Source organism: Perissodus microlepis, chromosome 17, assembly GCF_051167445.1.
Source record: "Perissodus microlepis isolate ML-2025 ecotype Zambia chromosome 17, ASM5116744v1, whole genome shotgun sequence".
Lineage (NCBI taxonomy): Eukaryota > Metazoa > Chordata > Actinopteri > Cichliformes > Cichlidae > Perissodus > Perissodus microlepis.
This window is the reverse complement of record NC_140477.1, coordinates 8,161,115-8,449,472: the sequence shown is the minus strand read 5'-3', so window position 1 is coordinate 8,449,472 and position 288,358 is coordinate 8,161,115. Positions and strand designations below refer to the sequence as shown.

General features: G+C 40.0%; 9 protein-coding genes and 2 non-coding genes across 24 annotated transcripts in view; 4 read left to right on the top strand and 7 right to left on the bottom strand.

Annotated features, from left to right (window-relative positions):
* Nucleotides 1-32,584, bottom strand: part of grm8a (glutamate receptor, metabotropic 8a) — a 299,516-nt gene extending 266,932 nt beyond the window's left edge. The window contains exons 1-2 of one of the 3 annotated variants that reach the window (XM_084909268.1): nt 32,369-32,584; nt 24,827-25,671 (exon numbers count right to left, since the gene is read on the bottom strand). In XM_084909268.1, coding sequence (XP_084765394.1) covers nt 24,827-25,369 — 543 coding nt within the window. In that variant the 5' untranslated portion in view covers nt 25,370-25,671; nt 32,369-32,584. Of the gene's footprint in view, nt 1-24,826; nt 25,672-31,515; nt 32,335-32,368 lie in introns of those variants that run through there. The other 2 variants (XM_084909270.1, XM_084909269.1) reach the window with 2 other exon arrangements.
* A 2,267-nt stretch (nt 32,585-34,851) lies between these two features.
* znf800b (zinc finger protein 800b) lies at nt 34,852-65,117 on the bottom strand. 11 transcript variants are annotated; one of them, XM_084909865.1, is made up of 12 exons: nt 64,723-65,117; nt 53,598-53,709; nt 49,894-50,236; nt 45,349-45,444; nt 43,713-43,856; nt 41,014-41,194; nt 40,736-40,925; nt 40,488-40,650; nt 39,423-39,787; nt 38,155-39,324; nt 37,664-37,775; nt 34,852-37,167 (listed from the first exon to the last, which is right to left on the bottom strand). In XM_084909865.1, exons 2-11 carry the CDS (start codon nt 53,652-53,654, stop codon nt 37,674-37,676), a joined length of 2,811 nt encoding a protein of 936 aa, XP_084765991.1. In that variant the 5' UTR covers nt 53,655-53,709; nt 64,723-65,117; the 3' UTR covers nt 34,852-37,167; nt 37,664-37,673. The 11 variants fall into 11 exon arrangements, with proteins under 11 accessions (XP_084765991.1, XP_084765992.1, XP_084765993.1 ...); XM_084909866.1 differs by lacking the exon at nt 64,723-65,117 and adding an exon at nt 64,519-64,598; XM_084909867.1 differs by lacking the exon at nt 64,723-65,117 and adding an exon at nt 64,139-64,334.
* A 10,166-nt stretch (nt 65,118-75,283) lies between these two features.
* Nucleotides 75,284-106,731, bottom strand: atxn7l1 (ataxin 7-like 1). The gene is made up of 12 exons (XM_084909964.1): nt 106,579-106,731; nt 106,041-106,115; nt 96,226-96,330; nt 89,431-89,629; nt 88,895-89,322; nt 86,375-86,457; nt 84,401-84,663; nt 83,542-83,752; nt 81,701-81,826; nt 80,639-81,156; nt 80,086-80,338; nt 75,284-78,968 (listed from the first exon to the last, which is right to left on the bottom strand). The coding sequence occupies exons 1-12, from the start codon at nt 106,673-106,675 to the stop codon at nt 78,951-78,953; spliced, it is 2,376 nt and encodes a 791-aa protein (XP_084766090.1). The 5' UTR covers nt 106,676-106,731; the 3' UTR covers nt 75,284-78,950.
* Nucleotides 106,732-109,618: 2,887 nt separating this feature from the next.
* sypl1 (synaptophysin-like 1) lies at nt 109,619-121,453 on the bottom strand. 2 transcript variants are annotated; one of them, XM_084909666.1, is made up of 6 exons: nt 121,134-121,453; nt 120,428-120,615; nt 112,489-112,607; nt 112,190-112,394; nt 111,912-112,103; nt 109,619-111,601 (listed from the first exon to the last, which is right to left on the bottom strand). In XM_084909666.1, exons 2-6 carry the CDS (start codon nt 120,497-120,499, stop codon nt 111,470-111,472), a joined length of 720 nt encoding a protein of 239 aa, XP_084765792.1. In that variant the 5' UTR covers nt 120,500-120,615; nt 121,134-121,453; the 3' UTR covers nt 109,619-111,469. The 2 variants fall into 2 exon arrangements, with proteins under 2 accessions (XP_084765792.1, XP_084765791.1); XM_084909665.1 differs by having other exon boundaries at nt 120,428-121,453.
* Nucleotides 116,013-116,124, top strand: trnal-caa (transfer RNA leucine (anticodon CAA)). Its single transcript has 2 exons — nt 116,013-116,050; nt 116,079-116,124. It is a non-coding gene; the product is annotated as a tRNA-Leu (tRNA).
* trnal-caa (transfer RNA leucine (anticodon CAA)) lies at nt 116,834-116,944 on the top strand. Its single transcript has 2 exons — nt 116,834-116,871; nt 116,899-116,944. It is a non-coding gene; the product is annotated as a tRNA-Leu (tRNA).
* A 2,596-nt stretch (nt 121,454-124,049) lies between the features above and the next one.
* Nucleotides 124,050-144,989, bottom strand: nampt1 (nicotinamide phosphoribosyltransferase 1). The gene is made up of 11 exons (XM_084909664.1): nt 144,841-144,989; nt 138,501-138,657; nt 136,808-136,911; nt 135,514-135,642; nt 130,495-130,653; nt 130,059-130,195; nt 128,309-128,534; nt 128,076-128,195; nt 127,860-128,000; nt 127,563-127,697; nt 124,050-127,436 (listed from the first exon to the last, which is right to left on the bottom strand). The coding sequence occupies exons 1-11, from the start codon at nt 144,892-144,894 to the stop codon at nt 127,323-127,325; spliced, it is 1,476 nt and encodes a 491-aa protein (XP_084765790.1). The 5' UTR covers nt 144,895-144,989; the 3' UTR covers nt 124,050-127,322.
* Nucleotides 144,990-146,531: 1,542 nt separating this feature from the next.
* On the top strand, nt 146,532-199,094 carry gsap (gamma-secretase activating protein). The gene is made up of 32 exons (XM_084910347.1): nt 146,532-146,846; nt 147,507-147,577; nt 148,948-149,004; nt 149,115-149,184; nt 149,433-149,480; nt 152,098-152,186; nt 152,481-152,550; nt 152,692-152,741; nt 153,026-153,136; nt 153,226-153,282; nt 153,386-153,432; nt 153,535-153,620; nt 157,634-157,711; nt 157,822-157,908; nt 158,189-158,281; nt 158,508-158,676; nt 159,050-159,140; nt 161,569-161,638; nt 162,337-162,416; nt 163,698-163,778; nt 164,086-164,208; nt 164,445-164,500; nt 167,555-167,586; nt 170,789-170,850; nt 172,911-173,006; nt 178,144-178,214; nt 178,436-178,530; nt 179,088-179,207; nt 191,740-191,801; nt 195,349-195,453; nt 196,746-196,842; nt 197,018-199,094. The coding sequence occupies exons 1-32, from the start codon at nt 146,759-146,761 to the stop codon at nt 197,116-197,118; spliced, it is 2,613 nt and encodes an 870-aa protein (XP_084766473.1). The 5' UTR covers nt 146,532-146,758; the 3' UTR covers nt 197,119-199,094.
* LOC146369175 (uncharacterized) lies at nt 181,154-184,781 on the bottom strand. The gene is made up of 2 exons (XM_084909276.1): nt 184,375-184,781; nt 181,154-181,922 (listed from the first exon to the last, which is right to left on the bottom strand). The coding sequence occupies exons 1-2, from the start codon at nt 184,768-184,770 to the stop codon at nt 181,380-181,382; spliced, it is 939 nt and encodes a 312-aa protein (XP_084765402.1). The 5' UTR covers nt 184,771-184,781; the 3' UTR covers nt 181,154-181,379.
* Nucleotides 199,095-201,325: 2,231 nt separating the features above from the next.
* Nucleotides 201,326-256,341, bottom strand: ccdc146 (coiled-coil domain containing 146). The gene is made up of 23 exons (XM_084910192.1): nt 256,174-256,341; nt 255,039-255,232; nt 238,029-238,111; nt 236,160-236,375; nt 233,704-233,761; nt 232,442-232,524; nt 232,194-232,287; nt 232,024-232,097; nt 231,042-231,269; nt 230,707-230,796; nt 229,380-229,476; nt 228,270-228,362; nt 227,206-227,373; nt 226,555-226,643; nt 225,066-225,230; nt 224,829-224,904; nt 223,161-223,309; nt 222,836-223,064; nt 209,027-209,137; nt 208,798-208,935; nt 207,091-207,216; nt 204,929-205,051; nt 201,326-201,998 (listed from the first exon to the last, which is right to left on the bottom strand). Coding segments are annotated over exons 1-23 (2,883 nt in total). The 5' UTR covers nt 256,175-256,341; the 3' UTR covers nt 201,326-201,800.
* fgl2a (fibrinogen-like 2a) lies at nt 243,327-254,719 on the top strand. Its single transcript, XM_084910194.1, has 5 exons — nt 243,327-244,155; nt 244,827-245,031; nt 249,630-249,849; nt 252,439-252,609; nt 252,713-254,719. Exons 1-5 carry the CDS (start codon nt 243,580-243,582, stop codon nt 253,026-253,028), a joined length of 1,488 nt encoding a protein of 495 aa, XP_084766320.1. The 5' UTR covers nt 243,327-243,579; the 3' UTR covers nt 253,029-254,719.
* Nucleotides 256,342-288,358: the final 32,017 nt, after the last annotated feature.

Here is a 288,358-nt window from a genome sequence, read left to right as displayed (position 1 = left end):
GCGAGCCCCAGGCTCCAGGCCCCGACAAGCAGCCACCAGGAGTGAGCCGCTGCGTACCTGAACACCCATCCCCGGACACCAAGAACCACCAATGCACCGATGTCTGAGGCCGTCTGCCACTGGCAGGGGGAGTGGTGGGGGGAGATAGGCCTCCATACCTTGGAGGACCACTGTGTAACTGACCAGCACAGTATCTGACCTTCCCTCTTCCTGATGAGACAGGAGCCGGGTTAATGGCTTAAGCTTTGTTAAAACTGGAGACTTCTTCAAGTCAAGTCAAGTCAAGTCAACTTTATTTGTCAATTCTACCACATGTACAGGACATACAGAGAATAGAAATTTCGTTACTCTCAAACCCTAGGTGAAATAGCAAATGAACATTTAAATATAAGAGAGTGATTAAAAAATGCAAATAAAATAATTAAAAATAAAAATTTAAATAAATACAATACAATTTTACGTATAAAAGGAAAGCTATGCAATATACAATATACAATATTCAAGTAAGGATAAATGACATTGAGTGTAAACCAGGCAGAGTAGTGCAAATAAGCAAATAGTGCAAATGGAGATTTAGTAATATACGGTAAGAGATAGTATAACAACAAAGTCTTATGAGATAATGGCAGTCCAATGCTCCACAAAGTGACTGGTAACTGGTGCAGGCCAGTGAGTGAAGTCAGAGAGTGTGTGTGTGTGTGAGTGTGTGTGACAGAGTGACAGAGTTCAGCGAGACCGTGAGGGAGAAGAGGGGAGAGGGGGCAGAGTCGGAAGGGAGTTAAGCTTCCTGACAGCCTGATGGATGAAGCTGTCCTTCAGTCTGCTGGTCCTGGCCTGGAGACTCCGCAGTCTCCTCCCTGACGGCAGCAGCTTGAAGAAGCTTTGCATTGGGTGCGTGGGATCAGCCGCTATGCAAAGGGCTTTTTTAGTGAGACGGGTGCTGTAAATGTCCTGGAGGGAAGGGAGAGAGACACCAATGATCCTCTCTGCAGCCCTCACTATGCGTTGGAGGGTTCTATGACAGGACGCATTGCAGGCTCCAAACCACACAGCGATGCAGCTCGACAGGATGCTCTCGATGGTGCCTCTGTAGAAAGTGTACATGATGGGGGCTGGTGCTCCTGCTCTTCTTAGTTTGCGGAGAAAGAAGAGACGCTGCTGTGATTTCTTGGCCAGTGCTGTGGTGTTGTGCGTCCAGGAGAGATCCTCTGTGATATGCACACCCAAGAACTTGATGCTGCTCACTCTCTCCACAGACGCTCCGTCGATGGTCAGAGGAGCATGTTGGGTGTGCATTCTCCTGAAGTCCACGACAATCTCCTTCGTCTTCTCCACATTCAGAGAGAGATTGTTGTCAACACACCACGTGGCCAGGCGTCTCACCTCACTTCTGTAGTCGGTCTCATCCCTGTTGCTAATGAGACCCACCACCGTTGTGTCGTCCGCAAACTTGATGAAGAGGTTGGAGCTATATGATGGAGTGCAGTCATGGGTCAGCAGAGTGAAGAGGAGGGGGCTCAGCACACATCCCTGCGGGGCCCCCGTGTTTAAAATGATGGTGCTGGATGTATTACTGCCGACCCGTACTGCTTGAGGTCTTCCGGTGAGGAAATCCAACAGCCAGTTGCACAGTGAGATGTTGAGCCCCAGCTGGACCAGTTTTTGAGCGAGCTGTTGGGGGATTATAGTGTTAAATGCTGAACTGAAATCTATGAACAGCATTCGAACATATGAGTCTTTTTTGTCCAGGTGTGTGAGTGCTGAGTGGAGTGCAGTGGAGATGGCATCATCGGTTGAGCGGTTGGGCCGATACGCAAACTGGAAGGGATCCAGGGAGGGGGGCAGGACAGTCTTGATGTGTTGCATGACTAGTCGTTCGAAGCACTTCATCAGGATGGGAGTAAGTGCAACAGGACGGTAGTCATTAAAGCAGGAGGGAGATGACTTTTTTGGAACCGGAATGATTGTGGTGGCTTTAAAACATGTGGGGACGACAGCCTGGATGAGTGATATGTTAAAGATGTCTGTGAAGACATCAGTAAGTTCCACTGCACAGTCTCTCAGTACACGACCAGGAATGTTGTCAGGACCCGGAGCTTTACGTGCATTGATCCTGCTGAGGGATCTCCTCACGCTGTCCGGGGACAGAGTCATCACCTGGTCACCAGGAGGGGGTGGGGTCTTCTGTGCAGTGGTGCTGTTTTGGGCTTCAAAGCGAGCAAAGAAAGTATTCAGCTCGTTCAGCAGGGGGATAGTGCTATCACAGGTCTGTGGTGGGGGCTTGTAATCTGTGATGGTCTGAATGCCCCGCCACAGGCTCCGTGAGTCTCTGCTGTCTTTGAAGTGATGAGATATTTTCCTAGAGTACTGTCTCTTAGCCTCTCTGATGCCACGGGAAAGGTTGGCCCTAGCTGTACTCAGGCTCGCCTCGTCTCCATCTCTGAAGGCAACATTCCTAGCTTTCAGCAGCCTGTAGACCTCTCCTGTCATCCACGGTTTTTGATTTGCCCGGACAGTTATGGTTTTCGTGACTGTTACATCCTCAATACACTTGTTGATGTAGGCAGTAACAGTCTCCGCGTACTCCTGGAGGTCAGTGGTGTTGTTATAGGTGGCAGCCTGCTTAAACATGTTCCAATCAGTGGTGTTAAAGCAGTCCTGTAAAGCCTTCCTGTTAAAAAGGAGTTTTTCTTTCCCCATGTCGCCAAGTGCTTGCTCATAGGGTTGTCGTTTGATTTCTGGGGTTTTCTCTGTATTATTGTAGGATGTTTACCTTACAATATAAGGCACCTTCAGGCGACTGTGATTTGGTGCTTTTTACAGTTAATCTGAATTGATTTGAATTATGTGCACAGATTCACAGACTTCTACATACAGATACTTTAGATATAAGAACAAGAACTGCAGAGACTGCAAGTTGAATTCATGGAGCTGCTCGACTCTTTTTTGAAGAGCATGTCGTCAAATCCTAGAATAACCATAACCGAGAAGACTGAGTGTTTGCTTTTGGAAGCCGAAATGAGTGCATGGTGCTAATCAGTGGTTTAAAGTCTGAGCCACACCTGTCCTTCACTTTCTCTATGTATGCATGCTGCTACTCTTTTTACACCCCCTGTCTTTGTGTTTCAGTAATTGTTCCCCTTTTGTTCACTTCCACTTCCCACCAGGACACCATTACAACAGCCACATACACAAAAAAGGCAATAATTTGTGAAGGTGGGGGGTAAGGGGAAGAGGGGGAGAGCCAGCCAGATAAAAAAGGGTAAAAAAGAGTGAGCAAGGGATGTAAAAGAGAGAGCTACTGAAAGAAAGAGAAAGTGGTGATGAAATAGTGAGACAGAGAAGAAAGGGAACCCTGGAGAGAAAGATAGAGATGAAGGGATGCAGGGTTTGGAGGTGAAGTTAGATCCAGGGGTGGAGAGAGATAAAATGAGGGCTTGATGGAGGGAGGTGAGAGGTCGCACTCTCCTCTACTCTGTCAGAGCTGTGATTATTCCAAAATACACATCTCTGTCTTTCTTTCTCTGTGCCCACTCTCCCAGCATGTTTTTTGTCCTCAATGATCTCTCATCCCCTGTCGTCTTTTTATCCTCATCTTTCGTTCCGATTTATAGTCTCTCTCACTCTCTCTCACCACCCTATGTCCTTCCTCGCTCCTCTCCCTCACTCATCCTCTATGCATAATTCAAGCTGAGATTCCAGCATGACGGGCATGGCCATTAAAAATACATGGGGACGCAGCACCGAGCCCGTTTAGTGCTGCCTTTCCTCGGAGGAGGAGCACCATCGGCTGGGGCAGCGAGGCCAGAAAGGAGAGAGAGAGAGGAGGAGCTGGAGGAAAATGAAGCGTTTCCAGTGGAGGAACTTTCCCAAGGGACAAGGAACCTTTGGAGGGATTTAAAAGAAATTAAGTTCCGAGGGAAATTCCTTTAACCCCCAAAATGCTGTTTGCTCAGGGCGAAGTTCTTCCACGCAGTTGAAAAACTTTTTGTGATGGGTCTCACGCTCACAGTTACAAGAATGTAAACCTGGCACCTCATGCCTGATTAACTTTAATTATAAAACTTTTTTTTCTGATTGTCTCACAACGTGGCCTGGTGACCTGTACGTGGTGTATGCTTTCACTGTATGACGGCTAGAATATGCTCCAGCTCTCCTTTTTTCTCCACTTTTGTACTGGAAGAACTTTCTCATTATTTAAGGAACTTTTAGAGGAAATCACTCAATTTTGTCTGTCTGCACAGCAACATTAAAGCCCCAGTTCTTTGGGTTGTTAGCTGCTTGTTAAGGATGCGCACAAAAGCACAAAAAGGGCATTTGCATAACATAAATGCCCGCTGAATGATTTAAATGCCACCATAACCTAAATAGCGTAGTATACTCGACCGTCTTATTAAAAAAAAGGATGCAAACATTAGCTGTATAAAGTATAAAGTTTCCTTTAAAAAGAAAAAAAAACATGATTACAGCTCTCAGCTTTCTACCTTTAGCGTTTACCGCAAAATGAAGCAATGTAGGAAGAAAATGAAGAAGCTGGAACACAATTAAAAGAAAGTAAAGACCACCACAACCAAAGTGGATCTAATAGAAAAGTGTTTTTCTACCATTTTAAAACAGAAAAAAAAGTCATTAAAGGTATGTAGTCATTGGCGAGTTCCCCAGAGGATAATTATCCCAAGTTATTCCTTACAACAGTTTCATCCAAAAGTGTCTGTTATACAGCACAAATAAAAATTAAAAAAAAAACCACACCCACATCTCCACATAGCTCTGCAGGAGAAGCACCACGTTGCCTGGTTCTGTTTGACTGTGGCACAAACAAATCCCCTATTTTATCCTGCGTGCTGTGACGACTGCAGCTACTCTTCTGAAGGGGGGTGTGTGTCTGTGTATGCGCGTACTGTTGCTCAGTTCTGCCCATCAAACAGACACAGACCTGCAGCTGTGACACCGACAGAGAGCAGAGAAGTCAGAGAGCCGTCACACTACGCTTCCATTCTGTGAAACTTTGAAGCAGATGCGAGAGAAGGCAGAGTAAAACTGCACAAAAAAAAACCATATACAAACAAACAATACATGTTCTGATGCAATCACATCTGTTACATCCACTTGAATAGGGAAGTTTTCTAGTATATGCCACACCTTAATCACTTCCTTATTAGTACAATACAATAACTTCAATCAGTTCTTAAATTTATCCACAAAAGTAACCTCATAGGTTTCTCAAACAGCAACAACTGTCTAAACTTTGATGGATGTCGTGACTTTGTACAAAAGTTGAGTCCACTGTGTCAAAGGTCAGGCTCTCCACACTTCAAATAGCTCAAATCGTCCTTTTAATACTGCTGACAATATCCAAAAGCAAACTTCTCCCCCAAGTGGCAATCACTGTGGAAGTGCCAAAAACTGCAGCTCTGGACCACTGCACTCTGGCCACTCAGCCAACCCTCATGTTCAAGTTAAATGATGAATGTAAAATAAAACAAAAACATTGAGGCCAAAAAACAAAAGGATGATTTTACATACACTCTATGGGATTCTCACCTGCCTGTATCTGACTAGACAAAGAGAAACTTTACTATTTAAGGCTGTGGTAAGCCTGTTTTTCTGAGGAGAGGAGATGAGAGGAGAGGAGAGGAGAGGAGGCAATCACAGGCAACGGATGTGGATTAAATGTGGGAAAAAAAGAAAGGAACTTTTTTTGTCTTACTCGCTTGACCTCAAGCTTAGTGGGGTAATTGGCAGAAACTGGCAAGTAATGCACTCTTCACTCTCTGCTTATCTGTCACTCTCACACACAAAAAACATACACATGTGCTAATATTCCAAACCTTCAGAGAAACAATTTCACACAGAAACTCCAGTCCCACATGCAGCAACGTAAAAAAAAACTTTTTTTAAAAAAAAAATCTCCCATTCCTCATTTTATTAACTGTAAATCAGTACATCACATGTTTTTTTAATGGGCACATAGATGGTGTGTGATACAGACAAAGAAAGAGTGTCATATCGAGCATACGTCATCTCCTCAAAGGAGGACATCTATTTTAAACACTCACAAGCACACATCCTGTCAATGCCCCTTCAAAGATGTCGCTTCTTGCAGGAAGATCCTGTCTTTCTGCTAATGTTGTTTCCATGTCTTCTTGCCTTTTCGTTCATAAATAATACGCTGCTGCTGCTATTAACATGGTCAGGAAGGCTGCAGGAGATGGCAAGCCGACAACACCACAGATGCAGAGGAAGATAGATCGAGGCACACCAAGAGCAGGAGAGCTGGGATGTGGGAACACCAAACACTTAACCTCTTTTTTCCTCTCGGTCCTCCCACCTGTTCTCTGCGATCTAATGCAACATCACTGCAAGATGTAAAAAAAAAAAGAAAAAAAAAGTCTTTGCAACCTGCATTTTCCCTCGAGTCTTCCGCTTCTCTTTACTGAACTCTTTCCCTTTGACGATTACACTTTTACTGCCTTCCCTCTCCTTATCTACCACCTTTACTGCCCTGCTTTTTACTGCCCCCGTCATCCTCTTTCAAGAGATGGAAAAGAAGTACAGAGTGAAAATAAATGGAGGAACGGGGATAAGAGGAAACAACATAATGACACACACAAAAAAAAGAGTGAAACGATATTAAGAGGTGAATCTGAATAACAAAGAGGCGAAAAGATGGGGAAAAATGAAAGGAAAGAAGCACATCATTTTCTCTATACAACTTGTTTCATATCCGCAGCTTTTATCACCAAACATCATGAATCTTACTGGATGATGTTCAGTGCTCCTTATCAAACACACACATACTAGCCATTGATTTTTAGCTCTACACCAGCAGCATGTTATTAAAATGGGGCCCTTAAAGCATCCCATTCTCCCCCCTTTGAGTTTTCCTCGGTCTCATTTTCTCTACTTATCTGTCCTACTTTCAGTCACATTTATTAAAAAAAAAGAACTCTATGCTGGAATGTTTTCTAATCCCTGAACTATGTGGCGTTCTCTTGTTTTAAGTGCACAAAGTCTTCAACAGCACTGACACTTGAAATGCATCTTGAAAGATAAGGCAGACTTAATGAAGCACTTTTTTTTGCCCCTCTCTGTTTTTTTCTCCGTAAATATTAAAAATGTATTCGAATGCAGCGTTTTTTCATGTCGACTTCCTGTCGACGCCCTAGTAACAAGCTTGAGAAATAATATATGAGTCATGTCTCATTCAATTTTTTTTAACTTCTTTTATTATTGTTTTACGCTGAGATCTCAGCGGATTTCAATTTTGAGGTAACAAAACTGGCTTTACAGGGAAGAAGCAACGTGCCAATGTCTCTACCTATGTTGCTCCACAGCACACTGTTGAACTTATTGTCCCGGTGTTCATTCTGCCATCTGTGGCAGCGATGCGGACTGATATAATCCTTTAGAAACCACACAAATTGATTACTGTGACCAGAAAGCAACCGCTCAGATCATTTTTGACAGCAGAAACAGAAGAAGAAGCACCTTTTCCACAACAGCTGTTTATTATTCCAGTCAGAAAAAATGCTATAGCAACAACAGTATTTTTTTAAGAGCTGTCTAGCAGACACAACAGTGAGTTGATACACTTGAACTGGTGATATTATTCTTAACATAATGTGTTCTCCTATTAAAAACTTAAAAACTGTGTGTGTGTGTGTGTGTGTGTGTGTGTGTGTGTGTGTGTGTGTGTGTGCGTGTCTAGGATATTCTGACCAAACTGCAAACTGAAAGATGACCCAAATAGCTTTTTCAGATGTTGTACGCAGCATTTGCACTAAGCCAATACGGCACACTCTCCTTGCTGATAGAAGCATGATCACAAGTTTGTGTTTTAGTTTATTTTGGGAAGAGCAGAACTTAAGACCAGTCCTTTGAGAACTTAGTTTAAAAAAATGAAACAGCTTTGTTTTGTTTTTTAACCCAAAAGAGAGGAGCCAATTTACAATAATAATACAGAAAGGCAGGAGGTTCTCATATTTAATGTGTATATTTGGTTGATTAAACAGCTAAAATGCTTCAGTGATTATCAAAACTGCCTTTGATTATTTTCCTGTTGACTGACTAATCAACTAATTGCCTCGGCTATATAAGCACAGTTCAGTGTGAAATGCACACAGAGACCGTGAACATTCAGATTTAAAAGTTATCTTCACACATAAATGTATTTATGCATCTGTATGACAAAGTCTCTGAAGCACAGTCTCCTGCATTCTAATTAGACCGCAACTGATATATGCTCATGACTGATACCAATACCGATATTTGGTAACTTAAAAAGTCGATATATCAACCAATATCTTTTACTTCAGGACAGATTTCCCTAACACTTGTTTTGAGTAGTTATTTATGAGTCCTTACTAAGATAATATGGCAATGCAGTTTAAAGATTTATTGTCACAAGTTGTGGATTATTCGCTTACACTCTGTCCAATTCTGCTCAGATAAGCTGATTGTTGTGCTTGTGATCTTCCAAACATGCGTTGCTACCGGATAAGTTACAGAGTGCTCCCTGGTGGACAAACTAAGGAACATCAACACTCATAGCATGATTATATTGTATTTCTCTTTTTCTACATATATATTTTTTTGAATTCATCAGCCATTACAAATGTCAATACCAATATGTTAGGCAATAGCTACTATTGGCCGATATCGGAGGGACCAATATATCGATGAAGCTGATTTATCAGTCAAGCTATAATTCTAACAGTTTTGGGAAGGTTACTTTTAAAATGTATTCCACTACAGATTACAGAATACATGCCCCAAAATGTATTTTGTAACGTATTCCGTTATGATACTCAATGAGAGTAACATATTCTGAATACTTTGGATTACTTAATATATTATCAAGCTTTTTACAACTACATGAATGCACTATTGCTGTGTGATTTATTACTATTACTGAAGAATACTCGACATACCAATACCAACTAGATTTTTAAGTCTTAATATAGATGTGTAACAGTAGGGTTGACATTAGGTAAGGCTGCAGTTTTTTGCAGCGATCTCGTATAGAAAACTATTCCGCGTGCATATAAAATAGGTCTGCGTCTCTGAACCGTCGTAAAGGGACCTCTGGCTAATACATCGGGTTCGTGTCGGGCTCGTAACCAAAAACTAGCTTTACTTTGTTGACTGGGTCAACTTTGCTAGCGAGAGACAGAGAGAGACGTTGAAAGGCTGCAACGGAACTTATTGTTTCGGAGGAAAACACGAACACAGTGTACAGTCGAGTCTTAATAGCTTACTTACAACTGGGCTACACTGCCCATAAGGCTACAATCTTTAGGGCTATGCCTGTAAAACTCTGCCTATTTCCTTCATATCAAATAATTTTTTTAACAATAATTTTTAAAAATATTTCTTCACGTCATTATGGGGGCCGCAAGTAGAGGTGACATGGGCATTAGAGGCACAGGCATTAGAGCCTCTTAATGCATGTTTTGTTTAGGTTTCCACCGGCGTGCAGTTACCAAAAATAGAGAGGGCATAGCCTAACATATGAAACAGGAAAAGACCGCCGTGTAATCCCTTTATTTCAACAAAGTAACTGTATTCTGAATACCACCTTCTTAAACGGTAACTGTAACGGAATATAGTTACTCATATTTTGTATTTTAAATACGTAACGCCAGTACATGTATTCTGTTACTCCCCAACACTGAATTCTAATGCCTAATTTTCACACCATATCTTCTCATACTAACTACCAGGGCTTCTGTGCAGGCTGGTTCACAAATCACACACTATCATCAGGTGAGTAAAACAACAGAAGCCACAAAAGTGACAACGTTCTAAATTACTTTTGGCTTCAGTTTCTGGTAATATTGCTGCACCACAGCAAAGTCAGGATCCAAAACAAACAAAGCAGAGTACATAAAATAACCTCCACAATATCCGTAACTAACCGCACAGCAAGGAAAGAAGCCAGCTACCAAAGAGATAGATTACACCAGTCTAACTCTCCGTTAGATTAAGTGGCAATTAGGCCTGTGTGATATGTGGAAAATCCGTCATCTGTGACAACATTGTTAAATGTAGCAATGATGATATGACTGGCAATTAATAAATATTGATTTGTGCAAATAAGCTAAACAGATCCTATTTCTTTCTGCTTTAATAATTGCATTACTCACAAAGGCACCAAATGTTGAATAGCCAAAGCGCTCTGAATAAAGAGATGACATAAATCATTTTGAAAATGCTTCTACACTGTAAATGGAAACAATGTCCTTAAGTTAATTTAAATCTGTGACTTTACCTCAATTCTTACTGGCTTTTGAAACGTTCTGATATCAAGTTATTTATACTTTTACCCAAGAAGTATATTTGTCTCAGTTATGTAGTACAACTCCTGCAAGGACAAGTGCATTGATTCATGAAACTGTTATTGTTTGCCTTCCAGTCCTTAATTTAGTACTTCTGTAGCTCAACACTTCAGTTTTGTCGTGTTTAGGGTTTGATTACTATCTCATGTGCTTTTCAGTGTTTGAATGCTTAAGACAAGTGTAAAGGTTTAGGTTTAGGCCAAAAATTACAGAGACTCCTGCAGCGACAAATAATTCCCAGCAGGTGTTGTTGTCCAGTGTCTGTGTTTAATACGTTAATACAACCAGTGTTTCTGAACTGTATTGTGTATGGAGCTTGCAACAGAGAGTGACAGAGATTAGTAAATAATACAAAACATAATGTAAATACAAGTTCAAGCTTTTTCAAAACAATCTGAGCCATTATTATTCAAATATATTTGACATATACGTATATAGTTTTTAAGTAATGTATTCAACTTAAAGCTCTTCTATTTCGGCATATTGTTGGGTTCACATGACTTATCCCATTTAAGTGTTACACTTCTTAAGTGAACAACTTAGTTAACTTACCCTTCTTAAGGTGAAGTTTCTTATATATGCACACTTACAGGAGCTCCTCAGCCATGGAAACCCATGTCATGAAGCTCCCAGTGCACAGTCTTTGTGCTGATGTTAATGCCAGAGAGCATGTCGAAACTTTGGCATCAAAATGCCAAAGTTAGGAAATCTGCAGATACTGAGTCTTTTAGGTGTTCTTATAGAACACTTTCTACTTGAGCATTCAAAACCCTTTATCCTCCCATTCACACAAGTATTTCTACATCCAAGAGTCTTCTATCGTACATTCACACCTACATTCATATTCTGGGAGTAACTTGGGGTTCAGTACCTTGCCCAAGGATACATGTAGCCAGGAATTGAACCTTCTAATTAATAGATGACCTGCTCTTCAACCTGCTCCCATGAGCTACAGCCAACACTTTTTTTATGGCTCAACACTTTTGTCAACAATTTATGCCAGCTTATCAAATTTTATAATGTAGAGAACAACTCCAGAAACAAGTGAATGGATGAACCTAACTGAGAAACCAAGGGACACAGCCTGCTCATAGACTGTGTTGGGGAGTAACGGAATACATGTACCAGTGCTACATATTTAAAATACAAAATATGAGTAACTGTATTCCATTACAGTTACCGTTTCAAAAGGTGATAATTAGAATACAGTTACTTTGTTGAAAAAAATGGATTACACTGTGGTCTTTTCCTGTTTGATATGTTAGGCTATCCCTTCTCTAATCCCAATCTAATTTTGGTAATTCCACGCATTGCTGGAAACTCAAACAAAACACAAAATAAGAAGCTCTAATGTAAGCGTCCTGTTAACGTTGGTGGTGTCAGTTACACAATGGACCCGGAACCAGCACAACAGAGCCAGCAGTGCACGGGCAGGAATGCATTTCTTAATTGGAAATTCCAACACCACTTCATATGGGCAATATCTGACCATTCAATGCAAACACTGTTTGCCCGCAACCAAACTGCTCTCAGCATCAAAACACTCCCCCTCCAACCAAAAGAAACATCTGGAAGTAAGTTCTTTTTAAAAAAAACTAGCATTAGCCTACTGCAACTACCTTATTTTAGTTGCAGTTGCTACCTGGGTTATGGGCCACTTCCCTATCTTTTTATTCCCTATCGTACTATTACTGTGGGATTTATTACTATTACTGAAAGCTACTCGCTACCAAGCTAACATTGTTAGCTTGCGTTAGCTGAGGTTAGTTCATAGACTGCAGACTGTTATACTGGATGGATAGCATTGACAACCTGCTCGCTGCAAATAATCATGTGCAGTTCTGAAAGCAGTCTATAAACTGACCTCAGCTAACAATGTTAGCTCGGTAGCAAGTATTCTTCATTAGTAGTAATAAAGCACACAGCAATAGGACAGTCATGTAGTTGTAAAAAGCATGACAATTTATTAAGTAATCCAAAGCATTCAAGATACGTTACTTACATAGAGTAACTTAACAGAACATGTTACAAACAACATTTTGGGGCATGTATTCTGTAATCTGTAGTGAAATACATTTTAAAAGTAACCTTCCCAACGCTGCTCATAGACTACTGGCTTGTCAATCACAATGTATTCCTGTCCTTAACACTCTAACAAGCCATTAATCATAAAATAAGCATGACTTAATTCAAGAAGATGTAAAGCTACTGAAGCCACAAACTCATCTGGATAGTTTTTACTGACTTCACTTTTAAGACTCTCAGGCTATGTCCTTTTTTTAAATGGCATCTTTATGTTTTTAGACTTTCTTATCAAATACCCAGCACGTGCCCCATGGCTGTTGATGAAAAGATTATGGTCATTTTGGCTGTCAACAGACCTCTGCAAGCTATTCGAAAAAATCCTTCTAAAAAATTAGCTGGTATCATCAAAAACAGCGGAGAATAAGCATTACCAAATGCTACCCTCTCTGTTTTTAATGATATTTAAATGATGCCGCTAACTTTTCATTTACATGATGCATTTAGTTTCATAGCCCTGGAAACCTTGGCTGAGGAGCTCCTGTAGGTCTGGGGTGTACCCTGCCTCTCGGCCTGTGACAACTGGGGCAGGCTCCAGCCCCCTGCAACAGATGGATGGAATTATGATGCTGGTCTTCACCTGTCAGGCCTCTGGTATATTGGAGAGAAGTAAAAGCAATATGCTTTTGACCACCTGGCATACATTTACCAGCTGTCATAATTAAATCTTATCATTAAAAATAACATTCATTAGCAGCGACTGCTACCGGTGATACAGTCCTTGCTTGCCTTACCACCCACTCCTACCTTCACACTTCACTTACCGTGCACTGAAACAAACCTTGAAACTCCAGTAAGTTTTACTTACTTGCATCACATTTACATCATGAAACAGTGAATATCTCATTTTGGAATAAAATCGCTCGACTTCTAGAAACCACTTTTCACTCTGTGTGTGTTTGTGTCCTCCCTCAATCTCATTCTCTCTCCTTGTCGAGTTCATTTATTTCAAATGAGAGAATCCATTACTGCGGCATCATTCCACTGCAGATAACGCTGTCTTCCAGAGCAAGTGGTGAAATCAAGCATGCTGAAAACATTTCATCAGGGAACCAAAGTAACAACAGAAATTCATGTTGGAATGACAAGTGTTGTGAAACACAGGGTCCTTTCATACAGCTGGCACACTGGTTACACACTGATAAATAGCATGCAAGTGTGGATTCAATAATAGAACGCAGATAAATAACCAACAAAAATTAGCAAGAAAAGTACTTTATTTTCCTCAGTAATTGTCTGCACTTGTTCAGCTGTTTCAGATGTAGTCTCTACCTTCTTCTCGCAGTGGACATTTTGTTTTCTGAAACAGAGGTGTGACTAATTGCACTAATGTCTGTGTTCCATGAAAGTGTGCCAGGGTCCTGGTATTGTACACGCTGGCTCACTGGCATAGCTTCCTGGCTCAGGACACAATGGGTGTAGACTCAGTAGTTATCACTGGCAGCCCACAGAACCCCAGATCCCACCGCAACACATTGGTTTCCTTTAACTCTCCCAAAAACATGCAGAGCAACGGTTTTGCTGCAAGATGCAAAAGAGGAAATTGAGTTGATCCCTGGGCACTGCAGCGAAATTGCCTGACTGCTCCTTAATGGTGGGAACAGATCAAAGTGGAGGAAATAATTCCCAAAATTCAAAGACATTAATAATGTTTCCATCCCTTCAGGTGAGGTGCAAAATTCACCCATTAATAATGCTATTAGTTATACTCACATTTAGAAAAGTCAAAATGTCCGCAGTAAGTAAAGCCCTGTGAAATATAACATAACAAATGTGCCAAGTCTGTATTGTCCAGCTGTGATGTGTGAAACCTTTGACTGTCCGTAATGGCTTCACTTATCCCTTATCTGAGCTTTTATTCAGCCGCAAACCTGATGAAAGGAGCAGGGGAGATAGAATCTCATTCCACTATAATGCGCTCCATACACTGGTGCTCTCCATGCACAAACATACAGATAATACTGACAGACTCAATCTCTTTTACTCGCCCCACCTCTCTCAAACACACACACATACACACACAAATACATTCGATCAAGGCCTTACAGGAAAACCCTTTCTCTCGAGCAGGCACGCACATTCATGGTCAAGTGGACACAAATAAATCCACACATTAACACAAGCACAATCAGCGGGTTCATTACACATTTATAATGACCTCTGAGTTCCTTTCAGAGATCTTGATTAAACTTTAAATTACATTCCACATTTCGCCTCATAAACAAAAAAAAAAACTGTTTAGCTGTTTGATTGGGGTTTTTTTCTTTTTACAAGATTATGGCATATCCATCGTGCATAGGTTTTTTTAAAGGCTCAAATCCATTTAAACAATTTGTACTTAATGGAAAATGACACCGGACAGTAATAGTTTACAGTCTTTATAAATATAATTGTTATTATAGATGGATGTTAAACTTAATTGTTACACCTGGTAAAGCAGCAACACTGATCATTTATTAAAGATGAAGGAATTTAGACTTCGTAGCTTACCAAAGTCGTACTTTGACAGATTTTTGAGCACCGTGTACCACATAAAATCCTTTTTGAGGTCAGTAAGCACAACCAGAATTCATATATATGGCGCACCGGACTATAAGGCACACTGTCGATTTTTGAGAAAAACTACAGTAATAAGAAGAGAGTGAGAAATGAAAAAACCCTTCAAAATAATTGAAAAAGATGGATGGATGGATGGATGGATGTCACATGTCAAAGTTCATGAAAGAATGTGGCTTAGGGTTACAAAGTTGCATCTGAACAAACCACTTCTCCAATAATGTCCTTTGAACAGAAAAGGCCAAAGGGGGTTCCCTGATCATAATGTACGATGCAAGTGTACCTCATACCATCCATCAAGCACGATGGTTCGAGGGGTAATGATTTGGGTTTGTTTTGCAGCCACAGGACCTGGGTAACTTGCAGTCATTGAGTGAAACATGAACTCCTGTGTATACCAAAGAGTTCTAGAGTCAAATGCGAGGCCATCTGTCTGACAGCTACAGGTTGGCCCAAACTGGAACATGCAACAGGACAATGATCCCAATTACAGCAGAATCAAGGTGATGTAATGGTCCAGTCATAGTGCAGAGCTCAACCTGATTTTAGGACCTGTGCATAGATCAATGCCCATAAACCTTAATGAACAGATAAAAAACATTGTATTGTAAAACATGTGAGAGTCAAACAGAAAACCATTACTTCAAGTCATTGTTGCTAAAGGTGGTTCTACAAGCTTTTGAATTATCAGGTGTATGTAGGTGTTTACAGGACTGCATAGAAACCTGTGAAAACGTTATTTTTCAAATGACAGTATGACATTGATTGGGAGGATTGGAGGTGGTGTGCAAAGTAACTAAAGCTGGCCAAAGCAGCTAAAAATAACACACCCTGTATGAGAGAGCACATTGGATATGGAGATGGCCATCAGCTAAAGTGGACTGGCATCTGCTGGGATGGCTGAACTTGACTTTGTCGCTAGGCTGAGGTAGCTCTGTGCTCCATTAATATTCAGCTTCATACTTTACTAAGCACGTTCATATTTGGGGGTTTCCTGCTTGCTATTTTCAAACCCACATCACAAGACTGGCACTGTTCAGCTGCAAATAAATCCACTTTCGTCCATGTTCACACATAACATATGGCTCTTGTTAATGAATCTCCAGGCAACACTCTACAAATGAAAGTAATAAATAATTTCAGAAGGACAATTAAGTCTCCCTTCATTAACCATTTGCTCATTAAGTCTGCTTTCGTTAGTAAAGGTTGGATGATCGCGTCCTGCCCAGCTGCAGCAGTCGTGATATTTCCCTGTTGCAGATAATTCGGAGTGAGGCAATGTGCACAAGTCAACACAAAACAGAGACCCACTCATGTCCTAATGAGCCTTCCTGCTTGCTGTTCGGAGTGCTCTGTGGCTTCATTATCATCACCCTCTTAATGCATAATGCTTCCATGAAAGAAATCAACACCATATCATTACACTCTAGAGAATGTCACACTCTCCCCTGCTCACCGTCTTTCTGGCTTTTTGCCTTTTTTTATCTTTTATTTGTACCTTTATCCTTCTGTCTATTTTCCTTGTCCAATCTTCACTCTTTTCTTGTCTTAATTCCCCTTTCTTCTCTCGCTTCCTTGCAAAGTCTCCTTCACACGCGTTCCGCTCACTGGTGTCTTTCCTGTCATTATTTCATCAAAGAGTGTGCAGGATTAGAACAAGACTGTGTAACAAACCGACCTGACCTTGAGACTAATAGCAAATCCCTTCAGACTTGTGTCTGAATAAGCATCCGAATGAAATTACAGCATTTCCTGTTAATAGCATTTTAATGCAGCCGTTCTCATCGTTGTGGAGCCTGATGCCAAATTGATTTGTAAATTCAGAAGGCAATGATGTGTCTGAAAAGGAGATTGTTTTAAGTGAGCAAAACTCTCAGTCGTCATTGCATTTCAGCTTGAACAAACATATGTTCTCAGTAATTTGCATTCCAGCGCTTCTTTAACAGAAAGAATGTGATTTTGTTCACACCAAAACGGAAAATGGAGATTTCTCAAATGCTGTTAATATTGTGAAAAAGTTTAAGTGGAGCCACAGTCTTCTTTTGTTTTGTTATTGGCAAGCAGGGGCGGAGCGTGGGGGTGGCTTACTGGGCTTAAGCCCGGGTTGTTTTGTCAGAAGCCCGGGGTCTTTTGGAGTGTAATTTTTTCATAGTTAGATGCCTGGCTGACAACTGTATAAAACAAAAAGTACACACAATATTCGAAGCACATAGTGCACACTGTGGGAATTTACGACTGTGCGTGAATCCCCCCTGATATTGGTATGATCCGAGCTCAGGCACTAAGCGACTGAGCGAGGGGGCGGGGCAGCTGCTGCCTGCGAGTGCGCTGTTGGAGAAACGGAGCCAGCCGTACTAAGGAGAGCTTAAGTTTGACCAGGTACCAAAGCAAATCATTCGTACTGTACAAATAATGTAAATATGACGGCGCATCACGAAAGATTGATATCAAGCTGATCACTTGACCCATATTACGTTACTTGCTCTTCGAGTGAATCAACAACTGGCGAAATGAAAAGCCGAACAAATGCTATTTTTTTTTAGAGAGTCTTAGCTTACGTGTGTTTATTTCATATTTTCAGTTCTTACCCTCCCCGACTAAATCGGTTTCAGTAATGTACTGAAATATAAGAATGGACATTAGAGGGTTCTTTCAAAGAAAAAACTCAGGTAAATGTTATTTTATATATTATGCTTTGTATGTTGTTCAGTATATTTCTATGCAAAACAAGAGGGATTTCAGTACACAGCAGGATATTCACATTTGTAACCAGATATTTACATACACTTTAGGGAGAAAACAAAAACATTTTTACTGTACAACATCAATTTAGAGTAAACGTTTGTTTTAGATAAATATTGAAATATATTTTGAATTAGTTAAATGTCAGAATAAAGAGAGAGAGATCTGTCTATTTATTATCACTTTCATCAAATGTAGGAGTACATGTACACTAAGTTTATTGTTAATTAATAAGAAACCTCCAGATGATTCCATTCTGAGCTGAAGAAGCTTCTGATTGGTTAGTAGAGTCCATGTGAGTAAATTAGTGGCACAGCTGTGGATGCATATAAGGCAAAACACAGAGCCTGTTTCTGTGACATGGGAACATCAAGAGATGTCAACCAAAACACCAGGAAAAGAATTGTGGAGCTCCATAAGTGTGGCTCAAGTTTGAATACAATTTGGTGCCATTTGCAACTAAGAAATACAGATATTTGTTAACTTTAAGAGTAAAGAGAGAAACTATGTTTTTGTATTTATCAATCTAAAAAAATAAACATTTAGTCTGATTTGATGTTACAATTAAAAAAGTGTTTGTGTTTTGATCTGAAGAGTTTGTAAATATCTGTATATTTGATGATTGTCAGCACAAAGAGGGAGAGAGAGAGGAACAGAGAGGGAGAGAGAGGAACAGAGATGGAACAAGAGCAGGTGAGACACACATGTTAGTCAAATGGTTGTTTACCAAAAGTATCATCGTATCATAGGTACTCATGTATCTCGTACCTAGTGTTTCTTTTTAGGTTTGCTATTTTTCAAATTCTACATTTATTAAGTTATGCAGGCTTGTTTGCACAACAAGGCTAAATAATTATATAAACTTTTCTCAATCTAAATAGTGGACTTTTGTAGAATTAAAAAAATAAGTGTAGTGCAGGTCTATGATGATTTTTAGTGCTACTATCATCATCTGATTCTGGTTCTGTCTTGGTTGAATCCCAAGTAGTCCTGATTTTGAACTGTTGTAGTCCTGTTTTAATTCTGGATCAGTTCTGGGTCTGGTTGAATTGGGGTTTAGTCCTCGTGCCTTGATACAGCCCTGACCTTGTTCTGCCTTGCTGCTTAATTAAAAAACTAGTTTAAGGTGTCCTGCACATGTGATATATATTTTTCCCTATATGAAGTCATTCTTTTTTGAACAAAACTCAAAACAGAGCCAATTAATCTTTCAGTCATTTCTACCCCCCCCCAAAAAAACAAAAAACAAAAAAAAAAATCCCACATGCAGCCCCAGGTGTTTCAAATGTCTGGCTCCGCCTCTGTTGGCAAGTACTTGTGTTTTTAACATAACCGGGTGAAAACTAAATTACTAAATCTTTCATCTTCAATTCAAGTGCTTTCTACAGCCATATCATTCTCAAAGTCTACAATCAAGAGATATCTTCATAAATGGAAATGGGAAGTTTACAACTGGTTACACTTCAAGAACAAGACACTCAGATTTGACCTTGTCAGACTACATCTAAAAAAGCCTACACAGTTCTGGAAATCAATTCTTTGAGCAGATCAAACTGAGATTAATCTGTTGATATTTTTAAGTCTTGAGTTTGGTATTATATTCATCGGCATATTGGATTGGACCATAGTTGGATGAGAGACTGGAAAGCTAAAATATCAGCTCAACTCAAGCAAGGCGTGTCCATGTACTGTATCAGTGTATTATGCTACACTTAGCAAGATGCTTCCACAAGCTATAGGAGTGAATAGCAGATAGCAGAGAGATCCCTGCTAACAGTGCTAGCATGTGACTTCTGTTAGTACAGTTAACTACATAACCAGCCATTTACAATATATCATTTCTCAGATAAATTCCTTAAAATGCTCCAAAGGGCACAAAAACCACATACATGGTGGAGAGATCGTGTTAAGTGACTTAATTCCTTAGCCTAATAAGGCTAATAATTTAAACATGTGAGCTAAAACTGAACAATGAGAATATATTTTGGGCATTTGTAAGAATGGAGAAAGTAGCTATAGAAGCATTTTTTTTTTTTTCTGGTGGACTACATGAGGCCATTAGCACAGGGATTGGCTGCTTTTTAGCCTCAAGTCACTATCGAGGAATTCTTTTGTTTACCACACTTCCTCACATGTTTCCATTTGGTTTTATGCTACTAGCGTAGCTGCTACACATATCAATGTGAGACTGGGCTGTTATCGAGTGTCTGTTTGTGCATTCTGTTTGGAGACAGGCAGTGCCCACGTATAAGGAGGTTTTCATATATGCAGTTAATTCATTGTGCAACTGTCACAGCTTACTACTGGGATCCAGGATATACCTGTCACAGTGGAAAAATACAGCTCAAACAACAAACCCAGGAAAGCAATCAAGGTGGCGGTAATATGCGGGCAAATGAATATCGCACAGTGCAGCAGTTAATTCTCCAGACGTACAAGAAAGGGAAGCTGCAGCTGAGTTATGGAAGCAATAAGAAGGTTTCTCGGCAATGAGTCTTCCTCACACATACACTCACCCACCGGTGCAAAAGTAACTGGATGTATGTGCAGCAATGTCGCAGAGCGTGGGAAAAGGCTTCCTGCTCTGACCTTGGAAATGGAACACACAACTTCATTAAAACCACTAGAGAAACAGACAATAAGTTGTCTTCTCAGAGGAAATAAGAGTGTGTCTGTGTGTATTTGCAAGCTTCAAGCAGAGTCAAGGGGAACTGATGCTGATTGAATGAAGGGTAGAGATTTCAGTGTGTGTGTGTGAAAGAGAGAGACAGAGAGAGAGAGATGTGTGTGGATACTGGAAGTGTTTCCTAAATTCCCTAAGGCAAAGTCATTCTATTAGCTCTCACTAGGGAAAAGCCACCACTTATCAATTTATGAATTGACTTTCATTTTTGGCTTCTGACACACAGCGTGCGGGTGTCATTGAGCGAAATGTGCTTTTGACTTCAATGTATGATTTCCTGGCGACACAGCAGACAAAGCCACACACTGAGGTGGGAGGCACTGATGTAAAAGTGTCTTAAATACTACTTGCGACAATATCAAGCCACATTATCGAGACAAATTTGATGCCAATGTGTGCTGTCAGCGTTTTACAGTGATAGCTTTATATGGCGATTGTCCGCAAGCAAAGGTTAGCTTCAAGGAGGTCTGACAGCTGTCTAAAGGTCTCGGAGGTTCATGGATCCATAATGTTTTGTAATTACCCATCCGTGCACAAACGCGATCAATAAACCCGGATGAAGCAGGTAGTTGCTGGTGAGTGAATAACCGCAGAGAAAAATTAAGACAAAATATGAGAGAAAAGACAAAAAAATGTGGACTCCTCAAGGTTATTGATTAGCAGGAACAGCAATCAGGAAATGAGTGGGCAGCCCTGTAATACACAGGATGTTTCAGGCTCCAGGTTAAAATTACAATTTGTGAAAAAACCCAGCGCAGCACCTATCTAGTCTTCATCGTATAAATCAATAGTACCTCATTAATTCAATTCAACCATCGATCCAACAAACAACGCAAACTGAAAACGCTCCAAAGTTTTACAAAGAGCTCATTAGGCAGCATTACATCTGCTGTCCCACACATTCATTTTAAACCATGACTATCTGAAGGATAAATCTAGTTTTCTAAGGGGACAAATGGAAGCAAGGAAGTCAGAGAATCATGCTGATTTTAAATGAACCCGTGACTAATGCCTAGACAAACTGATGTGACAGAAACACAAGCTTGGGTAAAATTATTGCTGGTGTTTTGCATTTCCATCAAATCATTTGGAAACATCCATCACGTGCAGTTTACAGATGAACTTCATGGTTCAATTGTAGCTATGCCTTTCTTTTCCACATATCCAATTTCCCTGGCAATGTGGAATTATTGCCCACATTTCTGGAGCTCTTTTATTCGCTCTAATCTCGGAGTAAAGTAGATTATGAGTTGACTGATTCTCTGTCTCATATATTTTAGAGCCCTTCAGGGGTAAAACTACAGTATACAGGCAAGCAATTTGCATGATATAACAGAAAGCAGGGTTTGTGGAGAAGATGTGCTTTTTATTGCCTTCCAATCCCATTAATCATCTCTTAGACACATTCCATGACCCAGTTTGCAGGTTCGAAATCCTATAGGGTGCAAACTGCTGATCTAGATAATATGTGTGACTATAGCTCCAGAACACTGTGCTCAGTAAGTATGTTATACAGTACTAAAGTTTGATTTTCCTTTCATGTATTAAGTCAAAACAAAATTAACAAATGAACCTTGACAGTTGTTCCACATACACTAAATTGCCAAAAGTATTCACTCATCTGCCTAAACACTTTAGTGACAGCCCATTCTCAATTGGATTGACTGTGATGTTGGCCCACCCTTTCCAGCTATAACAGCTTCAACTCTCCTGGAGATGTGTTCCACAAGGTTTAGAAGTGTGTTGGGAAATTTGACCAGTCTTCCAGAAGCACATTTGTGAGGTCAGACACAGTGTCCGCTCTAATTCATCCCAGAGCTGTTCTATTGGGTTTGGTCAGGACTCTGTGCAGGCCAGTCACATTCTTCTATACCAAACTCATTGATCTATGCTATATTTCTATGGACCTTGCTTTGTGCGCTGTTGCATAGTCATGTTGGACCAGAAAGTGGTCTTCCTCAAAATGTTCCCACAAAATTGGGAGCATAAAATTGTCCAAAATGTATTGGCCTGCTGAAGCATTAAGAGTTGCTTTCACTGGAGCCCAACTCCTGAAAAACAGCCCAAACCATAATCTCACCTCCACTTAACTTCACACTTGGCACAATACAGTCAGACAAGTACCATTCTCCTGGCAACCGTCAAACCCAGACTCGGCCATCGACTTGCCAGACAAAGATGCACTCCAGAGGACATATCTCTACTGTTTTAGAGTCCAGCTTCATTGTGTTTTACACCACTGCAGCTGATGCCTTGCATTGCACTAGTGATCTAAGGCTTGGATGCAATTTTGTAGAAGCAGGCTGCATTCCTCTCTGCTTGCTTTTTGTACATCTGTTGCTGTGGAGGTCACTGGAACACCTGAATTCAATGATATGTATGGGTGAGTGAACATTTTTGGCAATATAGTGTAGTTCCTTTTAATAGTTTTGAGTTGATTGTATAATTTGCGTCCCAATATTCCGCTGCCTGGTCCATGGCTGGTTTCCCACCATGTGGATGAACCAAGTTTTATCTTATTATTTCTCATGTCAGTCCCTTTGCCTCTTAGCTCTCATCCCACAGTGCAGAACTGACATGAAGATAGTGCGAAGATCTTTTAAAAACAGACGAGCAGCACAAAAAGCTCCAATAACGTCATGCTGTTTGTCTAGATTTCTCTCAGCTGTGACTGTCAGTGAGTGGCTCCCTCTGCAGCTAAGCTTGGTTAAAAAATTAAATAAAATCTGTTTTCTTGAGGATTTAGATTTTTTTCACACAATCTGTTGTTTGAATCTCTTTTGTCTGCTGTGAGATTAGAAGACGTGCACGCACACACACACACATACACACACACACTCTCCCTCACTTCTGTATCTGCTTTCTAAGCCCCCTGTGTTGAGTGGGCGACTAGCTGTGACTGGCGCTGTCAGATTAGCCCATTTAAAAAAGACATATGTTTGCTTGTGAGCATGTGTGTGTCCTCCATACTATTTTCATACTGCGAGCCATGGTACATTATTCATGTTAAACCACGCAGAGAAAGATACAGTCGTGTGTCACACAATACCACCGCCACAAGCATGTGGTTGATACCATCGGACACGTACAGATAAATGCCTAAAAGACTCCCACGTGTTTGCAAATAATCACACTGGCACACTTTACCAAACACACTGGTTTGCACATTTGCCGGCGAGCACAGAAAACATACCGACATGCAACGCGCATAAAAACACACGCAAAAAGACACATGCGCGGCACTAAATCGTATTAGGTAAATGAGAATGAGACGGCACGGAGGCAGAAAGGCTCTGTTCGAGCGCTGTTGCTGTGACAGATCCTGGCATAAATCATGTTTAGTTGTTGCCGTTGTTGTTTAATATGCAAATCTCCCATTTGAAGCGCGAGCTGGTTGTTAACAAGTGCATTCAATAACACATGTGCGCTCTCACAGCCCTGTATGTTTTCACACGCCTGTAGAGTATGGATTTCTGAAAGTGGGCAGGTGAAAAATGCATGGCCACACCATATACACACACACGCACACACCTTGTGAAAGAGCGTGGGATAGATGTGGATGTGAAATGCCATGGGCGTCATTGCTGGACTCATATTTCATAATCATATGGTTATCCATCAGGCCTGTGCAGCTAATGATGACAACAGAAGCACACACACAAACGCACTCATAGAAATATACTCTGAGAGAGAGAGAGAGAGAGAGGTACAACTGTTCTCAACCAGAGACAAGAGAGCTGCTGCAAGGACACAAACATGAGCAGGCACACCGTTGCACAGCATACACATGAGCACTCATGAGGATGCTCAATTAGGCCCACGCGTGTGATGAAGAACACAGAGACACAAAGAGATGTCCTAGCGGGGAAACATACAGCACATGTGCTCACACACATACAAACACACATAAACACAAACTGTAAGTGAATGAAGGGTCTGTTGACAGATTTCAGCAGTAATTGATACCCGTGTTTGGCAGCCATTTTTATCTGGCTTAAACCACAAGCCAGGAATGATCTAAGCTGCACAGCAGAAGCATATGCACACACACACACACACACACACACACACACACACACACACACACACACACACACCCTTTTCTTACAAGCATCACTTGACACATCTTGACACATCTCTCTCACTCACACAAACACACATGCACACACACATCTGAACATGAGATAAAATCACACTTTAGGCTTTGAAAGGCAAAACCAAACACTCCAAAAATTCTCTCTCTCTCTTCTGCCTTGTTGAACTTGCAGCATTGAAAAGAGCTGTAGCCATCCCCCCCCCCCCCCGTAACTCGTATTCTCAAGCCAAATATGAACACAAAATGCAAAAAAGAGAGGATAGGAAGGGAGAAGGAAAAAGAAACAACAACAAAAATAAAGCGGCTCAGTCGTGTGTCAATTCTTACCTTAAACAGGCGCAGGATGTTGGCCACCATGATCGACACCGAGCTGGCTGCAGCTCCGATCACTCCTACGATTTTATCCGGCTTGGTGAAGATTGGAGGGTCTCCGTTGGCACAGCGGACATCGGATCCATCCCTCTCTATCAAGGCCTGTACAAACGTCAGGGACTGCTCCAGAGCGTATGTGTCCCTGGAGCAGGTATCCAAGATCCGGGCCCCCAGTGTGATGTTGGGTAACAGTTCGGGGTCCTTGTTGATCAGGTCGATGGCGAACATCATGGCCTCCAAGCGGTGGATGCCCTTTTCCTTTTTTAGCTCGCCACATGGCGTGCCACGGTCCCCTCTGGCGTGCACTGGAAATAATCCGCCGAGTATAATATCGCCATCTAGTCGGATGGAGTGGGCGTACTCTGGTGCCGCCTGAGGGTCTATGGGGATTCGCTGAGGGGAGGCGACGGGAATGAGCCAAGTGTAAGAAGTGGCCACGAGGAGGAAGATGAAGGAGGGAGACAAGGGGTAGGAAACTGGTCTCCACCGTGGTTCCATGATCAATGATGAAGTTAACAAAGCAGATCTCAGAGGAGGGATTCCAAAACTGAGAGTTCTGGAATGAATATAAATGTTGAGCCTTTCTACTGGTCGATGAAGGAGGGGTAAAGGACCCCAGAGATGGAGCTAACCGAGCCCCATGAGGAAATCATAATCCAAAAGACAGCACAGAAACAAAAAAGCTAAACAAACAAACAAAACAAAAAAAACAGCGGTAGTGCAAAAATGTGTCAGTGAATTTGAAGAAATCTATTTAGGGAGTAAAGCGTGTAATCCACAAGTCACATCTTCAGTAGAGCCTGTTGGAGAGAGACAGAAACAGGATGTCTGAGTGCCCAATGTGATGTGAACATCAAGCTTGCTGCAAGGATGTAAGGTCCACCTGACAAACATGTGTAAAACCACTCAAGGGCAAGGAAAAAATGCACTGAAATATATCAAAAAAACAAGCACAACAAACGCGCTGATGCTCATTCGCCAGCACGCTCACATGGGCATATTCTTTCCAGCGGAACTGTCAGAATTTGCACCACAGTTCTATAATTGAAATCCCAAAGTCTGTCAGTTCATAATCACCTCTACACACTCACACATACACACAGTCTCTTGTCTTGGCATATCGGTGAGTGGAACAGCTGCTAAAATGACAGCACAGAAACCTTTTGGCGAGCTCCTCGGGCTATCCGCACGAAGGCACGTGGATACCTGCTTGTGGAGGGAGAGGAAGAGAGCCGAGGGAAGCAGCAGGGGAGAGACAGAGGAGACACAGACGGTGAAAAAGATGAAGATAAGGGAGGAGAGACAGAAAGGGAAAGCATGTAAGACAGAGAGGGAGAAGCAGAGTCAGCGGTGAAAAAGACAGAGAGCGCTGCTGTGGAGCAAGTGTGCTGCATCATTCAAACACCTGCTGTTTCTGCTGCAGTTAAATGAACACATTACATCCAGCGCAAAACTCTCTGTCACACACACACACGTGCACAGAGCTTCAAATCACAACAGGTGGCATTAATGTTGAGTCCCTTTCTGGAGAAGATCCTGCAAGATGATACCAGATGACTACTTCAAACTCACTCCTGTAGGGAGAGCTGTAGCTCTATCTATGGTGAGCAATGCTGTATTTAGCAGTCATGTTGAAGAACATGACTTTAAAACTTGGTTTTGACAAACGTGTTGATTTCTACATGATAGGGGTGCTAATGTGCTTCCATTAGTTCATGCCTCAGGGGATTTAATCTGTAATTCGACCCTGATCTAGAATCATAGATTTTATTTTGCACTAACGCTGCATGAAGAGGTAATTTATGCAAATTTGTTAATGCCCCTAAGTAATCAAACCCTAAGTGGGTTAATTAATCTGCAACTTAACAGATTTAGTGAAAAAACATTTTTCCCATCCATTTTTTTAAGAAATCTATTGTTAAAAGCATCAGATATACAATTCACTAGCATTTAAGACCAACCGAGGGTGTTTGGTTGATATACACTCATCAGTCGCTTCATTAGGTACACCTGTTCAGCTGCTCATTAATGCGAACATCTAATCATAAAATCAAATGGAAGAAATCCTGTTTATCTAAGGAGGTAAACATGTTTGAGACAACTTGGCGAAGTTCAAACTAAGTATAAGAATGGCAACAAAAACAGGTGATTTAGGTGACTTTGAACATGGCGTGGCTGTTTGGCTTTTCCCACACAACCATCTCTAGGGTTTACAGAGAATGGTCAAAAAAACAGAAAAGACAGAAAAATAACTTGTTCAAGGGTGAGAGGAGCTTGGCCAGACTGCTCTGAGCTCATAACAAGGCAACAGTGGCTCAAATCACTTATTACTGAAAAAAGTAAGTTACTGAATTTTAATTTAAAAACATTGCCTGCCTTTGTCACCTGTTAAAATTCAGGTGCCAGCTGCTTACTGGGGTCAGCACATACTCTGGATTCTTTGCTGGCATTGCCTTAGCATACTGTCTGTGCAGATTCTTGCAAAAAGCCGAAGTTGTGTTAGCCATATAATGCTGCTGTTTCTGTCCTGTCTGTTTACATTTTGCACTGTTATCCTTTTGTAAAATAAAAGCAGTGTTCACTCTTCCACTCCTCAAAAGTTGCAGACCAATCCAACATTTTCTGCACAGAACATGAAATCGCTCACCGGAGCAGCTGGAAGAAAAAAACTGCTTTTTTTTAGTCCGCCCCACTAAAAGAACCGTTTTAGTGGACTGAAGAGGTATGTATGGACATAATTGTCAATGTAATATAATTAATGAACTTAGTACAGTAACATGTTACATTACTGTATTAATGAAAAATGTAGTGTGACAACAGTGGTATGCAGCAGAGCATCTCTGAACGCACAACACTTGGGCTGCAGCAGCAGAAGACCACACCGGGTGCCACTTCTGCCATCTAAGAACATGAAACTGAGGCTTCAGTTTGCATGAGCTCACTAAAACTTTCTTTGTCTGACTGTCTTGATTTCTCTTGCAACATTTGAATGGTAGCATCAGAGTTTGGCGTAAACAACATGAAAGCATTCATCCATCCTGCCTTGTGTCAGTGGATCACGCTGGTGGTGCTGGTGTGATGCAGGATATTTTCTTTGTATTGTTGAAATACCATATCATGGTCATCAAACCTCTGAGCAATGTTTCCAGCACCTCAATGAATCGACATCAGGAAAAATGAAGGCAGCTCTGAAAGCAAAAGGGAGGGGGGGGGGTCCATCTTTGTACTAGCAAGGTGTACATAATGAAGTGACCAGCGAGTGTAAATCTTATTACATCATTTGCACACATTTAGGCCATCACTCTAAAACGTCATTCTTTATTATAGTTGTCCTGCTTACCCAAATACACACAAGCGTTTCCTTTGAGGTGGCCTATTTCACACACACAAGCCCGTTAATTGGCCGCATAGTTCTTTTCATCCTTATCTTCTTCCCTTAGAGAATAGTGTCTCAGCACAAGTAAACTACTGAGTTGTATCCTAATGTTAAAGGAAGACTTCAGGAGGAACGGCTTACTCATTTTCTAACAAAGAATCAGGTGAGGTCATGTCTGGTCATTAAACAGAAGCCAGCAGACTATATCAAGACTGAGAACGAGTGGAAACACTAAGAAGTTGCCAAGATATTTTCCACCCACAGCTTACGCAAATGATTATGACTATGCAACAGGCTAGCCATTTCCCCCTGTTTCCAATCTTTATAGTAAATTGAACTAACTGGCTGCCGCTTTATATTTAGTGTATGCACGTGTGAGTCATACTGTGAAGGTAAATAAGTATAAACATTTCCTAGAGAAAATAACAGATGCATGAGAATTCATATTTTAAAACATGCTCAATCTTTCCTTTCCTTTTTCAAGCGTTAAAGCCTGGAATAAACAGCATATATGTGATAACCTAGACAATACTGGACCTGAAGGTACCACCTACACCAGCACTTGGTCCGCTTCAGTGAGTCATTACAGCCTTGCCTATATCATCCTGTAAGAGTTTTTCATATTAAATGACTATAGATTTGCAGTTTCTTCTTTTTGCAACGATAGTTTATAGCTGTGAAAGCTGCAACTATACTGTATAGAACGAATCTGCCTGTTTGCCAGTGTGTGGTCACTTTGACATCCCTGTTTTATTTGCATATCCTCAACCGTGCATCTGGAATGTGATTTTTTTTTTATGGGTTTTGTTTTTTACCTACCACAAGAGGAGATTGGCCCATTTTCAATCCTGACCATTTATTATGTAAAATAGCCCTTAAAAAAACACTAAATGCATTAGTTTAACTTAAACATTTGCACTACCCAATACTGAAATGTCCAGCACTCCTTAGGAGTTGGCTACAGTACTCATAATCTTGAACTGTGTATGTCTGCTGGCCCATTAATCAAATCCCAGAGCAGTTTTCAAAAAAGATTTCTCACCGTCTCCCCATAAAACAACAGCATAGCCTTCCTGTAATGAAAGCCAAGCATCATTTAAAGACTTCTGAACCATTCTGCAGACCTGTTTGATTTCCCCCACGGGAGGCCCTAACAAGTTCTGGACTCAGATCTCATCCCAGCGTGAGGTGCACTCTTGAAGAATCCATTTATAATTCGATTCTGTCCCAATTAATTCATCAGTTTCTCTTCACTCTAAATGGAATTAGGTCAAAGCCACTCATACGGCCAAGCCCCCGCTACGATTAAAAACCCTGCTTTATATAGGTTATCCAGTTCTGATTCATCTAACAGTGTTCTCCCTGCAACATTGTGTGTTCGACACTTTTCGCCTTGAATTCAAGCAGAGAATGGGTTAAAATTGAGGCCCGGGGCCCCCCAGTCATTAAGCCGCACTAGATTATAGCCAGCTCAACTCTACGTCTCAGTATATTCCAATGGGGTCCATTAAACTGCGGTACAGCTTTCTGTCAATCCTTTTGCCTGCTTTTTGCTTCTTCTTTTTTAAGTTCATCCTTGCAGCTCTTAGCACTTGGCAAGCATCTGATATTCCCGAACAGGGAGCAAACCGCATGAATATTTTTAAAACCAGAAAGGGGGCATTTATGATTTAAAAAAAACAGCTACACTGGTTCAAGATGTAACTACATGCAAACGTCTCAAGTGGGGCACTAAAAAAAACCACAGATCAGGGCAACGTGCGAATGTCTCGTGACTGAGCTGAAGCCCCGAGGTTATTAAAAGTTTTCGGTCTCATTTACACTCACGCCCTCTGAGGATTATCAAGTTTAAGAGGTGAAAAGACATCCTTTGTCTGCACGCTCATGAAGCAGCACTACACACCTGAGCTTATGCTGATCTTAACCAGTTTGGCTACTGCTATTTGGCTTTCCAATCGGAGCCTCTGTCACACTCTGTGAAGGCTCAAACATCTGCTTTTTTCTCTCTTCTCCCATGTGGCAGCCTAGAAGGAGGCAGGAGAAATCCCGAAGAAGGAGGCTCCCGCTGATGTGACGCTTATGTGCTCAACGATGAAGAGTGTTAAACCCCCCCACCCTCCGAAAGGCTGCAGCTGGCTCATCACTCTTTTTAATTCACACCCACGGCTGGCTGTCTATGAGCCTGTTGCCCACTTCTGGTTGTGTAGTCAAGTAGGGAGGTTTGGGGGGATTCTTCACTCACTTTTTTTCCAGATTCTTCCTTCTCCTCCTCCCTCCATTTCTCTCTCTCTCTCTTTATTCCCTGCCACGCTCTGCCTCTCTGCCACCGTCTTGTCTGCCTCGCTGCTGCATCGCATCACCTTCTACAGGCCGTCTCCATCTCTCTTGAGAGTCCACTGCTCTTTTCAGAAAGTGATAGCTTTTCTGCTGCCCTGTCCTCTCCCCCATCCTCCCCTCCTCTCTCCCCCCCTCCACCTTCCCCTTAAGTAGGTGTTCTTCGCCACCCCCTCCTTCATCTTCTCACATACATGCCTTGTTTTATTCCTCCCTTCTCTCGCTGTCACTTTATTTTATTTATTTTTTTCTATTTTAGCTGTTTCATAGGCCACCGCTGCACTAAAAAAAAAGTGGTGATTCCCTCAAAACACACACACACTCACACAAATCTTTGGATCCGACTTCCGTTCAACCTGTTATAACCCTAACCAAGGCTGTAGATGAATAAATGAAATGTGGCTGAACTTGATTGAATATTTTTTTCTCCTGGTCTCTTCTCCAAACACTCCAAACATAGTTCACGTTACCCCTGAATGCTACCTCCAGAGGGAAAAAGACTTTTCTTAGTCCTTTAAAGCCTTTTTGATTGTTTCCAGTCTCAGCACACATCAGTGGGGCACGCAGAAAAAAGCTTACGCATCCCTTTAAAGCACACACACATGCTTCTGATGTGATTAAGTCATGTGTCAGAAGATAACGCAGAGCTCACAGGTTCAAAAATAAGACTGTGCGAGATCAAAGTCTAGGGGTGTGTGTGCTCATTATGCAGCCCTTTGGGCTTCATTCGGTACAGCAGTGGTGGTATTCTGATTGCAGCCTAATTAAGACACTGCCATCCTCAGTAAAAGCAGAGAAACACCCGTGCAATGATATCTGGAGGAGCAAAATTCATGCTCATTATATCATGTCTCTATTTTTTCCCCTAACACACATCCACGCAATCCTGAGTAAAACACACCTTTGAACGGGTGCTGTTAGAGCATGTACTCACCCAGCCACCACCGTGGGGAAATCCACGAGAGAGAGAGAGAGAGAATAAAAAAATGCATAAAACAATAAAATCCCGCAAAAAGTAAGAAGCAGTGAAACTGAGACAATGAATAACACAGACTGGTCAAAACCATTCAGCAGAGGAATGTGTGTTAGAGAGAGAGAGAGAGAGGAAAAGGTGGGAAACACACACACCCTCGCTGAGAAATGCAAAAGAGATCAGCGCATTTAGTAACGTGGAGAAAAGAATCTGCGTGTTTAGATACCTGAGAAAATCAAATCATCCGCCAGTGTGCGAGCGGTGATGCTCCGGCTCCAGCCTCCCCCGCAGGCTCCGTGGGGTCCCTGTCCGTCTAAAGCAACTTCCTTGCGGAACTCAGCAGTTTCACCTCCACCCTCACACACACACACAATCAATATATATATATATATATATATATATATGTATATCCTGAAGTAAAAATCTGTTTGTTCCACAACAGCAAAAGGAATTTGAAGACAATTTAGACAATCCTCATGGCGATGACTGGAGAAAGGAGCAGATCTGTGCAGCTGCCACACAAGAACAAAAACAAGAAAAAAAAGAAAAAAGAAAAGAAAGTGTTCTGTCGTGACCAACGGAGCTGATTTAGGGGCTCAAAATCAACTATTAACTCCGCACTTGTTAATGGAGACAATAGAGGGAGGCTGCCTGTAATGAAGTCGATGCCCAGGAATGAATCTCAGACACAGAGAGGTGTGGAGAGAGGGAGAAAGAGAGAGAGGGAGAGGGTGATGAAGGGGGGGACAGAGTGCAGGAATTCATCATGCGCGGACTCTCGTCAGTAACGCTCAATAACGCTGTTAAAACCCACCTGATTGTTATCCGCTCCTTCTCTAAGCTCTCCGCACTTTGCGCATAAACCCTTCCCGTGAAGTCCGCTCGCGCTGCTCCGCGGACGCGCGCGCACACTAACACCACCAACACCCCCCCCTTCTCCAGGTTGTCGGTGCTGAAAAGGACAGCGCACGACACGAAGCTGCCACACGAAGCGCGAACCCCCCTGTCCCCCAGCTCTACGTGAAACATATGTACGTATTGGAGGCGTCAGGTCTGCTTCTGCCGCCTGCACCAAATCATCCTCTTAATTGCGCCACTGTCGTCCAGCAGAATCCACCCATTCAATCAAGTTTATTACCAATCAATCGGATCGATTGTTTCCACAGTGGAAGGCGTTGGTTATTAGAACACGTTAATAAGTCATCAGAATATGCTCAGGCGGTTGTGCCACACTCTTAATTGCTTCAACTAAAGTCCGTTTTTTGTTTTTGTTTTTTTACTGCGCCCATTGATTCCCCCTTCCACACACCCCTCCTCTTCCTCTTTGTACAATCATAGCGCCATGGTTCTTTGTGGTGAATGGAATTAAACAAATGAACCGCATCCCATCTGCTGTGTAATAACAATTTGATAAGCTGTGTGGAGTCAGAAACCAGGCAATTGAAACAGACCCGGGTGTTCCCTCATGTGACAGCGTGTAAGATGTGCGCAACACGTCCAATTTGTGGCTTTTCCGATTCGGAGGGAGGTGCATAGACGCGGAGCAATGGCACCATCTAGCGGTGGATGTCTTGTAATTGCAACAGGAAAGGGGCAGGTGAGCGTTATCAAATTCCTAAAAAAAATTAAAAGAAAGGAAAGAAAAAGATAAAAAGAAAAAAGTCATGGCAGGAGTTGAATAAAACAGTTTTGAAGTTTTGCTTTTTATAAATATGTACATGAGCTTTAATTCTATGGACTCAATTGGCCAATATAAGAAGTGTACTAAAATGAGCTTTCAAGTTAAAGTGTAACCTTCATGTCTACACTAGTAATGGGTACATTTTGTTCCATCTCCTTTCATTTTGTACCTCTGTACATAAGTTGGCTTGTTTGTTTGTTTTCAGGTCCCCTTAGCTCAGGAGTAGGTCCTGTGACAATGATGACTAAACTCTTCACATGCCAAATTCCTTTCAGTTCATTTTCAAAATCTTCTTCAAAAACGTTGCATTTGCTCTTTTTTCTAATGTTATTATGGTACAAACAGCTGTAGTAAGTACTTATCAAAAAGAGCTTTGATTTCTAGATAGGTCTACTGAAATTGGAGTAAGTGACAGATTTGTATCGGGCAATTTTAACGTAGTCGAGTATTTCCACCAGATACATGACTTATGCACTTACTTCTTTAATTAGACTTTGCTAGTACATGGTTGGACCTTATGTTTTTAGAACTGCTTTAATTATGCATGCCTGAGACTCAACAAGATGCTGGAGACAGTCCTCCAAGATTCTGGTCCATATTGATATGATATCATCACACGGTTGCTGTAAATTTGCTCTATTGGATTGAATTCTGGTGACTGTAGCATTAATTTGACTACAGTGAACTTATTGGTTTCATGTTTAAGAAACCAGTTTGAGCTTTGTGGCATGGTTATCCTGCTAGAATGGACCACCAGAAGATGGGTGGCTGGACTTTTAAGGGGTTAGCAACAATATCCAGGTATGACAGTATCTTCTATTGTCCAGTTTTGGATAACTGTAGCCCAGTTTCCTGTTCTTAGCTGACAGGAGTGGCTGCTGCTGTAGCTCATCAGCTCTTCAACCATTGACATCTGTGTTCAGAGATACTCTTCTGCATACCTTTGCTTCAACGACAGGAACCATCCTCCTCTTACCTGTAGACCCTAGAGATGGTTGTGTAGATCAGCAGAAAGAAGAGTCCATCTGGCACCAACAGCCACACAACAAAGTCTCTCAAATCGCTTTTCTTCCTCATTATGTTGCTCAGTTTGATGTTCAACAAGTTGTCTTGACAGGCAGACACTGCTAGTAGCAGCAGCATTGACTTTCTGCCATGTGATTGGTTAATTATATGTTTGTGTTAATGAGCAGCTTAATTCGGTGTACCTAATAAAATGGCCAGTGAGCATATGTAACCTGCAATGTTGTTTGCAGAGATTGAAATTATTACCCAGTGTAACGGTGTGGCTCACTGTCTATGGACCTACTGATATCAGGCTTTGACTGTACTTACGAATAGAGATGTGTTCATATCTTTGAATAATATTTCCTGCACTCAATAAAATGTCTCTTATTGTCACCACCACAACTCAGTGGCATTAAAAAATAAAAAGATGCATTTCAGCAAAGTTGGGTGGGGAAAATGGAAAGCTGGAAAAAAAGCCAAGTCTCCAAAGACATAATTCTTGAAAAACCAAATGAAATCTGCAAACGCTGTAAACAAACAAGACTGATTGAAGTAGGTGACTCACATTTCAAAGAGAGAAAAAAAGACAAAGCCACACAACAACCTACTGAGGTTTAAAGCAGTATATTTTTATTTAAGTGGTTGGTTTCAACATTCTTGTCACTGAAAGGCTTTTCTAACGCTTGTCGAATGCTCTAGAAGGTGAGCTTAATAACATTACAACTTATGATTAAAGAAATGTCAAAATTAAAAAATAATAATAATCTAAAAGTCTCTTGAGGTTTCATTCCTGCTCTCTTCTGGACACATTTCAACAACAAAATCTCCTCCTTCAAACAGTGTAAGATTTTAAAAAAAAGAAAAGAAAAAGAAAAGAACTAATGGTGGAACAATGCAAGCTTGCCTCAGCAATAAACAATTACAGAGTTGTAACTAGTCAGACGTGTTCAAAGCATATGGCCAACCAACACAAGTGAGTAACTATTTTGACTATTAGAACTATTATTTATACCATCCGTGCAGGATGGATCGATATATACACGCTGTCAAGACCTCGCTGCTCTAGCATTTTGGGTTATAAAAATAAAGTTTGGTCTTTCCTTTTTTTCAGGTTTTGTTCCATTTCATGGCTTTCTGTTTCAACAGTAAGACATATCTGCTTTTGGTCTTCCTTGATCCTTTCTTTCCAACTCTTATGTGCCAGTGTCTCAAAGACTACCATCAGGAGCTGTTAGCAAACAAGTAAACCCCAACCCTCCCATCCCTCTCAAGTTTGGGTACAGGAAATCATATTTTGAATGGAATTCATACAGTACTCGGTAAAAAAAAACAACAACAACAACAAAAAAACAATCTTACAGGTAAGAAGGGAAAGAAAAGTTCATGCCCCTGCATGTTTAAGTGGATGTAACACAACATTTAATGCCAATTGTTAAATAAGGGGAATTTAATAGTTTTGCTTTCTGGATTTGTGGCTTTCTTATTATTCAAACCTGCCATGCGTGCTGCTTTAGGCACTGAGGTTGAGACACATCTACCAGGACCTGTGATGGAAAGTACAGTAACTAAAGGAAGAATCAGCAAGATGACAGTGGTAAGAAAATAATGTCTTCCAGTTAACAGTTTAAGATCTAAGGCAGTATGGCTGTTGGTGACCTATCACATCCTGCAAACATTCAAGAACACATTACTCCACATAATGTGCTGTTCAGTTCCTTCTCGCTGTGATTTAGCATGCAGGGTGTCAGTTTGATAGTCCAAATGTTTCCCCTGCTGTACCACGTGTTGTTTCAGACTTTTATAAGTGGGAATTTGATTCATTTCTATAAAGTGAAAGATTCCTTCCAGAGTACAAAAAAGTTCTCTGGAAGGATAACCTGGTGGTACAGGGCACTGTCACGGTAAAGGAAACACCCTTTACAAACATGCAATCACACCAAGTAGATAAGGCAGAAAAAACAGTGATTACCACATGAAACTGATTGAAGTGATATTAGAAGAAGCACGCACACATTTTGTTTTTTAAATCTTTAAAGAAAACTTAAAAATCCACTCTGGTATTTCCTTTTCTTTGGCTGTACCCTGTAATTCATCTGAACTTGTTGGTCACTTTAGAGCTGACTAAATCCGACAAGTTTAAATTTCTGGGACAATGTACGTGACAAAATAGAGACTATTCAATTCTAAGGCGAGCATCAAACACTTTGGCTACAGTTTCTCTTCCTGGAAAGACAGCAGGGCACAAAAGTGGTCCAATCAACACAGGAATCAAGTAAGAGGGGGAAAAGCAGATGAACCAGCTGAATATAATAGGTCTGCATCACACCCAATTTAAGATATGGACATACATATAAGTCATAAATTAATGAAATGCTGCTGTAAGGATATAGGTTCATTTTGTGTAGGGTTAATTTAGCTTTATCTCTCAGTCTGTTTTTTGCAGAGACCACAATCCAGGTCTGATTTCCCTCCCTCTCTCTCACACACACACACACACACACACACACGCACACACACACTTCCATAGATTAACTTCATCCTTTTACTAAAGGCCGTTTACAGGAGCAAAGCAGTACAAACTAGTCATCTGCATATGGATCCATATTCACATCTTGTAGTAGGTAAATAGAGAATATATATACCAGTAGTGAGTCTCTGTGTAGATAGCAGCGCCACCATCCAGCATGCTGGCTGGCTTCATCATGAAATTATACATGAATGTGAGATTCCAACAATATATTTGGTTCTTAAGCAAATGTGGAACAAAACTGTTTGTACTTCACTCCTCCATCGGGCTCCGTTGTTCCTTTTTTGTTTGTTTCCTTCACATTTCCATCATCTTTTTCCTGTGCTTGCTCCATCTGCCTATTATTTTTCCAGTTTGTCATCGTTAGTGGCTCGCTCACCCTTTATTCCACGGGGGTCTGTGTGGAGACAGAGAGCGATGTAAAAGTGAGGGTAAAAAAATGATCAGAATGAGTTAAACGAAGAATCAAGGGAGAAGCAGGAGGTAAGAAAAAAGACTTCTAATGAGCAGAGTGATACACAGAGAATTAAGTGAGAGTGAGCATGCAGGAAACAGCTGGTAAATCATGCCAAGCAGTTAATTAAAGGAGGAGAAGGAGGAGGAGGCTGATTGGGATTTCTCATCTCTGCCCAGGGAGTGGTCTTCAAGACTAACAAATAAACACACATTTCCTGCCACAAAGGAAACTGGCCCATCTCAAACACAAGCCGACATTTACAGATTTGCTCAGGTACAAGTGCATCTTGCAGGAGCTTGTCTTTTTGCAGTTTTGGCACACACATCAGGAAACAGAGAGGGAGACAAAGAAACAAAAAGACAAACTGGCAGGGTGAGAACGAGGCAGCGATGAAGCAGCTGACTCGCTGCACTGGAGGGAAACTCTGTGTTCTTACACTGTGTTTTTCACCAGACCAGGGATTTGGAGCGGGTGCTGACTCCTTTCCTCCTGCTGGCTGCTGCTGTCGTTGCGTTACGATGGCTTCGCTTATGTGACTCCAGGTACAACTGAGGAAAATCATTCACAAATACATTCAAATGTTATGCAGATGTATGCTAGTGGTTTATTTTCATTTTATGAAGTCACTACTGACCAAATGTATTTTAATGTTGTGGTTGCAGGAAAAATAGCATACGGATGAATGCTTAATCTATGGATGACTTTGATTAATCAATTAATCATTTTGCTTATATACCAGAAAACTGCAGAGAGTCCAAGGTGACTCATTTAAATGCAAATTTGTGCTACTTCCTGTCTCGGTCAGAGCACTCTTTAAAACTGTTGACATTTTTAACCTCAGCAAGACTTTCTGTGGTATAAACAAAGGTTATTTGGTCTTTGTCAGTATCTGCCTATTCTCACAGGGAGAATTCGTGTCAGTCATACCTTCTTAGCAAAGGCCCGTCCACACTGGTCACAAGCGTGAAGGGAGAAATTCTTTGTCACTCTGACTTCAGTGGACGATGTCCCCGTGCTGCTCTCTGACTGGGCGTCATGTCGCCGCGTGTGTGGGGTTTGGTTGCTGGGTGAGGAAGAGGTGGTGGTAGTGGTGGCATTGGTGGAGGAGGAGGAGTTGTTGCGTTGGTGTGTGTGTTTTTCGCTGCGACGGGTCAGCGGGGGGCTGATGGGGTGGTGCTGATGGGTCTGCTGTCTCTCTTGCTTACGGGTGACGGGAGGGGACGGGGTGAAGACTGTCGACGACAGCTCCTGTTGTTTACGAGTGACGGGGGCTGGAGGTGGGGCAGAGGAAGAGGAGGCTGAAGAGGCTGTTGGGCCAGTTGTGGAGCACTCTTGCTTACGAGTGACGGGAGGTGAGGGGGAGGAAGACGACGAAGCGTGACGTCCGTTCACTTCCTCTTTGACGCTGCTGCCTGTCCTCTTGTTCGAATTGTTGAGGACTACTTCTGCTAGCCTCTTCACTGCCCTACTCTCCAGTTTGGGCATGATCTTGGCGAGGTACGTGGATGACTTCTTGTGAACTACGGTCACGTGACGCAAGACGTCGCGCTTGCGACGCGACTCGTAGCGACAGAGAGGGCAGCGGTAGAACTTAATGAAGATGTCGTTGCCGTCTGTGTGCAGCTCAATGTGTTTTGTTAAGTTCTGACGTGAGCTGAACTGTCGTTTGCACAGCTTGCAGAAGAGCTGCTTAAAGTCAAAGCCCACTGACAGTTTCGTCATTTTGGTGGCCATGCTGCCACTACACGCGTTTCCCCCACGGGAGGATGATGATGATGATAATGATGTCACTTTTGGGCTTGACGGGGCCTCTTCCTCCTTCACCTTCGTGGCATTGTGTGCCACAGAAACTCCTTTAGCTGTGCCAGTGCTGTCACTAGGAGAAGGTGCTGGACTGCTGTCAATGTCCTCGTCGTCTTCTTCGTCCGAGGGCTCCACTGCTTCCTCCTTAACCCTGACATTGTTGCTGACAGACAAGTTAGTGCTGCTGCTGTTGGAAGTGGCTGCTGCAGCGGTGGACGTTGCTGTACTAGAAGACTTGCTGCTTTTCATGCTGTATATCTTGTGGACTATACGCATGTGCCTCTTCAACATGAGCTGAAACACACAATTGAAATTCAAAAATGAATTCACGTTTGTTTTCTGAAGGAGCAAATTACATGACGACAAAATACCAACTTATTAACAAACCCTACCTGTGAGCTGTAATTCCTCTTGCAGAGTGTGCAGCGGCATGATGCCGAGTTTGCCTGTGTCGAGGCCGGGAGCTGAGTCTGAGGTTTGGCTTGGTTTTGGTTTGAAGATGATGTTTTAGAGTTCACAGGGGTGGACTTGGAGCTGTGGCCACGTGTTGGCGAGGCATTGCTGCTCTTTCTGGGAGGCGTGACTTCCAGTGAGAAGGGCTGGCCGGGGCGTGAGGCGATGCTGGGTGTGATGGTGTCCCTTCGCAGACCACGATGCACCTCATCAAAGTGGCGTCGCACATTAGCTTTGGTAGCGAAGGTTTTGAGGCACACTGGACATGACTTTCCAGTAGGTGTGCTGAGTGTCCTCGGCCGACCTGTGGTGTCATGAAAAGGGTTATTATTTCGAACGATAATTCCTGTGGAAAAGTAAAAATTTCATTTAACATTAAAAAAAACATCATTTTTTATAGCATGGTAGGTAAACACAAAGAACAATGAATAATAGCAAATGGCAACAATTTGATACTTCACGTGGAATGTTTAGAACAATGTTACCAAAAATGACATCTAAAAAAATTCAAGCCCAGGCACTCCAGGTAGGTTTAAATGAGTAATAAATGCCTTTTACTTCATCAGGCTAAAGACATGAACATTTTTTGAAGGTTTACATTCACCTAACACTCAAAAGATCCCCATTTTGAGAGACTTGGAGGTGAAACAAATGCCTTCGGGGCTGTTTCAGGAAGGGCATACCATCTGATGTGGTGACCCTTTGTGAATAACAGAGGAACCAAAAGAAGCTTTTCAGTGTAATTTCTTTGTAAAAACAAGTCAATAACTTTTACAAATATTGTACGGGTATGCAAAATACTGTTACACAATAGAGGGAGCAAGTTATCAATATTACAGTAATGCAAAGATCCATTTATTTTTCTTTTTTCTTAAAGAACAAGGAGGATTGTGGGAAAGGACACAATTTTAAGTAAGTTTTGTTAGATATTATAATTTGTCAGGACATGAAAAGCACAACAGAAACTACTAGTCAATTTACCAGCACAAATACAGATTGCATACCTTTCACCATGGACAGCAAGCTCGTAGGAACTGTGCGTGTCTCTGTAAACTTTCTGAGTTCCTCGAGTTTTGTCTGGTGCATTTTGCGGCAGTGGCGTCTGATGCTGCGGCGCGAGTTGAAGTCTTGACCGCAAAGACAACAGGAGATTGTCACATCTTCAACCTGAATGAGAGTGAGAGAAATAAGACTGAGTTACTCAGCATCACAAACAAGACAACACTTTGTCTTTGTTCTCTGCAACACCTACCCCACTGTTGGACCCCTCATCCTCAGGCGGTGGCTGCTCCTCTTTAGCCTCCTCTTCAGGCTCCCATCTCCTCTGTCCCTGGTTGTGTCCTGGGCTGTTGTGGCTTTCTGGTCCACCTGTCTGGTTTGCTTGGTTATTCTCCACACTTTCCATTGATTCGCCCTCCCAATTTACTGGACTCTCTCTGGCACTGCAAGAAATACAAATATATATGAAATGAAGAAAAGACATGATCTTAGAAGTTGTGGTACATCTTACTCCACCAGCGCAGTGCTGACCTGGGTGTGTGTGATGGAAATCGAGCAAGCTCCTCCTCTGTGGTGAGGTACTGAAACACAGCCTTTGTGGTGGTCTGAATGGGCTCCAGTCGGACTACGCAATCTGGCCGATCGGCTCGTGGATAGATAGCATCCAGTAAATCCTTCATGGCAACACTCTGCCTGTCATCACCTGATGAACCTATGAAAGAAAAATCCCAAGAAACAATCAATCAGCTGTTTGTCACATAATACACAAAAGAAAAACAAATGTATGCAAATAAACACAAATATACACAAGTATATGAGTGTGACACAGATGTTCAGTCTCAGTGAAATCTTTAGAAGCTGAACTAAAGTCTGTATGACTTGAAGGCTATTCTGGAACAGCTGCCTTATAAAGAGCAAGCTAGAAATTTGTCATGAAAACATTTGCCTTGCTAAAAATAAAATGCTAATACCGGCTGTGTTCACATGAGGTTACTACAGAGCCATGTTATACTGACAACACCATTTAGAAAGGATATTTGAATATATATCGGAAAAAAAGATCATGAAGACAAGGTAACCCAAAATGAAAAGATTTTAATTAGTGGAAAATGATCCTCATTCAGCTGTAATGCCATCACCTGAAAGACTGCAATTTGGCCTAATGGGCTGCTACATTATACTATTAAAAAGAGAAACAGAAGCAGTCATTGTATTCATTTAAAATCTCTGACCTGTGGCAAATTGCACAAAGGCATCAGATAAAAGTGCCCAAATCTAAACGGACAAAATAATCTCACAGGGGCCGACCAGCTTTTCTCTTTAATTTTCTTTTGCGCTACTGAAAAGAGGAGAGAGTGAAACAACATTTAATATGGTTGGAGTGTAGAGTGGTTGTGGTGATTCAGGTTATGTAGTGAATGGATGAGGGTGCAGGGCTACAAAACACCGTCTCTGTGCAACTTTAGATTAGCACATATCCTTATCCACAAAGAGTATTTTATTTCAAGTAAATGCAAATGTTTACTCCTGACAGGATTAGGGTTTCCTCAACAATAATAAAGCCCTTATTTTATTCTTATAAATCACTGTGTGGTATGGGAACTGCAACAAAACTGATTTAAGGTCCCTCAGGTGGATTATAAGGACAGCAGAGAAGATCACTGTGGCCCTACCACTTACAGAACTATGCAATGAACACTCTGCTCTACAGAGTCCTCCCATCAATTGTTCACTGCTCTGCTGTCCGGCATATCTGAGCATCCAAACCAACACTCCCAGACACTGAAATAGCTTCCTCTCCCAGGCAGTAAGCCTCCTCAAAGCTTGGGGCACCAAGAGAGTGAACACAGGCTGCGCTCACTCAGTCATATTTTACACTCTAGTATGTCTACACTGTATGGACATGCTTTAGACCACAGGTGACAAACTCCAGGCCTCGAGGGTTGCTGTCCTGCTTGTTTTCCAACTAGCCTGCCCTTGTAGCTTCTTATTGGCAAAGCACATGTAAACCAGGTAATCAGCAGCAGGTAATGCAGGGATATCTCAAAAACAAGCAGGATGCTGGCCCTCGAGGACTGGAGTTTGACACCTCTGCCATAGACTAACATACTTCACTAGCTCTACATTGAGACATACACAGCCACCTTAGATGGCACAAGGAAATTTACACTCTTTGGCATAACCACATATGTTATCCTCTGGTATATTTATACACACTTTATAGCTACCAGTGCTGTTACTGTAAAGTCTGCCTCTGTGGTTGTTATCCCTACTGGCAATGTAATCATGATGTCAGTGTCTGCACTGTAGGGTTGTCTTGCACTGTTATGTAGTCCATCATGGGTCATACCTGTATTGAACAAGTATGAATGAGTCATTTTCTAATATAATACACAACAAACCTTAGTTGATAGACTCCCGATTAGGAAAAACAAAAACAAAAACAAAGCTGTACTTACTGCCGCACAGATCAAAAAGCAGATGAAGATAAGATACAATTAAAAGACTTTTTTTACAAGGTAAATAATATAACTGACTGTTCATACCAAGACAGCACTGTTTCTTAAAAGAAAGCAGAGAAAGCTAACGGAAAAATTGCTTGAAGACTTTCTTAGTGTACCTCTTTTCTTGGAGCCTCTTTCCTCTTGTAAAGCAAAGAGACGTGGACTCATACTATGGCTAATGAGGAGTAGATAAAACAAATGGTGCGAGTTCAAAGTCACTCTGCTTAGTAGTACGAGAGGAGAAACTGCATGATGGATAGATGTGCAATGGGATGTGGGTTTGTGTGTACAAAGACAGAGACAATAATGAGTATGAGACAGATGGCATGAAAGAGAGTAAAGGAACCTTGGGAGTGAGATAAAGTCAAATTTGAAGAAGCAGAAGGCGACGTTAAAGAAATCAGAGGCTTTTTTTCCCTTGCCAAGGGCATTTGTGTGTGGGTAACCTCAGGGATTTATGGGGCCCAAGCTGAAGTGAAGTTTGATCCCTGCTTTATCCGGGGACTTACAGTTTGTCTGGGGGTGTTAACAAGTTAATTTGAATGCCCCCAGTCTTCACAAAAGGTCTGTCCCCAGTTCTTGCTGTACCTATTGATTTTATTATTGAGTTTTCAGGCATCTTCTCTGCTCTTTTGGGGGCTTTCTCAGCAGAATTTGGATCATGAAGATGTATTCCAGACATGTTGATGAATGTGTGTCTGCATGCTTAGGCACGTTGTCACTGACCATCAGATTCAGGCAGGCGTGATAGGCAATAGTACTCCTTATGTGTGATGAGGTTGGGCAGGCCTCTGAACAGACTGCGGCACAGTTTACACTCAAAGATGGTGTCCACCTCCCTTAGCAGCATGTGTTTTAGCTGGCTGGTGCCTGCAACAAAAATATAAGGAGTCAAAAGCACAGATACAGTATTTTCAAAAACAGTCCTAAGCGTAGGTTGGCTGCAGCATCATTATGCTGAAGGACATTTTATTAGATAAAATTTGAATTCATTTATATTTTCACTTTTTTTAAGACTCTGTATTATATCTTGATATAAGAAACCGCATAGAAAATTAGGATTAATCACAGAGGAATGATAAGTTCCTGTATGGATGAAAACCCTGTAGGGTAACTGTGATAGATATCATAATCCCTGGAATTAGTACTTTGTTCTTTTAAAGGATTTCTGATAATGATAATGAAGTCTTTGTATTAAGGACTACACTCCTTTCATTACTTTTACTTTTTCAAAAACTGTCATTCAGCATTCATTTCAATTATGCATCTGTTCAGTGCTTTATTGGGTATGTGACGCATTGCTGCACCTTCCTGGACATTTTATTTACATGTGTCCATACATATATGCACATAGACACATTTATGTTATGCAAAAATCAGAGTAAACACCGTTAGGAGGACTCACACAGATGTCAGGACCACACACACACACACACACCTGCCACTTCATTTTATCCTTTGCCCTCTGCTACTGGCTCAGAACTATATGCGTAGTGGCATGGATTACAACAGCAAGGCATAACCACAGTGAGCTTACAATTTAGAGGTACAGAGCAGAAGATCAGACTAAACACAACTGGCTAAGTTCAAGCAGAATAATCATTATTTCAACAGAAACATAATCTACAGTATTTTAAATATTAATGACTATTGTATTGTACTGTTGATTTGTTTTAAGAGACTTAGTTGGAAGGAAAAGCTTTCGATTTAATAAAATCTGTGTCTCAACCTTCACCTATGGGCATGAGCTCTGGAAAGCTTTTCAAGCATTCCCAGCTGGGAAGAGAACCGGGGGTAGACCCAGAAATCACTGGAGAGGTTTTATAGTTATATAGCCTCGGGAAGACCCAGGAGGAACTGTAAACCACTGCTGGGCAAAGGAAGACCAGCTAATAGGTGCTCACTGTCATCAGATAAGGAGACTTTACATTGCAATACATCACCTACATATGTGCCTTTCAGGCAGACTTCAAGCAGACTGACCACAGTGTCTACAGCTGTTCATGTCCTTGTCCGCAAGAGAGCATAATCATGGCTTCAGGAATCAAGAAGTGCAAGATGGATGGAAGAGAGGGATCCTTTTTTCTTAACTCCTTATCCAGTTCAGGGTTGCATCTTTTCAATGTAGCAATTTGCTGATATTTTTCAGACTAAACAATTAATCTATTAAATAAACAAATTAGAAAGCAATAAAATTTGTGGTATAAAAGGATGGCAATCTTGCTGATGTGTTACTGGGATTAAATCACAATTCCTTATGGCACTCCACTGTGAAAACTGTCAACACATATTCAACTGAAAGAAGGGAGCAATGACAGTTCATAAATAAGAATGAAATTAAGGACAATAAGAAAACACAAACCAGAACGGAAGCATTCAATTATCTGCTGAATCCCAGACTTGGAGGTCTGCAGAGGCTGCTGGAGCAGAGGAGGATCACCCGGCTCCACACAGAGACCTAAAAAGAGAGAGAGAGATCATTTTATTAAAGTGAGCGTGTAATTACAACAGAGTATGAAAGCCACTGAGAAATAAAGCAACACCTAGAAATTCTGGGGAGCTGGTGGGAACAAAGTATATTGCCAACGCCAGTGCTTAAAGGGCAAATACAATCAGAGTCAGACAATGAAGTCTGTTCAGGATAGAGATTCATTTTGAAATCATTACCTTCTAATACACACACACACACACACCCGCGCGCGCACACACACACACAATGAGAAAGCATGCCTTCTATCTTTGCCTTCAAGGCTCAGCATTATAACGGAAAGGAAACATAGGACATGGGTGTAAATGAAAAAACACCCTTTACAAATGAAATCTCTCTGCAGGGATTGCTCAAGTGGGAGTGATGAAAAACGTGCAGTGGGAGGGCAGAGGCGTGCTGCTGGCAAATTTTTGTGCCGACTCCAACAGAGGTCGGCGACAGCAAAGGATTGGATACTCCGACTTGGGTCTAGCACAGTGCCACATTATCTGCCAAAAGAGGAACGTGGCGAAATTTACTGATGTGCACTGGATAATATTTTTTGCTTATGCATGACCTGCAATTACTGGAGGATGTAGACTGAGAAAGCAGCAATCCTGATCATGGCAGGGATTTAATGTTTTGTTTGACTTATGTGCCAGCTTTTTCACTAGCTTCCCTTTAATGCATGTAATCATTCATTCAATTGTCATATAATACAGGGAGACAATTGTCTTTTACTCCTCTCAATGTAACAGTACTAGCCAACAAGTTTTAAAAATGTAAATCAGATATTAAATTTTCTACCTGCATGAAAGATCAAATTTGTCGCCACAGTGTTATTTATTGGCCTTAGTGATAATAGTTGTTTGTTATTGATTGAACGAAACACTTTTTAAACCTTTTTTTACAGCTTTTTAAACCATTTTCAGACCATAAGTTTGTTGTTTTTTTGCTTTTGTTTTTTTAAAAATACAATTACTGTTTTAGTCTTCAATTCAAAACCTGTGGTCATCATCAGAAACAAGCTACCAAGCAACAACCACCACGTCACTGTCATTTTTTGTAAAAAATAAATAAATAAAATGCATCATTAGGATCTGATCACAACATCCTGTGCCACAACACAATGAACACAATCAGCACACATTCATGGAAAGAAAGAAGTTTGAACGTATTGGTCTCAGAGTCAAACAAATTTAGTTTTCTGTTGTATAAAACATTAAATATAACATAGCAGGAGCAGAGCTTTGGTTCTTGCATTATTGATAGAAGCTGACTGTGGCTGAAAGACCTGCAGTGGTTTACTGAAATGACTTATGGGTAGGTAAAGTGCTCTCATCCGACCTCCTCTATAATAAAAGGTAGAATGAGGGCATCATTTTTATTTTGTATGTAATTATTTTTTTGGATTCCATGAACAATTTTTTTTACATCAATACAATCTGAGATGGGCATACAAACAACCACAGGGGTGTTACCTTCACATACACCACCACACACCCTGTTATCACCTCAAAAAATAAGATGCCATTGAGAACATTATTTCTACTGCGACAAAAGAGCTGTTTGTAAAAGCAAGGCTACCACAAGGCTCCAAATAAAACATTATCATTGCTTCCAGTTGTGACAAATATCCACTGTTTGTCTCCCTCTGAAGCATGCACGTATATTACAGCCCACAAACTACCATTTGTGTATCTTGGAGATTGTAGCGGTACCCTTTGACTGGCATTCTGTTAAGTCGTGGAAAGCTCTGCTATTTCCAAGATGATGTTAATTAATGTCATGTTGGAATTCAGAAGCTGAGACATTTCATGTTTAAAAATTTTGCACTGGTACAATATATTTTAATGCCAACTAGGGCAATCAGATTTTTAAGTCATGATTACTGTGATTAAAATGCATCAAGGCAACAACATTACTGTGATATGTATAGAAATCTTAAAAAAATGTGATAAAGGGTTTTGTCTTTTGTCTTTTTTTATCAAGTTAAATTAAAAATATAGTCTGTCAGTATGACTTTAACAAAGGCAAACAAAAAGAACAATTACATAATTATTTCACATGTCCTTTAGTGCAGCGGTCCCCAACCTTTTTTGCGCCACGGACCGGTTTATGCCCGACAATATTTTCACGGACCGGCCTCTAAGGTGTCGCGGATAAATACAACAAAATAAAACTAGTAGGCTATCGGTACCGAAAAAAGAAGATTTATTCATAACACACGTGAAAAGACCCAGGAAAACCGAGTTAACGATAAAAACGATAACAAAATAATGCTCAGAACCGATAAAAACCCTGAAAACCATACATTTCACACCTGAGCCACAACTCTCGCGGTCCGGTACCAAACGCCCGGGGGTTGGGGACCGCTGCTTTAGTGGTATCAATATTTTATTTTTAAACAGCATGTTTATAAACAATACAAAGTTATCACATTACTTTCATCTAGTTATCAATTGTCTACTTTTAAGAAGTTTCTACAATACTGGGAGGCAGGTCTACTCAAAATGTCACACACACCTTGAGTAGACCTGTTTTGTGTGAAAGTGGTGTAATTGTGGTTGGTTTACTCTGATCTGAATTATTTCATAAGTTTGTAAGCTTGTAGCCTCTTGCCAAGATGTGGGTTTTGTTTCACACAGAGAAAAAGCCCAAGCAAACTCCAAGTGAACCAAGTGAGAACATTGAGTCTGCTTATTGGCTAGATGTTACTGGGGCAGGAGCAATAAAACAAAATGAAAAAGCTACTGTGTTCTTGATAACACGGAGAATTTCTCTAAACAGTATATCTGGGTGATATTTCACAGTTCGTCGGACTGAGGTTAGATCACATTTTAACTGTAAACAAACTGCTCTGGAGTTTTTCGTGAACTGGACCCAGACCACTCATCCATAGGTCTCAGTGCGGTTGTTCTGCTCTGACAAACCAAACAGTAGAGGTGTGAAAACACCCCGAGAGACACATAAAAGTGAAAGAGACTAGCTTACAGAGTAATACACTCACAGAGAAGGTGGCAGGAAGGGACAGAGACAGAAAGGTAAATGACAACTGTGTGAGAGGCTTTGATAGAGATGAAGATTATGTATTAATGTGTGACAGAACGTGTTTTCCTCTTTACCATCCCCCAACACCTCCCCTGCGTATGCTGCTATAATCCCAGGGGTGAAGGTTAGTGACCACTCTGACCTCCACATCCCCCTCTGCAAGACAGTCAGATCAACCAGAGCTTCTCTGTGCAGTGTTTCTTTATTGCTACCAGAACTATATGACATTAACACAGTATCAGTGTACACATATGTGAGATGCATAAAGACACCTCTTCTATTCCGAAAACATGAGACAAGAAGGAATGCTATTGTGAATGAAAGGCAGAGAAGGTTCATCTAACAAACCAAAAGAATAGAATAAAGCAAATATTTCAGAATTCAGACAGAACATCTGTCATTATAAAAAGTAGATTTCATAGCCTTGTAGTACAAATTACAACTCTATCCAAAAGCTTAGCTTGGTTTTGGGGTCATGAAACACATTAGCTAAAAGTAATCACACCACATAAGCAGGACAGATGTGACAACTGCACAATCTGGCCATGAAAATCTTTCCAAGTTCTCATCCTAAGTGGAGAATTAGGACTATTTTTTCCAAGTTAATCAATAAAGGGTTACGTCTTATTCTTAAACTAGGACTGTGTTCATTTCTCTATACATTTCTATTGGATTTAATCCCATTCGCACCAGCAGAATGGAGGAGTAATGCAAAAAAAAAAAAAAACTAGTGTAATAAATCAGTTCCCAAATAAAACTTTCATAAACGTCTGACAGCTCCAGCTAACCAGTGGTGCTCAAAGCCAAAGGCAGTTCCCATTTTCTGTGTATAAACAAACCATTCACTTTGACTTTGGAGTCCAGCCTTACTCCAGCGCCCTGACAGGAGGCTGACAGACAGTTTTAGCCTGTAGGTGGATGAATCAAAGCAGCGAGTAGTGCAGAGTGAAGACTAAAATTCCCACCATGAGGTTGTATGCCAGCCAGCCATGCTGCAGTTTACAGCCATGTCTGTCTAGACTACTAATATACTTGGTGAAGAACGTGAAGGAAAGCAAAAAGACTAATGCAACAGACCAAATGACAAATGTGATAACAATAGCCTCGTCTGTTCTTCTTTTATAGTGTTAAAAACTGCAAAACATACTGATGTTGATTTAGCTGACCTTTAACCCTTTGAATTTTGTCCTTTTGAACATTTGTCTTATTCTTGAATTATGTAGCTCTGACCAGCAACATCTATCAATTCATCCATGAGACCAAGCAAACGGTTGTGCTACATTTTCCCATACCCTTTCCTCAAACAATGAGCTCATGAGAATGGGATAAACGGACGACTCAAAACCTTAAGTGCAACAGCTTGAGTCTGCACACAACAGTCATACTCACCTGTGTTCTGACCATGTTTGCAGGCACTCGTCTGCAGAAACTGCTCCTCAGTCTGGCAGCTCTGGTCCCTGGTCTCAGTGGTAGTGTTCCTATGAGGCTCAGGCAGTAGAGGGGGAATGGGCTTCCACAGAGGCTTACCCTGGTGCTGTCCAGCAGAGTTGCGCCTTTCCTGAACATCCACTGGAGTTTCCTTCTGGTCCCATTTCACCGGCAGCGCCTCAGCTGAAGCAGAGGTCTGAAGATGGAGCTGATCAGAGCACTGATCTCCATGTCTGGGTTGCACCTGTTGATGTTGGGTGTCCGAATGGAGTTGGCCTCCCTCCATCTCTGGCTGAACACCACTCTGACAAGAAAGCCAGACATGACACATAAGACACACAAATAAAACGGACTGCATTTATAATTAAAGCCACTGTAATCTCCATGCTCCTGTGGGTACTGTGGACAGCAGCAAGAATTGCTGCCTGCCACTGTGATATATACAACCACTGGAGGGAGACAAATCCAAAAAATCTTTAACTGCTTTAGATAGTAGCTGTCAAAGGGAAAGTGACTAACACTGTAGGTAAAAAGGGCAAGCCACTGCAGTGGTGGATACTAGCATATGTGGGACTGCTTATGAGACAAAAGCTTTAAATAACTTCTTTATAGTTAATAGGTTCGTCTCAGGAACGCACCCGTGATAAAAGGTTCTGTTTGCAAAGGGAAGCCAATTAGAAGAAAGTTGGCTTGTTTTAGACAGTGGATGAATATAAAGGGCTGCACCAAGGTCTAGTACATAGTAAATAAAGATTATTTTAAACAGTGCATCCTACAAAGCTACTCTAGCAGAGTCCACCCATATGGAAAAGATATATATAAATCTTATAAGGTTTGTATCTGTCTTGTGTGAAACTTGTATGAAAAGCATACAAGAGTGAAAACAGATATAAGATCCCTTGAAAATTATATAAATGAAACTTGTATGTTTTGGATACTTACTAAAACAATATATGAAAGTAATGAGAAAGTGGCCACTTTCATGAGTAAATCATATAAGCCTTATATGATTCACTATATGAAGTAGGCCACATCTTATGCAAGTCTTTTATAAGTTTTTACTATTTCTTTTCCATATGGGCAAGAATTTAAAAAATAGTTTGAAATTATAAATGTTACCTAATGAAGACTGAAAATTCATGCATAAAACACATGCACACAAAATTTGAAACTTATTCATAGACAAGTAAATTAGAAGACAGCCCCTTAAAAATGCAATTAGTAGCTGTCTTTGTCCTGAATTAATGCCAATTGTTGGGCAGAATGAAGGACCACAACAGCTGGCCGTGTATACGTCTCTGCGCACATGTCTCCTGAGCACCCAGAAATGTTGTAGAGGAACATTAACCTTGTCTCACACAGCTACCCCCCAGCAGATAAGTGACTCCCCATCAACTCCTCAATGTGTGCACACACAGCATGTTTGTCTGTGTGTGTATTTATGTCTCTTAACCAGACCTCCTTTCTATCCAAGTCCCCAATCTTAGCTCCTCTGCCACCCACCAATTTATCCTCATTCCCTCTCTGTCTGTGTCTGCCTCGCTAACTCCTCGTGTCCCCGCTGTCCTTGAAGAGGGATAAATGACTCCACATTAACTACGTTACAGCACATCACCACAGGACAAGTGGGCCAGTTGGACACTAAGGCACAAAGACATACAAACAGACACATTGCCATATCGTGGCATAAACAAATAGCTGCAAAACAGCCCAAAAAATATCCCATTTGTGCAATACACACATAACCTAATGAACCCAGTGGACCCAGACAGATTTATTTCAACCAATGGTTCAAGTGCAAAGATGAAGGGAAAGAAAGAAACACAGTAAGTTTTTACTTTAAGAAAAAGAAGGACAAAATCACCATCGTGAGCTGAAAAAAACCCATCAGGGAGTGGCACCATTCACTTAGAATTTCAATTCATCTGCCAGTCAATCAGTCAACTATTCATGATTCATTTTCAATGGAAAGTGGTGAGCACAAAGCACAAGAAAGAAGACTGATTAGAGTAGGTGGGCGGGCTATGAAATTCCACTCCTTAAAAAAATGTCATGTGGAATAAAGAATAAAACGAACAGGTGAAAGCGGTATCAAAAAAAAAAAATCACAGATAAATCAGTCTGATGATTATTTAACAAGACTGATTTTCATATGGATATTGACAGCAATATGTCATTAATCATACGATGAATGGTATTTAACCATGAGGTCTATAACTTCAACAAAAAAAAGATGTAGGGCTCTAATGAAGATTTGTAGATTTGCATTTGTATATGGGCATTTACAGTTTTTGGTTACTGCTTGGGCTCTGCGCATCAGCAAACCGAATCAAAACAGAATAATGAAAAATACATATTAATAGGGTTTACAGTGGTACTAAAAGAATTGTTCGAGATATAACCCCTTTAATAAGGTGATTAAATTGCAAAATTTCAAAAACACTACTAAAGATTTTGTGTCCTGCTTCGCAGTGAGGCTTCTTGTTATTAAGAAAATGAACACGTGAAGAGTGAAAAAGTAAAGAAGATGTTAGTTGAGCTTCAAAAAACGTGCAAAATACACAGAATCCTCACAAAGTAAAGTGTTAATTCGCCAAAAGACACAAAATTTTGGCAAGAATTCTTGGAACAGAACTCTACAACAATGCATCTATATCAAAATTATGAAAAAACAAACATGCAGAAATAAGACAAAAGGAACAGCTTATGACCCTCAGTATAGCACCTCATTTGTCAAACATGGTGATGTCATGCTTTGCTGTCAGTAGAGCTGGTACACAAGAATTTATTGATAATTAAACGACTGACAGATGAAAAAGAAACACTGCTAAACATATTCAGGCAAACGTGCTGAAACACAACAGACAACCTATCATCGTTCAGCGGGACAATAATCCTTAACAAGTGGCCAGAGCACCCAAAAAGCTTTTCAGGGTGAAGAAAGTCCTTGCGTGGAGTCGTTGTTACATAATCTCAGCCTGGCTGAGCTGCATTTCACTTGCTGAAAGGGCAGACCTACTAGATTCACTGGTGTAGATACAAAGAATGTTGAGATTGACCGCCAGGCTAGAACATATAACATGATTTCGTTTATGTCTGATTTATTTTTAAACCCCTAAATGTTGGCATTATGTGTAAAGGGCTACAGCTCCTAAACTATCCTCCCCAGTGATGAAAAACAACTCAAATTAAAGCTAAGACTCTGCACTTTGTCGTATTGACTGTTTTTTTTTCTCCAAATTGCCCGGCCATCTAAATATCCTTGTCTAGACTGCAAATAAGCTTCTATTGTAACACAATCACTGACATATTTTCTCTTTTTTTACAATAAAAATATTGATTGTATTACCTGGTGTATCTGTACAATTCCTATTTCCCATATGCAAAGGCTGTGGCATAGGGAGTGCACACTGTAATGACTGCAGGCACAATACACATGCTACAAAAAACACAAACAACACAGGGGCTAGGACAAACAAAAGAGGGTACTTAAAGGGAAATATATAAGGACAGAATTTAAGTTTTCCCTAATTCACATCCAGTGAAATTCGTAACATGTTGCAGGAGTTATTTCAATAATAGGTTAGGTTTCATTTGGGTCTAACATAAATGAAGTGTGACTTTACAATCAGACAGGCATTGTTAGATTTTCTTTTGTCCAGTACCTGTCTGCGGGGACAGTTAGAGCTCTTCCTCCCAGCTGACTTCTGGGCCTTCACCATGCTGCCAAGACTGGCCTGCTGCCCCACACGTTCACTACCAGCATACACCTGTAACCTGCAACAACACTCCACATGAGCCAAGAACTGGACTGAAAGAATTACCTTCTGCTGGAAGAGCCACTAAAGCATGAAAAGCTGTCTAAAGAATTAAACAAATTATAGTTTCTCATATCTTAACTGTGCACTGTTTTCTTGTTTACAGATGTACACTTGCAATACATTTGTAAAGGATTGTTTGTGTGCAGATTACACAAAGCTTTACCATGATACATTATCAACATCAGTGGAGCAGACTAGTGACAGAATTGTAAGTCACACAATCTAAACTTTAAATAAAATGCTACCAATGTTACCCATTTAATATCATCTTCCACATGCGTTAGTCTTCAGAAAATGTGGGAGTTTTACAGAAAGTTGAAGAGAACAGTCTTCAATGTTACCATGAACCAATACACTACATGATTTGCACCATCTCTATGTGTGCATTTGTAACGGAGTACTCTGGCTCATGAATATTGCTTCTCCTAATTGATTTGCGGCATATATTTCTTCTAAGAACACTTTATAGTTGCAACCATTCTGCAGCAGTGTAAAGATTGATTCAATCTGCATTAAAATAAGTTGTCACAGGTAATTCTATTGAAGTAAGAATTGGTGCAATCGGCAAACCCAAAGAGAGAGAGAAAATGTGCATAAAATACTTTTTTTTTTACCCATTTTTGCAACACTGTGGTGTCCAAATCAAGAATCTGTAAGAAAACTGGTAGAAAAAAAAAGTTTCACTTCTTAAACACAGCCACATAAGTTACAATATAACATGTAGAAAACACACCCATAACAAGGTCTAATATAGATACTGGGTGTGTGGAATCTGAAACTGCTTTTAAGTGGGCTTTGTTTTGTTACAAGTTTCCTTTTGATACAGGAACTGTATTGGTGGAAGTGCAGAGCCGGTGGTTTTGAATGAGTTACCCACTTGAGTCCTTTATGAGTCAGACTGAGAACTGCAGTGCCAAATTGTTGTGGATGCTGTAAAGATACTTTTCATTGGTTGCTCTGTATCATACCAAATCTACCATAGCTTTGTATTACAGATTTAGGTGTGAAACAGTATGAGTTGCTGCCCCCTAGTGGTCATTTAGACACCATATTACTGGACGTATTTTTTTAACATAAGATCATCCAGCTTCAGAGGCACATGCTGAACAACCTCACTTTTCCAAAATTTGCCATCTTTCGCCATAAGATCTAACAACAAGAAGCCTACATTAGCTGTCACTGCAATCTGCAGAGTGACTTTTGTTGTTTTTTGCCAGAGGACAAGTTTTAAATGTATGAAGAGTCCAACGTTGAACTAATAAGGTGCTGCAAGTGACAGTGGCTTGAAGCAGTTTGGCTATGACATACTATGAGCATCCCAAATTTGTGGTAATTTGGATTTAAGAGACAGCAAGGAAACACAAAACAAATTAGATGAATATCAAGAAGGGAAAGCACAGATAACAAACTGAAATTAGATCACATCAACTCTATGCCTGAAGCAAACATGTAGTAGCGGAGATTTTGAGACTTTATACTAAGCTTATTAAGTATTGAAACTAATATTCTGAAATTAATCACTATGACCTTCAACTACAGGGAAAGGGACATTAGGCAAACAGCAACAGCTGTGTCAGTAGATGCAGCGGGGGCCCCGAATGCTTCAAGACAAAGCCAATGTCAAAGCACGCTGTCCCGTGTACAGGCATGTCCCCCACTCAGAAACACTTTAACTGCTACTGAAACTCCAGCAGAGGGAGACAAAGCATGTAATGGAAATGGGGTTTTTTAGTTTAAAAGTTTTATAGTGTTTTCTACAAGACCAAGGGCTTGAAGACAGGTGATATACATACAGTGTGGGACACAGGATGTCACAACGCAACACACCTCTTAATGCAAAAGATGTTTAGTATACCTCAAGTGGGGGCAAAATTATGCCTGGCCTGATGGTTAAGAACAGCAAGCGAGATGCTGTTCTTAACCATCAATGCAACTCTGTTAAATAAATCATTCATATATATATATATATATATATATATATATATATATATATATATATATATATATATATATATATATATATATATATATATATATATATATGTGTGTGTGTGTGTAGAGAGAGAGAGAGAAAGACTTTATATATAGATTGTTCCTGAATTTACATTTCTAGTGTGCCAGGCATCGTTAAGAACCACAGCACGCCTTTTCATCTCTGGATCCCGACTTTTAGCACTAATGATGAACCAGTCAAGCACTACGCAATAATGCCACAGCAGAGGATACTTGCAATAATGGAGCAGCTACTTAACAGATGAGCTTAACTAGAGTGGAGCCATGGCTGGAGACGTAGAAAATGTCAGTCTGTGGGAATGCATTTGTTTTCATCTTGTCTATCTAAAAAAAAAAGGTAAGGACAGCATGGATGCTACAGGTCAACAGCGCTCCTAAACCTTTGCTGAACACAGTTTTCTTTTTTAAGATTCAACTGTAACAAAGTCAGAATTTCTAACAGAACTATTCAATTAAATTGATGTATTTTCGACTAAAATTAAGAGCAGGCATATTAATACATCATGCACCTACCCAGTTAAGCTCTATTTTTATCAGGAGGGAGATTAACACCAGCCATTAACTACAATGGGAAATGAGGACTTTGACCGGAAAGTCTGTCTACCCTGCCGACTACTGGTGAGTAAGGAAACAAGCTCATTTAAAATTTCTGTTTCTTTATTTAAAAAAATAGTACAGTTAACCTTAGTTAATACAACATATAAAGGCAGTGCTAAATTTGAAGCCACTGTGGACTTATCCCCCTCCTATCCTTCACTGCTCAGCAAAAAAAGATCCTTGGTCTTCCTGAGTGTAATTTGTACACCATGTTTGTGAAAAGTCTAAAAACATCTAATACTGGTGAAGAACCCTACATTGGTCTTAGTATGCATTCAAGAAAAACTGGCTATCTATTATGTGTTAATCCATTGGCTCAGTGGCCCCTGATGACCTGCTTAAGGTGTTTCTCAGTGTTTCACTTAAGGCATGCTGGGATGCATTCAAGCACTCTACTATCCTGAATACGAATATATTATTACAGAAAACAAACACAGATTACAAGTTTCTGTCACTCTGACCACAAAGAACTATGCATGAAAAAGTACATTTGAAATTATCTAAGCATCTGAGTTTCATACTAAATCTAGAACTATCAGAAATGTTTGTTACCATTTTCCAATCACATCTACAAGACAAGTACTATACAGCAAATTGACACAAATTCATATTTGAATATACCATAGTATCAAAACAGACACACATCTCGACCCAAGACTAGCAGCACCTAATAACTGATAACTCCAGCTAATAACGCCATTCTTCCCAGTCTGCTGGAGCTGACCCTACCACCCAGCGTGGACACTGCCTTAGGCTCCAGTCATTGAGTCCTAGAGATCAGTTGGTGACCTGCTGGATGTCAGTTACTCACTGACCAGTCTCTAGGCCTGTGTGACTGATACCTTAAAGAGGCATCATGTACTGCAAAGGCTGAAAACAAACACCTTTAACAACACACATGTCAACAACACACAGGGGACTCTCACATTTGTATGGCAACAGACAGAGGTGGTTATGAAGGACTGATTCGTGTTATGACTCTGGTAATGACACCAATGTGGCTCAGACTGGAAATGGCGATATTAGCATGGTTAGCACATTGGCCTAAAAATCATGTTATTTTCCTCACATTTATCAAAATGTCAGATATTTTAAGTAGTTCTACAATTCTACTTTTGGGGCCATCAATCATCTTTCACTCCATTCTAATGTATACTAATGTTTACCTTTTAAATATATTGGCAGCAGTGATTATTGTTATCCTCACCTTTCATGTTTAAAAAAACATTATCTGTTGCAAAAACTATGCATTGTACATCTAGTACAGTGATGCTCTGTGAAATTGTCTCTCAGAAAGAAAACGATGCTCCACAAATGCTGTAAGACCAATTTCAAAAGATCAATAAAGAAGAAACAGGTTTGAAAAAGGCATTTCCTTCCATCCTCCTCAGAACAGTCCTTGATAAACAACTGCTGAACAATAGCTGATAATGCAGAAAAAGATGAATGATATGAGCTTGTGTTTGCAATGAAAGGCTGGGCTGGGACTAAATTGCCTGAGGCACTTGGAAATACAGTCTCAAAGCTGACAATCTTAAGAATTAATCACATGTTTCTTATATTCTAAAAATAAGTGCTCAACTCTTCTCCTCTCCTATATACTAATATAACTCTGAACGAATCACCCACTACCTGGCTAGTATGACTCACTGCCTGAGTACCATTACCATTTCCAGCTGTAAAATTTCAATTCAAATACTCCAGTATACCCATTCCCAGCAAAACAAGCAGGCATCCATTGCTCAGTAGTTCACAAATTACACCTGAGTGTGAGTTTCAGCTCTAGCGGCAATCCATAGTGAATTCTGTTAATACTATGATGAATCCAATTTGTAAACTGAGTTTCCCATCTGGGAACATCTCTTATTTTAGGAGAAAAATCGTAGTTTTCCTTTTGAGAGAAAATAGGTAAGGTAAATTCACAACAGAAGAAAATAACTTTTTCTATGCTGCAGTGAAACCTCAGCTTTTTATGGTATAGCAAATAAAGAAATATTAGCCTACATAATATTTAAACATCTAAGTGTGCATTATTATAAGATGTACTGCTTATGTAGCGCCACAGCCATTAGATAGATGGCAGCAATCATGATCTACTAGTCATTTCCTGTGGCTGCTGGAGAAGACTTCCTCCTAATGGACGAACTCTATACACTGACATGATGCTAGCTGCTGGCAGGTATACCAATACTGACTACAGCACAGTATGGAGGCAGTGATATTGCGCGCTGCTTGAATGTAAACACTTTCCACACAGTGAATCACAGAATGGACAGTTTATATGCGGTGTTGGTGACCCTTTCCCTTTATTGCTTGTTTTCTCGAAAATGTGCAATATGTATATAGGAAGAGGACATCCACTTGGAGGAGGTCCACTTGGCCGCCTCATGTTTTCCAAAAGTATCACTATCCAAAATCTCCAAATTTTTCTCCACATCTATACTTTGAAAGTCTGACTGAAGGACAGGGAAAGACACCTCTTCCTTTAAACAGCGCTCTGAGTAGTGAAACCAACTGGTTTAACTACCAGTACCTTTGCACAGGTGCAAGTTAAGCATGTCACATGCACCAATGTTCCCAGGATGCTGGCTTTTGAAATGTGCGCTACTAACAGGTTTCAAGGTGAGCTGGGCCCCAGAAAAAGCAGGATGTTGATCAAGAATATGGCAATCCAGTATTTGGATCTTTTGTATTGATCTTTTTCGTAGGTCCCATGTTGTCACTGATATCTATCTATCAACCTACCTACCTATCTGTTCAATTCAGTTCTCTGATTTTCTGTGTTCACTTCACCACACAATCAACCAGAGTGGGAGCTAATGTACCACAGAAGATGTTAACAGCAAAAAAAAAAAAAAAGAATAGTTCGGAGGTGTTTCACACCTACTACACCAGCAGCTTTTCTTGAATATTTCCAGAAGTTTTACACTTTACCACAAACTCTCCTCAAATAAGTTGGCATGACTGAAAAGCTCAAAGCTCTCCGTCTCAGTCAGAGACATTACACAGGGTAGAAGCTGGAAGGACGTTGGTTTGGTGTAACTCTTGCTGGAAAGCTTCTACTGGACTTGAGTAACATAAGGTGTCCTCATTAACTCGATTCATATTATTGCACTTCAGCTGTCTCCTGTCAGCTCCACACATACACACACACACACACACACACACACACACACACACACACAATGTGTGAGAGGAAGGTGAAGAAAAACTAACGCAATGCAAAAATAATAATAAAAATTAAAATTAAACAGCAGGTTGCAGTTGTCTAATAACTCTTAACAGAAGCTAAAATTAGCCTAGTAGAAATGTAATGTTTTGTGAGAAATGTTTTGTTTTGTTTTTATACATGACCGTTTCAACTTGCAACTGTGGATACAGCAACATACTGTGTTCACTGAGAACGGTTACTGGAAGCGTTCCTGAGCCCACACAGTGAGTTTCACTACTGAATCGTATCTGCTTTTAATGCACTGCTGCTGGCGCAACCAAATTTTATTATTTTTTTTTATTTGTCCCTTGCATACACTGATTTCTCCAAACTGTTTGAATTAATTAACGATAACATGTACAACAGATGATGGAAATCCCAAAGTATCTTAGATTGAGACGTCTTACTCTGAAACTGCTCAAAAACGAATCTGTTCAACCTCCACAACTTTTCCAAATTTTATCCCCCTGTCCTGTTACTTAACATTTTGCATGACACCAAAAGCGTTCCTGTTCAAACTGGATGGCTAGATGTGGCCTTTCTATGTGAAGCTTGTATGTTCTCCCTGTGCCTGATTGGAGTTTCTCCCAATGTCAAAAGAAATATTTGTTATGACTGCAAAAGACTTGAAAGCTGTCCAGTTTGTGTTTCACCCTCTATATCACCTCCATGGCCCTGTGGTGGACAAGCATTTAAGATTGAGGCATCTGTGTATATTGACATTTTACACAGTGTCCCAACATTTTTGGAGACATATCTGTACAACTGCAAAATAGTCCCTCTAACTGTAACACTAAAACAAGCTTAGATAAATTCGGTGGAGTTTCTCACTTCAAGAAAGGTACTGGTGACAGAAAATAAACATTCACATTCAAATATGATTAACTGATCTCACTGTGTGTGTAACATCCTGTGTGGTAGCATTAACAGGTTGCTGCCCAGGAACATATGGGATCTCATATACATGCACACAACAGTTGGTCTTGAGATATTATACTGAAACTCACAAACATTAATCACTGTGGAAAGAAATCATTCTCTACAACGTTTTGGTTGCAAATGGGAAAATACCTGAGCGATACCACCACAACCACACCAGCTGAGTTATTACACAGACTCATTCTCCCCAGCAGCAACTTCATTCCCACCCAGAATTCATTGCACAGCAAAGTTTACTGAAACTTAATATCTTGACTTGCTTTCATGTCATCATTTTCATCAACCCAACTGAGCCAGAACACCCTTTAAAGGCACACTCGGTGGCAGTACACACAACAGCTGAATTTGGCCAAACCAGATATGACATGAATTCTCCACAGGACACCGTGTAGCCTTAATTCAAAGCAAGCACACAGCAGATTAGAGCAACATAAAGAGATGCAGCAGCAGCAGCAAAGCATGGAAAGGGAGCACAGACACAGATTTAAATAAATAAAACCACAAGAGATGCATAATGGGCATTTTCAGGCCAGGTGTGGATGCACAGTGCATAGTCTACTTCATATCAAGGCTTTAAAAATCACACATAAATGTATAATTAAGTACAAGCCCCAAAGAGGGTGATGTCAACAATGAATGGCAAAGAAAGAAAGCAACAATCTATGAAATCCAAAACACACAGAGATCACCTGAGATCCCACCCTACTCTGTAATGAGGCAACACTGTTGTGACAACAGCCTTGAACAACTGTTCTAGTCAGATATTTCTATCACAATAGGTAAAAAGTCTTTTTTTTTGTTGTTGACAGATTGATATCTACTGAAAACTGTGCTTGCCTTTACCATGAACACTGCAAAATACGTTTCCCTAGTGTATTTAATTGGTTTGTAGACTCGAAATACTCCACCACAGTTTCCTGGCTTACTAGTTGACTTACTACCTAGCTTGCTGGCCGTTTTGCTGAAATTGATTATCTTGTTTCCTGGCTGAATGGATATTTTGCTGTGTTTCTACTGTGGTGTGTGACTGGCAGGTAAAAAGGCTTGTTGACTGACTGAACTTGCACACTGGTTTGACAAGCTGACTCAGAGACTGAACACAACACTACATCATTAACCTGACTGAATCATACAGTGACGTCATTTAACTGTTGCAGTCAGCATCCACCCTGGTGAAAACCAAGATACCTGTGGTGCCTCAGCAAGGAAGAAAGCCAGGCAGTCTTGGCTGCTGTTCTTATCTCAAGCTGCTAAAAAAAATTAAACACCTAGAATAAATGGAGGCCCAGCTGAGGTAGTTAAAAGATTTGCAAAAAAAAAAATGGCAAATATAAAAGTAATATGAAACAATATATAATACAGGGAATAACAAATATATAGTGGTTGCTCATGAAGAACAATTCTGTCAACTTCAGACTAGCCCTCCTTTTTATTTTAGTCCTCTGTCGCCCACTTTGTTATCTAAACTCATGGCCTTGTTACCCATTCATGTCACTCCCGAAGGTTAGACTGACCATCTCTATTCTGTCAAAGTTACTCATGCACTGTGTCACAGCTTGAACAGAGGGCAATAGAGAAAACAGAGGCAATAGGGGGCAGTGCAGCCAGGTTCTGACAGCATGCAGTGCAAAATAAGTTTTCAGTTAATCAAATACTGAAATAACAGCCACCTGCAAGTTCAAAGTTGGGAGCTTTAAACTGTCAAAGAAGAAAAGATTCCTATATCACTCCATTACCTCAGGGTGGCATCTGTGCTTTAGGGAACATGTTTCACAGCACAGGGAGCAATCTCTACTGATCTGTAACCTTTTGTTTTTTTAAATAAAAGTACAGGAAGTGGAAACTGCACAGTAAAAAAACTATGTAAAAAAAAACTCAATGTAAACACATAGGTGGGGGTTAGTCAGGTAAAGAATTCAGGTAACATGAGATAATATTATTAATTAATTTCACGAATCAAAATCCTGTATGTTGACATCGCTGCAAAATTCGTGTAAAGCTCCCGCATTTCCGTTACATTCAAAAACTGCTTAGAAAAGAGTGATTTAACTGACTTTACTGCACAACAGTATCTTATAAAGGATTCTGTAGCTGACATTATCACCGTTTCACGACTTTATGCCTTAGTTCTCTAGTTCGGTCTGGCCGATCAAACCATGCGCAGTGCCCCAAAGCGCAACGGCAACAAATAAAACGTTCCTGGGTAAAAACGCCATGCTCATCTCCAAACCAGAAACGCGTGGCGCGCCGTGGATGTTACTAAAAAACGAGCGAGTGCTTATCCAGTGTCCGAATCATAATCCAACCCCATTCTCTGCGCTGTTCATAAATGCTTCACGGCCATATCATCGCGATCCAGTGGAAAAGACGTGTATCCACATGAGCGAGTTCACAATAGCCACATGCACCGAGCACCATGAGGAAAGGACCGGACGGATATACTCCTCTCCGGCTGGCCTTTCGAGCCCTGTAGTAGGTTTAACCAGTGTGTGTACGCATCCACTTACGCATCCCAGGGAGAGCGATGGAAACATAACCATCTCGAATAAACGGCGCGATCTTCCGTGTTTATACGAAATCCAAGTCGGTGCACTACTGGAGAGTGAAAGCGCACGGCGATTGTTGCCGCCCGAGTCCGTGTCTATTGGTTCTCGTTCAGCTGGGGCAGCGTCAGCACACACACACAGTCTCCATTTGCAACTCCATCGCCCCCCATGGGCGTGCGAGGCCGCGGGCTGTGACGCAAATGGCACTGGGTGATTTGCAAATGACATATCTTCCTAATTCGGTGTCGTCGCCACAGGGACTGGTCCAATTCACCAGATATTACCACAGAAATATCCATCCGACGGCGGGGGACGAGTAAATAAAGGCGGATGAGCAGTTCGCTCTACGGGGATGCGGTTGCATAACTCAGGAAACTTAATAAAAAATGTGCACGGAGCGAGCGATGTGCAGTCTCCGTGGCTGATTTTTTGTGGTTGTTTCGATTTAATCCCAGTGGCCTGTGCTAGCACTCACCACACGATCCGTCATCGACTTTTGGCCACAGGAGGAACCAAGCAGAGCGTATACACAGGGAACCCAGTGGCCTCGCTATGGTGGATGTGTGGTGGCCAGAGCTAGGACGCATGCACGTAGCTGACGGCGAAAGACAGGACAGCCGGAGTGTGACTTAGGACCACATTCACAGGCCATAAAGGGCCCGCATGAATGCTATTGTGCTCTTTTATCCAAGAGTCCAACTATTTACAAAAGGTTGGCCAACACACACAAAAAATATCGCGGCGAAAAGGTGGCGGCGGTTACAGCAGCTGCCACCGTTCTCTGCGCAAAGCAACAGCACAATCATTGCGCAGCGCCGGACTTCCCCGGTTTTGTGCAAACTGTGCGATTCGCTCAAAAGACTTTTATTTTTTACCTCATTCAGGCTATCTTCGTCTGGCAAACCGCGAACCAGAGCGCAGAGCAGTCGTCGTTCTCATGGCACGATTTGCATCGCCCCCCATTATCCCCGAAAATCTCCTTTTACACGGTTATATTGTCAGCCTAAAAAACGCCACTGTTTTGAGCAACAAAGGAGCAGCTTAACGAGATCAAAGAAAAGGCCAAGTATAAAATGCACCTTTCACGCCGTTAAAGAGAGGCCCCTCGTAACTATTGCAGCATGGCAGGGGAGTGCGGCGTAAAAACGAGCTAACCCGAATAAAATACACACAAAGACAAGGTGCAGCTCTCGCACGAATCCGTCCATCGCCACCGTGACCGCAACACTAAAACGTCCCCGATCATGTGGATTATCCTGGAGTGGCCGGGGGTGATATCACGGCGAATGTGAAACGCTGCGTTTTGCGGCTCCGTGGCACCTTTTCCAAGAAGCAGCTTGGCGCACAGGACCGGTGACCCTTCCATCTTTGCGCGTCCTTCTACCGAGCGAATTGGTGAACAACCCCGTATTTTGACCGATCTCTGTTGAATAAAACACATCGCGGTAGGGGATTTTACCATTGAGGAAGTAAACGCTGCGTGTAAAAGGCTGCTACAAGTCTCTGAAACTATTCCTCTCCCCGCCGCGGCCAGGCAGAAACAAGAGGGCGATGACGCCATTTTCTGCAAAAACAACCATGCTCGGGAAGCCAAAGCGAAGGAGGTTTAACCCGCTCCGTAGCCCTCAAGTCCCGCTGAAACGTATTTAAACCAAGTCCTTACCTTGTTTTTCTCGGATGGGTGGCGGAATAGCGTGTTTCGAGAGATAAAACTGCTCGACCGTTGCTACTTCGAGTCCGGAGATTGTTTATTTCGCCTCCCAGCGTCCCTGGTTCACTCTGAACAAGTTCCTCTGCGAGCCGCTGTCTTTGTGCACCCAGAGGAGCCTCTCAGCGTTAAACCAGTCTCTGCGCAAAGGTGCACCCTCTACGTCCAATTTTAGCTAAAAATATCGGCACTTTAGAGGGACAGTACGGAAAAGGGAGATGATTTGGTCTTTTTTAATTACAAAAAGTTGACAAATTGACCAGCTTTTTATCCAGTGTCTCGGTTATAGCGTTGATTTATCCCCCAAAACGCGCAACCTTTTCGAGGACACAGACCTCTCCAGAAGAGTCCACGACGCAAACTCCGAAGTACACCAGGGTGTTTGTACCCACCCAGAAGTTAAATTGGCAGATAAAATAATTTACACTGCCAATTTAATAAAATACCAACTAATTAACCAAAATAACCAAAATTACTGACAAACGTGAACGAGTTATTCGCATTTGTGGTGATACGGTTTAATTTACTAAATGAATATTTTAATCACAATTTTATCCAGAATATGATTTAGAATATGATTTAGAAGTGCATAAAACACAGTTGTGCGCTTAAAGTTTTCCTCCAAAGGAAAATCGACGAGTTTATTTTTCTTCTTTAAATGAATTCAAGTAAATTTAAAAATTTGTGTACCGTAACTATATGACAAGTTATATGTGATACATGAGAACAAGTAAAAGGTTCTCCTTTTAAAAATGTGTTTCCAAGGACAATTCTCACTGATCTCCTTAAATATACCAGATGACAAATTGGTTTCTTACAACTTCATGTTGTTTTCTACTTTATTTTTAAATTTCCAAATGGCATTGGTTTATAAATACTGACTTCAAACTACATTAAAAAAAAGCACGAGTAGCTTTTTCGGCTGTTGACTAAGTTTATTAGTAATAACACTAACGTGATCATACATTTCTCATCAATAACGTCGCTTATGTTTTCAGTTGTTTGGATAGTTGGTGTTGAATAAACACATTTTTTTAACTAAAACATATCTAATGGCATGTCACTGGCTAGCTAGTCTGCTAAACACTAGCTTTCCCAACTTATGCCAAATAAGCACTTAGCCTTACCTGTCCTACCTTCATTACAACTTCCTTCACTTGTTTGTAACAAATAATGAAAACAACCAACTGTTTTGTGATATTTTAGATGCATTTAAATACAAGACTGGGACTATTTTCAATGGTATGAATGCCATTTAACCCGCCTAGCATCCTTAAGCTAGTTAGCTTAACTGCAAAAGGCCAGCAACAGCTTCTAAGGTAATACAGCTAGGTTAGCTTTTTTTGTTTTAAGTTCGCACATATATATGTTAAACTACAATGATTTTTTACAAAACAGAGAAATAAAGTTTGTAACTGCACACCAACCTTGTTTCCAGACAAGTTCAGTTGAAAACAAACCTGTTGGTGCAGGCATGGGGTCTTGCTAATAAACCCCCCTTACATTTGAGTCATGTCACATAAAGGAAGCATTTTTACTACATTTTATCACTTCAGGTTATCTGAATGAATTAAACAGACAGGCTATTTTGCTACCGAGCTCATACACCCACTAATAACAAGTGCGAATTAAAATAGAAAAAGGGTAGAAAAACGTAAAGTAGTTAAGCTAATTGCTGCCAGCTGGCTAAAACAATAACTGTATGCATAATATGTCTGAATATGATAGTGGCACATATCTATCTAGCTACACACACACACACACATATATGTGTGTGTGTATATATATATATATATATATATATATATATATATATATATATATGTGTGTGTGTGTGTATATATATATATATATATATAGCTCAAAAATTATAGTATATGCAAGCGTCATGTGATGCATTACTCATGTTGAACATGGGCTATGCACCTGCTGCTTGAATAATTAGATAAGGGCAAATTTTAAAATGTTCCCCTTGCCTAATAGAACTAGTTATTGTGTAGTAGTAATTGCAGCCATTTTTACAGTGCACATGAAATGGGCATATATGTATATGTTTTGTTGATTAGCTGTACTAACTAAAGAAAACATAGAATTTTGACTGTGACAGTGGATAAAAGTAATGTAAGTAAGAGAGGGTATGATCAGTGCAGGTCAGTGTATTTAGCTAAAGAAATGTAGAATATAAAAGCTCTATGTGATACATAAGTAATGTGGAAGATGGGAAGTCATGCTCTGCTGCTCAAATAATTAGTAAAATGTTACCCAACTAGTAGCAGTATTCTAATAATACTGGTTATTTTGTGGTAGTAATAGGAGTTCTTTTTATAGTGCAGGTTTAACCAGTTTATAGAGAAAAAATGATTGTTTGCAATAAATAGAAAGTTTTTTCTGGCCTTTCCAAATCTTATACTACTCTTTATACCTTGCTTATTATGATATCTTAGTTACATTCTTATAGTATGATGTGATGCAGTGTTATCATAGTGTGCCATCAGCTGCTGTTGAGGCTGTTACAGTCTGTCAGGATCTGGTAAAACCAGCCTTCCTTGTAACTAAAGCTAAATGCATTGAAATGCACCATTTAAATACAAATACAGGGATTTCCGTTAAAATGGAGCTTTACCCCCTCACAGTTGGAACTTGAGTCAGCATGTTGTGTTGCTATTGGTATGCTTAAGAAAGGTGTCTCACTTAAACAAAGTAAATGTGCTAATTTTCCCTGAACAGGGCAGAACTTTGATTTGGGCGCACTGTGAACAAACTGTTATGTTACACCTGTTATAAAGGGTTCTGTTATTTAACTGGCAAAAATCATAAGCATCACATATGTGAAATCTTATCTTGAATCGACCTGACAAACTCTTAGACCACATCAAATAAAGAAAAACACTCAACACATTGAATGCAAAGTGGGAATAAAGTATGGTTTTAAGGAGAGGGGGGCGGAATTAAAGAAGTTCCATAAGAGTTATAATCCCCGCCAGCTCTTTCCTTTAAGCTTGTGAGAGCCCACAACAAAAGGTGCCCACCACTATCGCCTATACACAATTAACTAAAGCACCAGCATTATTCCATTATCATAAGAATGCTGTTTGCAAAGGCGGGAGGGGGGACTCCTCGGCATTCATGGCCGTGGTCGAATAGAGCTGAGAGCTTTTATCTTCTCAATTACATGCAGGCTGCATTCATCAAACCACCTAGTGACATGTTTGGACACTTTTTGTGCACAACAAATAATTCGTTTATGTTGGTAATTTAAATGGCTTGTTTATAATTATAGCAGTGGGCCTTTTTTTGGGGGGGGGGGGGGACTGGTGAGATTAGGGTGGGACTCGTTTCCAGAGGGACTCCAAGACAAACAGATGACACTGGTAAGATCTTTTTGTTTTTCTCTAACGGGGCATTAAATGTGAGCAAATATTGTAACTGCTAATAGTCTCCAAACATTCCTCATAATCAGATTTATGTTCATCTCTTGCAAAAGGAATGAAAATCAAGCGTTTTGTGACGCGTACATTGCTTTCCTAATGTGACCGTTCTGCCTCCTAAGAAGTGTCAGGATCTCACGCGCCTTCAAGTCGTGCACATGCTGCTGCAATTATGAATTCAGAAGACCACCTGTGCAGTAATTGCTCATACCAGCAGTAGCATCTGAGTTTAAGGAGACTAAATGAGGGCAGATTTCTTCTTTTGAGACTAACATCATTTGTTTTGAATAACATTTCTGCCTGAGTGCTTTTGATCTGTTATGTGGCTGATGATGAGATTCAGGGTCGTGTGTGAGCTAAATGACCACAAGGTGTCAATGTTGCCGGGAATGTATTTCGCCGTGTGTCATTTTGGTTCATTAATGGAGAAAGCACTGAGGAAAGCAGCAGGTATAAATGCCTACTGGATGTCATGCTCACATAAATCTAACTAGATGATGAAGTGATTTGTCCAGAGAGAATAGACGGAAGGAGAGCCATCTGTACTTGCCAATGCCTCAGTAATGTATAATTCTGGCTTAACACAGCAGGTTTCATCCTTATGGCGCTCTATCACAATTTAATCCCTAGTGCATTGCATTTTGTCTATTTTCATTTCTTGATTCTTGTTTAAATCTTTCCTTTTAAAATAAGATTGATGTTAGGAAATGTGTTGAATGGACAGGCAAGAATGGGGAGTGTTAAAAAAAAATAATGCAGCAGCTCATTTCTGTGGGGACACTTTGATAATGACCAACCTAAGATGCGTGGGATACGTATCAGGACATCAACCGACCATAACATTGCAGTGCTATGAGATTTCTTTCACTTTCATGTGTAATTTAAGTTTTCCCACCTCTCCCTGCCAAGTCAGTTTTTTTCCTTTTATTTACCTTTTTTCAAAGCAACAACAGAAAAAATTACCATGAGAAAGACCAAATGAAGTTTGCAGCATTCCTGTTTGACTCAATATACAATAATGTGCAAAAGTCTTGAGCCACCCCTCAGTTCTTTATAGTTTGTTGAGAAAACATGACATATGTGCAGCTTCTTCTTTCTTTTTTTTTTGCAATGTGCAAAAATACTTAGAAATACAGTATATAAGAAAAAACAGAGATTGCAAAATTCTAAAGAACTCAAAAGTCAGCATTTCATACAGCCATCTCTATTCTTCAACACACTGTTAGAAAAGCTTTCCTGTAATTTCTTCAAGTAGTCTTCAGGAATAGTACTCGAGGCTTCTTGAAGGACAAAGCTTCTCTTTAAATGTTGGCTTCCTTTCAGTATGTTCTCTGTTTACACGATCCCACACTGCATCAAAACTGTTGAGGTACGCGCCCCGGGGAGGCCAACTCATGACTGATAGTGCTTTATTTTGTGTTTTTCTATGCAGGTATGCTTTTACTGCATTGGCAGGATCATGTCATGCTGAAAAATAAAGCTGTTGCCAATCAGGTGCTTTCCAGATAGTATTGCACGATGGATAAAAGTCTGATGGTACTTTTCTTCATTCATGATTCTATCAGTTTTAGCAAGATCTCCAACAACAATGGCCGAAATGCAGCCCCAAACCATGACAGAGCCTCCATCGTGTTTTAAAGATGGCTGTAAACACCCACTGTTGTACTCCTCACTTCTTGCATACTTATTAAAGACAACTGGAACCACAGATTTTAAATTTGGATGCATTACTCCATAAGCCAAAATTTCTTGCATAATTTGACATACCTCAGCCCTTTTCTTTGTTTGACTTCCTTCAGAATAGCTCCTTGTTGGCCACGGTTCCATTGAGAAAATTTCTGACGAGGCATCAGTAACTGAAGGGCCAAATGCATCTCTCACTTCCTTTGTCAGGGTTGCTGGATTCCTTCCTGTTTTCTAAGGACACTTATCCTCTACACAGTTTCCTCACATTTTTTAAGTAAGCACTGCACACCACACCGAGATATGCCAAGTTTTGGGCTAATGGCTCTTTGATTATCACCTTGTTGTTGCTGCACAAGACAAACAAAAAAACAAAAAAACAAACAAAAATGGGTTTTGTTATCAATGCCAAATTGCTAGTAACATAATGCCCTAAAATACAATTTAAAGCCGGTCCTTTTCTAAATTATATATTATGTGTAGACACATCACTGGTTGATCGTTTGAGTCAGGTATGTTTTTATGCTTAAAAGATTCATAATACATTGTTAATTTGCTTAATAAAATGAAACATTCCTCTAAAAGTGATCAGGTACAACAACTTGACTGAAAATGTTTGAAAAAGCAGCCAATGTCCAAAAGAAAACTCTGAAAGACTATGAAAGAGACCACAGTCTGGCTCCTTAAATGCAAAATATAAAGAAATTAAGGGAAGCTTTTGCACAGTACTGTACTCAACTACAACTTAGAACAGCAGAAAAAATATCTAACTTGAGCAGATAAAGACTGGTGTGATCATGAGAGATGTTTGCTAAGTGTATGATATAGATTTGGAAAGTAAAATCAGCAAGATTCCCAGCAAAATGTAAAAGAATTATCCCAATCAAAGCTGTGTTGACCTCAGATGTTTCAACAGTAAACACCCGAGCCTCATCAAGCTAATATTTGTTGCAGATAAAACAGTCACATACAACAACTCCATTCAAGGTAAGTGGACTACATTTCTGATTAGCTTTGCCATGTCTGTGGTACACAGTGTTTATAAAAATCGTATTTTTAGAATGTAATATAGGTTTTAAAGTGCTACTATAGAACTTCTCAAAGAAAGAAAAAGATGGTCACCGATTTATGAAATAAAAACTGAATTTATGAGCTAATAAAACGCTCGTCTGTGTAAAGGTCATTTCTCAAGCACCAGCCTTGTTTGATATGTGATCAATTGTGTTAACCTAAACTTAGTTCACCCCCTTGGACACACCATTCTTTTTTGTACAGCGCGCTGTCTCATTAAGGTATCGTGGTCATCTAGCCATGGGATCAATTGTTGACATACTCTTCTTCACTTCGCTATGGTAGGCTATTTTAACATCTTCCCATAAGTTTACATAAAAGCTACATAAATTCTTACAATTAAATCGGGGAACTTCAAAACCCCCGCTTTTCTGTGGGGATTTGTTCGTTTGTTCAGTTTCCAATCATCAAACTTTGTGGTTATACGGTCACATCTGACTCAGTCTTGGGGGGGAAAAATATCAGCTGTTCTTTACAAGCATCTGCAAGGACTCAAGAAGGGTCATTACTCGCATCAAAGAAGTTGATATAAATTAAATTACTAAGCATTTATAGTTTAATGTGCAATAACTGATCACAGTGCTTCCAGATATATTTCACGTGAATAACATTTAATGTGTAAAAGATAAAGAAATAACCTCTGTTTTAATGTTTTCCACCCTTTCTTTGATCTAAAAAACTAGTAAAACTGTAGAAATATTAACTGGACACCACATTATCACTGACATAATAAGTGAATCTCTAAATTCACCCCACTCGCCAAAGCTTGTAAATGAGGAACATGTGATATTTGCTGCTAGAATGTGAATAAGGCAGTCAGTGTAAGTATCGTAACATTTTTGGACTCCTGTCCATAAAGAACAGAGGACAGAGACTGCTCAGAGGAGGGGCAAATGGCTAATTACTGCCTGTAATGTCCTTTCTCTGGCTGAGTAAGGATACTGAATGACAGTCTGGAGCAGAGATGGAGTCTCGGTTGCCTGTTCTGACTGTAAACAATAATAACAGAATCAGTGCTATGGAGAGAAGGGCACTGAAATGACACAGCAGAACAATCTGACTTAGTGTTCCGTCGTGGGCTTCTATCTGATCTGAACAAAACATCAGCTGATCATGGTTTTTGAGATCAAAGGTCAGTCACTGAGAGGCCCTGTGGGATTTAACATGAGACTCCAAGATGTTGATAAATGCTCAAATAAAGAATTTGCTTTGCCCTCGCAACAAGCATAGCGTGATCTTTTGTTATGCTTTAGTTGTGCTGTCCACAAAATTAGTCTGTGGATTCCATTCGCTTGCCAGCAGAGGTGACTGCTCTGTAGCGTTTTGTGTCATCAATCCTTAGGGTTAGGCCTTGACCTGGAAAGTAAACCCCGGTGGTCTGGAGAAGAAGCTTCTGAGTCACAGTCGACATTGTGTTTTGATCAGAAGAGCCCTTTTCTGTTAGTCCAAGAGGATCTAATTAAAATACACAGAACTGTTAATGTGGCTGCTGTTACAGTCCTTTGTAGAAATGGAAAGCTTTGATAGAGGTTGGATGGTCAGGCAATTCAACTAGACTTGTGTAATAACAGATGATAGGGTAAAAATTGTTGGAAACCACAGTAGTACCTTTGTGAGGCTTTTTGTGTTGTAGGCACAGCGCTACACATGTGTGTGGTTTTCTTTTCCAATCTTATACTTACTTTATGATTGCTTTTGATAAACTTGAAATATGTTATAGGTTAAATAAGCTCTATTTAAACATACATTTTCAGACCGCTTATTTCTTTGATGTTAGTCTGCACTTATCCAGTAGTGCTTGGCCTGTAGTGAGCAGAGTGAGGTGTTGGTGATGGTTCAGGTTTGCTGTAGAAAATTGTTACAGTTAGCTTTTAATTATGCTAGCATCATTCTGTGTTGTTCTGTGTTTACAGTTTAGTTTCATAGGTTATGCTTTAGGAACCTTTACATTAGAAGCTATAGCTGTAACACCATTAGCCATGGGCTAGCTGGGTTACTGACTACCACGCTCAGGCGTATGCAGAGTGCTGCTTTGCTCTGTAAAGACGGAAGATCTCTAAAATGAGTTTCAAGCAGTCTTTCTGATGTTTATCACGAATGAGTCATCTTTTAACATAATGCAAGGCCATGCTCATAAGTAATGGCTGCAACTTCATTAATCGCAGTACTTGAGAAGGTATAGTTACATCATTTACTGCTTTTGTGGCAGTGTATCGCAAATTAAACAAGACACTTAATAAAATAACTAACATTTAAGTTGATTTCCTAAGCTGATAAATTACAGTCAAATAGTAAATACAGTCATATGAGAAATATGACCTATCAGGGCATAATAAAAATAATCAGATCCTTATCAGGTCTCAAAATTAGGTAAATACAACTTCAGAGGATGTAGAAAACATGACATATTACACTGTCTATATATTTCATAAATTAGGAAATAGTGGTTGAAGAACTAAGTACACCTTCACTCCTTTCAGTGAAAGAGTGAAGAAGGTAAGAAACAGCCAGGTGCTGTAATCAAATGAACCTGAATCACTCAGGTGTATGTTAACATAATGCAAAGAAAATCAATTGTTGCTACCCATCAGTCTGGAAAGATTTGGAAGAACCTTTCCAAATATTTGAGGTCCATCATTCTACAGTGAGAAAGATTGCCAATCTTCCCATGAGTAGACATCCAAACAAATTTCCCCCAAGGTCAGTGCACAAAACTCAAGAGCTTCACCTGAGACCATGTTAAAAGTTAAAGTTAATGCCAGTACAATTAGAAAAAGGCTGTACAGGTTCGGCTTGTTTGGAAGTGCTGCCAGGAGAAAGCCTCTTCTCTCTAAAAAGAACACGGCAGTATGACTTCTGAAAGACTAGACTTCTGGAACAATGTCGTTTGGACAGACAAGATCAAAGTGCAGATGTTTGGCCATAATGAATAACACAACATTTGTAGAAAAACAAAGCGTAACAGCACGAACACCTCATACCGACTGTGAAGCATGGTGGTGTAAGGGAGATGATTCGGGCCACATGACTGGGATTTTTTGCAGTCATTGAGCCAACCATGAACAACTCTGTGCACCAAATTATTCTAAAGTGAAATGAGAGGTAATCTGTCTTATAGCTAAAGCTTGGCTGAAACATCATCATGCTACATGACAATGATTCCAAGCACAGCAGAACAGCGGTCCCCAACCCCCGGGCCTCGGACCGGTACCGGTCCGTGAGTCGTTTGGTATCGGGCCGCGAGAGTTGAGGCTCAGGTGTGAAATGTATAGTTTTCAGGATTTTTATCGGTTTTCAGCGTTATTTTGTTATCGTTTTTATCGTTTACTCGGTTTTCCTGGGTCTTTTCACGTGTGTTATGAATAAATTTTCTTTTTTTCGGTACCGGTACTACTTTTATTTTGTTGTATTTATCCGCGACACCTTAAAGGCCGGTCCATGAAAATATTGTCGGGCATAAACCGGTCCGTGGCGCAAAAAAGGTTGGGGACCGCTGCAGCAGAAAACCTACAACAGAAAGGCTGAAAGTTCAAGCTCTCAGTTAATGCAAAATAACTGTGAAGGGTGAAAGATATCAACTGTGGTTGTATTTAAACCATTTTAGAATCTGTTAATGTAAAAGATGATCTTTTGGATTTTTTTTGTTATATCCTGATATGTGAAACCAGAAAGGGGGTCTAGTTTGTTTTTCACAACTTCACAGCATGTAATAAATTATTTAACTTGTGAAAACAGTAAGGCAATCACTTGCATTAATTCTCTTTTAGTTAGTCAACTTTTTTGGAGCTGGTTCTTATACTTGCCTAAACAAAAAGCCTAGGCTAATTGGAAAGTCATAGAACAGTAAATAACAGTAAAGACAACTTATCTGATAATTTGTCATGAAATTTCATGAAAAGACAACACACAGACAACAAGATCGGGAGATCACCCCATTCAGTGGGATAGATCTTTGTACGTAAAACTGTTCAGATGGACTAAAGTGGTAAGCTGATTCCTATAATTACCATTACTGCTGCTACATATTTAAAAAGTTAAACATTGCAAGACAGAAAGAAAACAGTTATGCTGTACAGTTACAGATTGACCTGGTAAGATAAAAGCATTAAAATGTACCAAAATGTTGCACTTTACAAAATATAAAAAGCTTCCTTGTGAAATACCGGCAACCACATAAGAGGCGTTTGCTCGCCTCCAGCAATTCAAAAATATGTCAGACATCAACGATAAGGAGAGATACTTTCAGAAGGTAAAAAAGAAAGCTGTAATAAAGAGCCGTGAGACTTTCTTTACAATTCAAAAGCTGCAAATTTGATTTACAAACAACACAAATCCACTTTCAATCATTTAATAAAAGCTTGGATACAAGACCTTTTTTTTTTTTTCATTTTTTTACAGCATGTGGCATGTGTTAAGTTGTATTGGTGGAAAATCCATTTTCTAAAACAACTGCAGTAAGACTGAATAAAACCCCCAAAATCTTAACAAGGCATTTTTCAGACATTCAACATTCACCACAGTTTGGATCGGATAATAACAACAGTGCGCTGGTTTAGGGGGCCAACTGACCAACAATATACTCTTCATCTTCTTTTAATGGAGTTGCCAGAAACACTATCACAAATATAAAGATTTTTTTTAATATCTAAAATATTTATATAAATAGAAAGTAATTAAAGATCTGGGCAAAATGACAAAGTGCAAAACAGGAAAAAAGAAAGAAAGAAAAGAAACAGGGAGGGTTTAAAAAAACAAAACAAACTTTAACAGCAAAGACAATATACAACTGCTCTGAAATCAGCAACCATGAGCCTTGTCTTCATTTTAGCTGCAACAGACCATAACTTCCCATTTCTATTTCTTCAACCAGTAACCCAGATTGGCTTCTTTTCCCCCAACAAACACTTGATCTTTGATCAGTAGATACATGTGAGAAGGTACTGGGTGAGAAAACTGATATCTATCCAATGATACCAAGATCTGTAACCAGTAAATAACACCAAAAAAAGACACTACTAAAGACCATCGCTTTAGTAGTGTATGTGTTGATATGTTATTAAACGTCTGTTGATTTAAACGTGTGAGCACAGCAAAGAAAACTGAAGAAAAATTAAACGATTTGTTTATCTTGTCATAAAAGGGATGTTAGCCATTTAACTGTACACAGCCAGTACCCAGTTAAACCATGTGTATCTACAGCGAAACAAAGCCTACCATGCAGGTTCTATTAAACTGATCTAAACTGCTGATGGACAGTCATGGGAAGCACTTTGAGTACTTGGAAAAACGTAACACAAATACAAATGATTATGTACAATTCATTCATCATTAGTGCTTAAACAAAACAACCAATGAGTCCAAAAAGAGTTAAGTTTCCACTGAAGCAGTTGGCAAGTACCAGGCGAGTGCATTTCTGAGAGTCACACTGCTAAACAGCAAATTTAAATGCTTTCAGTTACGTTAGCTCTATCGTCAGCAGCAATGAATGAAAGAGGGGGGTACTTCTCTGACATTTTAAAGGTTCATGCCATTTGTTTTTTGACCCATTACGACATCTGCTGCACTTCAAAAGGGACCTGTTATGCCTTTCTCCATTAGCTGTCAAAGTCTAGTATTAACAAGTAATCTTTGTAAGCCAAAAGTTTGAGCCTTAGACTGATATAATCCATTTTAGACAGTTTTTTTTTTTCTACTTATGCAGTTGGGAAGGGCCACCAATCAAATGAAAACTGGCTCAAAGGGAGGAGCTAAAAGTCAGTATAAGGAAAATCTGAATTATTTTGAATTATTAAAGGAAGCAAGCATAGGAGATCCCCTTTGAAATAAGAAAAATCTCTTCACATTTTCTGATCGACTTTTTTGATATCCTCAGTTAAATTTTGTAACACTTTAAACATTTAACCTGTGGCACACAGTGCTATAGAAAACAAAAGCATATAGTTTCCCTTCAAATGTAAGTGTTGTCTTTTTAAATCAGCACTGCTTTTTTACACCTGATGCTGCATCTAATAAAAGACACTTGAGGGCTCAAAGGAATGACTACCGAGCTACCGGAGAAGAAACGGTACCTAGCTTGAGCTGGGCAGCTGTGAAGCAAGCGGATACATTTTGACCCAGTTCTGACTCGACATAACACAACAAACCAAGCGTAATCGCACTGAGATGAGGCCGACCGGCCTTGGAAGATAAAGATAGTTTAAAAATATAGCTATAGTTTTGAACACTGGAAGAAGTATGAAAAAGGGTGAACTCACAGGAAATTGGGAAAGTGGTGCCCCTTTATATGAAAATACAAATAAGGGCCTGGTTTCACAAAACAAAACCTAACCAGCCTTTTGTCTTGCAATAGTAAGAAATAATTATGAAATAATTGTGACGTCCGGGCCTATTATCTCTTGACAGGACAAAGGAGGATCTAAACGAGAACACAGCAGAACCAGACTACTTCACTTTCCTTTTAGAGCGTTAAATGCTTGCACAATACTGCATCTAAAGTGTATACACATAATTTGTAGTATGAGAAACAACATGTGGGATATGGTTCTAAAGTTTCAGAGATCAAGATTTCTGTCAGGCTACAATAATTATTTAAAACTAATATTAGAAATTTAAAAAGAACAGAAAAAGCATGTATTGTTTCCTATTGATGACAGTAAACATAGACAGCAGCCATGGCTGAAATTGGTTTGTGTGATTATTAACTAACGATTAAATTATTGAATGTTTTGAGAAACCAGGCCGAGCTCATTATCGTTAATAAACACAGACAAGGAGACAGGAAAGCTAAAAAATACCCTCTCTCCTACCTCATAATTGGGAAAAGGGGACAATTATGAATAAATACAAAAATAAGAACAGATATGTACACATTTTTAATAATATGAACTATAATAATACTTTCAACATTTCTTCAAAATGCCATAGAAATCTTTTTTTTTTTTTGCTGAAAAAAAGTCTCAAACCCTCAAAGGTCAAAAACAAAAACAAAAGAATGATAAATTATTATACAAAAAAGCGCCATCCAACACCTTAATATTAATAACAATAATTCCATTTTTGGATGCAAGTCCAGGAGTTTCTTGCAATGTTTAAACCAGGACGAAGGGGAAAAAAATACAAAAACATTCTTAAGTTAAATCTGACTTCTTCCTATATTGAAATACAATGCATTGATGTGGTGTTGTTGGTAACACAGATGTCTTCTTCTTCCCTTGTCTGAACAGGTTCTTGTGTGGCACTGCTGGAGATGGCTCTGGAATCAGCGAACAAGTAAGGAAGGTGAACTGAGGGCAGTAAGTGCACTTTGAACACAGGCATGCTGGGATGAGCAGGGAGCATTGGGGGGCAGGGGGACAGTAAATAGAGAAATGGACAAAGTTGTTTGGTACAGAAAGAAATAGGTTAAAGAAGAGGTAAACGCTGGATAAAACCCAGCTCATCTCTTTTTAAAGCAAAAGGAAAAGAAAAAAAATACAAATAAAAAATAGAGAAACACAAAAAAAAGGGGTGGAGCCACTGAGGTGGCATAGCTGAAGTCTGAGTCCTACAGTAGTCGTGTCAGTAGGTCCTTTAAACATCAAACTCCCCCAAGGAAATCACAGTTATCTTTCCACTCAGATTTCTGAAAATAAACTCTGGTTATCCCCCTGCAAAAGTCAACAGTGGTGGTATCATTAACAGTGCCTTAAAATTCCCTTATCAGGAGGATAATAGGTTTTTGAAATCCTGTTCTGTAAAGACCACAACGGCGCGGAGCAGCTTTCCATCAAAATGATCCGTACTGAAGGATAAGTGGTGGAAGCCACTGCCAGCCAACTGTGGGCAAAGACTTCAGAGTCCCGCTGTCACAGCAGGTGAACTGAACTGTTTTTGGATAAAACAGATGTGACATGATGAAGCAGTCTGATTGGTGCTGTAACTGGAAGAGTGGTGAGGTCAAAGGTCACAAACGGTGGTGGCCTGAACAGCTGCCCAACATTCTGTCCATTAAACAGGTTTCTGTTAGTGATGCAACTTGGCCTGTGGAGAAAAACGCACACTTGTCAAGTGATTTTAATTTCTTGCCTGTAAAGCAGCAGTTTAACAGCAGATGGACGTTTAATTTGTAATTTATTAATTTATTTGCACAACACAGTCATTCATTCTTAGAGCTAATGATGATACCAATTTGATAATAAGCATATATTTAAAAATCACTTATTAGCTTGCAACTTTTGCTCATTAATCAAAATCTGCAACAGTTTATGTTTTAGTAGAGGCAGTGACAGTGGTAGAGGAAAAGTCTAGGATCATCCTCTCAGGACAATGAACCAAAATCCAAGTCTAATGCATCAAAGAGTGACAAACATAGGCGTGGCGCTCAGATTCACAGAGAACATCACCTAAACTGGTGGTTCTCCCAATTTCTGAAAATAATTAGAATAAACCAAATTTTCACCACGCATACAGAGTATTAAACCACCCCTCATACCTTTTTTACCTTTATTCTTATTATTTTATTTTAGGAAAATGGGAAAGAGGTACAGCAATGAATTGAAATATGTGCAAAACACTTGAATATGTAATGCTGTATATAAGACAAAAAAACAAGTTTGTATAATTCTAACAAGGCAGCCCTTCCACTGAGACCATTTCAGATGAGGCTTCAGTGAACAAGAGGTGGATCAACTGAAGAGCCAAATGCATCTCTCAGGTCCTGTGTCAGGTCTTTGCTGGGTTTTTGTTTTTCCTGTTTCTTAAGGACATGACTTTCAGACACTGCTCAGATGTTGGAGAGAGTTTTTAGGCCTGACACTTCTTTTGTGCTTTTGCACAAAACTGCATCTACTGTCATTCAAAAACAAGATAGAACTGAATTTGCTCAGCTGTCATCACTGTAACTTATATCTCTCACTATTTCAAGGACCACCTGATTTTAAGTGGTCACATAACAACTGCGCAAACCTCACCTGCTCATCTATTCACCACTGAATGGTGAAGTATGTCTTTGCTGTTGACCATGGGTCAATGACTGGAGCTTCTTGTAATAAATGCTGAAGGTCTCCTACACACCAGCTCTTAGCTGACTATCAGACTTCCTTGAGAATTCAAAACTCAGCACACTAAAATATATTCCAGGTAGTAGATGACTGCTTACCTGTCTTGGGGATTCAGGCCCTGAAGCTAGTATCCCCCCGCTATCGCTTCCATTCCCAAAGAGGCTATCTAACCCACCCAGTCTGCTCAGCTTGTTGCCCTTTCCTCTGTAGGAGCTGGGACTTCGCCTCTTCCTCCCTTCTGCTCCTCCCCCATAAGCTAAGGGTCCTGTGGGAGGAGCCATTGGTTGGTGGGCAGCTGAGGTTGGTTCCCTGTTAGGTGAGTAGGGTATACTGGTGCTGCCAAGTTCACGACTGGAGAGAAGCAAAAGAAGGAAAACAGTATGTTGTGTCTACATACTCACAATAAGTATATTACATGTTATATGAATATACAATATGTTGAACTAAGTCTGCATTCCCTCTGACTACAATCATGACTTGTTATCCTCTAAAAGAGAATTTAATGGCATAACATGTAGGTATAATCAAATATTTTTGGGAAATAAAACATTTACTTCTAAAGTTAAATATCAAAGTACAGTTTTTACAAGTTTTCAAAATTGTGGCCTCTTAATGAAACTTTTTTTTAACATTTTTTTACTGGGGACTCACCTGTTTTGCGATATGTGGCTTTGAGGGCCATCAGCTTTAGATAGCCAGCCCTCTGAGCTTCCCCAAAGTTCGCTATCCCCATGACCAAGTCCCTTTTTCTTGGCTGGGGAGGCAGCTGTCCCTCCCGAGCTTTGTAACTGTGAATGAAAGCTCCTGTCGTTCCTTTTGTAATTATCCACATTGGGAAACAAGGAAGAAGAGGAAAATGAGGAGGAAGAGTAGGAAGTTTTTTTTCTCTTCTTTGTTCCCGCTACGGGTTCCTCCACGTCTTCGGATGGACGACTTGCTTTATGCGTGCCGTTACGGGCTTTGCCCTGTGAGAAGACTTGGGTGTGGGGTTGCGGGGAGTCTCGGATGTTAAACACCCCAGCTGTGGATGCAGACTGAGGAAAGGTGGCGGTGTACGAGAGGGAGTTGGGGAGGGAGTTGAGCAGACAAGAGGTGGGAGAAGGGGCTTGATGTGAAGGTATGGAGGATGTACCAGATGGGGAGAGGAGGCTCTCAGCAGCCAGAGGCACCTTCCTGAAACATGAAGAAGAGAATCTTACAAAAGAGAAATGTACCAATAAAGTTGTTTTACTGCCAGAATAGCTTGTAGGAGACCTTAAGTAACAATCAATATGCAGTATTTTACTGAACAATGGTTTTCTAAGCTCATTTTAGTGTCTTCCCCTCATTTCATCAGCCTCCTCGGCTATTTTTACTTTACTTCACACGATTAAAACTCAGAAATTATTTATCTATTATGATTGTGCAATCATTAACTGCATGCAAACCTGTTCTTTTTTTCCTCTATTGTCGCTAGTTTTGATCTTTGATTAAAACTTACAGGCTTCATGTGTGATTTTTTTTCACCTTCTATTGTTTAAAAAACAAAACAAAAAAACCTTCCCGTCTAAAAAATTAAACAGAATTTGAATCTGTTTTCCACAGCTGATGAGTTCATCCCTTCCTCGCACATCTTTCCATTAAAACATTACATTTTGCTCATCTTTACCATTTCTCACCCAAACCTATTAACCTTTAAGCAAAATATGGTAGCAGAATAATCAAAGAATACACTCGCCTCCACATCTGGGCGTTGAGGTGTTTCTCCACCATGTTTTGGAGTGCCAGCCTCATCCTGTCCCATCGCCTGTCAAACACATAGTGGCCTCGTCCCATCAGCCTGCTGCTGAATACGCAAAACTGTAAGGGGGAGAAAGAAGACAGCTCAGATGAGAATGTTATGAAAGTAAAAGAATCATAAAAGAGGCAAGGCGAACGATTCTGAAAAGAAAAAGGAAGAGTGGAGGAGTAAAAAGCAGTAAAAGAGGCATCAAATGATGGAACAAAGAGATAAGCTGTTTTCACACATCAGCTCTGGACAACATCAGGGGAATTAGGTTGGGACACTGCGCCAAGTTGTCCTTTCTGATACTGAGCTCAGAGCAGGAGGCAGTCTGGTTCAGATTTGTTCTCAATCCGGGAAATAATTCTTTTGGTTTAGGCGAAGGTGCTAACTGGATACAACGCATACGAGGAAGGGCAAAGGGCGTGAATTCTGGCCATCAGGTATCATAAAGACTAAAAAGGAGGTGTTGATTAAAAATAATGTAATTTTAGATAAAATTACATCAGATATTTGTGTTTTCACGTCTATGTAGGTTGGGTAATGTCTAAAAGTGAACTAGACAACAATCCATATGTAAAAAATGCCATAGATGAAGAAGAACAGATGCTTAAGAGAAAAACAATGTTAAAATATTTTTAGAATTTCAAAAAATAAAAAATATAACGGAAACTTTTAACAGGAAATATACAGTACAGTGTACAATTTTTATGGAGAATGGTAACTTTTAGAACCTCCCATTAATCTAACCACTCAGGTCGAAACTGACTATGAAGTGAGAGCTCTGACTTGAAGAAGTATAATAATCAAGCATTTCTTTAAATTTAGTAAAATGCAGACTTTAGGAGTAAAAAACATGTCTGCATCAGCTTTCCATATATTTTAATAATATTATGGGCACTTAGTACTCGCCATTTTAAAAGGAACAAGAGGACATGCCTGGCAAACTTCCATTGTCAGCATAACTTCAGCAAATTAATACTCCCTACCAATGAGCCTATACACAACCTGCATGTGGCGCCTGTACAAAAACGGTGGTGCAAAAAATGGCAACGCACTTTATTTAAAGGTCTTATTTCTAATCTTTATGCCAGGGGTCTCAAACTTAAATGAGTTGCGGGCTACTGCTGGCACTGTCACCTAATTGGAGAAAACACCCACAAATATTTCCAAAAATGTAGCGTTTTTTTTTTTTTTTTAATTTCAAATATTGTATAACAAGAAAAAACTCAAAATTGTTTTCTTTACAAATAACTCTCTCCCTGAACTAACACAGCCATTCGCTCATCATGTTTGTACTGTCTGCTCATATTGCCTTCATATTAAATAACTTTTTGCTTTTTAAAGAACCTATTTTAACACTGCACTCAACAACAAACAAATTCCCTAAACTTCAAGGGCCAAACAGCATTATATTTCTTCACGTCAATATATGGGCCGCACATGGGGGTGACATGGGCCGTGAGTTTGAGACCCCTGCTTTACGCTGGCTCATTGCTCTAGCTCTAAGGATAATACAAACTGGGTAAGAGTGTGAGATCAACCATTTAACATAGAACACAATCTCTTTGCCAAAATAGCAAACTTTTCCTTTAACACATACTATTAAGCTACACCTGAGGCTGAACTGGAACAAAAATATTTCCGCTAAATGACATATAAAAGCAGACCCTGCAGGGATAAAATAGGAGATAGGATGACTAAAACTTTTGTGAATTGGTTACTGGACGCCCTGAGGTTATGGAATAAGAAAATGCATGGTAGTGCAGCATTACTGGTCCTTCTATTTTACCCCTAAAGGCTGCGGGTGATGATTGGAGTAGTGAACAGCAGGTCTGTCAGCATCCTCTGGATCTGCATCGCCCTCGTCGCTGGAAAGTCGACTGCTTTCTCCAGCAGCGGTCACCCAGCTGTGGGGAGCTGGTTCTGGGTTAGGGGCCTGGACAGGAGATGCTACCGTGAGCAGAGGACCTGAGGTGGAAGTGGAGGAGCCTCCTGGAACCCTGAGACAAAGGGGTGAATAAAGTAATGAGACAAAGTGGGTTAAGGATTAAAGAAGTGGAAACATATGGGATAGAAAAACAAAAATTAAAGAAAAGAGACAGAATAGGAGCCGTGAAAGGGAAATTTATGAATGCAGAAGACGAAGAGTGTAAACAAAGAAAGAAGGAAAAAGGAAGCAAACTCCAAATAAGTTAATTTTTAAAGAAGGGTTTTGTGCTCTAAATAGAAACAGGATATATGTTTCTCACAACAATTTGACATAGGGTGATTTTTCTGCTTTCGTTGCTCTCTTCTAGCAAACTGTGTCTATAGCATCCCCTGGTGGAAAAGGGTGCATCTGTCTGAAGAAAAAATGCTCAAGTATGCAAGTGAACACAATCTTCTCAAAATGACAAGTAAACATACTTAAGACTAAAATAAATAAGCCATTATTTCTGTTTAGAAAGCATTCCCTTTCTCTAAAAGAGCAGTTTAACTTCAGTGGCCAAAGTTTAACAACACAAAAATGGCAGAAGTACATAGAAAACTATATAAAGTAGGCATTATAATATACAATGCTCCTGAAACACACTCCTCATTTTTAAAGCTGATTAGATTCCTAAAGCTTTTATTATTTGCATATTTAATACTTTTCACATCCTTTGTACCTTGGTATGTGTGCATTTGCCAGCCGCAGCTTCAATGTGGAGAGAGGTCGTCCATTGGGGCAGTGAGACTTGCTGGGAGACGAGCTCTCTTTAGATGTAATACTCTGGCTCGAGCCTTCCTTCCCTCCCTGCCCTCCGTCCTTGTCCTTGTCCTTTTCTTTCACTCCATCCTTCTCCTTCGCCCGCCCCTTGTGTTCAGCCAGGAGGATGTCAAAATGTTTCCTTCGGCCAGGGACAGCCCGCCGGTGGGTTAAAGAGTGAGTCTGCAGCAAATGAAAAAAACCCCAAAACAATTATTTTATTCTTTTATTCCTCTGACCGTTTAGAAATACTGGGTTATTTCCAGAGAGACTTTGTAAATGAAAATATTGATCTGTGAAGAACAGACTGTACCACAAACACACTTCACTGGGATTGAATGCTGCATTGAGAGAGGCTCAAGACACGACTCTTTGGTTTCATGATAGTTTCCAAAACCTCACACTGTATGTGTCTACGTCACACCACACAAACACGGGTAAATATTACCTGTGCCTATATACCTTTCCAGGTACTTTGGAAGGTAACCAGCCATCAAACATTTGGTTTTCCAATAGATATTTACCAAACAAGTCAGAGAGGTTGCTTTAGACTGCCAGGCCTGGAAAGAAAAATACTTCCTGCACTTATTCAAAGGGAGCAGCGAAGGTCTGTGCATCTTTAACCACAAGGTCCCAAAGGTTTATGTATCACATTTCTAACTATCCTGACTATTGAATACACATTTGAAAGAAAATAAAAACTTTTAAAAACTGAACAAGATGCCAGTGTTTGGCGTGCTAGTCGAAATTATGGTGATGTATTAGGGTTTTCTGAAGTTTCAAGTAATGCTGAATTCAGAAAGAAAGGGGAAATCTGAACACTGACAAAAGTCAAATAAAAGTTAATTTTAATTTAAAGATCCACGACCACCACTGCACTTTCCTCCCCCATCTCCACCTCATCCTCTTCCTTGTCACCCAAAGCTTCATCTCCTTACTTGAAATCAGGACTCTAACATCAGAAAATGTCCATAAACATGCCTATTTATTCCTGATTAGATTATTCCAGATCAGACATGTGACCTTCCTGCCTCCAGATAGCTGACATTGAGCTGGCTGGTTAAAAGCCAATGTCCCTCTGATCAACAGTTTGATTACATTCTCACATTGTGTGAGAGTTTATTTGCCAATTGCCTGAGTGTGACAACATTAAAATCCATTTTAACATTATTTTTTGTAACGCTGGCAATATCACCATCATTGATCTGAAATGAGCTCCAGTGACTCATCAGCCCATACTGGACACATTCAAAAATTTTTACAGCCTCGGATGCTTCACAAACAGCACAAAACCGATCGATATTAAATTTTACATGTTGTAAATATGCTTGGTGTTTTTTTGGTTTGTTTTGTGGATAGTTTGGCAATCTGCCCTCTAGCTTATCAAGACAAAATGCTATGTGTCTAGCAATGCTGGACATAGTAGATCTGAACAAGATTACTTTGACAAACCACTCCCACATGAAAAAATGGCAACAAATTAGCCTGATACATCTTTAATTACTTAACCAGTTTGCAGTGATTAGTAAAGCTCAGCAGAGGTAATTATAGGGCAGTAAAATAGAGTATTACTTCTTAAGATGTTTTAGCCTCATCCAACATCTATAATTACCTCATCAGGGGAAGTGTAGGCCCTGTAATGCCTGAGCAATGCTACCCAGCATTAACTGAGAAAGGGTGTACACACAAGAGAGGCAGCCAGAGAGCTAGATATGATCATAGCTGTGGTCGGCGTCTTTCAGTAGCGACGTTAATGTGCCCTTTAACGCTATTACTCTCATAAATTGTGGTCAGACAGAGAGCAGGAGGGTCAGACGTTACTATTATCTCCACAGAAAGCACGCAGAGGTTGAGAGTGTGGGTAACCCTGCACTTGTGTGTTTATTTGCGTTACCTTGCAGGTGAGAGACCGTGTGCAGGGTCGTTTAGTCTCAGGGTCCTGCACTCCGCAGTGCTTGTTGGGATCAAACACTCTCCCTGCAAAAACAAACACAACACAGAAACACACACTAGAGTCATCTGGTAATTTCTTCCTTCCTTCCTTCGAGTATCAAATCACATTTGATGGGAGTGGGTGCGCTGCAACACCACGAGCAAATCAATTTTCCTCTTCTGAGACAGCAGTTCACTCGCGTCCTCGCTCACATTTGTCTGTTCACATGTTGCTATATTCATTTGATCATTCAGGTGTGGTCTGAGGCTACTCTAATAGCACCAGTCTGTGTGACATTATTAGCAGTCCTTCCAGAATCAAACAAAAAAAACAAAACAAAGGAAGACTCTTCATACTGTGACAAATTATTCTTGACACGACATGCTGTCAGCCTGACAAGAGTCACTAGTGACTGACAGCCGAGCACATTCTCTCCAGCCTTAACGAACTGTATCCAGAGGGGAAAATTTGCACTTGTTAATGATCTCCACCCCTAAAATTTAAGGCCAATTTCTTACCCGAGTCTCTGATGTATGTTGTAGGAATAATATTAAAATGTATATGATGAAATGACTCTAGTAAGAGTGGATGAAATACATATATGTAGTTTGTGAGGGGCTGCTAGTTATGATGAGGACTCAGCTCCTTATCATAACAGCATTTTTAACAGTCTCTGTCTTTGTCGTTTACCCACTTGATGTCCAAAAAGTTAATTATACTAATTTTCTCTCTGGTTTCATTCTTATTATTACAGCCAAAATAGCTGATTTGGCTCCTCACCTTTGAAGTCAACTTTCGCTGACTGGCAGCCCTTCAAAAACAAAAAGCAGTGTGCCTGGGATGACAACATTAGAGACACGACACAAAAAAAAAGTACCCGACAAATGATTTTACTTGTTAATGGCATCAATTACACAGATATGCTTAATTGATGAGTCTCTAAAACTTAAGCTGTTAAGTGTGTGAGTCTTAAACTGCAAAACAGAATTTTATTTTTGGAATAAATAAATTTAAATCAGCCTTTCAATTAGTGTTCTATTATTTGTCAACTTGAAATGTCAAACCTAACTATTTAAGTTAGGTTTGACATTTAGAAAGAAAAAAAAGACAGAAAAAGCAGTTAGTTCTCTACTCTGCCTACATTTGCAGACAGACAGACCTTTCTTCCTCCACACAGACTTGCAAATAAACAGCAGCCTCCAGTCAGCAGGTTATCTTGAACAGTGTTACTATCACAGGGCTGTAATCTTGTGCTGGCCTTTCCTATAATCCCTGTAATCGTTCTGTGTTTGCAGTATGAGACAGCAGCTCCAGTGGATATATCCAGAGCAACAAACACGCACTCAGACATAAACAAACTCACATGCGCGCTCCCTCAGTTCTTACAAACTTGATAAAAGGAAGTGAGAGTGAGAGAGAGAGAAAGCGAGACAGAGAAAGGAAGATGATCGCTGTGAACAGAACTTGAGCAAGACAAACCAAACAACACCAAAAGCAGAAGGTCAAGAAGAGCAAGAAACAAGACGAGTGACGTGCAGAGAGAAAAAGATGCAGCGAAATAAAAAATTAGGATAGAGCATGAGCTTGTGAAAGAGAGAGAGGAGGAAACAAGGAGGTCGAGAGGCAGGCGGTGTAGAGTGAGAGGATGGAAAAAAAAAATGTAGACATACAGGAGGTGGGGAAAATCTCTCAAGAAGACAAGCAGCTTTTTGGCAGTGAGAGCTCGTGAATTAGAGGGTGTAAATCAGAGGCTCAGAGCATAGAGGCACTCGGTGCAAACTGTGAGAAAGACTAGTGAAAGGAAAAGAGGAAGAGAAGGAAAAGCAGCATAGAGAGGTGCGACACAAAAAAAAACCCCAAACCCTGAAATATCAATAGGAAATCTTTTTAACTTTACTGCCACATGTGTTTTCACCCCTTCTTATACAGAATGATCCATTCAGTTAGCTTGCGCATAAATGTGAATATGAAAGGAAAAAAGTTTGGGAGTGAGAATTAGTAAGAAAGCTGAGATAGGCAGGCAAGCAGTGAATAACAAGAAAGGAAAAAATAAAGGAGAGAGAAATCCATTAAATGTAGGGAGGTGTCTGACCAATTCCGAAGCTCACAGTTTCACATGCTGCTGACCAGTGTGCCGCTAAACACTCAGGCTGGAAGCTGTCAAAAGAATACTGAGGAAAAGTGCACGAGCTTATCTGGGTGCAAGTGTGCGGTAATGTAGGAATTCTAATGTAAAGCTCAGTAGGAATTAAATGGGCAAAGGCTGAATTATGTAACTCTTGCAGCACAGGAATGTCAATCGTCTGAAGCGTCAAGAATCAGTTTCTTGAGCTGCAGGCTGATGGACTGAAATCCTAAATCAACCATAAAAAAGGCAGGAAGAAAAATGACTCAATATGTCACAGTGAAACACACATGCAGTAAGACTTCTGCTGGATCCCCCCCCGCTTCCTGAAAAAAAAGAAAAAAAAAAGTGCTAACCTGAAAGTCTTTTGTGACTCCTGGAGGGAGTCTTAGTTCCATTCTGTTGCTTCTTCTCCAACGGTGACACTGATGGCAAAGCTGGGAGAGCAACAGCTCGGTGAGAAGGTGAGGGTGACAGGGAGGATTTCCGATCCAGTGGGGAGGGAGATGGCGTTGACGCCGCCCTTCTGTCCAGCGGGGAGCGAGCTGGACTGGGCCGCTTATCTAGAGAGGATGGAGGCGTGATGGATCGCGGCGTGGATGGTCCGCTGCTGCCACGACCATTTGTGAGCTTTTCGCTCGATCGCTGGGAGGCCTGGTTAGTGAGGGATGAAGGCTTATGCGAGGAAGGGGAGGAAGAGGAAGAGGTGAGGCGCACGTGTGTCGCTGAGTCGCCTCGGCTTAGGCAGGGCATCTTCTCCAGGCTTACGACTGGCAGCGACACGCTGGAGAATAGTGGGAAGAGAGTTGCAGACAACTTTTTTTTGCAATTAATGAATAAAATGTGGGATTTTATCGGACTTAGTAACAATGTTATCATATTGTGCACGCACCAGGTCTTGTTCCGCGCCCCCTTGGGCGGGTACACAGCAAGTGGAGCCTTGCTGAAGCGGGAGTGAGGGTAATCTTTAGGTATCCTGAACGCCAGTGTCTCCCCAGGACTGGGAGCCACAGCGGGAGGCACTGTGGATGCTTTGGGCTTCATGGCCAAAAAAGGACTCCTGGAGGGGACTGGGGAGCTGTGCTGCTTCTCTAAAACAGATCAAGCCCAAAAGAAAGAAAGAAAAAAAAAAAAGCTCTTATTCATGCATGACAAAAATATGAATCATAAACACATTATGACAATCAAGACAGACCAACAAGAGCATGCACTGCTAGTGTGATTTGCCTTCAATTAGCACCGAGTCTTTTTAAACCAACTCTACCCTGCTTAGTTGCCAGATGGCTATGTTGTAACACAGGGGAGAGCAAATCTGTGGCTGAACTTCTCCACAAAAAGAAATTTCCAATCAACTAAGGATGCTTTTCTCTAATTAGCAGTATGCCTGACACCATCTGAAGTGTCCTTTTCGTGATGACCCCTCGACCCCCCCCACACCCCACCACAAGAGCCAACAATTACGATATTTTTGACCCAGATCTGATCAGAATACACAAGTTGGAAAAAAGTAAGATGCTGAGAACACAGAAGGAAACATAGACGGGAGTAAATCACAAAGCAGCAGGGAGGAAACACGGCGGAGAGGAGAGGAGCTCACACTTACGGTTTTTGCTATGCATGTCTTTGTGGGATCAGGGTGGGTGGGGGAGTGGGGGTGTGTGGTCCAGGACTGTCTCTGTGTCTGTCTCACAGGGAAACTATACCCCAGCTACCTGAATGAAAACAGAGGATTGAATATATCGTGAGCACTGAGCACAAGGCAGGGAAAAGACAGAAACAGTAAAACGGCGCTTTGGATAGCTAGTAGAGTATACAAATTAGGTGGAATGCCATCCTCTTTTTCTTTTTCCCTTAAGGCACGTCACTTCTACAAGTGAGCTAACTAAAGTTAACCAACATCTGCAAGACTTAGCTCAAAGATAAGCTGGAGAAAAGCTGATGTTAATTTTGGGATGACAATAGTTTGAGATCCCATCACTGGCAGGCTTTACTGTGACTTGACTCATTACCTTCTGCTTATCAAAAATGAACACTAGCATTGTTAAACAGCTGAAACTACACCTGTTCATACGCATTTGCAAACACTACTGTGCAGAGGCATGGGTGTGGAGGGAAATATAAAGTCTTCAAAAGTCAGGCATCCACGAAAGATATTATGATTACTTTGTGAGAGCATAATTTGCATGTGTGGGTGTGTGTACGTGTGGCAGGTGTGTAAATAAGCCAGTGGAGGCAGACCGCCACAGAGGCAGCTGTCTTCAGAGTACTAGGATCAAAGTCCAGCGACACATTCACAGGTATGCACCTACAACAGTGCAAACTTTGCACATTAAATCTCTCATTATTTTACATTATATTAAGTAGTTAACTCCACTGTACGGTTCGATGAGGCTGCGCTGCAGAAATGGATGGGAAAAATTGTGTCTAATTCAGGGTTATTCTCCGATTTAGGCATTGTATTATTTTCCCAGGAATGAAAAAGGTAAAAGAAATCTGAAGAAATATGATATCAGATTTCTTGTGATTATTCAGCCAAGCCACACACCCCCAATACTCTGTGATTCGACTGGTTTATACGATGTGTATACTATATTTTATTTGCTTTATTATACAAATAGCTTTTGCTTATGATAAGACAACAAAATAACCTGATATAGAACTTAAAAATAATTCTTAACAAAATGTTGCAAGACTTAAAATCTTTTATAGCTGTATGTGACATAATGATCAACTTTTCCCTCCCCAGAACAGCCTCAGATATATATTTTATATCTTATATATCAGAACTCATCCAGGGAGTAAGGAGTCAGTTGGGAGTTAATAACACTAAGTTACCGTACAATACATGGGCGAGTGCCCAGGCAAGGTCACTAAGCCACTGGACCACAAGGGCACCCTCCCTACTACACTCTCAACCTGCTGGTTGTTATGGCAATGCAGAGAGCCCCAACAGCTGCTGATAGGCTCTTGACTCATCCTGTGGGAGGAGCCAGCTGATGATGAGGAAACACAAGTTCTCAAAGCTCAGCTGGGTTTGTTTACACTGACAGAGGAGCAGGGAATAGAAGTAGAGAGAGGAATGGCATGAGAAAAATCTGAAATACAGATGAAGATTCTCAGAGTGTGTTGGAGTCAAAGGCACTGGACTTGGAATTTTAAAAAGCGCAAGTTGTTTGGGATAAACAGTGAATTTAAAAAAGGCATTATGGATGTATACAGAGCATGTTTCCAAAAATACCCCTACTGAAGAAGTTCCCAGGAATACGGACAGACTGACATACTGAAGAAACACTTCCTTTGTTTTTTAAAGGATATTTTTAAAATATTTCATCTACCAGAGGCTGAACTTGCATGGTTTCAAACATATCACAATCACAAGCAGTAAGCATGATGGATACAAAGTTATATTGCATCAGAGAGTGGTAACAGCAGCTCAAAGTTATGGGTTGTCATAGTAATACACAAGAAAAGAGCAGTGAGAAAGACGGAGTGTCACAGCAAGTGATGGAAAGATTTCTTATTGTTGATGCTGATCTGAACCCTAAACAGAGTCTGAAAAAAACAACGAAACAACATAAATAGACTGAGGCCTAACCTGGGAGGGGAAAAAAATATCACTGTGGAACAAATATTCTGGTGAACATGCCACAGCTGAACATTTTTTCAGCACACGATCAGGTGTCTGTCTTCGAAGATGGGCAAACAAGTGTTTTGTATATTTAACATGTGCCAAGTTTTACCTCTAGATTAAAAATTTAAATCAGTCCTGCAGTTTATCTGCCTCTTGGACAGACACACCAAGCCCCTTCTTACATTGACTCCTGACATTACAAACAGAAGCTTTTACAAATGAGACAGCCACATCCTCTATGTTTAACAGGAAGAGAAAAATAGAGCATGATTTTCTGCAGTTCCAAAGCTTAGATTGCACTGCTGGTTTTCAAAGAACAATTTAAGTTAGCTATCATACTGTTGCACTACTTGTCTCATTAGATATTTTTTAAGTGTATTTTATACTTTAAACTTCTACTTCTTATTGTAGCCAAGCAGCATTAAAGTACCTTAACTGCTACACTAAGTACTGCAGCCAGTTAGACACTCATGTACATTTTTTATTCTGTAAATATAAAAAAATTGGGAGCCACTTCCCTCTTGCATTAAGAGGTAAGTCAATTGCTCACTAATGGGCCCTTCAGCTATGGGGGGTATCACTTTCTGTATCTACAGATATGTATATAGAAAAACTCTTCACTATTGAGAAAAGTCTCTGTTAGCATCTGAGATGATGTTAAAAAATATATCAAAGTCATGTCCTGCTCTTCTCTAAAGTGCAGACAAAAAAAAATATTTAAATGTGAAGACACTTCCTCAGATGTACACTATCAGTTGGCATTTTAATTGGCCCATACCTCAGCTAACAGCATGCACACAGCCAAGCCACAATAACAATACCACAACTGTGGCGTGAACGAAACTCAACAGAAATTCTGTGGTTAAGGGCAAAACTTTCCAACATCAGCCAAATAACATGTGCGCCACAGCCCGAGAATACACATTTTAACAACAACAACGTCAAACACAGAAGCAGCCAAAACACTTGTTAAAGGTAGAAATGGTTGTGATCTGCTGCTCAATTAATTCCCCACTACAGAGAAAAGTTGGAAAGCGAGTAAAGCAACCAACAGAAACAACATGAACCTTTTCATCATGCACTCAACTCACTCAGACACACAAAAGCACACACAGCAGGGCACACGCAGGAGCAAGGTTAGAATACAGACGCTCAGAAGAGTGAAGAGAGGAAACGGTAGGAAATGAGAATTAAAAGAAATATCTGAACATACTGTGGAGACCTGATTTATTTAGGGACGTGGCTTCAAAAGCACAGCTCATTTGTTACTAAAGTAGTTGTGACTCTTGCATTTTGTAGTTTCGAATGCTTTTCAAGACTCAGAGGTGCAAATTAAATGCTGTTAGAAACACTATACAACTATAATTACCATAATATAGGCATCAATCAGCTAATGATAGTGGCATTACTGGCAGGGCATACCAGAGACAACAAATAATCTAGCCCAGACTTACTTCCTGTTCCACGTGGAGGTTATTGCTTAGAGCCAAACTATGAATGCAGATAAACAATCAGATAACGCCATTATTTTCCTACCCATATGTTTCCTTTTTGCTGTCCACGTGCACTTTTATCAGCACGCGATCAAAGATAATCAAGCGTCGTTGCCAAAATATCATCCATTGCCCACAGACACTGTAGAGATAACATTTATAAGATTATAAGACTAAAGTTATGAAATCATACTTTTTTCATTAGGAAGGGTTCATATGAACATCGTGATCTGGTTATGAAAAGCTTTAAGATTCACTCACAAGCATTAAATATTGTTTCCTTGCACATTTTTGTCTTTACAAACTCACTGGAGCGAACATGCTGCTAACACTGCCAGAGTAAGGGATTTAGCTGATATCCCACTGGGCCACTTATGCTAAGAATATACATGCTTGCTTTACTCTAAGGAGATTTAAATAAACAAATCCACTAAACAGAGCAAGCCTCTGATGTATAAAAGAAAGTATATGTTAACCTTTTAGCACACAAGACTCTGCATATATTTAAATGCATTCAGTGCGCGTTCTAGCTTTAAGTTATCTCTTCAAACACATCAGAAATGAGCAGCAAACTGGGCATGTAAAACTAGGAGCCACTGACCCCTGAGGCAGCCAATCCCCTCCTCGTTCTCTGTGCATGAGTATGTGTGTGCACGTGCATGCATTTCGGTTTATGTAAGGCCTTAGTGCCGTTTTGATATACAGGTCAAGCATGAAAGTTAATCCCACGATGGATACACACAAAATCAAATACAAGGCAACTGCGATGACTAAAAAAAGATACTACTACAGGGTCAAAACATTTAAAGCAGAATCCCCGGCAGGGAACAATGGCACTGTGCTTGTGAGGATGCTGCAGTGACATGATTAGGATCTACAACAATGGGAGGAAATGCATAAAATATCATAAGAATATCCTGACAGCGTGAGCTCCTAGAGGCTATCTACTCAACAGAGGTCAGGAAGAGGATTTTTCACGCCATAACACACAGCGGTTGTGTATATAAAGCTTATTTAGGTATGCAGCAAGCGACTCAACTACAGTAACTGAACTGGAAGACTTATAGGTCACTGCAAAACTAAACATAAAAGTACATGATGAAATCCACACTGAATTCCTCAAAAACCAGAGTCTCCAACTAGTCAGTATGTGAACTGCCCTGCTGGTCTGCTTGGTGCCTGACTATTATGGTATTGTGGCCTGGAGGATCACTTTGTTTTATAGGGGAGCTCTCAGGAGATTCCCACTGTCGACTGTATGTTGTGTTTTTGTGTGTGTGCATGAGTGTGCTTCAGACCTGTTGTCACCCGACCGTGTTTGTGTCAGCAAGTAGAAATGCTGCCAATGAGAGAGAGGAGGGGGCCTGCAGGGGGCAGGAGCAGGGACAAAACAACACTGGCTGCCAGGAGTCTGTGAGAGAGTGTGTGCATATGTGTCTCACAATACCACTGACCTCTTTCTGCTGAGAACCAGAAAGTGAGAATGCGTGTGTGCATGAAACTTCACAGGCCTCTCTACTCATAGGAAGAAATAAGTGTGTTAGTGTATGTGTGTGTATATTAAGTGTGACCATGCCCCCCCACCCCCCACCCCCCCCCCCCCACTTTCCGCACAAACAGAAAGCTCAGGCTAGAAGGAAGCAGAAGCTCACGGGCAGATGTGAGCGAGCTCAGTAGAGCCACAATCAAAAACAAACAAGAGGTAGTTGGACAGTGTGAGGGGCCAATGAGGTCTGAACAAACAAGAATGTTTTAAAAAAAAAAAAATAGACTAACAATTATTTTCAATTTGTTAGTTTCAATAGTTAGTTTACTATGCAAATTGTTCTGCTACTGGAAACTGAATTTCCCGGAGGAACCTACCGGGGGATTAATAAAGTTCTATCTATCTACCTTATTTAATAAATATAACAACAACAACTGAGCAACTTTGTGAGCTACTCTCATTGGGCTGTAGTCTCCATGGCGACCACATGCTATGGTCGCATGTCCTTAATTGATGGTAAGCCTGCCTGTGCAAGAAGCATATGCAGCTTAGCACAGTATATATACATCATGTTGCTATGATACATATGATGTATGCATCATGGTCTGGATCCAGACACTCACTTCATGTAAGATATGGAGGTATTTTTGAGCCTCATGTAGTCTTGAAGTACTATTGTTTTAACAGTGGAGATGTCCATTAAATCTTTTGTGCATGTGCCTATTGTTTTAGATAAAAATGCATATACACAGTTTCTGTAAATAATTTAGTGTATCATAGCTTTGATCCATCTGCTGAGTGTTAGAGGGCAAAACTGTATGATGTCTATTTGCACAGAGGGAAAGTAGCAGGGAGGTCATGTTTGAAAGTGCCTTGCAGGGATTCACAGAATTTACTTATTGATCTAAACCGCTCTGTGTGCGTGTCCATGTATGCATACGTTTGTTTCGGGCTTCTTGTGGGATAACACCATACTCCCAAGCGTGTGCGTGCAACTTAGTCAAGTGTATGATTATGCCCTGAAGTTTTATGTGCGTGTAGTCTGCCTTAAGGGGTTTGTGTATGTGTGTGGCTTACCATAGTGTGTGAGAATGCCCTGAGGAGTGACCACCTTACTGCAGACATGGCAGACAACAAGAGAAAAATCCTCCAGTGCTGGGAACTGGCTGTAGACAAGCATCTCTGAAAGACACAGGAAGAGTAGGTGCCACAATTATAGAATGACAGAAGCAGGCTGAGGGAACAGACACATAGACAGCAACTGAATATGACGTATTTTGGCAGAACAGGGATGTATATAAAAATAATAAATATAAAGTCGGGATTGTTACACGCAGGATATTTAGAGACACCTGAGCTGAACAATCACTTGTCATCAGCTTCATCTTAACAGATCAAACCTCCCATTGCCTGGCACATTCCAATCCAATGGAAAGAGTAGAAGTCTCATGCCTTCTACAGGTCAGTCATCATGACTATTGGCTAATAATGGGAATACCTTTACAATTTATATTAAACAGTAAAAAAAAAATCAAAAAAAAAAAAATCACAATTTCAAAAGCCACAAGACAAAAAGGAACAAATCTTTACAATTTATTTTATTTTATTTGTTAGGAAAAAACCCTAGTTTGATTAATTAAATGTCAAATGTTTATGTACACATTTAGTGGCACTGTGTTTAATATCATCTTTAGACTTCAATACTATATGAGGCTTTAAAATATGCATCTTCGGACCAAATACTAATTATCTTTTTTTTTTCTACCAAAACCAACAATCTACCACAGGCACATGGATAATTAGTGTCTTTTCTAATTACTACACAGACAGACCTTCAAACACACTAGCTAGAACAAAACACGGTAGGTTACACCCCACCCACTCAGGGAAAGTTGAAGATTAAATTAAATATTGAGAATCCCTCTCCCCCATATATGTCCAATGGAAAATATCTATTATCTCTTCTGGCTAAGCTTTGAGAAGCTAATCTTTCTGTACCTAAACAAGCTCCGCTCTCAGAAATCAGAGCTTTTTATTAGCAAGGGGCTTAAGCCAGAATCACTCAGCAGAGGTTGGATGTATGTATGTGCATGTGTGTGTTTGTGTAAGGTTGCAAAGGGAAAAAAATAAAATAAAATATATATATATATATATATATATATATTTTAAAAGTGGGGGTGTCTGACAGTGAGTGTCGTCATGATCTTACATTGCTAGCAAGTTTGTTGTCATCTAGAAAAGCACAGACAGGATGTCATGCTTAATACTAGGGGTGGGTTTTGATTATTGATTTATCGATTAAAATCAATTCTCGCTTGGATAACGTGATATCGATTCATTAAAATCCTGAATCGATTTTTAAATATAAATTTATTTTGCCCAAAATGCCAGAATCTCAGGTTAAACCTCACAAAATTTCAACAACCACCAAACAGCTAAAACAGTCAATGAGAGCAGGTACACGGATTCTGCACAAAGACGTAAACACAAAGCGCGGACCCGCCGACACATCACAATCAGTGAGATGTCGCCTTTCTCACCCGACGGCACGGACACGGACACGAGCTGAGAGCCGACAGCTCGCTGATTCTGATGTTTCGGCGGGTCCGCTGTTTACGCCCTTTTTGCGCTGATTCTGAAGCTGCAGGTTTTATCTCTCTCCAAACAATATTGACTAAACCAGCAGCAAAAGAAGCAGCAAACTACACTTCACATAAACATCGTCATGAATTCCCTCTTACCTTTGCTGTTTTGCTGCCACCACGATAAAATCACACTACATGCACAGCTCTCTCTCTCGCTCTCTCTCAGTGTACGTCAAGAACATTTTCCCATCTAAAAATCGTTTTTCTGCAATATTCGCTTGCTTGTTACGCACAAGTCCGTTCTTACAGCGCTGTCGGACGCTGTTTTTTTTCCTTTTACTTACTTCCGAAAAGAAAGCCTCATTTCTGCTGTTCAATAAGCTACTGAACAAGTTTAAACTTTTTAAAATTATGCAAAATTGCAAAACGCTTAGCTGTGTCTCTAATAAAACCTCTGTAACTTTGCTCTGCTTCACTTCAGCAGCATCAGGTAATGTTCATATGTTCATTAATAGTTTTCTTTCGTTTTTGATCTACTACAGAATATTTTTATAAAATCAGGAAAATCACCTTCATGTTTTTCTGTGTTTTATCTTCAGCTACTTTGACACAAAGGCATCTGCTGTGATGCTTACACCTTTGATAATGTGTCAGCTTTCTTTTTATAGATATAAAAATATAGAAATGTACTGATGCATGATCTGAATTATAATATTTCTGACTGTCTGAGGCAAAATTTCCCCGATTCAAATCGAATCGAATCAAATTGAATCGTGGATCGAATCGATTCTAGAAATGAGTGACGATACCCAGCCCTACTTAATACATATCAGAGTCTGTGTGTGTGTGTGTGTGTGTGTGTGTGTGTGTGTGTGTGTGTGTGTGTGTGTGTGTGTGTGTGTGCGAGCGAGAGATGTATAAAAGACAAGGTTATTTAAGGTCACGGAAGGCCACATTATACACTATATGTTATGTGCAGGTGGTGCATGTGGGTTTCATTGCTGGCTAGTGTCACATTCTTCCTCGCCCTGGATGTTGCAATTATATTATTATGTTAAACATATACATGCATTTTTGCTTAAAGAGTCTCTGATGAACTTTGTTACTACCAGATGACACGCACAGGCTATGTTAACCACAGGCCTCTAGCAGGCCTGTGCTTCCTTTAACCGGTTTGCACTTGTTTGGTTTCAGAATTGTGCCAGTCGTTTTAAGATAAGATAAGATAAAGTCCCACACGTGAGACATTTTTTTGGTCACGGCAGAAAGTACAAGTTAAGAGCAGTAAAAATTAAGGAAAAAAGAAAAAAAAACAATAGAATAGAATAAGACAAGATAGAATAAAATACTATATAAAATAGAATAAAATACTTTGTTATATTGGGAAATTGCACTTGATACTATTACACATCAGGGAGACAGGGTGAAAGTTATCATTGTGTAGATATGTCTGTGAAGGTTCATTGTGTAGAGTTTGTGTTTAGAACCTACTGTCGCTCACTTAAGACTATGCTTTTAAGCACAGACTCGCACACAAAGGAGGAGCTTATGTTTAATTCAGCAAGACAAAACCTCAAGAGACAAATGAGCTGGGGCTAATGGTGGTTCAAACATGGAACGCACATTACAGAACTAATGGGCCAGGCTAGTCTTTGTTGGATACAGGCTATATGCTACAGTTGATAAGAAAAAATAATTCAACTCTGCAGCCTAAAAATTAGAGCTTGAAGCAGTACTCACTTTATTTTAAATGTTAGCAACAGCAAAAATCTTTGTACACAGTGCACAAATCCCCTGTCACTATTGTATATAATCACTCCTATACTGATACCAATGCTGATGTTTGAATACCTGATACTGATAACCAATATATTTTTTCATTTATTCTTATTGTTATTTATACCCTGCTTTAGCTCTCCAACACACAATGCTTGAACATTTATCCCACAGATAATTAATGCAAATTACATCTAGGACACATATATTACCTACTGATGCGAAACCTTTGTGAATTTTCCAGTTTGGCTCATCTATTTGTGGTTAAGTCAGTTCGCAAATGATGTGGTGTCTTTATTTCTGAGGTGAAACGCCAGTAAATGTGAAAAAAGTTACACGGGGCCCAGACTCATGTTGCTTAACAATACACAGCAAAACAAAAGCATGGCTATTGCTATTAGGTCTGAGACTGAAAAATACTATGCTCAGAAATGAACTCCCCAGAACATGTCAGCCAAGCCTATGCCTCATTTAAAAACTTGTTTGACACAAATAAACACAATTTAGTTCCATTACCGAAGCCCAAAAAAACTAAAAAGATTTTTAGAGTCACTTTTGGGTTGAGTATGACTTTTCATTCTGTCATTTGTGGTGCAGAACATGTCACTCTGGTGACTGACGGTGACTCTGTGCATTTGCATAAAAGGTCATTACTCAATAGGTTTTCAAGGATAACATACAACATACTGAGGCTGTCATTAAGTGATTACTTCAGAGTAATCACTTAATGCTTGAAATGCTTAATAGTCACTGGGAAGCATATTTGGTGATAAAGCAGAATGAAAGCTAGGATATTGTACTATTAAGCAAATAAAACTGACCATAAATTCCAAGCAATGTCTATTCAATCTGATGAGCACTGCAAAGGAAAACAGCTCCACATCTGGTGCTCAACAGTGGCAGTAAAGTAGTCGGCAGATGCTTTGAACAAGCTCATCTGGAAGAGGAGAATATTTCCCACACACAAATCGAACCATTGCTCTTGGATTTAGGCCACAATTCAAACTCTCTTCTTCTAATGTTTGACAAACAAAGAACTCCATTTCATTCACCAACAAATAAATTATACTGTTTGCTTTTTCAAAGAATTGCTTGATTGATACCACAGTATGTTAACAGACCAGCGGTTCTGTGTGGAAAAGCAACCGTTAAATAATGTGAGTGCTGTCAACACATTGATACGAGGTAAAAATGTAATATAAGCAACTGAAGTGAACCGTTTTTTGTTTACAAGTTGATCAGCATAGTTCGTGTCTTTGCTGTGATCGTTTTCAGAGGAAATGAGCACACACTCTCATTATTAGGAAACTTTTGCCAAGACAATGTAAAACTATGACTCGATTTTTGTTTTCTGGCATTTCGCAAATTCCAATGTATAGAGCAACATCAAAAAACAGAGCACTTTAAAAAAAGAAAACAACAACAAAAAGGAAGTAATTCCCTCTGCAACTGCCAAGTTAAATTCAAACTAAGTGCATATTTCTTCAGTCTGAATTATGTCTGTGTGAGTGTGTGTCTCGAGCCAACTGCCACAGTGTGCCAAATGACTGACAGGCCAAAAAAAGCAGACTCCAAAAACATCACTCAGTAGTGAATGAGTATGTTTCACGCAACTGAAGTGATCCATCATTGGGCAGTGATCAGTAAAGCTAATCAGTTTACTATTGCAAAATGAGTGTATGGAAAGAATCCTACACAATATTAATTTAAAAAAATCAAAAACAAAACAAAAGTGGTTACTAAGGAAGGGTTGGTTGACTAACAAAGTATTAAGGCAACTGTAACAAGCAGCAACTCTGCTCTGTGGATAAATCAATTAACTTATCTCTGGATCGCGTTTCCATTTTGCACCATTACCATTCCAGAGGAGGCAATGTGCGAGATTGACAAATTCAGCTTAAGTTGTTCTATGAACAGCCTCACCAGATAATTATTGCTCCGGCACCAAAAGCTCTGATAGTATAAACAAACTGACTAGCGTTGGCAGGCAGCTAATGTTGCAGAACTTAGTCTGCACACACGCACACCCGTACAGCCAAATTCACCTCTTTTATAAATGTCCCAGATACAAATCTTGTTAAGTTTTAGAGTTCAACATGCTAGTTAAACATTTGATTGGCGCCAACAATAAAACTGTAAAGACATAATGTCACGAAAAGTGTTTACAAATGAGCTGTGGAAAGGTTAAGTAGTAGTTTTAAACATTTTATGATTGCAACGCTACTGAAAGCCACTTCTACCTAACGGTACAGTTTAATTCAGACCATTCCTTTCGAAATTATGTGAACATTAAAAAAGTCTGGTTTAATGTAAGAGCAGAGTTGATGGTTTTACTAGAAAATCAATGTTGTCAGAGTGTATTTACAATTTACCATCCAGACTAAAACTTTAACATTTTCTAATAAAGAACAGAGGAATCAAAGTTTTTCACTTGTTTCTTTTGTGCTTACAGACTTTCATTTTGATGATGCTTCTAGTCCATAGTGTTTTTTAAAGGTTATATCTCAATCTCAAGGTTAATTTTTATAGTTAATCAATGATTTATTTTCACAGTTTTCCTCTGAAATTATTAAAACCTTTATTTCTGGTTAAATATAGACTTTTTAATATTTTTGTCTATATAAATAACATTTGCAAGCATATTTGAGCATACATCGTGTCTGTGCAATCCGGGTATGACAGGATAATAGTCCAAGGACCTATCATTCATTTTTGCAAAACTTTTACCACTCCACTAGCGTATACCCTACTTCTATGGCCTTATCAAACCATTTCGCACAAACTAACAACTTCCTGTCTCGGTTTCACAGCCAGTGCTCTTTTAAGGTAAATAAAGGTTCCCTTAAAGGGAATATGTAGTTTCCAGGCACCTCTTTAGTGTGCCTGGCACCAAGTAACCATTTCCTTCAACCATCTGCACTTGGGCTGAGACCTGCTGGCATCCCCAGTTCAGATGAAGCCATAAAACAGGCAGCTAAGTATCGAAGTCTCTTACTATAATACACAAAATCTCTCTGTCTGGTTTTTGTCTGCAAGACACATAACCAAGAATTGAGCAACCCAGCTTTTTAATACAAGTACATCCCAGGCCTGAAACTTCTCATCTATATTAGACAATATGGCGTCATCACGTTCCTAAAATGACCTATTTGCAGTGTTTATGCACTTATAAGACCTTGTAATACTATCACAACAGTAACATCTAATTCAGCAAATATTGATTATTTTTGATTGTAGGGCTGCTCAATTAATTGAATTTTAATCACGATTACGATCTGGGCTTTCAGTGATCATTAAAAATGACTGAGCCGATTATTAGCCCCTCCCTCGTACTTTACTCTCGCGCTGCTCCGTGTGGCAAATCGAGCGCACCTCTCTGCATTTCGAACGCGTGTCACAACAATTAAGAGCAGCGGTCCCCAACCTTTTTTGCGCCAGGACCGGTTTATGCCCGACAATATTTTCATGGACCAGCCTTTAAGGTGTCGCGGATAAATACAACAAAATAAAACTAGTACCGGTACCGAAAAAAAGAAAATTTATTCATAACACACGTGAAAAGACCAAGGAAAACCAAGTAAACGATAAAAACGATAACAAAATAACGCTGAAAACCGATAAAAACCCTGAAAAATATACATTTCACACCTGAGCCTCAACTCTCGCGGCCCGGTGCCAAACGACTCACGGACCAGTACCAGTCCGAGGCCCGGGGGTTGGGGACCGCTGATTAAGAGGACCCGAGGGAAGCTCGGAAAGCTAAGCAGAAGTTATTTGGAGAGGAGAGTGACTGTCGTTGGTTGAAAAGAGAGGTAAAAATAAACTTCAGTGGTGTGGAAACATTATGGGTTCGCAGAGTCAGACGTGGATCAAGTAGACATAGTGTGTAAACTTTGCTACAGTGTCGTAGCTGCACCACAGAGCAACACTGCAAAGTTCACTAAACATAGATGTTTACATTTTTCATTTATTTTTTATATTGCAAACATTTGCACTGTTATCGGTATTTGCATACTATTTTATATTTTTTTTGACAATCTTTAAAGTCATTATTCAATACATTGTTATTGTTAAATAAATATCATCAAATAATCGAGATCTCGATAATCGAGGAATTCTAAGGCATGAGAATCAGTCTAGCCCACAAAAATTAAAAAAAGAAAAAATTAAAGTAAATTAAAAAAAGAGACCTTTTTAACCAACATTTAAAAAGCCTGCTTTTTTCTCAGGCTCATGTTATTGACATTTATTACTAAAAATTAAACAATGGAAATATAAAGCCATAATGAAAAAGGACAAGCAGACCAAATAACGCAGTAGTGTGGGTATGTACTAGTTTATTTCTTTAGTCTCACTGCTTGGTAGGTTTTGTTTGCTTCACAAGTGACCCCTTCGCCCATTTATTAACCTCTTTGCAGGTGTTTAGAAACTGAGTGACTGGACTGAGTTTCTCTTGTACAAACAGTTTAAGTTTTTTGTTTCCGTTTTATGAACTAAATTCAGAAATTCCTGCACGGCTGTCAGAAACTCAAGCGGCACACTTCGACATGACTCATGGCACACCACTGAGCCTTGCAACAGCACATCTGGAAACAACTGTTCTTAAACTGTGACTTACCAAACTTAACTTAAAAGTTTCAATCATCAGAGGAAGCGCCACAGACATTGCACAGTATTTTACCATAGCTTGTACAATATCATAAGTCACCCTGTAGGTGAGAATGCTGCAAATAACAGTGTTCCCATTCCAGGTAGGTTTGGTGAGGGACAATTGTTAAAGCATGCTTACAGAGATGCTAAATCATAATACAGTGTAATCAATCATTTTTCATAGCAATGAATACAGTCAAAGAACACCTACATACACTAAATTGTCACCCAAAGCATTGCCATAATAATGTCACGTTTTAGGCGAATCCCATTTCGAATAAAGTGAGTAGTAAACATACAAATAGGAACATTAAAGTACTGCTATTTCAAGATGAAGGACAGCAGAGGCTGCTGGACTAATAAAACTAAGCTGATTTTGGCTGGCATTAACTCCACTGCACACAGGGAGTGAAAGAGAGACAAAAGAGACATAACCATAATGACCTGCACCACACATCAGTCACTGCCAAACTGGCCTCCGTATTTAGAAATGTGCACACATGCAGATGAAGTCAAGTGGGTTAACACATAATATATGAATCAATGATGAATCACTTAGTAGTTGATGCAAATTCACAAATAAAACATTAAAGCTACGTTTCCCTGTGTTTGTGAGGCTCGTGAGACTTGTGTCTGCATATCACTCTCAGCAGCACTCAGTGTCATATTGCCAACAGACCAGCAATTCTGGAAACACCGCTCTAGTCTGGCTCTGAGAGAGGGGAAGAGGAGGCATGTGAGAGTGTGTTTGATAGAGTGTGTGTGTATGTGGGAGGGGGCTTTTGGTATTTGACCAGTGAGACTGAGAAGAGTTTCCCTGGCTCTGCATGTGCGTCAGTGTGCTCCTACGAGGGCTACAGCACGCTTAACCTCTCAGGGATGACTCAACTGTGTTAGTGTGCAGCGCGTGCTCCCGTGGGTATTTATACATGGTGAGGTGTGAAGGAAGCCCTTTGGCTCTGTCCCTAAGGAGGGTAGCAGGGAGGCACATACTGCCTGCTCAGGGGCACACTCTTCACATGCACAAAAACGACGGCTGCACACAAGCTAAGCCAATTTAACAGATTATGAGTCACTGATTGAAATCATCAACCTCCAGCACATAGATACAAATACAACAAATAATAGCCCATCACATTCAAGCATAGTTGTTTGCTGTTGATGGTTTAGGCCATGTAAATATGTGACACAGGAAGCAAAAAATATTGCTCCTATAATTTGCTATAGCTTTGCCAAGACTCTATAGATCACTTAGCAGTTTTTCAATTATATACCTTCCATAATGTTTCAATTAAAAGCTCTACAAAAACATCATCAATGCAGTCTCTTCTTTTGCCTTGTTTGGGGTAAGAATATCTGATGATGGAAGATCCAGAACAATATAGGGAATTAAATGGAATCTACTACTTTAATGATTTCACAATTTTAGTCTATTTCAAAGTTAAAAATCGAACAAATGTGTTTTAGCTTCTCAAATCTGCAGACTTAAGCCTTTTCTTGTATTATATGCAAGTAAACAAGACTCCCCTTGCTTCTAAACTATATGTCAGTCTCAGTTAAATATCTAAATATATCTTCTTGGTCTCTAATAAATTTGTGTCGGTATTTTTTCACAATTCGAACCTTTTATTTTGAAGCGATTAATCGATTAAAGCAGACAAAAAATCATTTTCAGTGCCAGATTACTGTAAAACACACCTGCAATCAGAAAAACACACACCCGACCTCTACAGTATGTAAATATAAAGTACAACAGCAGCCATGCAGGATAAATGTGATTTCTGAGAGAAGTGGTCAAAGATGGCACCATTAATGCTCCACAGCATGTGCAACAAAACAATAACAAACCACCACCGTATCTAGTAGTCCAACTTCCCTTACCTTCTCTGCGGAGCTTCACGGCTTCACCAAGGCAGTAAAGCTCTTTCTCGCTGTTATCCAAGGACGGGTCTGCGTCTGAACAAACAAAACAAGCACTTAGAAACACGCAGGGGCTTTCAGGAAACTTTGGGGGGGCATGCGTGGAGCCCTACTGCCGCTCCTCCTGCTCCGTGGCTGGCTACCACCAGAGACTAGCATTAGCTTGCTAGCGCCTACGCTGGCTTCCTAAATCAAGTGGAGCTGTCAAAGCTAACAAACTTACAGCTGGACAGTTGGGGGATAGCATTACTGCACGCGACAACGACACAAACTCCGAACAGTAACCGATAGCTTTGCTCGCGCGCATATGTGCACGACTGTTAAAGCAACACATCAATATTGCATTTCGTAGTAATATTATGACAGTTACTTTGCTGCGCTCTGACAGACACCCTGCATGGTGGAGGAGCTTACTCAACTCAATCACAGACAGTTGGACCACGCACTTCCCGACAGTTTGTCCGCAAAAATAACAACGCTACCCGTCGTGCGAACTTACAGTCAACAAAACGTAATTTAGCCGCACTGACGAAGGAAGACCAAGGCTCGCAAAGGAATGTATCCGGACTTGGTATTTGGCGATCCAGTGTCGCCATTGCTCTTCCTTCTTGTTGCTTTGCTGAGAGCCGTTTTTTCTGCCTCTCCTTCGCACGCAGCAGGCGAAAAACGAAAGAACGAGATATGCTGACGTCGTTCTCGTCAGGCTTCGGCGTTGTCCGGCAACTATCGGCGGGGGCGGTTGAGGGGCTGAAAGACAGGTACAGTATGGTTATTCACGAGTTCAAAAGTTCAGCGTAGTTCAGGTAAAGCCAAAAACCCATCATCACCATTTCCATAATTTAAAGATTACACTAGGCTGCATTATAAATAAATAAATGCCTTTTTTTAAAAGTATTTTTGCAATAACATGTTTTAGTAATATTTGCTATCTTCATGGGGGAAAATATTAGAAATTACCTCGATGTATTCAGCCAATACTGCTAAATTTAAAAATCTATATTTTTAAAGTCCACCTGTCTCTCTACAGTGTTGTGAAAAGTACTCATTATGTCTGAGGTTGTCACGTTTACATGTTTCAGACAATCAAACAAATTTTAATATTAGACAATTTTTGAATATTGATATCATTTATTACAGCAGAAAAGCTATATACACAATTATTATTCAACAATTAGAAATAGACTGGGCAAAAATGACATCATGGGAGAGTTCCAAGGAGAAAACAACTGCTGAGCAAGAAGAACACAAAAAACTCTTGATGATCCCCTAGACAGCATTTCATAAAAATAACATCTCACCAAAAGGCAAAAATGGTGTTGGTAGTGTGATGGAAGATTTTGGAGTCAAAAGTCGAACTTAAAATGCAGATATAAATGCTTTTCTGTGACCTTAAACAAGCTGTCCATGCTTGAAAAATGTTAAAGTCTCATTGGCAGTTATCACAAATACTTGACTGGAGTACTTGCTGCCATGGGTGGCACAACCAGTTATTAGGTTTATGGGCCAATTACGTTTTCACTCAGGGCCTAGTAGGTTTGGATTAAAAGCTGCAAACTAAAACTGAATTAAAAGCTGAATTTTGTGTTTACTCAGGTTATCTTTGTCTAATATTATGATGATGTCTGGGGAAAGATCCTTGATCTTAGTTTATTGGAGGGACAGCTCAGGTTGAGTGGTTTGGGGACAAAGTTAGGGAGGCAAGTTGAAATGGTTTGGAGATGTCGAGAGGAGGGGTGGTGGATATATTCATATGTTCAGCCAAGGATGTTGAATATGGAGCTGAAAGGCAGATGGAAAAGAGGAAGACCTCAGAAAAGATTCATGCGAGAAGAGGATGCTAGGGATAGGGCCAGATGGAGGAAGATGATCTGTTGTGGTGACCCCTGAAGTGAGCAACCAAAAGAAGAAGAAGAAATCTTTTTATGTTTTAGCTCCAGAGGCCATTCATTATTTATCTTCCTCTTCTCTGAAACACAGTGAACATGTCAGGAACCTTGGCATTATTTCTGGACAGTGAATTCAGTTTTGACGATCATATCAATAGGATTGCCACAACTAATGTCTATCACTTAAAATCTATATCTATGGTTAAAAAATTCTTACCTCAAACTGACTCTGAGTAATTGCTTTCATATCAAGCAGGTTTAATTATTGTAATGCTCTCTCCAAATCATTCATAGGATGATTTCAGCTCATTCAAAATGAAAAATTTGACCACATTACCCAGTAATCAAGTTACATTATTTATTCCAGTTCAATATAGAGTTACCTTTGAAATCCTTTGATTAGTTCACAAAGCTCTCAATGCTTTCACCCTCAATTATATACCCGAATTGCTCAAAACACTAATAGCTCAATACAATAGGGTTTTTTGTTTTATTATATTTTGCTGTTTTTACAGCCTTAAGTCATTGTTTTGATGTTTGATCTTCTGTGTATCTTCTGTGTAATGTAATATGTAATAAAATGGCAATGGCTATTTTACTTAAAATGTAAGTAAAATAGAAATTGCCATTACCAGAGTGGGAGGCTTAATCATTAAGTTCTCTTGAACTCTCCTGGTCAGCCAGTTTCACTGAAAGCAAGCATACACAGAGGGTCTTGTGCAGGTTGAGCTCATGGCATTATAATGACCTCTTGTGGTTGAAAAGAGAAGCTGCATTCACTGTGCAAAGAAGTACCAAGCCAATGGACTGGTGTACTTTTAAAAAATTAATAATATCTTCTGAAGTAAATCATGTTTTTATTTATAAATGATTTTGGATGACCTCAGAGATGAGGTGCTCTTTGTGAGTTTATTTTAAGGTGTATATATATATATATATATATATATATATATATACACACACATTTTTTGTCAAAGAAAAATAAATCACAATTTTGTCCCTTTTCTCACAATATGTTCGTCGTTTCCAGTATGACAGTGATGATTAGGAATTAAGTACTCTCTGTTACACTTCCACTCCCACTTGATTGCAAATCGGTCTTGTGTTCTGAAACCTGAACAGAACAAATGGATTCAGATCACACACAACATATAGTCATCTTTTTAGGCAAATCAGCGGGGGCGTGAGAAAGACAGAGAATGGCGGAGATTACAAGGAAATGACAGCTCAGAAATGAGGGCAAGGAAATTGACTTGATTAGTTTACGCTGATGTGTCAATCAGATGAGATACAGACACAAGCACCGAGTCTGTGCATTCTTACATTATAATCTGTGCTTAAACACAATCCTTCCTGTCTTGCTTCCTGACACACACACACAAAAGATGACTCAGTCACAGTGTTGTGTTTATTTCCCCACATCGAGGTCCAACGGCCGATCAGAAGGTCACAGGACAATATAGGAAACACAGAGTGCTATTTTTACACTCAGCAGAGGACATGCTACTGGTTTTGTGTTACATGCTATTGGTTTTGTGTTTTCTTCTTCTTCTTATATAACAAAAAACTTAGTGACACAAAAGTGAAATAGTTCTTCTTCTCTTGTGGGAATGAATGTAGGCTTGCATACATACACAGACTAAAAGAAATGTCCACATTTTTTTGTTTTTTATTGGAAAAAAGTACATCCAAATTGTGCATGTGACAGAGTGCATTGCATAAGAAAAATTGGCAGGTTAAATGTAAAGGAATCATTTAAAAAAAGAAGAAGCTATAGCTGATTACAGCAGTGTAGTGGCATAACCAGTACACCAGACACTTGCTGTTTCACTGAACTTTAAAGTTAAAGGAGTAGAAGGAATGAAACCACCCTACACAGAGACAGTCAAAACACAATAGAAAGGACAAGGAGAAAAAATAATAATAATCAAAAAACACATCTGGATATACTGAAAATGAGACATGATACAAAAATACGACACAGTTCTTAAAACACAATACCAGCTCACCATTTGGTCTGGAAAAAAACCCCCAAAACAACTATGGAGAACAGGATGGACTAGTTTAAACAACGGCACAATAACAGGCTTAAAAATCACATAAGAGATATGTAGGAAGCTTAAACCAGGATAAAAGAAAATAGCGCTTTGGCTGAATATTTTTCGCTGTAAAAAGTGATGAAATTAACAAGAAAGTTGAAAATGCTTTAACTGGTACCTTTGAAGAAAAGTGTGACTGCACTGCATTCGGATTAAAGAAAGCAACTCTCAAGTATTCTTCATGGATTTATGCTCACAGTGCTTAAAGAGACAATTCACATCAAAAATCAAATTTACATATTTGCTTAGCTGACTGACACCGTGACAGGATGTAAACAAACAGGTTGTGCCCTGTTTGTTGGACACATAGTAGTACGCCTAGAAAAAAAAATGTATATTTGATTTTGAGGGTGAATTGTTCCTTTAATGCAACATTGATAAAATCACACAAGCACCTCATCAGTGCAAAATAAAAAGGTCCTAGACTACAGTTATTTTAACATTGGAAATAAACTAGGTCAGGCTGCTTGCCTGTTTTTTACTGAGAAAAATCCGTAAGGATAAATGGTTGGCATGAGTCGAGTTTCATCCAGACTTCAGTGATTCCTTCTTTCTGACACTAGAGGGTATGAGGGAGTCAGTTAACTGATGTAAAAGAAATTGTTTTGGAATGAGGCATATCTTTTTAATCTACAAATATTTTGAAAAATGTGCAAATACAAGGCAAAATGTATATTACATTTTGCAATATCGATCACACTCACTTTTGTAAATAAACACATTTAGTTACAGTTAACAAGGAGTCATAAAATGTGATTTTCACATTGCCTTTAAAGCAGTTGATCTTAGATCTTAGAAAATAAAATGTCCGAGTGTGGTGTCACAGAGAAAGGGCTGAGCACCTTATGTTCATCTGTGTAAAAATAAGTGTAATAAACCAGGCGAGGCAGAAAACCTCATAAACTGCAATACTTCTATGAAGGCCAAATCAGGTCATAGGATTCAATCACCGTGTGCAAAGCATCTGAAGCCATTTAAGAATAATAGAACAAAGGCGCATTTAAAAGGATTTGGCGTGCTTGTTGCATTGGTGCTGCTATTGTGTGTGGATGGCTTCTTGTCTACCACCTGATACCACATCAGGTCATATTGGGTTACAAAACACCAATGCAAATCTGTACTGCTGCAAAACTTAACTGCAGTCAGCAGTTTAATATGAGCTACCCATTGATCCTTCACTTTGTGTGTCTTCATCACTTTCACAGAGTATTCGTGTGTGTGTGTGTGTGTTTATGTGTTAAAATCTCTTCATTTCTCCACGTGTACTTAACATGCTCGCATCCTTTTTGTATGTGTATGTGTGTGTGTATGTGTATGTGTGTGCGTGCACTTAAGGGTGATTTTCTGTATGTGGCATGTGCACGTTTTCTGTGTTTTGTACTGAGTCTTTGTGTGTATCTGTATGTTAGATTGGCGCAGGGACCTGGTGCCTTCCTGGTCCAGGTTGGGATGAAAATTTCCGGGAGTGCCAGCGAGTCTCTTTGTACACAAACCAAGCATTGAACGCCCACACAAGCATGTTAAGGTAGCCAAACACCTGGATAATATAGACAAAAAAATAATCATTAGAAATATTTTTTATATCAATGCAATATTTAGTAATGTTAAAACTTTGATTACCAGCCAATATTTTTTTATCTTTCAAACGCACAAAGCAGAAACAGATTTCCCGAACATTTGTTGCCCTTCCAAACATGCCCTCTGGTGGACAAACGATGAAACATCAATCAAAGGTGCTGCTCCTGTCTATTCTATGCTTTACACATTTTCATTTATTGGCACTTATAAATGCTGATAATCATATATCAGCAAACAGTTAATATCAGCTGATTATTATTTCATCTCACCACAGATATATTGAGGGTCCGCATGTTAGCAAACTCCGTGACCTCACAGGTGATGTTGCTACCCTTACAGAGTGCCAGCGTGCCACTGATGCCTTCAGTATCTGTGGCACTCTTTACATTCTGCAGGCCTTTAGCCCAGGCGGATGAACACACCAGCCACAGGAAAACCAGGATCGCTGTGATCACAAAGTCCTGGAGAGGAGGGTAAATACATGAACAATTTCAAATCAGGCCTTGCATCAACTGGGACGATTACAGGAGGCAAGATCAAGACTCACAAAAATGGGTCCAAAGTCAGAGTCCTTGTAGACGTGCATGTAGCCTAAATACACCAGCAGAGCTGCCATGCTGTAAAGGAAGCAGACGATGCCAACACCTACAAAGAACTCCGCCGAGGAGGCCGAGTCTCCCATCATGTGTGTTGTAGTGACAGAGTGGTTACAAAGAGTCGTATTTTTATCAATGAGCGGGAACTGGCTTAACCTGGGAATGATACAGAATAGACAGAATAAATGGGTAATTTCTTATATAATTAACTTAAAATGTACGTGAAAATTAAATATGTTGAAATGCTCACCTAAATGGGTATTGATACATGGCATTGAGAGTTTCATTACTGCCGTCGCCACAGAGGATAGATATGACGTTCTTCCCTGAAAATCCACCGCAGCAGCCAAAAGCAAATATGGCTGTGAGCTGTTTGGACAGTAAGAAGATAGTGGCATGAGAAAAATGTTATTAATAACATCAAAACCAGGAAAGCATAGGCTCTGGAGAGTTTCTAAGTGGTGGGATTATGCTCAGCATGTTCAATATAAAGAATCGCCTGAAAAAATACACACAACAACTGAGCAATTTTTACAGGATCATAATAGAAGAGTTTCAAGAATTTGAAAGAGAGGATCAAATATTGGGTCAGTTACTTTCTATTTGCCATTGAAAAAAAATACAGAAAAAAACCATGATAGCACAAATCAAGTATTTCCTTTAAAGAACCACATCATTTTTTCAAAACGTAAAAATGTGACTTGCATGGTTTCACTAATCCTGCCACTCAGCTCTTAAATTCTTTCTTGCAGAAAAGCATCTGATTCAGCCTGCTGACCATGTGACACTAATGCTCCCCTTTAAACCAACACAAACAGAATTCTTTTAGTGAGGTTGGCTGCCACTCAGCTCAACCTTTAAACAAGGTTAACCAGTGATAATAGAAATCACTGAGCAGCATGATTTCAATGATTTCAAGTGAAAATAGGCACCATGTGTCGCGGAAAGCTTCGTATTTTAGTGCAATAAATAAATAGCTCTTAGATTTATGACTTTTAGATTTTTGACTGCCCTGTGACCACTAATGTTGCATTTAACAGTTAATATGGTGAAGATCACAGCAAATAGAGGCTTCCATGTTTGCACATCTAGCAGACATGCTGCAACGATATGCAATAGTAACTTACATTTGGAATTCTGTATCTGGCTGCACGGTAATCTTGAAGTAAACTTCAATTTCCTTTTTCCTCTGTTTTGGTCTCCACCGACTATTTATGGAAATCTGTGGGTCTTTCTTTGGCTACTAAATATTACACTAAAATTATTATTTAGTTACTAACTTTGCTTGTCTCTTGTGGTAATCTTATACGCAACCATATTTTTGTCCTAAGTTACTTTTGTCCTATTCCTCTGCGGGGCAACCTGCATATGGCCAATAAAGCATTCATTCAATTCAATTCAATTCAATTCAATTCAATTCAATTCAATTCAATTCAATTCAATTCAATTCAATTCAATTCAATTCAAACTATCTCTTGGGAATGCCTTGGTGTCCCCCTGGAAGAGCTGGAGGTGGCAGAGCATTGGGATGTCTGGGTACTTCTGATTAGGCTGCTGCCCCCACAAGAAGGATGATTTTGTAAAAGGCTGTAAATAAATGATGACAGTGGCTTTCATTAGGGATGGGTATTGATAAGATTTTCACGATTCCGATTCCAGTTTCAATTCTGTTTAACAATTCGATTCTTTATCGGTTCTCTTATCGATTCTTTTTAAAAAAGGAGAACACTAAGGTCGATTAGCTTAGAACTTTGTTTTATATCTTCTCTTTGAACAAGATAGAAATTTAGGAGTAACATAGCCTTACAAACCCAACAGTGAGATCTTAAGAGATCCAGCCTATGGCTCTTTAATGGGGTGTCACAGGGTCCCCAGGAAAAAAAATTGTAAATGTAAAATGATAAAATAAATATTCTTCTGTAGCAATAACAAAGTATAACATAAATTATCCTGTAGCAATTACACAAGAATATCTAGTAATGTCCCTGCCTACAATTAAACACATTCACTGACAGAAAATCGGGGGCATCTGCTGTGGCAAATGGGTGCAAGCCTTTTACCACAAACTTAGTCACTGCTCGGTGACATTTGTCTATCCTGGCCTGAAAGGAGATGCTACCGGTAGACTGCAGCGAGAACTGCCAGCATCTGAGCCAGCCAGACTCTGTCTGTCTCTCTCATCATGGTCACCTAAATGCACAGTAATAGCAGGTTTTGTAATAAGGCAGATCGCGCTAACATAATATGCACTGTTAGTTGATTATTTACCTGCCGCATTAACGGGAGAGGACGTGCAAACGTTACCGTTGCTGCGTTGAGATTCACGAGTCCGGAGCGGAATTAAAAACACGACATTCATTTAAGGTCATCGCGTGTTTTGTGAGCAAATGCTTTTGCATATTCGTAGTGTTTCCTCCCTTAATTTAAATATCTACTTTGCAAGTATTGCACGTTGCCCTGTTGTCATCCGTTCTCGTAAAGTATAACCAAACTTTTGAGCGTTTGAGCCGCCATGTTTCCTGCCAGGTAAATGACGCTCCGCAACGTGGTGACGTCATTCGGGGCGACTGGAATCGATAAGGGAATCGTTTGCAAAAATGGCAAACAATTCCAAGGAATTGAAACAGTGGGAACCGGTTCTCAACAAGAACCGGTTTTCGATACCCATCCCTAGCTTTCATGTCTTTAAAAAAGGGTAATTGAGGAAGCATTTATTTACTCAAATGCTAGTTTCCAGCCTTTTCAAATACAGGACAATGTTAATTTTTTAAGTGCAATCCCATTGGGTGCGAAATAGGAGATAAAGCAGGGTAGAGTGTTTTTTAGCTACAGTGGTCCCTCGCTATAACGCGATTCACCTTTCGCGGTCTCGCTGTTTCACGGATTTTTTTTTGGTGCAATTTTGCATGTTTATTTTTCTTTCATTGTGTTCTGCGTCCTGATTGGCTGTAGACCATTGTCAATCAATCTCGTGCCGTGTCTCCTGTACAGTACAGAATGCGTTCAGCTTGTCAAGTTGACATAAATCTTCGATCGCTAGTAGTGTGACTCTGAAGTGCTGTACTGTATGTTTGTAAGTTTTCTCCCCAACGAACACAACAATGTCGACGAAACGTTTTGCACCCTCAAAGGCAACCGCGGGTGCCTTTGGTTACATTCTATAATACTGGACTTATTTTTTACTTAAACAACTACAATAGAATGATACACAAAAGCCTGCTGCTTCAGGTATGCAACTCACTCTTTGAGCTCTTTTATACCATGTTTTCAAACCCTTTAAATCCATAATTTAGTCCAGATGAGTTTGCAAGCAGGAGGCATAGTACCATTAGCTAAACTAAACTGAGACCAGTGTTGTAACATGGCTTCACAGCCCAGCTAGCTCATATGGCAGCGCATGAGACTCTTAATCTCGGGGTCATGGGTTCAAGCCTCATGTTAGGTGAAAATCAAATTTAAATAATTGAGTGACAAAGAAAGGGAAGAATTAGTTCTTGCTTCCACTATGAGACTCAAAGCTATGTTGCTGTCAGGCAGTTTATCACTATGTTGATATTTTTCTATGACTATAATGAGAGAATGAATTGGAATGGAATGAATGGAATAAATTCTAGCTGACAAAGACAGGCATGTCAACATTTCCATTTTCCCTCACATCACATGTTTCGTATTGCTCATCAATACAACCCCAGAAGAGAGAAGGGGCTAAAGTTAGAATTGTTTGCTTGTTTTTGTAATGTCAGTCTTGACTTAGATGACACCATCAGCTAGCTTGTCAGGATGGCCGAGCGGTCTAAGGCGCCAGACTCAAGGATCGATACCTTCCACAAAAAAAGGGACTTCTGGTCTCCAAATGGAGGCGTGGGTTCAAATCCCACTCCTGACAAAAATTTTTACTCTCCAATTTCAATCAAGCTGTTTGAATACAACTCATGGAATGATTGACTCTTCTTAAAATGAATCATCAGCTCCTTTATTTCATGGAGTTTGAGAAGTTTTCTATCCACCACAATGCAAGAATGTTGATTTCCTCCTGAAGATGGAGGCGTAGCCTGCAAACATCAACACAGGTTTCTTTCCATGTCTGTGAAAGCAGTCAAGCGTGCGCAGAGTGAACAGGAAGAGGGCTGAGCATACAACCCTGAGGGGGTGGAGGAGGTTTAACTGCCTGTCCAAACTGTCTGAAGTCTGTTTGCGAAGACATCCAACTGCAAAGTGTGATACTTAACTAGAATGTGCCACTTAGTTCCATGGAGAAACATGGATGAATGCTTAGCTAAAATCAGCAAAAGGATTTTTGGAGGGAAATGGCATACTCTGTGAATTTGTTGGAGTTTTGAATGAAAACGGAGCCCAGCTTCTGTAAATATGTAGGCACAGTAGTTTCTGATTTCAATCTGTTCAATGATTCTGAGTCTTATTCATTTTATATCCCTGCTACAGAAAACTGACCATAATTAGAAAGGATAGAGAATAATATTAGGTTAACTCTTATACCAGCCCTCTACATCATTAGTCACAGCAAAGTGAAAAATACATTGAGATTGTGCAAGTCTTTAGGTGTAGTTGTGATGTCATGAGTGATTTTGACAGCTGTCAGGATGGCCGAGTGGTCTAAGGCGCCAGGCTCAAGGATTCACTCTTTCCTCACAAAAGGGACTTCTGGTCTCCAAATGGAGGCGTGGGTTCAAATCCCACTCCTGACACACTCTTTTTCTTCTCACATTTAATTTACGTTTATAAAACTTTGTGAGTAAAAACATATTGAAAAAGGTTCATCAGCTCTACTAATCTACATCAAATTGCTTTCTTTTAGCTGAAATCAGTAGTCAGATCCTTAGTTTTGTTTTATGTTAAGCAGTAGGTTGTTTTCTGTGCTCTGTACTACAAATTGCTGATTTCCTCCTAATACAAAGTCTCATTATTGTCACTCTGGATGATGTAGTGCATAAACCTTCCCAACAGGTTTCTTTCCATGTCTGGGTGCCCCATGATTCTCTGATTGTGCAGTGCCCTCAATTTCTAACTCACACCCACACCTTGCTTGTTTACTGTGAAGTTGCACTAAAATATATTCCAAGGAGTGGGATGTTCAGTTTTTTAATGATATATAGCAGGGGTAGGGAACTCCAAGCCTCGAGAGCCGATGCCCTGCAGGTTTTAGATGTGTCCTTGATACAACACAGCTGATTTAAATGGCTAAACGACTTCCTCAACATGTCTTGAAGTTCTCCAGAGGCCTGGTAATGAACTAATCATTTGATTCAGGTGTGTTGACCCAGGGTGAGATCAAAAACCTGCAGGACACCGGCTCTCGAGGCCTGGAATTCCCTACCCCTGATTTATAGCCTGCATGTATTTAATTAGCATCCCATTTAGTTACAGATGCAGTTTGCTAACCCTCTTGATCATAGATGTTCATCAACATGCTTCCTTGGACTATGAGGAATTTTTTAAATAAATGCTTTTTAAAGACCAAACAATCCATTCGTTTTCTTCCACTTATCAAATTCAGGATAAGCAGATGAAGCTACAGCACTCTGAGAACCCAAAGAAGCAGAACATGACATAAAACAAACTGAGGTTCTTCTTCCCCACCATCACCAAGTGCTCATTCAAAGAGAATTGTCCAATTAATAATACCTGAGATAAAGGTGGATGTGAACTGGCTCTCTATCTCCTTGTACAGGGAGTCTACAGACTGAAGGCCAGGAAGTGGTTTGCATCATGAAAACAAAGAAATGGCCTTTGAGTCAAAGCACATAGAGAATGTTTCCTTATACAGAAAAACATACAAAAAAATCGGCCCATTTAGGAGGACACACCAACTAAAACCTTTACAATACTTCAAACTCACTTCCTGAATTCTGTTTTGTCAGCAAAACTGTATCACACACGGTCACGCTGCAAAGTGCTTTCAACGGGGGCAGCTGTCCTTTAACGCTTTATGTACACCACAAACCCCCACACCTCGAGACTTCTCTCCAGATGTTTCTCCAGATGTCACTGACTGCCACTTCCTGTTTTTTTCTCGGCTACAATTACGTACTTCTCTCAAATTTTCTCTGCCTTTATGAACTACTGCAAGGGCCAGCATAGACCAAACACACATTGGCATCTTCTTAAAACACTGTGACTCTCTAAAAACTGTGGCAACACAGCAATACCTTATCAGTCCTTAGTCTCCATTTGTTTGGCATCCAAAACATCTGCAAACCCCTCAGTGCCAAATTATGGACATTCCTGAAACTAGAGCTCATAATCGAGCTGTGAGGGAGAATAAACAATCCACACACACAGCACCTATTCATAATACGCAGAAGAAGCTACCATTTATTTGTTTTTTGTATGTTATAAAAACGACCTGAACTGATAAGGAAAGAGAAAGTGCTTGCAGAAAGAGGGGTCTGTACTTTGACAAGCTGTTAAGGAAAGAAAAATTTCCCAAAAAGTTAGAAACTTTGACAGAAAAGCAGTATAATCAGCACTTCATTTCTCACACAGAAGTCGCAGAGCTCTGGTCAGTCTGACCACAAATCCCAAATCCACTTGAGTGTGTGCACGCCTACTCGTGTCACTGTGTTTCCCTCCAGAGGCCCTGCACAAACTGGCTCTCCATATTTAGCCAGAGAAATATGGTGGAGTCACGAGTCCATAAAGAGAGAAAAAACGCTTTATTATCATTCTTATTAAACAACGATGAGGGAATGGGGGCATCCTTGTAGCGTTTGTTATGCTGAAGACTCCTCCCTGTGTCCTACTGTGTGGGAGATAACATCTTGGGTGGTACGACTGTTCAGGACGTGCCAGATATGAGTACAAATAAAGTGGCATTTGATTCAATAAACAATTTATAAGGGAGATGAATTCTGGATAAAAAAAACCCTGTTTGATAACCTTCAGTTTTCATGTTACATTAAATTTTGTCTCTAGATCTACTGAACGTGCTATCACCTAAAGGCAGGATACTGTCTGTAGGCTGTCTGTAGGATTGTGTGTTTAAGAGTTTGCGGGGGATGCGCACACACACACACACACACACACACACACACACACACACACACACACACACTAATTTCATGTTAAAAATATCTTTTAGTGGGAAAAATTTGGTTAGGATGTAGTGTTTGTCACAAAAAGTGTATCCATCCATTCTTTGTTGCTTATCAGAGTCTGGATTGTAGAGTCCAAGTCCAAGCAGAGACGCCCCAGCCAACTCCTTCAGCTCTTCTGGAGATTGGTCAGTGGGGGGGCATTCCAAAGTCAACCAAGAGATGTAATCTTTCCCGCTTGTCCTGGGAGCCCCTCCCAGTAGGACGTGCCCGAAACACCTTACACAGAATAACCTTTATATTGTGTCCATTTCCTCTCCTGGACTATTAGCACCATCATGTCGGTTAAACCTCTTTATTATTGTGTGAATACCTGCACATGTTTCATCATCTAGCCCCACGTAAATGAGAAATGACTTTGTGTTGTATAAAACCAACACTTTCTGAGTCAGATGACTGAGTGTTACTGTTGCCATAAAGCTCTTCCAGCCTGTGTGTGTTATGAAAAAATAGAACAGCTGAGGGAAAGCGTTGCCGGGCTGGATTCCTGACCCAGTTATGCAGAGAACAACTGATCGCTGGACTTTCCGCAAGAAATCTCCTGCATGTTTAAGTGAGTGTACGTGTAACTGAAACGTTTCAGCCACAAGCAGTCACTCGGAGGTGAATTATTGGTAAAAGATGCATTAATATGTAACTGTGTTGTCTGAAGGGCAGGCAAGTCCAGCTGCACTGATCTGCACCACTTCAGCAGACTTTCTTGTGTCCTAGAAAAATGCTGTACACATTTGTCTAGAGGCCTTACATTATTTCATTCTAACCATATTAGTGTTTTTTATCTTATTTCTTCTAGTGTTATAATGAACAACAATTAACCTTACACACATATATATACGTTCTTCTTGGCTTAAATTCAAACCTCAACCAATGTTTAATCAAGTTGTAGTCATGCTTTTGAGGCTTAATCTAATAATCTGCTATAACGTTCTAACTAGTGTTTTTCTTTCTTCTGTAGGGAGAAGGGGAAACCCAAGAATCAAGGAAGAACTGGACCTCCCTGTCCTGTCCTGTGGGTAGGACCCACACTCTCCCTGCAAACTCAGAAAATAGGCGTACAATAGTTTGCGTCCAACTTACCCACTCCACCAGTTTGACGAAGCCGAGGGGCTCCTTCAGGGGCGACAGGTTTAGTCGAAATCCGGTCATCATGATTGTGCTTTTCTGATCCAAAATCTTTATCCAGCTGTTTCTAAGCTGTGGATGTTGCTCCAACAAGGGAAGGAAAAGGGGGAGTAGACAGAGTGACGTGGTCTCTACTGCTAACGCTGCAAAAAAAACAGGGAGCAGATTCAGTTTTACAATCCAACTTCTCATCCCACCAAAAAGGAGATCTAGTGTCTCTAGCGTGGAAGATAAAAAGTTCCACTCGTTTAATAATCTTTAGAAAAACAAATCTTAATTTGAATGTCCTTATTCGTCATCTTTTTTTCTTTTCTTTTTTTTAAATTTCCAGTGTAGATCCGCTCTGCGCTGGTGCTGATGCACAGATGGAACGGATACGCGCGTAAAGAGTGCCAAAACTCGCTTTGCCTTTGATCAGAACGCGTGCCGTGTATTTGGTTACAGGAAAATCATGGCTAAAAGAAAAGAGAAAACTTTTTTAGTTTGGGGGGGGGGGGTTGTTGAGAGAAGCGTACTTTCCCCCGAGCCAGGTAAAATAAAAAAATAAAAACCGCAAAGACAACTTGGAAAACCCTACAGCTGCGAGGTAAGTACCGGGGTTTTACCGCAGAAAACCCATGCAAATTCACACCAGGAGGCACGAAAGTTATCGTTAACTCACTTCTGAGTGCCAAAAACTATCGAAAGTGTCCTATTGGGTTCTCACTGGATCCATTCTCCAAAAAGCTTCCGCCCCTTGCGCCGTTTGCACCAACTGTGCACCGCCCCTTTAGTGCTGACTGGGTCATATGACTCTTAGCAAAGCGCAAGGGAAGAATTCTTGACATTTATTTACTATTAAGGATGCGGTGCAAGGACCAGTTAAAATAAAGGGATATTACGCCACATTTTCCACAGCAAGATTCAAATCTAAGGCGTTCAGCATATGTTTGGAATCACTGGACAAAAGCAATCAATTTCTCATCATATCATATCAAGTGATCTGGGAGGTGACTAGACTCTTGCACCTCATCTCAGATCACTGTTCAGACTTTTAAAAGTAGCGGACCCAGAGTAGCGGTGCACTTCTAGATAAAGCTGGGGTTTTCGATTTTCTTGGAAGGTTGAATGTCTGACCGGGAAAATTCACGGCATGGGAAGGCGACTGGAAACTGTGGTTCCTGAAGTCATTCTCAAGCTATTAGGCTGATATCAGGCAAATATGCTAGATCATAAGGTGCCCCAAGTTATTCTCTAGCAGTAACATATAATTAGTAACATGCTCGTGACGATTTTTTTGTATTAGTTTTTCGTTTTTTCAATTAAACCAAGCAGCAGTCGCCAGAGCTATAAAATTAATCGAATTTAGAAAACTGCAGTGCCTGTAATGACCACTCGGGGTTGGCTCTAAAAGCAGATAGAATCACATAGATCGATCCCTGTCAAAAATGTTCAACTTTACAGAATTAAAATTATAAGAAAAAATCCAAAACAAACTGATGCTGTCAGAGTGGCTACATTCAAATCCATCCATCTGAAAATTACATTAATGGAGTGTGAGGCACACAAAGCCTGCCTGTGGTCATTTAGAGGAAGAAACTGCAGGAGAAGGAATTTCTATGTTCAAATTTGTACCGCAGATAATATAAAAGCTGGAAATAACCACCGTGATGTCGCCCATTAGTTAGTGAAATTCTGTTACGAAGCCTTGAGCTTGGGCTTTCTATTGTGAAACCATGTGTGATGGACGAGGAGTGGTTATAATTGGCAAGTTGTTAGCCAGTGAGAATATCCTGCCTAAGTCTTCTTTCCGGACTCTTAGAATGACCATAATTTACAAAATGACACTAACGCCCTGTTCAATTTGACTTTAAACTTGTGATTAAACTTAAGTTCGTGATGAAACTAGGGAAAGTGTTTTCTGAGGTCACAGAAAGGGAGCAGAGGGATGTTTTCCAGAAGTCTTCTTGCACCCCTCTGCTGGTGATTAAAGTGAATGCAGGTTTAAGGCACATTTGAATTGTTTTTTACTTTTCAGTACTAAAAGCTGCAGCCATCTTTTATACTATTAACTTTATCAGGATTTTAAATTTTCAAAGAAACATTATAAAGTCAGCATTTTTAACTTGTTAAATATACAAACTGTTCCAACCTGTGATTAAAGATTTACTAGGTTTAAAGAAACATTATGATTCAGGGGCTGCTGTCACTTGGAGAAAGAAAACAAACACCAGCCTCCTGTGTTAAAGTCTGATGCCTGGTTGACCATTAAATCTCCAAATGTGGGCTCACTGTTTAATGCCTTCCTACACTGCTGCTGTAAAAATAACTAAGGCTTTATCATTAATTTCAAAACAGCTGGGATGCTGTGGAAGATGTAAATGAAAATAGAACGCACTGATTTGCAAATCCCATTAACCCACAGTTTATTCACACTATAACACAGAAAACATCAAATATTTAAACTGAGAAATTTCACTATTTATACTAAGGCTGGAAAAGTAAGCGGTAATAAAGAGAAGCAGCTGAAAAAGATTTTGAAAAAGATTAAAAAGATTGAGAGACTCTGAAGACATCTCTGTGCAGAGGGGACAAGGCCAGAAATCATTACTGGATACCTGCAATCTTTGGGGCTTCAGGAAGCCCAGCATTAAAAATATGACATGATTCTGTCCTTTAAATCACTGCATGGGCTCAGGAACACTTCCAGAAGTCACTGTTTATTAACACAGGTTAAGCCTCTAACATGCAAAGAAGAAGCCATATGTGAATGTGATCCAGAAACACTGGCGTCTTCTCTGGGCCAAAGCTCGTTTAAAATGGATTGAAGCAAAGTGGAAAACTCGTCTGTGGTCAGATAATTGAAATTTGAAATTCTTTTTGGAGAACATGAACGCCACATCCTCTGGAGTACAGAAGGACCATCCAGCTCGTAAGCCTGCATCTCTGTTGGTATTGGGGTCCATTAGTGCCTGTGGAATTAACAGCCTGCACATCTACCATCAATTTGAAATGTATATACAGGTTCAAGAGCAACATGCGCTCCCATCCAGACATGTTTTTCAGGGCAGGCTTTGCACATTTTAACAAAGCAATGCTAAACTGCATACTGGATCAATTACAACAGCGTGGCTTCATAGTAGAAGAGTCCGGGTGCTGAATTGGACTGCCTGCAGTCCAGACTTCTCACCAGCTGAAGCCTTCAAACAAGAATTGGAAAACATTCCTCTCCCAGAATTCCAGCAGCTGGTCTCTTCAGCTCCCAGACTGTCGTTACACAGCAGTAAACATGGCCGTGTCGCAAGTATTTTGTAACGCTGCCATCAAATTCAGTGAACGTGACGAGCCAATACTTTTCCTAAAATGGTATATTTGCTCATTTTTAAACATGTGATGTGTTTTCTGTGTTCTTCTGTGAATAAAAAGCGGCTCTATAAGATTTCATATTCACTACTTTGTGTTTCTATGTACATGTCACACAGCCTCCCAGCTGTTTCTGCATTAGGGCTGTTAAGTCGTTTCGGAGGCACTTGTTGGAAAGGCCAACGCTATCAATGGAAGAATAAAAAGGAGGCGCGATAAATGAAGCACTTCAAACTGACAGGGTGGCATCTTTAATCAATGTATTGTTGACAACATAGCATGTTATGTTAGTTAAAATATCATTTGTGCTGGGAGAGAATTTGGAACAATCAACATATACATACAAGTAAAACAACAACAACAGAGAGAGGAAAAAAAAAAAAAAAAATAGTATCCACAAACACTTTCATTCATTACACGCACACACAGAGCACTCCCACCGGACCACACGCCCACACAAACAGAAGCTAAAAGCTCGACAGTCGCACTGCTAGGTCTGTCAAGCAGTTTTGGATATTCTTCTGTTGGTACAAAAATGATCGTTTTGACAAAAATAATAATTTCATCAAGTGTGGTCGTCTCCCCTAACTTGCCCTCTCCACTTTCAGTCAAACTACTTGTTTTTATGTACAAGTGAGAAGGCAGTATGGCCGCATCAGTTGTAAATAAGGATATTTACCGCTAGATTTCTGGCATATTATTGGTTTTGTTTTTTTTTTTCCTTTGTCATACAAAATAATATCTCTCTGAGGTAAGAACCGAGACAGTATCAAAATAGTAAAATGAAAATTTTACTGAATGTAAAAGGACTACAGGTTCATTATTTGCTGGATGACATATGACCTCACGGATAACAGCAGCGGGAAGAAGGAAAAAAACAAAACAAAACAGGAAGATTGAATAACGGTCCGATGTTGTATCAGTGTGTGATTTGCTCAGCTTGTCTGTGTTTGAGCGCGATGGCTCTGAGCCAGTGGAGAGGAATGGGAGTTGGTGACATCACAGGCGTTATCAAGGTTGGTTACATGGGGGGGGGGGGGCAGGGTCAGTGTCTGTGAGGAAACCTTCAAGAAAGAAAAAAAAAAAAAAAAAAAAAAAAAAAAAAAAAAAAGGAGGTCGCTGATGCTCTAATAGCTCCGGTGAGGCTACTGCGGCTCTGTGGAGCTCCCAGAGGGCGTAGCGTGTGAAGTTATGAATGTGAAGCAGCTGAGTGTCTGAAGAGCGGGAATAATCAGGGAGTAAATTACCACCTGGAGGCTTTAAAGTTTAAACAAGACAGCCTACAGCCGGGGCAGCAGCTCTGTGAGAGTGCCTTTGAGCCTGAATTACCAGAACGCTCACGATTACAGTGTCATGTGATTACGACTAAATCAACCCCGTGGAAGGAATCACAAATGGCAGTCCACAAACCCGAGAGCTTCAAATGTAATCCTTTTGGTGGCGCTACGTGAATTATGAGGAGCACCAAAGGATTTATCTCCTGTGGACTGTACTGAGATAAGTCACTCTGGTACTTTCACAACTTGGCGACTGCTATTAAAAAAACGCAACTTTCTTTGTCCTGTGATGTCACCAGCTCCTAGCGCTCTACTAGAAAAATCCCTTCACTCTGAAAAAGGCCAACTCAGGAAATGACACCCACCACAATCTGGCTAAGATGCTCTGAATGGAAAGTTGATCAACTCCGAAAGGCATTAGCAAGCGAAACCCCCATTTACACCAGGGCAATAAATCCAAACCATTCCTCCCCTTCAAAAGTTAAGGCAGTGATACTAAGGGGAAATGCTTTTCTGACCAGCAACTATGCTCCACTGACTACCAATGCATGACTGGTGCATGTTAGTGTCAGAAAGTACTCTCGCTTTTTTAATTTTTTTTTATTTATAAACCTCTTGGTTGCCAAAAAGTTAAACTAACTCTCCACTAGACTGTCACAACGTCTCCTTTCAGAATAAAAGGCCGGGAAGAATGTTGTTTTATTCCCACGACAAACAAGCACATTTGCAGAAAAAGGAATAGCACACAGTCGTTTAAAGGAAGAAAACGTCTCTCTCACCCCCCCCCCCACACACACTCACATTCACACACACAAAGACATCAGAACCAACACTGAACAAACATCTCAGCCAAGGCGCCACATATATGCACGTCATCTTTCAGAAACACATAGAGTTTTTGTCCTCTTCATTCCAGTGAAGACGATTTCTGCAATGTATATTTTTTTCACATCAACTCTTGGTCTGATTAACAGCAAAGAGTGGCCATTCACCATCATGAAGACCTAATCCAAAAAAAAAACCCCACTCGTTAAAGTTCAGTGGGAACCATCTAATCTCTGGGCCCTTTTAATTTCCGATTGATTTAAATGTCTATTACTGAATGATTATTTGAATGTAATCAAACCTGAATCTGAAAAATCAATGAGAATTACAAAGAAAGAAAAAAAAAGTGATTTATTAAGCCCCGTCTTCCTCCATTTGTGATTTTTGTGGTGTGATTTGGATTGTGGATCAAACCTTCATGATGGGAACGCGCTGTGGGCAACATAACAGTAAGTAAATGATCAGATATACCTCCAGAGATGCACCAATAATTTTGTGGTGGGACAGTGGGAGTACTTGACTTAAATATTGGCCTATTGTAATTAGTTTTGTTTATTTATTGTAACTACTAAAAAGCAAGAACTGTGGGGGAAATTAACCTTTCATTACTCGTGCTCCAAGTCCGAGCGTTCATGATTTTTCCTTAAGTCCAAGTGTAATCGGTGCATTGTGATATACCGTGATCGTTTTCTTTCTTCACATAAAAGACAACGCTAAGTAGATTCAGACATGTATTTTTTTTTCTAAACAGTTCTGTACAGGATACATGGAGAATGTTAACTCGTGTGGGTGTGGCTTCCGCCAGGTTCTTTCTCACTCATCTCAGGTTCATTCGGCACGCGGCCGTCGAAATGCTCATTCAAAAAACCTACAATCATCTCAAGCGCCCTCGCGCGTGTGGCGTCACGGGAAAAGGTCTGTCGCCACGCCTCCTACCAGCAGCCGGACCAACATATTCATTAAGCTGCAATGTAGCCGGCCTATCAGTGCAACGCGCTGGTGATCAACTTAGGGCAGTAGCACAAGGATTTGAATGGTCTAACATCACAATCACAACTTCTCTCACATCTTTTTCTTTTGCTCACAACAACACATTTTCCTTCTGTCTCCCACCCCTACCCCCCGACTCTAAAGGGCTTTGTCACTGATCTGAGGCATTTTTTAAAGTTTCCCCACTCGGCTGGAGAACAGAGGGTGAAAATTCAGGAATTTTAAGGAAATCTGGAGTTTTTAGGGACATACTGAGGGATTCTCAGGCTTCAAAAGTGGGGTCTATCAACAGTGCACACTACCTCCATTCTCTAAGGTGACAATGGAAGCCTACAGGTGAAAGATTGAAAGGAAAAGGATATTTTTTTTGGAGGGTGGGGGGTTTGGATATTATGTGGGGATTAGCAGGACTGCACTCAGTGCAGCAGCTCTTCAAGCTCGCTCTCTTTGAGCTTAGCATTGTCTCTGACTTCGTCAAATGTGTACGTCTTCACAATCTTCCCATTACGAAAGACAGTGTGCAACAGGTCCTGGAGGAAAGAGTAAAGACAAAACAACAACAACAAAAAAGTGAGAACGGCAGTGTTCGTATGAAATTAAATTACATGTGAACAATCAAAACAATTGAGTAAAGAAAAGGGTTTGTGTGAACTCACCACGCCATACTCCTCCAGATCGCCCTTGCCCTCCTCCAGAGTGACAAAGTCTCCGCTCTGGGTCCGGTGTAGAGACAGACGACCTTTCTTCGACCTCTTGTTGGGGTCTGCCACCGGATCCTTGAACACGTTCACCTGAGATACAGCACAAAAAGATCTATGTCACACTAAAACAGAAAGGACATCCCTGAAAAGTCTGTCTGGGATCATGGATGAATAAATAAAGATTTCCACAAAGTGCACTTAAACAGCTACAAAGCCACCTAACAAATGTAGACCCATTCACCCGGTCCTCACCCCTAGTCCGTTAGTGACCACGTAGCTGCATTTGAATGAGCAGTTGAGCAGATCTCTGGTCAGTTTCTGCAGCAGAGCCCCTCCGGACCCGAAGGTAATGTTCTCAATGGACCATCTGTGTTGCTTCATTCCCTCCACAATCTGGGAAACAAATACACACAATCAAACCTTGCTGCTGCCTTCAAACTTTGAACATCTGGCGCCATGTGCCTGTACCTCTTGCAGTGTGTTGATATCCACTCCATCTCCTTGTATGACTCTAATGTAAGGAGGGAGAACCTTGAACCCTTTAGAGTTCTCCTTTGGTGCAAACTTCTTCCCTAGAATCTCCAAAACCTGTAAACAGTCAAAGAAGAGAGGATGGAGGAGGAGGTACAGAGAGGAAAAGTTGAGTTTCCTGGCTGGGTTAAAGACTATAAATGAAAGTAAAGCTGTTTGTGTGACCGCACCTTCAAAACCGTATCGAGCGGGTTTCCTGAGTCTGGTCGAACGACGAGCGGGGCGTCTGCGCTGCGCATCTCGATGAGCGCCCGCAGGTCTTCTCCCCAAATCTTCTCGCAGGCGTTGTAGATGTCGTAGCTGTCGCTGACTATGGACACAGGCACGCTGGGAAACTGCTTGATGATGTGCTCGAAGGCATCTTTTTCATGGTCTTTCCCCCACGCTGTGATGGTACTGCAGAGAGAATGGCAGAGCTATTAAATATCCATCTGAAGAAGAGTAAGACAGGAAAGACCAAACACAGTGATCGAGTGATAATGTCCCAGAGTGTCCAGAAGAGGGCGCTGCACTCCAGGTTTTAGTCTAAGACGAGCCCAAATATGATCTTACAGGTACTGTACAACAGCTGTGTGTACTTCTGATGCTGGCGTTCTTCTGCATCGCCTAGCATCACCAGTGTAGAGTCAGACAAGGAGAAAAAGGTAATAGAACCCACACAGAGCTCCTGATGAATACATCAAATATTAATGTTAATGCATCACGCACCATGATAATAAGGTAAGGTAAATGGAAAAGTGCAGAAAAACATGAAGATCTGGACTTTAGGCTTATTAGGTCTTGGACAGCAGATGCTTGTAATGATCATGTTGCTTTGTTTTAAGGATTTGGTGCTCTCTCCATTGTGTTGTTCCAGAATCCAACTTGGCCCTGAAGATAATTTTAGTTTTATTGCCTGCAGCTCCTGAGCTTCTTGGCACAACCCCAATACATGAAATGTGTGCAGTGTGCACACACACTGCTGGCACTGATTTCTTCAAACTAAGGGTGACACACCTTTTCTCTAAAAATCAACCCTCCCTTTTCCTCTGGAATATCACTGCGACTCCTCCCACCGAGGAGGTAGAAACGAAACCGATTTCAGGAGGGAGGCCATTGCATAACAGTTGCTATAACAACTCCAGCCACTATCCCACAATGCACTGGTTTGGGGAAGAAGGGTGCGCTGGTGCAGCAGTAACAGCGCTGGCGGCCAGTAGGAAGCTGCTGTGTGTGTGCGCATGAGAGCGAAACAGAAAGGGAGAGGTGTCTGTAAGCAGGATAAATGGAGAGAGATGTGCGCCGGGGCAGCAGCCAATCAAAACTCTCACTTCCAGTTAATCACAGCACCATTCACCGAATGAAATAGATGAACCAGATAATGACTGCGAGGGTGACCAAGCACAAGTCAGGAGAGAAAATTAACACCATCATGAGCCAAATGTTGAATAAATATTCACTCTGGCTGACAAACATCTCTACATCAACAGCTTTGGCACATAATTAGGTGTTATTTGAAGCGAGTTTCCTTCTCTGTGGATGAAAAGCTGGATTTCAGAGCGGGCTCTTGGCCAAACTGTGCACCATTTCATCAAAAGCAGCAATACAGATGAAGACAGCTGAGATTTTCCAAGAGAACAGGTGAATGTGTGGCCTAAATGCAGATAATTAAAACTGTGTGCAGTAATTTAGCAACCTGCATGAGCTGCTTAAAGTTTGTGCAAATCTTTGGAGTCCCTTGAAAGCAGTGTTTCTCAGACACCCGTCATTACATGGAGTCTGGAAGTAAATCTCTGTAAACTGTGCGGTCGTATCTGCAATAAAACACAGCTCAGAACGGTACACTGCACAGACAAATATTCCATCTCTAAGCAGGAACATAAAGTCCTTTACAGATTAACACTAAATAAATAAGGCCAGTAAAGTAAAGCGTGGGTGTACCTGTGCTCGGCAGCGGGCACTGAGAAGCCTGGCACAGGGTCCTTGGTGCCATAGTACTTCTTAATGACGCCGATGCCAGCGACTGTGTCTGTGCCCTTGAAGTTAACCAGATGGGCGGAGGCTCCTATGCCAGCAGTCTGTGAATAAAGAGGATAGGGTGGGGGTTAGGGACCTTGAAGTGCTGTAAACAACCTTAAAGTGGAAATAATATGTTTCCCCTTATTTTCTCATTTATAGATTTGCAATTGCAGATGCTCTTTGATGGCTTTGAGCAGAGAAGCCCCGCCCACCTCCTGTTCAAACCTTGCGTTTGCAAGGGATAGCAAAATGTGGACTAGACCAAGTCTTAATTTTCTTTGTTTTTGAAATCTCTGATGAGCTTTAATGTCCTTGTCCTTAAATTAACCAGATTTAAATCCTTTAGCTTTCTCCATACCTCTTGTGAGGACACGCCTCTGTATCCGAAGTCATGTAGTTTATACTCCAGCCCCTCCAAATTCCCCGAAGTCTCTAAGAGGTACTTGGCAAGGATCTTCTTTTGCTCTCTAGAGTTGGTCGCCACAGTGATGGGATACCAGATCTGAACCAGGATGGTCTGATGGAGAAAGAAAAGGAGAGTTCAGTTCACTTTACTGGATATTTATAACTTTTTCAGGGTGTCATTATGCTCCGAGTTTTTCCACGTGCATTTATTATAGCAAACAATCAGGTTATCGGACTAAATATTCATAACAGTTAATGGTAAGCAAAAAAGAAAAAAGCAAGCATAGTCAATTTTTTTTCCCCTGCAGGCAACAGACCGGTGAATGTCTGGCCCAATTCTTCTGCTTTCCCAATATTTAAATGGTACTAAAACCCAAAACTAACAGGCTCAGAGGGATCACAGCGGCCTGCTCATTCACCAAAGACAAACTCTGGGAAAAGTACATTCCTTGTTGCTTCATGTCAACTCTGGACCACAGTCAATGACTTTAATATGAAAACAAGTGGCTTATCTGTACTCTCCACCACCTGGGAAATTTTAGGAATACATAGTTCCTGCAGTCTGAAGCATAGAGCGTGATTCTGTGAAGATCTGCCAGTCAGTGTTTTGCCCTCGCTTTCTAAAGCTCTCCTCCTTGTAAATTCAAAATCCATTTTGTCAAAGCAATCATCAGATTTAAGCTGCGGTAAGAACAGATGATGCAGAAAGTTTGATAGAAAGAGAAACCTGTGGAATATGGTGACAAGAGGATTATGAACAAGAGCGCTAAACTAACACTATGTAACCGCATACTGCGATTTAAACATTTCATGTTAGGAATGACAACCAAGTACTATGCTATGTAGGCTGAACCTCATTAACAGCAGATAAAGACACCAAGCAAGACTAAAACTCTAAATATAACTAAGGCTATAAAAATTCTCTGTTTACCCAGCTCACACTCTTTGTGCCTCCTAACACTATGCTGTGTGTTTCTACCTTATAACACTGAGCAGGTCACATGCATCCTCAGCCTAATTATAATTCCATAATATGGACTCATGTGACTGCCAAAGAAAGTCCAAAGTCCATGCGTACGTACACAGACATGCATTTGTAAGGCTATCTCTGCGAGGACATTTAGACCCCGACCCTGTCCTTTAATGCTAATGCTAGCCTTAACCTTTAAAACGAGTCTCAGCACTTAAATAGCTCTTGTAGGGGTTTCAGGAAGACCAAAATATCCCCACTCTCCACCTCTGGAACTCATGTCTTCATAGAGGTACACATAAAGCTTGAGCTGTAAATTTCTTACAATAAAACAAAAACTCTGTGCGCATGTGCGTGTTTGTTTCCTTGTCCGCAAACTCATCCTCGACTATAAGCAGTTGAGCAACCAAACTTTGCACAGGCCGCTGAAAGTTCTTATTTATATCACACATTATCATGTCCTTTTGTTGCCTAGAAGGAACAGGTTAAAATGACCCACTGGTAGCTTTTATGCACTTATAACACTGTTTAAAAGAACCGTATCATTTTTTATTTCACAACAGTGACATCTAATTTATATCTTAGAAGTTATGCATGAGATTTTATGATGTCAAGATGGCATTGTGTTGCATGGCAACAGGCTTAATCACCCTGTTTTGAGCCTTTATACACATATTATACCTTATAAAAGCATCTTATGTCATTTTTATCTACAAAAGCCAAATGATACACACCTAGCGGGGTGCTAAAATGCCTGTTTTTAATCATACAAACGCCATCTTTTTTGCAACTTTTTTCACTGTGATTAAGAGTATCGGTTTGCCAACTGCACAAACAGATCAAACAACACTGTAGCATGGGCATGTAGTAGTTATAACCAATTCTACAGTTGTGTGTAACAGATTAAGTACAGTGTAAGCATTGTTACACTGCAATTTTTCTATCATTGTCATTGTCAGGCGACAGTTTGTAAAGGATACTTTCTGCCACGGTAAAATGGAGGGGCAGTAAAAGCAACACTAAGAAGGAATGCACACCCTACACACAACAACAACAACACAACTACTCTGTCAATGTCCCAGAACAAAATGGACGGCGATAAGGAACCACAGAGCGGGATGAGAATGGGGAAGGTAATGGCAAAAAATAAATAAATAAAAAGGACAAGAAAGCAATAGAGAAGAAAGGGGGAAAAAATTATGTGACAAAGAAGAAAATGAGAAAAGCGAAACAAGAAGGGACAGCAAGAGTGAAAGGGAAAGAGATAAATAGAGTATGACCTAGTGACGCAGCTCAAGGACACCAGTCTGTGGCTAATTTTACTTCACAGCCATGAAGAATGACCCCCCGTGTGTGTCTGTTTATGTGTGTATTTAAATCAACCAGAGAAACTTACCAAGTGTGTGTATAAATGGGTTTGTGGACGTGTCGTCACAGTGCTCTTGGCTGTAGGTGACCTCCAAGTACTATGCCATTACAGAGTCGAGAGTGTGCGCGTCACATAATAGCTCCAAATGCAGACCACTTTCAGGATACATTAGACTTTCTGAACATACTAATGTGCTGGTAAGTGTGTGCATATAGATTATAAAAAGCTTTTTTGCATCAACAGACATAAACAAAAGAATGCCGTTTCTGATTAATCACGGCGTGATTCATTTGTAGGAGCAGTCAAACGTGATATTTATGAACTGGTTTGACATGGTGAAAAAGAAAAAGAAACAGCAGGAGACAAGACAGCAGTCAGAAGAACAGAAAGTGAAAGTGAAGTGCAAGAAAGTGCTTGTTCTGCCGAGTCATTGAGGACAGCCTGTTCATGCAGCATTAAGTTCATGATAATCCTGATCTCAGAGTCACACTGTGGATCAGCTCAGTGTAAAAATGTAGTACTCAAACTACCAGAATAAAGTCACTCAAATCTACTTAACTTTCTCTGGAATTTTATGTGAATTATTTGTGAAACCTACAGTTTGGTTACAAGATATTTGCTAAATATGCTTATTTGTTAGATGGAAATAGTGACATCATTCTTCTGTGTAGTAAAAAAATAAAACTAAAGCCAATTAGATCATCGTAGAACAAATAGTAGAATCAGGAAAAGCACAGGTAGTCTGGCTGTGAACAAAGGTAAAATATGACATCATTACAAGACAAAATCAAATATGATATAATCTCAAAAAACTAGAACTTCCCTGCTATTTAAAAGCTTCTTCACTGACTTTGGGAAAGTCAATGACCTGCAAACATTAGCTAATGAATGGAGTCCGCAAATCAACAAGCTTTCACCGCCAACAAACACTGAACAGAAAGACAAGATAGCATTTTGCCAGAAACAACTTTAGCCAGGGAGTAAGCTAAGATGATCTAGCCAGCTGCTACATTTACAAACTAGCAATACTGCTATTAGCTATAAGATAGCTAATATTAGGTTAAGGTTTTATACAATGAATCTCATCTAATCAGATGGGTGACTAACACTGGGAAAACTACAGCAGTGGGGTATTCAACACCTACAGGCGCCATGCTTTACTTCTGAGGGTCACAACAGCCCCCTCCCCATCATCTTTTTTAGTAGCAAAAAATAATCTAATCTAAAAAACCTAGCAGTAGCTTGCTAGCCACCTAGCTATAACTAGGGCTAACCACATCAATAATTTCCACATTAATGCCCCAAGGCTAACTTTAGCTTTCTTGCTAACAATACTACTAGATAAAATACTAAGTGACCATAGTTCCATGATACTAAGTCATGAAGCAAAAAGTCATGTTCATTTTGGACAGCAATAAATTCTGTAAATATACAAAGCAATAATACCATTCTACAGTCAATGAATAATACCCAAAAGTGATGCAGGCCTGGCTATCCAGCTAGCTCTAACTGAACTAGACACCATATATCTGACATCGGTAGATTTGTTTTGAAGATATAAATAATCACATTAACAGTATATGCTCAGGTTATTCTGTTGAGGTGCAGCATATCAGTTCATGGCAGTCTTGTATAGTCTCGAGTGGAGCTAGCTCCTCAACCTGACCTTTAAATAAAAGGGATCATGCATTATGTTGTAGTTAATGAGTTTAAAATGGGCTGGTAGGTGGCTTTTGCATACCTTTTACAGAGCCACCAAAGTGGTATCAATATTTTCACTGTGGTCTCAACAAAGAAGCAATTAAGTGTATTTTTCAGAACCACTGAGCCGTTTTAGTCTGCAGCATACAAAACTCAATTTACACTTCTTTTTTTGGTGTCAAAGAAGTGTAAGTGTACAACAATGACCATATGAGCCTATTACTACTACATTCTTTGACTACTCAATGAAATCTCTACTCTGAATGACTTAACAGTGTCTTGAATGTAAAATAACATTCTTAGAATAATTTCCGAAAGAAAGGGTTTGATAAAAGGCAACAAGTAAGGATTTTCCTGCCACTATCCTTTTGCTGCAGTTGTAACACGAGTATGTCTCCAAGTGGGTATTAAGCTATAAACTATGGCAGAATTGCAACTCAGTGAGATTTAAGAAATCATGAAGTGTCGCAGGGCATGCTGCCAAACTAAATTGATTATGGCTTTTATAAAACTATTACCTCTCTATTGTAATAAATGGGACCTAAACGTTGCCAATGTCTTCCTTCTTCTATTAATTATCAAATAACCATTAAATGGTATTGCTAACCCAGCAATGTAGTTTTAGTAGCAATGTGATGAGCACATAAAACATTTCACTGCTATTTGAGGGCACAGGGGTATGAAATTTACGAGGGCTTTTAACTTGATAGAGCTCTTCCAGTAGTTACACTGTGAAGGGGTTCTCCTGTGATTTAGCATTACACTGAAAAGCAACAGAACCCCACAAGACAGATTTAAACAACAGTCAAAATTCTGTTTTTTGTTATAGATTACACATAAAAAGTACACATCAAATCCATAAATGAATAAAACATGTCATGTCAGGGCCCTCTCAGATCCCACCCTGACCCGTGTCCATGAACCAAACATACCTCCACCCAGTTAGTGAGCCAGTAGCATTCAGGGTCTGTGCTCTCCACTGTGAACAAAACATTGCCTCGAGGAATGACACTCCCCTCTGGCACCGCCTTGATTTCAATGGGCAGGTGTCCGTTGTATTTCTGTAAACACAAAGAAATGCACACAAATATATATAAGGTTACCAGCATCACTTTCCTGGATATATTAACAGATTTATATCTAAGCTATGGCAAAAGATTTTCAGAGGTAAGCCATTTACTTGGAGGGAAAAGTAAATTAAAGGGAAGTATTATATTCATTTCCATAGTTTTAAATTGTCGATTAGGTTTGCATAATTCAGTTTAAATAAAACAAACAAACAAAAAAGAAAAAAAAAAACAAACAAATTCCATCGAGGACATAACATAACAGTAAGGTACACATTTCTATCAGAAAAAACAAAAGCCAAAAAACTGTACTTTTGGTTGCCTGAGGTAGTGCTGTACTTGGCTCAGGACTATATTTTAATTGCTGTTAGAGTGGAATCTGTAAAGTAGGTTCTTACTATTTTTGTTTATTTGTTAGTAGACTTTAGACTTTTCTTTGCGTCTGTTAAACCTAACACCTTCTACACACAAATAATACATTATCCAGTGAAATGAACAATGTATTAACATTACAGACACAGAGAAGATTTAATGTTTGCTTCCTAGCAACAACATTAACGATATTATTTTATTATTAGCCGTAGCCACTACTTTGACTAACTGATAATTGCTAATAGTTAGATGGCTAAGGCTAACACGTACCATTCAAATTAACTATTTAATAGATAAATGTTGTTGAAACTGATGCTTTACTGACCCCTCAGAATTCCTCATATAGTGCTGCTAGTGAGGGGGAGGGACTGAGTGTGTGTTCCTGTTGGTCTGGTACTGTGATGTGTGTCAACCGGAGGAGAACATGACAGTTTTGCATCTGTACTGCTGCAAACGAGCATCTGATAGAGGCGTCCTTTTTAGTAATGATTTTTTTTAAACAACTCTAGTTTTTAATTATAAAAAAATTGCCTTAAAACAGTTTTCTAGCAACACACCAAATCTCCTGGTGACCTCTACCTTCTCTGATACACGACACATCAACACCACAGTGTTTCATGTGGTAACATTACGATGTGCTTGTTTACATGTACACACAGTTTTTTCCTTAATAAACCATTTCCTGAAACAGTCTGTATTGTTTAGGAAACCTGTCTACAAATATACCTATAAAAAATGTTTCATCATATAGGAAAAAAGACACAAAAACCTTTCAGTAATCTCTTACCTCCAAAATATAAGTCCACCCCTTCTCATTAAAAACATCATCCTGGAAGTGTTCCCTGTAGACCTCCTTCGCCTCTTGAATCTTCTCTGGAGTCACTACTTTTCCTGGAGAGCAGGAAGTAGGTGGGGAATAAGGGAGGAAGCGGGAGACAGTACAGACAAAGGTTGGTGAAACAAACACCGCAGCACTGGTGTGCTTCTCTACTGTCCACCACGATAATCAAGTTTGAAGCTGCTGAGAAGGCATCTTTGTTCGGAAAACATGTGACACCAACTACATCCTTGTCTCATTTCAAGTCTGACTAGTTTCTAGTTCATGGAAACTATTAAACACAGCATACCACAGATGGGAAAGGATCTCTAAGGGGATACTGTGGTTTATTAGGAAATGCAAAAGAAAGGTCTGACAGTCTGAGAAATAAAAAAAAAGTGTTACATTTGTGTGCAATCATTTTTATCGATATTTATAAAATCATGAAGTGTAAGTGGAGCTAGCTGCTTTCTTTTGTTTCTAGATTTTATACTAAGCTACTTTCATGTAACCCTCTTTCAACAATGCATTATCGGGTTAAATTCTCTGAATGGTGAGGTTTTCTTGTAGCTTTGGGTAAACAGAGGTTCTGTTTTTTTTACTTTCACTTGCTCATGAAATTAGTTCGGTTAGAGGATCGAGGATGCATCGCTGGTAGATGGCCTAATCGCTGTGCTCCGAACGACGCTCTGCCGAGCCAGCTTTTCTCCCTTGGACAGCGAAAGAGCAGCTGTGCTTTTGTCCTCTCCGTCTCTGTTCTCTGTTATCCGTGGCACTCTCTCCACACCTCTGTTACCACACCATGAAATCCGCTTAACAGACATGAGGGAGATGCATTCTTTCGACACTCTCTCTTGCCCTCTCTTTTGCCTCTCAGGACGTGAGCGTCAGCGTTAATCATCTTGAGTTAATTAGGGCATAAAGTGTTTTGGGCTTATTTCAGGCTGGTCTTGTTTTCTCATTTCTTTCCCAACCTGGATTCTTTTGTGGTATGTTTGTTTTGTACGGCCTAATCAATGTGAAGCAGCACGCTGCAGCCTTGCTGTTTTTCAAATGAATAGAAGAACTGTTGCTGCAGGACTCGATAGAAACCACCTGCCCTGCTGAAGTGTCCTTCAGCAAAGCAATGACTTTGAAAAGCCTTAGGCACACTGCTCTGCAACTTTCCCTGTATGCTGACCTTGCCCTGTAGAGGGAAGGCCAAAACAATAGAGTGCTCCCACAGGGACCAATCAAGTACTGTAAAAGGCCCTCCAAAGTCTGGATGTCGACTTTTTCAGCTACACTTAATTTTTTTTATTAACCAGTAAAAATCTTTCGCCTGACTAGAGACTGAGGCTTGCTGGACCACAGCAAAATAGTGGTTGTGTAAACTGCATTCACAGAACTAGAACCATAACATCATGTGCACAGCTGGTTCAAAATGCTTCCATGTCTTGGTTATGTGATTTAAGTATTGAACTGTTATACAAACCCTTACTTAATTTAAGTAGACTGGAAGCACTTCTATTTACGCAAACATCACAACGCGGTGGCTGCATGTGACCAGACTCCCTCCCATCTGTGTTTATTTGCCATTGAGAAGCTTGGACTTAGTTGCAAGGTCATGTTGACTCGTTTAGTCTGGCTACAGAGCTTTTACTTAAACAAAAGCCAAACTTACCTTTTAGATATTTGTGCAGGATGTACTGTAGGCCATAAAAGACAGTTTTGTCATATTTGACTTTTCTGTTTTTGCTGGGGTCTGTCCTCTTCTCGCGGCACTCGAAGTAAGAGTACACTTTACTCGTGTTGGGGGGGTACTGTTTATAATGCGTTACCTGCCAAAACAGAGCACAAGACAAATTAGACTGGCCACAAACAATGACTAACCAGTTTAACCGGGTTAGGAGAAAACTAAAACAAGAGCAGTCTGATACCGCATACCTCTGCCACAGCTGAAAATTCCCTAGACACCATGCATGAATAAATTTCTGGATCCAGGAACACTAAGAAAACATCTCCAATTTATCTTATTTCAGTCTGAAATACATAGGTGAAGGTGTACTCACTTCTAAGTTGAGTCAAACCCCATCCAAACGTGATCACTAACTACTTTATTTTTTATTTAGTATGCATGTGTTAACATGCCAGCTGTGCAAAATGACTCATCTAGATTTTATCATTAGTGTCAAGAGGCAATGGGCCTGTACTGTAGCCCAGTTTCACAATGTATCTTGTACATTTTGCACTGTACAATACTGCACAAGCCCACCATTCGAAGGAACTGATTTTATCTCAATGTGTTTTAAGATTGTGCAAAATATTTAGTGTACCCGGAATTTGGACCAACGCAATATGACCAACACCCTGCTTGATTTCAGGGCGTCGATGGGATTTCAAAGGAAAATTGCAGCATTTTCAAACTGAAAAAACAACTTATCTTCCACAGAAATGAAGAAATCCCATAGAATCAATAACTTGTTACCAAATAAACACATTTTCACAACTTATTTGTGATTGCATGAAACATTTCAGTTCATCAAAGTGTTTCAATGTCACGCATTAAAAAAAAAAAAAAAAAAAAAAAAAAAAAAAAAAAAAATCACATTCAGGGAGAAAGAAGTCGAATTTGTCTCTCACACATACGCATTTTCTCTATAAAACAGTTGTTTGGAGCTTTATGTGCACTTCTAGTGAAAATTGAATCCCCAGTGTCTGCAATCAAGTCAACAGCTTAAGGCAAGTCCAGACATGTTTCAATAACAGACTCTACTATCATACCCATATGATACAGTCTCACAAAAAGGAGACGATACATAGTCAGTGGTAGCCATCAGTCATTAATTAAATCCCTAAATGAGCTAATGGATTTCCAGAGTGCACTAAAGGTTTAACTCCTAACAGCAACGCTCCTACCACAACTGAAGTGCACTTACATTTAGAAATTATATTCCTGCCTCATCATGTGTCACACAAGAACCTAATGTGTACACAGTCAAAGTACAAGTCACAGTACAAGCAAGAGTCATTTATTATTGTTAGACATTAGACTCCGATCAAACATACCTAGAGACCGGCTGGTGATCGCCTTGGTAAACACTAGTCACCAAGGAAAAATAAGTACTCAATGACCAGTTGGCGAGTTGTTGCTATGAAACTGATTGCTAAGGCCCAGTCACAAAAACCCATAGACAGTGCAGACTCAGTGGTAGCCTTCAGTTGCTAGGGAAAAGTTTGATTGCTGACAGGTTGGCAAGTGATTGCAGTAGGCCGTTTGCTTTCGCTAGGATGTGAAATTGATTCACAAAGGAGTTTACAGCGCTGCACCCAAAAAAAACCTTGCGATGGTTTTGGTCACTAACAGCTTGCGTGCAGTTTGTACGCTGACTTTTCTGAAAACACTAACTACTTGATAAGCATTAGTGAAACTCTAAAAGAATGTTCTCCATTTCCAGTTTGACTCCCACTTTTTCCAAGTTTGGTGGTTCTTTATCTTGATCATTAATATGCAAAGGGTCATGACCATGACCAAACAACATCTGGCAACACAGAAGAGCTAATTCGTCAAGCCAGGACTACAATCTATTCACACCTACAGGCCAGTGGCCACTCTTTCAGTGATGAGGATGTACACATCCTGGACACGGAGGAATGCTGGTTTGAGCGCGGAGTCAAGGAGGCCATTTACGTGAAAAGAAAAAGGCTATCTCTGAACATCTTTCGCCATCTTACAACGCTGTGATTGCAGCCATTCCCCAACTCTCTGTGAATGATACTCGTGGCTATTGATCAGTGGTTGTTGATCAATGGTGATGACAATATCCATATAAAAGGTCAAGAACTGACCTCACAGCCCATTGTTCATTCATTGGGCTAGTTTCAGTCAACATGCTAATACACTCTTTAAAAGTTTGGGGAAACCTGCAGTCAGCTGAGACTGAAGATGTCACTCGGATGAGTGACAAAATGTTTCTCCCACTGAAAACGCTACATCCAGAAGAAGAGAATCAACTTTTCGGGCGTTCCTTACCCGGATTACTGAGCATGCATCAAGACATTAAATATACAGTAAGATACAAAACTTCTTGATACCCACATTGAGTATAGATGAGATAAATGTCAATGAACCACTCAGTTACTCTGACCCCCATATGTGTCCTTTCCTCTGGGCTTTTGAGGACTCAAAATAGAGTCAAGACACTTAACATGACACTGAGTACAACCACGTGTGTACATATTCACTGGCACCCACTGTATACACACACAAACACACAACCAATGCTTTAGAATGGCAAAACTAATCACAGTTTCAAAGCACGAGCAGTACGTCCAATATTATTAAATGTCAGCAGAGGACACACATGAATATTTGATTATAAAACATCCATCTATTGTAACATGAACCTAATTACGACAAACAAGACCAACGACTGAGTTACACAATTCAGTTTTACAGTAACAGTATCAGTAATGGAAGGAGGTGCATGTAGTGGTAGAACCACAGAGTGCCATCACTTATCAGTACCTCTTAACTCTAAGGAGATGTTTGTTAAGTAAATCATACTATTTTCATATATGAATAACTGGTAAGCAGGCTCTGGGTTCATAAATTTGAGGATATGATATTTTGAGTACTCATTATACAATGACAAGCTTATTCAGTCTGGGTTTTGTACTGAAAAAACTGATCAGACACAAACGCAACTGACGTAAGGTTTGGGGTTTGTCATCTGCTTCCTCTTTTTCCTTCCTTCCTCCTTTAAAACCCTGATGATACTGAGCTAACTGAGGGTGTAATGATTCCAGGATACTTAAAATCAAAAACACCAAACATATACACTGACGCTGATCGTCTATGACAGCGCAGAAAGTTAATGCAATGTCAGTAATTTTCTCACACACAAGTTGCCATCTATAAACATCAAGTAATTCCTCCTTTGCTCTTTCGAGACTGGGAAGGAGATGATGAAGGCAGCCTTGTGAAAACGCTTGGACGTTTCACAAAAGTTCCTTAAATCTATTACCACAACCTTTTCCATCATCACCACGCGTGAAATGCAGTACATGCAGGGCACTGTCCCATTACCTGAAGTTAAGAGTTCAATTCAAAGACAAATAATAGAACAACACATACTGACAGTTCAGTTAGTCTGCTCCCAAAGATAAAATCCAACTCTGCAACACTGGGCTTGATCACCTCTCTGTAGTGGCACGTGAAACAGTTCTCTGTTGAAGTGGCTTTTCAGCTTGCAGCCAGTTTTCAAAGACGCAAACAACACATGCAGTTGGTCTGTCCAATCACGGGACAAAAGACACGCTGGAGAACCAGGTGAAAGGTATCAACAATTCTGATTAGGAAATATGAAGCAGGAAGTGCCGGGTAAAGCCGGACAGTAGGACCCGAACTTTCAAAATAAGAGCAAGGGGATGCATTAAAAAAAAAAAAAGAAAGAAGTGCTATAATGAAACCCCAGATACTTTAATGTAAGACCCTGGATCCCTGCTTACTTTCTCACCACCATTCACTCTGGATTTAAGGGTCAGAAGAGTGTAATATGCAAATGTGGTCACATGGTGACAAACTAATGTGGCTTTTCTTGTGCTAATAATAGAACACAATATAACTCCTCCCTGTCGAACATGCAGAGATTTTTTGAATGCTTCCAGACAATAGGCCGGCGTGCCTTTGGGACAGAGAGTTTGCTTTTGAATTCAAGCACACAAAACACTAAGGTGCTCAGGTGGAGTTTGTTTTTATGTCCTGTGTGTGCCTTCAGTTGTTCTGAGAGACCACCGAGCATTTCTTTGAATTAACCTTTCTCTTGTGGTCATGCACGGCCAAGCTACACATACAAGGTAAAGCTGGGTGACAGGTGTTGCAACACAAGTAAAACTTGCCTGCACTGCAGTGAGGAGACATTTATCTGTACTGTCATTTGTCAGGCATTTGCTGCTTCTCCCTGGGCTTTAACTATCACTACTTGACTGAAAACATGACTTCTAACACAATGCTGTGCTTTACTTTGAGCACACTTTGTTGCTACCTAACAAAAACATCTGTAGCCTTCTTCTATTTGATATTATGCAGCTCTTCGTGAGCTTTCTTAAGTTACAAGGAAAAACTGTTTTCTATGAATGGAAATGTGTGTCGGCTGTATTCTGATTTTTGACATTGTGGTGAAGCGGAGCAGAAAATGCTGGGTCTTTGTTTAAAATCTACTTTTTGCTTTCCAATAACTTGAATAAAGTTGGATCAATGAAATATGAGCTCTGTGGGAGGATTTAATGGACTTGATGTAATTGTTGCATCAGGAAATATCCGATACTCTAGACTGAGTTTCCCTGTAGATGTCTCATAAAGGGGTTAACTACATATGCCCTTTATTAAGGTAGTCAATCCAGATACTTTAGACTTAGTTTAAAATGAAAGGAGGTGCCAGAAAGCTAAGACTTTATAGAAACCACTCAACACGAAACCGCCACCTCTTCCAAAGGGATGTTTCTGCTCATAAAAAACACAAAAAAAACCCAAAAACACCCACACTATATAATATACATATACATCCACTTAACACTAGTCAGCAGTGGTACTGGCTGTTCATCGATAATCCCAATCGATCAATACTTCTAGAATCAGGTATACGCTTACTTTCATTTTTTCTATAGTGAAAGTTAAACTGTAATGAAACCAAAACCACTCATTTGGATGAAATGAAAGGTAAGGTGTGACTGTATTTACACACCGACGGGAGATTTTGCAGGTATTTAAGTGAAGATTTTTTTTATTTCCTTAGTAAAAAAATTATGATATGGCAATGCAGCTGATATATATGGGTACAGAACATGAAATGTTGAAGTAAAACTGAACAGCACACTTAAGAGATATGCTGTAGGCAAATTAAACCACACTAACATTAGTATATTTCTGACATTTTATAGCTAAAAGGATTTTTTTTTAATGAAAACACACCTCTTTGGGTTTTTTCCTGTATAAAATGAATATGGCAGAAAAGCCAGGCTCGCAAAAGACAGAATGTTAATCAGAGATTCACACAGTGGTAGTAAATGAAACACATTTTAACAAGTGATAACACAATGAAAGTACATCCATGTACACACACATTTAAGATGTTAGTTTGTATCATTAGACTACATTACCAAGTTTTTTGTTCATTCACTCAACTGGTGTACAGCTCTGATCTCAGTCTGAGCCTAGGTTTTAGTCGAGGTACTTGGGCTTCCTGCCTATCATCAGCATCACCGAATTGCTGAATGGTGTCATGTGGCAGTTGACCTGGCAGCCGTCCAGGCAACCACTTGCTACGTGAGCTTAAACAATACTCTAAGATCATTTGTCCTCTGTTTATATTGTTGGTTATCAGCGGGTTGTTTCTTGTCGTTAGCCAGTGTATAAACCCTTACAACCCTCACCCACTGCCAAACATCACAAACCCGCTTTGAAAGTCTAGCTGCCTTGTGATTCCTTTTTAACTTTCGTTTTTGTTTTCTCGTAAGTCATGAATTGCATTATGAGTGGTGCGAGCTAGCCCTATAGTGGCTAACACGACGTCGAGCTAGTGTGACTGAGCTTTTGCCCATGTGCAGTTCATACAGCACTTGCTAGCTAGGGGCTAATACTAGCTTTTTTTTAATATCAATACCCTTCATCTCTCTCTTGCGCTCCCTATGCGCTAGCTAGCTAACTCAGCTAGCTGCGGACCACTATCACTAGCAATCCGAGGGGGGGGGGGCTGGTATGGTAATAGCGATCTTACATGAAATCTAGGGGAAAAAAGGATGCCTGCATTGTGAATGTGGTACACCGTCTCTGTTGTACCAGCCCTCTTCTCCCTCCCCCAACTAATTTGGCCTGCGGTGAACCGATGGATACCGGCCACACAGAACAGTGTGATGGCCTTGGGACTGATGATGAAACCACCTTGACTTTGTCAATTTTCACTCTTAACGACTCTCCCTTCACCTAATGCCTCGTTCGCCCGAGACCATCACGGGTACCGTACCTTGTATGAATCGGTCGCTAGCAATATGTTGAAGTCGGTGTCTCTGTGCTCCATCTTTTCCCTCCTTGGTTGTGAGTCGCAGCTGTCAGTAGGTTGTGTTACGCGCCGTGCTGCCGGAGACTCTCCAGCCTTGTGTGTAGCCTGGAAGGGGGAAGGACGGGCATAGAGAACGGGCGGGGGAAGGGGCGGGGACTCGGGGGCGGGCGCATACGTCACACCGAAACTCCGACGTTCGTCGTGTATATCCGGAATCACTCGGCTAGATTGCGCGTTGAGCGCTCTTACATGCAGTTCTCAAGATGAGCAGATGAGGGCAGTATTGGCCATCAAATACAGCTCCAACATAAGCTTTTGGACCTGCACCGTTGCTTGATTTATTGATTGATTTATTGTAGGAATTCGAGTAAATCTTAATTAAAGACCCTGCACGTGAAAATATTTTAATTCATAAACCCAGTGTACAGAACATCACATACTAGATTCTTTCACCTGTAAGAATAGTAATGGTGAAAGTTGTCTCACCTTCAACAGGTGAAAGTAAAAAGGCAGGTCAATGTTGGATAGTGACGAACACCATGCACATTTAACGTGAAGAAGCAAAAGTGAGTGAAAACACCTAGAATACCTCTGTGGAATTAGTGATGTGGAAATCACAACAGCACATTAACTGTACACAGAAGTCTGGTTTCAGAAGATGATTGATTTATTCCCCTTATTAGGCAGATGCTCATTATTTTTAATCTTCTGAATAGGTCTAGATATCACTAACGTAAAGATTGTTTTGTTATGTTTTTAGAAGATGATACAAAGGTAGAAACACATTTTTTTTCCGATTTATCTTGATATCAAAAAAATGGTTATCAAAAAAATGTGTTGTACCTGCTCTTTTCCCACCTTTTGTCTTTTTTTTCACTTGAACTTTATTCTCCCTATAGGCTGATATGAGCTCTTTTTAGTTTAATTTACCCCTTTTATCACTTTGCTGTACAGCTGTTCGAGGTTATAAGAAACCATAAAAACTCATTCATGGGTTAATGATGATGATCACCAGTAGGTCTTGAGGTATTTCAAATATTAATTTCATTCAGTTTAAAAAAATGAAGGAATGAGATGGTCTTTGAGAAGTTTCTATAAGCATAAATACACCAAATACATCTATTTCGAGTTTATGGGCGGTTTTAAGTTTTAAAATAATCATCAAAAAGATGGACCTAGAGAATATTAAAATAAAAATAATTCAATTGATTCATAGCTGCATTTTAAAGATCCCCTCCAGCCACGCCTGAAGCCAGAATGTATAAATATTGAACTGTTTTTCATTTTGAAAATTCTAACTACAGGATGCATGGTGTTTCTGATTGTTACAGATTTTCACCACGCCGTTGTTCCTTCCGCTTTCTGTTTTTGGAGTGCAGCGAGCAATTAGTGCTTATACATATTACATTTAACATTAAAACGTTGCCATATTGGATTGAAAATACACGTAAAAAGTCAACCCCGTGGGCTCGAATGTACAGAAAAGCGGACACATGTATGACACACCACTGTGAAGTCCCTTGCTCAGCAGGCTGCCAGCGGCGTGAGAGATTCCAACCCGCCAGACTGATGCTCTCCTCGGCCTATGGCAGCGACATCCCGGCTCTGTGATCCCACTCGAGGGAGGAGCTACCTTTAGACTAACGCGACGTTTCCGCATGTCAATAAAAACTTTGTGAAGTCAAGAGGAAGAGATAGATAGTTAAAGGTAATATTTGTCGGAGTGCTCTACTCTACTTTCAGTTTTCAACTAGTAACAACTTTCGGTCACATGATATGGAGCCTGAGCAGATCCGGGCTGTAATTGCTGCCTCTATTCAAGGGAACTAACTGCAGAGAGTATTTTTATTGGCATAAAAACCAAGGGACAGTAGGAGCAGATATGTTGAGGACACAGCCAAAATTCGACCTGCACAGGGATGTGGTGTCTGATATCCTCAGGAAGGAGGCGTCGGTCTGCAGAGTAGAAGGTGAGGCGTTCAGGTGCTAACGGTCAGCGTCTTTTCGATGACGGCCAGGTTTTAGTTGTTTTCACAGATAAACGAATATCTCACATAAAAGTAGCGGGTTCAAACGAAGTCATGTTCTTCGTTCTTGCTATGCCTTTATCGCAGCTTTACTGTTATAGCCTTTCCCCCCATAGGCAGTTTAGCCTGCAGTGGTAAAGTTCCTGTGATTTGTTTATTACTTCTTCTTTTTTAAAAATTTTGACCACCAGATGGCACTATTTCATCAGTTACCGCACACTTAAATGCAGGGGAGATGAAACAACCACCCGTGTGCTACAGCTCTTAGACTCAGTAACTGGAGCATAACTCAAAACATCAACAGAAAACATCTAAAAAAAAACAAACAAACAAACAGAGAACTTAAAATACATCGTGAAAATAAAATGTTCCATGTTCTTGCTGGATGAAATATATGATAGTGGTTATTTTGTAGACAGTGCATGATGTCTAGTTGGGTTACTTTATATATTTACAGGCCTCTGCTATCAGACACTCATTAGCTTGCGATAACATTCTATTACAGAGGGTAATTCTACTACTTATTTAGTATGTTCTGGATAAGCAGTGGGGTGAGATAATAAAAACAGGCCAGGCAATAAAGTGTGTGTTCTGTGTCTGAAGAATACTCTGGAGCCGTCGACATTCGTATTGTGAATTTTGAAAGAGATGGGGGCATCCTTTACTCATGGAAGGTAAGCCCACAGTGAAGGCATTGCATATTATGTGTTGCACATGTTACATACTTGACACTTTATTACGTATGCTTTAATGGTGCTGAGCTCGACCCCATTTTTGCTTTCGCGAGTGCCTTCATCCAACAAGCTGCTGGAAACATTACTCAGAGATTTTGGTCTGTATTGACACAATTGATGCTAATGGCCCATTTCACCCCATCCCAACAGTGCTCTGTTGAACTAATATCTGGTGACTGGAAGCAGTTTGAGCACAGTGAAGTCATTGTCAAGACAAGGCAAGATGCTTAGGCACAGAGTAAAGCCCTGTATGAATGTGCATGTTTGACTGTGTGAATGAGGCTCCTAGTACAAAGTGCCCTGAGTGCTCAATTAGAATAAAGCAGCTCTATATAAGCTTCAATTCATTTACCAGTACAATTTTTCTGAAATACTCAGACCAGTCTGTCTGACACAAGCAACCACGACACTTTTAAAGTCACTTAAATCAATTTCTTCTTCCTCAGTCTGATGCTTAGTTTGAACTTCAGCAGGTTGCTTTGACCACATCTGCATGCCTACATAAAGTGAATTGCTGCCATGTGATTGGCTAATAAGATATTTGCATTTGCATGTCAAATGCTTTGTCTTGAACTCACCAGATGTCCCATTTGTCAGCTCAGCACACGAAAAATAACACACTGTTACGTGGGTTACCACATCTCTTAAGTGGCTCTTCTGTTAAATACAGCATTTTTATGCATATGTTTAAAAGCTGCTTGTGTCAGTTCTTCATTGAAGTCGTACTAAGTCAGATATTTATATCTCAGAAGTCATTTTTTTAATGGCTCCAACAGTCATCTTCAAATGGAAAATATCCAAAGAATAAAAAGAAATCTAGATTCGTTTTATTTCGCCATGTATCCGCTTGACACATTTAGTACTTTTGTGGAAATCTTGGGCTCCTCGGTAGAATGTAAAATATAATTTTCTGTGTTGAACCGCGCTCCTCTGCACATAAAGTTTTAATGATGGACCCTCCAAGACTGTGTGGGTTTAGGAAGTTAAAGACAGTGTGCAGCCTGCAAAGGGAAAATAATCTCTCTCTTTTTTTTGTAGTGCAGGGTTTGAAATTTTATGCATGCCTGGTTGCACCTTGGGTTTCAGAGCAGACGCCCTTTTATTGAAAACCTTTTGAATGCAAAAATGTGAAAAATGAATCGATGGTTTGAAGCGGGGCAGGTCTTGTCTGGATGATCTGTAGGGTCGGCCATGGCAATAAAGAAGTCAAGGATGACTTTCCGTACATGCTGATGAAATTAAATACTTCTTCTTGGTAGATTAAGATTGTACAATGTAATATTTTAATTAGTGAACTAATGTTCTCATAGGGAGCAACAGGTACCACCAGGATTGGGAAATATGACCTGAACAGCAAGAAGAATAAGGTACTGTGTTTGTGTGTGTGTGTCCCTATATTATTCCATGAAGTTTTGCACACTTTGCAATCATGCACTCATTCTCATGCGACTGTGCGCATGTGTGTTTTCCCCAACAGCTCCTGTACACATTTGACAAGCAGGTGTGTGTCAGCAGCTGTTCCCTGAACAAAGAGGAGACACTGCTGGGTGAGCCTCTGTCTTGTGCAGATAATGAATTATCAGCAACAACACCGGCTTCTTGAACTCAGATCAAGTTTAAATGCCCGTGTCGAGAAAGCAGTTTCAGATCATGCAACGCACGAACCCACAAGTACAAGACGAGATGATGCTGTTCGGATGCTGATTAGTGCCTGAAGAACCACCGGAGACATTATTGTGGGAAATATGTTCCAATTCAGTCATGTGACATGCCAACTTTGCTTTTTCTCTCCTAGCTGTCAGCTTGGCACAGAATACCAGAGGAGAGGAGCGCCTCAAACCAAGTAACATCTCTTTTCTGTTTTATCCATCGACTGTGACATTAAACCTCTCTTAAAGCAGTGATTCTCAACCAGGGGTACAAATACCCCAGGGGTTATTTTTGTCAGTAGCCAGAGGGCTTAAAAGTATACATTTAAAGTAGTAAATTTAAGTGTGGCCTAACTGATACTAGCTGAAATTGTTAGCAGTATGGACAACTGAACAATATTTGATTTGGACCCAAATTCAGGATGCTGAATTAGAAAATTTATCAATGAGAAGAAAACTTTATCCTGCAGTAGATAGCAGGATAATCAACTAGAAGCCTAACAAAAAGAATCATGCAACTGACAAAAAGCCAAGACAAAACAGGGGATTGGAAATGCCACAATTGCAAAAAGAAGGACAAAGGCAGGAGGTAAAACTTACCAAAAAAACAGAAAAAAAAGTGTTTGAATTGTTGACTCATTCACAAGATAAATTGTTAGACATTTTCATTGCCGTTCTAAATTTCAGCATTAATATATAATGCCCCATAAAGTAGTGTGCAGAAGCAGTGCACACTGCACTCCACTGACTGGGACACGTGCACCAAAGCGTGTTTGTGTCAAAGAATGAAATATGCTCTGTGCAGTATGTTGTGAAGTGGCTTGCTTATGAAGTGTTTTCAAGAAGTAACAAGCATGCACGCATGATTGGTACAAAATAGCATTGTAACCGTTTTCATTTAGTTAGTGATTACAGTGTACCCAAAGTATAGTAATGTGCAAAAGTAATTTCTTTACATTTTATATTTCAGTTCAGACTTTCTTTCCTTTTTCTTTCTTTTTAATTTTAAGTTGAGCTATAGTTCTCCAGGTTTTCTAAAGCTCTTTGAAAGTATTTCTTTGGACATTAGCTGCTTCTCAGTCCAACTCTGGTACGTCTCATTTTCAGAGGAATTTTGTCTTTGTTAAGACACTTAACACTGACCTATGAGTCACTCAAACAGAAAAAGTCATCTAACTCAAGCAGTGTTTTATCAACACATAACAGGGAACTCAGGAAAGAATCGAGATAACGCAGTTTGAGAGACATTAACACGTTGATTCCCCAAAAGCAAACTTGACATATTTCAGCATAGTGTACAGTGTGTCCATATAAAATGTGAAGAAACTGGACAAGTGAAAGACAAAAGAAGAAGTGAAAAATCTAGCTAAAAATCTCAACCTAAAAATTACACTGTTTGTCTAAGAGACCATGTGGAAGAATGAAGGCGGTCACACCAAATACTAACTTTGGAGTTTGTTAGATTTGTACAAACTCTGTTTTTGCTTCAACTACAACATGTATTGTATCCAAAAATAGCAAAAATGTTGTACAGTAGATGTTTTGTTTTGCACCAGAGATAATTAGGAACGTCTGTTGCATAACTTTGCAGCAGTGCATCCAAAAAGTGTCCATAGTGTATCAACAGCTGCCTGGACTTACTCCCTTGTTAATCCGCTATGTAGCAAACACTGTGTTTTGGATGAGTGTGTCAGTCAGGCGGATTTTTAAAGAAAATAAAGCAGGAAATGACTGAAACAGAAAAATGAGCAGCAAACACGGACACACAGAAAGACAGAAACACAGCAGACACTAAAACTTAGGAAAGATTACGGTCCAAACCCCTTAAACTTTGGCATTTGAAATATCATGTGGAACAAACAGTAAACAGCCAGCTTCATTAACTATTCTACAACTAAAATTCTACAACTATGACTATTATTACTGCAGTTTTTATTATTACCTTTTTATTACCTATTTTTCATCTGTTAGCCAATGGTAAGCTGAAAGCACTTCAGAAATGGATCAAACTGATTTAAAAAGATGTCAAATAGTAACATTTTCAGACAGTTATTCCATTCCATTCTAGCACTATTTAGCTAGATATAGCTATAACAGCATAGTTCTAGCTGCAAGCACAGCAACCTCCACCTGCACAGGGATGTGGTGTATATTTTTTAATACTAAAAAAGAGACTAAACTTAAACAATAGAAACAAAGTATCACTCTTAGTATCGATCCAATACCAATACAATACCAATATATAGATACCAATACGCCATTGGTGTCTATACTATTGATATTTGATTATTTAACCCACCTCTAGAACCCACATCATAAAATAGCCTGTTAAATTAAAATCAAAACTTTCTAGATATTAGAATAGTTATGGCTGTAAGAAAACTTGATTAAATGTCTTAAAATAAGACAGGCTGTCATTGCAGCTCTTAAAATATTCAAACAGTCCAGTTGACTTAATTAGGCCTAACTAATTCAAAAAGGAGCCTATCTATAGATAGGCTCCTTTTTGCTATGGCCTTTTAAGAATAACTCAAAGATAAAGTTTCTAATGAAGATAAGCATAGTAACATTTACTTTTAAGTCAAATAATCTTCCCTAGAAAGCATAAACATGTTCCTTTATACTGAAAACAAGATCAGCTTTGATCTTAAATTTAAATATCAAATTATTATGCACGGTTTATTCTGAAGTTTTTGTACTTGAGTTGGAAAAAGGTTGGGAACCACTTCCTTAAAGCAGTTTAAATACACTCTTTTCCTACAGCATTTTCAGTCTGTGAATGATATTAACCTAGCCTGTCTACCTTTGTAGTATCAAAGTGCCTGACTCTCCTGATTGAGATCCATCCTATTAACAACACTAAAGTCCTCAAGGCAGTGGACTTCAGAGTCAAAGTGCAGGTAGAGTGTTTCATTCACATTTTACTAACAAACAAGCGCTTACGTCGCAGTTACGAAGCGTTAGTGCTCAGAGGGCATGACTGTCATACTACATATCTTTTATGGCCTCTAGTTTACGTTCTATCACTTAATTAAAGTCAGTGTACCCCCTTTTCTCCACTTTCTCTTCTACAGTCATGCCTTTTCATCAATTTTGTTCATAGCCTTGAATAAAAAGCAGCAAATTTTCAGCTTCATCTGGCAAATTGTTGGAAACCACTCGTTTAGTTTTCCCGTGGCTTTTTTTCCCCATAGTTCCTCCATCATGAAACTGACAGAAGATCAGTGCTGGAGAGCCATCTGCTGCTGCTGACTGAAGATAGATGTAAGCAACTGTGTCCTTATGCTGGCCTGCATGTGTAACAAGAATCCAGAGAGAACTATGATAATGCATAAAAAATAATCCATACTGTATATTCTACCGTACATTCTTGCATTTGCATAATTATCATTTTGTGTGTTTTAGATGTGGATCTCTACCACGTGATGCTAACGAGGCAGGAGGGATATAGAGTGGTATGCTACACATTGCTTTTTTTTCTTATGAAGGAAGTGTTTGCAGATAGTTGACTCATCTGAGCTATAAATTGCATGCAGGATTTCATGGCTGGTAAATTCTGTGCAGTTTTGCAGCAACATAAATTCTTTCCAAGGGTGCACGAATTTAGTAATTAATAAGCAAAACAGTGCAAAGAATATATTGTTTCAACCTCCTTCTCAAAATACACTGCACGTCTTCTGCCAGAGACTTGCATTAACAATCCATTGTGGCTGAATTCAAATGTTTGTGTGTTGACCAGGTGATAATGAACCCCGAACGTTTGTCCAAAACGGCAGAGAGAATCGTGGAGGATTTTTGCTGGGTCCAGTGGGACAGGCACACGCAAAGACTCTACTATCTCACGTTTAAGGCAATGCATACAAACTCGCATTCAAATTTGGCAACAGATACCCTGGGACTTGTTTGATTAACGCAAAATGTACGGCTTGTCTTTTGCAGGAAAAGTTTCTGCTCCGAAGCGTTCAGTTTTACCCAAGCTATAACTGTGAAACTGTGGTATGCTATCTTTGTGTCTTATATTTTAATACATGCCGCTCTTTGTGCTCTGTATTTGTTGTTTATGCTTTTACTTTGAAATAACATACCGCTCTGATAACAGTTCGAGCTCCCTTTAGAACTGCCTGCCAACTCCTTCCGCACAGTCAAGTAAGGCAACTTTTAGCAGAGTATAAAATAGAAATATGTCGGTTCTATATTCCGCATTCCTTTTGAACATTGTTTTTGTGTTTGTGTTCGTCTCGATGACAGGTTTGCAAATCTCGGTTTCGACCATTATCACACCGAGAGGCCGGAGCAGGAGCTTGTTAAGTTGCAAGTATTCACAAATAAAATAGGTAAGACGTCCTCACACACATCCATGCACCGCATGTCTATTCACATGCTTATTAGTCTCACATTGAAAAGTCAGATTATGAGACTAATTTGATACATTTGTGCGATTTCTATCCCTCTTTGTAAAAACAAGAAGGTAAGTCCCCGCCTCAGCTCACCTCCAGGGATTAAAAATCTTGGCCAATTCACAATTTCAGTGATGATTGAAGGATTTGTGGAGATGATCACTTTATAATGAGGTTCTGACCAATTTCTGAGATGACTGTAAATCTTACAAGCCTCCTTAAGTTTCAGAGGTGTTTTCCAATGGCATCACAGCTGATGATGCTTTTGCAGTGATTAATTCAAATGCCGATTTGTTCAGCTGATCTGTCAGTTCCTCTCATCATTGTCATCCTTCTCACTTAATATTTATCTGTTCTGGCTCATGCTGCTGTCCTGGTTATATTCACACTCCTCAGATTTTTGTCCTGTTTTTTTTTTTTTTTTTTGTGCTGCATGATTAAACATAGACGGTTTAATGGCATACAGAAAGAGGGACAGAATCGCATTGACTATAGATGAGCTGCACTGTAATGAAGCTGCTTTATTTGAGCTTTAATGTGAATACAAGAGTAACATCTGCCTCGAGCAGCTTGTAAATCTTTCAGGATTTGCTTTCTTATACTGACTTTCATCCATTACCATTAATTAGGGAAAAATCAGACTGCAGACGCGTTCTGTATGTTAAAGCCTTGTATTCATACTCAAGCATGAATATAAAGTGGTCAACACATTTCTCTCTCAAGTATGAATGTGTAGTAAACAGTACATTTCTTTGTGCGTATATAGGTGGGTAATAAATTAAAGGAAGCCTGGAACCCTTTGCTCAATCCAGTCTGGTACCAGCTATACCAGAGTGATCACCTTCACCTTACAATGAAACATTTTTATGCTGATGGAGCGTCATCATGCTGATAGTAGCGCTCCCATCAAAGGAATGTTCCTATAAGTATTGATAGTGGTCATATGCTATGGCCGTCAGATTGCAACCAACCTGATTACCTGTTTGAAAATTTGTATCGACATATTAGATAGTGCTAGTTCATCACCACCATCATCAAAACACCTGAGGTGGGTGGGATCATTTTGGGGGGCGAAAGACTTAATCAATGCTAGAGAGTGTTCGGCTCTTCTGACAGCATGATGTTGTGCAAAACTTTAAGATTGCTCGTTTATTCTTTTAATTTGGAACCTGTCTTACATAATTTTGTTATACACTTAGATACACTCATTGGCCACCTTAATAGGTGCACCTGTTCAGCTGCACAATAATTACAAAAATGAGAAATCATAATGGGAACGGTCAGAAGAGAATGACCAGAAGGCAATAGTAAATAAAAAAAAACAAAAAAACCACCACTGACAACCAAGGTATGCAGAAGAGCATCTCTGAACTCTACAGCTGCAGAAGACCACAGCAGGTGCCTCTTCTGACAGCTAAGTACGGGAAACTGAGGATAGTGTTTGCAAAGGCAAAATTGGACAAGATTGGAAAAATGTTGCTGGGCCTGATGAGTGTCTACAGGGAGTGCAGAATTATTAGGCAAATGAGTATTTTGTCCACATCATCCTCTTCATGCATGTTGTCTTACTCCAAGCTGTATAGGCTCGAAAGCCTACTACCAATTAAGCATATTAGGTGATGTGCATCTCTGTAATGAGAAGGGGTGTGGTCTAATGACATCAACACCCTATATCAGGTGTGCATAATTATTAGGCAACGTCCTTTCCTTTGGCAAAATGGGTCAAAAGAAGGACTTGACAGGCACAGAAAAGTCAAAAATAGTGAGATATCTTGCAGAGGGATGCAGCAGCCTCAAAATTGCAAAGCTTCTGAAGCGTGATCATCGAACAATCAAGCGTTTTATTCAAAATAGTCAACAGGGTCGCAAGAAGCGTGTGGAAAAACCAAGGCGCAAAATGACTGCCCATGAACTGAGAAAAGTCAAGCGTGCAGCTGCCAAGATGCCACTTGCCACCAGTTTGGCCATATTTCAGAGCTGCAACATCACTGGAGTGCCCAAAAGCACAAGGTGTGCAATACTCAGAGACATGGCCAAGGTAAGAAAGGCTGAAAGACGACCACCACTGAACAAGACACACAAGCTGAAACGTCAAGACTGGGCCAAGAAATATCTCAAGACTGGTTTTTCTAAGGTTTTATGGACTGATGAAATGAGAGTGAGTCTTGATGGGCCAGATGGATGGGCCCGTGGCTGGATTGGTAAAGGGCAGAGAGCTCCAGTCCGACTCAGACGCCAGCAAGGTGGAGGTGGAGTACTGGTTTGGGCTGGTATCATCAAAGATGAGCTTGTGGGGCCTTTTCGGGTTGAGGATGGAGTCAAGCTCAACTCCCAGTCCTACTGCCAGTTTCTGGAAGACACCTTCTTCAAGCAGTGGTACAGGAAGAAGTCTGCATCCTTCAAGAAAAACATGATTTTCATGCAGGACAATGCTCCATCACACGCGTCCAAGTACTCCACAGCGTGGCTGGCAAGAAAGGGTATAAAAGAAGAAAAACTAATGACATGGCCTCCTTGTTCACCTGATCTGAACCCCATTGAGAACCTGTGGTCCATCATCAAATGTGAGATTTACAAGGAGGGAAAACAGTACACCTCTCTGAACAGTGTCTGGGAGGCTGTGGTTGCTGCTGCACACAATGTTGATGGTGAACAGATCAAAACACTGACAGAATCCATGGATGGCAGGCTTTTGAGTGTCCTTGCAAAGAAAGGTGGCTATATTGGTCGCTGATTTGTTTTTGTTTTGTTTTTGAATGTCAGAAATGTATATTTGTGAATGTGGAGATGTTATATTGGTTTCACTGGTAAAAATAAATAATTGAAATGGGTATATATTTGTTTTTTGTTAAGTTGCCTAATAATTATGCACAGTAATAGTCACCTGCACACACAGATATCCCCCTAAAATAGCTAAAACTAAAAACAAACTAAAAACTACTTCCAAAAACATTCAGCTTTGATATTAATGAGTTTTTTGGGTTCATTGAGAACATGGTTGTTGTTCAATAATAAAATTATTCCTCAAAAATACAACTTGCCTAATAATTCTGCACTCCCTGTATTTCTGATGCAACATTTGGATGGTACGGTCAGACATTGGTTAAACAACATGAAAACATGTAACATGGTGGTGTAATGACATGGGAGGTGTTTTCGTTGCACACTGAGCATTGTTTAAACACCATGGCCTCCCTCAGCATTGCTGTTTCCAACATATCACAAAGCTCAGATCATCTCAAATTATACTCAAATGGCTTCCACAGTCACTTGGTCCAATACAGCACCTTGGGGATGTGGTGGACCAGGAGATGAATGTGAAATTTAAGATTACTCATGTGCAGCTGACAAATCTGCAACAAATGTGCGATACTACGTGTCAATATGGACCAAAACCTCTGAGGAATATTTCCATCACCTTGTTGGGTCTTGGTGAAAATGGGGCCCAACCCCATACTAGCAAGGTGTACCTAATAAAGTTTCCAGCGAGCGTATATTTTTATATACTGCCAACTGTAAGAAGCTCGTAATGGCATGCATATGCACTGAAATGTTGTTTGTAGAATTTTAAAAGCATCCATAGAAATATATTTAACTTTTTGGATAAAGTGAGCACTCTTCTCATTTAGATTTTTTATTTTTTTTTACACAAAGAAATGTGCTGTGAAGGGAAAATAATATAATTAAATCAGAATTCCAACCTTTAACAAGGCATGAGTAATTTTTACAATTACTATATGGCTGACTCTATAACCTCTGAATATAATCTCAGTATTTCACTCTTATTGCTTGTCCTATTAAAAAGTAAGTAATGTTAAATATTAACAATATGAATAGAGTATATGGTATAATAATATATGGCGATAAATCAGATCTAATTTTTCCATTGGTTATCATGAATAATGCCATTATTTGATCTGTAACTTCCCTGTTCTGTGCTTTACTCTTAGGAAGCATGTGCGTATGCTATACCCAGCCTCTTCAAGACAAACACGAACTTCTCTACACTGTGGTTTTAGTTCACAAAGGTGTGTCTGTGCTAGCTCCTAATTCCCCCCCCCCCATCTGTTACTGCCTCTTTTACAGTTTTTATCTCAAGCACACGGAGACAAATGTGTTTTTTTTTAACTTCCTGCAGACTGCAGCAAGAAGTTCAGGGTGTCTCTGGGCAGTGATGCATCGCCACAGAAAGCCACCCAGCTCCATCCGCTCTTCATTCCCATAGGTCATTGCGCACACAGATATATAATACACACACACACACACACACACACACACACACACACACACACACACACACACACACACACACACACACACACACACACACACACACACACACACATCTGCATCCTAATATTTGTGAGTTTTTAGGTTGAATTTCAAATAGAAACACAGGCACACCAAATATAGATGAATGTGTTTATCTGCACAGAGCCCAAGAAATGCCTGGTGTGCCTGAAGCATACTAACTGACAGTGATGCTGTGTGCTTTTTTTACATAGGTTACTACATCCTGGTATACCTGCAGGGTTATTTCCTCCACTGTATCAACACCAGGCAGCAGGAGATGCTCTGTCACTCCCTCTTTCTCTCTGGTAAGGCAAGTTTTGTCGAAAGAAATAGGGCCTGTGCTAAGCAGTTGCAGAATTAGCATTTTTTTTCTTTCTCTTTCCCCTCTGTAATATATACTTGTTTATTTCTCACATGACTTTTAAACGAGGAAGCTGCCTTATCTGTCAATAAGACGTGCGCCTCAAAATAAGATGATTTAACTCTGTGTCTATGCCTTGTTCTCTGTCTGTCTGACTCTACAACATGCAGGTCGTGATGTGAACCTGGGCCTGCAGTGTCAGTCAGCCAACATCACAGTTTTGCATGCAGAGGATGAGTCCAGCGCTTGTCTGCTGGACCAGGCCACCGGCAGGATTCACAGTGCCGAGCTCAGCCCCGCCTACCTGCTGAAGATCCTGCGTTCAGACACAAGTTCTAGGTGGGCATGACTCAAAACTTAGAAGATGAAGAGGAGTGCATAGGAGAAGATATAGGCAGGAAGGTAGCAGACAGGCTTTTGTGTGTGTACACCTGCAGTGTCTTTCTGAAATAAATTTAGCATTTACTTGAACTTTCGCCAGGAGTCACCTCCTAGCTCGATAAAGATGCAGCAATGGCTCTTTTCTCTTTTTGTTTAGTGGACAATTTTTCATTCTGTTCACTTTTGAAACTTAAATCCACTTTTTTAACAGCATGCATACATCACATTGTAGTACCTGACTGCTGGCTCTCTGCCTGTACCTCTGCCAGTGTGTTTGTATATGCTTATTTCTATATTATGGTGTATTTATTATATGTCACCTGCATTCAAGGTGTCCCAGCAGTAAGGCTGACCCTCAGCGCCTGGCTGCCCTCCACTGCCTGCTGGTTTACATGGGAACTGACCCAAACCTGGAGCTAAAGGTGCGGATGCACAGAGAATAATTGAGTTTCGTGGACAAAAATATTTACCTTCAAAGGAAATGTACTGCTCTGCAGAACATCATCTTTGTTTTCCAGCACATTTAAAACAAAACGACTGTCTTTTTGTAGAACATAAGTTCAGGAGGAGAATAGTCATTGATTTTTATTGGGTCTTAAACAAACTTACAAGATCAATAAGTTCTCCTTGAAGTGCAGAACGCACAAAAAAGACAAGATAAATAGGCAACAAAGTGGAGAATGCAGCTGTTTGAATAAGTAAACATTCAAGGTCAGTGTTAGGCAAGAACTAAAGATGTACAACTGAGAAGAAGTGAGTAGATAAATGTAGGAAAAGGCGCTCTTTCTGCACTTTTGTGTAAATGCGGTAGGTGTCAACCTTGAGTTGGAAGCCGGTTAGCCAGAGGGAAGAAGACAGAGAGAAAGACAGAAAAGATGGGATGCTGTAATGAAATGGGAGAGAAGAGAAGAGAAGTGGGCAGAGATCAAACAGAGTTAAAGACAGAGAGAAAGGGAGAAAGTGTTTTGTTTTGGCACGGTGCTGTGACTCAGACTGTATCAGTGTTACTACTAAATTAAGATGTTCTAGATTGTCATAAATTCTTTCTTTAGAGGTTAAATGAGTCACCAGCTTCATTAGTGCAAGCTATCAGTGGGAAATTGGACACCATACAGAACTTTTATATCTATTGTAGACTCTGCACCAGTGTAGTTGAGGCTTTGATAAAGTGGCACAAAATGTTCATAGAGTTTGAAACTTTAATACTGGGAATACTACATAAATGAAGTTACTCTGTTTCTAACATGTCTTCTGACTTTACTTCAGCTCTGACTTATGCTACAGGGCGAGGGTCTTTATACATCAAAGCAAGATCATACAAAAAATTATTATCTGTGATTACAGCTGTCACCAAGTATTACCAAACACGGTACCCAGCTGACATCAGGATGCTCACAAATGTAAAATGCTGAAGTTCTTGCTTCCCTCTTCAGCATAGGGCGTGTTAATGAAACTAACTAACTAAAGGATCGATCTAAATATCGATATTATTGATACAACGTGTGATTGGTATCAGACCGATAGTAACGTTTGTTTCTGTCCTGCAAGTTCAATATGTAGGTCATTGAATTGTCACTGAAATTAAATTTTTGGAGGGGAATTCAAAAAAACTGACCTCAATCATATACTATGGAAGATGTCAGAACCTTTTTGTGTTGACTGTCACGTCTATTTTATTTATAGCCTATAGAACAATTAAACAACAGTAGTTGGTCAAACGTGCTTTAGAGACTTGCACATTTATATTCCAGAAAAATGCAGTTTCAGAATTCATTAAAAGCTGTTTTGTTGTGTTAGCTAATTATTGTGGAAAGTGGCCATCGCAGTTTAGTGGTAATTAAAATGAAAAAACATAAATCACGACACATTGCTCTCTCCTAGCTGCGTTTATAAGTTAAAAGAATTGGTATGGCTAATACTGGCCCCTGTGTTTACTTGGCATGGAATAGACACTAAAATTTGCAGTATTGCACACCGCTACCGCTAACTTCTTAGCATTTGTTAATTAGCCCTTATTATGTCTACTGATCTTTTGGCCTCTTCTTATAACAGTGCCACAGGTTTTGGAGCTATAAAAAACATCAGAAGTATGCTTAGCTAATTTGCGTTCTTGCTCTGAATTACCTGAGGAGCTATTTGTCAGTTCATCTTACTTTAAGTTGTTAGCTAACACTGCCTAGCTTGGTTAGCATGGTGCATCAACACACCATATGGGTGTTTTACAGAGCTAGAGGTACTTGATTACTAGCATATAGATAAAATATTAGAATCTACCTCACAAAAAAACAAACTTGCTGTTACAGTGAACCACAAGGTATATTTTTTTGCCAGACATTTGTATTAAATATATACTCTAGAAGGCCCAGTTCAGAGACTTAATACCAGAGAATTAGCAGAGGTGACACCTAAGCAGACAATTAACAGCTTCTTGTGAAGGCTGTGACCTCAATAGTACATTTTGTACCTTAATAAACTTTAAATCACACTCTAAACATGTTTATTTCTTTTGTAAATTTGAGCATTTTAAAATGGGAGGTTACAACTTTAGATTAATTTTTAGCCCTGGAGGTTGCAGCTTTTTTAAGTAATCAGCTAACGAGCGATGAGAAGCCAGGACAAGGCAGCTGTTTGGTTACTTTTGAAATGACTTTTGAAGCTAACGACCTCTCTGCTAACTTCCGGTATCAGTCCCATCAATTAACTGTTCACAAACGTTGAACCATTCCTTTAGGGGATAGGAGAAAATTACCTGTCACTTTTTGAGGTCACTGTTGAAATATACATGAACAGCAGAACTAGAAACGAATCTTTTACTGGTATCGTCTCCTTGTGTTTTTATCATGTCTCTAGGTTATTGAATGGCTGTGTGACAACGTGAACACCTTTGAATCTTTTGATCAGATCCAGGAGTTTATTTTAGGTCAGTGGCAGCTGGAGAATGGGTACACAGTTCTCCTGAGTATCACTTCTCCTTTCTTTTTGAGTCTCACTGCTCTCTTACCTTTTTATGTGTCTTTCTGTTTGTGACTGTAGATTGTTTGCATCTTATCTGCACTAAGATGAATGGTTTCATCAGTTTTGTTTGGCTTTGGTGCCAGTGGCGCCACACGCAGATATGTAGAGTTTGAAAATAGTTTTGACTTCTCTGAAACCTCACAAACACATAGTTTGCACAGACTACTGCAAATATGGTTAAGTCCAAGCTGACTAACAGCACATTTGGCATTCCCTGTAAAGAAATCCTTGGAATAGTATGTGATGATATTTTCATATTTAAAACATCACCCAGAGAGTCAACGACTGCCTTGGATTGTAAGCAGCTGGCTGCATACATTTGCATTTAATTGGCACTGCAATAACCATTTCACCTTGCTGTTGTGTTAAGAAGTAATATTAACTTAGGTGTTATCATATAGTATAGGAAGACAATAATTGTGACCTAATAAAGGATACATTAGTACATTGTCATCACTCATATATCCTATTGATAGGGGTGAGGCATGGGCTGAAGTGCCTCATTTACCTTCTAACTATGCCTAGATAAAACACTCTACATGTTTAAAAGCGAGTTTGTCTGTTCTGTCTCTGATGGCTTGTCTGTCTGCCTCTCACACACAGCCTCGTTGTACAGAATAAACTACGAGAAGGCTCTCAGCTTGGATAAAATCCTGCCTTACTCCTCTGTATTCGACAAGAAGGTACCACACATACATATCTTTGTGCAAGCAATACCTTGGCATTTGCAATTGAAAGTGGCAACTCAATGTACAGTACTATGCAAAAGTCTTCAGCACCCCCTACCCCTCTGCAAATTTCTTTGTATTGTGGTATTTATTGAAACGTCAACATAGATGGAAAAGGTAAAAACACAGTTTGTACAAATCTAACAAGCTTGAAAGTCAACATCAACACAGCCTGAACTCTCTTGGGCAAGCTTTCTCGTAATTTCTTTAATTAGTCCTCAGGAATAGAATTCTCCAGGCTTCGTAAAGGAAATTCAAAGCTCTTCTTTAATGTTTGCTACATTTTGTTTGGTTCTCTGTAAGTCAAGATGATCCACACTACTTCAGTAATGCTGAGGTCTGGGCTCTGGTGAGGCCGATCCATGACGGATAGTGTTCCATAGTGTGTGATTGTGGGTTTTTTTTTTACCCAGGTATTACATTATTTACTGTATTGGCAGTGTGTTTGGGATCATTGCAATGCTGAAATATGATTTAGTTGGCAATCAGACGTTTTCTAGGTATTGCATGGTGGATCAAAATGATGATGGTACATTGTGTTCATCATTCCATCAGTTTTGACATGATACCTAACAGCTCTGGCCTCAAACCATAACAGAGCTTCCACTGTGTTTCACAGATGATCGTAGACACTCCCTGTTGTACCTCTCTCCTGACCTTCTCTGTACATACTGATAAAGATTTGGGAAAGAAATGATTCAGTTTTATTTACACATCTGTTTCCACTGCTTTTCTAATCTACACTGCTTTCTCCACTGATTGTGTAATTTGGCGTACCTCAGCCTTTTCTCCTTGTTTTCGTTTCTTAAGAATGGCTTCTTGTCAGCTGAGATCATTTCTGTTGAGGTTTCAGCAAACAGTAGATGGATCCACTGAAGGGCCAGACCTCTTTGGATCTCACTGGAACCATGTAAAGTCTCAGGTGACATAGGATGGAGTTCTTAAGGACATGATTTTCAGATACTATCTACTGCCGCTTGTCTGGTTTCCTGAACTTTTTTAGGACACAAAAAAACCCACTTCTCTGAAAATGATGGACTGAAAATCAGTGAAAACACACCTAATGTCCAAAGAAGATCACTCTTTTAAAAATTCCAAGAAGGCCTGGCTCCTTGGAAGCAAAATATAAACAACTGACCGGCCACAAGACTTTTGCACAGTACTATTAGTATTGATTTAAATGCAGTGGACGCACTTGCTTTTGAGCCACACACTTTTTTTGTATTTGTGCTCTAGGAGGTGCCAGAATGTTTGCTGAAAATTCCTGGTGTGTTTTGTACCACAGAGATTCAAACTGAATCTACCTTCAAAGGGAAGGTAATAACACATTTCTCACACTTGAAGTCCTGGAGTTACTTTGAAACAACATGACATTGAGCAGCACAGTTTTGTTTTGAGAAACATTTAATAAAACTAAACTTTAAAAAAGCGATTAAATTGAGAGATTGTGTGTTGCATTAAATATTACCCATACAAATACAAATCACTGAAATTAATGCAGATGTCCATAATACATTTATATGTAAAACAGCGTGCACCGCTCCGATGTAATTATCCTCGATTGTTTTGCCCTTGCTTTGTCGCTGTTGCGGTGCCGCTTGCTTCTGTGTACATCTGTGAGCAGGCCAGGAGTCTCCAGGGCTTCTGGTCAGAGCTGCAGTGGAACACAGAGAGGACAAAATATCTCGATGCCGATCCCAACCCCCGATACAGAACCTCACACATGCAGGGCGACTGGGACAAAATGGTGAGTGTGGGTGTATGTGCATGCCAAAACATCCCATGTACTGATTGACCGTTAATCACCCATGTATGTATATGAAATGCATCTGATCTCTGGTAACTGTTCAAACATGATCTTTGATGTGGGGGTGGGAATGCATGTGAGAAAATGTGCATGTCCTTGTCAAAATACCGGTGGGGTATTTTGTGGAACAATGGAAGCGTATTTTCAGCGTCTCTCATGATGGGTGTTTGTTTCAGAGGTCCGAGAGGAGACCCTCCAGCCAGATGAATCACATAGAGGAGAACACAAAGAAGTAGGTCTGCCTCCCACATGAGATTTGTTAAGAAATATGCTGCAGACTCACAGTCCTGAAACGAGAGGAGGGGGGCACCTGTGCATTATGTTCCAATGTTTTTAACAATGAGTTTTGAAATTAGGCACATTTATCTCTAATGAGGCGCTCCCAGGTCAACATTTTACAGTGGTTTCATTGTAATGAATGTTTTCAAGCACCGTGCCCTTAGTTTTCACAAGCATAGGCTGATTGGCCTGATAGGGTAGCTGTTATTGGTTGTTAAAATCCAGTTTGAAATTGTCTCAAATTACAGCACTTGTCACAGTAGCTGCAAAAACTGGCACACAGCTCCAAGTTATTGCCAAAAAAACCAAAAAACTTGAAATGCGCTCATCTTTCAAGGATGTGGCTGGTATAATTGCTTATTCGACCTGAACAAACAATGTTTATTTAGGTCCCTATCAATGCTCAGTGCCAGTTAGCTCTAAGCCCACTTGTTCCAATCAAACACAACCCCTAAAGACTGCACTCTTATCAGATCTCTGGCCTAATTTATTAAAGACTTAATTTATAGTCCCACAAATGTTTCTCACTTAAATAGGACGAGCAGTCTGTGCTAAGCCTTTGCTGCCAGAGTTGTGCTCTCACCCAGCATCTTTTTCCATGACAAGATCCCTGCATCGACAACCCGTTGTTTTAACATTAGACTATGAAAGCAGATAACTTGCCTGTAAAACTCCTAAGTACCTCACTGATCTACTCACTTAACATTAACATATGGGAAAGCTTAAGTCTTCCTTTGTTTAGAAAGGTAGAACAAACATTGGACTTCCAACTTCTGGAATACTTTGCCAGATTATGAAAACCTTCCTGTTTTATGATGCATGCATGGTTGACACTGAGTAAAATGTAAATAAAAACAGGATGCAATGATTTCCAAATTATTCACAGTAGAACATAGAAAACATACCAAAATGTACAAATAAAACCCCCCCCAAAAAAACATGAATTTAATGGCAGGAAAACACTTTTTAAAACAGTTGAGACGGTGCCATGTTTACCACTCTGTAGCATCCCCTCTTCTTTTAACAACAGCCTGTAAACATCTGAGAGCTGAGAGGACCAGCTACTTGACTTTTAGGAGAGGAATGTTATTGCATTTTTATCTGATAGAGGATTCTAGCTGCTCAACAGTCCTGGGTGTTCTTTATCACATTTATGAGCTGGTGAAACTATTACTAGTAAACCATGCTGTTGTAGTATGTTGTAGTTTAACATTGTCTTGCTGAAACATACAAGGGCTTCCCTGAAAAAAGGGAAAAATTAACTGGATGGGAGCATGTGTAACTATAATACATGTACATACATTTCACCATGATGGTGCATTTCCAGATGTGCAAGCTGCCAATTCTATATCACTATTATACCCCATGAGAAATAATACCATAAGAGATTCAGGCTTTTGAACTGAGGGCTGAAAACAAGCTGGATGGTCCTTCTCTGCTTGATTGCTGAGGACGAATTACATTTCGATTTGTCTGACCTCAAATCAGTTTACCAGTTTGCCTCAGTTCATTTTAAATGAGCTTCAGCCCCAAGAAGACAACAGAGTTTCTGGATCATGCTCACGTATGGCTTCTTCTTTGCATGATAGAGCTTTAACCTGCATCTGCCTCGTACAGAGATTTCTACAGATTCTCTGAATCTTAATATTTATGCACTGTAGCTAATGAGATATTCAGAGTTTTTTGCAATTTTACATTAAATAACGCTATTCTGAAATTGCTCCATAAGATGTAAACACAGGTTTTTGCTGATAGGTGAAGCTCTGCCTATCTTCACTTCTGATAAACTCTGCCTCTCTAAGATGCTCTTGTTATACCCAATCATCTGACTTTGTCCAGTTGACCTAATTAGCTGCAAAATGTTCTTGCAACTGACTCTTTTTAGTACCACATTTGATATTCTTAGTTTAACAATTTCATATATATTTCCCGCGTCCTTTTGTGAATAACATATGGGTTTGTGAGATTTGCAAATCACTGCATTCTGTTTTGCACATTACATAGAGTCCCAACATTTTCTGAACTGGGGTTGTGTCTGATTTTCCATTCGTAACTTTTAGGACCCCTTGGGAGCCTCTTCTCAGAATTGGATGTGAGAAGTTTAGTTGCTATAATCCAAGTCAGAGTAAACTAGAAAACCCCAGGGCTGTATTTCAGTATGGAATAACAAACCTGATATATTCACTTTCAAAGTTAAAGCGTTAAAAAACCCCACAAAAGTTGGCAGAACATCCTAACTTAGCTTATCGTTTTTAGATGATATGTCTATTTGGGGGTTAAGCTGGTGATATACAAGCTGGTGCAAAGTTTACACTCAGCTTTTTGGCTCTTGTGTTTTAACAAAATCCAACCGCACTGTTGACTTTGTTACACAGACTCAATTAGTTCAGCCGACGTCTATTCTGTTTTTCCTACTGCCAGAACTAATGAATCAGTTCAGAGGGTTACTGATGTGGCGCTTTTCTCTGTGTGAAAGTAACACCAGTAATAGTGTGATCGATACGGTTCTGAGACAGCTGTAGAAAACATTTAGTTCACCGATCGTAATGTCCACTCTTTTACTAATCAACCTCTCTTCAAACTTCAAGCTTCGAACTTCAAGCACACAGCATCCAAGCTTTATAGTTATTTTTGGCACAAATGTAACCACTTAGCAGGAATAAAAGAAGTCTGCATAGCCGAAAAGTGAAATCATAACTACAGCCCTTTACCATTTGATGATGACTGACTTGATGATGGACACATACCTGCGTGCACCATAGTTTAAAAGCCTGCTCTGTTTGTTTCAGAGAGCCAACCAAACACCTTTTTGGTTTATAATTAGCTTCCTCCAGGCAAAACTCTGGAACCTGCTTACAAACTTTTTGCTTTCATGGTTTTTGCTGCACACTGCAGCAAATGTAGAATTATACTGCCTCCTCAGCTTACAGCATAAAATGTAAGACTCTTATTATAATGCTGGCTTGAGGGATTGTTTTCACAAAAAGCTTTGCTTCTTATTTTGTAGAGTTCTATCAATGGTGGACACCTGGAGTCTTGGTAAGATGGCATAAGCACACTGATGTCGCACACAGACCCACAACATACACAAGTACACAGACATACTGCAGCATGAACATAATAAATACTCAAACATAGACTTATAATGTAACTCTATACTGTGTGTGAGTATATTTGGGCTTGTGTATTCTTATGAGGCTCTATTCACGCTCACTGGAGTGTGTGGCTAAACAAAACTACCTCACTAATTTATCTTGGAATGAGACAGAGACGAAGGAGGCAGAAAAGCAAAGAAAGAAAGAAAAAGAAAAGCCAAGAGAAAGAATGCTATACATGATTACATAACACTGAGGAGCTTGGTACTTGCATATCCCGCTTTCTCCCTTATTTTCTTTCCCTTTTCACATGTCTCTCATATGCAGTATGACGCACGTAGCTCCAGTGCAGCTGTTACCTGTCAGACACAACACAGGACGTTCTCCACACAAAAACACACACACGGATAATATACCCACATCCTCCCTCAGATTGATTTTTAAAACACACATATGATTGTGTTCCTGTTTTAACGTGTAAATAATAGCATACTTGTAAGAAGCTAATTTCGCTGTAAATAGTTTATGATTTGGTGTTATATTAAATCTGTTATGTGGGCGATCATGACTGCTGGATTTTGTTGCATTGATAGAAGACGTTTTAAACTTTTTTAAAATTTTATTGCATTGAATTAGTGATGCAGATTTATGTGCACAGATACTATTCTCCAGTTTACCTATCTTTATCTGATTCAAGGCAAGGCAAGTTTATTTATATAGCACAATTCAACAACAAGGTGATTCAAAGTGCTTTACAGAGACATTAAAAACAAAAACAAATAAAAAGCATGATTTAAAATTGATTTAAAAAAAAAAACAGTAGATAAAATCAGAACAGTAGATAAAATCAGTAGTTAAAATTTAAGTTTTGAAATTTAAGCTTAAAAGTGTGGATTTGGTGCTTTATTCAAATGCAGCTGAGAATATGTGAGTCTTCAACCTGGATTTAAATAAACTGAGTGTTTCAGCTGATCTGAGGCTTTCTGGGAGTTTGTTCCACATATATGGAGTATAAAAGCTGAATGCAGCTTCTCCGTGTCTGGTTCTGACTCTGGGAACTGATAAAAAAACGGATCCAGATGACCTGAGGGATCTGGAAGGTTCATACTGGGTCAGGAGGTCACTGATGTATTTTGGTCCTAAACCATTCAGAGCTTTATAGACCAGCATCAGAACTTTAAAGTCTATCCTCTGACAGACAGGCAGCCAGTGTAAAGACCTCAGAGCTGGACTGATGTGGTCCACTTTTTTGGTCTTAGTGAGGACTCGAGCAGCAGAGTTCTGCATGAGCTGTAGATGTCTGACTGATTTTTTTAGGTAGACCTGTAAAGATGCTGTTACAGTAGTCAAGCCTACTAAAGATGAATGCATGGACTAGTTTTTCCAGGTCCTGTTGAGACATCAGATCTTTTATCCTGGAAATATTCTTGAGGTGATAGTAAGCTGATTTTGTTATTGTCTTAATGTGTTTTTCTAAGTTTAGGTCTGCGTCCATCACTACACCCAAATTTCTCGCCTGGTTTGTGGTTTTTAGGTGTATAGATTGAAGTTCTCTGGTTACCTGTAATCGTTTTTCTTTGGCTCCAAAGACTATTACTTCAGTTTTGTTTTTGTTTAGCTGGAGAAAATTGTGGCACAACCAGTCATTAATTTCCTCAATGTATTTACCAAGAGCCTGTACAGGGCCTTGGTCTCCTGGTGACATTGTGATATATATTTGTGTGTCTTCTGCATAGCTATGATAGTTTATTTTGTTGTTCTTTATAATCTGTGCCAGTGGGAGCATGTACATGTTAAACAGAAGGGGTCCCAAGATGGAACCTTGGGGAACTCCACATGTGATACTTGTCTGCTCAGATGTGAAGTTACCTATTGATACAAAGTATTTCCTGTTTTCTAAGTATGTTTTGAACCAGTTTAGTACAGTTCCTGAAAGACCTGCCCAGTTCTCCAGTCGTTTGAGTAATATGTTGTTGTCAACTGTATCAAATGCTGCACTGAGATCCAGTAAAACTAAACTATTCATGCTAAAGTGTGGTTTAAGGGATGGCAGTATTGATCTGGCTGGACTCGTACAGTTTCCTTGTGAGCAGGGATGTCATGATATCAAATATTTATAGAAATTAAATACACACATGATAATATGTGGCTCATTTTTCCAAGCTTTCTATCAGTATTAAAACATTATAATTTTAAAGAATTATTTTTGGCCATGAGAGTCACGAAGTTAAAATTTAACACCATGTGGGTCGGGTCCTTTTTCATACAGGTCTAGGTGGATTTGGATTTTTTTCCTTTAATAAATGAGATCATTTAAAATTGGCATTTTATATTTAATCAAGTTATATTAAAATTTGATGATCTCGAAGAAAATACAAAATAATATATTGAGATCACTAACTGATGCAAAACCAAAGAGACTAAATTCAAACGACTCTTCACGTATTTATTTTTCAGTGTCAGTATTGTTGATGATTATGTCAGCAGTATAGTTTATTATGGGACCCCATCTAAACCATCCACTTATTCAATTCAGGGTCACAGCCTACATGTAAAACAGCTGATTGCTTTGAACTGATAAAAGGCGTACATTGAACCTGGCAGCACAGTCTGCAGGTTTGCTGTGCATTGCAAGCACTTTTTTTTCACATCTGTAAAAAACATTTTTTGCTGTAACATCAAAAAGTTCACTTCTTGCATGTGTGAAAGGGATCAATAGATGTGTGTATTTGTGTATGTACGCATGTAATAATTCATCTAAAGCTGCAGTGTGGTCCACTTTTGTGAGATTGACATAAAACAACTTCACCATGCCAAAATACTCTCGCACTCACACACACACACATGGCGGGACTGCAGCTTCGTAACCCCCAAAGGTTTGGGATTTATTTTTAAAGCAAAAAATGCTCAAAAAGAATCTATTAATATCTTATATTCAGCTTCTTTTTTATTATAAATTTAAAAGCCATGAAGAAATCAGACTTTTTGGTTTCTTACATTTCTACTGATGGCTTGTTTAATGATGTTCCAGGACTCACATACGTGCCTACCTGCGCTTGATTAATTTGGCATCGCTTCAGCATCAAAGCTATCTTCAAACGCTCCTTTTATGCGCACACTTTTCACTATTGCCTGCTCTCTTCTAGATAAGAAGCTGGTGCCGCTTTTCCAGGAGGAGGATCATCAACAGAGGGCATTCATAGGCCTGGTGAGTGAGCGCTCAATAGCTGCATCTTCGCAGACACACAAATAAAGTGGACTTCATGTCCAGAAGTATGTTTGGTGTATTTTTGCTGGGGAGTTTCAGTTACTACCAAAAAGAAGCTTAATGTTACTACGCAGACGGTGATATTTAACCCTCTCAGGCTCAAATTAAACTTTTTGTTGCTAATGCACAACCAAGTCCTGCAGTGGTACTTCTGAGTAAAAAAAACTCATAAAATATGTATGTGGGGTAATCAGGTTGTTAGTTTTTAACTGTTGCAAATCTGCAACGCCTGCCTCGAGAGGGTTAAAAAAGTGTGTCTCTAAATTTGAGGAAACAGTTCGGGGAGATCCTTTTTCCTTGGTTCGTTCGTCATGATCTTTTAATGAGGTTTTAGGAGTGTATTTCTAAAATCAAATAAGACCACACTGTTACACCACCGCCATCAGGCTGAACCACTTATACAAGGGAGGAGTGATCCATGCTTTCCTGTTGTTTGCACTAAATCCTTGCAGAAGAACTCGAGGCTCATCAGATCAGAAAACATTTTTACAGTCATTGCCCAATTTTGGTGAGCCTGTGCAAATTATAACCTAAATTTCCTGTTCTTAGACGACAGTGGTGTGGTCTTCTGCTGCTGTAGCCCATCTGCTTCAAGGTTTGACTTGTTGTCCATTAAGATGTGCTCTTCTGCATGCCGTGATTACTTAATTGAGTTATTGGTTATTTTGAGGTCAAAGAAGTCTGGCCATTCTTCTCTGACCTCTAGTATCTAGAGAACTGCTGCTTTTTTTTTTTTTTTTTTGGACCTTTTCTGTAAACCCAAGAGATGGTCCCAGTAGGTCCATCTCTTGGGTTTACAGTGACTTTAAGTGACAGTGGGATTAGCCTCACACAGGCCAATCCCACTGTCCTTAAATGTTCAACTTCAGCAGCATCAACTGATTAGACATTTAGATTAACAAGAAATTCCACAGCTTTACCTAATGAAGTGGTCCACGAGTGTATATTTGCAGCAGAGGCTTGGTTGGTAAAGCGTGTGTCAACAGTATTGTCCTGATCTGCATTTCGGTGTGTCCTCCTTGTCCTTGTTTTCAGGAACTTTCAAGTCTGATTCTAACAGGACACAAATACAGCATTAAGGTCCTGCCTGTGAGCAAATCGTTGCAGACAGGAGGGAAGGCTATGTGTAGTCTTTAAAAATTTCATACATATATATATATTTTGATGGGCTGTTCAGATGTGTAATAGATGTGTTATCCCCCTGCCAACACTAACTATACTGGTGTATAGTAAAAAACAAGTTGATTGTAAAATGCATGTGAAAGTCTCAGATTGTTTATTTTACAGCTTAACATCTCCTTGTAGTATTTTTTTTCCTACACTGTCGGTTGACATACAGGCCACCAAAAATCTATAGTGAAATGCTGACAACCGATTATTCTCCTCCATAGTCATGTTTAAGGTGAAGTTCCCGTTCTGCTTCAGATGAGTCAACACTTTAAAAAAAGGCCATCTTAAGGTCCCTGTCCTGCATTTTTTTTCCCCCACAGTACATCGTTTGATGGACAATTTCATATCGCCTAGTTTTCCCTGTGCTCAGCATAGTTTCCAAAGAGCAGATAGCTTCAATTTAATGGAGTTTTGTAGAGATGCAAGCAGTCTTTTAGCTATTCTTAGAATGACCCAGTCTTGCTATCTTCCTCTCTTTTGCCCTCCATCTCTTCTTCCATTTTCACATTTTTTAGCCCATCTCTTTCCTTTTCTTTTCATTCACTCTTTTCGTCTCTGCTCACCCCTTTCCTTTCCTTTCCTTTCCTTTCCTTTCCTTTCCTTTCCTTTCCTTTCCTTTCCTTTCCTTTCCTTTCCTTTCCATGCTTAAATCAATTTCATAACATATTTGAGGGAAGCTTTCGAGGTGAACTCATTTTGACCCTGCTGAGTGCACTGCAAAGTATGCTTAAAACACACCAACTTTCGCTTGACGGCACTCACACACACTCACACACACGCACACACATACATGCACAGAAGTTAATTTGTGTATTTTTTTTGCATCCCAGACAGTTGACAAGCTTCGAGAACACCTCAGCAGACACCTTCCTCGACTGGGGAAGAAAAAGATTGACTCGCTGGTTGTCAACTATGTAGCCAAACTGGTTGGTACACATTGTGTTTGTGTGTGTGTGTGTGTGTGTGTGTGTGTGTGTGTGTGTGTGTGAGAAAGAGAGAGAGAGAGGTCCAGGAGCTCTGTATATCCTTTTGGATCTATTTTTTTTAAAAGATTTGTCACTTTTATCCTTTTTTGGGGGACGTATCATCACACTCACAGCAAAAATTACACAGTGTATAAGTCAGAGAATTTTCACTATAACTAAATATTTGACTATCCATTTTAGAAAACCCCTCTAGAAGCTGTCAAGTCGCACTTACAGTCCTCTCAGCAGCCATCAGTTCTCTATAAAGACCCCCTTGCTAAATCCATAAATCCACTCTTTTCTTTTGTTTCATGTATCCACCAAGGGGGCAATTGCAGCCAGTATAAAAGAGGGGGTGACTAAATTTTTTCTCTGGTGTTTCTTTGTGCGCTGCAGACACCTGTTGATTTTTGGAGTTACATGAAACAACTGATGGGACTGTCTATTGTGTCTGATGTGTGTTTATAAAGACATTGAACCGTGTCAAGAGATCAGTGCTCAACAGGCACTGATGGAAAAACTGCTTTGAACTAGCTTTACAAAATACCATTTACTTCCCACTGGAAGTAGCTGAAATGCTTCTAGTGTTAGAAATATAGTTCAGGGAAGTAAAGCTACTAAAAAAGCCACTTTACTAGAAAGCCATCATTTATTTTCCAGATCAGTAGTCACATTTATCATTTTTAAATGTGACATGTCAGCAAAATACATCTGTCAATTGATTTCATTAGAAAAAGTACCAGATTCAAAAAAGTTGTAGCAAGAAGTAGCAAGCATAGCACTTCTAGAATTTAAGAAAGCCCAATTTAAATAGTAGTCTTTTATTATTAAAAAAGCATACTATTATACTGTTGTTTGGCAACCATAAGGCATGCTGATAAGCTGATATCAACTGAAAGTCAGATATTTTATTTTGGAAATCAGATTTTTGCAGGATGTGTAAATTTTGTAATGCTTCTTCTAAAACACCTTCTAAGCAGCAAATAAATAACTTGAGGCTTTTATTTTGAAAATGTCACTGCATTGAAAACAAACAAACAAACAAAAAAAAATCACTATTTATTTATTATGTATTCTTTTTTATTCATTATTACTAAACTCCAGTGATCGCTCTCCTGGTATTCTGGGGGGGGGAAGGTAAATTCAGTAAAATCTCTAAAGTTTGGCATAACAAGAAGTTCCCATGGTTTTTTTCTTTGCAACCAGGGAAAAAAAAATTACTTAAATATAACTGATACTTCTGAAATGGCATGAACAGCTTCTTTTGACATAATGGCAATAATCAGTATTACTGGGGAATTTATCCATGATGAAGTCGTCACTGTGAGCACTGAGCAAACCTGCGGGGATAGCTGCTGGATAATTGCATTGCCTGGGTAAGCCTTCACAGCAGCTGGGATCATGATAGAAAAAATGAGCTTGTCAAAGTGAGCGCTATTAGAGTAGAAATGGGAAAAAATAATTAGAACATAACATTTTATTTTATAACCCCAAAATAAGCATTTAATAAGTATTTTCAGCAGTTAAATGCACAAAATACAAAAAGACAGTAAAAATAACTAAATTAATTACTATACGAAGCCCAGTATTTTTTCTTATAATGGAGTATATATTCAATTTAACCATTTGATGTGTTTTTATGTTCTACTGTGAATAAAATCGTTGTTTAGAAGAGTTTTAGAAAATTTTACCCGTTTTTATTGTGACTTGCTACACAAAGCACAAATAAAATTTTCATTAAAATGTACAGCTCGTGCAGATAGGATCTGCACATCCAAGTGGAAAGACTTTCTCAACCTCTGTTCAGTATCAAATAGAGGTTCTTGGCTCTGTAAAGTGAGTTTTTAGTATTCCTGGTGGGTGAGTCCCTTCACAGTTAGGAGCCCCTTGAAAGCAGACATACGGCATACATCAACACAACAGTGTTAAATCAGGCCAAGGGTAAGGCGGGAAGTGAATTGAAAGCAGGATGCATTATGTTTTGGGACATTGCATTGTGGAATTGTAAATAACAGAGTAAAAAAAAAAAAGGAGAGCAGAGAAATCCTCTCTGTTCATCTGCTCACAGTAGGATCTGTCGATGGCTCAGCTTGGTATGGTGGGCTCCTGAGCTTTAACCTGCGCCTTTGGAATGAAAATGATTTTTTAAATAATAATTTATTTTCTTTGGTTGCGTGAAAGTGAACATTTGGATGACGGACTCATTTAAAAGATGCTCAAACACCTATGAGAAACAGGGGGGGCACATTTGACTTTAAGCTCACTAACTCACGGGCAGACTGACTCACATCAAGCTGACTCATGCTTGAAAAACTCAGGGTGGTACTACAAAACAGAACATCTCCCCTTCTTGTTGGTGCTTATTGAGACTAATGGTTACATTGACACAGGGGAAAAGTTGGCGGTGAAAAAGATTACAGCTTTTAAGAGCTGGGGAACTTCTGTTATGATAGATTACAGCTCGGCAGTACATTATTGTCATAGTTATTTATTTCCTGTCCCCGTTGCCACAGACAACGGAGATGCATTCCTTTTTATAACACATCCAATGTCAAGGCAAAGAACAACCACACTAATAGCCGAATATGAATTGCTAAAAAAAAAAAAAGTATTGCAACTAATAGGCTGGAATATACTTACTATGCAGTAGAAAAGTTGCTCTCTACCCAAGGTTACTAAACTTTTTGCTAACAGGAGACCCACACGGGTAAATCCAGCTTCCTGTCTGGGCCGAGGTTCATTAAGACAAATTGGCGACTTTATAAATTGGAGCAGAAGGCCGCAGAGGGATAACTGTGTTTGTGTGTGTGCCTTTAAATCACTTGATTGCCTTTTGTTTGACCGTTTTCTCCACAATAACGCTGCTCCTGCATCAGCAAGGAGCTGCTTGAGCTTCTAGGAATTTGTTTTGTTTGAAAGGTTGACAACCGAGTACAGTTTCTAATTTTTGGAGAAAAATACTTTGAAATGCGTGATGAATGCAATGGTCTTTTGGGGCATTCCTTTCCTAATTTGTGCTTACAGTGCCGACAAAATGGGCTTTAAGAAAATTCAAAAAGAAACGGAGAGGAAAAAGGATTTAAAAGAAATTAAAGATAATAAAGAAATAAATCCCCAAACAAGAAGCACTCTGAGAACTCAGCCCTCCACCAAAGCAGCTCACTCTCTGAGCAGTATTTACTTTAAAGCAGATAATATTGTATTTTTATATGTTCATTTTTTTTCTTTGTTCTTTTTAAATGATCTTTAATAAGGGTAGCATGACAGATGTTTACTTTAATTACACAAACATTATGTAGGAGTAGATAATAGGTATTGATTCATAAATAACATGGACATGAATAACTGTAGCTTATCATATAATTTCTAACTGACTAGGCAGCATGAAAGAAAGGCAGATGCGAAACATAAAAGTGAGGTCAAAGGTCAATTATGACCTGATATTTGGATGCAAACTATAATGTGATATTTAGAATCCTTATACAGCAGTATGGTTTCCAAAATGTTGCCCCTACAAACAAAGGCAGTAGAATTTTTAAGAACAGTTTTAAAGATAAAAGACATTTTCTGAAGGTTTATTTGACCTTGAAGAAGAGGTCAGAGGTCAAAAGTAACGTTAGAATCCCCATATGTCTATATGTTGTTAATACAAACAATGGCAGTAAGACACAGTTTTATATAGCTGTATATAGTAATATTACCATTTTGGCCTTCACATCAGTCTATTGAAGGAAAGGTTAGAGGTCAAATGTGAGATATTATTTTAAATCTGTATAGATATATGTTGACAATACACACCACATTTGTAAGGCTTTTTGTCGATTTTCAACCAATAAATCATTAAGTTGACCTTGAGATGTCTATTCATATATATATATATATATATATATATATATATATATATATATATATATATATATATATATATATATACCATATATATATACCATATATATATATATACCATATACCATTGCATATATATATATATATGTATAATGTTCTTCCTCTACCCCCCCCCCCCCCCCCCCCCCCCCCCATTTTTGCACATGTCGAGGAGCGTGTCAGGCTACATTTCACTGTGTGTTATACTTGTATAACTATGCATGTGACAAATAAAGAACCTTGAACCTTGAACCTTGAGGACCTTGCCAAATTTTAATGGCTTGTTAAAATGACCTTACTCTACACCCCTGCAAAGTTAAATCAGAATTCATTCAAAACTTTTAAATCCACTATGGAAACTAGAAAAAAAGATCTAAAGAGATAAAAAACAATAAAATAATAGTTTTCCTTTGTCATAGTTTCCATTTAAAATTGTTATCACCCTTAGCGGGGATTCATGTTTTTTCATGGCTTTTAAAGATACAGAGTTTGGGGGGATTTATGGTGTTATTTAGCACAGACGGTGCAGGGGCAAGTTTAACATTATTTAAAACTTAATAAAGCATCGTCAAGAAGTGGGGGAAAAGCCCAGAGGAGCTTATTATAATGTTTATCCTTAACACCTTTTTGACTTTTGGGCTAGTCTGTTACATAAGTGCAGCTAATTCCCACCCCGAGGTGAGTGGAGGATGTTGGCTGCTGGCATTTGGAGCAGCTGGCGGAAGGTTTCCAACTGGTGTCCAGGATATGGACGAGGCAGATCGTTTTTCCTGTTATTGTAAAAGTGGAAGAGTGGTCACCTGTGGAAAGAAGCCCGTGGATCTTTCGGCACGGGCCGACACATTGAGAACGGGTCGAGTCCGTTCATATGATCCCAAGCGTGTGGCGAAATAATATGGGCGAGTGTGAAACGTGTTCACATCCTGGTGCACCGGGGTTGCACTTGTTTACTCGAGATGAAAATGGGAAGTAGGAAAGAAAAGGGAGAAGTGAGGAAACTGATCATAGGACAAGTGTAAATTTCCATGAAGCGAACATCACTGTCGCCACAGCAGAAAAACATGTCGAAACTGTTTTCAGATAAAACGCCCTGCTTTGCGCAAAAGTTTACAGGCTCGCAAATCATTCGAGTTTCATTTCATTTGAATCTAATCGCGCATATGCAGCTCAAGCGCTAAGGTGTGTCTCTGTCTGTGTGTGTTTGCGTGTTTAGTTGGAGCTCATCAGACACATGCTGGAGTCAGTCTGGCTGAAGTACAAACTCGGCCCTCGTGTTTTGTGCTTGTGAGTACAAATCATTCATGTTTCCAACTAATGTAATATAAAGTGCAGACTAAAGGTGTGCAATCATCTCGAGGTATGTGTGCACCATCATTCCCCGTCACGTGTGTGCCCACATGTGTGTATTTGTGTTAACCTCTCATCACATGTGTACTCACCTTATGTAATGTTCTTATCTGAATTGTGTGTGTGTGTGTGTGTGTGTGTGTGTGCGTGCGTTCCAGGACACAGCAGGGCAGTCCGGCCGAGTGGTCCGTCTTTCACTTCATGCTTCGGATCCTGGAATCCACCCGGAGTCTCTGCCTGCCCCTCCCACCCGGTATCACACACTTTTAAACTAGCTGTTATAATCCGGTCTGCCTCTGCCTCAGCCAGCATAACAATGTGTGTGTTTTTCCTCTGCGCTAATGTAACCAAAAATATGTTAAACATTTAACAATGTGCAGACATGAGTAAGAAAGTGTGAATACATTTTAATCATTTGGACAAATTTTCTGGAGCCTAAGCACCAGCGAAGGCTTTCTGTGCTGGGATCATAAACTGTAAGGGAATGGGGGGGGGAGATGATGAATGCGAGACGTCAACACACCCTTAACACTGAGGCTGGAGGTTTAAATGCGTCTAAATGAAGTGAAGGTGTAACGCAGCAGGCATACTGAGCGTGTATCCCTTTGGTAAATAAAAGTAAGAAATGCACTCCTCTGAAGCTGAGCAGTCAGCTGAATGCTTTGTTCCATTTGTTTCATGTCAGGCTTTTTACAATATAATACAAAGACTGAACAAATAAAACTGGTAAACATGAAAACGGGCTAAAAAATCAGCCCGCAGGAGAATTTAGGAACATAAAAAGCAGATGCCTCCTTTGTGTTTCTCCAGGCTATCACACCTTGTTTGCCGTGTTTGCTGTGCGCTGCCTCCCTCATCACACCTTTCTGCAGTACATTGACCACGGTTTCCTGCAGCTCACCGAGACCTTTGTGTCTCGCCTCATGACGGGTAGGCGCTTGCTCTCTTTCGTATTAAGTGCTCAAAAGTTTCTAATTTTGCACTGATTTCGTAAAAAAGAGAAGATATACAGATATCCTTCTTTGAGGTCAGAGGTCAGAGGAGAATGAGCAAACTTTGAACTGACCCATCCAGCGTGTATGAACAGTTCAGGCTGCTGATTACAGTGTAAAGATATTTTCTTGGCACAGTTAGTACCAACTGAGCCTCATTTAAATGCCCAACCTACCTGAATATAGTTGCTGACCATGCGCATCCGTTTATGACCACAGTGCACCCATCTTCTTCCACCAGGATATCATTCCATGTCACAAAGCTTGAATCATCTCAAACTGGTTTCTTGAGCATAACAGTGAATTTGCTGAACTCGCAGTCGCTAGAATTAGATCCACCATCAGAACAAAGAGGTCAAACCTGCTCCTAGCAAGTTGTACCTAGTAAAGTGACTGTTCAGTGTAGTTAATGCATTTGATTTAGCATTAAGTGCAGTTTGCATTTAGTGCTAATGTTAACACGCTAAGCTGCAGACTAACACTATAAATGTAACTTTTCATTCTTCTCAGATTGTCATCATCGCTGTGTAAAATGCAAATAAAGACAGAATGCAATGATTTGCAAACCTCATGAAACCATATTTTGTTCACAGTGAATCACAGACAGTATTTAAACTAGAACGTTTTACTACTACATGACAAATATTAGCTCATTTAGAATCTGATGGCAGCAACACATCCCCCAAAAAAGAACTTTTGCTGTCACAGTGCCATCCACAAATGCAGAGCAACATATGCTCCCATCCAGACAACATTTATTTTAGTGAAAGCCTTGCACGTTTCAGCAATACAACGCTAAGCCTCATGCTGCATTTATTACAACGGCATAGCTTAGTAGTAGAAGAGTCAGGGTGCTGAGCTGGCCTGGCTGCTGTCCAGACCTTTCACCCACTGAAAACATCTGGAGCATTATGAAACGAAAAATATTCTTCTCCCAAAATTCCAGCAGCTGATCTCCTCAGTTCCCAGATAAATACAGACTTTTGTTAAATAATCGTTCGACATGTTTTGATGTTCTATTGTAAATAAAATATGGGATTATGAGATTTGAAGTCAGGAAGTTTACCGTGTCATAATGTGGAAACTACATTAATGCTACAAAGATGTTTTGTATTTTAAACAACATGCTGTTAGCTATTTAGAGCCTGTGATAAATAAATATTGCTGCTCTACTTGCTGCTGTTAAAAATAACTTGTCTGTGCCTAGTGCGGCTAACAGTTACAACCTAAAGCTGCGTTAGAAAATAAATACTGGTCCAAAATTCAGTACCAATCAAAATTAAAAGTTGATTATCAACCAAACAAAACTTTTTACAGTCTTTCTAAGTTGCTCACTCAGTCAGAGAGGGTTCACGTGACGTGTTTGGAGTCAGAACCAGATTTCGCATTCATTAAACAGCACATAAATGCACTATAAACATTAAAAATCTGATTTTATTTGCTCAAAACACAATAAGTCTCATCTCCAAATAGATCTCCTTATTAGATAGTTTTGTTTTTTTATGTGCCCATTCTTTCAGTGAAGCAAACAAAGTTTGAGATTTAAAGAACCAAAATAACAGATCTATCTATTAGTGTTTTGGCCATGCAATGACATACATTGCTACATTATTATATATTATGTAATAAACTGTAGAGCAGGATGGTGGCAGTCCAGTTGCCTTGCAGCAAAAAAGGTCCTGGGTTTGAATCCACTGGCTAGCTTGTTTCCCTGTAGTTGCGTGTTTTTTCTCCGTGCTTCCTCCAACAGTTCAGATGAGTTAACTTAACTGGGTTTTAAATTGGCTGTAAGTATGAATATGAGTGTGAATGGTTGTCTGTCTCTATGTGTTAGCGCTGCGATAGACTGGCGACCTGTCCAGGGTGTAACCTGGATTTAGGCTCCGGCCTAATGGATGATAAAATGTGAAGGCAGAATAATCATACCACAGGAAAATGAGCTAATGAGTCACTTTAGTATTTAACTTGATACATTTAGTCATTTAGTCACACAGTCCAGTAAAAAAGATCCAAATTCTTTTGTCCATACAAAGGATCCATATTTTTCCATCAGTTTCCATGGCTATCAAGCCACATTAGTATGAGGAGGCCAAAAATATGGGAGAACATATTAGGAGCTGTCATCAAGAGACATGAAGAAGCGTATTTCCTTATCGGTGCTTTCATGTAGAGAGGCAAAGTAATACAGTAATGGGTTCAGAGAGTGCTTGAAAAAGTAAAAACATTCCATAAATATGAACATTTTGCTGATGTAAAGCAGTTTTTCCGGTGCTGCGAGACGCACAGTCACATACGCTGTGCGAAACATCAGAGCAATAACAGCAAATACCAGGGAACCAGTGATGATGTGAAGAAATAACTTGGTAATCCTCAGCTTTTTCTTATCAAAGATTTGAATTCGGTTGATCCCTCTAACAAGTAGTGAGTAGCAGGTCAATGAGACGACATGGCTGATAACTGTGAATGTGATGTAGATACATTCTTGTACCGGTGAGAAGCTGAGATTCTCGCAGGAGCCCTTATCCATCCACTTCTTAATTTTCACCTCACTTAGGAAAAATATACCAAGCAGGGCTCCGAGTAGCCACACAGAGGACAAAAAAATCTTCTGCTGTGTCGGGGTCACTTTGATCCACTTCTCACGGTGCAGAACCTGGCAAATGAAAAGGACATTTTTAGATTAAAGTTTGTTGCATTTTTCCTTCACTGATGTGTTCGAGGGTATTGAGCCCACACCCACCCATTCAATCTGGATTTCATACCTTTATAATATTACCTTTATGCGATCAGTGGTTTTAATCCCCACACCAATAAGAATTATAGTCACTGTTATTTAAATCTTGCCTGCAGTGGCATATTTTAAAGGGTATTGTTCTGTTTGTTAAGCTTGTACCTTTTCTTTTTACATTTATATACATTTGATCAAATTGGCATCATCAATACTGTGCTGGATTAAATATTAGAAGTTTCTGTTTGCATTGTGCGCATGGATATACAAACAACTAAGAAAGAAAGAAAAGTTAATAATGATACGAAGACAAGCTCCTACGATTTTAAAGTGGGTTTATGAATGGAAATTGGGTTATAATAGTATCCTCAGGGGAATATAAGATGCATTTAGCGATATCAGTGTTTGTGTATTCAGAATATGATGTTCACCTCATGCAATACGGCTCTTCCCCTTCGCCTTTCCTTCAGCTTTCCTGCGCCCCACTGGGGAGTCTTTTGGCTTTCTCGTTTAGCTTTGTCTTGCTGGCTTATTTGTTACAGACCATATCTGGTTAAAATGCCGGTGGGACCAGTGAGGGCCGTTACTCAGCGGCAGGGATTATTCTCTCTTGTAAAGTTTATCTCGTCTCAATGGGGTTTTTATTGGAATGTATGTACAGTATATTGGAACCAGGAGGAGATTAAGATTATTCTTTCTTGCATTTACAGTAGTGGAACTGGAAGAATAAATATTATTGACTCTGTCATGTAGGAAGCATGACAAATGCTTCACTTTGGAAATAATTTTACGCGTATGTGAGCCAAAGGAAGGGCTTGGCTTGGCTTAAGCATGCCAAAGTAGATTTTCATTTGTTTCTTTTACTGTTTTTATTTGGCTACCTATCTCTTTTCTTTCCTTTTTTTTTTTTTTTAAAGAATAATTGGTTAATGTATGTGAACAATGGAAAACGCTGTACAAATCTAATGAGCTTGAAAGTCCATATTATAGATGACCAACAGTCTGAATACTCATAGGAAATTTTTCTTGTAATTTCTTTAAGTAGTCTTCAGGAATAGTTCTCCAGGATTCTTGAAGGACATTCAAAGCTCTTCTTTGGATGTTGGCTGCCTTTTGTTCTTTTCTCTGTCAACATGATCTCACACTGTTTCAAAAATGCTAATGTCTGGGCTCTGGGGAGGCCAATCCATGACCGATAGTCTTCCATTGCGCAGTTTTCTATACAGGTTTGCATTTACTGCATTGGCAGTGGGTGTGGGATTGTTGTCGTACTGAAAAATGAAGCTGCTGCCAATCAGACTCTTTCCAGATGGTATTTCATGATGGATCAAAATCTGATGGTATCTTTTTTTGTACCACCAATTTTGAAAAAAATCCATCTCCAAACCAGGGGATAAGGGATCCACTGCGTTTTACAGCTGCTGTAGACACTCAGTGTTGTACCTCCATTTTGACCTCTTCTTCTGAATATACTGAGGATGATTTGAACAAAAATATTCCAAGGCTGGACATGTTGCCACTGATTTTCAGCCCAGTTCTTGTGTAATTTGGCATACCTCAGGCTTTTCTCCATGTTTCCCTTCCTTAAGAATGATTTCTTGACAGCCACCTGAGACCATTTCTGATGAGGTTTCAGTGAATAAATCAACTAAAGGGCCAGATGCATCTCTCAGGTCCTGTGTCAGGTCTTTGCTGGATTTTTTGCCCTATATCTTAACGACATGACTTTCAAATATCATCTGTAGATAGTTTTTAGCACTTTCACTTTTGTGCGCCACTTTTTCAGTTTATATAGATTTCATCTAACAAATCTTAGGAATCACATTGTTGGTGCAATATTACTATTTTATGCCTGTCAAACTGTGTTATTGTTGGTATTTTTTTATAGATTCAACTAGAGGAATGGGGATAAATGATGCATTTTTGTGATTGTGCTTGTAACAAAGTACCCAAAGATAAAAACTGGTTATTTGCTCAGTTTTTTGTGATGTGTAGACACAGCATTGGTTCATCCCTGTAACCTTTATATGCTTGAATGATTCAAAGATCAGTGTTAGGAGGCTAAATTTAAAAAAACAAACAATCCCAAATGGACTGAAAGTAAATGAAAAGCTGCCAATGTCTAAATAAAAACTTTGAAAGACCTTCAGAAAGCCTTAAACAATTGATTAAGACCACATTAAAAACTTTAGGAAAGTCTGGCTCATTGGAAGGAAAATATAAACAAATGTGCGGTGGCTCTTTTAGACAGTACTTATAGACAGTACTGTACATCTGTTTTTTATTTCCCAAAATAAGAAACAAAAGCAAAAGTCGTACTTGTGATCTTATTTTCAGAAAAAATGACAACATATTTAAAGGATTGATAAATACATACCTGGTAGTACCTCTGGATGCTTATCAGCACCGGAACGTTTAAGTTGGTGGTGTTGCAGAAAAATAAGAGATAAACGAGAAGTTGACAGATTGAATGGTTTAAATGTAGCCCGGTCCAGAAAACGATGCTGCCGACCACCAGGATGAGCAGACAGAGGAGGTCCGACAATGCCAGGTTGAAGATGAGGTGCTGCGACATGGAGGAACCGCGCAAATTCTGAAGGAGTTTCCCTGTCACACTGATGTTTGCCAAGATGCCGAGTATGGAGCTTAATAGAATAACCACACCAGCAGCAACATACCATGGATCGAGGCACGATTCTGAAAAGAAGCAGTTGTGGAATGTAGGTAAAAAGAAGAGGATGGAGGAGGTGTTTGAATGGTCTTCGGTATTCATTGTGAAGTTGAAAGAGAAAGATATAGCAATAGTGAGACTTAATTAGATCTGAAAGAGGTATAGCCCATGTTGTATCCAGCTCAGCTGGGTGACCTACATGCTGTTTTGCACACACCCTAGTGGTTTGTGGTCTTGAGGTATATTTAAGGGGGGAAAAATCACATGTAAACAAGAGCTTTTTTTCTTATTTTTCTTCTTTTGTTTATGTATAATACTTCACAAGGGATATTTAAAGTTAAGCTGCATGTACATAAGAAGACAGTCGAAAGATGTGCCAGTCACAACTCAGTGTCCTTTAGCAATTTCTAGTGACAAGAAGCAATATAACCACAAATTGTGTAAAAAGGAAAGTTTTTTTATTTTTGCATATCACTCTTGAAAAGTATTTGATCTAATCACAGTCCACTCCCAGAGGAAGCAAAGCGACCCAAAACATAGCACCACCACCACCACCTCCATACATTTCAGTTGGTATAAGTTTATCCTCCTGAAAATCTCCTCCTGTGTGTTTTCTATCAGTTCTATCTTTGATTTGTCTGTCCAGAGTACATTATTCAACAAGGCCTTGTGTTTATATTTTTACCAAACTTTTAGGGTTATTTGTTCTAGTGTGGGTCTCCCATGTGGGTCAAAATTGTTACTGCACTACAATCACCTGCAGATCCTGGGAAGAAATCTCTTAGAGACATATGCCAGACAGTCTGCACACAGGCTGAATCTGTCTGTTGCAAATTCATTCAGATTGAAATTAATTAGAGACCTTTTTAAATCCACAAGCATCCATAAATGTCCTTTGAAAGACACTCCTGAGTAGAAACCCCAGTGACGAGGTGTATTTGAAGGTGACAATGAAGGTGGGAATGATGACATAATTTACATTTTATACAGTGTATTATTTTTGAGGAACAAAAGTTTGCCTTTTTTAAAAAAATAACTGCTTGTCTGTGTGTTGACAATAGCATTTAGCACAAAGGAACACAACTTCTCAGAGTTTTTAATGTGGATGTAGATTTCTGCAGGTGTTTTGTGAGCCATGGATTAAGTGTAGAAAAAGAAGTATTTATTCTAGGATTAGGTTTAATCCATATCTGTGAAAGGAAGCTTCTGTGTTTATTTACTTTTATCTAATACCCAACTGCTTTACTGTAAGTACTACACATTTTTACTTCTCTTTACCAGATATAAAAAACTTGTCTTTTCAATCAGTAAAGCAACTGATTATATTTTCCATTTTGAAAACTACTGTCACCACAGATCACAGCTGCTGTAAACTACTTTCTGAATTACCCCAGAAACCTAGAAAACGTTCATACAGTGATAAACAGATGTACATGCGGACCAGCTTTCATGCAGATAAAATATATTTGCGAAATACATTAACATTTCCCTAGCAGTTAAACTAGCACTCACCAGGACTTATGGATATGTCCCAAATCCATAATACTAATTGTACACAGTATGCACTACATTGCAATCATCACAGCATTTTTAGCATTTAATATATATATACTTAACTAGGTACACCATTTATGTACAGTGAACTCATTTTCATGTTAAAGGAACCAGTTTAAGAGCTTGAGCTTTGTGGCATATTGCATTATCGTGCTGGAAGCAGCCATCAAAATATATTGTCAAAAGAGATGGACATGGTCAGCAACAATAATCAGGTAGACTGTGGTATTTAAACGATTCTCTGAGAGTACAAAGTAACCCAAAGAGTTCGAAGTAAAATATCCGCCACACCTTTACACCAACTTTACACCACCTTTATACCACCGGCAGCAGCCTGAACTGTTAATACAAAGAATGATCATGTTTATATAGTCCGAATGTTGCAGCAGAAATCGAGACTGATCAGACCAAACGGCGTTTCTGTTTTAATCTTCTTTGTCCCATCTTGGTGAGCCTATGCAAACAGTAGCCTCAGTTTCTTATTCCTTGCTGACAAGAGTTTCACATGGTGTGCGGTCTTCTGCTGCTGAGCATTCAGAGATGCTCTTCTGGATACCTTAGATGTAACAAGTGCCTTCCTATCATCTTGAAGCGTCTTCACCATGTTTCTACGCACCAATGCACTGTATAAAAACTATAAAAGTATGTATGTATAATACAAAAATCAACATGATATAACAGCTTTATAGTAAAAGGAACTGACACAACTAGTGCCTCAAAATACCTTTAGATGTTCTTAAAACTGACTTTCACTTCACTTTACTGAACTGTCACTGCCAGCTAACCTTTGCAAACAGAAACAAGATGACTTTTTAAAGTTTCAGTACTTCAGGTTTTCTGTATGTTCCCACACGTTACTGTAACCTCTCACAGTGCTGTGAACAGAAAACGTAGTTTGTGCTTTGCATTGCGAGTACAACAACTCACTCTCAAAAGTGGGTGATCTATGTTTGTTTGTGTTGTCTCATTTAGTCATAAACCTTTCTCACGATCAGTATGAAGTATAGGTTTGGGACAAACTGTGTGTTTTTCACTCCTCAGTGAGGTGTGTTTAATGAACCTACCTCCTGCTGCTACCTGCTGCTGCAAGCCAACTGAAGCTCAATCAAAGATAATGACTCAAACCAGATAGGCGTCAACTTATATCTGTGATCGGTAAATCATTTTCAGCTACATATACATGCTGCTTAAATGATTGATTCTATTATGATGAAAAGCTGAAATGAGGAATAGTTGGACAAACACACACCTGTTATGTCAGAATGCCACCTAAATGTAAAGTAAGTAGCTCGTGACCACTGAAACTGTTAAAGAGGTCACACCACAGAGATGTGGGTAATAAGGGAGCATGTTTGCAAGATGCTGCAGTTATCTGACTTCATGAAGAGCGCATTGTTTAAAGGCCAAACATTTTTGACTTGTCACAAAGATCAACAGACCCAAAAATATCTGAAGATGAAATATTTCAAACAGTCTGAATGTATTCAAAGTTGGTGTAATTGGCTCTGCGTCATGTTCTTAGTATATTTTTACTGAAAGTTCTCCCCATCCAGTCAATATACTGTATATATGTTCTAGATATACAACATTGTAAGATTAGAATGCTGTGTGTTCAGAATGGCAATGCTAAAATCCTGCTGTTAAGCAGGTTTCACCATCTCAATTTAAAGCAGCATAAAACCAAGAATTATAGCTGAGGCTCATTGGAAAGCTATTAATGCCACTTTTACCCAATTTCAAGGCAGTTCACCACATAAATGTTCAATTGGGGACATATATAAAAGTTAGTGGTAGTACATCCAGTGGTTTTTAGCTCAAACCATAAATGGTGGGCTGACCATCCACCAACTTCAGCCCCATGAAAGCTATGGCATGGTACTGCACTCTCTAGGTGCAGTGCAGAGCTCTGTAGTCCCACCTCTGCGTGCCATTTAAGAGCAATGTGTGAAATAATTGTTTAAACGATTCTCTATGAGTACAAAGGAACCCAAATAGTCCAAAGTAAAATATCCGCCACACCTTTACACCACCTACATACCACCGGCAGCAGCCTGGACTGTTAATACAAAGAATGATCATGTTTATATAGTCCGAATGTTGCAGCAGAAATCGAGACTGATCAGACCAAACGGCGTTTCTGTTTTAATCTTCTTTGTCCCATCTTGGTGAGCCTATGCAAACAGTAGCCTCAGTTTCTTATTCCTTGCTGACAAGAGTTTCACATGGTGTGCGGTCTTCTGCTGCTGAGCATTCAGAGATGCTCTTCTGGATACCTTAGATGTAACAAGTGCCTTCCTATGATCTTGAAGTGTCTTCACCATGTTTATACGCACCAATGGACTGTATAAAAACTATAAAAGTGTGTATGTATAATACAAAAATCAACATGACATAACAGCTTTATAGTAAAAGGAACTGACACAACTAGTGCCTCGAAATACCTTTAGATGTTCTTAAAACTGACTTTCACTTCACTTTACTGAACTGTCACTGCCAGCTAACCTTTGCAAACAGAAACAAGATGACTTTTTAAAGTTTCAGTACTTCTGGTTTTCACACTTCTCACAGTGCTGTGAACAGAAAACGTAGTTTGTGCTTTGCATTGCGAGTACAACAACTCACTCTCAAAAGTGGGTGATCTATGTTTGTTTGCGTTTTTTCGTTTAATCATAAACCTTTCTCACGATCAGTATGAAGTATAGGTTTGGGACAAACTGTGTGTTTTTCACTCCTCAGCGAGGTGTGTTTAATGAACCTACCTCCTGCTGCTACCTGCTGCTGCAAGTCAACTGAAGCTCAATCAAAGATAATGACTCAAATCAGACAGGCGTCAACTTATATCTGTGATCGGTAAATCATTTTCAGCTACATATACATGCTGCTTAAATGATTGATTCTATTATGAGGAAAAGCTGAAATGAGGAATAGTTGGACAAACACACACCTGTTATGTCAGAATGCCACCTAAATGTAAAGTAAGTAGCTCGTGACCACTGAAACTGTTAAAGAGGTCACACTACAGAGATGTGGGTAGTAAGGGAGCATGTTTGCAAGATGCTGCAGTTATCTGACTTCATGAAGAGCGCATTGTTTAAAGGCCAAACATTTTTGACTTGTCACAAAGATCAACAGACCCAAAAATATCTGAAGATGAAATATTTCAAACAGTCTGAATGTATTCAAAGTTGGTGTAATTGGCTCTGCGTCATGTTCTTAGTATATTTTTACTGAAAGTTCTCCCCATTGTCCCGATTCGCGATGTTGAGAACCAAAACAAAATATCAGAGGCCCAGAAGGATGCAATCAAACAGATGAGTTTATTGAACACATGCGTGGAAAGATGTACACTGCAAAACATCAGATGTAGATCTCCACCCAAAAATCTGATTGCTTTTATAATGTCAGGGTTGGTTAACGCCCCTTCTCGCGTTGTACTAGAACATAATTTGTATTTTAAGAACACCATTTGCATGTTTTATAGACAATGAGCAATTTTAAGAGATAAATGCAGACACTGAAGTTCCCCTCTCTAGCATCTTCTCCAAATATATCGATGGATTCAGGCTCTGACGTTTCCCAGGGACTGGTCCTCCTTTTTGGCCCATCTTCTGTCACCTGTTACTAAGCAAAACTCAAATGCAACAAGAAGCCGGATACATTCAGGCCTTCACTCAAGCCTGTTTCTAGATTATATGTATTATATGTGTTTTGTAGGCGTGTATGCAGTTTTAACCTTCTATAGCTCCAAGTCACTTACACAATAGATTGTCTGGACATCGCGCCAAACAAAGCTTACAACCTCCGATTAATTGACCGAGCTCCAACTCTTTAATCTGCACAAAATGCAATGTGTGTAAAATGATCTTAGCTGTACCTGTAATAAAAAGGTTAATGTAATGCCAACAGCTTCAATAAATGTTTTACTGAAATGATGATTAATTTGATTAATGCAATGGTAATGACTTAATGCAAAGTTAATTGATGCAATGGTGATAATGATGAGTATGAGTAGCAGTAAAATATTTCCCTTATTCCACACCATCCAATCAATATACTGTATATATTTTCTAGATATACAACATTGTAAGATTAGAATGCTGTGTGTTCAGAATGGCAATGCTAAAATCCTGCTGTTAAGCAGGTTTTACCATCTTAATTTGCCACTTAACTATATAAAAGTTAGTGGTAGTACATCCAGTGGTTTTTAGCTCAAACCATAAATGGTGGGCTGACCACCCACCAACTTCAGCCCCATGAAAGCTTTGGCATGGTACTGCACTCTCTAGGTGCAGTGCAGAGCTCTGTAGTCCCACCTCTGCGTGCCATTTAAGAGCAATGTGTGAAATAATTGGATCCTGCTGGACTTGAGACAGTCCAGCAGGTGGTGGAGAGAAAAATGCTCCAGAAGCTGAAATAAGTTATGATCAACCCTACACACCTGCCTCATGCCCTGGAGGTTATCAACAGCAGAACCTTCAGTCAAAGACTGATTGCACCAAAGTGCAAGTCTGAGTGCTTCAGCAGCTCATTTATAACAGCTACTATAATAAGGTTTAATACACATTAATAATAATCTGATTTTAGCCACATGTTTGCATATTTTCACATTGGCTGTTTTATTTATTTAAGTATCGTTAACTTTATTAGGAATTAATATTGCTTTGCTGCTTGGAATGTGTGGAGTTATGTCTGTGCTGAAACTGCTGTCGCAAGTGGTTCTAAGAATTAAATTAGTAATTAGTACTCACGTGTGAAGCTTTTTCTGCTTGTTTCAAAGTAAAATATAAGTAAACTATATTTTACTATTACCCAAAAGGTTAATTCTATTCACCTGGACGTAGCGTTTTCAGTGGGAGAAACATTTCATCTCTCATCCAAATAACTTCTTCAGTCTCAGCTGAATCCTGGTTTCCCCAACCCTTAACAGTATATTTGCATAATGACTGAAACTAGCACCACTGACGAACAATGGGCTGTGAGGTCCGTTTCTTCATCATTAATATGCAAATTGTCATATCGACTGATCAACCACTGATCAAGGACCATTGATAGTGATCTTGATGCATAGGTTTACGGTACACATCAAATTTTAAATGTCCCCTATTAGATTTCATTACTGTTTATAAGGTTGGGAAAAGCTGGATTCAACTGAGACTAAAAAAGTCACTTAGATGATTAACGAAACGTTTCTCCCGCTGAAAACGCTACATCCAGATGAACAGAATGAGCTTTTTTAGATTTCCTTACCTGGATGATTGAGCATGCATCAAGATATTTGACTATTTATTCATATTTTCTATTAGTTTTAATCACCTGTAATAAATGCAGCACTTGAAGGAGCATTAAGAAGAGTTTTACATGCCGTCTAGACTGAGTGCTGAGGATTGTGGAAATCTTGATGGTGATATTTGCATTTATTTCAAGTGAGGTGTTGTGGTATTTTTTCTAGCATTTGGGGTTTGTTTTCAGTAGACTAATTAGCAACATGTCATCTCTCTGTTTCCTCTGTGTGTTTAGATTTGGACAACAGTGATGCCAATGAGAGGCTGAAATTCAGCATCCTTAAGAGACTTCCTGAGGTATGTGCATCTCTGCAAAGGCTTTTTTCCAGGGTCTTAATTCCTAAAACAGTACATTCAAACAAATGTTACAACTCAAAGTCTGCAAACTAGGAATTTAGAGCAAAACTACAGCCTGGAAGGAGCAAGGAGTAAAAGAATATAACAATGCACAGGCTATTCTCATCACTTTTATTAGTGGGGTGGGGGTGGAGGGGAGTCGTCATCTTTTCTCGAATGGTTCTCTACCCAAACTTCCCATTCCGGTCCAATTAGGATTTTGAAGTTATTTTAGGTCTCATCTCCCTCAAGCCCCCCTCAAGCCAATCACAGAGCACTTGTGTAACCAGCTGGTACGAGAGTGAAGGCACATGTGAGCGCAGAGGGTTGGGGAGTGGGTTTCCATACATAGCTGTCTACTGAGTCTGTGTCTGTTTATGTCCTAGCCCTTGTGTAACTTCCACGTGTTCCGGTGTGGGTACAGTATATTTCTTTTGTAGCTGCGGGTGTGTTTGTGCATGTGTGTGTGTGCATTACGTCTGCACTGTGAACACAGGAATGTTCAGTGTTTAGCTTCTCTGTTCTGTTTCCTGCCTGCTACACTTTTGCTTGTTGGGTTTTGGCGGGCAGAAGAGATTTAGCAGGTACAGCACACACACTGAGTTAGAAAACAGGAGATGTAGGAGATTTCACCTTGACTAAGCCCAACACCTCTCATGATTCCCATCCTGTGTGTGCTTGACCCCCCACCCCTGACCACCAAGGATTTCCATTAAATGTTTATAAGCAATATTTGCACTGTAAGAGGAACACCAGGGATCAGAATGCAGTTGAACCAGCTCTTTTGTCAATTCATGCAGGAATATTATAAATGCTTACTACAGTTATTGTGGTGGGACTAAACTAAAACAGGATACGCCACAGAAACTCATTGCAAGAATTAATTTTTAATGAAATGCTCCAGCTGCCAGATGTAATTGTGGCCTGGCTAACTAAAATTAACTGATAAAATTGTTGCTGCATAAATCAAGATTAAATGTGGCGACACGTCTCACCTAATGCCACGCGTCAGAGAGGTTCAGAGACAAAAAAAATTAAGCCAACTTTCGGTTACTGAAATAGCCTCCTGAGGTTGGCTCCAAAAATGAGTCAGTTCAAATAGGCTGCCTTGTTAACACCAGAAATTAACATGTTTACAGCCTGGTACAGCGATGTTTTTGCTCTGCTGCTAATTTCCTCCCTCGTGACCTTTTTACTTTTTCTTTTTTTTTTATATGCTCACTGGCCACGTTGTTAGGTACACTGATTCAAATGCTTGTTAAAGCAAATTTCCCATGGCAGCAACTCAAAGCACTTAGGCTTGTAGAAATGGTTGAGACAAGCTGCTGAAGTTCAAACTGAACAGAAAGGTGATTTAAGTGACTTTGAAAGTGGCTGTTGGTGTCAGGTGGGCTGTATTTCAGGGTATTTCAGAAAAATGGTAAATGGATTAGTGCTTAGATGCAGCTTTTTTACTCTAACTGAGCATTCAAAGCCCTTTTTTACTACTCACTCACCTTTTTACTACAAGCCTCACTCACCCAGTCAAACACCCACATTCATAAAGTGCTTTATACTGTGCCTAAGTGCCTTCTGTAACATTCAATCTCACATTCGTACTCAGATGAATGTGTCGGGGCAACCTGGGGTTCGGTATCTTACACAAGGATACTTTGACATGCAGGCTGGAGGATGTGATGATCAAGCCACCAACCTTCAGACTGACAGACAACTCAGCCATATCTCTCGAGCCACAAAAATCCTGCAGAAAATGCTCATCTACTCTGATTTTCCAGCACAACTATATATTTACAGAAAATAGTCCAGAAAAGAGAAAATCTCCAGTGACCAGCATTTCTCTTTGCGCCTTTTTGACGCCAGGGGTCAGAGGAGAAAGGCCAGATTGCTTCAAGCCAATAGGAAGGGAAGCGTAATTCAATTAGCCAGTGTTTGCAACCAAGTTATGCATAAGAGCATCTCTGAACGTACAAGATGTTGAACGTGTGAGCAGAAGCAGCAGAAGAAGCCCCACTGGGTGCCACTGTTCTCACTTAAGAACAGGAAACAGAGGCTACAATTTGAGACTGGATGGTGGGATCAGGACTTAGTGTAAACAACATGAAAGCATAGATCCATCCAGCCTTGTATCAACAGTCAGTGAGGCTGATGTTGGTGCTGTAATGGTATAGAGCAGGGGTGTCGAACTCCAGGCCTCGAGGGCCGGTGTGACGCAGATTTAGATATCACCCTGTTTCAACACACCTGAATCAAATGATTATTTCATTACAGGGCTTCTGGAGAACTTCAAGACATGTTGAGGTGATAATTTAGCCATTTTAATCAGCTGTGATGGAACAAGGACACATCTAAAACATGCAGGACACCAGCCCTCGAGGCCTGGAGTTCGACACCTGTGGTATATAGCCAATCAGGACGGCTATATCTGACAAACCATCCAAAGTAGGATGGTTTGTCATCACTGACATCACTGTAAAATTATCTTACTGGTAGGACAGTTTGCCAAAGCTTCAAGTCAGCTTCAACTTTGTTTGGCCGGGCCTTCTCAAATCTGTGAAGGAATGGGGAGTGGCGTGCGTTCCATGCCAGCGATGGCAAGATTTATGTATATTTGACAAGCTGAAAGCATTCTGTACTGTACAGGAGACACGGCACGAGATTGATTGACAATAGTCTACAGCCAATCACGAGGCAGAACACAAAGCACTGTAAAAAAAAAAAAAAAGAAAGAAAAGGAAAAAAAAGCATGCAAAATTGCATAAAAAAATCCGCGAAACAGCGAGGCTGTGAAAGGTGAACCGCATTATAGCGAGGGACCACTGCATATGTATCTGTAAATATATTCAGTAAATATATGCTGTGAGTCTAATGGAGTGAGTTCATTGTCAAAGTTTATATAGTCAGGTGTTATGACCACAGTGTAGCCATCCTATGATGATGACCACAGTGTAGCCATCCTATGATGCCTGCACCCAGCAGCATAACCTTGGTGAATCTAAGCCACACAGAGCTAACGCAGTCCTGGCAACAGGCGGTTCAACTCAGTACTAGTGAGGTGTGCCTAACAAAGTGGTCAGTAAGTGTAGACTACCCTAGCAGCCTGTTGTTATTTCCATCCTGAAAAACTAATTTCTTCATATTCATAGTTTGCAGTATTCTATAGGTGTAATAATCCCTATACTAAGTTCAGTCATATATTCCAGTCAGGTATGAAGTTTATAAGTTGCCCAGTGCAGCATCCTGTTTAGTTATTTTGTGATTAAGTAATGAGTGCAGCTGTGTGGAAATAAGTTGTGTTCAAATTGCGACAAAAACACTAAAAATTAAAGATGCGTATTTCTCTGAAACCCCTCATTAGCAGTTCACACCACAATAATGGTTTTGTGTTCCAGTTGGCAAAATAGAAAGGGACAGGTGTTCATAAGCTCCAGGGATATTTTTTATTTTGACAGCATGAACTACATGTCTAAAATATAAACTCGGTTATGTGTGTGTCTGTGTGTATGCGTAGCCTATGGTGAAGAGGATCTACCACATGTGGGATCATCCTGTCAGTTCTGCTTCAATCTCCAGAGATTATGTCAAGACTCTGCTGGAGAAACACAACAAAAATAAGGTAACACAGAAGAGTGTATCACACATGCCAACTCTCATACACACCCTAATCTCACAGACATTTTTAGAAAGTTATTCAGGCATTTAAAAAACAGAAAACTGAGAGAAATGTTTGCACTGGAATGTGCCATCATTTGTTTTTGATAATAAATTAATTATTTTTAAATCCTCCAAAAATGGGAATATATAACCATACCAGGAGCTATGTAAGGCTGTTGTTTTATGCTTCAAAGCGAATGTGCTAACAGGGTGGTGTTGACCTTTACTTTATGGAAATACCATCAATTTTGTGGGTTTTTGAACATAAATATAGACTCATGCTAAGGGTTAGTAGGGAGAAGTTGAATTCTGTTTAATTTTATGTAGCTTTGGGATAGTTTTATGTAGATTTGGGCTAATCTTGCAGCCGCCGAACCTCGGTACCTTGTGGCCACTGATTGAACTACGAATCCTCTGTATACCAAAGTGTTCTAGAGTCCAGTTTGGACTAAGCTTTAGCTTCATGCAAGGGAGCAGTGATCACAAGCACACAAGCGCAAATCTACAAGTGTTGCCGTTGCTCAGTCAAAGATCAGGCTTCACTCAGATTGAAAAGCTGTGGTTGGACCTTAAGAGAGCTGTGCATGAATGGATGCCCATAAACCTCCATGAACTGAAGCAACACTGGAACAATAAACAATGTCATCTGAGGTTGTTTTTACCGCCTCCTGTCTAAAACCTTGTACTTCCTTTTCACCATGGCTGTATGTTCTTAATCAGTAGTTTTTAGTGTTGCCAATGTTTTCAATGCTTAGGGCATGGTCTTTTCAATTATAAACCCTCACTGAACAGGCATTTAGAGCGTCCATAGGTTATCTTTCAGACCCACAGGTCTATTTATGGTTATATTAATCAAATAATTATACAGAAAAATATGCTTTTTCTCATTTTTTAAAAAATAAACTACTACCAGAAAGTTTTATTTTTTGGTTTATTTGTTTCTGCACAGACATAAAAAAAGACATCATTACTGAACGTGTTAAAGCAGTCACCCGCTGATTTAGTCAGATGTGATGCTATCGCCAAGTCTCAGTCAGCTAATTGGCTCACAGAGAAGGCGTGGAGAGCCTGTGACATTTGGTGCAGCGATAGTCTGTTGGTGCCTTAAAAGTTAAACTGCAGCCAAGTTTATCTTAGAGAAGAGCTAAGGTGACTCAGTTTCTGGATTTGCTGCAGATTTGTCTGACTGTTTTCTAAAAAAAAAAGCATAAAAAAACCCCTGAAGTTGTGCTTTTTATTTTCCTTCCTCCTTAGGGACTTGCATTCACGGGCACAGACAAGCCTGGCTTCAGACCTGAGTTTGTGCCTCTTACCTACCTGGCAAAAATACTCTCTGATATAGAGGAAGAAGGTATTGTGTGTGTGTATGTGTGCGCGCTTTTGTGTTTAGATAGAGGCCTTTCGAGGATTAAGACAGAATGTGTGTGCATGTGTGCGTGCATGCCTGGCCAGAAAGCAACTCTGTACCACAAAGTCTGCTGTTCTGTTTTCTATAAGAATCTCTGTCTCTTTCTGACTCCGAGCAGCTCCGAACCCCTTCGAGGAGCAGGAGAACGTGGACGCCAGGTTTGTGGAGGAGACGGCTCTGAAACAGACGCTAATTCTGCTGGGCTTCGAGAGAAAATGATAAACGCGCAGAGGTGGAGAGGGACGCGGGGCGGATGGATTGAGAGAGAAAGAGATGGGGAGGAAAATGTGTTTGAGAGACCAGTCATCATCGAAGGGGCCTCGAGGACAAGTAACGGATGGATGGATGATGGAAGGAGGGAGGGCGAGAGATGAAAAATGAGCGGCGGGATTGAAAGGCAGAGGCGTAGACATAAACAAGTTCTCACTGTGCGATGATGAATTAGGGTGGGACGGAGGGGTAGATGGATGGAGATGCTCAGAATAGGAGGCAGAGTCATCACCCCAGTTTTCCCACCTGCTTTTCAGGAAAGAGCTGAGATGGGTTGCGATGTGCGAGGAACAGCTGCAACTTTACGCAAACCAAACAAATTGTTGGCAACAGCAGAAATTAGAATACAATAACCAACATGGGCACACCTTCACTTACGGTTTAATTAAAGCTTTTTTTTTTTAAATCGATAACTGCAGGCAGTTATTTGCATCGTCTCCTCAGCTTCTCTTCTTGCTTTGATAGAATTTATGAACGTTGATGTCAAATGCTGTGAATGGTAATTCTAAATCACTTGTTTAACTTGCCAGGCTTCCTGTAATGCTGCTGCACCCCATCAACTTGATTATATGCTGACAAAAGCTTTGATGGTTGTGGTTTGATGTGGTCATTTGCTCTGGTTTTAAAGTGGACCTATTATGCTTTTCCTTATTGTCTGTCATGCATGTGCTGTTACAGTGGTGGATGCTCACATCAAACATGGCTGGAGTTTCGAATGATTAAGTCAGCATATGTGCAAGTTCTCTGTAAGCGCCAAAAGCTCAGACAATTTCCAAGTTCAAATTCAGAATTTCAAATACAACTTACAAAAGAAAATTAACAGAACTTTTTAAGCACTGTGATTGGCTATTCTTTGTATAAATGCAGTTCTCCTTCAAGCGTCATTCAGTATCCTCCCTATGGGAAGCGCCCTCTGCTGTCACCATCATGTAAGCTCCACTATTACCATGCACAGCCCAATCACTTCAAAGAGACTGGGCCCCCACTGACCCCCTTTATGAGAGCCTCTGGCCCCACACCAGGACTTTCTGCCCTGTGGGGCAGGGATAGCTCAATAGGTAGAGTGGTGGCCCCTGAGCAAGTTACCGTCCCTACACACTGCTCCCCGGGCGCCCAATGGCTGCCCATTGCTTCACTGAGCGAATGGGTTAAATGCAGAAAGGAATTTCCCCACGGGGATCAACAAAGTATACATTATTAAAGATCACTAGAACTCAGCCATCAGAGTAGTTTGCGAACATAGGTTTAGCCCCAACCATCTGCTGTTCAAACCTTTTGTGTACATGGAGCAGCCAATCGAAAGAGCTTCTTAAAGGCCCACTATAAGGAATTATTATTGTTCAGAACTGTGACTCATCCCAAATTCAAGAATATAATATAAAATATGAGGCTGGAAATTAGCATAATAGGTCCCCTTTAATGCTGATTTATGCAGAATGATTTGTCTCTCTGACACCACAACTACATATCTATATATTCATTGTTTGTAACACTTAATAGCTCCTGTTACCAAACCAAAATAAAGAGAACATAGGCACCTTTACACAAAATCACTCCATAACAGGCAGTAAGAGTCTGCCTCCACACACATGTTCAGACGTGTGCTTTGAAAAAATCGTGCTGTAAATGTTCCTAATCCTTTCGGTGCCTGGATGTTTGCACCCTGCGCATCATCCAGCACTGAATTCCACAGATTATTTACATGTTGTGTTTTGATTGCAAAACCAGTGCTCTGGAAAAAGGGATCTCTCAATCGCTCATGTTTACGCCGAAATGTAAATAAATGTTTTGTCTTTTTTAAATGGTGTCTTTTTTTGCCTCACTTTTAAAGAACATGGCAGAGACACAAGCTTTGAGGTAGGCGATCTGTGCACTGCTTCCCAATGAATTTTGATGACAGGATGAACGTAGCACTTTTGGAGCGCGGGGATAAATTAGGAAAAGACGTCTGCTTTCAGTGACATAATTTGTAGCGTGAAAGGCTCTGTGGAAGTGAGCTCTGATTCTCGAGAATATCTGAGTGTTTTGGACAGGCTCAGCAGACCTCCAGTAAAGTCAGGAAATAATCTCAGCGTCAGTCATCACACGCGCTGACTCACATTTAATCAGGAACACACCCATCAAGCTTTTTTCCCCTTTTTCGTTACATAACCCACAATGTTTTATTAGCAGCTTTCAGCTTCATCACTTTTGCTGCTTCACCTTCAGTCCTTTCTCCTGTGGGCATTTCCTCTTTTAAATGTGAACACTCCTCACCTGATTGCCCCTATCGCACTCTGTTATGCAGTCAGTGTTATGTAGGCAGCTAACAGTTTGGGGCTAAGTTAATCTGACAGCCCTCAGCGTCAGCGTGCGATGGATGATCACACACACATCACATCAGCAGGTCACCTCCTTCGGAAGTTGACTCACGCAGAGTGTTGCGCAAAACTGGTTTATGCCAGTCATTTCCTGTCAAATGAGTTCAAGTTCCTCAAAACCACTTGTTTAGCATTTTTTTAAGCTTTTATACTGACAGTAGGGAACAGGTGGAAGAGACACTGGACAGGTGGAGGCATGAACTGGAGAGATGAGGAATGAAAGTCGGTATACAGTACGTGTGTGACTGAGAGGGACACTGGTGTAACAGTGAAGATTTGTGGAGGAGAAGTAGTGAAAGCAGGGAAGTTGAAATACCTGGTGTCAAACATCAAAAGCAACGGAGAGTCCAAAAGAGAACTGAAGAAGAGAGTGCAGGCAGGGCGAATGGGTGGAAAAAGGTGTGACAGCAGGACAGGAGATGAAGCGAAAGGGAAGGTCTGCAAGATGGTTGTGAGACCTGCTGTGATGTATAGTTTTGAGAGGGTGGTGCTGACAAGCTGGAGGTGTAAGAAGATGCCAAGATTTTCACAGGTAGTGACCACAGTGGACAAGATTAGAAATGAGTACATCAGAAGGACAGCTCATATTGAATGCTTTGAGGACAAAGTCAGAAAGGCAAGGTTGAGATGATTTGGAGATGGTTGGAGGGGAGAGTAGATATATTGGGCAAAGTATGTTGAAGATGGAGCTTCCAGGCAGGAGGAAAAAAATTCATGGGACGTCGTGAAGGAGGGCATGCGGAGGGTTGGTGTGACACAGGAGGATGCTAGGGAGATCAGCAGTCCCCAACCCCCGGGCCATGGACTGGTCTGTGAGTCATCTGGTACTGGGCGGCGAGAGTTGAGGGTTTTTATCGTTTTTTATCGTTATTTTTTTAATTGTTTTCGTTAACTTGGTTTCGCTGGGTCTTTTCCCATGTGTTATGAATAAATCTTTTTTTTGTTTCTGTTACTGGTTTTATTTTGTTGTATTTATCCATGACACCTTAAAGGCCGGTCCGTGAAAACATTGTTGAACATAAACCGGTCCGTGGCGCAAAAAAAGTTGGGGACCGCTGATGTAGACAATCTTCTTTGCTGACCCCTAAAGAGAGCAACTGGAAGAAGAAGCGTTCCAGCAGTGATACTCAGGTAGGCTGATCAAATAAACAGTGCTCAGTTGGTTCTAAGGATCCCAAAGTGTCCTATTTTTTAACAGTCTTTTATTTACAATTTTGGTGAGCCCATGAGTAGCTCTTCTTAGCTGACAGGAGTGGCGCCCAGTGCGGTCTTCTGCTGCTACAAGATGCTCTTCTGCACACCAATCTGTCCATTTTTCCTCTGACCTCCAGCATCAACAAGGCATTTTGCCCATTTTTGGACAACTCTCTGTAAACCCTGGAGATGGCTTGTGTGGGTAAATCCCAGAAGATCAGCAGTTTCTGAAATACTCAGACCATCCGTCTGGCACCAGCAACCAATTTAGACCCTTTCAGGGCAGTCACATGCTTAGAATCTGCAAAACAAGCTAATACCAGAACTGCTTGAATCTCAAACTAAGATCGTAAAAAGCTTCTGGTAACTTTTTAGTTTCAAAGGCAGTTGACTTTATTTTCGATCACTAGTCACCAACTCTGAACTCTCCACCCAATTTAGATCCCCCTCTTTTATCCCTTTGACTCTCCTCTGCTGCCTTCCCCCTTCATTTAAATTCTCCTCTCTCTTTGTCATTCTCTATGCTCTTTCAGTGCTTGAGCTTCCTCACCGTATTTACATTTATCATTTCAGGCATTAAAGGAGACACTCCCAGCCTTGCATACAGCTTAAACCCATTGCAATTTATTCGGAGATTACAAGCACGAGGGATGAAACAACAAGAGTGAAGAATACGTAGAAATATTCCAGTGGCCTTGAGAAATGAATTTATCTTTTAGAGAAAGGTGGTAAAAGTGCGATGATGCTTTTGCTAGGTGGAGAAAAGAATACAGAAATACATTACTGAGTCTCCTTGTCCTCCCTTCCACTCTCTTTTACTTTTTAGCTTTACTGTAAACAACCAAGTGCCAGTAAGGGAACCAAAATTACAACCAGACGTAGACCACAAGAACAAGCTCAGAGCAGCCAGCACACAGACATGCACATGTTAGTGAGAGCAGGAAGGAGGAGTGTGGAAATAAATAACACAAATCAATGAAACACATGTTCCTTTAGTGTGTGTGTGCCTGAAGTACGGCAATAAAAACAGAACAGTCATATGGTTCAATATGTCGTCCTTGTCCACAGACATGTCTTCTATATTTCTATGGATTTGAGCTCAGGTTTGCGAAAGTGTCTCATGTTGGCCCCTGGTTGGGAGGGTTTGAAGGGGGCCTGGGCTCCGTAGGGTTTGGGCAGAGGCAGCCGAGCGTTCAGCGGGATGTACGCGTTGGGACGTGCTTCGGCTGTGGTGTACTCTCCATTAGGTAACTGCCTCCACTCCTTTTCAGCAAGCTGCACACACACACACACACACACACGCAAGAATGTACCAGAAGCAGTTTTAATATTTGATGTAAGATTGCTTGACCTTGGAGTAAATACTTCAATTTCAAATTATCCTGAATTTTAATCAAGTAAATGGAATAATCAGTTCTGCATTTTTTTTTTATATCTCAGCATGAATGCAAAAGCAAAGATGAACAGTCGAGTGCATGTGCTTGGGACAACAAAGCTGATTAAAACTTTAATTTGTGTTTTTTTCCTCCTGTTTTTCTTCATATTATACCTCCAGTGATTGAAAACACACATGACGTGTGCAGAATTTCATATTTTGGATTAAATCCTGAGAACAGCAGCACTTGCAATTATTACAATTTTTTTTTTTAAATTTTACTCATTATATTATGATTTATTCTATTTTTTAAACAAAAAAAAATATCAAGAAAAAAACGGTCCACATTTCTGGTTATTAATGAGGTTGACAGCCTCCGCTGGATCACTGAGTGCACGTTCCTGTGAACTTTTCCTCAAATGACGAAAACCAAAAGGAATGTTGTGTAACTGAAAAGAACAAAGCAAGGCCTGCCTGTTTGAGTATAAAGGTGGTCGTGCTGACTAAAGTACAGTCATTTTGGTTTGCTCAATTTCATCTTAAATCGGATACTACAGCTGACATGAGGCAATCTGTGCACCCTGGCACACAGTGTGTGAACCAAACCATGGATTTAGGGGAAGTCACTTTGATATACAAGCTATTAACAACTTTCTTTACCTCTCCTTTAATCATATTTATAACAGTAGGTATAATAAAAAGAAAAAGGAATAGCTGCCGATGTTGCTTGTTGTGCATCTTGGAGCACTGATGTGTGGAGAGCAGTGAGGAATTTAGACCAGTTTACCTACCTTCCTATAAAAATATGCCACCCTTACTTCTTATCAAACACCCTTATCAAAGCAGCATTTTTTCTTCCAAAAGTCTTGAGCCAATCATCATTTCTTTGCACTTTTTCTTGTAACTTTTTCTTTTTAAAGCGGTCTTAAGTAACAGTTCTCCACACTTTCAAAGTTATGCCAAAAACTGTTTAAATCCCCAGTGTGTTTGGAGAAGGGCAGGAGAGAGGTCATCTGTAAAGCACAGTGGAGGCTCTGTTATGGTTTGGGGCTGCATTTCAGCCAGTGGCATTGGGGGTCTTGGTGAAATCAGGTGAAAGCAGATCAGTACAGTCATACTGTGATTCACCATGCAATATGATCTGGAGAGCATCTGATTAGCTAGTTTCATTTTTCCATTTTGAAAATGATTGGAAACACACTGGATACATACCTACATAAAAACACTATCAGTCATGCATTGGCATCCGCAGAGCCCGGACCTCAACATTATCTCATTACCTAAACATAGTCCCGAATGTCCTTCAAGAAGCCTGGAGAACTATTCCTGAAGACTACTTAAAGAAAAGACAAGAAAGCTGCCTAAGAGGGTTCCGACACTTTTTAATAAATCGCTGCACCTTTTTCCCATTTTCCCAACAAAACATAAAGAAATGAGAGTTGGCTTAGTTTAGGTATAGTACTGTGTTCACCCCATAGTACTTCTATGAGTAAATGCAGATTTGTAAAACAACAAATTGTGCAAATGCTTGTGCATATATTTGGAGCTATTTCCTTTAAAGCTGCTTACATTTTACATATCACGAGCTTTTGGGGGTCTGCTGCTTCGCTCAAGGACACTTGGACAGATTTATTTCTCTTTTTTTTTGTGAGGGGGGAGGATTTACGGTGCATGCTGTGACTGTTTATCACCACACAGCTACTTACTGTTTTCTTGTTACTGTGACCTTATTAGCTAAACAGAAAAAAAGCACAAAAAGTTCAATTTTATATATGGGTATGTGTGCAGATTAAACAACAAGATTTAATGTGTTATTAGTGAGCCTCAGATAACTCCCTGGGACAGACCCAGGCTGTTTGCCTGTACTGTTAATATTCAACAGCCTCCTGCTCGAGTTAATGACACATGACCTTAAAAGTTTTTTGCATACTGTGTTAAAAACTAGCACCAGGATGAAGTCACTGAAACTGTTAAGAGGCTGACAAAATTGATTTGATCCTATTGTGGCTGATGGATATATTTGTAACGATGGTGAGCTCCTGCTGAGAAAAAAAGAGAGAGAGAAAAAAAAAAATCAAGTTCAAGTGAACACGCATCCTCACGACACTCCAGTCTACTCTTTGACTTTCACCACACCACAGCATGCAAATTAACTGTGCCTAAATCTCACGGACACTTCAAAGAGATGGCGATTTTCTCATGCATAAAGTTTATCCGCTGGCGTGTGATCTGAGGAGGGCACACAAAGCGAGAAATAATGACTCTGACCGCGAAAAACATATCAGAAACTGCCAAAAAATAAACAAGAAGAAATATCTGCAGACATTTTAAGAAGTTTAAAATGCAAAACTAACAATGACATCCCTCCAAAATTCTTCAGATACACTCTAATATTTCCACATCTGCAGGTTCCTTGCTGTTACTTGTTTTGGCTATGTGCTTGCAATTTACTGTGGTGTCCTTTTTGATCAGTAGCTATAATAAAAAGGGGAGAAAACAAATGGCTGCAGGCAGCTGGACTGGTTTCAGACAGAGCTGACCTGTGTATGTGCTCCTTCTTTGTGTAGACAGCCGCTAGTTTTGTTTGTCACCCGTTCAGCCTGTCATTTCCTGTTTTTTTGCAGATTCTAGTTCGAGTCTGTGCGTGGGTAGCTCTCGCTCACGCTTTCACTCACAGCCTTTTTGCTCTGGAGAGTCTTAATCGACTCCTGCCCCTGCAATGTGTCCCTGCTGCACTCTTCTCTTTGCCACTCTATCTTCTTTTCTTGTCCCCCAGTGCTCTAATCAATTTCTGACCAGTGATCTTTGTGAGTCTTGTGTGTTTCTTTACCCTCTCTTTCTCCTCTTTGTCCCTCTGTCTCCTCTTCTTGTCCTGGAGCATCTTCCTCCACTCCTCCTCTTTCTCAGGGTATGGTGGCAGGCCCTGCTCCAGCCGCCGCTGGCTCTTGTCCATCTGGAAACACAGGACAAATGGAAGGAACATTCACTTTGTATTCCTTTCACTTTGTCCACTCTGCACTCTCCTGGCCTGATTCAATTTAAGCTGCACCCAAAAACAGATGGTTGTATTAGTATCAGAATCCAGGCAAAATTAAGCCTTGGCATTTTCTGCTTCTAGCTGTGTCTGCGGTGCACTGCAGGCAGACAACTGCAGGGATTCTATATATATAGGGATTCTATATATAATATATAGACGGCATGAGGGAAATCCAGGCATTTTTACCTGTTTATTTATTTATTTTTTACTGAGAAACACAGCAGTGGGGTTTCTGTTGAGACCAGTTTCTGATTTTCAGCATTTCTTGGTTGAATAACACAATGGTGCCTCATTATTTTCATACTTAAGCTCAACAATTATACTAATTATGATAATGGACTGATTGCTGAGTCACTAAAGCATGTATGAAAAGTAAAGCCTGTGAAGAAGTGCCTTAAACTTGCATTCTAATTGCCAGCAGGGAGTGACTCTTGTAGTTTCCCCAAAAAAAAAAAAAAAAAAGTCCAGTTCTCATGAAATTTGTACGAAAATGACCCTGAAGCGATCTATGATCTCAGTAAATGGCTTCCGACTTCGGCTGCTTCCTTTAGCGGTCACACGGTAGATCATCTCTATATATCTCACCCTATCTCTAGCATTCTTCTCTGTCACACCCACCCTCTGCGTGTCCTCCTTCACTACACCCATGAATCGTCTCTGCAGTCGTCCTCCTTCTGCCTGGCAGCTCATTAGTGACTACACTCTTTAGTTACTACGCCTCTGCACATCACCCTTGTTCTTGAAAATCGGTACCAGTACACATCCCCGGGCATCCTCTCACGCTCCAGGATCGTGTTAAACAATCTGGTCAGAAAGTCCACTCCTCACCTCCACAGGTAGGTTATCAGGACTCTTCATCCTCTTCATAGCTGCCCTCATTTCATCCTTACTAATCCTCTGCATTTCCTGATTCAAAAACTTTCCTCCAATTTGTCCGTTCTCTCACATTTTCCTCAATTAGGAGCTCCTCAAAGGAGTCCTTCCATCTTCAGTACACACTGTCTTCACTCATTAGTAAGACCTCAATAAACACTTTCTTAAATAATTTATGGACTCCGTTTCAAATTTCAATTCCTATTTTATACGACATGTTGCTCATTTTGTAAACCGCTCTACCATTTTTACTAAAATAGATACATTAGAGTAGACAAGATGTTGATGATCAAATGTTCAAGTTGAGGTTTCAAAGTAGCAGTCGACAATGTCCTGATGGCTATTGCAGCAACATTATATATAATGCGATCAAATATTTATTATTATTTATTTAGAATAGGGAGGATGGTGTAGGTTTAAATTTATTAGATTGATCAGTGTTGCTTAACTATAAAATGTTTTGGGTGGAGTGTATTTTTTGCATGCAGGTATAACAGAATAGCTTCAGTCTCTTGTTTTTTAAAACTTGAGTATGAACTTATACAAAATGCAGCAAGATGTTTATAAAAAAAACCAGTTTGGATAGCCTATGTCCTTATTCTAAGGACATAGGCAAGATAAGGCTATAGACAATAAACTTTTATGTTCTGTCTGATTCAGTTGATTTGATTTGGCAGTTTCACACCAGGCACCTGCAATAATATACCCCAAGATTTGTAGTGTTTAGTTGGAATTGAACCGTCAACCTTTTGTTAGCCAAGCAAATATATAAACCAGCATACTATAAAGCCATAGTTTAAAGCATACATAAATTCTGTAAATATTGAACTGCTAGATGTTGATTCCACAGATTCCTAATAAAAGATGGACATTGTCACCCATGAGTAAGGTCTAGTTATGAAATCTCGAGTTGTTTTGAGACTGGATACGATGAGCCAGTGCTCCCTTCGATCATGATCAGTGAGTAGAAATAAAAATAATGGGAAAACCAGTGGGACACTGTGGAGTTGCACATCCAAGAGCTCGGTGTAGATTTCTGGATCCCTTTGTTGTGGCTACATGTGGTCTCCCCGCCCCCTGACCTGTAGCTCCTTCTCTTTGATCTGTTGTTGTAGAGATAAAGCAGCAGCCTGCTTCATGGAAAGTTCTGCAGAAATGGCCATCATACGGTGGTTGGTGTTGATTATGTTAGTTCGGAGCTCATTCAGCTGGAAGCAGAGAACACATAGACAGAGGCACAAAGTAGATCATTCTTCATAAATGTTCAGTGTCAAGCTAATCAGAGAGTGTAATGTAGTGTACAGGTCTAGTGTACTTTGTCCTGCCTCTGGGATAATGTTTTCAGATCATTTGTCCTATTCTCAGAGATCCAAGTAAACCATTTTAAACTAAAACTGATTTTCATTGTTGATTAAGGTCAAACAACAGGGTCACTGAGACCTTATAAATTTCCTCTTTAACTTTCAAACATCACCAATTAGAAATCCCCATGTCATAGTACTGGGTCTGTGACCCAGCGTTTCTAAGTTTCTGGACCACAAGGTCATCCTGCAGAGCTCCTTCGTCTGCACTACTGGTCAGGTAGCCGGCCTCCTGTAATGGTCCATCTCTGCTGCAGGGCACACCTTCTGCCTTCTGAACTGCTAGGTCTTTGTTTTGGACTCTTGTGCTCCTTGCTTCAGTGGTTTTGCTCTGATCATTGTCACGCCGTCCCCGTTTGCTGTGTGTTTCCATGTTTCCCTCATCTCCCTTGTTATCTCTTAGTGGTAAATGTCTAGTTGTTTATTTCTAGTTTTTTGTTCCTAGTTTCTTGTTTCTGAGTTTTCCTTTTTTAGTGCTCTTATGTTTAAGTAGTCACAGCAAAGGAGCTACTCAAAGTCCTGCGTTTGGGTCCTGCCTTGCATGCCATACAGTTATACATGACACCCCAAGATTTTCTCATGTTAACGTTCACTTAGCAAAGGAATTTTACTTCTTGGGAACGCAACATCCCAGTACACCTGGAGGGAATTTCATTAAATCTAGTTAGTTTGACTCGAGGATGAACTGATGAGAAGTTGGTGGTCAAATATCACGTATACAAAAAACATTCTTTCCCTTCACTTAAGAATTAATAGACTGGTTTCAACAAAATTTAACAGCGCTGTCTGAGGAGATGACAAATGATGAAGAGATGGTCTTTTAGGTTAACTACAATGTGACACCATGATGTTCTGCAAAACCACCCAGGACCATTGACCTTATTTCACATTTGGATGAATGCTGAATGAATGACACTAATCTCTGTGCTCCGCCTAATAGATCCCCTTAAGGTCTTCAAGCAAGGATGTAAACTGCAACTAGAGTAGTTGCCTGTCTACCGTGTGAGGACATTTGAGCTCAAGATTTTCTTCATTTCAAATTAAATTCCTTTCAGTGCTACTGGGACTTATTTCTACAAATGATTATGGGCTATGAAGCTAGCTTTTGATGAGGGTATTTATAGCCGAAGAGGAAAAGAAGAGCAAGTGGGAGTGTAAAGAAACTGTAATGCTCAGTGAACTCCCAAATGCTCACTCTGCACGCTCCTCACATGGGCTGCACATGCTCCTCAAACAATGTGTCAGTGTGTTCGTGAGGGAGACAAAGAGAGAGATAAAAGGCCACGCTGCAGATAACGGGTGAATAATATGTTTCTCTGTATCTGAGAGTATATTGTATTGTGTGGGAGTGTGTGTGTTTGTCTCTGTATCACCCTATGTGTGTCTATATGAGCAGAGTTTCTTCTCTATGTATATACAAGAGTCTACCTTCTTTGCCAGTGAGAGTCTGTCCTCTTGGCAGTTGTCAGCTTGCTCGCTGAGTGGCTTTGAGAGCCGGGTCACCTGGTCCACCAGGAGTTCTTTTTCCAGCAACTGCCTCTCGCGCTCAGCTAGATTCACCTCAAGCTACAGTGCAGAGACAGAGCGGAGACACACCTTTTTTGTATTCCCTTTGAAAACGTTTGCAATAAAGTAGTATTTTAAAAGTGTCGCGTACCTGTTCAATTTTCTCGGCCAGTTCTGCCGTTGATGGGTCTTTGCCCTTTAGCTCTTTGTAATCAACTTTTCGCTTCACACCCTCAAGTGTCTTGTCCCTGGCTTCTGACAGCTGAGAGACAGAAAATAAGAGAATTACAGACGAAAACAGACAACAAATTGACTGTGGCAGAAGTCAATAAGCTATTGTCACTTGTATCTAGTAATTTCCAAAGGTAAATAACCGGAAAATACAAAGTAAGAATCTAGAATTAGTCTGTGTGTGTCTGAGTGCTTTGTTCTCCATGGATGGAAGGTACTCATTGCACTGGGGATTTAAGGGCTTTTTTTGCTAAACATAGTGCCTACATGGAAGCTACTTCCTGCTACATGACAAGCCAGTGGCAAACTGTGATAAGAGAAACCACAGTTTAAAAAGCTACAACGTCCCTCCAAGGGCCTGTTTTTTTATTTAGTTTTTATTTTCTGAAATCCCCAAAGACAGCAGAAATAAAAGGGGAGGCAAGGATACACACAAAAGGAAAAAAACACACTAAGGAGATGAGGCAAAAGGCTCAGAAGCAGACAGGATGACAAGGCGTTAAAGTTAAGTGAAGGGGCAGGGCAGGCATGTTCAATCAATGCCTTTAGCTAATGCTCATTCTGAAACAGCTGCAATTAGCGAGTGGAGACGGAGTTAGAGGTTTGCCAGAGTAAAAAAAAAAAGTGCACATGACCTACAAAGTGCTTAAATGAATGACAGAAAATTAACATATAGAACATTAATTAAAGTTTTGACCTGTCTAAGAATAATGAATGGGTGCCTGCTTTGCTCTTCTGGTCTAGTCCACATGGACACACAGTGCCACTGGTTTAATGCTATTCCAGTAACATGCAGGACTGGAAATGCACCATGAAATGCAGCAATGTCATAAAGTCTGGTAGGGAGAAAAAGGCTAACAAGAATTAAAAATTACAGTGGAAAGTTTAGGAAAATACCAAATAAACCAAACTGAATTCAGGAGAAAATATTACGCACTTGTTACTGAGCACTCAAAGCATTTTACATGAATGCCATAGCACTTTATGCATCTTACATCCATAGCCCAGAGGACCCGGAGGAAACACACACAGGTACAGAGAAAACATGCAAACTCCACATAAAGAGGGATCAAGCCAGGAACCAAACAAAATCATAAAGACACAATGTTACCTCAAACCTACGACTGGTCAGTCAACTTCATGAGAAAAAGGCTGTTCTGATTATGGAGACAAAGATAAATAGTAACTCAGGTGCCCACCTAACCTCAGCGGGGGCTAGAGGTGGAAATGGGCAATTAAGAAAGCTGTAGTATCGTAACAGTGAAGTTAATATAAATGCCCACTGGCCCCATTAAAGCAAGATAAAGGTAAGATATATATATATATATATATACATATATATATATATAAAAAAAAAATATGAATCTCAGCTGATCAAGGAGCCATGACAGGCAAAATAAAATGAATGTAAGCAGAAAATAGAAACAATGAAAAAAAAACTGTGATCAAGAAGACAAGAAGAAGGAAAATACACGAGAAATATTAATAGATGCCTGGGGACACTGAAACAAATATAAGAGAAGAAGAAGTGATTGATTATACAGCGCAAAGTAAAGAGAGAAGAGTTGAAGAGAGAAAAAGCACACGTGGAATAAAGTACAGAGGCGGTCTGACCTGACACGACCTGCCTTATGAAACATCAGCTTCAGTCCATTCAACCATACTGAGTATAGAGGTGTGTGTGTGTGTTTGTGTGTGGATATATGCAGCAGTGTAGGTTGATGCGCCTGCATCTAATGTGAGCGAAGAAAGACAGTCCGGAACAACGTGATGATTCCGTCCTTCATAGATGGGATTAATGAAGCCTCTCTCCTATAGTTGGGCAGCGAGTCTGATTAAAACAGACATGGGTGATCAGCCTATTAAAAAGCCTACTGTCATATGAGTCAGGTTTTAACTTAGTATTAAAGCTGTCATGTGATAAGCCAAGGTGTGAGCTGGGTTAAAGTTACTGAAAAGCAAAGACAGAGATAAGAGTGGAGGAAATGTACTTGGAGAAAGTGATAAAAGGCTGACAGAGGAAGATAAAGTGAGAAGGAGCAAAAGAAAGGCCAGAGTCAGAAAAAGGAGCGAGCGATAGGATGTGAAAGCAGACAAGAAAGGCAGAATCAAAAAGACAAGAGATGCTGAGAAACAGGAACTGGGGCTGACCAAGAGGGACCCGGGATATGTGCACTTCTCACAGAGAATATGACTTTGACAACAAAAGCCTGTTCGTGGTATGAGGAGTTGAATACGTGATTACATCATCTGAAAGCTGAAATTAAGCAACAAATCTGATTCTGTTCCCTGCTCGACATGCAAATGAAGGTCACCAAATCATCTCTAGGGAATACAAGCTGAAGTAAGACTTAGAAATCCATCAATTCTGATGTCAGGCTTCTCAAACAAACCTTAAAATAAAGTGCTTAATTGCAGTATATAGTACCGCACAGTACCCAATGCCAAATAGCGTTTCAGAAGTATTATTACGCTCAAGTTCTTTGTCTGCTTTAAACAATTGCAACTAAGCTCAGCAGATCATGTCGGAATTGGAGCTAATAAATGCTGGACGACTTTTACTTTAATTGAAATTACTCCACCGCAAAAAAAGAGAGAATGGATTTGTACAACTGGAAACGGTTGATGGCTACACTGGCAGGATCCTGACTGCTGGGTTAAGCTTGATTTTTTTTTACATGAGATGAATCCACAATGAGACCGTCTACAAAGCACTAGATTGGTGGTGGGGTTTCTGTGCACTTTTTCTCAGTGCTGAGCTGATCGTGTTAAGAGTTGAAGCTAATAAATAATTAACAACAGTTACTTTTACTGAAGTGAAAAAGAAGACTTTGGGGATTATAAAACACAGATAGTCAGAATCAAGAAACAGCTATATGGCTACAGAGGCAGAATACAGAGTATTGCGTTCGCATTGTCAGCAAGCTGGATGCTATTACAGCCTATTGCATTTTGTTTCATGGATGCAATGTCTTTGTACTAATCAGTATTTTGTGTTTATTGGGAATAATTTCACCAAGAGGTCCAATTAGAATTTTTAAATGCACACTGATTACTAAGGGGTGTATTATAAAGCAATATTAATGAGTCAGTGAACTGTACCAAGCTTTAAGGCTCTCTTTTTATCTGGCTGTATCACCATAGTAACTCATGATAAACACATAAACTGCTCCCAACCAGGTTATGTGTTCAGAGTTTGGGTTTAGAATCAGCTGAAAGCGCTGATTGGTTACATAAGCATCTCATAGGGTGAAGATCTGGTCCACTGTTCCATGGCTGGGATGGAATCAGCATTGCTCAACAGTCAGTCAGAACATTCTTTCAAGCACCCTGGAATAAATTTTCCCTAGGAGGCTGAGCAGTGTAATACCACCAGAGAGCTTTCTAACTACCCCAGCGAGCTCTTCCAGTGCAACTGGTGAAGCTTTCCCTTATTTTTCAGGGTCTGTCTCCCACAGGAGATTTTGGCTGGGTTTAACAGTTCCTCAAGTGCTCTTTCCACTGCCCAAAGATATTCCCAGTCTAGTTCAACAGAAAAGCCCTGCTTTTCTTCATAGAGACCTGCTGAGAGTCCTCTTCTGCGGCCTCCCATGGAGTCCTCTCACAACTGAGCTCTTGCTTCCACAAGTGCTAAAGCCACAGTCTCTCTGATGCCCGTCTACTGCTTCAGGAGACCCCATGGCCAAGCAAGCACAGAAAGTGTCCATCAGCAAACTGAGAGCCATGCTGATCTGCAGGATGCTACCACGACAGACTAATGGAAAAACAATCAATAGTAAAAATAACATCAAATTATCTCGTTGTGGAGCTGTGAAATGGATACGTCTGTTATTTTACACAGTGAGCATTTTTGCTAGTTTTTCTTCCTGCTTTCAAATAGGCTAAACTTTATTAATATAGTAGGTCCATGCTTTACACCACTGCATCTGAGACTTTGCATTGCTTATATCACAGGATATGTTTCCATTATCTGGATTTACTATGGTGAACTGACTTGGTGATACAAGGCAAGATGTATGGCTGAAGTAAACATTGAAATTTCAAGTAATAGCCAAGAATAACTGAGAACAAGAAATGACAAAGAAAGTAAACAGAAAAGAACTAACTATCAAAACCCAGGAACCACAACAATAATATTGAAAAAAATCAGCACATACACCACAAGTCACAGCAAACACCAAGCTAATCTATAAAAATGTCTTGAATGAAAGAATGAAAGAAAAGTTTTTTACTCAAGAAATGTTTTGTTTTAATCTCAGAGCTTTAAATGAACTTCTTTAGTTGTCAAATTCCGACTGTGACAAATATGTACTCGATTCTGACTTGACTGATTAATCTGTGTTGCACCCTCATATGTAACCACCCTAAGTCACTTAAACAGTACATGATGGATGGCACAAAGTGTGTCTTTGATACCCTCCCTCTCCTCTCCCCACTCTTCAATCAATCTTCTTTTTTCTCTGTAGTGCCCTCTCTTGTAGCATTTTTATAGCCGTCCTCTTCCTTCTAGTCGTATACACACTGACGTACGTCTCTCCCTTTGTATTCATCTGTCTCTGTTCTGCCTGCTTGCCTGCCTCTGTATTCTTCATCTGACAGTCGCAAATAATAGCTGCTTTCTTGGCTCATGACTGCAGTAAAACATTGTAGATATGACAGTATCCGAGCAGCCTACCATTAGCATATCATTTACATAATTTCAGCTCAGGTTGAAATTAACATGATGGCTTAAAAAGCTTCATAATAGATGCTACACCGAAATCCTGAAAGTGTAACCATAAAAAAACAAATAATGACCTTATTTATATACAACGTCCACAAATTGGTCTACAAAAAGCCTTGTAATTAGATAAGCGACAAAGGAACAGATCAGTAAAGCATAAAGGTCAGCAAGTTAAAATCATATTAATATAATACGATGATGTAAGGGTAATTAGAAAAATATGGGAGTAGAGCAGCTCAAAGGAATATTTATATATTTATGAGGACCAAGCACAAGTTACAACTAAAAACAATGTCAAATAGAGGAGATTTTTTCTTGTCTCTCTCTCTCTCTCTCTTTTTTTTTTTGAAATGTCTAAACAATGAAATCAAAGTGGAGAAATATAGCCACCACATTGACCGGGTCACATAATGCAACTAGGAAGGAAGAAATAAAAGCCAGATGTACGTTTTGACAGGAGATTTACAAGACGATTCAAACTATGCATTTATCAGGCAAGTCATTCCACAGCCTTGAAGACTCTGACAATGAAAAAGCCCCAGCTTTCCACTGTGAGATGTACCAATGGTTATAAAGTATGGGTTAGGCCTGCAGACAACCTCAGGCTATAGAACGACAACTAGGGTGAAGCAAAACCATACATAACTTAAAATAATCACTGGTTATTTAGAATTAATGACCCCACGGTTTAACCACAAGCAAAACCAACTAAATAAAGTGGCGTGTACCTGATAACATTGTAACGATACAAAGAAGCAAAAAGCATTTAATTTGTACTGAAAGAATTTGGGTTTTTCATTGTGTCTGGAAAACAGATGGAGAAACTGTGACTGGAAATCTGTTGTTTGATCCATGAATTAAGTTCGTGATGGTTCCACAAAAATATGTCACTGCAGAATTATTGTATCGCTGTACCGGAAATACATTTAACCTACATCCCAACTCTCAAGAGTGGCATTTCATGGGGGCTGTGTCATGTGTTCCTGTGTGGCTGACAAGATTAGAACCAAATATACACGACTCTGAAGCGGCACTGAACTCAAAATGCAACTTTATTGATGGGCTCACGCGGATCAAAAAAACAAAGGAACTTAACCTGGGCAGACAGTAGGAATTTGCTAACTAGGAAATCACATGGGAGACACGGAACATACAGGGCACACAGCAAGAGGGAACGAGGCACAAAGAATGGGAGACAGAGACAAAACTCCAAAAACTACAGACATGAACACAAGTCACAGAAGACAACAGTTATCACAATGAAACAGGAAGTCACAGGAAGCTGGCTTAACTTAGCGAAGGCCACGACACTGGGACATCGAAGAACCCAGATAATCAGGGAAGATGAGACAAAGGGAATTAAGCTAGACATGAAAGCACAGAGGTAAAAGACCACCAAAGCAAGACAGGAAGTAACTAAACAGATGGCAGACAGAAAGGTGAACTTCACATATGACACACCAAGGACAAAACAGACATGGGACTAGGACAGCCTGGCTATGAAAAAGAAGTAGAAACATAGATATCAAAACTAATAAGTACTGGGAAGTAATACTACAATCAAGAGACTAAACAATCCAGACCTAGACGTTAAAACACTTTAAACTAAGGAACTAAGTTATGGAGCAGTTACATTAAAGCTGCATTTCAGTCTAATTACCTCATGAATTTCAATGGTATTGACGTGAACTGATAATACTTGATTGTGATTTACCTCTCTCACATTCACGAGTGTTTGATTTAACGTGAACACACTTCTGTCCACTTGCGCACTCACAGAAAGTGGATTCACCCTCACTACATTATTCTGTTTATGTGCCCGTTTGATTTATACCTTGTCGTTGCTTGATTTTAATTCAGTACCTGCTTCACAACTTATCTTTATGTATCATATGACTTTTTTTTTTCAGAACTTGTACAAAGTTAAGAGTTATTTCTTGCTCTTTTTGCTCTCTACCTGTTCCCGCCATCCAATATACATGAACTTCCACACACTACTGGTTTCCCAGTAGTAATAGGTTCCAGACAGATTGGACGAAGATTTAAGAGGGACAGAATATGACTCACCACTATAGGGACAGTGCTATCTGTCACCAGCTCCACCCTATTATAAATCCACAACTGACTGTGTCTTTGTATGTCTGTGGGATTGCTCATGCAACTGTGCATAACAGAAGTGTAACCAGTCATTAGATGACTGTTTGTTCATCGACATTTAGATTTCACAAACGCTGTGCAGATCTCGGTGTGCGCACTGATGCGTGTGCACCTGTACGCGTTTGAGACGTCGACGCGCCCGCACCTCATAAACAAGCAGCAAATTTAGATTCCGACCCCAACCTCTATTTTTTTTGCTGCAATTAAAATTCCTCAGAGCAAATGGAAGCCTCAGAGTATATTGAACTTCAATAGTTTCACAGATGGCCCAATCTATCTTTGTCAAAATTTCCCATCAAAGGAAAGGGGGGGGTCTGTCTGCAATGAACAGATAAACTGGTCACAGATGAATACAAATACACAATATATATGATAAATCGACAGCAAGGCAGTTGCATGGAGATTGAATTCGCATAGAGAATGAATTTGCAGGGAGAATGAATTGAGCTGGTGAGCCTCCTGCAAAAGTAGAGACCCCCATGATTCACTTTTTTGTACCCGGGGGAGCTAGACGGCTGTACGAGTGAAAACTGTAATTTAGAAAATGATTTGCTGTTTACACACAGATGAGAGGGAGAAGTATTAAATAACTGGGTGGCTGAATGGCAAGAGAGGAACAAACATGGACTGATAAACTAATTAAGGAGATAACTGTTGATACTAAAAGTTTCAGGAGAAGCACGTCTATTCAAACGTGATAAAGCTAGTCTATAGCCACGACAGCAGCTTTGTGAGGATGTGTGCTCAGCTACAGCAAGGCTTTCAGCTAAAATGCTCATATTAACATTGCTAAAATGGTGTTACGCTACAATGTTTCTCATCTTACTTCAATAAGTTAGCATGTTAACATTTGCTAAAGAGCAAAAGTACAGCTGAGACTAAAGGAAACAGTATTTGTTCATTAACTTGGGAATCAAACATAGACTGTATATGAAAGATGGATATTAGGGTCTGCATCTGCCATCAAGTAGCATGTGTGTTTTTAAACCATATAAATGACCTCAGGAAACACTTTACTGGTCTCATTTGCTATTTTCAAATCTTATTTGATACAATAAAGTTTGTTTTGTAAAATGATGGACCCATTTTAAGTAAAATACATGCGATAGAAGGGTATGCATTACACTGTGGCTACCTTGTGATTGACATATGCTAACCTATGAGCAGACAGTGTCCTGTTTTCTCAGTTAGATACACCCAGGGTGTGATTTTTGTTTTCTGCTCACCTGCAGGGCGTCACGCTCTTGTACCCACATTAGCAAATCTTTGGACAGGGAGACAGGAAGCTGGTTCCACCTATTAACATCAGCAGCATATTTTTGGAGTTTTGGTTCTGACTCAATAAATGTGTGAAAATTAAGCCTGCTCTGTAATGTGCTGGTCACAGGTTTTAAGTGTGAATGATAGTCAGGTCAGGGTTGGTCTGTCTGCACAGAAGAGGGGTCGTTCCTCTCTATTGGTCGATTATAGCATCTCCAGCAAAACTTCCAAACTGTGCATATCATTTTTTTTTTCAGAACAGCCCTTCATAGGCAGGCATTCTAACAGCAGGATGCCAGCGACAACAGCCCAAGCGCATAACTGCAATTCAACAAGTTTAATAAGAACATTCAGAATTCAAGTTTGTAGGAAATTATGCTGTAATTGATTAGCCCCTGGGAGGGTCCGGGACGGGCGTGGAGGCTTGGGGGTCTGGGGGTGCTCCGCCCCCCGGTCTGGGGTGCTGGCCGGGCCTTGGGGGCTTGGGTCCTGGCTGTTGTGTCGCCGGAGCAGTGGGCGGGTGGGTGCAGGGGGGCTCAGCCCCAGTGCAGGGGACCTCTGGTGCATTGGCCCAACTAGGGGGCTCTCTAACTGGTGGGGAGGTTGTTACATCTTTGCAGGTGGTCTCCTCACTACAGGAGCTCACTCTGCAGGTGGGGGGAGAGATATAGGAGAGGGGGAGAATGAACTCAACCTGGGTGTCTATTGTCTTGTGTAGTTTGGGAGATGATTGGATGATGGGGTGGGTGCAGTTTTCTCTGGGGTGGAGTCGGGTGGGCTGCCCCGGACTCTGTGGGGCTGGGCAGTGCTGCTGCTGCGGGCCCCGGTCCGGATGGGCCTGGGCCTCCTTGCCCTGGTGGGTTCCAGAGCGTGGGGGTGCCTACTGGGGTCAGCGGGGGAGCTGGCCCCAGGGAGGGGCCGCTTGCCCCTCCCTTTCTTCCCTCCCCATCCTCAGCTGCCTCCCTATTCCCGCTCTACCACACCCACCCACACACGCAGGGCTTGGGGTGCAGGTATGTCACCAGGGTGCAGGGGAGGCACTCCCCCTCTGTCCCCTTCTGGCCGCCTGTGCCTCAATTTTATTCTGCAACCTAGACATCCACATTACTCACACTCTCACATAACACATACATATAGGGCCTTGGGGGTGGGCACGTTTTACAGCATCCAGAGGATGGTCGTTGTACTCCAACCCACCTCTGGCGCTGGTGCCCTACCCTCAATTTTAAATGCATTTAGACACTGAGGGTTTTCGGGAGGAGCCGTGCTGCTCTCTGAGAGGAAGCTAGTACCATGCTCTCCTGAGTTTTAAATGCACTTCAGAACAGCCCACAACAACATTACATATGAGCGGGCGTAGGGAGGTTTGAGGTCTTCACTCACCCCGGTTCTGTTAGCCGCCAGGGCTGGGGGGCTGGGAGGAGGTGCTGGCCGTCAGACTGGGGTCTGGGATGCGGGGCCTCCCTGCTACTGCAGATAAGGAGGTGGTCCGCTTGCCTCCACCCCAGAGAGAAGGGTTACATCTCCTGGGTCTAGGTGCGGCTTGCCCCTCTGGGGGTGGGGGTACCTGGACCTGGGATATAGAGTATGTTTGGGGAGTGCGACTGTCTGTGCAGTGTCTATTTGTGTCTGTCTACACGTTGGGTGAGTGCCGAGTATTTGGTTGTGCATATGGGGGTGGGAATGCACGTCTGTGTCCGCGTGTGCCTGTTTGTCTGTGTCTATATGTCAGGTTGGGTCTTAGACTCAACCTCTCTGGGTACATCTCAGGCCCTCTAAAGTACGGAGGCCTATCTCCCCTCACCACACTCCCTGCCGGTGGCTGATGCCCTTAGACGTTGGTGTGTTGGTGGTCCTTGTCATCTGGGGCTGGGCGCTCATGCATGTACCGGCTCACTCCTGGTGGCCGATTGGCAGGGCCGGGCGCCTGTGGCCCGGCTGGGCTCCTTCCGGGGGGTGGGATGCCCTCAGGCCTCTGGCCTCTGGGCCTGAAGCTCGGTCCTCTCTGGCACAGCTGGCTGCCGGCGGAGCCCGCGGGCACGCCACTGCAACCCCCTCTGGCCTCTGCTCCGTAGCTGCGGGGTGACCTCTCGTTTGGGGCTCTACTCAGCTCTTCCCAGGAGGGTGGCACGGTTCCCCCCCCCTTTGGTGGTCCTCCTCGGGTCCTTGTACTCTGGGGCCTCTGGATATCTGGGGCCTGGATCTCCTCCATACCTGCTTCATACCCTGGTGGACGGGGCTATGGCTCCCCACACTCCCTAGCAGATCGTTACATGGAGAAACCTTTGGAATACAAGCATGCTGATCCACACAGGTATGCACACAGGTGTACACACGGGTGTTCACAGACGCGGACTACACCTTTCTTGGCTGCTGCCTCAAAGCACATTGTGCGCTGTCTATCTTGCGTGCTGCACAATATCGTTTATTATTTAGTATCTACTGTTATCTACTGCTAGCTAGTTTATTGTGATGGTGCTGTTTTTATTATGTTGCTCTTTGTTGTTTGCTTTCTCTTCTGTTTTTTTTCTCCATACAGGTGATCCAGGCGTTTTGTTTGTTTGTTTGTTTTTTCCTTTCTTCCCCCCCTTCTCACCGTCTCTTCTCCCCTTTGGTTTTCTTTCTCTCCCTCTCTTTCTTTCATTCTTTCTCCCTGTCCTATCCCCCAGTCACGTCTGTCCCGTTTGTATCAACCGAAAATAAAATAAATACATAATTATAATAAAGGTCAATCAAATGGACCAATATGGCAAGGCCATGATGATCCACTTTGGTAAAATAAATCCGCTTGGCATCTTTCTTGGCCTTAAGACAACAATTCTGATGGCTAAAGATCCAAACGGGACACAAAAAAAAAAAAAAAAAAAAAAAAAAAAAAAGATACACCCAGGGTGTGATTTTTGTTTTCTGCTCACCTGCAGGGCGTCACGCTCTTGTACCCACATTAGCAAATCTTTGGACAGGGAGACAGGAAGCTGGTTCCACCTATTAACATCAGCAGCATATTTTTGGAGTTTTGGTTCTGACTCAATAAATGTGTGAAAATTAAGCCTGCTCTGTAATGTGCTGGTCACAGGTTTTAAGTGTGAATGATAGTCAGGTCAGGGTTGGTCTGTCTGCACAGAAGAGGGGTCGTTCCTCTCTATTGGTCGATTATAGCATCTCCAGCAAAACTTCCAAACTGTGCATATCATTTTTTTTTTCAGAACAGCCCTTCATAGGCAGGCATTCTAACAGCAGGATGCCAGCGACAACAGCCCAAGCGCATAACTGCAATTCAACAAGTTTAATAAGAACATTCAGAATTCAAGTTTGTAGGAAATTATGCTGTAATTGATTAGGCAACTGGTTTACAGTCAGCAGGAATATTTATAGGATAAACACCATGTTGAAACAGCAGTGGAATAACAAAAAGATCCAGATCACCTTCCCCGCCCTAAAAGTGCTGAAAGTGAAAGTCAGATATGTTTTAGACACAATGTTCAGAATTAAACTTTACTAACAACCAGAACTGCCAACCTGATGGTACCGGTCAAGGTAAAGTCAGCAGGATTTGTGCTCTGGACCTCATGAAAATATGTATGAAGTTTTAATAAGTCCAACTGTTGCTGAGATATTTCAGTCTAGCCCAAATAGACCAGGCAAGCTGCCCTGCAATCCTCAGAGTCAGAGACCTAACATCGATGAAAATATCCAAATACATAGTTAGTTTGTGTGAGGAAGAAAACATAACAAAAGGCTGAAGTTGTGAACACAAGTGAAAGAAAAATCCTGGTGGAAACAATAAGATTCAGAATTTTGTTGAAAACAAAGTGTGGGAAAGAGTAAAGAAACTAATGAAACATGAGTGAAAGCAAAAAGATGGCATCATCAAGGCTCCCTGTAGCAAACATAAACAACAGAAGGAGTAAACAGATGGACAAAAAGGAGAGGGGTGTTTTTCAAATGAGCAGCACACGCTGAAGTCTTATCCAACGTTATGTTCATCCAAAAGAGCATAAGACTCGGATAACATACGTCTGGTTCAGCAGCAAGTGTAAGCCAATCACTCTGATCCAGAGAGGTAACACACCCAATCCCATGATGTAGCTGCTGGAAGGGGAACTCGGTGCATGTTTGTGTGTCTGTTTCAAATTTCTCTTCGTCTCTGTGTGCACAGTGTTATCGTTTGGGTTTTTCCCCTTTGTTTTAGATACTTATCTTCTTTCTGAGTATCCGTGTGTGTCTTGAACTTTATTTGGCAAGTGTCCATCCTTAAAATTTCACTCCATTAAGATCTGCTCAGCAAAATGAGGCTCTCATCTGACAATAGGGAAGAAAATTCCCCCCAATCTTCATCCCTTGTGTGGCTATTTCAAAATATTTTGTTTTAAATTGTGAATAGATGCATGCATTCTTCCACTAGTTTGTCCAAGCAGACACCTCTCAAGCATAATCAGTCTTGATTATGGTCAAACTACGAATGTTTACACTTTAATGAGCACTGAGTCCTGTCATTAAAGTAAAGCGAAAGCCTTCCCACACAGCATGTTTACTAGAGTAATTCAGAAGTCTCTTTGTGAAATAAAATGTTTCAAAACAAGGACCTGCTCATTAGTGATGTTCTGAGTGTCTCCACTGCTCTATGGGTTTTATTCTAAAGCACTGCACTTAACTGTTCTTGCTGGAGTTCCCCTGGCTTGACAGAGACAGTAAAAGTTGAGCAATAATCTGTAAAATCTCTGACACCATTCAACTCACATACACCCGCAGTCATACACTCCCTCAGACCTCTACGGATAAAAAATTAATCGCGTATATTATTTTTATGACAAGCAGTAATGGGAACACACACATCTAGCTGGACAACACATGGAAGTGCTGTTGAAGAAAGTCCCTGGTTTGCAGATGGACCAGGCATGCTAACGCGAACACACCTACAGACACCACATGTGCCAGAAGATTCTCAGGAAAATCTGTACTTTCACGGCATCTCTTTTTTTTTTCATGCTAGCTGGCAGGTTTAACTACATTCAGAGAGGATTTTGAATCCACGAAGCAAAGGCATTTCATGATGTAGTCATGGTTGCACTGTTGGAGAAATGTGGGCAGCAGCGTATTGCACTTCAGGCACCAATTAGTGGCTATATTAGCAAAATGCCACTATGGAAAGCGCAGGGACATTTTATAGGATGCAGTGCTCATTCAAGAGTATATGCCTTATGGGTGGCTCTAACATTAGGCAATGCAAAAATGTCTTGAACTGTACAGTATGATGCATTTCCAGTTTTCATTTCTTGTTAATAAGGAATAAAAGAAGACAGTAAGAAAAGAGAAGTGGGCGTTGTGAGACTGTTGCTGGAACATTGTCAGCACTGTTTACACAAGAAAAATGAGTTTAATGAAGGATTTCTACATCTTCATGGAAATCTGTGCATTCTCAAAACCTGTTAAGCATGCAATAAGTAGACACATTTTTCCTCCTACTCTATAACTTCTCAGGTAATTAGTATGCATTTCCACAAATTTGGTGTAATTGCTTCCTTTGTGGACGGACTGTTAACCGTCTGTGTGAGGATGAGTGTGTAGGTTTATCTAATGTTTTTCTACCTCTATTTGGAGCATTGTAATCTCCTCCTCCAGTTTCCTCTTGAGGAGTACATCTTTCTTCTTCAGGTCTATCTGCCTCTTCTCCTCATTAATCGATAACTCCAAGTCTCTCATGTCCTTCTCCAGGGCCTCCAGAATCGAGTTTCTTTTAGTGATAGCTGCCTCCTGGATGTTCACCTTCTCATAGTAGTTACACAAAATCTCTTCATGTTCCAGGAGCTGGATTCCTCTGTAGATTTGAGAAGTGCATATAGTATATACGAGCTTTAGGTCAATATGTAAGCATTCGGGTAGCCATTACTTGAGCTTTAAGCTATGAACATACAGGAAGTTGCGCCGCTGTATGGCAGTTTCGTGATTCTTGTTTATTTCCAGCAGAGTCTCCTGCTGATGGCTGATCATTTGTGTGAGCTTCATTAGTTCCAGTTTGTTGTCCTCACACTCCTGATTTATCTGGCACTGCTTCCCGGCAGCCTACAACAAGTCAGAGAGAAAGAGAAAGTAATAAGCATGTTCACAGCATCAGAAAGAAGATCGGCACAAAGCACTTAATGACCTTCAGAAAAGTCTGTTCTAATTATTTTATTTTTTAATGGTCAGTGGGGTTCAGTGTGACAGAACTTTGGACGTATCAGATTTAATACAGTACATTTTATGTATTCATTCTTTTAAAGTATTTCTTCCATGTTTGCCCTTTCCTTAGATACTTGTGTTGTCCTTTAGTGTGATGGAGAGAAATGCAGAACAGGCCATGGTCACGCATAGACCATTTAGTCAGTGTCCTCGAAACATTCTCAAGGAGAAGTCTCTTAAAACACGAGGAAGTTTAAAAAGGAGAAAACACCAGGAACTCAAGAAAACGGCTGGAATGTTTGACTTTTGGAAGTGACGGGACAAGCTGGCAAAACGAAGCTAAATAACAGGTGGTGCACACAATTGGAGCGAAATCTAACAAAAACAAACAGGGAAGACCAGAACAAAGACCAGAAGTAAGACTAACCGAAAAGCTAAAAAACCCCAGGTCATTTCAAAAGCACATCACTGTTATCCACTGGTCATCACTCATCAAACTCAAAGCCAGCTCTGCGATGAAGGTTTTTTGGGCCAGAGGTATCACAAAACACAGACATAGCACTGAAAGAATCCTGAATCGAAATCTGTGGGAGAATTCTGCAACAGCAAAGATGGTACAAGTATAACATCCAGGAGAGGAACCTTCTTAAAATGTCATTTGGGTAATCAAAGTCAGGAATCTTTTCACGTTTTTCATAATTCGTGGGCAGGGATAGCTCAGTAGGTAGAGTGGTTGCCCCATGACCGGAAGGTCGGGGTTCGAATCCACTGAACGGCTACCCTGACGTACCCCTGAGCAAGGTACTGTCCCTAACCCTTCACCGAGTTCTTTTGATTCCTCAAAGGCAGACGATGGAAGACAAAACACTGCTCCGTAGACCATTTAACACTTTATTTCACTTTCACAATACTTCTAGAAGGGAGATGCGTCCTGCAAGACACGTTGCCGTGGATCTCAAAATGGTGATGGGCACCTGACAGTTTTATTACCGGGCACCCTATTCTAGTCTAAACAACAGCATTTCAGTAAGTTCCCACTACAAGATGGTTCCCTCTACTATCTACTGCTCTACAGGCAAACATGGGTGAGAGTCTACGACTGAAGGACACCTATTCTAATGCCTTTATTATTCAGGGCTGTGTCCACTTAACACTACACTATATGATTATATGGCAGTTTGATTAATATGAGATTAATATATGGCACAGTAATAAAGCACTTCAGGTAAGATCATTCTAACAACAGTGATAAACAAAAAAAACCCACACGTTTTACTATAAAATGCTAGCAATGAGTTCACCCCTGTCTTATTTGTGTCTGTACACAACTTTGGATGTCTCGCAGCTCATTTAATGTTTGTTTAAACTGTCTAAATTGTGATACTGCCATACTGCAAAGGGTGTGTGTGTGTCTGTGAACCTTGGAAATGTCATTGCGTAGCTTGTCCCTTGTTTTCGAAGTATTAGAGATCTTCATACGAGCCTTTGAGAGTCCTCTGAAATAGACGTATATAAAGGGAAAAAGATAAAAATTACACACAGAAACTCAATAAAACATAACTCGTTGCACACAGCTTGACATTGTAACTTTTAAAGAATCAGGATCTGTTATAATGCTATTATAGTATTTGGTTATGACCACGTATCCTAAACACACCTGTCCTTGTTGATGGCAATGGTTCGCTGGATTTCCGATTCATTTTCCAGGACCTTAATCTGCTCCGTCAATTCTGTGATCGTCTGTGAGGCCATCTGCTTCAGCTTGACATACTTTTTCTTCTCTTCCATAACCATATCGGACAGCTTAGAGTACTGTAATATTCTGACAAGGTAACAAAACACAGATTAGTAATGAACACATTATTTATCGACAACACAAACTCCCAATCCAGAACAACTTCTTTACACGTTACACTAATGCTTTGTATTTATTCTTCTTAGACTTTTAGGTCTATGTGCACTTGTTTAATAAACTATGGACAGAAATCTTGTCATCAACAGATGCTATACTCCCAACAGAGTAATCTTAATATCAGTGACTCATATTCATTACAAGTGATCAGTGGATCACAAAATTATGAAAGAACCAAAGTCTCACGGGGTTTAAAATGCATCTAAGGCGTGTGTGCTGTGACGAACGACGGCTAAATGTGAGAACAGAGAGGAGATACACTGTCTGATTCCATGTCAAGTGCAACCACTTCAAACTGAACTCTGCTGCTTTGACCTTAATGAATGCATTGTTTAAAAATCTGCTTTTATACTGGGTGGTGCTTTATGCATTAGTCTGTGTCTGAACACTGAAGTATGACCAATTAGAAAGAAATGGTTTTCTACCGAGACAACATGCACAGATGTCTGAATTAATTGTGACTGCAGATATTTTGCAGATCAGAGGAGCCAAACATATAACATGGAATCAATTATCAGTTGTGAAAAATGGGTATATTAAAGGAATATTTAACTGAAAACCAAAATCTACATACTTGGTGTGAGTTTTGTTGCTTTTGGAGATGGATTTTTGCTTTAGTTTAATGGAAGTAAATGGCACTTAAAATGTCAAATTTATCCAAAATCCTTGTGGCTTGTGACAATGTGAGAGGATATGAACATTAACAGCGTCTTCCTCTGCTGAGTTGTAATGTTATCTAGCATTGTGATCCTTTTGGAGAAACACAAAGCTAGAAATGCGTAAGAACTCAAAGCATACAGAAAACTCGAATAGAGCTTGTTTTTCAGCTACTGAAGATAAAACTGAGAGAGAGGCCCACAAACAAGCAGCAAGTAAAGATGGCTGCAGTAAAGTCCTAGCAGAGTATCTCAAGGGAGGAAACCACATCTGGTGATGTCCATGAATTCTAGACTTCAGGCAGTCACTGCAAAAGTTCTGATATTTAAATTCATGCCACTTCATCCAATTACGGATGAAAAGATGGATGGATAGAGCAAAATGAGGTACACACATTAAGGATTTTGCAGCGGGAAATAAAAATGTAATAAAATTCTTTTATTTCAGAGAGAGAGCCAGACAGAGACAGTAACAACGGTTTATTAAAGAAATAAACTGTTGTTATACAGCTCATTTCTGAAATTAACAACATAATTAACAACACTATAACATCTTTAAAAAAACAAAACAGGTGCACCTGCGCTGTAGCATAGTGTTGAGCTTGTTATGGTCCATGACGAGCAGGTCTTTTTCTTTGAGCTCGTGCTGGATGCGCTCGTTCAGTTGCTGTTGGAAGATTTAACAAGGAACAGCATCATCATCTGCTGTGTGTATGCATGTGTGTGTGTTTGTGCCAGATATCAAACTTCCCTTGTGCCTTTAAAATAGCTTCCATTTTTAAACTGTAAGTAAATGAAGGATAAACAAAAATTCAAATGACTGATCTAACAGTCTTTGTTTTCTTTGTAATTTTTATTTTTAAGAATTTCTCATTTATTTTCGAGCTGGTTGCTGTTGATCCAGGATTTTCTTATGTACTAATTAAGAAAGAGTCGATGAATCTTTTATTAATTAAAAAAAATCTGTAATAATTTATAAAATGTTTTTTCCTCAATCCCAATATCCCCAATATTATTAATGTAGATGACAGATGCGCTCTTGCTCGCTGGTTTCTCGACTGTGATGCTAACATCCCAAAGTATCTAAAATACAAACCCACTGATTCTCACACAAGTCTAGTTGAACTGCTCTGTGTCTGCATAAATGATTATATTATGCACTAAAATGCACTAATGATGACATAAAATGTAAATAAATCTGTGTGCGTGTCTGTGGGTTTAAACTTCACCTCGACCCTGAGCAGTTCACGGTGCTTCTGGCCTCTCTCCTCTGCTTTGATTTGCATTAAACATCTCAGGTTATGGACCTCCTCTCTTAGGCGGTTTGAGTCACTGAGCAGCTCCTGAATGACCCAATACAGCTGCTTTCTCTCGCTTTCCTCTTCAGCCACCAATAGCTGTTTGGGAACAATTTAGGAGCCGTTCACAGTTTAAAAACACCTTAAAAACATTAAAAACCGAATGATATTATGGATCCCCGGGGCGATCACTGGAATCAGTTTTCTCTTATTGTGTGTCATGAACAAAATATGTAAACAGAAATCTCATTTTGTCCCTCATTTCTTGAAATTAAGATACAAAGAGATGAAAAACGACTTAGTGAGAACTTTAATAGTAAAAGTGCAAGACCCAGAAAGTGGAAAAAGCCTGAGATGTTTATTAAAACTAATAAAGATAACTAATATTATAGCATATTATAATTAATATTATCACTCCCAGAGTAAATATGAAAATTTCTTTGTGAGTATTCATACTGTAGCAACCATTTGTGAATAGCAGAAATTACTCATGTAGTTTTTTTTGTCTGTTTTTTCTGTATTTAAACACTATTTATTATTTATTGTTCTATTTTTTTCTTTTTCTAATATATCTCTAATTCTCCAAAAGTTGATTCTGTTCATCTGGACGTAGCGTTTTGTGGGAGAAACGTTTCAGTGGGCTGGTTTCAGTCATTATGCAAATGTACTGTTTATAAGATTTGGGGAAACCTGCAGTCAGCTGAGACTGAAGAAGTCACTTGGATGAGTGACGAAACGTTTCTCCCACAAAACGCATTGAGAATGCATCAAGATATCTCCAATTCGCTTTTTCTTGCTCACACTTATTCTTGCTATAACGTGAATTTCCCCAGTGTCGGATTAATAAAGTCTATGTGGTATTTAAAGCATATCTTTTGATAGGCTGGAGACTTATCCAGGGTATACGCAGCCTCTCGCCCTATCCAGCTCAAACTGCGACCCTGAATTCAATGAGCAGAAGAAAACGGATCGATGGTTGGCCCTTACATGCCCACCTGCTTTTCAAAGCTGACTTTGAGAGCATCAACCTCTTTCTGAAGTTCCATCCTTTGCTGAAAGCTGGCTTCTGTTTTGGGGACAGCATCTAACTGAAAATTCAGAAAATGAGAGTTTTCTTTCAGTATAAATTGGCAAGTATCCTTTGAATTGGGTTCAAATGCAATGTTCTTCAGACCACAGTGTAAAGACAAAAAAAACACCATGAGGATTGAGTCCTAATCCTCCTACACCCAATATCTAAACCGGCCAGTGAATATTCAATCCCACAAAAAGGCTTACTAAAAAACAAACACAGCAGTGTTAGATTATTTGATCTTATAACAGCGTCTCGTTTTTAGTGGTTTGATCTCCGCAGCCGCATATTTTATAAAAGTTTGGAGGGAGAAGAAGACTACATCAGTAAGTTCAAGTACTTCAAAAAAGATAATGCAATACCATAATTAAGTTTCATCTGCATACATAAAGCAATAAATATTCATTATTAGCCCTCTTGCTGGGTAAAGTTTGAGCACAACAGTATGAAAATATTAAACCCATCAATCACATCGCGTTCGATTTAAATGTGATGAATTTCTGTGGTAAAACCACAGACTCCTCCAAACAGTTCAGTTTCATTACGTGCGGCTGTTCGTGTGAGCTATTCTTGATTAGCAAACTGAATGAATCATAATGTTCAGAAGCGTTGTTTCCTTGTTTCCTCAATGTGCAAATTCCCAGATGTGTCATATTGATTTCCTTTCATGCCATTATGTCCTTTTGAGATGTGCTGATGCATTTCCAATCAGCCGCTTGTTCTTCTTCCTTCCACTTTCTCGTTAAAAATGCGCACATCAGAAAAATGACAGGAAGCTTGGTCTAATATAAATCAACAATTTATGTGCTAATTACTGGCACTGTGACAATACAACACCTGCGTCAAAGCCTGGAAAATGTTCCAAATCTGCTGTTAACTCCGGTGAGAAGATGAAGAGAATCTATACAGTACTGTGAAGCTTTTAAGTTGCAATTACAGGTGTTACATGTACAAAGGAACCACAGCAATCACGCTGGACACTTTAACTGCTTCACCAGATATCTTCATGTGAAAGCAACATTTCACAGATCACCTGAGCCTTTAACTTCTCGTAGATATTCTGCGTGTGTTCGAGTTGCTCCGTGGCTGCGGTCAATGTGTGCTCCATCCTGTTCAGGGCTTGCATCTGCCTGAGGACAAAAAACAGGCCCCTTTTAAATATTTCATTATCATGACACCGACTCTCCAACACTAAAATCTATTGTTTCACATCTAGCTAATTATAAAGCACTGCATATGGTTTGCTGTCAAATATGATGGTTTTGAACTCTGTTTGAAATGCAGCTAAAGACTCACCTCTTGTTAAACAGCTGTTAGACTTTAAAACATTTGCATACTGATGTACACTGATGCTGAAAAACTGTAAAACTACACCTGCTACTGCTCAAAAATGATGTATTTTTTATACTTAAAGGATCTTTACAGTGTATCATTAAATGATTTATAGCATGACTAGGTTTCCCTAGTCATGACTAACCGACAAACCATCTCAAGCTGCTTTATATTGTAAGTCAAAGACCCTTTAATAATACAGAGAAAAGCCCCAACAATCAGATGACACCCTATGAGCAAGCACTTGGTAACAGTGGGAAGGAAAAACTCCCTTTCAACAGGAGGAAACCTCTGGCAGAACCAGGCTCAGAGAGGGGCAGCCACTTGCCACAAATGCTTGGGGATTAGGGGAGGAAGACAGGACAAAAGACATGCTCTGGAGGACAGCCAGAGGTTAATAATAACCTCGTGATTAAATGCAGAGAGGTGTATAAACACATAGTTAGTGACAAAAGGTGAGTGAAGAAGAAACACCTCCAGAAGAAGCCTCCAGCAGCCCAGGCTTATATAAGCTTTACCAAAAGGAAAGTTTCAAGCACAATCTTAAGTAGAGAGGGTGTCTGTCCCCTGAATCCAAACTAGGAGCTGGTTAATTAAAAGAGCAGGTTCTCTAATATTGTTGGATCTTTGACTTAAAATATAAAGCACCTCCAGGCGACTATTGTTGAGATTTTGCACTATATAAATTAAATTGAATACCTTACTTTTAAATACCTTAAGAACCTAAAGTAAGCCAGTAACCTAAGAGCTAAGTGCTCTATTGGGGTGATACAGAACTATGAGGTCTTTAAGATAAGATGGGGCCTGATTATTCAAGACCTTGTATGTTAGAACATATATGACATAGACACCAGCAGTGGCAGAGAAGACTGATTTAAACTACTAAAATAACACGTGAAGACGCTAACGCAAATGCTAAATGCAAACCTAACATTTCTGTGTTCAGAAAAAGGTCACCGTCAAGGTTCTCAGTATGTAAGGACTAATTTCCATGTGGAAAAGATTACTGGTGAGATATCACTCTGTACCTGTTTTTCTCCTTGAGCTGCAGAGACCGTCTCTCATACAGATGCTTTCTGTCACACATGATGTTCTGCAGTTTCATTTCCAAGATGCCTCTGGTAATGGGAAAACACAGTGACATGCATGACAAATATCCTATCTGAACATACATTATTTATCTAATGAAGAAACCCAGCCGGGGGGGGGGGGGGTCCACAAGCCAGTGTGCTCCTAGTCCTACGATTGGTGAAATGTGTCAATTAAAGGGATATGAGTTGTTAGCACTACCAGAAAAGCACTATGTTCGATTCCCTAAGAATAGTCAAAGTCGCTCAGACTAAATGAAAAAAAAAAAAAGTACCTGTTGCCCATAAATTCATTCAGCTCCTCCTTCTTGATCTCCTGCTCTTTCAGCAGCTGCCTCTGAATCCTCTGACTGGCCTCCACTTGGACCCTCAGACCCTCCAGCTCTTGCATCACCTCCTCCTTCTTCATCCTGAGGGAATGGTTTCGCTCATCCACCGCTTTTACTTGCTGCTCAATTTCAGAAATCTCCATATTTAGTGTTTTCATCTTCTTCATTGCAGCTCTGGTATTTGTGTTTCAGGAATTGGAAGAAATGTAAAAAATAAAGAACGAACGCAAGTATGAGAACAGGATAAAAGTGTGCTCTAGTGCATATCTTATGAAATAACAGCATGCGCATGCATCTTTTACATACACCCCACAGTACCCCTCAGCTTTGTGAATTTGAAATTACAAGTCAGCGCTCAAACAGCTTATACAGACAGTTCCACCGCAATACTCACAAGCCAAATATTAATTTAAAAGAAACATAAAAGGAACTGCAGTGACGCAGCAAGTGAATCATCCTGCAGCTGCACTTGAATTACAATAAAAAGACTGATGCCTGAAAATTTTTGAGAATTTGGGTAGTACAACAAAAAGTACCCCTCATTTCAGTTCTTTATTTGGTAGTACTGTAGATCAAAAGCCAGAGAATCTGCAGAAATGTAAACTGAAAAATGGTTTTCAGTAGGAAAAAAAAGGACTGATATCCAAACAGACATTTACACTGAGCATAAACAATTAAAAAGAGAAAATCTTTCCACTATGAATCTTAAAGGTTCATCCAGATACTTTTATTTTGTTTGTGTACGAATTCCAGATGAAGGGGTGGAGGCAGGTTAGAGCAGTGGCTTTTCGAAAGTTGCTCCAGCTGTCTTTTCTTTTCTGTCTCTCTGAAGCACCCTAGCAGTCTCATTGACATTCCTGGAATTTCTAACTATATTCTCCTTGCTCTTCCCCAGCAAAGATTAGGAGGAGTTTACTAATATACTTACTCCTTCGTCGAGCGTTTCCTTTCAGTCTCCTTTAAATTTTGGTCAGGTATTCTGATGAGCTCGGCCTTCTCAGCCTTGTAATACATATGGAGACGTTCACATGTAAGAAGGCAGATTTGCTATTTTATTGATGGCACCCTATAAGCTATTCCCCCCTCATTCGCACAGACCTCTTTGAGCTCTATGAGAGCCTTCTTATCTTCCAGCTCATTCTGTTCTGTCAATATCTGCTTTTCGTGGGTTTCTATATCTTCCATCAGACTTCTGTGAGGTATAAACACAAGTACATTAACCTCTGGAACAATTTTCATTAAAGGCGTGATAATAAAGTGATAATATCTGCAGTTAGACACAAAACACAAACTCACACAGAACACAGATAGTGGCTAATGCATGTTAAAACTTCATCATATAATACCTGATTTCTTGTTGTCTTTGTGCCACCTCTCTCCTCAGATCCTCATATTGATCCTGCATGACCTCTGTCTTGTCCTCCTGCTCCTAGAGGACCCAGAGACCGTGTAAACCACAGACTGATAATACAGAATATCAGGTACATTATAACGAATTGAAGCTCACACTTTTTCAAACTGGTGGATGAGTGAAAGGATAAAAATGATTTTTATACACAGTGAGCCTTTTTAAGTATTTCAAGTTAATGACCCAGACTGACAAAATCAAGAAGCCAGAGTTTTTCAGATTTTTTAAATCTAAACTTTTCAGAACAAACCAATTGAAATTCAACATGTTTTAAAACTGCTAGATTATTCTGACTTTACCTGTTAAATATAATTTATTTTAAATCTAATATACTGGTTCAACATCTGACTCAATCTAGTGTATATAAAAATAACAATACAGTAGGTTTCAGTTTTTTTCAAGTGTATGTGGCATATACTGTATAGCTCCCTGGTCTAAATAGTGAAGCCAGTTGAGAAAACAAATTACCTGAACAGCAAGCACGCCACCGGCAGTGGAACTGATTACTTCTTTGGCCCTGATGATCTTTGAGTTTAGAGTTTTATTATATTTTTTAATAACTTGTTTGGTTGGTTAAATACTTCCCATGAGCCTCTTTGACTCATTAAAAACACTTTTTGAGTTCAGGCTAATTTGTAATGATCTGGTGTTGCACTCCGCAATTAAAACGGTAGCATATAAACACATGCAAATGTTATTAGCACTGCCGCTGAATTTATTCAGGAAATTTTGCAAAGCTCAGACTCTTTTGACATTAGCAGCACCAGCAATAAAATGTAGAAAGTTTGATGAAATTTATAAATGTAGTGCTCCTTGAGAGTAACCCTCGGGCTTGTTTGGCAACATCTGATAAAATGTTCTTCACCAAAAGTGTTGCTTGTTATTGTTTATCATTAAAATAAAATCCAAGGGTTGGAAATGCTACATTATGGTGAAATTATTAATAAGAATTTGGCCTATTAGGTCGATTTGTTATCAAGGATTAAATCTCATTCCACTTGTTGCCCTCCTTTTTGCTACACTGGAATAAAAATGATTTGGCTTCATACTGCTTGAAATGGCAGTTCCAGCTCATATGGAGGGATTACGCCTGCATAGAGGCTTAAAGTAAAACTCATATTTATCCTCTTTCAAGACCATTGTTGGAATAGTAATCCACACTTCTGAAACTAGAACTGGATGGTGCAATAATGAACTTACAGCAGGTTTCATCTGAATTTCATTCTCTTTCTCCAGATACTGCTTCTCTTCCCAGAGACTGCAGGCCGGTGAGGGGAGGTGAAAAGTGTAGATCACACGAGAATACAGGAGAATGTGGAGAAGAAAACAAAATTATCGGGAATTTCAAGAGGAATAAATAATCGTTTTCAGTTCTCAATTCAACAAAAAGAGGAACACACTGACACAAACCTGCATTTATATTGTTAAAACTTGACTAATGTGCAGTTTTCAAAAAAGCAAATGAAGCAGAATCAACATATTATTAAAGAGCATGCCAAATAAGTTGCATTAGTAAATTAATATAAAACACTTTATTCTACACTGGCAAATACACCAACAGTGCTAAACACTTAGAGCATATGCTTCATCCTATAGAAACAGATAAATTGTGTCCAGCAAAGTTTGACTGTGTATATAAAATATAATTTCTTTGCATTTTTCATCTCCCCACGGCAGATGTTTTTTTTGAGCAGTTGATTAAAGTTTTGTATGAAATAATTTCAAGTCAGCTCTGTCATAATGAAAAACCTTACAAAAGCACATACTGTACAGCTCACAAAGTAAATTATATTAATCTTCCTGACAAGCTGATATATTGGATATTAAGTTATACACAAAAAAAACTATAGAGAAAAATGCAGGAAGGCTGCAAAATGTGACCGGAAAAATGTGCTGAATTCCTGCGTATCTGTTTGGCTACAGATGAAGGACGCAGTGATTTTAAAAGGCATATTTGCATGGTGAGCATCTGCTTGTCATATGCAGACTGATAGCCATGTGGACAAGTGAGGGGAAAGGGGAATAAGCAGGAGAAAAGGCAGGAATGGGGGGAGAGAATATCTTAGTCTGGAGGCGATGAAAGGAAGGGTGGTAGGAGAAACCGAGACGGTGGGAGTGCAACAGAGTTCACCAGCAAACGCTGTCACAAACAATATGCACAGTCAGAATGTAATAATGCCTATGACTGCATCCTGGGAGAATGCTCTGCAATTGGTTTTCATTTAATATTTCAATTACTGTCTGGACTACAACTTTCTGCCTGGGTGTCAGCACTAAAAATCACTGTATCCTACAGATCGTATCTTTGCCGCGGAGTGGTGAGTTTATGTGCAGTGAGTGGTTTTATATTGCTGGGGCGATCTGGAGTCACTGCAGTGCAGGAAAAATAAGTGTGGGGATTGAGTAAATGAGATCTTTTAGCAAAATCACAACAAGCTTTTCATCTTCTTCTGACCTCTGACTGCGTTTTATTTGAGTTCTTTCTAAATACATTTCTTAACAGTATTTGTGAGGGGTTCAGTGCCAAAAGCCGACCTGGGAGGCTACTATAAATCTGACTACCAGTTATAAACAGTCTCCACCACACAAAGTTATTTCTTCAAACTTAGAAAATGTCTTTGCCTGGCATTTATTTTTAACATTGTTTTCGAGGATTAATGCTCATAATGTTTGGGAACCACCAGAGAGTGTTATCGTGTTGCTTAGCAATGTTCCTCTAAACTCCCTTTGCCACTTGAAAAAAGTTGAGTTTGTGTACAGAGGAAGGGGAGATACTCGATCGAGTCTGGTATTTTCCATTTCTATGGGTGTGTTTGACCTTTTGCACGAGCTGGACTGAGTGAGTGGTGAGGAGGAAAGCCTGCCACGAGAAGCCAGAAGGGTGAGAATAAAATTGGTTGCGATAAGGACAGAGACTTATGGGTCTGAAAGAAAAGGATAAGAGACGAGGAACAGAAAGTACCAGACTGGTGTAAAATAAAAAAAATAAAAAAACACTAACAGTGTACAGAGCTCAGATGAGTAAACATCTTACATCCGGATTGAACACAAATCCACTTGAGGCTGGTATTTGTATCAGTAATTGCGTACATGAAGTTTTCACCATGCGGTGACACTGAAGAATGCAATAGAAATGGTGTAAATGCAATAACGTTCAGTCCTAAAGCAATGTTTTTATTTCTATTAGTGTGGAAGTGCGCTGTTGGCCAAGCGCTGCACAAACACAGCACCGATTTGATTTGAGTGTGTTTGTGTCTTCTACTCTTTCACCTTCTAAATTCAATAAAAAGATGCTGCCTCATGTAGCTCACTTTAGTGTTTGGTCCCCAGTTACCTGACTGTGTGCTACTGCGGGTGTGTGTAGTGTGTATGTGAGCGCGCTTGTGTTTGTGTGTATCCTCCAGTCAGTTTGTGTGTCCGCTTCTCTCTTCACCACTGCAGTTTCATTTCTGTGTTTTTCCTTTTACCCTCTTGCTTCCTACTAGTGTGTCACTATTTTGCGTAGGTGTGCATATGTAACTTTCTGTGTCTTTGTTTGATTCATTTGGCGTTTGATTCAATACCTGATTGAAAATTGAATGTGTAGCCTCGCTGATTGCAGTAACAGTGTGTGTAAATGAACACACACACACACACACACACACATATACACTCACCACTTTAGCTGGTGTTGTGCCTTATATTCTCTCTCCTCAGCTGCTTTTAGTTCATTGCATGCCTGAAGGAGCTGTTGCCTCAGTTCATTGACCTCACTTCCTGGCTCCACAGAGGTGCTCTTCTCCTCTATCCTCTCCAACTCCACCTGAAACCTCTTTAGCTCAGCCCGACACCTCTTTGCCTCTTCTAAAAGGTGGATTTCAGAATCCTGGGCACTGTTGTATGGAAGAGTGATTTAAATGTGTGGTTTTATTTTGTCATTAAACAGTAAATATCAGTTCAGTTCAGTATCACATAATCTCCACGAGGACATGCCAAGTTTTCTGCTTTCAGTTAATAATGCAGTTATTAATGCTGTTTGTTTTAAGCTAGCAAAATCCATTTAAATCCTTCTAAACCTAGGTCCATAGTGCAGTGGTTTACATATTCACCTAATAAGCAAAATAGGCTCAGTTTGATCACAGGAGGAGACACAAATCCCTTTCAGGTTTGCATCAAGAAGGGTATCTGTCAAATCACAAAACGCAACCTGCTGTGCCGACTCTTTGTGAATAAGTGAGCTTTAAATCCATATAAACCTAATGGGTCTGATCAGAAATTATTATACACAATCATTTGTAAAGAGAATCCAGTGGTAAAAAATAGCCGAACAGCTTCAGGCCTCAGTTAGCAGGCCTGTTAAAAGTTCATGACAGCACAATTAGAAGAAGACTGAACAAGCATGGCTTGTTTGGGAGGCTTGCCAGGAGGACACCATAGGCAGCATTGCTTAAGTTTGTAGAGCTCAATCTGAACAACAATCATAAGAATATGAGAACAATGCCCTTTGGACAGATGAGAACAAAACGTACAGAGCCACATTTGGAGAAAAGCACAAACTCATACCAACTGTCAAGCATGGAGGTGGAGGGGTGATGATTTGTGCTTTTTGTGCAGCTACAGTACATAATACTGGACACCTTGTAGTTATTGAGTGGACCATGAACTCCTCTGTTGAAAAGCCCCAGTCAAAGTCCAGACTTCAACATGACTGAAATGCTGTGATGAGACCTTTAGAGAGCTATGCATAAATCAGTGCCTGAAGAAATTTTGTGAAGAACAGTGGGCCAAAATCCCTCCACAACGATGTAAGGGGCTGATAAAGTCATTGTGAAAATGACTGCTTCAAGTTATTACTGCTAAAGGTGGGTCTACAAGCTGTTGAATCCTGGGGCGTAATTAGTTTTGTCACTGATTTACTGTTAAGCTAATAAAGTTCAACATGCATAATCAGCTGTCCCAAGAAACTAAACTTAGAAATGTTTTAATTAGTGCTGTCAGCGTTAATCTCGTTAAAATGACGTTAAAGCTATAACCGCATAACGCGGCAAACCTCCGTTAGCGGGTTAACGCGGATCACCCCGTGCGTGGGGCTGCACAGCGCTAACACGTTAACGAGCTAACTGCGCTAACGCGTTGACGTCGTGCAGCGTTGCTGCGTTATGAGGTTATGGCGTTAACGTCATTTTAACGAGATTAACACTGACAGCACTAGATTTAATCAGAACAGGTGTTCAAATCAGGATACAGTAACAGTGGAAAAGAAATATGTCTTGAAGACTTTTTTCTCTCACTGACAAGTGTTTCAGCCTATACAGCAGTTGTAGTGTCTGTAACCTCTTCACACTTCCTCACCTGCATTCTACAATTCTCCATTAACGTAAACAAAGCTGCTCTTCTCTTCTGAAAGTACATCGAAGATTTTAAAGGGTAAACAAGTGAAGCGTAACTGGATCTGACAAAGTGCTGGTTTTGCCCAAGGAAATGTCACTGTAGTCAAAAAATGATTCCAAAGTAGAACACAAAAAAACTTGGTTTATCAAACATACCTCTTCAAGGTATCATGGAGGAGCTTGTAGGTAGATTTCAGTTTGGCAGCTTTGGTCTGGCTGATTCTGCCCATTGACAACAACTAAAGAACACAAAAAGAATATTAGTTTAACATCATCATGAAATTAAGAATGAAGAAAGATATCGGAGCTACAACAGCATTTAGACTGTTCGGGCTCAAACCCTCCTGCTAGGGTTTGCCAGCTCAGCTGTCATTATCACAGAAAATCTGGTTGCACCCAGAGCTGCCTGTTCAAAAGGACAAATTAATAGAATATCATATACTACAGAAACCTCTTGTCCCCATTTCCCCCAGATTCAATATCCAAAAAGGTAAAACTGCTAGGAAACAGAAAAACAGAACAAAAAACAAAACTTATGACCAGTAAGCAGTTTTCTTTAATATATCTTGTGACAAATTAAGTCCAAGAAGTTGAAAGCTAAATCAATAGATTTCATCTTCAAACATCAAAATAGTCCGAAATGAAACGAAAAAGAAAAAAACTGAGATCAACCACAACAAAGGGCAACCTCCCGATATCCGTAAAAGGATTCATCCCGAGTTGGGGTGAATAAACCTTTATTGCCACAGCAGACATCAAAAAATCAGAACACTTTATCGAGATCAGTAAGAAAAATCAAACAAACATCAAACTACGGCCAATCTCAAAAGATCAAGAGCATTCACTGAAAATGGCCCATATATGATGATAACTACAAGCAATTGAAGACAATCAATCCTTGAATGATTAATAAAGGTTTAAGATAAAAAAAAATACACAGCTGTGAAACTTTGGAAACCAGCAAAACAAAACACAGCGCAGACGAAGATATCAGGTCAAGAGCACTGCGAAAGGGAAATAATCTGCAAGAGTTGTGAAATTTCTCTCCTCGCAAAGGGAGTTGTATGTGTGTGTGTGTGTAACGGTGATAGAAACAGAGGACAGGTGTTGTTCCGGGCTTATCTTTAGAGCCAGGTTGGTGGAGAGGAGGGAGTAATGAGGGATAGCCTTGTCTGTATCAAAGAGCTGCAGAACTGAGGATATCTCAGGTCGGACTGTGTAGCAAGTAATCTAACGGCAATGAACACACACAAACGTTCTGATCATATATATACACGCACGTGGGCTGATATCTCACCTCGACTACAAACATTAGGGATAGGGGATTATGTTTTCAGATTCATCCTATTAAATTGTTTATCTGGCTATTGTCAAAATTGCTTGAAGTACCCAACCACGTTCCAAGGTCCGAAAGGACAAAGATATGAATGTTGTGAATGATTTAGATTAGGACTCTCTGGTTAATATGATTTATTACAATGTTGTTTTTTTCTGTTTTTTCTGTTTTTTTGGAAGGGGGTGGGGTCAGTCCCAAGGTCATATCAGTGTAACTGCAACTGTGGCAGGTGGATCATCCCAAAATACATCTTGAACTACTCTTTAATAATGACTTAATTGCAAAATTGAAACTAATTTACTTAAAAAAAGGATCTGACGCTAAATTCTACACAGCCATTTGTGTTGTCAGCAGCACAGATGACACCAGTGATGGAACAAACATCCTGGCTGTAAACTGGGCATTTATCTGAGAGAAGCAGCCTGAAGCGCTTCCAGGAAGACTCTCTAATTCTGGTGCCAAGACTTATCTTGAGCAGCGGAGGGTACTGGAGGCTTTTAAGGGGTGGGTGCATGAGGCTCACATGTGGCAAAGCATCTCTGAAGTGAGGTAGAGATAATTACTGGAAGATATTTACTCAGGCATGCGGACGCACATCCAGTGGCTGTCCATCTTTCCCCCAACCTCCGCACACATAAGCGAGCATGTGATCTGTTCTGCAGAACAGCAGGAAAATGTTCCAGGAATATGAGTGTGTAGTGCAGCAGGTATGTGGAGTGTGTAACAAAAAGACACTGTGGGCTTTAATACTCTGCACCCTCAGGGAGAAAAATAATGACAATAGCTACGAGGCAAAGCCATGAATTCCACGACATGATCTCTCGCTCTCTATTTCTACCGTCATCTCCTCATATCGACTGACTGAACTGAAGTGGAGCCTACGGCCAAGCTGGATCTCTTTGTCAGGAAAAGTTTTGTTCAGGAACATTTTCCTTCCTGGAGTGCCAGGTTTTAAACTTATTCTGTAGAAACATGACATCACTTCTGCAGAAGTAAGACATGTAACAAGGCAAAAAATGCTCCAGAATGAGTAAGAAAAAACAACTGCACATTTTGTGGTTATGAATCACATAAGAAATTGAAACCATAGCTATGTCCCAGAAACAAACAATCAGTGCCAAGTTCATGAACCCACAAAAAGAAGCCTCCAAGCATCCAGCCTCATGTAGTCACTATGAGCCCTACAGAGTTCATGCTAATGGCTTTCATTGCTTAATAATTTCTATAAGATGCTCCAGGAGGGAGGCTCATTCATGAGTAATGTTTGTGATGAAGTATGACTGCAATATTAATTATGACCATACAAAAACCACTGAAAATAACCACAGCACCACTTTTTCATTACATACAAAAGCAAGTGTATTGTTCATTTGCTGATTAAGAAAGGCGTCATGATCTGTTTACATATTTAAATAAACAATATAGACCCATTCATAAATCCATTATTGGCGACTTCATAGCAGTTTTGAAACACAAAAACCATGTGCAAGCTCATGGATGTCTGCAGTTTGGTTAGATTCATTCAGCTCCATTCCTATACATTTATTGTAATAGAGCGACAGACCGTTGTTTTAAGGGATTCGGTTTTGGAGGTGAACTTCAAATTCGTTTTCTCTAGTGAAATCCTTATATAAAGAGTTTATAATATAGTGAGTGTTGTATGTGTCTAGTAAAGTATAACCTAGTTATTGACATGGTCCAATTCTTCACTAGCGAGTGCAAGTGACAGCCCAATACAACTCAACACATCAAACCTCCACGGATAGCAGTTCACTCGCTTTCTTCAGTTGTCAGGAATATAAAACCTAACTCTTAAATCTAATTTCTGCTTTGACACTGTTGAATTATGCACTGGGCGTGCAAGCTAATGGTGTTTCACACAAATGCAAGCTTTGTTAGCCCGATAGCTAGCTGTTGTCTGCTTCACCAGATAAATAATAATAAATAAAAACGAATAAACTATGATTGTGTCTAATAAAAAAGTTTGGTCTCCTCTGTAGATGATAATTTGGTAATGTCATAAATTAGTGCGACTGCTCTTGTGATTTGGTGCTATACAAATACAAGTGAATTGTGTGCAGTCATCGTATCAAAGTTTCTAAAGTTTCGCCCTCACTAAGCGATCCAACGCTGTTACCATGGACCAACAAGTCCATGGTAACAGCGACCTGTTACCATGGACAGGGTTGCATTGACAATCCAACACAATGGGCAGCACATTGAACACATTTTATAAGTGGTCAGAAACTTGTAAATAACTCATGAAAGAATAAAGTTACGTTGAAACCAAGCACACCATTATTTTTCTTGTGACATTACCAATAAGTTTGATGTGTCACATGGCCCTCTTCCTATTGAAAAAACAAAAGTTGTATCCAAGATGGCCGACTTCTAAATGGCCACCATGGTCACTGCCCATCTTGAGGAGTTTGCCCCCTCACATATACTAATGTGCCACAAACAGGACTTTGATATCACCAACCATTCCCATTTTATTACGGTGTATCCATATAAATGGCCCACCCTGTACACAAAACTGAATAATAAAATGACAATGAAAATGACAATTTCTACTGAATCACTGTATCGCGACACCATCGTTATCATAGGGATGTATTATGGTAGGAGTGTATCTTAAGTTATTCTGTGATCACCACCACTACAGGAGACAAGGTAAAGTTTTCAATGAGAACATAAATGCCTAAACATATTGCTGAAGTGCCAGCCAAGGCATTGTTCATTAAACTTAAGCCTTGCAAATTCCTGATTTTGTATTTATAACATTTCTGTTTTCCTTCATTGAAAAACTAGACCTTCTTCCTGATGAATCATTAAGTGGGTCAGATAAAGAGCACCTTCAGTTAATCACATTCACCCTGACTGGAAGTGAAGCTACTTCCAGTCAAAAAAGCAGTTTTGTTCTTAGTAAAATGTTGGACGTGTAACGTGCCTGCTGTTACATAAAACGTGCTTTTCATTACCATATTTTCGCAACACTAGAGAAAAAGAATTGAACAGCCATTCCAAACATTTCCTGACATGACACATAAAAGCACTGTGTCAGAAATGCTCCAGATTCATAATCACCAGCAACTGAACACCAAAATAAATAAATAAATAAATAAATAACCGGTAGAAAGGTGGAAACAGAGTACTGGGGAAATCATAGAAATAGTTGTGCAACAATGAAAAACAAGTTTAAACCAAGCGCGCTGTCTGACTTTGAACATTGTGTAGGCAGGGGGACCTGCAGCTATCCAGTCATCGAACAAGCACTCAGGACAGGTACAAACAATTGGCTTTAGTGAGAAACGCTAAATATGAATATGTATTTGAATTTGTGTCCAAGGACAATCCAAGGGGCACCTTTAAGATATGGTTATAGAAGCTCTCTAGTGCCATGTCTTATTTGAAATGAAATGTTTTTCTTCATGTTAATGTAGGTTTGTAGTGCGCAAGTGTATTACAGTGCAAAAATTAAATCTTATCACGACAGCGTATCAGTACACACTCAATATTCAGAAAATCTCAGCATTCAGGTGAAACTCATTTTATAAAAGTCTCTAATGAATGTTATGCTCAAGCCTCCCAAGCAGGCTCAGTAGATGAAAGAAATTGCCAGCTTAAACAAACTGAAACAAACCTTTTCTCTGGTACTAAACCATATATATACAGGAATTGAGCACATCCGGAGACAATTGAGAGACTTTAGCGCAGTGGATGTTATCAAGTGTTTTCAGTAAGGCTTTGGAATCTGAACCAGGTCAACGAGGGGTCTTTAAATGTTAAAAACTGTGGAAAAAAAACAGCATAAAAAAAAAAGAGTAGTGAGTGAATAGTTCCTGTGGACTGAGTCATTCTGCTCTTCGGGGAAATGAGCTGACTTGAGAATATGGCAGGATGGCAGCATGCATGGACTGCAGGAAAAGGACTCTGCCTCTTTCTCTATCTACCAACCACCACCAATCTTTTTTTTTTACAGTGCTGTTGATATGGTGTTTTGCATTACGCAATAGTTCTGCCCCTCCCATCCTCTGAAAATCAGCACATTCCCTCTCTCACATCCCTTTCTCTACCTCTCTCTCCCTCCCTCCCTCCCTCACTTGTCCTGATATTAATGACACAGCTATCTGAGGCAGCGGCAGTTCCCCTGCGCTCTTTCCCTCCTGCAGACTGCACTCATACACATGCACACACTCTCTTACACCAAATAAGATACTGGACACACATCCACACACTTACACGGGACATCTGCAGGCACACACACATGCACACACATACAAAAACACTACTATACACTCCAAGTTCATATCAGAGGCAGCCACAGACGCTTTCTCTTTACACACACTTATTTAAAAATCTCACAGAAGGATGAGGACAATTGGACTTTGCGTTTGTGCTGGTCTCCTACTTACAGGCACCTTATTACTCAGAATCAGCCAGGCAGCAGACTTTCCTGGTAACTCTCACCAGCGATGGGACTCTAGAGGATCCTACCATTTGGGATTTGAGTCTGGTACTCCCACTTCTTGCCCTGTCAAACTTAGACCTATGGGCCAGTGTGGGAGCTCTGGGGCAGAAGACGGGGAGGACTGCCCTTACCAGATCACTCTGCCTCCCCTCACCATCCAGCTGCCCAAGCAGTTCAGGCTGCTGGAAAAGACGATGAAGGAGCTGCAGAGCCTGAAGGAGGTAGTGAACAAGCTGAAAAGCGGGTGCCAGGAGTGCCGTGGGGCACGGGGCAACGGAGTTTTTGGACACCAGCAGGCAGACCAGATCCCAATTCAGGGGGATGCCGGAGAAAAAGTGACGGGGCAGGAGGTGCAAGGTGGATCCAGCCAAGAGGAGAGGGGAGATGGGATGGTTCCTGGAGCTACTGTGGATGCCGCAAGACCGGGTTCAATTTTTGGGAAACCTGCTCCGAGCCAAAACATGCAGGAGATGCAGGTAAGAGGCAAAGTTAACACTTACAGGAAAAGATATAGGACTGAACCAAGGAATAAATCATTTACCTTACAAATACACTTGGTTGAGCTCAAATTTATCATTTATTCACCTTGATCTAAAATTGTTTTGGTATAGTTCAATACAGTGTGCATTTTCTGCTACATCTGTAGAGCACAGAGGTGTGTACAACATGTGAAATAGTAGCACTGCACCATTTCCTCTGTTTCCTCTGTTCCATTAAAACCCTGCAAATTGTCAGAAAGCCAGATCTTTAGCAGCTTTGCGAAAGTGTTAGGGGACACTGATATGAAGCGCGCTTCATGCTTCCAGTCAGATGCGCCCAGCTGGAATGCAAACTGACCAGATGTTAAAAGACACACAAAGTCCTACCTGGCGCCACTCCGCCAGGGAAAATTTCTGGTACAATAAGCAGGGTGGGAAAATCGGAGTTAGACACCAGCCCAGTGACAGTAAATTTCTGCCGTCTGGTAAGCTTATTGACTCTCACAGCCACTTTGGCAGACAGCCAATCGTAACGCAGACTTTGTTTCCATTCTAAAATTCAAATTGGCTGGTGAAACAATGAAGGAGGCTGGTGACTTTGGTAATCTGCCTGCTTTGTAGTGCGTGCCAAAAATAATTTCCTTCACGCTTGCTCTGGCCTTTCTCAGGTGAAGCTGAATAGGATGTCAGCCAGCCTGCGCAATGCCAGGAACCAAATCTCAGCTCTGCAGGGTCGACTGGAGGGAATCAACCTCCTTAACATGGAGAATGTGCAGGCTATAGTGGACAGGCGGGTGGAGAACATCACCGGAGTGGTCAACAAGCTCAGCTCCAGCTGTACCACCGAATGTCCAGCCCAGACTGGCCCTCAGTGTAAGCTTGCTTTTATTAAGATAATTAATAATAATAATATTCTCTACATTGTTATACTTACCCTCCATTCCTTTGGTCCTGTTATTTTTCGTCTGATCTTGTGATCTGCCCTCTCCATCTTCCCAGTGACAAGGGCTTTCAGTTAAAAGAGAATGTGTTTTTCTGTTATGTTTTATTCTGTTATATCTTTGCCATTTCATGTTTCGCCCCCCCCTTTTCTCTTCTGTTCTTCTCATACATTTTTGTAATCCTTCTGAGCATGATCAAGAGTGCACTTTTCAATTTTTTATTTCCTAAAAAAAAAAAATGTTATTATTGTAATAAAACTCTGTTGGTTAAATACGTTTAGCAGTTCAGGGTTGCAGGGGGATATATTTTCTGGCATAGGCTGTATTCAGTCATTCCTGAGTGGACATTATAATGAACTTCAAAAATAATCAGAGTCAGGGTGTTTCACTTTCACCCAACAAGACCTTTCTTCCTGGGAAATGAAAAGTCAAATCTTCTATGTTGCCAGTGTCCTTGTCAACCACACTCACTGGTCTGTTGCAACATGTCTCCTCCATTACTGATATGAAGAATATTATATATTTAGGTGTAGTCTAGATTTGAGAAATGGAATTTTCCATCATCTTAATACGTACCAAAAGGTTACTGTATTCATTACATTACTGGAGTGGAGTGGCTGGTTCAGAGTAGCCAGTGCACAAATGGACAGAGTGAAATAGCTTTAAGTTGAGCACATACTGCACTGGAGTGAAGCAATAGAACTTGGTTCAAAGTGAGAATTCACTTTAACTCTTACATAACTAACCGAAGTGACCCCTCACTACTCTCCATACGCACAAACTCAAAAAGGGAAGGCAGAAAAAAACCCACACTTGAAAGTAGGAATGCACACATAGTGAAACTCTGGGCCGATACAGATCGACAGTGAAATGCTTTAAAATGTAACAGCATCGCGCTATCTTTGAACAATTAGCCAGCATGAAATTGATTCGAGCAAAATAGATGAATATCACTGACACCAGTAGATGCTGTTGTACTTGGAGATATCAGCCAACAAACCAACACTAGCTGATATCGATATTTTGCAGATTAATCAGTGCTTCCCTGCTTGGAAGTTTTATGACCGTTTAAACATGCCTGCGATATTGTATCTAGAAACAGTGGGGGTTGCAGACTAGCTAAGCAAAACAAATACCCCACTTTACATTGATGTAAAAGCTATTTTGGATGCGAGCACAGTAGAACTGCAGGGCACTTTCAGAAAGCAAATACTATCCAGTACTTCAGTATGAATGTTACACTATATTGGGGCTTTTATGTGGAAAACAGATGTGAGCTTATTTCTAAGCAGATTAGCTGGAACAGTGGTGTGAAGAGAATCCCATCCCTTTCTCTTCTGTTTGCTTCTCCAACTTGCTTCTTTCTCCTTCAAACCTGATCATTTTCCCCCTTCCTTATGCATTTATCCTCAAAGCATCTATACCCTTTCCTCATTTTTCCTCTATTTCATATTTCTTTTTCTATTGACCTACCTCTTACTGTCTCCCCCTCTTTGATTCTCTTTCCTAGTCCCTTCTCTCTGCTTCCCTCCCTGCCTCCTTCTGGAGGTCATGCTCTTGGATGCTCATTACTGCATAAAAAGACAAGCACTCATTATCTCTTGCCAATACCACAAGTAATAATGAAGGCGGCTTTCCTGACACTACAGTAGTCACGGATGGCACCCAGGGTCAGTAGCACTTGTCTTTGTACATCTATCTGCTTTGTTCAGGTCAAGAACTGGATAAGCATCCGACTTCAGCTCAGGAGACTGTGCCTAATGGTGTCTGAATTCCATCCAAATGTAGCAGAAAAGAAACAGCTGCTGTTACTGAGGAAAGCGACCAATACGTTGTGTTAGGGTGTTTCACAAGATCACTCAAATTAGAAATCGCGATAAAAAGTTACTCCAAAAGTTGCTAAATGAACATCTTTTAGAATTTTTCTTGTCTTAAAACTTTAGAACCAGACGCTGATCATGTTCTGCTGCGAGCTCCTAATGGGCAGAGTAAAACAGACTTTCACTGATAAGAGTTTCCTGGTTATTTACCACAATGTCAAAAGTGTTTAGTGAAGCAAAAAAAAAACAACTATCTAGCATTTTAACTAAAGCTACATAAGGCATTTCTGGCAGGTTAAAAAATTGCTGTAAGCCTTTTACACAAACTACACTGACAAATTAAAAAAAAAAAAAACTTTGTGAGGACCATAACCATCATTTAACCCAATGTAGAATTGAAATTTTAACCGTTAATAGGGAGTAAAACTACATTTGTCAAGATGCTGTTATCACTCAAAGTGCTCTAAGCGTTCATTTTCGCTCATTTTGCCAATTTCCATTTTTGCAACGAGCACTGATCTTCACTTTCACTCCTGCAGGAAGCATAGAAATTCATGTCCCTGTTCAGCTACATTAACTCAATCATACAAAATGAGAATAGATGTTCAGTCCTCCATCAAGAACTGCTCGTTTGGAAATTTGGTGTCGGGCAACTTCATAAGGGAAGCACAGTTTTTTTAGTTTCTTTCCATCAAAACTGAAGTAGTATAAGCAGTAGTATGCTATCACTTTCGATACACATTTCCTCAGTTGACATGAGGCATACTTCTTGATAATAATTGTCTTCCTTTTATGAGAATCACTTGTGTGGTCTGAAGTCAAACAGGCAAAACGCCAAGAGTCAAATCAGTCTGTCAAAATGTCATCTATAAAAAGCATGTCAGTCAATATGGCGTGGGACTCATCAGCCTATGTCAGTCGACTTGCCAGTCAAACAAGTGAGTAAGAAAGAAGAAGAATGGGGAAACTTTGCTCTGGTAAAATTGTTTGAACTTTCCCCTCAGAGCAAAACAACATATGAGTCATGTTCCAGTGCTTTGTCTGACTTCTGACTGCTGTGGAATTTGCGGGGAAAAGTCATGACATAGGCTAAAATTGCTGCTTCGATGAGTTTACAGGGCCTTCGTTGTCAAGGTTAGAATAGTAATGTGGGTACCAGTCAGGCTTTTACCTCACGCTGTTTCTCTGCTGTCCACAAACAACAACTCAGAAACGAGTACATCCCCTAGCGGGCTTTGTCCTTTTACACTGTTTTGGGATCATTTTCAGAAATGACACATATCACTTTCCTTGTCCCAGACCAATTAGCTATTAATTTTCCTCAACAGTCACATAGACAGCCCATCAGCCAAGAGTTTTTCAGGAACGAGTAAGTGGCTGATATTAGAGTTATTTAGGTCAGGCACATTGCCAGACGTACTGAGATGGAGATCACTCTTGTCTGTCTCGGGACACTGACTGCCCAGTCAGATAGATGGGGACAAATAGAAAAGAAGATGTAAAGTGGCGACACTGCAGTCAGACGCTGAAAGTGAGTGTGACACTGAAAGAATTTACGGGTCAATTCTTTTGTTGCCAAATGCCGACCGAGCTGTTAAGGTGACAAGGATACATTTCAACCTTGCGATCGACTCCCATATGGAGTGATTTACCATCTGCAGCTATTTTGCACTTGAAGCATTCAAGTGTAATGTTGTCAGAAAACGAAGTTGCTTATTTAGTGAGCAAAATAAATGTTTGTGCTCCATCTGCTAGTTCAGTTCCTTTTAAAATAGAAATACAACTATCCACAGCAACATGCATTTTTCATTCTACAAACACTATTCACTCCCTACACCTGTTTTCCTTCCTATACCAGTACTACTGCTGGGGTATGAGCACCGCCTACCCCAGCACTATTATAATCTACTGCACCTCTAGAGAGATTAAGGACTATGAGAACATTGTATCATCAATGGAGCGCATCTAACACTCAAAAGGAGTCCAACATGCTGCCTGCCCAGTGTCAGGACAATTTAGACCCAAGGTGCCAGTGTGCATGGAGGGGGTATGGCTCTCTAATCCAGTTTTACACTTTCCCACGTTTTAACAAGACTGTTCCATTCACTTCCAAAATCCTAACTGACAGGAGTCTTTGGTCCTTGGTTTTGGATTGATTCTGCGATTAAGCCTGCAATGCGACACAAGGGATGGGAGGAAAAGGTAGACGAATAAGTGGCCAGGTAAAAAGAAGTGCTCAGAATGCATTGAAGGTATACAAAATGGACCTGTGTTGTAGCACGTGGGGAGATTAGAGGAATTTATCCCCTGGCAGAGGCTGTTTCTTCAGTGGTTCTAAATACTATATTTCAGATAAGCATGGATATATTGTGAAATACATATTTCACAATCAGCTTGTTTTTAATGTTATTTTATACATAAGAAATGGTTACGGGAAGATGTCTGACAGGCAAAAAGAATGTGGTGAAGTGGTGTTTTTGTGTTTGAATGCATTCCTCTTAAATGAAGGCAGGGATGAGAAATTCCACACTGGATTTCCTACTAACCTATCTCATTTTCTTTTCTCCAGCCTTCCTCAGCCTCAGGGCCTGTTTCTATTACTGTCTCAGGGAACAATGCCAGACCAAAGTGAAAATATTACTGAATATCATCCAGTAACATCTGCTTATAACTACTCTCCCTTCTCTCTTTCTCACTGCCACCCATGCAGTCATCTTAGCCCCTCGGGACTGTTCAGACTACAATGTGCTGGAAGTGAGGAGGAACGGTATATATCGTGTGACACCTGACGCTCGCAATGGGACGTTTGAGGTATTCTGTGACATGGAGTCCTTCGGAGGTGGCTGGACTGTGATACAGCAACGCCTCAATGGGTCCGTCAGCTTCAACCGCACCTGGGCTGAGTATAAGAAAGGCTTTGGGAACCTCAGGTTAGTTATTTTCTTTACCCCTCCTCCCCCACAATTGGGCATTCCTCTGATAATTTAGCTCCTAGAGGAAACAGCCAATGGCTTCTGCTGTACCGGATATCAGGATAACGTATAGGCAGGCAAAGCCCTCCTGGGGTCTGTACGACAAAGCATGCTCAGCATATCCAGGATATCTTTTCCTTATCTTGCTTCACTTATTCAAACATCAGCAATCAGCCTAAGCAGTCACGCAACGGTGGTTATGAACTGCATAAGTAAACCCAGAGCTTTCCAATATATGAACGCATTCACTCAAATTAGTGTTTAGATGTGTATATACTACAGTGGTTGCCTTATTCTTTCACCTGGAGGCCTAGATGTCTGAGAGCCATGTTCCCCAACAATATATTAAGGCTAATAGAACAATAAAATGGTTTCAAAATGGCCTGCAGCAAAGGAAAAAGAAAATGAAGGAACAACATTGCTTTTAAGAATCTAGATTTATTACTGAGGTTCATCGAGTAAAGAAAAAGATCCTAGATGCCTAGATCCTTTTGAAAAACCTTTAGGTCCTCTTACTATCTGTGCACCAAGGTCTAAGCGATCCTCCAAGAATGGTGATCCTATTTTCCAAGGAACTGATTGGTCAGTAGATGGTGATTTCATACATGTGGACCTCTTATCTTGACCATAACCTGTTGTGGAGCAGGTTAGGTCTGCAGCACAAGTTACCATGGTGATAGTAAGACTCAAACTGCTTTTGCAATACTGAAAACACAGGGTTAAACTCGAAGTTACCAGACGTTAAGCCCAAAAACTGCTTCTTAGTACAGGAATCTGTCCAGTTATTGTTTACAGTCTGAATCTGAATGTGTATAAACCTTTTAAAAAGCTAATAAAAGGCTTAATCCATACACTTTTCCCATAGAAATAGCATTAGCTGTCAGAAGCAACAGATAAAAGAAACAAAAACATCCCCTTTTGAAAGACATTCTTAGAATAACAAAATGTGCCATGCATCATGTATATCAGTGAAGCCTTAAGCCAGTGAGAGCAAGGTTCTTTGTTCACAGAGAAGCTTCAAAGTTTACGCTGCCGGCTTGCAAACAAACTCCTTACATAATGTATCTGGTTGCAAATGCAACGACTGACACTGAAAACTCTTTTTTAATGTCATGTGACATAGTGACATTAAGCAGGTCCAGCCAAGGTTGGACAACTTTTTTAATTAGCATGCATTGTTTTAAGTCAAGCCTGTATCATTTTAAGTCAGCACTACACACTACTGCATTAAGCCAAACTCAACTATTTTCTGGACCCTCATTACACTAGAGCCTACCACATGCTCATCTAACTAGCTGCAAGCTATACAGTTTGAAAGAATACACAAAAACAAGCAGTTTGTTCAATGTATTTATTTTTTGTCTTGCTAGTAGGAAATTGTTCATCTATACTGTTCTTTTACCAGTGAATTAGAGCTCATTTAATGTCATGTGCTACAGAATACTTTTACCAAAACCTGAGAGAGTCTAATCCCTCAGTACTTAGGAGCTAATGATGCACACCTGTTCTTTATATCACTGTTTGTTCAACATCTGTTTTCATTATCAGTGATTGATTATCATGCATAAAACTAAGGGGAAGTATAGAGATATTTAAAAAAGATCAGAACTTTTTCTGTGTGTTTTGGTCTTTGGTCCACATGATAACACTGTGAGTCTGCCATATTTGTAGTGCTGTTGTATGTACAGGAAGGACTGTTATACCCAAAGTATTCAAAGTGGAAAACCCAAGTGCTGCATTCCATCATGCATTGTGTTGAAGTAAAAAAGACAGAGTAAAGAAACAAAAGAAAGCAGAACACTAAATAAACTGCCACAAAGTATTTAGATTCATCAACTTGAGGAATTACACTCTGTTCAATGCACTTATCTGAAATATGCACGTTATTAGTCACTTATCTAACCGATGTTGATCTATTCTGCTCTAACTGTGTGACAGCGTTGATGTAACGAGACAGAGAAAATGAGGCAAATATTATCAGAAGCCATTTTTCCATTTTGTTATTGGGCTCGCTATTTAGCTTTCTACATAAAACTCCTTATACAGGGAGTAGAGAGTAGTGAATGATCACAAGTACAAAAACAAAATTTTTGGCTCGTGACATAAGGCCAACAAGAGTTTATGGCTTTCAGGTCAGGGTAATACTGCCTGTTGGTTTGGCATGCTCTTAAACCCCATTCATTTCATTTTTATCTTTTTGTGCAGACTTATTTACTTAGCAAATGAAGGAGAAAAGGCACCATTTTCAAAAGAAGACTCAAGTTACATGTGGACTAGGCGTTAGGGAAATGATGACCACAGTAGATGATCTGACCCCATTTCAACTGATCATAAAGTTGCAGATATAAAACAACCTTCTAAGCATGTCTGAATATCCAGCATTAAACTCCCACTAAAAGAATGTCTCCTCTCCTCCTCTCCTGTTTTCCTCTATTGGAGTACACATGCATTTTGCTAAAAAAAAAACAACCTATTGAAATTCTAACCCAGTATGTGAGCTTTATATATATATCAGCATGCCTCATTTTGTTCCTTTCTATCCTGCAGAGGTGAGTTCTGGCTGGGCAATGACCATATCCATTTGCTGACAAAAGCAAAAGATATGATTCTGCGTATCGAGCTAGAGGACTTTGAGGGTGTCCGGGAGTATGCAAAGTATGATCAGTTCTATGTGGCCAATGAGTACCTACGCTACCGTCTGTCTGTCAGTGGATACAGGTACAGGGTTCACTTCTGCACATGCAATATTTCTCACTCTCAGTTGCTGCTAGAACACCTTAAACTGGAACAGCACACCTTATATATCAATGTCTCATTACAGTGGGACGGCTGGGAATGCCCTCAGTTTCAACAAGCACTTCAACCACGACCAGAAGTTCTTCTCCACACCCGACCGCGACAACGACATGTACCCCTCTGGGAACTGCGGCGGCTACTACAGCTCCGGCTGGTGGTTTGACGCCTGCATGTCTGCCAACCTCAACGGGAAGTACTATCACAAGAGATACAAGGGAGTCAGGAACGGGATCTTCTGGGGAACGTGGCACAACATGTCGACCGAGTACTACCCCACCAACTACAGGCAGGCCTTTAAAACTGTCAAAATGATGATACGGCCCAAGAACTATGGTCCTTAAAAGGACAGGTAAATATTGGTGAGTGCAGTCATGCAGGCAAAGACAAAGAAAATGGAAGAGCAAGTACATAAGGACTCATACACACATACACTCACTAGTAGTCATGCATTTACACATTTACACATGCGTACGTGTGCACCGATAGGACTATAAGTAGTTTGGTGCATTAATGATAACAATAATTGTGAAAAATTTAAGTGTGCTATTACTTTTCCACTCTAGTGAGTGTGGCCTTCAAAATGTTGGATTAAAATGATGATAATAAAGGACAATGGACTATGAACAATGATGGACTAATAAAATTTATTTATTTATTTTTAAAAAACCTCCCATGCAGTGTAGGCCAGCCTCCCACGTGGGCCATAACATTAAATTGAGGGTTACCAGAAAATATTTTTTCACTGGTCTTTGACATTTTTTTTTCTCTTTCTGTCCTGCTGCCTCCTGCCATAAACCCAGCATAGAAACACAGCACAGCACATACTAGTAGTAAAAACTAATGAGCTATCACTTTCTCTGCTGTAAATGATTTTGTAATTAACAGCAGCCACCCAAGTGAGGTATACGAGAGCTGATGATACAGTTTTGAGTGGGTCCGATAATCATTACGAAAGACTTCAAGCTGGAGAGTCAAACTGTTAGAAAAATTACAGTCAGTAATAAATGTATAGCTTTACTTGGCCCTTCTCTGGCATTTATCTCACTGCTCTGGGGCAGCTTGCCGATTTATCATTACCCCATACCACAGAAGACATCCCAGTATAAATACGCAGCATCCAATAAATTTCTATTGAGTCATGTATGTGTGTGCATTCTGCATTATTGATGTTTTACTAGATTCTTCTTGAGAGCAGCCACGAAGCAGAACATTGCAGTGAGGAAAAAAAATGTGTTTCCAAGCTTTGGATGCACCGAATTACTGCACACTTCTCTATGCCATAATCTGTAAAATCCTCTTCTTGTACAATACTGCTATCTAATGTTAGGAAACTGTATAGCACCATTTATTTCATTTTATACACACTGTAAATGGGAAGGATTGGGGAAAGAAATGCTTCACTATGAGGATGTGTACAGTATTTATTTTACTTTGAGAGGTATGATAGCTTTTATATGATACAATGGTCATGCAGTACAGAGTCTAATGATTGATGACATTTGAGTAATGACAAGGACTAGGCATAATTGTGATCATTCATAGTAAATATCTGCGTAAAATTGGAATTCTTTGTGTGTATCAGATTGATCTTTTCTATCATTCATATTCAGCTGTTGTGCCAATAGATATGCAATTTTTATATTGGGGGAAAAAATTAAATTAATATTCCATGGCTGTGTTGCACATTTCAATGTTCGGTCGGTTTAAAATCCTTTTCATGCCTGCTCCACTTGTGTACTGGAATCGCCTTTCAAACGAATGTATACAAAAAATGTATACAAGTTTCGCATGAGTGTCTTTGAAAGTGTCTGCCGTCTAGTGTCCGAGGCTGAATGAGGCTTGTAAAAATGCAGGATGAGGTGCTGCATGCCCATAACAAATGGGTTTATGAGGTGTTGAACCAATAAAGCCACTAAATAAAAGGCAGATTTCACATTGGCTTCGCAGAAGATGATAAAACTGTGGGACTGTGACTTTACTGTCTGTTTACTGTCTGTGATGATAAAGTTAATAAAAGTGTTGTGCTCATTCACAGGATGACTTCAAGTCCTAAATATTCACTTTTTCCCCACACTTAATGTTTATGACAAACACTTTAACGCACATTATGTATGTGCAATACTTTGATATCAGAAATTAAATTGCAAAAGAATGGAGGAAATAATAGTCCTGAACATTAGCCTTGTGCAAATACATGCATCTATATCATATCTGATACTATTTTCTTTTCTTTTGAGTCATGACAGTTAAATCTGCCACTATAACTATCAAATAGGGATGTTTGTCTTTCTGAAAACAATTTAAAAATGCCATTCACAAAATAACAACATAACAATGCACATGATTGTTACCTCTTCTAAACACTGGGAGGCAGGACTAGCAGAGACCGCTATGGAGGCTGAGGGCTGCTTTTCTGGGAGTGAAGCATCGGGTGCAACGGCCACTAGAGGGGTGTCCTCCTCCATTCCCTTATCCTCATCTTGCTCTTCCACTTCAACTTCTGCACTCTGAGGCCTGCATTCTGTCTCCTCCTCGGATGGATTCACTAGTGATTGGATCAAAACATAATAATATTTAGGACAGAAACACACTAAACAAACATTAGTATCCTACAGGCTGCGTGGGACAGGAATCAGAAAATATGTAAACATTTGTTACACCAAAGTCCTGGCACACAGTTTCAACATTTAATGGCCTTCCCTATGCTTGCTAACCAATAAATAAAACATAAGACTAAAAGTGGGCAGCACAGCGGTGCAGTGGCTAGCACTGTTGTCTCACAGTAAAAAGGTCCTGAGTTTGACTCCACTATATGGGCGGGGCCTTTCTGTGTGGATTATATACGTTTTCACCCCGTGTTTGCGTGAGTTCTCTCCGGGTACTCCGACTTCCTTCCACAGTTCAAAAACATGCAATTAGTGGGGTTAGGTTACCTGTCAAAGGTGTACCCCGCCTCTTGCCCTATGATAGCTGGCATCGGCTCCAGCCCCACCGCGACTCCGAGAAGGATCAGCGGAAGAGGATGGATGGATAATTAGAAGTTTTGTATGTGCAGAACACACCGAATTAGACATGCAAAAGCCTGCTTTTATTCTGAAGGATTACGCTTCCGCCGGTGAACACCGGAAATCAAAATCAATAAATATTCTTTTTAAACGTAGATCCCACAAAGTAATTCGTGAGCACTGTCCTAAACATATTCAGAAAATTTTAAGATCATGTATATTATTAGACCTGTAAACGTCACACAGAAAGCGTACTTTTTCGAAAAACGCAAAAATACCAAATTATGACAGCTTATCGGCTATAACTGGTGCTAAGCGGCTCCAGCTTAGTTTCTGCTTCTAAATTCTGTTAAGGCACACGAGAAGGCCATAAAAATAGAAAAAAATGGGCTAATGTGATACAAAAAGGTGTATACAACATAACAATACAGCACAAGTGTACAACAAGTGTGTTGTTCATTTAAAGCATGCAGAAACTTACTTATTAGCCAGTTTACTTGCTGTGTCCGGTTTTTTGGTGTTTGTTAGATAAACAAGGAAACACATTCCTTATTGTTATATCTCTGGAGTCTTCGCAGGCCTTTAAAAAAATTTTTTTTTTAATAATTTCACAGCCAATCTCAGCAAAACCCAATCACCGACTTTTCACTTTCTTGGTGTGTTGTGGTTACCATAACAACGACGCTATACGTCCACCTTAATATAAGGAGAAAGCCTTGAATTATTTCACCTTTACTGAAAAGTAATGCACAAGCTATGGTTATTTTTTCTACTTATCTACCGTTTTCTCCTGTTTTGTTAATACACAAAAATCCCAACGGACTTCATTCAATCCGAGAATTAAAAACAAAAAACAAAACTCATTTTACACTTGCAGCGCATGTCCTGCAGATGGCGTTAAATTACAGGTTAATTAAGCTTTTTTTTTTTTTTTTTTATCTCTAGCGCTTAATCGCCATGTGTAATAAAATTGGCTCCATGAAACAACATCAGTGGCCAGCTGGCTGAACACCCTGAACTGGTGAGTGTTGAAAATCTTAAAATGATATCCAGGGTGAAGGATGGCAGACATTCAAAGTCATTGTTCTCCTGTGTTGTTGAAAATTTTTTTTCCCACAGTGGACTGTGGGAGGTGGCATGACCCATAACTTATTCCCGGCAACAGCTGCTGAGATGTGTTGTCTCAGCAGTGCATGCTGGTATGTGAGCCATTCAAGATGTCCCATTAGGAAAGGATGTGATATTACAACAAAAGTTGTGAGTTTACTGGCACCAGGAAAGAGAAACCTTCTTGGACTTCATTTCTTTAGGGGCTTGGCAATCCTCAAACATTTGTTATTTGTTGAATTTTATTTTACACTTACTTGGCATGTCCAATATGTCTATTGGCTACACACACACACCACAAAAAAACAAAAACCAACTCATCTTCTAAGTGTGAGTTCTTTTTTTGTCTAGAAAAGTCATAAATTGTGAATAGTAATGCAGTCATGTGCATTCACAATGCCATGTGTGCACCCAGTGGAGATGCAGATTCATACATCAAAGCCCTGACAACACACACATATACTTTATTAGGTAAATGTTGCTAGTAGGGTTGGACATAATTTTGCTTTCAGATTCAATGCTGGAAACATTCCTTTAGAGATTTTGGTCCATATTCACATGATAGCATTATGTACATGCTGCAGATTTGTGGGCTACATATCCATAATGCTAATCTCTCAAATCTCAAAGGTGCTCTATTTGATTGAGATCTGGTAACTGTGGAGACCATTCGAGTACAGCGAACTTATTGTCATGTTCAAGGCCCCAGTTTAAAAATCATCTGAGTGTCAGACAGACAGCAGGAATACAAAAGAGGACCCAAAAGCAGACTCAATAGACTGTTTCTTTCTTATTAGCAACACTTCATTGAACACAGGGATCACTGTAGTTAAAGCAGGGCAGTGAGAGGTTTTACATGTGTGTGATCCACTATGAGGCAGTGATGAGTCATGTCTGCACACAATATTTGCAAAGAGGAGCGATGAATGATTGTTTACTTGGTTTCGCGGAGAGCTGGGTTTCCTAAGGGTGGTGTGGTTTTCCAGGTGAGTGTCAGAGAGTGTGACTGAATGAGTGAAACAAGATGTCCAACATTTCCTTTTCTTTCTCAGACTGATGGGGTGTAGTGGTGAGCAGGAAGGCAGGCAGGTGAGGTATCTTACCTTTTCTTTTTGCTCCCGACAGCCGAGGAAGAGTGAGCAGCAGAAGCCAGCAGGTGAGTGCTTGAGAGGTATCCAGTAGGCAAGGAAGACCAGTGTCAGAGGAAATCAGGGGAATGATTGAAGAGTGTGACTGCTGATCCAAGGCCAAAGATGACACCATCAGCTAAAAATCTGCCAGAATGTTGAGAACTGAGCTGGTCCTAAAGTACAGCCTGGCTGATTGCCATTCTATCAAGCTCAAAGTAGTCTGGGCAATCTCCTCTGATCTCTGGCAGTCAAATGGGATTTTCAGCCAGAGAACTGCTGCTCAGTGGCTATTTCCTTTTTTCCAGACCATTCCCTGTAAACCCTAGAGGGGACTGTGCAGGTAATTGACAGTAGAACAGCAGTTTTTGAAATCCTCAGACCAGCATCTGGCACCAACAACCATTCCACATTCAAAGTCACTTAAATCAGCTTTCTTCCCTATTCTGATGCTCAGTTTGAAATTCAGCAGGTTGTCTTGAGCATATCCAAACACACTGAGTTGCTGCCATGTGACAGAGCTGATTAGATATCTGGTATAACACGCAGTTGAACAGGCCTAACTCATGAAGCAGCCCGTAAGGGTTGGTTAGTGAATGCACACAAACAGAAGCTGCCCCTTCAAATGTGCAGTAATACTTACATTCAGATATGTACTAGACTTTTCACTGGCATCAATACAGCAACAAATTTGCCTGTTACTCATTTCCACATGATGTCCCACCAACTGATAGAAAGTTGGTTATTCAAAGGTTTTTTTGTCCTCAAAGTCATCAGCTAAAATGAGATCTTTCTAATTTGTGACATTTATTTATTTTCTGCTACAGATATAACAAAACAGGGGAAAGGATCAGTGACAACAGCATAGCCCATATAAGTAAAAAGCTGGAGAATGGAAGGATAATAGCACCCGCACCCCCTTAAAGAACAAAATTCACTTTTTAGCTTAGTTGCTAAGCAAACATGTCAATAACTTAATAACCACCCCTTCGTTAAATCTAAATAAATCTTCTAGTACTTTGGAATAAACGTGTTTGACACAGTCACCTTTCCAAATTAACGCTGAAAAGCTTCCAACAGTCTGGATATGTTATCTCTCCAGTCCTGGCAGGATTTAGTTTATTTTGGTATTAAAAAAAATGTCCCTAGGTACACCATATTTGGGTAAATAAAACATGACCCTAAAATAATCTGTTCTCGGGTGAATAAATCAGGATTGCCATGTATTGTGGGAATTTGTGCATAAAGCTGACATTTCTTTAGTTGTTGAGCTAGTCAGTGCTTTACATTGGGGTGGGGGGGCTCCTTTGACTTCGTTCATATTTTGCTGATGTAACTAACTTTTCAAGTGTCAAAATATGCTGACTACATATGTTATAAAAGTCTGTTCCACCATGTCTTCTCATCAACCTAACCATAATTGCTGGCTGAGGATTTATGAGTTAGATTTTTTTTCACCACAGTTCAAAGTAACTCCTGTAAAGTTCGACAATCTACAACAGATGTTGATGATGCATGTTGTGTCAGGCAACACGGGGGACTTAGCAAGGCAGAAACAAGGATTACACACTACGTGCAAGTGATCAAGATCGGATTATGGATATCGATGCTAGTCTTGTGTGAAGGAAAATAAACATCCACCTTATTAAGATGTGAAATACTCAAACAAAATCTACGCTGACAGCAAATCCGAGCACAGTCGGGGTGCCGGGGGTATTTCCTTCTCCTCTCTTGCGTTTTGTAAAACATGCAATGTGCATGCATGTCCCATCTGTGTTTGTTTGCTCCAGGGCTCACGTACAAATCAGGTCATAGGAAAAAGTGACTTTTATGCAACATGCAGACTCCAGACCCCTGTTTTATTGCAGTACTGTAGTCACAACAAATGCAACTTGGGGATTTGGTGTAATCTTACAAAACCCTTCACCACCATAACCCTCGCTTTCCCTGTTGGAAAACAGCTTCTAAATAACTTAATTAACACACACACACTCAACGTGTGTTGTCTGTACATTTAGTGTCCTGTTAGCTTTTTCTTGTCCAATAACCTTGTAGACAACAACCGGAGACAGTTTTTGAACAGACGGTGAAACCAGCTTTTGTGCAGTCGTTTTTAAAATAAAGTTTGTGCCCATGAGAGATCTTTACCTGAATTTTAATGATATAATAAGATGCAACAATATTGCACAAGATGATACGTGTTGTTGTGATTACTGTAATTTGCTTCACTCCCGGGATGGAAACTTAATCCAGCTTCCTTTTGTCTTTAATGTTGGATCAAACTTCATACTGCTGAGCTGGCATTCGGTGTAAATATTTTTGCAGCATCAAATCTCGGTTGAGCAGACTACTTAAAACATAAATCACTGAGGAACTCAGAACTGCTGTTGGCACACGGTGAGGCTGATGTCATTATTCAGAGTCTTGGTGGGATCTCTGTGGAGATTCCGGGATATTGTTCCATAGTGAGTCAGTGGACAGAGAGAAGGCTCAAAGGAAAACTGTTCTGCTGTAATGCAAACCGTAAGACCCCCTTCAGCTTGAACCACTGGCTCTCATAAAAAAAAAGGGGGAAAAAAGAAAAGAAAATCAGCTATATTGGACAACCTTGAATGTGTTTTCAGTATGTCTACAGGAACTGGCAATTGGGGCCATATGTGTGAGTCAGTATCTGTGTACATTTTAGGACACAAGCATGATCTTTAAAGAATGTTTAATCATTCATTTGTATTTTATCATTTGCATCTTTGAAATGTAGCCTCTGAAGTATAATATATCAAAAGATTTACATGTGATGTCCTTATCATGTCAAATCAATCAGATATGCACTTTTCATTTACAGCTTTACCTTTCTATGCTGGATTACACAATACAGTTTACCACACCTATTAATTTTCCTATTGGGCCACATGAGAAACTTGGACAGTTGTTGAGGACCGCACCAACAAACTGATCTTAAGTCTGCTCAGTATTAATTTGATGTATTCATAAGCTTACTGGTGCGACCCATCACAACAGTTCCAGTTTATCATGTGGCCCAGTGGGGAAATGAATTGCCCACCCCTGCCTTACAGGAGGCACTGGATCTTTACTTGGATCCTTATGGCTGTCGAAATATTGAAAACATTCACCATTAAAACCTGTCAAAGTGCTTTACTCGTTCATTTCAAAGAGAATACTTCAGTTATTAATACTACTAACCAACATCTGGTGTTTGTGATCACAAATATTTAAGGTCTTTGATTGCTGAGACTTGTCATTACAGGCTTTTTGGATGAAGTAATGTCTTCATAGATTCACTCATTTAGAAAGTCTACAAGCAAAGACATGTTAGAAATAGAATTATATTAGTTTTAACATGTTTTAGGGTCATTTTGTGGTATTGTTAAAGTAAAATTTTAATGGTATGAGTCTGTTCCTTACTTTGATGTCTTTTTTTTGCCATTTTAGGCTGCTGTGTGTTCCTCAGAAAGCCTGTTCCACTTCTAAGAGAATTAGCTAACGTTTGCTGGTGCGCATATAACAAATATCGACTCATCTGTCTTTAGCCATACTTTTGTACTTGGAATCTGATGGAGATACTTTGCACATGCATTTATATTTCTTCTACTCAGGCCTGGTGAAGCCCCTCAGATCTTGCACAACAAACAGATTTGAACAGGAAGTGGGAGGGACATTTCAGGCAAATATCCAGACGTTTGTGCCAGAGATGGCCGTACGTAGGACAATCTTTCTCAATGATATGATGCATATCCTAGATTAGAAAGAAAATCTGAAACAGAGCCTTTAGAGACAATTAAGAATTCCATACACTGATCCTATTTTTGGAACCTTTTTGGATCGAGCATCCACCGTTCTAAGAGTATAAATTTTATATCACAAGAAAACAAAGAAAAACAAAATAGTTATATATAGTATATATTCGTACCATCATGTTAGTTTATACTTGGTAGGAATTTTTTATGCACTTCTACCATTAGACACTTTGCTGATACACTTTGGAATTTGTTTTCACTTTTTTTGTTTTTTACATCAGCAATTTTGTGTTTTGGATTTCTATTGTGTCTACTCATAAATAAATGCCTTCTCCCGCCACATAAATTCCCTCAATTAGATAATCCAGCTCATTTACCCCGTTTATGCATCAAACAATGACTGTATTTATACTTGGTGCATATAAATGTTAATTCCTGGAGCAAATCGATGGAAAAAGCATTGTTTAAACGATAATTACACATCTTTCTGGGGGTAAAGAATGCTGGCCTAGCTCGCCACTAATTGAAAGGCTGAATCTACTTCAGTTATTGCCTTTCACTTTAAATGGCCACTCTAATTATATATAAAACTGGAGTCTACTAACTCACTGTCTTTGTTCACACAAAGGTTTTGGGATTGTAACCGGAGCCGTGTGTGGTAAAGAAAGTAGATTTCATCCCACAAGTCTTTATAGAGGAGAACGGTGTAGCAAAAAACCCTGCTATCAACAACAGGAGATCAAAGTAATTCATGCCATTATATGCAGTCGTGTGAAAAAGAGAGTTTTCACAGGACTCCACGCAGTCCTTTGAAAAACAAAGCACTGCTTCAATAGGAATTAAGAAGTAGCAGCCAGGTTTTGCTAATCAAATGCACTTGATTAACTGATCATCAGTAATTGTGTCAGTAAATCCTTATAAAAGCAGAAGTTTTGGCAGCTTGCCGGTGTAGAGTCTTCAGGTGTGTGTTAACACAAGGCAAAGGTAAATACAGGAAGAAGGTGTTGTGTGAGAAAATGGAGAATTTATGTTCATTTCACTGCTAGTTGCCGGCGCAGACTTTTGCACTTTTATTCTACTTTTCCGCACGTTCACACCATAAACGAAACACTCTGGAGTTTGTTTGGAAAAGTACCGAGGCCACCTCCTCCAAAGGGTCTCAGTTTCAGTTGTTTTGGTCCTCACCAGAGTGCGATTACTGTGTTCACACCTGCACAAACGAGCTGCACCAAGGGGGAAAATGAAGTTTGATTTAACACACTCAGACGCCACAGGCCTCGCTTAACATGTTAAATGCTAAAGTTCATGACAGTACAATCAGAAAAAGAGTTAACTGAAGAACGGCTTGTTTCAAAGCATTGCCAGCAGAAGGCCGCTCCTCTCTAAAAAACATTACAGCCTGGCTTAGGTTTGGAAAGTTCAGTCTGTACAAACCACAAGACTTTAAACTTTGGTCTTCCTCTGACAGACGAGACCAAAGTGGAGATGTTGGCTATAATGCACGGCACCATGTTTCTGTACAAATACTTCATATGTACCAACTGTCAAGAATGATGGCGAAGGGTGATTATTTAGGCTTGTTTATCAAAATATTCTAGAGTTGAATGTGAGACGAATCTGTGCTATAACCAAAGCTTAGCCAAAACTGGCTCATGCAGCAGGACTGAAAATGAAAATAATCATGGTGTCCAGTCTTCAATGTGATTGAAATGTTGTGATAGGACCTTAAGAGAGCTGTGCATAGATGAATGCTAACAAACTTCAATGGACTAAAGCAACATTGTAAAGAAGATGTGGCATAAATTCCTCCACAATGATGTGAGAAACTGATAAAGTCATTACTTCTAATTCTTGCTACTGACTGCCAATAGCTACTGAATCATGGAGTGTGTTTATTTTTCATTGGACTGCAAAGAGTTTCCATAGAGAAAACTCCTATATCCTCAGTTTAAACATTTGTCTGTAAAGCTTGGATTGAAGTTGCAGCCAGTTAATTGATTCCAGGTATCTGGACCCCCCCGACCCCTCCTCACTCCCCATGACCTTTGAAGTGGATTTCCCCCAGGACACTACAAAATGGCCTTGGGGATTAGAGTGAAATTACCACAACCTTCCAGTTTCCACTAGGGAAGGATAAAGGGTCCCCTATCTATTTTATGGCTTCCCAGAGACCTGTATAAATTTTACAACCAAGGATCTTGAGGTTAAATCGGAATACTGCTAATAGCAAATAGGCCACGAAAATATGTAAAGTTGAACAAAAATACAAGGACAAGTTGAGGACGAGTTAAACTAAGTGCCACTAAAACCACTTTTACAATGTAGCAAGTTATCTTTGTTCATTCAGAGAAGCCTGTACATTGTAACCACCGTATGAGTCCTGGCTTGATATAGTGTGTATAGGGTTTACTTAAATACACAGACAGAATTTGAGCTTGTGAAACCTTCACTGCACATGGTTTTTTGTTGTCTTCCTTTCAGCTGTCATTCTTCTCTCTGCTGGACACATAAAAGAGTGTGTTTTGTCTCCTATGACCCTTATGTATAAGCAAAGGTCAGAGAAACAGCCAAATAAATGGATACATGTAAAACCTTAAATTAAAATGTAAAAATGGTTGGAATCAGAATAGGTTTGCTGTATTGTAGCCACAATTTAATCATTACGAGTTTTCACAGTGCAGTGTAATAAATTAAAAAAAAAAATCACAACAGACAGAAGAAAGTGGAAAAACACAGTAATTGATGTCTCGTCACCACAGGCGAAATTTAATGACCTGCTAACATCTGTAGCTGACCCCTCCTTGAGAGTATCAGTCTCCTTTATTGCTAACACTGGAATGCCCTGTGAGGAAAGTGGGTAAAAGAAGGAAAGAAAGAGCATATGATGTGTGTCTGTGGAGTGTAATTTGGCTTCTATGAGTGTGACACACTGACAAGGATGGAAACAATTAGCTTCATCTGTTCACCAGATCTAGAGGATAGCCTCTCTTTACATACATGGTCGCGTCTTAGAATTGTGTGTGTGTGTGTGTGTGTGTTTCCCGCAGATCCACTGGAGAAATCCTCCAGGACCGTCTGGCTTCCTTCCCTTTTATCCCAGCCACAGTCGTCAACAGGCAGCCACATCCTCGCAAACGCTGCCCTTGCTGGTCAAGCTGGTTAAGACTATGGAACATCTAAGATACAAATCTTCTCCTACTGTTTTCTATTTCTATCATTATAAATTCCTCATGTCCCTCATGATAAATCAATTTCTCTGTTTCTGTTTCTCTGTTTCATTTATCAACACATATTACACTACATGAATTCCCTGCCAGAGACTGAGCCCTAGTATTAGTCATCTAATGCTAACCTGCACCATAAGGTTTAAGGTTAACCCGAACTTGTCGTAACCTAAAACCAAATCTTCAACCTAAAATTACATTTGTAACATGACAGGGACTTGCTTTATGTCCCCAAAAGGAAGGCAAATACAGATTATGTGACTGTGCACACAATGAAAGTAAGCACCTGCCTTCACAACATCTACCACCAAATATAAAAGACGATAGCAAAATCCCTCGAGGAAAAATAGATGTTCCTTTAAAAGGTTCAGTTGGGCTTATACTCCAGGTCCATGTTGGAAAACCTCTTCACTGTTGTGGAAATTTGTGCATGTGTGTTCAGCACAGTGACCACAGAGTGATACCGTAATACCTCTTATTAAATGAAATCATATAGGACTATACACAGTGAGGTTTTTCAGTAAAGCAGCATTAAGTAGCTGTAAGATTTTTATTGGACCAGGAACATCAGTTACCGATATCTCAAAATTTCAACTTGCAATAACAGAGTTTTGGCCACCCAAAGGCAATGGAAACACAGTGTAAGCAAAGCACAATATCAGCTAATAGAGGCTAATTACACATCTGCTCACATAAAAGAATTTGAGCATTTGGAGCTGTGTGTTAGCTGCGCTCATCATCATTTTGAGTTATCTACTTCTGCCTTAACCACAGTGCTAATACGAGCTAGTGCTAAAAAATGCTAATAATGATGAGCTGAAAGATGTTTGAATATTCAAGCTGAGGTGAGCTGCAGAGTTTGGCAACTACAATATAAACTACTCAATACATGAAGATACTGATGAATTTTAAACTAATACACCATCCTAGTGTGTGAATGTGTGTGTGAATGGGTGGATGACTGGATGTGTAAAGCGCTTTGGGGTCCATTTACCATTTTTATTTACCATCCTATGACTGAAGAGTATTAAATCAAAACGGTGAAATAAAAGCCTTTCCAGCACTGACAAGGAATAACTTTCAGGGCAACCAGTGGGTTTTTTCTGTTTCTTTTTTGTTGACATTTTTGTAAATTATTTTACATCCCAAAAGTACCATCTTCTCTTCTCCTTTGTTTCATATATAGTTTGCAAAAATGTACAAACCACAGGGACAGACTATAATTTTCCATGGTCAGCGGTGCCATTTTGAAGAAGGCACATTTTAGTTTATAATGATCCATCCGCAACTTTTTAAATGTGTTTTTTTCTCTCTCTCTCGCTCTGTCTCTCCTGCCTGCGGTCAGAAAAAAAAATTGCTGGAGCTTTTTAGGTAGTAAGGAGGGTTTTCTGTTTAGTCCTCAGGGAGGAGCCTGCACTCCAAAACCAAAATTATAGACTGCAATGCTCAGATTGAGGGGAAGACAGAGAAAGCTCTGCTACAATGCTGCAAACATCTGACCTTCAAAGGACAATTAAGCTCTTAAATTTAAAAAAGATATTTATCATCAGTCACTTGTGAGAAGCCTCAACTTTTAAACAGAGAGCGATAAAAAGAACTAGCCAATAGACGAATCGTTAAATGTGAATGTTTCTATACGTATCTGCGACCTCTTCAGTGAGAACACTAAGGCTTCTTAAATGGGTTATGACTAACTGCCTGTCTGTCTCTCAGTTTGAGCTGGAAACCGACCCCCCACAACGACCATGTCTTCGCGCTGTTATGCGCATTCCCAAATCCTTCAGCCACCACTGTTTTGAGAACGGTTTCTTGAGTTCTCTCCACGGCAAAACAAAAGCATGAAGTATATAACAGACGACCACATGAACAGCTTGTGTTAAGACGGGGAAATCGTTTTGTAGGAAGAATTTTATTTGAAGTGACGGATGTAAGTCCACAATGTAAGTCAACTAAGGGATCCCCTAGTCATCTCTAACCCGTATTTATCTGGGGAACATGTTATGGCCACGCAATTCAAAGCTCATGCATGTAAAAACACGTCTGCCTTTATTGTAAAGTAATATGCAGCTCGTTACACTGCACCTTATGATGCATAGCAGACTCTTTTTGCATTCTTGGCTCATATTATCAATTCCCTTTTGAAACTTATGAAAAGCCTAGAAAACAATATAGCTGCATTATTTACATCACTCGTTTGCTTTCTATTAGTTAGTTGGTGGAAAAAAAATCTTTAACCACTCTCCTTCTAATGTCCTGTTTATAGTTGTTTGAAACCTTTACTCTGTTGCTATCCCAAACGAAGCGCAAAAGGTCTCTTCACGGGGAAAAAAACCTTATGATGTTTGTAATTTGAGTCTTAAATTGTAAAATGTCATTACACGTTCATGAACAATGCCCTTGTTTCAGTTTTTAACTTAGCAGCCATTCATGAGCTCAATGAAGGACAACAAGACTTGAATTTTGATTAAAATATTAGAGATTTGGAAGAAGAAAAAAAAATAACTCAAAGTCTTCCATGAAAACATGTGAATGAAGGAATGTTAGTGGTTTGGTTGCATTTTATGGCTTTTATTTTATGGTAGTAGTATTGGTTTAGTTCAAAGACATTTGCAGACAAACATTATAGTTCACATGCATGTGTACTATATTGTACACATAAATAGAAACAGCCTACCAACTGTAAGGGTAAAAAGTTTCAATCCAGAGTTATGGGCACAAACTGGCAATATAGGTTAGTGACTGTAAGGATAGGGTCACAGTAATCGGCTGCTTTTGACAGGGTCACCCTTACAGAAGCTCAGTGTTTCAGGGGGCTTCCCCACGTCATATGAACAAGGTGTTCTTGGCTATCATGGCAATGTTTCAGTTTTCCCCCAGAATCCAATGAAATAAAATCTCTTTTCAAGCTCTATGGCACAGAACAGGAATTGCTTGTGAAATGTTTGGTTATGGCTTTTCGTTAGGACAAGAGGAAACAATGATGCCTACAAAACTTAGTTTGGGTCACTTAAGTCCTCTTGCTCTTCCTTTGTTTCTATTTGACCTGTTTTCCATCATGTTGCATGGAAACATGTCGACTGACATCATTGCAACCTTTGACCAATCAGTTTTATTTATTGTGGTGTCTTTGATGAACCACAGTTTAGTGTATGGAGACATGTATATTACTATATAAAGAACTGGGCTTTCTGTCACTCAAAGATGCTTCCTGTTGTTTAGGCTTTCCACCAAAAATTGAATACAGACGACTGAATTTGTAGTACAGTAACAGCACACATACAAAAAAAGACTGTTGAAAAAAACTAAAAAAAAAACCCTAAAAAAAAACAAAAATTCAGAAGTTATTTGGGTTAACAAGCTCTGAAAATGCAGCTGACTATGTAAGAGGTTATGGGGACTCAGAAATGTTAGAAAAATAAGGAAATGCTAAAATTCTCAGCCACCTCCTTTTGAAAGTCTCTTATCAAACTGATTTTTCAAGGAACGGTCCACATGATCTATCCATTACTTTTCCACTGCAGTAATTCCACATGCCCAGCACCATATGACACATATCTTACTCTGAACTGAAAGCCACACAAAACAGAAACAGGGACTTTAGAATTAAAAGGCTATATGACCAAAAGCACTTACCATGAAACAGTATTACTTTGCCGTGATATCGAGCTGGATGGACAACCGATACCTTAAAATCACTGTACAATGAAATACTGACATGACTGATTGATGTTACAATATTAGCAAAATAGTAAAAAATCCTGGGTAATTTGGGGACTATTGCTCAATTATAGTACTTAAAAGTAATACAGTTATATATACAGTAAAAAATGTGTGTAGTAATTTTACAATTTAGCAACCTTGTATTTTTATTCATATCTTAAGCTCTTCTGTCAATTGCTTATATTTTTCTGAAGTAAACATAATCAAATATATTTGCCCATCATTCTTAGAGACCATGATTGCATTTCAGTCTGGACCACTTTAGTCAAACAAAGATTGCTATTACCATAGGAAGCATTTTAGGTTCACTATAAAACAAAGACCTGAGACAGAGGTTGCAAAGCAGCTTGCAGAGACAGCAATATCTGCTAAAGCAACTTAAATAGTTATCCTATGTCACATATACTGATGTTTACTTTACTCCTGGCTGGAGTTCTAGTTTTCCTGCTCTTGCCTCGCCTTACCCACAGATCTTCATCAGGAATCACCTACCAGTACTGACCTGCTGCTCACCTGGTTTCATGATGCGGGTCCACTTCGCTCCTAACTGGAGACTTAACTGCCTGCCCCCCTGCTCGCAACAATCCTCGGAACTCGGCTTCCCATTACTCCCCTCCCCCCTGACCAGTGTTGGTCAAGTTACTTGAAAAAAGTAATCAGTAACTAATTACTGATTACTTCCCCAAAAAAGTAATCCCGTTACTTTACTGATTACTTATTTTCAAAAGTAATTAATTACTTAGTTACTTTTTAAAAACATGATTTACAACCTGAATAGGTAATAAAGCGATAGATCTTTCAGCCCAATTCAACTTTTTCTGCATAATCCATCACACAAAATGTAATCAAATGGAAACGTCTCTTTTTAAAACTTGTTTTATTAGTTTTAATCTTTTAACTTTATGCATCAAGCAAAAATTTAATTATATGCAACATTCTCTGACTGGAAGAAATTTGTTTAACATTTAAACCTATTTTCTGCACATTCCAGCACATAAAATAAAATATTTTTTTGTGTTTACACTCAGTCTTTCAAATAGATGCAAGTAAAAGAAAATAAATTAAATCAAAGACTTGCTGTCCTGTTGCTCTATTTTCACCTATAAAGCAGGAGTGGGGTAGGCAGAGGTTTGCCCTGATGCAGGTGTGCCGCAGCAGTTAATTGAAGAATCCGCGAGTTTCTCTGTGAATTTCCCATTACGTCATAGCACACTCAGTGCTTGCTTGGAAGTTTAGGGTTTTTTTTCGCTGGAAAAAGAAGTTTTCTTCCCACGCACAACAGACACAAATGTTTTTGTCACTTTTTATGGAATCAAACTCAAAATAAGGTCAGTACTTCCACGCTTTAAACGCTGCACGTTCATACTTTCTCCCGCACTCGATATATTATCCATTGTTGATCTGCACACAGCTGTTGTCACAAACGTCACACTCGCTTACGTCACTGTCATGAGACATTCTCGCAAAAAAACCCACGGTTTTAGTAACGCAGTAACGCAGCGTTCCTACGGGAAAGTAACGTAATCTAATTACCGTTTTTGCAATAGTAATCCCTTACTTTACTCGTTACTTGAAAAACAAGAAAGCCACAAAGCTGCTGCTTTCTTACAGCAGACAGCGCATAGACAGACACACACACACACACACACACACACACACACACACACACACATATATGTGCAGACTTTAGCTTGTTAGTGTTGGAACACAGATGTTATAATGAGAAGTTACCATTAATAGTCAATCACTCTTTGACATGCCATGAATGTATTTCATTCCAACATACAAACACTCTGGCAGATACTGAAGCTGAGTACACCCTAAATCACAAACAGATTTGAAGAAAACACCAAGAGATCCTATATCATATAACAAAAAGATTTATTTATCTCACAGCAGTGAACCATAGACAGACTATGATGTGGGACAGTTTTCTACTTAATGCCTAAACTGTTTCACTCTTTGTCTGTAAGAGAAAGACAGAAAACAAGTGGGAATTTTTCCCCAGAACACATAGAAATTACGCGAAACTGTCTAATAGAGTTCTTTGGAAGTTGAAGGAGATTTTGCAAAAACCAAAAAAATACTATGCGGTATCTGTGGTGCTGACTCGGCTTATTTTGAAGTGGAGATGCTCTCAGCCAAGAAACAGTTGGTTCATCTCTCAAATGATGTGTGTAAGAGAAACACTTGTGTTGGATATAGGTTCACACAAAGTGGCTGACACACACAGACACACGCTGCAGTCTTTTAGATGAAATTAGGCTTTGTGCAAAAGTCTTGAGTCCCCCCTCATTCCTTTATATTATGCTTCCAAGGAGCTGAACTTTCTCGTAATTATTTTAAAGTGGTTTCAAACAATAGTTCTCCAGTCTTTCTGAATGTCTGGAAGTATAGAGTAAAAGAAGAAATGGTAGGCCTGAAAACATAGCTGCTAGAAATTTTGCACTTAAGGAAAAGAAAAACCAGCAACGACCTGACACAGGATTTTGGAGATGCATCTGCACCTTCTGTTGATCCATCCACAGTTCAATGAAACCTCATCAGAAATGGTCTCAGTGGAAGGGTGGCTGTCATGAAGCCAATCTTAAGGGAGGGAAACAGGGAGAAAAGGCTGAGGTACCCCAAATTACACAAGAACTGGACTGGAAACCAGTGATAACTTATGGAGTGATGAATTGAAATTATTTTACATTTTTGTTTAAAAGTGCCAATTTGAACAGAGTAAGTAAAGAGTGAGGTTAGTGAGTGTCTACAGCCAACTTTTATAACATGGTGGAGGCTCTACTGTGGTTTGGGGATGCATTTTAGCCTGTAATGTTGAGGAGCTTGTCAAAACTGATGAAATTATAAATGTAGAACAGCAAAAGCCTGGATTTCCAGCATGACGTTAAAGTTGAGAAATCTCATCATATCAAATATTGATTTTCAAGGTTGTTAAAACTGTACAAACCTGGTATGTTAGAATATGTTTTAATAAATTGCTTTTTGGGATTTCCTCATCTGGATGATTGAGCAAGCATCAAGACACCACCTGCGAAATCAAGTTTAGGTGCAGTGGTTTGTAATGTCCCGCAGGCGGCTCTGTGTGGAGTTTGCATGTTCTTGCTGTCCCTGCATCCCGCCCTCAGTTCATTAACTGTTGACTCTACATTGATGACAGGTGAAAATGTGTGATGCACAGGTATCAGACAGTCAAACAAAAATAAATACACCACACTGCAAATGTATTCCTCCATATGTGATGCCACAGGCTCACTATTTATATTTAAACATGCTTTTACCAACAACTCCATCAGTATTGCTAGATATAAATGCACAGTTTGTCATGCAACTGTTGCATGTTTTTTACGCATTGACCTCTGGTGTCTGCCATGCATTTTCTGTGCCTTTAAAGTTGTTACACAGGCTATTTTGCATAATGCTAAATTAATGCTTTTTAACCACTAGGAGCATGTTTATTAGATATGTAATTTACCAGAAAATGTGCTGTAATATCTGAAAGGGGATATTTTCTCCAGCTCAGGCAGCTATGTTCACATCTTTCACTGTTGTAAACAGACATCCAGTTAACGGAAAGAGTCTAATAACTATATCTTAAGGCATCAGATCATCACTGACTCACAATACTGTGCAGTCAGGTTTATAATGCCTTAAACAGCTTTGGGCTTCATGGGTAAGAAAAACTTGGAAGAATTCCGAAATGCAGTAATGCTCCTTATCCTTATCACCACAGTGAGATTTGCAAGAGTCCAGCCAATATCAACAATCTTACCTCTGCCTTATCAAAGCTGTAGATTATTAGCTAGTAAGCCAGTTGTAAAATATCTCTGTAAATTAATGAAACATAAATAAAGTGCAAATGCTACATTGATTTTCAAGCATAATAGTTTTAGGTGGCCTCTCAAATTAATGTGCCAGATGTAGCATATCACATGTGCTTGGCGCATTATTACATTTTCACACATCTCATAATGTTGGTCATAATTTACTCTTCTTTTGTTTAAGCAGCTATTTCTAGACTGAAACTAAAGACACCCCGTGCACATTTGCAACATTATGAGTAATCTCAGTTTGGATCACATTACGACATGTACGGTATCGTAGCCAGAAGTTATGGCAGTTCAAGTAATGACATGACAACAACTGTCAGCCCCCATTTCTCCCCAAAGATTTGGCTTGTCTGAGAGAAATGTGAGCGGGTTTATTGGACAACATAATGCGCACCTGGACATCGGCATGATAGAATTTTAAAAGTAGACTGGATTCGCCTCATGCGAGTTTCTCTTCTATCCCCCAAAAGGCTTGGCTTGGAAAACTTTGCCTTTTTTTGTGGAAAAAAGAAGCAGGGGAGTATGATGAAAGCTTACCATTGGTATAAATTTGACATGTTCAAAGACATCTGGAAGGTAAACAGAAAGAGGAGAAAAGAGAGGCTAAAATAAAGGGTCAGGAAAAGAATAAACTGAATAAAATGATTTTAAAAAGACAAAAAAAAGTCTAGGATGTACAAATGGAAAATGGATGAGTGAAAATAGTGAGGGAAGAAATGGCAGCAGTGATGAGAAGGGATGTGGGTTGAATAAATGTTTTTGGACATAGCTGGGATGGGGGGGGAAAAACAGCCTCCAGAAGAGAGGAGAATGTTTTGCAGACATACTTTAAACTTTCATGGGAATCAGCAGAAACATCCTCTTTGGCTTAAGACATACAGACCATTTACTCTTTCACAGTTTGACTATGCAAAGTTACAAGTTCTTTTCTATATTGCAAGTACAGTTGAACCACAGTCAGGTTTATTACAGCGATGAATGATTTGTAGACTATAAAATCATAAACAGCCTCCTTTTATGGCTTCTGCTGAGCTCTTGTTCTAACCCAGAACACCGATGTTAGATGATTACATCCCATGGAAACTATTTCCAAAGATCACACTTAATATTTTGAAGTAATTATTCCAAAAATATCCATGCATGACAACTGCAGTTTAGCTAAGGTGTAACTATAAGACTACTCTACTTAAAACTACAGCGAATGAGCCCATAAACTAAACTGTTTGAGGTTCTTAAAATAGACTGCATGAGTGTGTGTATATATGGATGATTTCTATCTTCTTTGTTATGTTTTTGTCCACTATACTGTGACAGCTGCTGTATAAAGCTGGCTGGCAACACTGACAAATGGCCCATTGGGTGGCAGAAATCAGAGTACTTCCCACAGCAGTTTAGGCTTGTGATCTTGATTAAATCACAGAGTATGCATGAACATACTGGTATATAATCTGGTCTTTAGCAGGTGATAAAATCAGGTAAATACAACATCAAAAACCTTGACATATTAGATTGTATCATTATTTATTAAAAAACAAACAACTATATCAAAATGTTGAAGCAGTGGGTGAAAAAACGTGTGCAACGTAATTGCAAATTTTTAGAGCAGTACAACATTTAAAGCAGCATTTAGTACAATATTGCATAGTAAGAGCTTTTATTTTTATTTTTATGATAATAAAGATAAAAAATAAAATGCACAGTGCAGAGTGTAGAGTGTGCGTGAGAAACTGTCGGACAGTTTTCTGTGTGCATCAGGTGTGCAAGAGAGTGCCAAGGAGGAAAAACATCAGTGTGCTTAATCTTAAAGAAGGGTTATTAAATCATTTCCAAATAATTTAAAGTCCAACGTTCAGTCCATCATTTACTGAGAAAGACTATTCACAAGAGGAAAGCATTCAAGGCAGCTGATGATCTTCCCAGGAGTGGAAGTCCAAGCAAAATCACCCCAAGGTCAGACTGTGCAACTGTAATAAACCCAAAAGCTGCATCTCAGACTCTGCAAGCCACATTTAGCATGTTAAATGTTAAAGTTCATGACAGCACAATTAGAAAACGACTGAACAAGTTTGGCTTGTTTGGAAGGGTTGTCAGGAGAATGTTTCTTCTCTCTAAAAAGAACTTGGCAGCATAACTTAAGTTTACAAAGTTAAATCTGAACAAACCATAAGACCTCTGGAACAATGGTCTTTGGACAGACAAGACCCAAGTGAAGATGCTTGGCAATAAGGCACAACACCATTTTTGGAGAAATTTAAACAACACAGCATATCAGCATAAACACACTGTACTGATTGCTAGCGCAGTGGTAGAGGGATAATGATTTGGGCTTGTTTTGCAGCAGCAGCAGGACCTGGGCACCTTGCAGTCATTAAGCTGATAATGAAGTCCTCTGTACTTCTAGTTGTCTGTACTCATTTGACTATTCTAGAGTCAAATGTCACAATAGCAAATCTATAGCAGAATGGCTGAAAATTAACAAAGAATAAAGAAAGGTAGTGCAATGGCCCTGTAAAAGGCCTCAGACCTTAGCCTGAAATGGTATTATGGGAAAGCTGTGCACTAACAATGCCTGCAAACCTGAATAAAATTAAGCAACACTGAAGGAGATTTCCTGTATGATACCTAAATTAAGCTAGGCAGGAAGGGAAGAAATGGCATTCCTACTGCTCACATAGACAGAGAACCACATAGATGAGGACGAGAGCAGTGGGAAAACAGGGAATAAGAAGTCAAACCAAGGACAACAACAAATACAAAGTATTGAAATTAGTTTTTATTAATAATCCACAGCCTTTAAAATCTATTGCATTTGCAGATAATTGAGACATATTTTCCTCTGGAGCCGTGTATTTATGTGTGGACTCATAACACAGACCAATGATTCTTGGAACATCCAGTTAAATGGAATGACATGTGATACATCTTCAACAAGTAATTTGGGTTCTGCAGATCATGTTCCTTGTTTTATGTGTCCTTGGATTAAAGGCTTAACTATGTCATCATAGACAAAAGAGATAAATGAAACCTGCAAAAAGCAGCTCTGCTTTAAACAGGAATTAGTTACAAAAATTGGGGTAAAAAAAGCATTTAGTGGCAATGAAAGCAATAGTGATAGCAGCTTGCAACCCATATGGAAAAGAAATAGTAAAAACTTATATGTGATTACTCATGAAAGTGGCCACTTCTCATTACTTTCATATATTGTTTTAGTAAGTATCCAAAACATACAAGTTTGATTATATAATTTTTCAAGGGATCTTATATCTGGTTTCACTCTTATATGCTTTTCATACAAGTTTCACACAAGACAGATACAAACTTTATAAGATTTATATATATCTTTTCCATATGGGAAGGCTCGTGTTTCAGCTTGAAATGTTGGCTTCAAAGGAAAAAAATCAGAATTATGTTCATCATTTTGTAACATTGCACTAGTAGTTTTGAAACTAAAACTGCTTCCAAATCGCATACGCAATGATTGGTCTTGATTTGGAGAGACAAGAATTGGTACACAATCAATTGAGAATATTATTAAGGTATATGTTTGCACTTAAATTCAGCTCTCAGACAACAAGAGAAGGATAACCTCTAACAATAGTAAGAAATCTCCCTTCTATTAGGCATTAGCCTTAACAGCATTAAGTTCTACAAAGCAAGACCACAGGTCTAGAATAATGAACCCAACGCTTCTTGTAACAACGTCTCTTCTTCATCATAGCATGTTTCCTTCTTTCTTGATCCTCCCCCATCTGCCTATCAGTGGCAGAGCAGTCTTGTAATGTGGACAGACGAACAGCTGTGGTATGTTTGGACAGTGCTGGCCTCCACAGTATGATCTCCTTGGTAGCAGAAGGAAGTGCAAGAGAGGTTCTGTGAGAACTTTTAGCAACATCAGGATTAAGTGGGATTTTTACCATGTCACAACCAGTGTTGGTCAAGTTACTTGAAAAAAGTAATCAGTAACTAATTACTGATTACTTCCCCAAAAAAGTAATCCCGTTACTTTACTGATTACTTATTTTCAAAAGTAATTAATTACTTAGTTACTTTTTGAAAACACGATTTACAACCTGAATAGGTGATAAAGCGATAGATCTTTCAGCCCAATTCTACTTTTTCTGCATAATCCATCATACAAAATGTAATCAAATGGAAAAGTCCCTTTTTAAAACTTCTTTTATTAGTTTTAATCTTTTAACTTTATGCATCAAGCAAAAATTTAATTATATGCAACATTCTCTGACTGGAAGAAATTTGTTTAATATTTAAACCTATTTTCTGCACATTCCAGCACATAAAATATATTTTTTTTGTGTGTTTACACTCAGTCTTTCAAATAGATGCAAGTAAAACACAGCAGAAAATAAATAAAGTCAAAGACTAGCGGTCCTTTTGCTCTATTTTCACCTGTAAAGCAGGAGTGGGGTAGGCGGAGGTTTACCCTGGTGCAGGTGTGCCGCAGCAGTCAGTGGAAGAATCCGCGAGTTTCTCTGTGAATTTCCCATTACGTCATAGCGCACTCGATGCTTGCTTGGAAGTTTAGGGGGTTTTTTTCGCTGTAAAAAGAAGTTTTCTTCCCACGCACAGCGGACACTAATGTTTTTGTCACTTTTTATGGAATCAAACTTAAAGTAAGGTCAGTACTTCCACGCTTTAAACGCTGCAGGCTCATACTCTCTCCCGCAGTCGATCCATTGTTGATCTGCACACAGCTGTTGTCACGAACGTCGCACTCGCTTACGTCACTGTCATGAGACGTTCTCGCAAAAAATCACGGTTTTAGTAACGCAGTAACGCAGCGTTCCTACGGGAAAGTAACGGTAATCTAATGACCGTTTTTGCAATAGTAATCCCTTACTTTACTCGTTACTTGAAAAAAGTAATTGGATTACTGCCCATCTCTGGTCACAACAGAAGGTGATGGTGAAGTGAAAGTGATTATTTTTCGTCTTTTCTATCTGTGTTGGACTGTCTGCAGGCAAAGCAACATGCTATTTTCATCACCCTGCCCTGCAACATTTGCCAAAAACCTAAAGTCTGTGAATGTCACATTTTCCCATATTGCCTCAAACTCATAATTATCCATAAACTATGTATCAATGGAGCTTATCCCAGCTATCCGGGGTAACATTCAGATTCTGATATACATATATTTATATTTATTTGTTATCAAAAGGTGAGACCCTTCTCCCTCTGGTGCACTACACAGACTCTACCCCACTCCTAGAAAAATTTATTTTCCTTACACAGATTCTTCAGTCTAACATGTGCTTTGTGTTATTAGTTAAACCAAATTTACTCTTTGAAGGGGGCATGTTGAAGATTTCCATTTCATGCTTAATTTTAGTTATTGACAGGGCCATTGCATCAGAAAAACGAGTGGAAACACTGAAACCAGATAGTTAACACAGTGGAGAATTCATTCCTGGTCTCGGGCTGATGCAACTTTTGAATGTTTAAGGTGATTGAAACCATTTTAAGTTAAATGTAAGACAATTGAGAGCCAGAGAACACATCTGGGTGTACTCAGTGCAGTACATAATATAGCCTGCAGCTCCTTGCTATACTTGAGTAAGAATAGCCCATTCTTTCATTTTCCTAGACATAGAATAGCTTAGCAACACAAAAATTCAACCAGGAGACGACAAGCACCACAAACAAAGCTAGTTCAGAATGACTCATCATTTAGTCAAAAGGAGATTATTATCTATATTTGATGGCATGGGTCTAGGCAGTGGTGATTCTAGAGTCTGTTAGGGGGGCATCTCCAGCCAACGCTCATCACCATTATCTTATAAATAAGCTGACACAAGCTTCAACAACAGGAACTTTAAAATAAATAAATGCAGACCTATATACGGACAGGCAGAATGAAAACTTATAGTGGACTTTTAATAAAATAATCCAGAAGATATTGCATCCAAAATGTCCAAAATTCCAGAAGGTTTAGGAAAATCATGAGAATCCGGTCGTTAAGTGATGACGTGATGAATCCTACATCCTAAAGTAGTCTGCGTTTAATATGGCTTTTGTGTTGTTAACATGTTTAATGTTTTGTATTTTCTTCTATTTAATCTCAAAAAGCTCCTAAAACAGTCAGTGATCACTGTTGACCTCCCTCGGCTTTTATTACCGCTAATCATTTATTTAAGCTCAGTTTTTAAAACCTTAGGATGTAACTACAGCCCAGCCCATGCAGCAGTATATGAATGACTAACCTCGTATTGTGGATGGATTATCTCAGTTGTTCTCCTGGCTGAAGTTTTGTCCTTTTACAGCATCCTGCCATGCGATTACATTTGTTTCTGACCACCGAGAACACTCACGTTAACTTTTATCGAGTGGAAAAAAAAGTTAGCTTGTTTATATTATGCTAACATAGCTGTGTCGCTAGCGGTCACGTAGCACATCATTATATACCAGCTAGCCAAACTTCAGTAATCCTACAAACGTCACTGCTGTTTAGATTTCTGTCTTCATTTATGTTGGAAGTGATAACAGAGATGCACGTTTTAATTTGTTTCCAAAACCCCGCAGTCAGGACATGCTATATTGTATTTAGATAGAAGCTAGCGAGCTAACTTCCTGCTAACTTCTAACTCCGTTAAATATCATAAATTCCGTTTTCATGGATGCCTGGATGTTAAACTCAATTGTTACACCTGGTAGAGCAGAACGCTGATCATTTTATTAAAGATGAAAGTTTTTCAACTCTCAGTAATGCCATAGTGATCGTTTGATATATGGACCTGCAGCGGAGTTTAGGCCCAGACTCGGCTAGTGACGTCAGACTTAACGACCGGATAGGAAACCAAACCAACCAGAAACATGATGGGAGATAACAAAGCACCGCCAGCAACAAAGGACTGACCGGGTTAAAGCACACACACTGAGGGGAAAAGGGAAGTGGAGACAGATGCAAGGAACAACTGGAGAAAATAAGATGAGGGGAAAAATGACAATAGTTTCTAATTAAAACAGGAAGTAAAAAGCGATTACTAAATGGTGCAAGAGACACTAATGAACTTAATAAGGTGGACAAGACACGAGACGATGGAACTAAACTCTTAACAACCAAAAACTGAGAACAGGACTAAACAGCAAAATAGATAAAGAACAATATAACTTATTCTATAACTGCAGTTAAGAAAATGGAGCGATGGCAGAGGGAGAAAGCCAGAAGTGAGGATAGAAGCTTCAAGCCACCTTACATGAAAGAGGGAGAAGTTAATGAGAGCAGATTGGATATTAAATAAGTCACACTGAGGAAATTGTGTAAGTTATAAAATAAAAATGCATTGTAAGCTTTTATTTCTTTTATAAAATGTTCTCTCTTCTGTTTGAATTCAAAGGAGCTTGCAAAGAAAAGCGTCTGGACTTCTTTAAGTTACTTGAAGACGTTTCACCTCTCATCCGAGAAGCTTCTTCAGTTCTAAGGTCAAATGGTGGAGAGTCCCAGATATAAACCTAGTGGGAGTATCCCCCCACAGAGGGACAAAAGGACCCCCTGATGATCCTCTAATCGCCTGAGCCAAGGTGTGAAACTGGGTGTGGGTCCCAATCAGCCAGAGTTTCGGGTGTGTTCATTGTGAAACCTGGCCCCACCTTATCATGCGAATTCCTGAGGTCAGATGGCCCAGGATGTGAGTGGGCGTTAAGGCGTCTGGGAAGGGATCTCAAAACTGGATTATAGATGGCAGAGAGTTGGTGTCGTAAACCCCCGCCTCTGTTCAAAGATGGTCGTGTTGCTGGTCTGAAATGCACCGGGATGTCATGCTTGGAGAAAACCCTCCTAGAGTTTTCTCCAAGCATGACATCCCGGTGCATTTCAGACCCAGCAACACGCTCAGACAAAAACTGGTTCACCCGAAAGACAAAACGCCAAAACACAGACTTAACAATGTGGTGTATGCTGTACAGTGCAGCGAGGAATGCCCAGACCTCTACATTGGAGAGACCAAACAGCCACTTCACAAGCGCATGGCACAACACAGAAGAGCCACCTCCACAGGACAAGACTCAGCAGTCCATCTGCATCTTAAGGATAAAGGACACTCTTTCGAGGATGCCAATGTTCACATTTTGGACAGAGAGGACAGATGGTTTGAAAGAGGAGTGAAAGAAGCCATCTATGTCCACTGTGAGCGACCATCTTTGAACAGAGGCGGGGGTTTACGACACCAACTCTCTGCCATCTATAATCCAGTTTTGAGATCCCTTCCCAGACGCCTTAACGCCCACTCACATCCTGGGCCATCTGACCTCAGGAATTCGCATGATAAGGTGGGGCCAGGTTTCACAATGAACACACCCGAAACTCTGGCTGATTGGGACCCACACCCAGTTTCACACCTTGGCTCAGGCGATTAGAAGATCATCAGGGGGTCCTTTTGTCCCTCTGTGGGGGGATACTCCCACTAGGTTTATATCTGGGACTCTCCACCATTTGACCTTAGAACTGAAGAAGCTTCTCGGATGAGAGGTGAAACGTCTTCAAGTAACTTAAAGAAGTCCAGACGCTTTTCTTTGCAAGCTCCTTTGACTACGATGACCTGGATGACTGAGAACCTTCACAGACATATTTTGTTTGAATTCAATCTATCTTTGACGTTAAGAAGAACTCAGCTTTACTGCAGAGGAGCAGAGGGAGCAGAGAGTCTTAGGTCAATGCAATTCTGCTTGGAACAAACTACAAAGATGTTCCTTCTACTCTTTCCAGAATGCTGTCACTTTTGGTTTGCTTCTTGTGCAGCTGTGAAATAAAGTAATGTGGAATGAGAGCGTATTATGGTTCGCAAATGATGAGCTGATGTAGAAAGTCAGGTAAAGTTTGGACACGTGTCAGGATTTTCTTCAACATTTTCAGTGAAGTCAAGTTATAAATCTAAGGGCAAGTCATCTAAAATAAACTAAAGATGAAGCATTTCAAACGGAAATAAAACCCCAGCAAATAAATAAGTCTGTGATATTTTCAGATTCACAGCTCAGTGTAAAGCGCTTTTAAAAACAGCAGACCAAAGCAGTAATTAACCACAGTCCTTCTAATTAAAACAGTTTCATATGCTGAAATTGCTTTACACAACAACACTGAAATTTATTTTGACATCTTGAAGAAGTTATGGAATTGGCCTTGATATCTCCAAGACAGAGCTATTTGGGGTTTGTGGAAAACTGTTCTACTGCTTTTCCCAGTTTTCCCCCTTTATAGAATAGTAACTGGCGACACAGCCAATATCAGCATTGTTGTCTTGATCTTTTAAATCTTAAAAATAGAAAACATAGAACAAAGTAGACTACTAATACAGACTGTGATCAGTGATAGAAACATTTGCGGCCAGTCAGAATTGTATTTAAATATGATTTACTCTGGATGTTCCTGCTTTTATCTCCGTTGGGGAAAGATACAGCACAACAAGATACATCTGGCCCCAGCTTGCACATACTATTTTAAACTCCTTATTATCTGCAAGGGTCTTTCTTAACACCACTCATCTGGCAGCTTCCTTAGAAGGAGGTCAAATGATTTGTGCAGATTATTTTTAAATGAATGTATCTATATTTTCTTTCTCAGCACTGAAAACACCGAGCTTCCCTGGAATAGTGTTGGCTTGGTAGAGGAAATTTCCGGTCCCGGATAACTTGTCCTGGTGACCTCATGGTACACTCCACACAGGGAGTACAGTTATGTTGCCTAAGGGATAGTATGTCTTTAGTTTAAGCTTTTGTCAGGTTGACAACAGTTTGCATTGTCTTTGTTCAAACAATCAAATAATCTTTGGTCCTGAGGGAAAACAGAAAGGAAGATAAGTTGGATAACCATGCCTGCCTCTCTGGCTTGTTATTTTATCTCATTGGAGGAAAGCGCTGAAATGATGGTAACAACTCTGAAATGGGATATGGCCATTAGGAGCAATAGAAAGCATGCTGGTTTACTTTGGAACTTTTATTAGAACTCAGTGTGATGATTTTATTACTATGTCCAGTCTGTTTTTTATTTAGTTGTGCCTACCTAATAGTGATATGTATCAACTCCTCAAGTAGTAAGATGGAAATAATTGCAGTAGCTAATCTAAAAAACTAATCCAAAGTCTATAGCCACCCCTCATTTCTTGATATTTTGCTTCCAGACTCTTGGCTTTGAGCAATAGGGCTTTTTTTGTCATCTCCAAAACAGTTAGACCTTTTTTTTTTTTGCACCAACAAGGTGATTCCCAGGGAGCTATTAGCTAAAAACTTGGTGTAACCTTAGTTTTGGCATATGTATTTACTTTTAGTCACACTGAAGTTGTATAGATTATAAAATAAATGTATGCTTCATAATATGTTTTGCACTAATATTGCATGCTTTTTACATATCCTAGATTATTATATAATTATTTACTTTACTATCATTTACCTCACCTTATTAATTTATGTGTAACATTTAGGGTATTTATTATGGTCACTTTTGAGTGGTAAATTTGGTTCCTAACTAGTAGTGCCTGTTTTTAGAGTTCGACATGCTCTGAATGTCAGTTGGGAAGACACTGGAGTAAAGGTTGAGTGAACTCTGTCCTGCCCTGTTGGTATTTATGTGATACTTTTAAGAGAAACTGTAGCCCACCATACACCCACAGCCCACACAGAATACTAATGCAGCCAGAAATGACGGATACACTGGCATGTCCCAGGGTGGTGAGCATACTTAGAAAAACAGGACAGTGAACAAATTGAGGATTAAAGAGAAGAAGTGTCAGGCTTAAAACCCATCTACAACAGATGAACAGTATTTAAAAGTCATAGGAAAAAAGACCAGCAAAGACCTGACACAGAACCTGAGAAATGCATCTGGCCCTGCAGCGGCTCCAGCTGCTGTTCACGGAAGCCTCATCAGAAAATGGTCTCAGTCGGAGGCTGGCTGTCAAGAGAAAAAAAAGGGAGAAATGATGAGTTATGAATCACACAGTGAAGTAAATTAGTGGCAACATGTGTTATGGATAATTGAATCCAAATTTAAATTTCTGGTTCAAGTCAGTGTCAACATTTTGTGGAGGAGGTCAAAAGAGAGGTACAACAGTGTCCATAGCCATCAGTAAAGGCCCCAATACGAATTGGGGATCTTGTCAAAAATGATGGAATAATGAACACAGAAGAGTACCAACAGATGATATTACATGATCCACATGCAATACCATCTGGAAAGCGTCTGTTTGGCAGTGGCTTCATTTTTCATCATGACAATGATGCCAAACATAAGAGAGAAAGTTCAGGCTGTGTTGAAAAAGATGGTCGTACCAAATATTGCTCATTTTCAGGCTCATTGGAATTGTACAAACTCTGGTTTTTCATTATATGCTGTATCTCTTTGCATGCTTTCAATAAATCATCTATTTCCCATCTTCCAAATCTAAAGAAATGGGGGTGGCTCAAGAATTTTTCACAGTGCTGTTCATAAAAACACATCATCTTGAATTCAATACAAGGCACATTGTTGTTTATGAAAATAATGTGTTTGATTTTTATTACAATTTTTTTTTATTGCTTTTGAGCTCTTGGCAGAACACAGAACAACGAATAATGAAGACACTGAAAAGAACTTACATTTAGAATAGTTTACGATTAAGAATAACAAATTCTCTAGTTTTATCTCTGGATTTGGTCTTCACTAAATCCACGGTACAAAATAAGGCTCTTTCCTGCTAAATCTTCCACTGTGTTCTCTAGCTAGTGGTTAAAGCTAGGCATTAGCTAGCGGCTAACCGCCTACCATTTGGGTATAGCATACCAACTGAGCTACGGAGCTAGATGGCTCACAACATCACTGTATTCATTTTTCAAATAAACAATGAACAGAGGAGCATGAGGCCTGCAACCCATAAATGCTGTCAGTAGTCATTATTCACCTTACTCTCAGGAATACTTAAGGGATGAACCATGGTTTAGAGTTATATTGAGAGCTGCAACATACTGCCATGGAGACATTGCTCATATTTGTCTGGAATTATCCACAGCCCAGGGTTTAAACCAACACTGTCACTTATTTAATAATCATTGCCAAATTCCAGAAAATATTACTTACAGTTCATCATGATGTGATTCAAATCTGACGTGGCTCTCGGGATGACAAATTGTGACAGCAGCTGATGAAGAAAATATATCCAAACAATCTCCTTTCCACCCTCCTGTTAGCCTCGATTAATGGTCAATATTACGCTAAACGCAGTTACAGCTAAGCAATGTCTTAATCATCGGAGAGCACTGAGCCGAAGGCAGTTGTGTTATTGTCTTATTGATGTCTATTTCTTCTATTCTCAGTCCAACCATCATTAGTCTGTTTGCGAAATGTTATGATTTTTAATCCACAATGACATCCAGAGAAACACACTGTCACAGACACCCAGTTAATTACCCATGTGAGAGCAAAAAGTATAAGAATGACTCTTTTTATTTCTTCGAGTCAGTGTTTTGCTCTCTTTTTCACTGAGTAAAACAGCCATATTCTACCATTCTGGCATCTTTTACTTCCTTAAACTCCTCTTCAGGTACAATAAAGCAAAAGGAGGGGGTGAAAAAAAGCAGGAGAAGAAAACTGAAGAAGAAAAGCGGAAGCGGCTGAAAGATGACAACGCAAAACAAATTAATCACCTAAAGGAGTGGAAAGAGGAGGAAAGGGGCATGTAAACAGTGAGGAAATAAAGAAGGGGGGGAAAGAAGGTGACATGATTTCCAGAGCAAAGGAGTTATTAATGCTTGTTGTCTTTGAAGTGAGCAATTACCTGTGGAGTGTGTGTTGAATCACTGCTGTACACTGACAGAGTGTAACAGAAGGGATTCAGTGTGCAGCACTTTGCTTAAAATTGGATCTACATTTATAGCCAGAGCAGATGGAGATACAGGGTCATCTGGTTTGTCTAAATACTTGTATCCGCATGAACAGCGTGTACATGTGTTGCTTCAGCATGCTTCCAGACTGTTATGGATTGCGGCCAGGTAGAGAAGCATGGGACTCTGAGAAAAAAACATTCAGAGGGAGTTAGACAGACAGACAGACAGAACCAAGGTCAAATAAAGTCAGGCAATAGAAATGGGAAGAGGAGAGCAGAGTTAAGTGACTAAACATGCAGGTTATTCAAGAGTGTCTCATAGGTGGTACAATACTAAAAGCTTACCAAGATCTCTGATGTTGTTGCAAAGAAAACATCCAATATGTGTCCTCGTGCAACTCTTCAATTACTTTCAGTACTGCTGCTTCTCTGTGTGTCTTTCACACCCCCATTTCACAGGGGAAAAGTCTGAATGAAATTCAGCTTTAACTTCATTTGAATGAGGAGAGATCCTTTGGAAAAATTAAACGTAATTAATCAGTGTATTTGGAGATTAGACTCCGGTAGGAGATGAGTTGCACAAAGCACAGTCTGAAAGGGAGAATGACAGAGAGCATAGATTTAAACCCTGCAGTGTAGATGCTGATTGGTTCAAAGCAGGCACGCAAGAAGATGATTGGAGCAGAGTATTGAGCTAGACAGCGTGGGTAGTGGTAGTAATATGAAGAACAGACTAGCAGCTGAAAAGCAGGTAGATGAGCGATTAAAGATCTTAATTGCTGAACTTACACATAAGCTTCATTAGAAAGGTGTTTTTGTGTGGCTAAACAAAAGCCCATAAAAAGATTAAACATTAATTGATTTAGAGAAATTTCTTCGTTGATTTAAGCCTTTAGTTCCCATTTACTCCTGTATAGAGTAGAATAGAAATATATAGAGTGATTTTATAAGCTTTGTTTTGCTTTGTTTTTTAAAGCCATCTATTAGAACTGCTTTATTTTTAGAGCTATAACCAAGTATAAACACAACTTTTAGCTGCCTTGTCTAATAAAATTAAATATTCACACATTTAGCTTTCATCAAAGATTATTTTGGAAGTTTATACACCGTTTGGAGGTTATAAAAACGTTTTAAATGGATGCAGTGGATTGTCAGGTTGACCTGGCTCTCAAAGAATGTTTGAGACATTTTAACAAGGCACACATCCTTCATCTCCCCACTGGCAGCACAGCTGGCCTGGCACACAAACAGACCTTCTCATTCCTGGGTATTAACAAACACACACTCAGGCAAAGGTTTTCTGACTGCCCTGCATGCCTGCTTTTGTGCATGTGTGTGTATATAATTACCTTCAGTGTATGTTCATTTACCACTGTTAAGTAGACAGGTTATATAGCCTTTTGAGAAACTAAAAACGCTTTGCATGTCCCCAAACCTGCTGTCCTATGTACTAAAAATAAGTGTTCTGTTATAAGTACCCCCAGGCCTTTTGAAGTGTTTGGCAGTAAACAATCCCTTTAAGAAGCTGCAGAATGGTGGTCCTAATATGGAACTGTTCCACTCAGTGTTGATCTAGAGACCAGAAGTGCTGAGCAGTATGTTGACTATCAGGGTTTACTTGTCTCCTACTAAATTAAACTTCACAGATCAACAAAACACTATTCTGCTTTGTTTTCCTACTCATGTTTGCAACAAATTGCAAAGTGTGTCAAGCGAATATGTTTACTATTTAACAAAAATGTCAACATTTATCAAAGAAATTATTAAAAATGCGCGAGTAGTCTTGTGTTACAGAAGTGCTAAAGCAAAAAATACAGTTTGTACATCCACTGCAGTCCTAAGTTGCATTTGAGAATGTAGATGCCCACTGCAGTATTATCAGAGTTTAAATAGTCTTCACCCTCCGAACTCCCTACTGCAGAGTCTGTGTGCCATTTCATTTTTGCTGATGTGAGAACTGTGCTGCAGAAGTGTAAGTTTCTTATTTTGCTGCATATGTGTCACATTCACATGTTTCAGATCATCAAACAAATGTTAATGTTAGACAAAGATGATAAGATGATAATGCAAAATGCAGTTTATTTTATTTATTAAGATCTCAGTAAACAATATTGTAGTAAACACACCACAGACCAGTTCACAATTCAATGCTTTTCAGCATGATTGTGGATGCAGCTCAGGTGCGTCCACCTCCCCTGCAGCGCCACAGACCACGTACTGCCACATGTATATTATATGAGAATCTAATGAAATTCAAGAACAGATGAGAGACAAAATTATTGACATCTATGAGTCTGGAAAGGGTTATAAAGCTATTTGTATGGTTTTAGGTCTTCGGTGAACCATGACGAGAGCTGTTATCCACAAATGGAGAAAATCTGGAACAGTGGTAAATCTTCCCATGATTGGCCGGCCTACAAAAATTACTCCAAGAGCTCATCGATGACTCATGTAGGGGGTCACAAAAGAACCCAGAACAATATCTGAAGAACTGCAGGCCTCAGTTACCTCAGTTGAGGTCAGTGTTCATGATTCAACAATTAGAAATAGACTGGGAAAAAATGACATCCATGGCAGATTTCCAAGGAAAAAACCACTGCTGACCAAAAATAACGATGCACAAGAGTTTGGAGAAAATATTCTGTTGAGGCAAAAGTTGAACTTTTTGGAAGGTTTGAGTCCAATTACATCTGGTGTAAAACTAATATAGCATTTTATAAAAAGACCATCATACCAGTAGCAAAGCATGGTGATGGGAGTGTGATGGTCTGGGCCTCCTTTGCTGCTTCAGGGCGTGGATTCCTTGCTATTGATAGAACCATGAAATCTGCTCTCTACCAGAAATTCATGGTTCAAGTATTTTAACACACTGGCTACAATTTTAATGTAAGAATCGTGCTAGAAGTCAAGATGGAGCAGCTTTACTTGTGGTTGGGATTCTTGCAGAATTTCCAAGACAGTGTTAGAAGAGAGCCCATCTTGAGTCGAGGTTATGTGTTTAGAGCTGAACTGCTGCAGGTTCTTGCCATTCAGCAACCTGTAGAATATATTGGCTTGCTTGCTTTTTATGGACAAATGCAGAATCATCTGATTATAT

Coding starts and splice junctions, on each gene's coding strand:
- znf800b (XM_084909860.1), bottom strand. CDS start 63,287: ATGTCATTTGCAAATCACCCAGTGCCATTTGCGTCACAGCCCGCGGCC. Junction 45,445..49,893: donor CAAACATGGTCAGAACACAG/GTGAGTATGACT, acceptor CTCTCTTTTTAG/GTCTCTGTGTGGAGCCGGGT. Junction 37,776..38,154: donor GACGGGCCTTTGCTAAGAAG/GTATGACTGACA, acceptor GATTTTCCTCAG/TTGTACCTGGAGTCACATAA.
- atxn7l1 (XM_084909964.1), bottom strand. CDS start 106,675: ATGGCGACACTGGATCGCCAAATACCAAGTCCGGATACATTCCTTTGC. Junction 86,458..88,894: donor GAGTCACAAAAGACTTTCAG/GTTAGCACTTTT, acceptor TTGTTTTTGCAG/GGAGAGTGTTTGATCCCAAC. Junction 81,827..83,541: donor ATCACCCGCAGCCTTTAGGG/GTAAAATAGAAG, acceptor TCCCCCTTACAG/TTTTGCGTATTCAGCAGCAG.
- sypl1 (XM_084909665.1), bottom strand. CDS start 120,664: ATGAGAAGTTGGATTGTAAAACTGAATCTGCTCCCTGTTTTTTTTGCA. Junction 112,395..112,488: donor ATGTATCAATACCCATTTAG/GTGAGCATTTCA, acceptor TATCATTCCCAG/GTTAAGCCAGTTCCCGCTCA. Junction 112,104..112,189: donor CTGACTTTGGACCCATTTTT/GTGAGTCTTGAT, acceptor CCTCCTCTCCAG/GACTTTGTGATCACAGCGAT.
- nampt1 (XM_084909664.1), bottom strand. CDS start 144,894: ATGGAGCACAGAGACACCGACTTCAACATATTGCTAGCGACCGATTCA. Junction 128,535..130,058: donor GTGCCCGCTGCCGAGCACAG/GTACACCCACGC, acceptor TTCTCTCTGCAG/TACCATCACAGCGTGGGGGA. Junction 127,698..127,859: donor TGGTCACTAACGGACTAGGG/GTGAGGACCGGG, acceptor GCTGTATCTCAG/GTGAACGTGTTCAAGGATCC.
- gsap (XM_084910347.1), top strand. CDS start 146,759: ATGTTGAGGACACAGCCAAAATTCGACCTGCACAGGGATGTGGTGTCT. Junction 157,909..158,188: donor TCCGCTCTTCATTCCCATAG/GTCATTGCGCAC, acceptor TTTTTTACATAG/GTTACTACATCCTGGTATAC. Junction 162,417..163,697: donor CCTCTGTATTCGACAAGAAG/GTACCACACATA, acceptor TTTGTGCTCTAG/GAGGTGCCAGAATGTTTGCT.
- LOC146369175 (XM_084909276.1), bottom strand. CDS start 184,770: ATGAATACCGAAGACCATTCAAACACCTCCTCCATCCTCTTCTTTTTA. Junction 181,923..184,374: donor GCATCCAGAGGTACTACCAG/GTATGTATTTAT, acceptor TTCATTTGCCAG/GTTCTGCACCGTGAGAAGTG.
- fgl2a (XM_084910194.1), top strand. CDS start 243,580: ATGAGGACAATTGGACTTTGCGTTTGTGCTGGTCTCCTACTTACAGGC. Junction 244,156..244,826: donor AAAACATGCAGGAGATGCAG/GTAAGAGGCAAA, acceptor GGCCTTTCTCAG/GTGAAGCTGAATAGGATGTC. Junction 245,032..249,629: donor AGCCCAGACTGGCCCTCAGT/GTAAGCTTGCTT, acceptor CCACCCATGCAG/TCATCTTAGCCCCTCGGGAC.
- ccdc146 (XM_084910192.1), bottom strand. Junction 229,477..230,706: donor CAGCTCAAGGAGAAAAACAG/GTACAGAGTGAT, acceptor TTTTGTCCTCAG/GCAGATGCAAGCCCTGAACA. Junction 228,363..229,379: donor ACGAGAAGTTAAAGGCTCAG/GTGATCTGTGAA, acceptor CTGAATTTTCAG/TTAGATGCTGTCCCCAAAAC.